The 258,804-nt window shown below is 37.3% G+C and overlaps 2 protein-coding genes and 1 long non-coding RNA gene across 11 annotated transcripts; 1 reads left to right on the plus strand and 2 right to left on the minus strand.

Annotated features, from left to right (window-relative positions):
• Positions 1-25,824: 25,824 nt before the first annotated feature.
• On the minus strand, positions 25,825-113,542 carry LOC309868216. Of its 2 annotated transcripts, XR_014313576.1 has the most exons (5): positions 113,422-113,542; positions 81,000-81,105; positions 80,390-80,483; positions 75,549-75,598; positions 25,825-25,938 (listed from the first exon to the last, which is right to left on the minus strand). It is a non-coding gene; the product is annotated as an uncharacterized lncRNA (long non-coding RNA). The 2 variants fall into 2 exon arrangements; XR_014313575.1 differs by lacking the exon at positions 75,549-75,598.
• Positions 113,543-113,893: 351 nt separating this feature from the next.
• Positions 113,894-147,949, plus strand: FBXO33 (F-box protein 33). Its single transcript, XM_082737766.1, has 4 exons — positions 113,894-114,516; positions 142,835-142,945; positions 143,466-144,151; positions 145,908-147,949. Exons 1-4 carry the CDS (start codon positions 113,909-113,911, stop codon positions 146,177-146,179), a joined length of 1,677 nt encoding a protein of 558 aa, XP_082593892.1. The 5' UTR covers positions 113,894-113,908; the 3' UTR covers positions 146,180-147,949.
• Positions 147,950-160,414: 12,465 nt separating this feature from the next.
• Positions 160,415-240,106, minus strand: MIA2 (MIA SH3 domain ER export factor 2). 8 transcript variants are annotated; one of them, XM_082737754.1, is made up of 29 exons: positions 239,817-240,106; positions 237,110-237,243; positions 234,540-234,626; positions 230,129-231,356; positions 224,391-224,594; positions 224,184-224,284; positions 215,719-215,844; positions 213,597-213,618; positions 213,413-213,501; positions 205,418-205,489; positions 201,538-201,648; positions 200,667-200,738; positions 199,938-200,042; positions 194,588-194,710; positions 192,664-192,769; positions 190,412-190,458; positions 189,449-189,539; positions 187,362-187,500; positions 182,168-182,269; positions 181,142-181,202; positions 180,609-180,644; positions 176,180-176,247; positions 174,305-174,387; positions 172,606-172,734; positions 168,869-169,027; positions 166,315-166,437; positions 162,877-162,935; positions 161,828-162,062; positions 160,415-160,743 (listed from the first exon to the last, which is right to left on the minus strand). In XM_082737754.1, the coding sequence occupies exons 1-29, from the start codon at positions 239,929-239,931 to the stop codon at positions 160,577-160,579; spliced, it is 4,194 nt and encodes a 1,397-aa protein (XP_082593880.1). In that variant the 5' UTR covers positions 239,932-240,106; the 3' UTR covers positions 160,415-160,576. The 8 variants fall into 8 exon arrangements, with proteins under 8 accessions (XP_082593880.1, XP_082593881.1, XP_082593884.1 ...); XM_082737755.1 differs by lacking the exon at positions 172,606-172,734; XM_082737758.1 differs by lacking the exons at positions 224,184-224,284; positions 224,391-224,594; positions 230,129-231,356; ... (1 more) ...; positions 237,110-237,243; positions 239,817-240,106 and adding an exon at positions 221,596-221,768.
• Positions 240,107-258,804: the final 18,698 nt, after the last annotated feature.

Consider the following 258,804-nt stretch of genomic DNA (forward strand, 5'->3'; position numbering starts at 1 on the left):
TTCCTTCTCCTAATGTCCTCCATGCTATTCTTTTATCTTGATTATTTATTGAAAATATGATTAATGACAGTAGTGACACACAGCCTTGAAAGGAAGGAGATGGCATTCCATCATTTATTTTCAATAATCAAGATAAATTCTAAGACATAAGTTGTTCTTTATCATTTACTCTAACAGTTCCTATCTAATCATATACACATTTATATATGAGGCTTATCCTCATATTTTTAGATTGTCATTAAATTTCTTGAATTATTAATCAGTTACAGTAGATTCTATACATGAGTCACATTTTCATTACTGTTCTAGGATTTTAAAAATCTTAATTTCTCAAAACATGCTCAATATACTCTTTCATTTCAGTTCTAGAAAACAGTAATATGATGCATTTTTATGAAAACAGGCAGCTTATATACAAACCATAAATGCTAACAAAATTACTTCCTGGTAAGATTTTTTTTTTTTTTTTTTAGGATTCTATTTATTTATTTGAGACAGAGAGAGAGAGAGATAACACCAGCAGGGGAAGAGGGGCAGAAGAAGAGGAAGGGTGAAAAGCACACTCCCCACTGAGTGGGGAGCCACCCAATGTGGGCTCACTCCCAGGACGCTGGGATCATGACCCCAGCAGAAGGCAGACACCTAACCCTGAGCCATCAGGCAGCCCTCCTGATAAGATTTTTGTAAGAGAAATAAAAAGCAATATTCTCTGAGTATCTTATTTCAGTGCTTCCTATTGAACTGTAGAATTTTATCAATGGAAAGCACGTTAGGAATAGTTTATCCAAGTTTCTTATTTTATAGATTAAGAAAAAATGGTCAACATGCTCAAGAATATAATGGTAAAGCTTCAGCTTTCTGAATAACAGATGACAATAAGTTTAGATTCTGGAAAAAAAATATTTTTTTTTTAAATCTCTTAAGAGATTTTAATTGTACTATCACTATTTCTTGCTGCATTTCTGCTTGAGTACAGGAAAGAACAAATGACATGAATGGTCTTTTTTAAAATAAAATCAGGACAAGTTTATCTTCAAGTTAGATAATACGTCATCCTGAATCAGAGATAATTATAGAAGTTATTGTTTTATCACTTATAATATTGAATTAATGAACCTAAGCATATAAAATGTAATTAAGTATCTCCTTTATAAACTATACATGCAAGCCTTACAGTCATAACCTTAATAAATATAAAATTCAAAACAGAAGTTTAGGGGCACCTGGGTGGCTCAGTGGGTTAGGCCGCTGCCTTCGGCTCAGGCCGTGATCTCAGGGTTCTGGGATCGAGTCCCGCATCGGGCTCTCTGCTCAGCAGGGAGCCTGCTTCCTCCTCTCTCTCTGCCTGCCTCTCTGCCTACTTGTGATCTCTCTCTGTCAAATAAGTAAATAAAATTTAAAAAAAAAACAGAAGTTTAGCATATATGAACTTGTTTATCCTATTAGAGATCTCAAATAAAATGAAAAGTGTCATAACTAGGAACAAAACCCAAAATGATGAGATTAAGGTAATGGAAAAGCAACAGTGACATCTGCTGTCTGTTTTTATAGTTTTCCTTTCACTTCAAATCTTCAATTTTCTTCTCTATTTATCAGTGATATCTATAACATAAGAAATGCTTTGATGACCAAGTATGTTGTCTACTCTAGTGATTTGTTTCCAGAGAATCTGAAGAAAACTATTTTGAATATGTGATCTCTATCACAGATATTTTAATACACACACTTTTCAATAATCTGATGAGAGTTTTCACGAAAATTTAGAATGTGTAACAGTATCCACAAACTACTGACAGATTAGTAGTATTACTGCTGCTGCTCTTTATGTTCCACCAGTAATGTTTTTCTAAAACACAAAATACCTTTCATTTCTATGACACCATACAAAACACAGTGCCATTACCATGACGTAACAGCATTTAGATTCCTTCAATGGGAGAACAGAAATTTACAATTTAGACCTGGAAATTCTTAGGTTGCTTCTACCAGCACCAGTAGCAGTCTTTCAAACAGGACAGGTAGGCAACAGTGTACGTATCCCTCCGAGATATGCAACTTCTCAGGCTCCCACCTCATGACTGTTAAAAACCCACAATCACAGTCACTTGCTTGATTAATGATTTGTCATAAGTTCTTACCTGCTCTACAATATTCATTTTCACTCTACAAGATTAAGACATTGGGCCATTAATGGCCAGCCGCTCCCTGGAGGGAGGAAGCTCATCAGATAGATTTTCTACTTGACAGCCAACTAGTGAGCATTTTATGGAGAAGAAAGGAAAATGGTTTGTCTTTGAGATGCTGGCCCAAGAAGGCAGGCAGGTTGTGCAGAAAACTGAGTACTTGATCAAGGTCAGAAGGAAAGAAAACACAGAAAAGAGAAAACAACACCACAGGCAGAACTTTACAACTTTGCCTAGTTCCCACAATGCCCATAAAACAATCTTTACATGGATATTGAGTTAAGTAGTGACAGAGCTATGAAATAAGAAGGAAAGAACCAAGAAGATTCTTTAACTCTCAAACCAGTGATGCAAGACCAGAAAATGACAGACAAAAATACATGTCCCAAGTATATTTATCTTATTTGGGTAGAGAGACGCTGATTTTTCCTTTTAGCTATTAGAAGGAAAAGGTACTACTCAGTCTAAGGTGTGACAAATGACATCCTTCCACTGACAGCACTCACCACAAAACATAATCTGCAGAAGCTGATCTCAAAGTTTCACGTAAGTGAAAACAAAGGTTATTGGTTTGATAAAAGAAAATCCATTTGTAAGATGACAGTATAAAAAATCCTCTAATGGCAAGAAGCAGTTTTCATTCTAAAGAAAAGTGAAATTCAAGAGCTCATATGGGAAAAAGAGATCATTTGCTCTGTTTATTCTTGCCTGAACAGACACATTTTAAATTGATCATCAGTGAAGAATAGGATAAACATTTGGGAGCAAATGTGCCTCTGCTTTTAGTCCTGACATTTGAAGAAAATTGATAAAGAAACTTCATATAAAAATAAATCTTCTCAGACACCCAGTTAAAGGCAGTATAGTTCTAGAATCTAAGGTCATTATGAATGTTCCAAGCCAATGAAGTAATTTTTCAATGAAATCACAAAATTTGATCATTTAACCTCCAAAAACTGCATCAACAAACAGATGATCAAATTGTCACTGGGAGGGTACACTGGATATACAGAGATGAGTAAGTCATGGATTCCACACCACTGAATTTTCAGTACACAAGTAGGACATAAACATATGCAAAAGAAAAAAAATTATTCTTTTCTGAGATTTTCTGGTCCTGTATCACTGGTTTAAGAGTTAAGAAATCTTGGTTCTTTGCTCTTCATTGTTTCATTCTTTGTCACAATTTACTCATTATCCATGTAAGAATTGTTTTATGAGCATTTTGGGTACAGGGTAAAACACCAAAGTCAGTTTTCTAAAGGAATAGTAAGAAGGCTCCATTCTGTAAGAAAATGGGCTGCATCTTTGAAAATGAGAAGGCATGCAAAATGTGAATAATGGGAGACTAGCATTTTGTGAAGAAAAAGAGGTGAGAGGAAGAGCTCTAAAACAACAGGGCATGTTAGGGAAATACAGTTCAGTATGGCTGAGAATGGGCATGCAGGGAAAAAAGGATGAGAGATGGGGCTAAGGGAGAAGCAGGAGTCAGATCCTGGAAGTGTCAGTATGACATGTTTCAATTAAGCTCAACTTTAACCTTATACCTGTTTTGTTTTGTTTTGTTTTGCTTTGTTCCTCAGATAGGAGACTGGAGAAACCTTCTCAACCATGTCTACTCATAAGTAAAGGATTGTAGATTTCCTCCACTGATTTAGGAAAAAGAAGACAATAATAAGTAATTAAAAATGCATCTTGATAAATCATTCTAAACAATTTATTTATTTAAGATTTTCTTTATTTGGGGGGAGAAAGAGAGAGAGTGCATGAGCAGGGGGAAGGGCAGAAGCAGCAGCAGACTCCCTGCTGTGCAGGGAGCTCAGATGTGGAGCTCCATCATGAGCTGGGCCTAAGGCAGATGCTTAACCAACAGAGCCACCCAGGCACCTCATATTCCAAACAATTTAACAGTAAAATAAATGAGAACATGAAAATGAGAATAGTATCCTCATAAATGATAGAGGCTTTATCATTTTAAATGCCTTCTTTGCATACATAGTATATCAGAAGTATACATCAATAAGTTATAACCTTAAGAACAATTGGGAAAACAAACCATTCAGAGACATCAGTTTAAATTAAACATACTTTCTAGACACACAACTGGAAATTTCCATTCTCTCAGCACTTGTTCACTGGTAAAACAGTCTTAATCCCTTCCCAAGAGCATTTGTGTCAAGACTTAATGGGTCTGGACAGACATGTGGTTATGAGAGTCCTAGCCTTCTCTGTGAAAGCCACCTGGACTGCAGAAAGCTTTTCAGCTCCAAGAGGAAAACCTTATAGGGTTTTTTATCACAACTGCATCTGTGACAGCAAGTGCCTCCTAAAATGAGGATTTAAGGGATCTTTGCAAGGAAAGCCTACATCTAGAGTCCCTTTAGATGAAGAGGAACAAAGAAGGTAAGATATTATTTCAAGTCAGTGATGGCTATGATTGAACTATCTCTTAGGTACCATGTATCTTGCAAGCTCTATAATACCATTTGGAATATCAAAACTTGGAAGAATAAAGGAAGAGCAGAGTAAATACTAAAGAGACAACAGTGAGGAAACCCAGACTCATAGCTAGGTCCTTCAGTATCTGTTCGTATCTTTCACTTAAACAGGTATATATACATGTCATATAAATAATTAAAAGGAGTGAACAAAAGGAAAATATATTAGAAAAAACTTAAGAGCACATCAAGCCTACATTGCACTCTTGCTTAGACATACAAATATTTCCATTAGGACACAAAACCTCTCCTATACAATAATATACAAGGCTTTATCCAGGAAGCTTCTCAACTTCCTTCATTTGCTATTCCTATTTCTTTCTTTCATAAACAAAGTCATTTATAACAAGCTCCCAGGTGATGCCAATGCTGCTGGTCCATGGACCATACCTGGAGTATCAAGGCTTTCAAGCATAATAAGCATAACTCACTTGCCTTAGGAAAATTTTCCTAATTCCTATATAGAAGAGATCCACCCAGGAGACTCATTAGCCTCTAGCCCTTGACTCCCCTGTGGAGCGCTCATATTGTTTCTCAGGCTTTCTTTGTTAAATATGCATCTTCCATCTTAACTTCCTCATCAAATGCTATGCAATTCTGAGTAGAGCAGTTAAATCGACATTCAGTGCTAAGAGGTAGTGTTTACTTAATAGCATAAATGAGGAATCCATAACAGACGGCTAGCTATAGGTCCAAATCACACTAATGCCCACCTAGCTGAGTAATCACAGGAAAGTATTTTAACCACCTAACTTCAATTTCCTTATCTGTAGAATACAGATGTCAACAGCGAATACATCAAAGTTTATTCTAAGGATTACATGAAGTAATCCACGTGGCATAACCTCATGACCACTCAACAAATGCTACTTATTAGTATTATGCCACAGCACCTACAGCGCTTCTAAGGTATCCTTCCATCTCTGCTGATTATAGCATTTGAGATCTGAAATTCACAAGTTGATTTAGTCCCGTAGAATACTTTGCTCTCATAACTACCAACCATGTACATCCTCTAAGACGATTTTTTTCTTATAATACTGAGTAAAGATCAACACCTCCAATCTTTACATGTGTATTTTAACACAGAGGTTATTTTTCATTCTTTTGGGCTACCCACTACCTTAAACTTTCTATTAGGGCTTTTACTTGGAAACAACAGCACTGAGTCAAGATAGTTTTACCAGAAATGGATTTATAAAGGAATATTAGCCAGCTCACAGAATCCCTGAGAGGGACATAGAACAAGGCTTGGGGGCTCACAAGCAGAGTCAATGAGCCTAGGACACAGTGAGAGAAAAGGCATAGGTACACTGTGGGTCAGTCCTAAGAAACTCCATTAACAATCCTACTCACGGGTTAGTACGCTTGGTTCTAAATGCCAGAAATGCCCCACAGCCACTCTTAAAAAAAAAAAAAAATCACCTTTACAACCATTCTTGTATACAGTTTAAGAGCCCTGAACGCAGCCATATGAGTTGGCTTTATATACAATCTGGTATATGTACTCCACAGTGGCAACAGAGCCTGGAAATCCATCACTCTCCAGACAAAGATTAATTAGAAAAGGGTTGAGCTGGGTGTTAATAAGCCAACCTATTACAGTATTTACCAAAACCCACTCCCTATATTTTGAGAGTCTTGCAACTTAGGATTACTAGTAGGTGGCAGAGCCTACTATAGACTATAGGAAAGAAAATGACTTAAATTCACCTATTTAGTGGCCTGCACAACTGAAACATGAGCCCATGACCTAAGTTCCACCAGTAAGATGCATCCACTCAGTTATGAACCAGGAATGCAAAGAGGAAAATGTGAGGAACTTAGTCTGGCGATGACAAGAGATGCAGCATGATAATATCCCTACAGCAGTTATCTTGGAACCAATCCAGGTCCATTATTACTACTACAAGGTCAGCCTTGCAAAGTACAGCACCCAGTCTCAGCAGCAGCAGCAGCAGCAGCAATGGTGTGCTTATGGGACATGATTTGGAGTATTGTTCCTAGCTCTGAAGCCCTGAAGAGTCTATGAAAGTAAGTGTCCTCAAAATTAATTAATTTTCTGCTTACAGAGTATAGAGTTGCTTTAAGAACACTAACATATAAACTGCTACTAGTTGCAGTTATAGGCAGTAGTCCCTCAGAAAAATGGAACTGGGTGTCTGACCTCATTGAAATAAAAACAGTGAAAATCCAGTCAGTATCAAGAGATGGGAATGGAAGCCTGTGGCACAAATGATCAAATTATCACCTTAAAGAAGCACTCACTGAGGACCACATAACCCCTGCCACGGAAGTATATGACAGGCATGAGGAATTCAAGAACTGTGGGGCATGGAAGTTGCTTAGAATAGTGCTAGAATGCTTAAAGGGGAAGAATGACAAGCTGAAATCACAAATTCTTGGCTAGAGGCATGAAGTGAAATCCCGAGTTTCTCTGACTGCTAAAAGAATGTCTTATCGCTTTCAGCCGCAGGGCTGAGATAACTGGAAATCAAACGCAAACTTTGATCCTGGAGCTTTCTAAAAATTATAATGTCAGTTGAATTCATAGCCCACTGAGAACACTTATGTGAAAGTAAAAGCATTGATCATGATAGAACAAAACTGAGATCTGGAATGGAAGAAAATGGATGAATTTGGATGTCATAAGTACCCCAAACCCACCAAATCCCATGACAGGCCCTCGCTGACCAAAGCAGCATCATTCTCTTTGTCAGGTGAGAAACAGAAAGAATAAATTATTTATGGTTAATGGAGGTGGCTGTCACAAAAATCAAGTTCTTTAGGTAGCCAGGATAGCAGAGCTGATGGCAGGTTCCATAGTCCATTGCTAGGGATGTCAACAGCGCAGGCTGTAATTCTTAGGAGCAATGACAGCAGTGTCTCCACTGAGGTAGTTCTGCAGCTTGATTTGGAATGTCGTTCCTATTTGCATAGTCCCAAGGCTGGTTCTCTAGCCCAGTGTCCTCTGAATAAATAATTTTCTTCTCCAATCAACCAAATTTGTCTTCTTGCTTATAGCTAAGAACTATTATGCTTAAAAATTTCAATAATGGTTTTTTGTTTTACCCCTGACTCCCCTCCCACCCCAAAATATGATCAGGATATAACACGTTTCAACTCTGTTTGACTGTTTTGGAACAACAAGTCCATAACGCGTCTAAATTTTCCTTACAACAAGAACTCATGCTTAGAGTGACAGGCTCCCTGCCTGGAAAATTTAATAAGAGATTCATGGCTGTTTGCTACTCACCGAGAAAATTTATTCCTTTACACCTTTATCCATCCTTGTCTCTTTTATATGCAATGTTATTATTCACAGTTTTCCAGTGAATTATCAAAGAAAAGCCAAACACAAATGGCTCCCTATGTCGCAGCAGTCAACTAATTTATCGAATCATAACCTACCAATTCCAACACGAGCAAATGCCTGGTCAATCTAACACCATGACAAACCAAATGCCTGATAAACAGTCACAATCCCTTAGAAAATTTACAGCAAAGACTTTAAAAACCTCCAGCAAAGGGCATAATTGGTGTGATGGTGAAAACCGCAGATCAAATATAGCTCATACCCTGTTGATAAGGCAATTCCAGTCCCCAAAATAACACTACAAATCTACATATACATGTTTTTGTTTGGGACTGTAAAGAATGAGAAGTTGTTTTGCTGCATTACACCCATAACAGGTCACTATGATGATGGCTACCCAGTTGGGTTGTTGATGTACCTTTCCAGATTTGTTCTACCTCGCCATCTCCTGGGCCTTGGCTATCTTGTTCAAGGAGAATCCAGTCACCCCACCAGTTCCATCTTCTCATCTCCTAACACTACTGCCTTGAAGTTTCCACAGGGCCTTCATCTAAGCTACCACAGCAACAGCCGTAGTGGCTCTTTTCACTGCTTCTAGGTTCAGATGAAGATGGCTGGCTCCTTTTTGTCATTCAAATGTCAAAGTATTCTCTCTTCTCTCTCTCTCTTGTTCTTTCTTTCCCTTTGCCTTTTATGTTCATTATAACACATTAGAGTACTTGTTCATGTGAGCTCCATGACACCAGGAATTTTACCTCTTGTTCAATACTGTATCCCAGTACCTAGAACAGTGCTCACAACACAAGAAAAGCTCTACAAATGTTTGGTGAACAAATAAAGGTTGAAATTTTCCCACTGGGTTTGGTCACAAAGAGGTGATGAGTGACCTCAGCAATTTTAATAGAATTCTGATGAAGAAACCTAATTGAAGAAGGTGGGAAGTGAGAAAATGGACAGATAAAAATATAACTGCATATGGAGGACTGCTACAAGGGTGAGGAGGATATAGAGATTCTCTTTAAAGGTGAGCAGATAAGGATTTTTAAATGTTAATGAAAAGGGAAGAATTCAAGATTCAGACACTTCTCTACTGTTGTTATTATCCAATCATTCATTAATTCTCTTGGCTTAGGAAATTAAGTGAAACTAATAAAATGACCAGCATGCACTTTTCAGGAAAAGCACATGCTGTGGAAAATAGTTTCAATAACCAACGTATTTGTGTGACAGCGCCATTTTTTGAGCTCAGTGAAGTGAATAAACAAGCTCAACTTTTTGGCATTAGCCTTCAATAGAATAGCAGTTTTCCAAATAAATTCAATATTTTCTGACTCTCAAAGAGCAATTTTATGTCGAAAGGGTTCTATATTCAAGAGAGAGAATTTTAATATTAAGTCTGAGAACCAAGGAGACTGAAGTGGCTAACATGATGAATAAAAAATAATAATAATTATTTCCTCTTGTAAAATACTTACTTTTAGGTAGCAGAAGTAAAAGCAACTAAACATAAAAGGCTTTAAATCTTAATTATTTTCAAATCTTTCAACAACTCCACACAATATGGTAATTTTTAAAGTGGTCAAATTTTGCCATTTTATTCTTCCAAAGGAAGCTCTACTGATTCAGATTAAATTTCTTAAATAAATTTTTCACAGTATAACACAATCATCTTAAGTGAGCCCTTTACATGGTCATTTCAGAGAAAACAGTTGATATAAGTGATATATCAGTAAAAACACTTAGTTCTATACCTTAAATTTCTGATTCTGTTAATAAAAGTAATACAAATAAGAAGACAAAGCAAGAACATGCCCCTGATTCCTATCCCTGCCTAAAATATAGCTAGATTTTTTTTTAGTATTTTATTTAAAAAAAAAATTAAAAATCCAAATGAGATCTAGAAAATAAGAACAAATACTCTCAATATATCAGAAATAACAAAGAAGTATTAAAAGACAGAAGGAAGGTGGCATTGGAAGTATGAAGGAAACTATAGTCCCAACAGAGAAAATACAAGCTGAAATAAGATGAAGAGATGCCACTGATACTCCAAATTCTGAAGTGGCAAGCACTTCAGAGAAGGTGGCCTGGGAAACTATTCAAGTTATTGTTAGAACCACATTTAGTGCAGCCTAGTGGATCAGCAACTCTGGGACAGATTCCTCTATGACGGTCACAAATCATTCCCTTCCCTGCATTCACACCCCAGCAATGTGATGTTGCAGCCCTTTCCACCAAGAAGTATAACCCCTTGGGGCACCTGGGTGGCTCAGTGGGTTAAAGCCTCTGCCTTCAGCTCAGGTCCTGATCTCAGGGTCCTGGGATTGAGCCCCGCATCAGGCTCTCTGCTCAGCAGGGAGCCTGCTTCCTCCTCTCTCTCTGCCTGCCTCTCTGCCTACTTGTGATCTCTGTCTGTCAAATAAATAAATATCTTTAAAAAAAAAAAAAGAAGAAGAAGAAGAAGAAGTAGAATCCCTCATTCCTTGAATCTGGGTTGGCCATTTGACTTGCTTTGACCAATGGGTCATTGGCAAATACGATGCAGGCAGGGCTTGAAAGTCTTTTTCTGTTGTTTTACTTAGAACTGAGACAACCATGTGAACAGCCACCAACTGACTTGCTAAAGAAAGAGTGACTTCATAGAGGAGAACCAAGGAGTTCAATGTACTGTCGGACATATAAGTGAGACCATCTGAGACTAGCCAGCTCAAACCAACCTACAAATTGACAGTAGAAGAACAGAATCACAGAACCATCTATTGGTCACAGATGCATAAACAAGAACAGAAGAGAAAGCAGAGATAGCCAAGACCAGTTGAACTACCTGGCAGACCCACAAAATTGTCAGCTAAGTAACTATGCTATTAAGTCACTAAGTTTTAGAGTGGTTTTTGATGTTGTTACAGCCATACATGACTGATATAAAGTCCCCTTCCAGTACTGCCCCATACAACACACAGCAAAATCATCTGTCTCTAGCGAGGATAGTTAATGTGAATGCATACCTTGCCAAGAAAAGTCAAGGTACCTTGTGGCTGGCAACATCTACAAAAAAAGAGGGAATGCTACAATCAGAATACTGGCCACTGGCTCACCCTTCTCCACAATAAATGAAGCAAGCATGGTAAACAGAAGCAGGGTTCACTAGTTATCCACAAGGACCTTAAATACAAAGATAAACACACAATCGGGAATCATGAAAATGTTTAAGGAAAGGATCACCTGGGTGGCTCAGTTGGTTAAGCATCTGCCTTCAGCTCAGGTCACGATCTTAGGGTCCTGGGATGGCACCCTGCATCAGGCTCTCTGCTCAGCAGGGAGTCTGCTGCTCCCTCTCCCTCTGTACCTCCCACCACTCCTGTTCCCTCTCTCTGGCTCTCTTGCTCAAATAAGTCAATACAATCTTTTAAAAAAATATTTCAGGAAAAACAACATGATAAAAGAAAAGCACTAAATAACAGAAGAAATAAGAACACATGAACTCAGTAAGGATAAATATTAGATGGAACATAAAGTAAATTTTAAAGAAATTCAAGTAATAATTTTAGTGAAAAAAGACACACTATCCATGAAACAAGATCAGGCAATGAAAAAGAATGAGCTAATTCTGCAAAATAAAAATTATTGTCAAAATAAAAACTCAATAAATGGGCTGCAGATAGTAGCTATACTTGTGATGAGCATGGCATAATACAGAGCTGTTAAATCATTGATATATACACCTGAGACTAATGTAACACTGTGTGTCAACTATTCTTCAACAAAAAACAACAACAAAAAATAATAAATGGGCTGGGAGAAAAATGAATGAACACAGCTAAAACTTAATGATTCCAAAACTGTACCCACAAAAGAAACAAAAAGGTGAAATGTATAAAAATTTTAAATCAGATACTACTACTATCTTGTGTTAAATTTCCTGATTTTAATTCATTGTAATATGATTATAAATGAGGATATCTTTGCTCTCAGGAAATTTACACTGAAGGGGGTAATAGAGAAGCAACTCTGTAATTCATTCTCAAATGCTTTCCAAAAAAATTTATATATATATAAAGAGAGAGAAAATGATAATGTGGCAAATGTGGCAAGAGGTTAACAGTTTCTAAATCTAATGTACAAGTTCCTTATACTGTTCTTGCAATGTTCCTATCAACTTGAAATTATTTCAAGTAAGTGATATAAAAATTGTAAACTATATGGAGAATAAATCCAGAAGATCCGGCCTCATCTATCAAAGCTCCATAAGAAATGACCAGAAAGAACAGAGAAAAGAACCAAAAAGTAATGGAAGACACACTCTTGTAGCTGAAGAAAGACCCTGACCTTAAAACTGAATGACCAAAAAGGATGAATGAAAATGGCCTCAAACCTGGACACATTTTTATATAATTTTAAGCTACCAAGGATAAAGTCAAAAAGGTAAAAGGTTTGACAGGAAAGTTGGAGGGGGGAAGTGAAGGGAGTGTTATTTACTGAAAAAAAGAATCAGACTAGTATCACATGTCACACCAACTCTAGATTCAAGAAGATACTGGAGGGGCACCTAGGTGGCTTAGTGGGTTAAGCCTCTGCCTTTGGTTCAGGTCATGATCTCAGGGTCCTGGGATCAAGCCCAGCATCAGACTCTCTGCTCAGCAGTGAGCCTGCTTCCCTCCTCTCTCCTGTGCCTGCCTCTCTGCCTACTTGTGATCTCTGTCAAATGAACCCCCAAAATTTTTTCAATCAAAATATTATTCAAATATAAAGAAAAAAATAATTTTCAGAGATAGCATTAAAGAAGTTGTCTCCTATAAGTCCGCTACAAAAAATATGTGATATATCAAATCATCATATTGTATACTTTAAATACACATAACTTTTATTTGTTCTCTGTAAAGCTGGGTGGGGGTCAATATGTGAATGCCAGAAAAACAAATTAACAAAAAATATCTAAGAAAGGATAAAAACAAACAAAAAACCAAAAACAACAAAACAAAACAAAAACCTACACATATAATGATGAGCAATGAAACTGATAAAACATTAGCTAAAAAAATTTTATTATTAAAATAATAATGATCTGGAACTATTATCTCAGATGATCTCAGAATGGGAGGGAGATACCAGGAGGAGGAAGTAGAATGAACCAGAATATTGAGGTCCCTGCCTTGTCTAGAAAGAACTTACTTACTGGTTTATTTTAGATATTGATAAAAAAAAAAAAAAGTTGAAAAGAATCCCTTAAAAGTAAAGGTTAGGGACGCCTGGGTGGCTCAGTTGGTTGGACGACTGCCTTCGGCTCAGGTCATGATCCTGGAGTCCCTGGATCAAGTCCCGCATCGGACTCCCAGCTCCATGGGGAGTCTGCTTCTCTCTCTGACCTTCTCCTCGTTCATGCTCTCTCTCACTGTCTCTCTCTCAAGTAAATAAATAAAATCTTTAAAAAAATAAATAAATAAAAATAAAAAATAAAAGTAAAGGTTAATAACCTCTAGAATCCAAAGGAATAGAACATATAATTTCCTAACCATAGCAAGGGAAAAACAGAACACAAATATTCCAATCAAAACAAGAGCAGAAAATTGGGAAGATGAAAAAAATAATAATTTAGAAGTATAGAAAACATACATTACAAAGTAACATTGCAAGAATAATCCAAAACATATCAACAATAATAAGAAATGGCAAATTAAGTACTCTTTTACTCTATTAAAAGTAGAAAGCTGGGGCACCTGGGTGGCTCAGTGGGTTAAAGCCTCTGCCTTCGGCTCAGGTCATGATCCCAGGGTCCTGGGATTGAGCCCCACATTGGGCTCTCTGCTCAGCAGGGAGCCTGCTTCCCCCCTCTCTTCGCAAGCCTCTCTACCCTGTTGTGATCTCTGTCTGTCAAATAAATAAATAGAATCTTTAAAAAAAAAAAAAAAAGGTAGAAAGCCTTACACATAATACAATATGTGTATTATTAAACCCAGCTATAGGCTCTCTATCCCAGACACATCCCAAACCAAACGACTCAGAACAAGAGTATGTAGATATTAAATGCTTTTAAAAAGTAAAGTACACTCTATATGAATTCATCATATGTGGAATTTAAGAAACAAAACAGATGAATATATGGGAGAGGAAACAAAAATGGAGAAAGGAAAACAAACCAGACTTTGCTTTTTTAAAAATTCTTTACTTAAATTCAATTTAGTTAACATATACTGTATTATTAGTTTCGGGAGTAGAATTTAGTGATTCATCAGTTGCATACAACAGCACTCTTTACATCCAGTGCCCTCCTTAATGCCCATCCCCCAATTATCACTTCACCCCACCCCCGCCCCTCCTGCAACACTCAGTTTGTTTCCTAGAGTTCAGCATCTGTTATGGTTTGCCTTCTGCTTTATTTTCATCTACTTTATTTTTCCCTTCCCATCCTCCAAGCTCATCTATTTTGTTTCTTAAATCCCACATATGAGTGAAATCACATGGCATTTATCTTTCTCTGACTGACTTATTTCACTTCATACCCTCTTAGTTCCATCTATGTCATTGCAAAGTGCAAGACTTCATTCTTTTTAATGGTTGAGAAATATTCCATAGTATATATATACCACCTCTTTTTTATCCATTCATCTGTTGATGGACACCTGGGCTCTCCATATTTTGGCTATTGCAGATATTTCTGTTATAAATATTGGGGTGCATGTGCCCCTTTGCATCACTGTTTGTATACTTTGGATAAATACCTAGTAGTACAATTTCTGGGTCATAATGTAGCTCTATTTTTAACTTTTGACAGGATAATTTTTGATAAGGATAGAGGACAAACAGAGGGTTGATGGAGGGAGGTGGGTGGGGGATGGGCTAGATGGGTGATAGGGGTTTAGAAAGGCACCTGCTATCATGAGCATTGGGTGTTGTATGTAAGTGATGAACAACTAAACTCTACTCCTGAAATCAATATTGCACTGTATGTTAACTAACTAGAATTTAAATGAAAATTTGAAGGAAAAAAGTGAAGTACACTTCAATTTATACCTCAATTTGAAAATTAAAAATTTAAAAAACAATTCAAAATAAAAAGAGTAATCAGACATAAAGTACAAAATATCAACTGAGTATGTATATATATATATATGAATATGATATCCTTTATCTTTATCATATGAAAAATCCTGATTTTATATATATAAATACATATAATACACATATGCATATTATATACATATTATATACACATATTATATATACATACATATACATATATATGTATACATATTATATATATACATATACATATATACATGCATATACATATTACATATATATGTATTTTTATATATATATAAAATCAGGATTTTTCATATGATAAAGCACACAGACAAGATATATCAAGAAATTAGGTAGTCTTAAAACATAAAATCTGATAGAAATGCAAAAAATAAATCTATAATCACAGTAGGAGACTATAACATTCTTCTCTCAATTCACAACAAATAAAGTACACAATAATATTAGAGATATAGAAATTTTTAATTTAACTTTGATTTGAACAAACAAGCCTTGATCAGATTGATATGCAGAAAAGGACTATAGCGTGATCTGCTTACAAAGTCATGCTGACCAGAATTTTAACAATGATCTTAGCATTCATATAATTCTACTCCAGATGTATTTCTGGCATTGAGGGCTGTTCCAAATCAATCACTCATATCACTGTTGGACAAATATTATAAAGCTCCACATTGTGAGGTCTTGGTGATAGCACCTCCTGAAAGTTAACAAGCACATAAGGAAAGAGGAAAGGCTTGGGTTTGAAGGAATGTTATAAAACAGCAGCAGATGGTAAAGCCATCTTTTGACACAGAAAATTGGAAAACCAATCCATTTAAAGTAGAATGTATAGCACATGCCCTTTATTTATTACTGAGTTTAAAATGTATAAATATAAAATGGTATGACCTTTTAAAGTCGTGGGCTCATTGAAAACTCTGACATTTGTAAACACAGCATCTGTTACAAGCCATTCACTCTTCTTCCCCTTACTATTACACACACAAATAACTGTATTGTATCTTACATCTTGCTCAGCAAATTTGATTTACCCCAAAGTTGAATGAGTTAAAGTGATAGTAATCTATATTGCAAAATAATCTCTAAAGGAAAAAGCCTGATTTGATGAGTAAAATCCTTGTAAGGAAAAAATAAATAAATAAAAATAAATAAAAATAAAACCTGGAACTAGAACTAGATAGGTCGAAAGTGTTCACCTTTCTTCTTTGGCCACAACAATTCACACAATTCCTCACACAATTATGAAAGCGTCTGAGTCCTACCCAAACATCTCTTATGAGAAAAACAGAGATGATGGTGACTCTAAAAGATTTCACATGAAGTTATCAATTTATTTTACCAAATATCGCCCCCAAGATCATAAAAGAACCTTGTGTGTCTGCATGCTAACACTATAAATGTTAAAACATTTGAGTGAGATAAGAGTAGAAAATTTTAGATTGAAAGGGAGACTCTAAAGCATTGACAAGTAATAACATAAACCTACATACACCCTAGAATGTGTTTATAGTAATGGATACAGCACAATTTTGATAATCATTTACAAAGATTCGTTTTAACTATGCAACATAATTTAAGAGGTTCTGTACTCGTTTCCTAGGACTCCTGTACCACAAACTGAGTGGCTTACACAGAAATTTGTGGTCTCAAAGTCTGGAGGCTGGAACTCCCATTCAAGCTTTCAGTGGGGTTGTTGCTATCTGAAGGCTGTGAGGAACAATTTGGTCTATGCCTGTCTCCTAGTTTTTAGTGATTTCCTGGCAGTCTTTGTTGTCCCTTGCCTTATAACATATCACCCCAAAGTCTGCCTTGATAGTCACATGATGCCCCTGCCTGTGTGTCTCTCTCTACATCCGAATTTCCCCCTCCTTTTTTAAAAGATTTTATTTTTTTATTTGAAAGAAAGAGAATGAGAGAGAGACTTAGAGAGAGCATGAGACGGGAGAGGGGCAAAGGTAGAAGCAGACTCCCTGATGAGGAGGGAGCCTGATGCAGGAATTGTTCCCAGGACTCCAGAATCATGACCTGAGCCAAAGGCAGTTGCTTCACCAACTGAGCCACCCAGGTGCCCTAAACTTCCCCATTTTATAAGGACACCAGGCATATTGGATTAAAGCCTCCCTTAACCACATCATTTTAACTCAATTACCTCTGTAAAGGCCTTATCTCCAAGTAAGGTCACAGTCAGAGGTACTTGGGGACTCCAATGTATCTTTTTTGGAAATGATAGAATTCAACCCATAACAGTTACCTTAAGGTAAGTAGTAAATACACGTTTATTAGCAAAATCACACAATGGCCTAGGCAGTGAGAAACAGTAGCAATAAATAACTATTCAGAGTTTACTAATTTCAAAAGACCATACCCTATAATCCGAACTCTTCCCTTTCAATGCATCCATAAATGAATTCCAAAACAAACACCCTATTTTCCACTAGTCTCAAATGCAGGTATCCTACTTGTAATAAATCTGGAGGAAAAATCCTACTCTTTCCTTGGCCTCCTCATTACATACACATGTATATATGCACATACACATTCTCATGCATACACCCATACACACAGCAAGCCTACGTGGTAGTTTATTATCTGAACACAAATAATCTCTTTTTTTAAAAATTACATATCAAAAAATATGATGTTTGTACTATATAGGCAAATACTTCACTGTAATTTAAGGAACCCAAAGATGAGCCTGTCTTCCCCTAAAATAAAGTGATACACCAAAAATGCAGGTCAGGATAAACTAAACATGAAAACAAATGTATTTCAAAGCACATTATTTCATAGTACAATAGAAGAAGAGATCATTATTAATAGACAATAGATCCTAATTCTAAATAATAATTTTGCTTTAAAGGGTTATTTCTAAGAATATGATGAACTATAAAACTACTGGCTCTCCTTTTCTCATAGAAACACTGACTTAACAATACATGTACCAGAATACCTCTGTGAGAACTCAAGAGGTAAAAAAAAGCTACAGCATCCAGGCCACTGGAAAACTAAGAAGAGATTCCAGTGAAAAGAGTAGGAAATTTTGTACCATTTGGCACACCTGTCCATATCCCTTACCCTATGCAGCATAGCATAGAGCATCTAGGAGGAAACTTCATACCAGAGCTCCTTCCTCAGCATGGAAATATGAAGGACACTCTACATTCAAAATTCTGCCTTGTAAAAGACTTTCGTATCTGTCTTTGACTACTCTGAGTGCTGACAGGACCACACCACAGTTCGGAAGCTGCTGAAAACATTCAAGCTAAAATTCCTCAGGCACATGCCAAGAAGAGCAAGAGATCAGAAAAAGTTTCAAAGGTCCTAGAACCTCTAACCAGGCTGATTGGTAAAGGTATTCCCCTATATAAAGCTTGTACACAAGGACTGAGAGAGGTGATTGTTTTTTAAATGTCCAAATCTAATGAGAAATTACAAACAGATAATCATAGCCCAATCAAAGGTACAAAATAATATACCAGAAAACAATTCTAAAGAAATGCAAATCAAGAGCTGCCTGACAAAGAATTTAAAATATCAAAATAGATGTTCTATCAACTATAAAGAACACAGATAACTAAATGAAATCAAGAAAATAATGCATGAACAAAATAAGAATATAAACAAGAAACAGAAACCATGAAAAAAGAACCAAACACAAATTCTAGAGCTGCATAATACAGTAACTAAGCTGAAATTTTAATTAGTGGGCTTTAACAGCATACTTGATTGGGTGAAAGAATAAGAGAATTTAGACAAGCCATTTCAAATCATCAATTCCAAGAAACAAAAACAAAAAAGAACCGGGAAAAAAGTGAAAAGAGCCTAACAAAGTGATAGAACACCAACAAGCAGATAAGCATATACATTATGGAAATCTCTGAAGGAGAAAAAAAGAAAGAGGCAAATAGCTTATCTGAAAAAATAATGGGCCAAACCTCTCAAATCTGAGGAAAGAAATGGATGTACAAATTTTAAAATTTCAAAAAACTCTAACTAGAATAAATCCAAAAAGAGCCACACAAAGATATATTATAATGAAACTGTCAAAAGTAAAAGACCTTGGGGTTCCTGGGTGGCTCAGTGCGTTAAGCCTCTGCCTTCAGCTCAGGCCATGATCACAGGGTCCTGGGATCGAGCCCTGCATCGGGCTCTCTGCTCAGTGGGGAGCCAGCTTCCCCCTCTCTCTCTCTGCCTGCCTCTCTGCCTACTTGTGATCTCTCTCTCTGTCAAATAAATAAATAAAATCTTAAAAAAAAAAAGTAAAAGATCAAAAGATAATCTTCGAAGATCCAAGAGAAGGTCCAAAAGAGAATCTTGGAAGCTGCTCACTCTCTCACTCTCTCTGTCAAGTAAATAAATGAAATATTAAAAAAAAAAAAAAATTGAAGGAAAGATGTTAACTAACTTATGTGGTGATCATTTCACAATATATACAAACATTGGATCACAATACTGTATACCTAAAGCTAATACAATATCATATGGCAAATACATCTCAATTTTTTTTAAGATTTTATTTATTTCTTTGAAAGAGAACACTATCAGTGGGGAGAGGAAGTTGGGGAGCAGACTCCGCACTGAGCAGGGAGCTCAATGTGGGGGTCAAACCTAGGATACTGGGATCATAACCCGTGCTCTAGGCAGATGCTTAACTGACTAAGCCATCCAGGTGTCCCCCAAATACATCTCAATTTTAAAGAAAGATATTAAGATGTACCTAGATTTAAAAAAAATTTTTTTTAATTCAAAAAAAGCTGAGGGAATTCATTACCATTAAACCTGCTTAACAAGAAATGCTAAAGGAAGTTATTCACATTGAAACATAAGGACAATAGAGAGTAACACAAAGCCATATGAAAAAATAAGATTCTCCAGTAAAGCTAAATACATGAATGAACACAGTACCCTGTGTTAATTTTAATTTTGCAGCATAGAATTTAAAGGACAGAAACACTTTTTTAAACCATAAGTCTATGAAAATGAGTATATAATATACAAAGATGTTGTGACAATAACAAAAAAGGACGTTGGAACAGTAAAGGCATTTTGTGTGTAACTGGTTGTTATCAGTTTAAAATAGAAGCTATAACTTTAAGATTATTTACATAATTGGAATGCTGACCACAAAGAAATTATCTATAAAATACACATCAAAGGAAATGAGAAAGAATTCAAACCACATCATTACCAAAAGTCAATGAAACACAGGAAGACAGACAAAAAAGAAGAGAAAAAAAAGGTACAAGATATACCCAAAACAGGAACACTTGGTTACTTAGTTGACATAGTTAGTTAATTGTCTGACTAAATAACCAAGAGTTCCTATTTTGGGTATATCTTATACCTCTTTCTCCTCAGGTCATGATCTCAGTTACCTGAGATCAAGCCTACTTAATATTCTCTTTCCCACTCTGTCTTCCCTTCCTCTCTCCCTGCCCCCTGCCAAAAAAATAAATAAAATAATAAAATAAAAAATATACAGAAAACAATTAACAAAATTAGCAATAATAAATCTTTCATTATCAGTAATTAATGTAAATGTAAATGGATTAAATTCCCATCAAATGACATAAATTGGCTAAGTAGGTTTTTTAAAAGATCCAATTATAGGGGCACCTGGGTGGCTCAATGGGTTAAACCTCTGCCTTCAGCTCACGTTGGATCTCAGGGTCCTGGGATGGAGCCCAGCATTGGGCTCTCTGTTCAGTGAGTAGCCTGCTTCCCCCTCTTTCTCTTTACCTGCCTCTCTGCCTACTTGTGATCTATCTCTGTCAAATAAATAAATAAAATCTCTAGAAAAATAAAAATAAAAGATCCAATTATATACTGATTACAAAGGACTCGTTTTATTTTTTCATTTAATTTATTCATTTTTCATTTATTTCATTTCATTTAATTAGCCAACACATACTAGATCATTAGTTTCAAAAGGAGGAGTTCAATAACTAATCAGTTGCATACAACACCCAGTTGCATATAACACCCAACACTTCATGTGCCCTCCTTAATGAGTATCACCTGGTTACCCCATCCCCCCACCTACCTCTCCTCCAGCAACCCTCAGGTTGTTCCCTATAATTAAGAGTCTTTCAGGGCACCTGGGTGGCTCAGTGGGTTAAAGCGTCTGTCTTTGGCTCAGGTCATGATCCCAGGTGGGATCGAGCTTCCCCCTCCCTCTCTCTCTGCCTGCCTCTCTGCCTACTTGTGATCTGTCTGTCAAATAAATAAAATCTTTAAAAAAAAAAAAAGAGTCTTTCAAGGTTTGTTTCCCTCTCTGATTACTTCCCATTCAGCTTTCCCTCCCTTCCCTTATGATCCTCTTTGCACTGTTTGTTATATTCCACATATGAATGAAACCATATGATAACTGCCTTTCTCTGATTGGCTTATTTCACTCAGCATAATACCTTCAGTTCCATCCACATCAATGTAAATGGTAAGTATTCATTCTTTCTGATGGTTGAGTAATATTCCATTGTATATATAAAACCACATCTTCTTTTTATTATTATTACTATTATTAAGATTTATTTATTTATTTGACAGAGAGAGACACAGAGAGAGAGAAAAACACAAGCAGGGGGTGTGGGAGAGGGAGAAGGAGGCCTCCTGTCTAGCAAGGAGCCCGATACAGGGCTCAATCCGAGGATCTTGGGATCACTATCTGAGCTGAAGACAAAGGCCTAATGACTGAGCCACACAGGCTCCCCTATAAACCAAATCTTTTTTACCCATTCATCTGTGAATGGAGATCTTGGCTCTTTGCATAGTTTGGCTATTGTGGATATTGCTACTATAAACATCAGGGTGCATGTGTCACTTCAGATCATTACATTTTTAACAAGAGACTCATTTTAGATGCAAAGACACACATAAACTGCAAGTGAAAGGATTAACAAAATCCATGCAAATGGCAACCAAAAGAAAGCAGGAGTGCTTATACTAACATCAGACAAAATAGACTTCAAATAAAAAACTGTTAACAAGAGACCAAGAATCACATTATACAAACGTTGAACAAGAACATAAAATTCTAAACATTTATGCTCTAAACGTCAGAACTCCTAAATGTATACAGCAAAGACAGATTGAAGAGAGAATACACAGCAATGCCCCACTTTCAATAATGTACAGAATCGCCAGACAGAAGATCAATAAGGAAACATTGAACTTATAGTACAGGTTAGAACAAATAAATCTAGGATACATAAAGAACATTCCATCCATCAGCAACAGAATACAGATTCTTCTCAAGTGAACACAGATTCTTCTCCAAAATAGACCGTATTGGGCCACAAAACAAGTCTTACCAAATTCAAGAAGATTGTAATCATACAAGTATCTTTTCCAATCATAATGAAATTAAATTAGAAATCAATAGCATAGGGGCGCCTGGGTGGCTCAGTGGGTTAAAGCCTCTGCCTTCGACTCAGGTCATGGTCCCAGGGTCCTGGGATCACATTGGGCTCTCTGCTCAGCGAGGAGCCTGCTTCCTCCTCTCTCTCTCTCTTTCTGCCTGCCTCTCTACCTACTCGTGATCACTGTCTGTCAAATTAAAAAAAAATTTTTTTCTTTTAATTAAAAAAAAAAGAAGGGGGCGCCTGGGTGGCTCAGTGGGTTAAAGCCTTTGTTTTCGGCTCAGGTCATGATCTTAGGGTCCTGGGATCGAGCCCCACATCAGACTCTCTGCTCCGCAGGGAGCCTGCTTCCTCCTCTCTCTATGCCTGCCTCTCTGCCTACTTGTGATCTGTCAAATAAATAAAATATTTAAAAAAAGAAGAAGAACAACAATGTTGGAGGCATTATACTCACTGATTTCAAATAACATTGCAAAGCTATAATACCAAAACTTTATAGTATTGGCACAAAAACAGACAAATAAATCAATAGAATAGAAAACAGAGCCTAAAAATACACCCAGGCATATATGGTCAACTAATTTATGACAAAACGCAAGAATACACAATGGGAAATGAAAAGTCTCTTTAACAAATGGTGTTAGGAAAACTGGACAGCCACATGCTAAAGAACAAAATTAGATCACTGTTTTATACCATACACAAAAATTAATTCAAAACAGATTAAAGACTTCAATTATAAAGTGAAATCATATTTATGATTTATGAAATCATAAAACTCCAAGAAAGAAACATATGCAGCTGGTAAGCTCCCTGACATTGGTCTTGGCAATGATTTTTTTGGATTTGATACCTAATGGTCCAGTGTTTCTGGAACATGTGTGGATAGGAATGGTTAGCAAGAAAGAAAACTGTGCAGAAGATACAGCACTGAGGACCTTATGATCCTACGTCTGGGTTTTAATCCACAATTGAAAGAGAACTGCAGAAGGGTTTTAAGCAGGAGAGTTTTGCATTGGAGGACAATGATTCTGGTGGTAATAGGAAAGGTGAACTGAGATGGAAGAAGTCAAAAATAGAAAATAGAAACTGTTGCATTGTCTCCAAAATAGATGATGCAAGTCTGAACTTGGGCAGTGGGAAAGGGGTGAATGAGAGGTTTTCCAGAGATATTTATGAGACAGGAGTTGATGGCTGTGGAAAATGAGACAGAAGGGGAAACTAAGGAAGAACTTTAAGCTTCTTTAAAGGAAAAAGAAAAAAAAATTGTCTCAAAAGAAAAAAGGCACTAAAGTGAAAGAAAGCTGCTAAAGAAGGAATAGATTCTCTTGTCCCATCCCCCAAAGAACATTTTCTTTTCCCTAAAATCATTGAAACAAATTTCTATACAGACACTTTGAATTTAATTATAAAGCTGAAAAACCTAGAATATTAAAATATAATCAGGTATACCTTTACTAAGTTTTTACTGACTTTTAAATAAGCAGTTAGATAAGACTACTAAGTCTTCCACATGTAGGCTTATATGTGCCTCAAGGAATCATACAGGCTTCATTTTTCTTGAGCAATTAGGAAAGGTTTCTACTTTTAAATGGGAAGAAAAATCTAATTTGATAATATTTTCTTTCCTCAAGTAGCAGTCAAGTACATAATTATTTTTTAAAGTGGTAATAGAAAAGTCAATCACATTATCTTCGTGGTAACCATTTCTCAGGCTTACAACACAACCACACTCCAATTGGATGTTCACAGCCTCTGAAAGGATGCTGCCTAGTTCAGCACCCAACTTCCTTCTAAAGAAACTTGTGCAAAGGACCTGAGCGGCCAAGTGATGGGAAGAACAGATACAGCTGTCCAAACTATAGCAAAGTAATTCACTTTTATGTAACTGAGGATTTCCTATTGAAGTATTAAGATAATATCAAATCTCAGCTTAACTGTCCCAGTGAAGAACCGATCTAAAAAAAAAAAAAAAAAAGAACAAACTCTTAGAAATTCAGAAAGCAGTCTCCTGTACATTTTGTAACTTGAAGAGGACTTCACAATCCAAGTAGCACTTTCTGCAACAGAGTAGGAAAACTTTAGAAGGAATAATACAACAACAAACAAAGAAGGCCTGGTTATTACACAAGCAGAAGTAAAGAGAAATAATATTATAATAATATTCTGAACACTGAGTCTTAAATTAATTGGGCAATGTGGAGAAACTTTGCAGGCAAGAAGAAACACCGAAATCCTCTCCCTTCACGACTTGGAATATGACCATTTCAAAGCAGAAAGGTTTAAATTCCCAGATTTAGAGGTGCTTTTTTGATCTAGCTTAGTGAATGAGGACATTGCTTTTCTTAGTCTAGCTTAATGTTTGATGACATCCTTGCTTTCCCCCTACATCCCTTTTCAGTTTAGCCTTTTGCAGCCCTGAAGAGGACCTAGATTCCCTTCAGGCTTGCAAATTCTAGACACCATGTGATCCTCAGAACTTTTTTCCACTACCTGGCATCCAGACATCCTTGCCAGTAATTCCTCTGTCTCCTTTGGGAAACTTTCTCTTTCATGGGATACAGTCTTAGTGGAACTATAATCAAGGTGCCCTACCCTCAACCTTTGATGAAATTCAAAGAAGTCCCTTAAGAGTCCCTCTGAAAGATGAGATTTTTTTTTTCCACCTATCACCCATGGTCTGGGGGTTCAGCCTTTCAGACTCCCTATCCTAGTTCTTCAATCTCCCATACATTTACTTTAATTATAGCACTAGGTGTCTGAGCCAGGTTCTCTATACTTTCCATCAATCCCAGGAACTGAGATCCTACCCAACCAAAAAAAGCCCTTTTGCTTAAGGTAACTAAAATTGGTTTCTCCTACTCACAACTCAAACACAATGATGGGTTCATAACACTGGAAATACTGTTTGTCATTTTCAAACTTTCCTGTTGAATCTAAACTAAACCCAGAACACAATTTAGGTTATAGAAGAGATTCTTAATGGTAATAACCTGGAATGCATACAGAGTAGTGTTGCAAGACATTACCACACTTCCAAAGATCTCTATAAAATCCATCTTCCTTAACAGCAAAGGATTCAAGCAGATTGAAGAGGATGAGGAAACCCGATGATACTGGGGGTTCCCAATTAGATGAAACTGTTGTTTATCTTCCCAGCATTAAATTATACCTAAGCCTCTTGACATCAGATAAACTTAAATTATCCTTTAGCTTCCTCGGCAGAGTTTCTACACTTAACTTAATTTCCCTTAGCCTTTTCCTGGTAGCTTTTACTTGTCTTCCCTGAGCATCTCAGGGGATGATTTCAATAGGTAGGGCAGAGCATCCCTGAGAAACACAGCTGAGTTTTATCAACTGGCAAGAACATACACCCTTTTTCAATTAACTCACATTCCTTATAGATTAATAATAATTCACTCTGAGCAAGTGTACTGTTTTTATTACACAATATTTCCATCACTGTGCAGCTGTGTATCCTTAGATGCCCCAGACTGGAGCCAGGTTTCCCCCACCAGCAGTCTTCATTATGTCTCACTCTAGTTGAAAGGCAGAAATCAGGAGGAAAAAAAGAGTATAATTGTTAATATCTTTCTTTCACATTAAGAGGAATCAAAATTCTGACTGAAATTTAAAAGAATAAAAAAATAGCAGTGAAACAAACAAAATAAACCATTTGAAGAACTAAAGTCATTATAACATTTAAATAATGGGAGGGGAAATGACGAAGAGATAAAGTAAATAAATCATATGTTTTCATTTGAAGTTAAAATTTGTTATCAGTGTTCTATTTCTGCATGACAACTTCTTACAGATTTATCAGCTTAAAACAACACAAAATTATTATCTCACAGTTTTCTGTGGGTCAGGAGTCTGGGCACAGGTTAGCTGAATGTTCTGCTCAGGATCTCATTAGGCTGAAAGTAAGGTGTCAGCCCAGCTACAATCACATCTGAGGCTTGGGGCCCTTTTCCAAACTCTGTTGGCAGAATTCATCATCTTGCAGTTTGACTGAAGTCCCTGATTTCTTGCTACTGTCAGCCAGGGTTCGCTCTCCACAGCTAGGTCCTAGCCAGATGGCTCTCTTCTCTCAACATATGACAGCTTTCTTCTTCAAGTATGGTAGGAGAGTCTTTTTTTTTTTTTTTTTTTTTTAAGGCCTGGTCCCTTTTTTAATGACTCATTTGAATATGTTACCCAGGATAATCTTTGCATTAACTAAAAGTCAACTGACTAATAACCTAATCATTAGAGTAACAGTCCATATTCACAGGCACCACCAATTCCCAAGGCAAAAGGATTTATACAAGGCATGCAAACCATGGAGAGAATCTTTGGAGGCATGTTAGAATTCTGCCTAGCACAACAGTCACGATCTAAAGTAGGTAAATCAAAATACAGAAGAACAAGCATACTATCCAAGCTTATATTTAGACATTTTACAACTTAAAAAAAAAAAAAAAACAGAGTTAAACATAGGCTGCTTTTGAGAAATGGATCTGGGCAGGAAGGAAAATTGTTGCTTTTTATCAAATGCTTTTATGTACTATTTGATTTTTTAAAACCCTATATATACATTGTCCCAATAAAAGCAAAGGAAAGTTCATTAACAGATTATATGATTTATTTTTACTTTGTGTGTCATCTAAAGCTATGAACACCCCTAACTTCTTGACATAACTCCCTCCTGTTCTTCCTAAATTTCATACTAATTACTTCCTTTCATCTTATTCTATATTACACAAGAAATAATGCTATTGTTGAAAATTAGAAACCAAAGATGGAGCAGTGCAAATATCCCACCTTCACAGGCTCATTTTCCTCTACTCCTCTTAAGTGTTCAAGTTAGTCCGGATTGACTATAAACTTATTTTCCTAATCCTTCTCTTACTCTCCCTGGATGATTCCATCGATTCCTATGGTTTCAAGTATCTTCTCTGTGCTGATGATTCTCAAATATACACTTAGAGCTATGACCTCTCTACCTCCCTCTTGAGTTCCACACACTTATTTTTAATTTTCCTAGATGTCTCCAACTACTTAATGTACTAGCATCTCAAATCTGTTAAGTCCAAAATTTATTATTTGCTACTGCCAAGCTTCTCCTCATATTTCCTCTATCATCTGATAATATAACCATTCACTCAGTCTTTCAAACTATATATTTGTCATCTGTCACTCCTGCTTATTTCTCACCATTCATGGTCACCAAGTCCTCTTGACTATACATCAGACTTGTTCCACATCTGACACTACCTCACCATCATCACTGCCACCCCTTGGCCAACCCTCATTTTTCTTATTTCCATCTACCAATCTCCCACTTCCTAATCTATCCTCTATGTCCCAGGGGTCATTTCCCTAAAAGCCAGATTTGATTATACAACTTGCTAATTGGAAACTTTCTTTCTCCTTAATTTCCTTCAAAATAAAGCCCAACACAACTTTCATCTTCATCTTCATTAGTTCATCATCTCTCCCCTGATACTCCTTCTCACCACTCTCCCATGCAAACCCAATCTATCTTCTAGTCATACTGAACTTCTCACCATTTGATAAACATGCCATGTTCCTTTATAATTACTTAATTCTACACATGTAATCTTCTCTGTCTAAAATGTTCTAGGCTCATCAACTCATTCCTCTCTTGTCCTCCCCAATCTCACCTTCTTGCACACTGCTTCCTATAGCAAACTTCTCACTATTTTACGAACACACCTGCTCTTTGACAATCCTGTGTATTTTCACTATTTTTCTCTCTATATGGGATGCATTTATCAAAGACCTACTCATTTTTCAAGATCCAGCTCAAATTCTGCCTCCTCTAGCAAAGATTTCATTACACACAGAACACCTATTCTCTTAACTAACAACATACAATTTTAATATGATTACTGTGTTTTCATTATTATCTCATTATCTTCCTGATTCAACAAAGACCATCTTCAGAATAGATAACCTCTATTATTTCTATATCATTAGAACCAAGTACAATTCCTAGAACATATAAAATTTTACAAAATCAAATTAATTTGTGCATATATTCCAGTTGATTTATAAAAAAGGAGACAATATGGTACATACCCATCTGAAAAAGTGAATCTTGCCCTTCCCTCACACTATATGCAAAAATTAATTCTAGATGAATTGTAAAGTTAAATGTGATTTATAAGTAAAGGTTCCAGGATAAATTTGAATACATCTCTTTTTTTAAGATTTTATTTTTAAGTAATTCTCACACCCAATGTGGGGCTTGATCTCACAACCCTGAGATCAAGAGTGGCATGCTCTACTGACTGAACAAGACAGGCATCCCTGGAAGACATCTTCATGACCTTGGAGCAAGCAAAGATTTCCTAAATAGGATAAAGAATATATTAATCATAAAAGAAATGACTGTTAAATTGAACCACATAAAAATTAAGACCTTCTGGTCATCAAAAGACATAACTGAGAAAATGAAAAAGCAAGTCACAGAGTGGAAAAGATACTGGTAACAAATCCACCTAACAAGGAATTTGAACCAAGTACAAATCAATTTCTTATAAAAAGAAAACAGCCAGCCAATAGGAAAAAATATGAGCAAATGATTCATAGAAGAATATAACAAACTATATAGATATGGAAATGTATTCAATTTCATGAGTCATCAGAGAAAAGCAAATCAAACTCACAAAAGAGCTATCAACCTGTACATGTTACCTTATAAGGAAAAAAGGTAATTGCAGATGTGATGAAGGTAAGGAGCTTGGGACAGAAAGATCATGCTGGATTATTCAGGTGGACCCTAAATGCCATAACATATATCCTTTAAAAAGGGAGACTTGACTACACACATAAGAAAAGGATATAAAGACAGAGCAGAGAGAGTTGAAGATTCTGGCCTTGAAGATTGGAGTGATATGGCTGCAAGCCAGAGTATCCTGACAGCCACCAGAAGCTGGAAGACGCAAAGAACGTATTCTCTCCTATAACTTCCAGAGGAAATGTCACCCTGCCAACACATTAATTTCAGTCCAGTGATAAAGATTTTGGACTTCAGCCCTCCAGAACTGTAAGAGAATAAACTGATGTTTCAGGCCACCAAGTTTGTGGTAATTTATTACAACAGCTGCGAGAAAATAATACAGGTACTAAATATCAACCTCATCTCTATTTAGCAAAAGTGTTAAACATTGACAATTGTGTAATAGCTCTGGAAATAATACCCTTTTTTCAAATTTGTCCAGTAAGTGCATTTTCCCAATTTCCCAATTGATTGTGGTATCCTACATAAAATAGAGATATTCACAGCAAGTAACAAGATATGACAAATATGGAATATGATGCTACATGGTATATCACAAGGATCTTAAAAAATATGTTTGTTGCAATGTTCCTAGCCCAAAGTATCTTTTGTCTGTTAAGGGTTTGGCTTTAATACTACTTCAAACTTCAAATGCTTTTAAATACAAGATGTAAACCTTCTAGCTCAAAAACTCAAAGAGTGGGGCACCTGGGTGACTCAGTGGGTTAGTCCTCTGCCTTCAGCTCAGGTCATGGTCTCGGGGTCCTGGGATCAAGCCCCACATTGGGCTCTCTGCTCAGGAGGGAGTCTGCTTCCCCTTCTCTCTCTGCCTGCTGCTCTGCCTACTTGTTACCTCTCTGTCAAATAAATAAATAAATAAAATCTTAAAAAAAAAAAACCTCAAAGAGTATAAAGGGCACTTATTTAATTGATTAAGGATTATTTAAAATGCAAATATATATGGACACACTGAGATTTCAGAAGGTTTTCAAATAAAACTTAAGTGCCTTACAATAATTCATTAATCCACTTATCTTCATATGAATGCTTCAACTAATTACAGCATATTATATTCTCAATGTATATATCCCAATTCACCCAAAAGATTAATGTTTTACTCAATTCATACTTATTAGGTACAAATATATACAAAGCAATGTGCTCCTTGCTGAGGTTGGGAGGTAGAGGAGTGAGACACACCTAACAGAAACTTTTCAGTGCTGACTTCTACTGTATAGAAGAAACTATAAGCAATAAAATAAACCCACGGGAAAATAGGAGAAATAACTATAACATTGCTTTTCTAAGTTCTGTATGAGTTTTAGGTAAAAAGGTTACAGTTTAGAAAAAGAAGAAATTTCTGTATAGCTAGGATGGGAAGAGGAAGAAGGCAATGAAAATGGTTCACAGAAAAAGTAGCTCTTGAATGATCTATCATGCCAAGATGAACAATCCCAGTGGTGAGAACAGCATACACAAGTACAGAGTTGACAAAGTGCGATGTGTCCAAATTACTGTACAGAGATCACTCTGCCTGGGATATAAGTTTGCAGGGGAAAAAAAAAAGACAGATGGCTAGATTTTTGTCTATTAGCCAGGAAAACCCACAAGAAGTTTTAAACCAAAGAAATAAGGAAGAGAAGACAGGGGAAAATGATTCAGATTCTAGCTCTGCCACTTAAACACTAATCTCAGGCAAAATTTTTTGTCCTCCTGGAGCTGTCTTTGTTGCTATAAATGGAGATAACTGAAATAATGACCTTGTAGGACTGCTGTGAAGGTCAAAAATAAGTAAGGAATGTAATATACTGTATAAACTTTAAAACAGGCAAGTAAAACATATACAATACAAAGTTCATGCTTGCATTGATAATGCAGGCAGAGTTAGTAAGGGCCTGAGTATCAGCTGGGAATCTAGGGACTAGTTACATACCTCAGAGCCTGCCAAATTATTCAAACTATCCAATTCTAAATTTGCTCAGGTGCTTACTCTGTCTTTTCCATTTCTTCCCACCAAAAAAACGCAATAATTGTTCTACCCCATGCTTTCCTCTCACACCTTCTATATCCTGACAGCCCCCCCCCCCACCCTTCCCTTTCACGGCCCTGAATAGCACTGAGTGCCTCTTTCTTTTGCAAACTGTAACAAACCATTTTTTCAGTGACAATCTTCTCTCATCTACTGGCCTCACCAAATTTGAATTAAAAAATTCTGGGTATGGGTGCCTGGGTGGCTCAGTGGGTTAAGCCGCTGCCTTCGGCTCAGGTCATGATCTCAGCGTCCTGGGATCAAGTCCCGCATCGGGCTCGCTGCTCAGCAGGAGCCTGCTTCCTCCTCTCTCTCTGCCTGCCTCTCTGCTTACTTGTGATCTCTCTCTATCAAATAAATAAATAAAATCTTTAAAAAAAAAATTCTGGGTATATTTTTAAACAGTCATGGAGGTTTTATGAGAAAAATAATCAGGGAAGGGGGTCAGGGAATGCTGGGTAGTCAGGATGGCCAGGAAAGGCCTTTCTGATAAGGAGGTATCTGCTCAGAAGCCTGAACAGGACTGAAGATACCAGCCCAAGCACATTACAGGTAGAAGAAAAAAGTGCAAAGGAGCAGGGGAAAAATAAGGAAGTCAGACTGGTGGAATACTAAGAGGAAGGAGGAAATAATACCAAAGCGATAATGGGCAGAGGAAGATTCTGTAGGGCTTGGGCAACATTAGTACGGATTTTGTCTTTCACTCTAAGAGATGAAATGACTAAGGGTCTTCATAGAAGAGTGATATGATGTGATCATGTTTAAAAGCACCACTCTGGCTGCAGTATGGAGAACATATGGGCAAAGGAGGAAGCAGGGTATCTGTTAGGATGTTTTTGCAGTGATCCAGACAAAAAATGGTAGTGACTTGTACCAAAGACTCCAAGCTGACTCCAGGTAAAGGAACTGGTGGTTGATGGAGGACTGAAGGATGGATTTTCACTCTGGATTTTTTTTTTTTTAATGTATACCATGGGAATATTGTGCCTGTATGAAAAAAATTAAAGTTTGTTTAAATTCCATATGTATTCCATGACACTGGCTTTCCATTACTTCAGCTTCAGATCTTCAAAGCAAAAACATTGTCATGATTATGGCATAAGCTTTCATAGACATGTAAAAAGTTCTGTTAACCAAAAGAATACCTTGGGTGCCTGGGTGGCTCAGTGGTTTGAAGCCTCTGCCTTCGGCTCAGGTCAGGATCCCAGGGTCCTGGGATCGAGCCTCGCATCAGGCTCTTTGCTCAGCGGCGAGCCTGCTTCCCCCTCTCTCTCTGCCTGCCTCTCTGCCTACTTGTGATCTGTCTATCAAATAAATAAATAAATCTTATAAAAAAATAAAAGAATACACTATCATGGCAGTTAAATGGGGTTTTACTTAATACAGTCAGATTAACTTTAAGAGTACTAAATAAATACCTTTTGTTATGTCCTCCAACATACAAAAATAGTTTGATACTTGGAAATATTTGTGATAAAACTTTCACTATAGCCATTTCAATAAGAATTGAAAATGTATATAATTGAATGCTTTACAAATTATGATAATTTTCTAACCCAAAGTATACTCTTCTCCCTTGTCTATACCGCCTATCAAAAAAGAGGATCAATATTATTCAATATTTCAAATTTTTCAAGCATATAATCTTAGTTCTATATTATTAGTATGTTATTGATATTCTATAATCAAAATGAAGTTATACATGAATTTCCATCCTTATACAATTATTTCAGTTGCCACTTGAGATAAACATTATTCAAATCCTAAACATTGATATAAATATTAGGAATACTGGAACTCTGAAAAGTTTTTAAACCTTAAGACTATATTCATTAAAAGAGTTTTTATGTGCTGCTATCTTTGCTAACTTAAACTTAAATTACTTCCACCAGCCTGTTTTGAAGAATCTTAAACATTTTTGCTGATTCCCTGAATGAGCTAAACATAGCTATTAATTTGGAAATAAAACAATCTACAGATACAAAGTATTATAATCGAAATAAATCAAGATGGGTGCCTGGGTGGCTCAGTGGGTTAAGCCGCTGCCTTCGGCTCAGGTCATGATCTCAGGATCCTGGGATCAAGTCCCGCATCGGGCTCTCTGCTCAGCAGGGAGCCTTCTTCCCTCTCTCTCTCTCTCTGCCTGCCTCTCCATCTACTTGTGATTTCTGTCTGTCAAATAAATAAATAAAATCTTTAAAAAAAAAAAAAAAGAAAGAAAGAAAGAAATCAAGATAAATGTCTAAACTTCAGAAAATATTTTTGAAAATTTTAAGATATGAAAGCTTATTTGTTATCAATTGTTTAAAATGATTCACAGCTATTGATTATAAGGTTAACTTCAATCCAAAATGAAGAATACACACAACTATTTAAAACCTCAAGTTAGTAAACTAATTATCTCCTTTTTTAAAGATTTTTTAAAATTTTATTTTTTTTATTCATTTGATAGAGGAAAGAGAGAGAGATCACAAGCAGGCATAGAGAGAGAGAGGAAATGGGCTCCCTGCTGAGCAGAGAGCCCTACGTGGGGCTTGATCCCAGGACCCTGAGATCATGACCTGAGCAAAGGCACAGGCTTAACCCACTGAGCCAGCCAGGCACCCCGAATTAATTATCTCTTAATGAATGGCAAGTGACGTCTACTATAAATATGTGTCACAAGGATCATATACAATTTTAATAGAGAGGCTTGGAAAAAAACTGAGCAGTAGATATTAAAATACGAATGCAGAACAAGTTCGTGGCAACTATAAAAGACCCAGAAAAAAGTGTTTAACTATCCACAAGTGCATTTATGATACCATTCTATGAACACAAACTTCCTCACATAAGTGCTTATATTAGTCTAAAAAGCAGTTTTTGAACTTTTTAGTTTCAGCATCCCTTTGCTCTCTTAAAGATGAAGGAAGACCACATAAACAAAGAGCTTTTGTTCATATCAACCAATTATTAACATGTTAGAAATTAAAACTGAGAAAATACTGAAGTATTCATCAATTTACTTATTTAAAAATGATAATAAACTCATCATATGTTAACATTAGAGCAATTATGCCATCACATCATGTAGCCTCTGGAAAAGCAGAAAAAAGAGTCTTAGTATTACTATGGAAACAGTTTTGACCTTACAGACTCCCTGAAAATAAAAACTATTTGAAACAATAGCTCCCTAGCCACTTACCAAAAGAAAAGAGAAAGGATCCAAATAGAAGAAATCACAAAGGAGAGAGGAGAAATAACAACTAACACTACACAAATACAATTATGAGAGAATATTATGAAAATTATATGCCCACAAACTGGGCAAGGTGAAACAACCGAACAAATTCCTAGAAGTGTACAAACTACCCAATCTGAAACAGGAAGAAATAGAAAATTTGAACAGACCCATAACCAAAGAAATTGAATCAATACTCCAAAATCGCCCAACAAACAAAAGTCTTGGGCAAGACGGTTTCCCAGAGGAATACTATCAGACATTTAAAGAAGAATTAATACCTATGCTCCTCAAACTGCTCCAAAAAAAATAGAAATGGAAGGAAAACTTCCAAACTCCTCCTACGAGGCTCCCATTACCTCAATTTCAAAGCCACACAAAGACCCCCACGAGAAACAAGAATTACAAGCCAATAACCCTGATGAACAGGGATGCAAAACTTCTCAATAACATCAGCAAATCCAGTCCAACAGTATGCTAAAGAATCACTCGCCACGATCAAGTGAGATTTAGTCCTGGGTTGTAGGGATGGTTCAATGTTTGCAAATCAATCAGCATAATACATATGCTCCTACCAATAGATGCAGAAATGCATTTGACAAAACACAGTATCCATTCTTGATTAAAAGTCCCTCACCAAAGTAGGGGTAGATGGAACATACCTCAACATCATAAAGGCCACATGTGAAAGACCCACAGCTAATATCATCCTCAGTGGGGAAAAACTGTGAGCTTTTCCTCTACAGCCAGGAAGAAGACAGGGATGTCCACTCTCACCACCGCTATTTAACACAGTTCTGGAAGTCTTGGCCTCAGCAGTCAGACAACAAAAAGAAATAAAAGGCACCTGAATCAGCAAGGAAGAAGTCAAACTTTCACAACTTCCAAACAGCATGATACTCTACGTAGAAATCCCAAAAGATGCTACCAAAAAATTGCTAGAACTGATACACGAAGTCAGCAAAGTTGCAGGATATAAAATCAACGTGCAGAAATCTGTTACATTTCTACACACCAATAACAAAGCAGCAGAAAAGGAAATCAAGGAATCAGTCCCATTTGCATTTGCACTAAAGAACGTAAGAGACCTAAGAATAAACCTAATGAAACAGGTAGAAGAGCTGTGCTCTGAAAACTGTAGAACACTTAGGAAAGCAACTAAAGAGGACACAGAGAAATGGGGGGAAGATTCCATACTCCATACTCGTGGACTGGAAGAACAAACATTATTAAAATGTGTATACTACCCACCTCAATCTACACGTTTAATGCAATCCCTATCAAAATACAATATATACCCAAACAGCATTTTTCAGAGAGCTACAACAATCCTAAAATTTGCATGGAACCAAAATGGGCCCCAAATAGCCAAAGCAGTCTTCAAAAAGAAAAGAAGCAAAGCTGGAGATACCGTAATTCTGGACTTCAAACTAGAGTACAAAGCTGCATTCATTAAGACAGTACGGTACTGACACAATTCCAGACACATAGATCAGTGGAACAGAATAGAGAACCCAGAAAGGGACCCACAGCTCCATGGTCAAATAATCTTTGACATAGCAGGAAGGAATATCCAGGGGAAAAGACAGTCTCTTCAACAACTGGTGTTGGGAACACTGGACAGCCACATGCAGAAGAAGGAACTTGGACCACTTTTTTACACCAGACACAAAAATAAATTCAAAATGGATGGAAGACATACAGGTGAAACAACAAACCATAGCAAAAAATCCTAGAGGAGAACACAGGCAGCAGCCTCTTTGACCTCGGCCACAGCAACTTCTTACCAGACTCTCTGGAGGCAAGGGTAACAAAAGCGAAAATGAACTACTGGGACTTTATCAAGATAAAAGCTTCTGCACAGTGATGGAAAAAAGCCAACAAAACTCAAAGGCACCCTACGGGATGGGAGAAGATATTTGCAAATGACCCGACTGGAAAAGGGTTAGTATCCCGAATCTATCAAGAACTTATCAAATTCAACACCCCAAACCCAAATAATCCAGTTAAGAAACAGGCAGAAGATCTGAATAGACATTTCTCCAAGGAAGACATCTAAATGGCTTACAGACATGAGAAAAGATGCTCAACATCACTCATCAGCAGGGAAATACAAGTCAGAATCACAATGAGATACCACCTCACCCCTGTCATAATGACTAAAACTTACCACACAGGAAACAACTGGTGAGGATGCAGAGAAAGAGGAACTCTTACACTGTTGGTAGGAATGCAAATGGGTGCAACCAGTCCGGAGAACAGTTTGGAGGTTCCTCTACAAGTTAAACATAGAATTATCTTATGACCCAGCAATTGCACTATGAGGTATTCACCCAAAGAATACAAAGATCAGATTTGAAGGGGTATCTGCACCTGGATGTTTATAGCAGCATTATCAATAATAACCAAACTATGGGAAGAGCCCCAGTGTCCATCCACCAAATGATGAATGGGAAAAGATATACACAAGCCATCAAAAAATTGAAACCTAGCCATATGCAGTGATGTGGATGGAGCTAGAGTGTATTATGCTAATTGAAATAAGTCAGTCAGAGAAAGACAAATACCGTATGATTTCACTTATATGTGGGATTTAGGAAACAGAACATATGAACATATAGAAATGGAAAGGAAAAAAAAGAGATGAGAGAGAGAGAAGGGGAAGAAAACCATAAAAGACTCTTGAGGATAGAGAGCAAACAGGGTGATGGAGGGATGTTCTAAATGGGTGATGGGTATTAAGGACGGCTCTTGTTACGATGTTATAGGTGTTATAAGTAAGTGATGAATCACTGAATTTTACTCCTGAAACCAATACTACACCAAATGTTAACTAACTTGAATTTAAATCAAATCTTGAAAGGCAAAAAAAGCCAGTTTTGTTTAATATTGAACAAAAGTGATATTGTACTGTACATACTATTTTTAATCCTTTTTACTCATGACATATATGCACAGAATTTAAGTTTAGATACATGTAGATATATATATTTAGATTTGATGGAGAGGTTATGAGAATACTTAATAATACCTGTGTTTCTGATAGCTCTCCAGTTCCTAGTTCTAACCTCTTGTGTCCTGGATCCATTGTAGCCACTTATTTCTGTATGACACCCCACACCGTTTTAATAAATGTCACCATTTTTGCTAAAGCCACCCCAAGTTATTTTTTGTTTTTTCTGTCTCTTAGTGTATAATGTCAATCAACCAATGGTGTATGGTGTGTAATATTTAACCTCTATTCTTTCCAATACAAGATCATTATTCTCTAATCTTGACCAAAATGTCAGGTGAAAGATCCTTATTTGAAATTGTATTTTGGGTGCCTGGGTGTCTCAGTGGGTTAAAGCCTCTGCCTTCGGCTCAGGTCATGATCCCAGGGTCCTGGGATTGAGCCCCACATCAAGTCTTCCTCCTCTCTCTCTCGGCCTCTCTGTCTACTTGTGATCTCTGTCTGTCAAATAAATAAATAAAAGCTTTAAAAAAAAAAGAAATTGCATTATTTCCATTATAAGCACATTTCGAACAAAGTATTTTCCATTTGTTTTGCTTATATCACATTTATTTAATTCATCTATAATAGTTTCACACAGTCGTGGTATTCAAGTTTTCCTGTTTATTGTTCATCTTTAGAGGCCTGCTTTTTGCCTAAGAGAAATTATGGGTATATTCTCCTTGACTTGACTTCCCATTCTATTTTAACTTGCACTTCCACAATTTCTCCCTTAGAATTTGACCTGGATTTGAGCTGGAGGCCTGGAGACATATGACTTCTAATCCTTGTTCTGGCCTTTAGCCACTTTATAGTAAAGGTTGCTGTCACCTGGTTTCTTAAGTTTGAGTGTGTTGAATCACATCCCTTGAACATACATCATTTCTGGAAGTGCTTTCTCTGAATGTTGGTGTACTCTCACATCAAGAGAAGCAGGTTGCCGCAGGAAGTGAAGGGACCAATGTGAAGCTGTGTGGCCCATTGGCATTTTATTTGGTGGTATCACAGTGAATATTTCTTTATGCTTAGTATTTTTTTTATGTATTTCATGCTTAAGGTATAGTCTTCTTACTTCCACAGAATACTCTTTTCAGTAATTTAATGATGAAGAGAAGAGGGAGGTATCAACAGACACAATATTTGGGAGGTGGGTAGATGGGTAAATGAGGCGAGTTTAATCATTTGAAGAAAATCCAAGAAAAATGAAGCAGTAGAGAAGCTAAAATGTAATAGGTTAGTCAAGGCCAAGGATCTTTGTTGTGTCCACTTACGTCTCTAGACATAAGCATTTATGTCTCTAGACATAAGCATCTCATGTCTCTAGAACAGTGTCTGGCACATAGTTTATGCTCAATATTCAATGAAAGATGGAAGGCAGAAGAGAGATTAATGAAATGAAATCCTGAAGGAGAAAATGGGGGGTAGAATTAAGGTGATCTCTTTCCTTTCGGGCTGGGGACAAGAAATAAGAAATAGCACATACAGACAGATTTAGAGGTAAGGGAGAGGAAAATTATACCTCATGATAACTATTTTCTCAGTGAAGTAGAAAGTCAAGGCCCAGGCTGAGAGTGAGGGTGAGAATAGAATAGAGTAGGAGTAGTAGAATAGAAAATACAGCTTGAACAGAGGGTTAAAGCTTTGAAACTCTTCCCTGAAAGTGGGAAAGGAATCTATTCTAATTCAGTAGCAAAGGCTACTGAATACTATTAGAATCCTAGCTTAGGAATGTGAGCCAAGCAATAGGATGATGCAGTTTTTTCCTACAGTTATGTGATTTATTTTTTAATAGTGTGAAAACAGGGAGGATTAAATGTGCCCACAACTGGCTAAATAAATAAGTGTTGCGGAATGTCAAAGGAAACTGAAGGCATGGCTATAAAATGGCAGAAATAACTGACTATGAGATTGTAGCAGTATCTTCTTCGTCAGGGTTTGTGAGAATTACATGAGGTAATATTCATAAAGCACTTAGAATAGTGCCTGGTGGAGTAAGCACTCAATCAATGTTAATTATAACTCCTGGTTAATTTGGAAAGACATAATTAAAGGGAAAGGGTTGATAGACTAGGAAAGTGGTTAGAGCAGTGGGCTCACAGCCTTGAGATGATTAGAGAAATTAGGTGTTGTTTATTTTCACAGTTCAGGTTTTGAGAAATGCAGTGATTCTGAGTGAGGACAAAGTTCTGACTATTTCCTAAGAGAAGATGGCTTCAGTAGAGGCCAAGTTTGTCATAGCAGTCCAGGTCAGGCAACTGTGCAGTTCCTATTTAGTGGATCCTCTATATGAGTGATTAAATCAGGTAGACTGTGACAGGACTTTGGGTGTGAAGAAGTATCCTGAGCCAGATGCTAGAGATCTTAACGAACACAGGGGAGCACTTCGGAGATTGGTAAAGATGGTGAAAAGAATGGGATGAGAATAGTGATTAAATATAATGGTGAAGGCTTCAAATGAGAGGGCATTATTGAAGGATATTAAAAAGAAAAAAGTTCTAAGTTTAAAGTGTGAGCATGGAGCCTGGAGAGTAGCCACACTCTGAGAGTGTGCCAGCATCCTTCTTTCTGACCGCATGGATACAAAGGTGAGAAGTGGTATGTTTGTTTTCTCCCAGGGTCTCTGTCACTTCACCTTCTCTAGTCAGTCTCTTTTTTGTTAAATTGGGTTCAGAATAGTAATTTCTTTATTATTGGTTCCTCTGTGGAGGAATTATCCACAGAAGTGGAATTATCAACATAACAGAATTCTGGAGACATTTCAGGTTATCTGTTATGTGAAAACCAAATGTAACTGTGTATTTGAGAATGTTTTGAAGAGGGTTAAATCTTCCAAGTATCTGTATCTTTGTAAATCACATTAAAAATGGGATAAAAACTGACATTCTCTTAATTTCTACAAATGATGTCACTAAGTTGTATTTTATAGGTAAGTAAAATTTTGATAAGCAAAGAACAACATTGTGCCAACTATTAAGTTCTTAAGCCCTTCTGTCTTCTGCTTTGTGAAGCTGAGGCTTGGACTCTGTGAACTCCATTTCTGCTGTTACCTGGCTCCCTATTAGGCTCTGCCAGTAGGTGGCATTAGAGGGAGAACAGGAGATTGCAGTAAGAAAGGGACTTGCTCCAACCTGTAGGCTTCTAGTCTCCCATTCTTTATGTTCCTGTGAGCATTAATCCAGTGACACCTCACCAGGCAGCTGCAGTTCCCTTCTACAGTGATAACTTAAGATGGTTTGCATGCTTTCCAACACTGACAACCTCTCCAGCCCCCAGTGTAAGCACCAGGCAAGCAGCATTCCCTCCTCAGAAGCTGGAGTCCCCACAAGGTCCCCCCTCTACATTTCCGGATTTTAACAACCACTTTCCTCCTTCCCCTAACCCTAAGAGTGGTGCTAGCTGCTTCCTGCAGTTGCTATTTCTGTGGTATCTTTAAGTTCTTTGTTTACACTTCTAGTTGCATGTTCTTTGTTTTGAAATCTGTCTGTTCAAATAGCTGGTGTGGTTTCTGCCTCCTGACTGTACCTAGACGGATGTAATTGTCTTACCGATTTTTAAATTTTTGGACAACTTAAGGTTATACCTTAATTTTATGTAACATGCATTTATTATATTTTATTTAGTGTAAATAACATTTTTCCAAAAATTAATTGTAACAAACACTATAGACAGAAATGAAAATCAAATAAATTTAGTTTTATGAAAAACTTACTACATTGCCCTTATTTTTTTTTCATTTTACTACAGACTAATGAATATTTCATCAGGGCCTCACTGGTCTGTGGACAGACATTTGGGAGCTACCTACTTAGTATAAAGGATTAGGTTTTAAATTAAAATGTTTCACTTTGGCCCAGACTCACACGTTTAGATGATATAATTGACATTTCTGAGCTCCAAATAAAACCAGATTAAGTTCTAAATTTACTTTTGAAAGATAGGATATAAATGTCAATCATAAAAATTCAGTTTGAGGTGGTTAATTTGAAAATCTCGAAGATCAGCTTTTCTCCTTTGGTATCTTCTATCCCTACAGAACTCTTAAATTCAAGATAAAAATCTTCAGTTTGGTCTCAATAATGTACTTTCTTCCTTTATCATTTACAAGCCCATAAAGTTAAAGGTGAATAAGTTATTACATGTAAGACTTCTGGGAAGGAGATTCTGAACTGTTACTCTTTCCTGAGACTCAACCTGTGCTGGGGATTCTGATTTTAGCTATGAAATCAAAATAAACCAGTTATTGGTAGCCAAGGACATCACTCATTAGTTTGCCTCTGTCAAGGAATTGTTCAGTTGTCAATTGAAAGAATGTCAGAATGAGTAAAATACTGACTTAAAAAAAAAAAACAAAACCCTATCTTAGTCTTTCCATTCTACTTGCCTAACTCATCTCAGAGTACCCCCCAGTTTATTTCCATTACTCATTCTCATATAGTCTTTTCCTCCTTTTTTCTCATCACACATCTTAGTGATCTAGAGCATCTTATTTCCTGTAGTCTGTATCTGTAATTTTGCTTTTATCTCTGAACTTCTGAAGTAACAATACTTACCTCATAAAAAGCTAAATTATATGGTCTCAGGGGTTTATCTAGTCTGGGTGTGGCCTCACAATAACCTAATTTATTGGATAGGGATTATGTTTGGATTAACACCAATATTTTTCATGTATGTGGTAACAGTGAGAGAACCAGTATGATTTTATTTTATTTTTTTATTTCCATAGTACATCTTTTCTGGCTAGACAGGAACACTTCAGTGATCATAAAATTGTTTTGGTGGACTCAGATTTTAGGTGTAGAGGAATAGTATGATCCTAAAATATATTTAAACCAAACTACTTCAAATTGTCCAGTTAAGTCTTCCAATTTCTGGGATGTTTTATTTTGTTAAACCATAATTATATTGACTTTCCTTTAAAAAAATTTTTTTTAAGATTTTATTTATTTATTTGACAGAAAGAGAGCACAAGTAGGCAGAGAGGCAGGCAGAGAGAGAGAGGAGAAAGCAGGCTCCCTGCTGAGCAGAGAGCCCGATGCGGGACTCCATCCCAGGACCCTGAGATCATGACCTGAGCCGAAGGCAGCGGCTTAACCCACTGAGCCACCCAGGCGCCCCTCCTTTAAAATTTTTATTACCATTTTCTTTGTTGGAACTTACCATTTTGAATTACATTTATTTCAACCAAAGATAATTTTCTCTGAACTTTATTTGATCTCACCTTTAGTGAGATTCTAGAAACATGCCATATTTTGGTTGTCTCAAATGGATACATTTTGAAGTAGTTTGGTTTAAATATATTTTGGTTGTCTCAAATGGATACATTTTTTTTTTTAGCTATTTCCTTTTACTTATTTATAAAACCTTTTGAATGTTTGCCAGAAAAAAAAATCACTAATGATCCTTAATGATGAAAAAAATCAATGAAAGTTAGAAAGTTCCATCAATTTAGAACAAATAAATGAGCAAATGTGGTTAAGTCTATAATGATACCTGTGGTGGACACCTCATGTGTCTACCACTGTCTAACACCAACTCAGAAGAGTTGCTCATTACCAGGAATGATCTTCAGTACATGCACTGGGTACCTAGTGACTACATCTATATACTGATCCTGACTTCCTATCTAACAGACTTATCCAGAATGGTTTATCTGATTTGACCTTGCTCAATCAGATTCTCTCAAGAATTTAAAATTTGGAATTGAGACATATAAAGAGTAGAAGTCTTACAAACTGTATCAGATCAATAGCAACTTAAACACAGTCTGTGAACTCCTGTGTTTGAGATCTCCAGTTCCTTTGCTCTTGCCCTGTCTTGTATGTGTTTTCAAATTAGTCTTGAATTCTGTGAGTTATCCTAGTATCCTATTAATAAGGGTATCTTTTGGTTTAGACTAATCAGGATTGACTGTAATTTCTTGCAACAAAAACACCCCAGTGGAAGAAAAAGGAGATGAAAACTGAATGAAAAGGGGTGTTCTTAAAATCCCAGAAATTAGAAAGTAAAAATATACTGATTAAAACTAGGTTGAAAATAAAATCTTATGTTGTTAGGGCTTGAGGAATTCATTCTTTAAATGTTGCCTTTAACAAACTCTTTTGTAAATGATAATACTATTCTGTTTTGATTTAAACAGCTTGTTCCTGTAACGACAGCATGTCATTAACCTAAAAAATATACTTTTGTCCAATTCATAATTATTCTAACCATCGAAAAATAGAAGAAACATATTTTATTTGGCAACTGTATTATAAACAAACAATCTTGCAGTCTCCCAAAGGGGAGAGGAATAACTTTAGATACTTTCAGTATCTAAAGTGTTTCAGAGTAATATCAATCTAGGTTTGGGGAGATGGTTCTTATTTACAGGAAATAGCTTTCTATGTTTGACTCACATAACACCTAGCTTTCCAAACTATTAAATATGAACACTCTTCTCTCAATCAGAAAATGTGGAAAAATAATTCACTTTGGTAAATTTTGGTTATGTATGTTGCTAAGACAATTATTTACCTTCATTCATTCCTTCACTTATTCTATAACTATTTATTGTATGCCTAATATGTGTTAGTCTCTATACTAGTGTCTGAGATTCATCAGTTTAAAAAAAAGATGTCTGCTCTTGAGATGCTTACATTCTAGTTTTAGAATGGATTTACTTTTTGTTGTTGTTAACTCAGCTATATTTCTGTTGGTTTTTCACCAGTTTAAAACTCATTTAGATTGTATCGATCAGGATTATTGAGGGTACTTGCAATGTATGGGGGAGAGACTGGTAGTGGACAGCAACCACTACATAGATATCAAAAATCATTTAAAATGTCTATTATTTTGTGTTAGAATTCATTGAGTTGTAGAACAATGTTGATATTTTGATTTTGGTTAAAAAGAGGAAATTAATATGGCAAATCAAGGAGACTAGGAAATTTATGACTATATATGCATATTTATATATGCCAAATAAATACCCATTTGCCACATACATATATAACACACACACATACATACACTAACTGTATTGTATGAATGTTCTTCATTACCTATTTTCTCAGATCCAGCTCACGGGCTATCTTTAGGAATTTTAGCACATAGATATTTTAAACAACAAAAGATAAACAGAAGCACAGTTTATCATTTTATAAGTTACAGTGCTAATATGTGATTAACTCTAGTGAATTCAACAGTTATAAAGAAATTGTTAAATTGATTCTTAAACTAAGACCATTGTCACAGTCAACTAACTACTGTTGGCCATTTTCATTTCACAAACATTACTTCTGTTTTTGAGAGTATCCATGCTGTGTTGTTGCTGGTTCAGTCTGTGGGCTTAAACTGTGTGTCAGGTTGGAAGCTTCTTTCCTTGTTTTAGTCATTGGGCCTGGCTGGGCTTTTTGTGAAAACTCTAAGAACAGTCATAGTTACTGTTCATTCTCCTGAAAACTGTATTTTCTTCTTGATAAATAGACAAACTGAACTTCTCCTACCAATAAACAAGAGATTTAGAACAGCAGTTTTTGTTGTTGTTGTTGTTGTTAATTTAAATTTTACTTAGTTAACATACAGAGCAATATTGGTTTCTGGAGTAGAATTTAATGATTCATCACTTACATACAACACCCAGTGCTCATCACAAGTGCCCTCTTTAGTACCCATCACCCATCTAGCCCTATCTTCAACCCCTCCCTCCATCAATCCTCAGTTTGTTCTCTCTTCCTAAGAATTTCCTATGGCTTGGGGCACCTGGGTGGCTCAGTTGGTTAAGCATCTGCCTCCAGCTCAGCTCCTGACCTCAGGGTCCTGGGATTGAGACCCACATTGTGTTCCCTGCTCATCAGGGAGTCTGCTTCTCTTTCTCCCTCTGCCCCTCCCCTTGCCCAACCTCTGTCTCTCTTTCAAATGAATAAAATCTTTCTTTTTTTTTAAAGTTTCCTATGGCTCATTTCCCTCTTCTTCCCCCCCCCCATATGTGCATATGTTCTGTTTCCTAGTTCTATGTGTGAATGAGATCATATGGTATTTGTCTGCCTCTGACTGACTTATTTCACTTAGTATTATACACTCTAACTCCATCCACATCACTACAAATGACCAGGTTTCAATTTTTTTTTGTATTGGTTAAACTGTTGCTTTTACTCCTTTTTTTATTAATTATTTTTGTTAACATATACTGTATTATTTGTCCCAGGGGTACAGGTCTGTAAATAGTCAGGCTTACACACCTCACACCATTCACCATATCATACACCCTCCCCAATGTCCATAACCAAACCACTGTCTCCATACTCCCCCTCCACCCAGCAACTCTGTTTGTTTTGTGAGATTAAGAGTCTCTTCTGCTTTGTCTCTATCCCAATCACAACTTATTTCTTTTCCTTCCCTACCCCCCAAAACCCCCACGCTGCCTCTCAAATTCCTCATATCAGGGAGATCATTTAATAATTGTCTTTCTCTGATTGATTAATTTCCCTCAACATATACCCTATACCCCACCCACATCATTGTAAATGGCAAGATTTCATTTATTTTGATGACTGCATATTATTCTATTGTGTGTGTGTATATATAATATATATACACATACACATGTGTATATACCACATCTTCTTTATCCATTCATCTGTTGGTGGACATCTAGGTTCTTTCCATAGTTTGGCTATTGTGGACATTGCTGCTATTAAACATTCAGGTGCACATGCCCCTTTGATCACTACATTTGTATCTTTAGGGTAAATACCCAGTAGTGCGATTGTTGGGTCGTACGGTAGCTCTATTTTCAACTTTTTGAGGAACCAGAGTGGCTGCACCAGCTTGCATTCCCACCAACAATGTAGGAGGGTTCCCCTTTCTCCACATCCTCACCAGCATCTGTCATTTCCTGACTTATTAATTTTAGCCATTCTGACTGGTGTGACATGATATCTTGTTGTGGTTTTGATTTGTATTTCCCTGATAGTGAGTGATGTGGAGCACTTTTTCATGTCTGTTGGCCATCTGGATGTCTACTTTGCAGAAATGTCAGTTCATGTCCTCTGCTCATTTCTTGATTGGATTATTTGTTCTTTGGGTGTTGAGTTTGCTAAGTTCTTCATAGATTTTGAATACTAGCCCTTTATCTGATCTGTCATTTGCAAATATCTTCTCCCATTCTATCAGTTGCCTTTTGGATTTGTTGACTCTTTCTTTTGCTGTGCAAACAGCTTTTGATCTTGATGAAGTCCCAATAGTTCATTTTTGCCCTTGCTTCCCTTCCCTTTGATGATGTTCTTAGGAAGAAGTTGCTGCAGCTGAGGTCGAAGAGGTTGCTACTTGTGTTCTCCTCAAGGATTTTGATGGATTCCTTTCTCACATTGAGGTCCTTCATCCAATTTGACTCTATTTTCTTGTGTGGTATAAGAAAATGGTCTAGTTTCATTCTTCTGCATGTGGCTGCCCAATTTTCCCAACACCAATTGTTGAAGAGAACATCTTTTTTCTGTTAGACATTCTTACCTGCTTTGTCAAAGATTAGTTGACCACAGAGTTAAGGGTCTATTTCTGGGCTCTCTATTCTGTTCCACTGATCTATGTGCCTGTTTTTGTGCCAGTACCATACTGTCTTGATGATGACAGCTTTGTAATAGAGCTAGAAGTCCGGAATTGTGATGCCACCAACGTTGGCTTTCTTTTTCAACATTCCTCTGGCTATTTTGGGTCATTTCCAGTTCCAAATAGATTTTAGGATTATTTGTTTCATTTCTTTGAAAAAAATTGATGGTCTTCTGATAGGGATTGCATTAAATGCATAGATTGCTTTAGGTAGCATAGACATTTTCACAATATTTGTTCTTCCAATCTATGAGCATAGAACATTTTTCCATTTCTTTGGTCTTCCTCTGTTTCTTCCATGGGTACTTCATGTTTTCTGAGTACAGGTTCTTTGTCTCTTAGGTTAGGTTTATTCCTAGGTATCTTGTGGTTTGGGGTGCAATTATAAATGGGATTGACTCCTTAATTTCTCTTTCTTCTTTCTTGTTGTTGGTTTATAGAAGTACAACTGATTTCTGTGCATTGCTTTTATATCCTGAGATTTTACTTAATTCCTGTATGAGTTCTAGCATACAGGAGTGGAGACTTTTGGGTTTTGGAGTGGAGACTTTTGGGTTTTCCACATGAAGTACCATACCATCTGCAAAGAGTGAGAATTTGACTTCTTTGCCAAATCAAATACCTTTAATTTCTTTTTGATGTCTGATTGCTGACGCTAGGACTTCTACTACCATGTTGAATAGCAGTGGTGATAGAAGACATCCCTGCTGTGTTTCTGACCTTAGGGGAAAAGCTCTGTTTTCCCCCCTGCCTTGGCAATAATATTCACTGTGGGTTTTTGACAGATGGCTTTGATGATACTGAGGTATGTATTCTCTATCCCTACACTTTGAAGAGTTTTGATCAAGAAAAGATGCTGTACTTTGTCAAATGCTTTTTCAGAATCTATTGAGAGTATCATATTGTTCTTGTTCTTTCTTTGATTAATGTGTTGTATCACATGGATTGATTTGCAGATGTTGAACCATCCTTGTAGCCCAGGTATAAATCCCACTTGTCCATGGTGAATAATCCTTCTACTGTACTATTGGATCCTATTGGCTAACTAGTACTTTGGTGAGAATCTTTGCATCTGTGTTAATCAAGGATATTGGTCTGTGACTCTCCTTTTTGATGGTGTCTTTGTCTGGCTTGGGGATCAAGGTAATGCTGGCCTCATAAGATGAATTTGGAAGTTTTCCTTCCATTTCTATTTTTTAGGGCAGTTTCAGGAGAATAGGTATTAACTCTTCTTTAAATGTTTGGTAGAATACCCCTGGGAAGCCATCTAGCCCTGGGCTCTTGTTTGTTGGGAGGTTTTTGATGACTGCTTCAATCTCCTTACTGATTATGGGTCTGTACAGGTTTTCTATTTCTTCCTGGTTCAGTTGTGGTAGTTTATATGTCTCTAGGAAGACATATGGCTGGTATATAGTTGCTCATAATATGTTCTTATAATTGTATTTCTTTGGTGTTGGTTGTGCTCTCTCCTCTTTCATTCATGATTTTATTAATTTGGGTCCTTTCTCTTTTGTTTTTGATTTGTTCTATTGTTTTTTTGGTTTCTATTTCATTGCTTTCTGCTCTGATCTTTATTATTTCTCTTCTCCTACAGGGTTTAGGGTTTCTTTATTGTTCTTTCTATAGCTCCTTTAGGTGTCAAGTTAGGCTGTGTACTTGAGAGCTTTCTTGTTCTTGAGAAAAGCTTGTATCGCTATATACTTTCCTCTCAGGACCACCTTTGCTGTGTCCCACAGATTTTGAACAGTTGTGTTTTCATTATCATTCATTTACATGAATTTTTTTTAATTGTTCCTTAATTTCCTGGTTGTCCCATTGATTCTTTAGTAGGATGCTCTTTAGCCTCCATGTTTTTAGTTCTTTCCAACTTTTCTCTTGTGGTTGAGTTCTACTTTCAAAGCATGGTGGTCTGAAAATAGGCAGGGACTGATCCCAACCTTTGGGACCAGTTGAGACCTGATTTGTGACCCAGGATGTGATCTATTCTGGAGAATGTTCCACGTACACTAGAGAAGAATGCGTATTCTGTTGCTTTGGGATGGAATGCTCTGAATATATCTGTGATGTCCATCTGGTGTAGTGTGTCCTTTAAGGGTTTTATTTCCTTGTTGATCTTTTGCTTGGGTGATCTGTCCATTTCAGTGAGAGCCGTGTTAAAGTCCCTTACTATTATTGTATTATTTTCTATGTGTTTCTTCAGTTTTGTTATTAATTGGCTTATATAGTTGGCTGCTCCCATGTTAGGGATATAGATATTTAAAATTGTTAGATCTTCTTGTTGGACAAACCCTTTGAGTATGATATAGTGTCCTTTCTCATCTCTTATTATTGTCTTTGGCTTAAAATCTAATTTATCTGACATAGGGATTGCCACCCCAGCTCTCTTTTGATGTCCATTAGCATGGTAAATGGTTTTCCACCCTCACCCCCCACTTTAAATCTGGAGGTGTCTTTGAATCTAAAATGAGTTTCTTGTAGACAACATATTGATGGGTTTTGTTATTTTTTTTTTTATCCATTCTGATACCCTGTGTCTTTTGATTAGGGGCATTTAGCCCACTTACATTCAGGGTAACTATTGAAAGATAAGAATTTAATGCCATTGTATTGCCTGTACAGTGACTATTATCTCTTTTCCTTTCCGGTCTGTGACTTTTAGGCTCTCTTGTTGCTTAGAGGATCCCTTTCAATATTTCCTGTAGGGCTGGTTTGGTGTTTACAAATTCTTTAATTTCTGTTTGTCCTGGAAGCTTTTTATCTTTCCTTCTATTTTCAGTGATAGCCTACCTCGATATAGTATTCTTGGTTACATATATTTCTCATTTAGTGCTCTGAATATAACATGCCAGCTCTTTCTGGCCTGCCAGGTCTCTGTGGATGAGTCTGCTTCCAATCTAATATTTCCACGATTGTATGTCACAGACTTCTTGTCCTAAGCCACTTTCAGGATTTTCTATTTGTCACTAAGACTTGTAAGTTTTACTTTTAGATGACAGGGTGTGGAACTATTTTTATTGATTTTGAGAGGGGTTATCTATGCCTCCTGGATTTTGATGCTTGTTCTCTTTGCCATATTAGGAAAATTCTCTACTATAATTCGCTCCAATATACCTTCTGTCCCTCTCTTTCTTCTTCTTCTGGGATCCCAATTATTCTTATATTGTCTTGTCTTATGATATCACTTATCTCTTGAATTCTCCCCTCATGGTCCAGTAGTTGTTTGTCTCTCTTTTGCTCAGCTTCTTTATTCTCTGTCATTTGGTCTTCTATATCACTAATTCTCTCTTTTGCCTCACTTATCCTAGTAGTAAGAGTCTCCATTTTTTAATTGCACCTCATTGATAGCTTTTTTAAATTTCAACTTGGTTAGATTTTAGTTCTTTTATTTCTCCAGAAAGAGATTTTACTTCTCCAGACAGTGTTTCTCTAATAACCACCATGCCTTTTTCAAGCCCAATGGGCACCTTGAGAATTGTCATTCTGAACTCTAAATCTGACATATTACGAATGCCCAAATTGATTAGATCCTTAGCCATTGGTACTGCCTCTTCTTTTTTGTGTGATAAGTTTTTCCACCTTGTCATTTTATCCAGTTAAGAATATATGAACGAGGAGTGCCTGGGTGGCTCAGTGGGTTAAAGCCTCTGCCTTCAGCTCAGGTCATGATCCCAAGGTCCTGGGATCAAGCCCCGCATTGGGCTCTCTGCTCAGCGGGGAGCTTACTTCCCCCTCTCTCTCTGCCTACCTCTCTGCCTACTTTTGATCTCTGTCTTTCAAATAAAAAATTAAAAATCTTTAAAAACTAAAGAATTTTTAAAGAATGAGAAAATAAAATATGAATGAGAAAATAAAATACTAAAAGAGTGGCAAAGACCCCCCCAGAAGAATGTATGCTAACCAGATCAGAAGAGACCCCAAACCGTGGGGAGAAGGGATAAAATATATATATATATATATATATATATATATATATATATATATATATGTATATGTATATGTATATATACATATATATATATATATATGAGACTCATGAATAGAACAGAGCTACCCACTTGATTTGGGGTGTATTTAGGTCTCTTAAAAGAAACTACCTCCCAAAATTTTAAAAAGAGAAAAACTTATACATATACAAAAGTAAGGGTAAAGACAATGAAGGGGTGGAATATGACTGTACAGATGAAAATTTTTTTAAAAAACTCGAAAAAAAGGAATTGATAAGATAAGTTGCTTGGGAAAAGAAAGAAAAGAAAAGAAAAGAAAAGAAAAGAAAAGAAAGAAAGAAAAGGAGAGAATATGCTTAGGCTGGAGACTAGAACAAAGCCCTGTACTAGATGTAGGGTATATTTTGATCTGTTAGCAGAAATTGTATCCAAAACTTAAAAAAAAAAAAAAAAACTCTATATGTATACAAAAAATAAGGTTAAATGTAATGAAGGATAAAATATGACTATAGTAATGAAGATTTAAAAAGATATTTTTTAGAAATATCTTTGAGTATGATATAGTGTCCTTTCTCATCTCTTATTATTGTCTTTTAATGTTAAGATAAACTAGTTGTTAAGATAAACTAATTGTTAAGATAAACTAGTTAAAAACATTAAAAGAGGAAAGCTGAAAAGTTAAAAAGAGTTAGAATAAGAAAAAAATTTCTTTTAAATTCAATTTAATTTTGCAAGACTAAAAAATCATGGGAGAAAGCCATGAATTACATGCATTACTTTCCCCTAGCTCTGGAGTTCGGCTGTTCTCCTTGATCAGTAAGCTTGGTCTTGGCTGGATGTTCTTGCTGATCATCTGGGGGAGGCTGTGATTCTCAAATGTCTCTGCCTGAGGCGGAATTGCACCACCCTTTCCAGAGTCCAGGCTAAGAAATCTGCTCAGGTTTGCTCTCGGAAGATTTTACTCCCTGAACGCTTTCCACAGAGCTCTGGAGGACAGGAATGAAAATGGCGGCCCCCCAAGCTGCAACCCGGAGGAGCCAAGACTGGGTCCCCACTCCTCAATGCACCCTTGGAAAAAAGCAGTCAATCAATCCCATCTCCCTGGTCTCCGGCCACGGCACTCAGCTAACACGTCCTGTGACTGAACTTTTATGTCTCTGGCTCACAGGCCCAATTGGAGTCTCCAAACCCAGCAGGTTCCTGCTATGCTGCTCATCCAGAGGAGGAAGGTGAGTCACCCTACAAGTGGGGTCCCTGCTGAAAGAGCAGTGGCCTCACTGTGCTGCGGATCAGTTTAAAGGTTACTTTAAACCTCTAGCTGAGAGCTCATTCCTCAGTTCTGTCTCTGTAGTCGACTTCCACCCTCCAATACCTGGGAACTCTGCCACACTCAGCCACCCCTATCTTTCTGTGCCCACGCAGAACCTGAGACCACACTGTCCACACAAGGGTTCCACCCCTGCTTAGCCTCTGGAGCGATGACCCTCAGTGGAGCAGACTTCCAAAAGTTCTGATTTTTGTGCTCTGCTGCTCCACCACTTGTTGGGAGCTAGCCCCACCTCTGCAGTCTATCTTCCCATCTCTTTGGATTCAATTGACCACAAGTCCTTTCAGAAAGTGGTCAATTTTCTGTTCCTAGAATTGCTGCTCTTCTTCTCTTTGCTCTCCTGTTCAGTTTGTAGGTGTTTGTATCTAGCTGAACTCCTATGACTCGATGTCATTTCAGTCTGCTACTCTTCCACCATCTTGCCTCTTTCCCCAGGATTCACTTTTTTGATGGCTGAGTAATAGTCCCTTTCTGTGTGTGTGTGTGTGTGTGTGTGTGTGTGTGTGTGTGTGTGTGTGTATAACTTCTTATTTTCCCATTCATCATTTGGTGGATGGACACTGGGGCTCTTCCCATAGTTTGGTTATTATTGATAATGCTGCTATAAACATCCAGGTGCAGATACCCCTTCAAATCTGATCTTTGTATTCTTTGGGTGAATACCTCATAGTGCAATTGCTGGGTCATAAGATAATTCTATGTTTAACTTGTAGAGGAACCTCCAAACTGTTCTCCGGACTGGTTGCACCCATTTGCATTCCTACCAACAGTGTAAGAGTTCCTCTTTCTCTGCATCCTCACCAGTTGTTTCCTGTGTGGTAAGTTTTAGTCATTATGACAGGGGTGAGGTGGTATCTCATTGTGATTCTGACTTGTATTTCCCTGCTGATGAGTGATGTTGAGCATCTTTTCTCATGTCTGTAAGCCATTTAGATGTCTTCCTTGGAGAAATGTCTATTCAGATCTTCTGCCTGTTTCTTAACTGGATTATTTGGGTTTGGGGTGTTGAGTTTGATAAGTTCTTGATAGATTCGGGATACTAACCCTTTTCCAGTCGGGTCATTTGCAAATATCTTCTCCCATCCCGTAGGGTGCCTTTGAGTTTTGTTGGCTTTTTTCCATCACTGTGCAGAAGCTTTTATCTTGATAAAGTCCCAGTAGTTCATTTTCGCTTTTGTTACCCTTGCCTCCAGTTTTGTTACCCTTGCCACAGTTGCTGTGGCCGAGGTCAAAGAGGCTGCTGCCTGTGTTCTCCTCTAGGATTTTGCTATGGTTTGTTGTTTCACCTGTATGTCTTCCATCCGTTTTGAATTTATTTTTGTGTCTGGTGTAAAAAAGTGGTCCAAGTTCCTTCTTCTGCATGTGGCTGTCCAGTGTTCCCAACACCAGTTGTTGAAGAGACTGTCTTTTCCCCTGGATATTCCTTCCTGCTTTGTCAAAGATTATTTGACCATGGAGCTGTGGGTCCCTTTCTGGGTTCTCTATTCTGTTCCACTGATCTATGTGTCTGGAATTGTGTCAGTACCGTACTGTCTTAATGAATGCAGCTTTGTACTCTAGTTTGAAGTCCAGAATTACGGTATCTCCAGCTTTGCTTCTTTTCTTTTTGAAGACTGCTTTGGCTATTTGGGGCCCATTTTGGTTCCATGCAAATTTTAGGATTGTTGTAGCTCTCTGAAAAATGCTGTTTGGGTATATATTGTATTTTGATAGGGATTGCATTAAACGTGTAGATTGAGGTGGGTAGTATACACATTTTAATAATGTTTGTTCTTCCAGTCCACGAGTATGGAGTATGGAATCTTCCCCCCATTTCTCTGTGTCCTCTTTAGTTGCTTTCCTAAGTGTTCTACAGTTTTCAGAGCACAGCTCTTCTACCTGTTTCATTAGGTTTATTCTTAGGTCTCTTACGTTCTTTAGTGCAAATGCAAATGGGACTGATTCCTTGATTTCCTTTTCTGCTGCTTTGTTATTGGTGTGTAGAAATGTAACAGATTTCTGCACGTTGATTTTATATCCTGCAACTTTGCTGACTTCGTGTATCAGTTCTAGCAATTTTTTGGTAGCATCTTTTGGGATTTCTACGTAGAGTATCATGCTGTTTGGAAGTTGTGAAAGTTTGACTTCTTCCTTGCTGATTCAGGTGCCTTTTATTTCTTTTTGTTGTCTGACTGCTGAGGCCAAGACTTCCAGAACTGTGTTAAATAGCGGTGGTGAGAGTGGACATCCCTGTCTTCTTCCTGGCTGTAGAGGAAAAGCTCACAGTTTTTCCCCACTGAGGATGATATTAGCTGTGGGTCTTTCACATGTGGCCTTTATGATGTTGAGGTATGTTCCATCTACCCCTACTTTGGTGAGGGACTTTTAATCAAGAATGGATGCTGTGTTTTGTCAAATGCATTTTCTGCATCCATTGGTAGGATCATATGGTTCTTATCCTTTCTTTTATTAACATGATGTATTATGTATTATGCTGATTGATTTGCAAACATTGAACCATCCCTACAACCCAGGACTAAATCTCACTTGATCGTGGCGAGTGATTCTTTAGCATACTGTTGGACTGGATTTGCTGATGTTATTGAGAAATTTTGCATCCCTGTTCATCAGGGTTATTGGCTTGTAATTCTTGTTTCTCGTGGGGGTCTTTGTGTGGCTTTGAAATTGAGGTAATGGGAGCCTCGTAGGAGGAGTTTGGAAGTTTTCCTTCCATTTCTATTTTTTTTTGGAGCAGTTTGAGGAGCATAGGTATTAATTCTTCTTTAAATGTCTGATAGTATTCCTCTGGGAAACCGTCTTGCCCAAGACTTTTGTTTGTTGGGCGATTTTGGAGTATTGATTCAATTTCTTTGGTTATGGGTCTGTTCAAATTTTCTATTTCTTCCTGTTTCAAATTGGGTAGTTTGTACACTTCTAGGAATTTGTTCGGTTGTTTCACCTTGCCCAGTTTGTGGGCATATAATTTTCATAATATTCTCTCATAATTGTATTTGTGTGGTGTTAGTTGTTATTTCTCCTCTCTCATTTGTGATTTCCTCTATTTGGGTCCTTTCTCTTTTCTTTTTGTTAGTTTGGCTAGGGGGTTATCAATTTCATTAAGTCTTTCAAAGAACCAGGTCTTGCTTTTGTTGATCTGTTCTACTGGATTTGTTTCTGTATTATTATTTTTCTGCCATGATGTTTATTATTTCCCTTCTTCTGATGCCTTTAGAGCTTATTTGCTGTTTTCTAGCTTCTTTATGTGTAGTTAGGTTGCATATTTGAGACTTTTCTTGATTCTTGAGGTAGATCTGTATTGCAATATTCTTCCCTCTGACTGTCTCTACTGCATCCCAAATGTTTTGGGACTATCATGTTTTCATTTTCATTTGCTTCCATGTATTTATTTCTTAATTTCCTGGCTAATCCATCTCTCTTTAGTAGGATGTTCTTTAATACCCATGTATGTGAGGTCTTTCCAAATTTTTTTGTGGTTGACTTCAAGTTTTGTAGCATTATGGTCTAAAATTATGGTATGATCTCAATCTTTTTGTACTTGTTGATGGCTAATTTGTGACCAGTATGTATTGTAATCCAGAGACTGTTCCATGTGTGCTGAAAGAGTATGTGTTCCACCGCTTTAGGATATAATACTCTGAATATATCTGTTAAGTCCATCTGGTACAGTGTGCCATTCAAAGCCATTGTTTCCCTATTGATTTTCTGCTTAGATGATCTATCCATTGCTGTAAGTAGGGTGTTAAAATACCCTACTATTATTGTAATATTATTAATGAGGTTTTTTTTTTTATTGGTTGATTTACATATTGGGGGACTCCCAAGTTGGGAGCACAAATATTTACAATTTTTAGATCTTCTTGATGGATAGATCCCTTAATGATGATATAATGTCTTCCTTCATGTCTTGTTACAGTCTTAGCTTTTTTTCCCCCTGAAGTATTTATTTATTTATTTGAGAGAAAGAGACACACACAAAGAGGAGCCAGGGTGGGGGGGTGCAGAGGGAAAGAGAGAAGCATGCTCCCCACTGAGCGGGGAGCCTGAAGCAGGGCTCAATCCTGGGACTCCAGGATCATGACCTGAGCTGAAGGCAGACACTTAACCAACTGAGGCACCCAGGTATAGTCTTGTTACAGTCTTTGGTTTAAAATCTAGTTTGTCTAATATACATATGGCTATTCCAACTCTCTTTTGGTGTCCATCAGCATGATAGATGGTTTCCAATCCCTCATTTTCAATCTGCAAATGTGTTTAGGTCTACTATGAATCTCTTGGCGGGGGAAAGGAGGGGCTGGTTAGCTCAGTTGGTTAAGCATGGCTTAAGTGCCTTTGGCTCATCATGATCATGGAGATCCAGGATTGAGCCCCATGTCAGGCTCCCCTCTTCCACAGGGAGTCTGCTTCTCCCTCTCCCTTTGCCCGTTCCCACTTGTGTTCTCTCTCTCCTGCTCACTCAAAGAAATAAAATCTTTAAAATAATAAAATAAAATGAGTCTCTTGTAGGCAGCCTATAGATTTTTAAAATCCATCCTAATACCCTATGTCTTTTTGTTGGCATAATTAATCCAATTATATTCACAGTGATTAATGATAGATATAAATTTAGTGTCATTGTGTTACCTGTAAAGCTGGTGTCTCTGATGATGTTCTGTGCTCCTTTCTAGTCTTTGTTTCATTTGGTCTTTCCCCCCACCCCACCCCACCACCCCCCGCCAAGAGGCCCCTTTAATATTTTTTAGGGCTGGTTAAGTGGTCACAACCTCTTTTAGTTTTTGTTTGTCCTGGAAACTCTTTATCTCTCCTTCCATTCTGAATGACAGCCTTGCAGGATAAAGTATTCTTGCCTGTGTATGTTCCCCATTCAGCACATTGAACATATCACGACACTGTCTCCTGGCCTGCCAACTTTCTGTGGACAAATCTGCCACAAACCTTATCTATCTTCCCTTGTAGGTTAAGGACTTTTGTTTTCTCTTCCTGGTTTCAGGATTCTTTCCTGTCCATGTACTTTGTAAATTTGACTGTGATATGTCTGCGTGATGGCTGGCTCTTGTTGAATTTAAAGGGAATTCTCTGTGCTTCTTGGATTCTAAGGTCTGTTTCCTTCCCCATATTACAGAAGTTCCTTCCCCACATTAGTGAGGCTGTAATTTGCTTAAATAAGTTTCTGCTCCTTGTTCTTCTTCTTCTGGGAGTCCTATGATAAAAATGTTATTGTACTTTAAGGAGTTGCTGAGTTCCCTCAATCTACATGTGGAATTGAATACCTTTCTTTATCTCCTTTTTTCAGCTTATTTTCCATAATTTTAACTTCTGTATCACTGACTCCTTCCTATACTTCATCCATTCTGTCATGGAATCTTTTGTTTTGCATCTCAGTTACAGCATTTCTTTTTTTAATTTCAGTCTCACTAGTTTTTAGTTCTTTTATCTCTGTACTAAGGGATTCTCTAATGTCTTCTATGTTTTTCTCAAGCTCAGCTAATATCCCTATGACTACTGATTAAATTCTGTTTGAGACATCTTATTTGTATCTGTATTGATTAAATCCCTGACTGTGACTTCTTCCTGTTCTTTCCTTTGGGGTGAATTCCTCCATCTTGTCATTTTGTCTGGGTCACTGTTTGTGTGTGATTAAGAAAGCCTGCTGTATGCCTGCCCCTAAGAGTAATGGTTATATTAAAAAGATTTAAAAACACAAAAACAAAAACCAGGAAGCTAGATCCTTGGTCTGTTTTGGTCTGCTTATTAAACAAAAGAACAAAAGAAAACAAACAAAAAAGCTAGATCCTATTTCCCTTAGAGTTGAAGCTTTGCAGCACTCTACGGTAAGTAGAAATAGTGCATCCAAGGGGTTAGTGCGGGTCTTCTGGGGGAGGAGCCTCCTGAGTTGAATCTCAGGTGGACTTGCTCTAGTGGAGATGCATCTGCAGGGTGCAATGGGGCGGGGCTTGGGTGAGTGACTCCAGTCTTCCTTGGGAAGGCACTGTGTTGCTCTCTGAGGCTCCCTGGTCATTGCTCACGGATGGTGGGGAAAATGGCATCACCCCATTCTCTCCTCCCCAGAGCAAGGAGTTTGTGTCCACCACTCTTCAGGAAGTCGTCAAAGAGGAAACAATCACGCCTCTTGTGTCCCAGGCTTCCATCAGATTCCTGGCATTACCCTATGTCCCAACTGTCTGCCTGCCAGGTGGCACAATACTGTGTTTTATCTAAGGTGTGCAGTTGGGTTTCAAAACCAAATTTTATGAACCCATGCCACAAAGACCTGCATTGATCCTCCAGGGGAAGGTCTTGCTGCAGTTTTGCCATTTATCAGTTTGTCCCAGAAAAGCAAGAACACAGCCACGCAGTGGTTCAGTCTATGGCAAAGCACAGCAATAAGCTGACACCAAGGCTTGCTGCCCTCAGCTGGTATCTTTGTTCCTATGGTAGGCATGTTGGTGCTGCCAGTTCTTCTCTCCCCAGAGGCCATGCCACCAGCCCCAAATGCACCCCAAGAAAGGGTACTTTTCTCCCCATGAAACCCAGGGCTTTCTCAGACCATGCTGCCTGCTCCCAAGTCTCTGTCCTCCTTTCCTGCAAAAGCACCACTTAGCTCACCAGGCACAAACCTATGGCTCAGACTTATAAAACTTCATACTTTGCACTCCACTGCTTATAATAACTTGCAGTAGGCAGCTCCTCTCTTTTTCCAAGTCAATGGTTTTGGGGAAATTTTACTTGTGCAATTCCCGGCCTGCTGCTTCACTCTCCCTCTCACTCCTCTCTCTACAATCAAGGCTCCCTACCCTCCACAGCACCTGTAGTTTTCTCCCCCAAACCAAGCCTCCACAATCTCCATCTTCCATGAAGTGGATGTTTTTCTACTTGTAGATGTGCAGTTTTGTTTTCTCAATCCTCAGATTGATTTCTTGGGTGTTCAAATTGACTTGATATTTATCTAGCTGGGTTCAAGGGATGACTCAAATGCAGAGTCCGCCTACTCCTCTGCCATCTTAACTCCTTTCAAATCACCCCTTTTGACACATGTTCTTCATTTACTAAGTACTTACTGTGTATCCAGCAACACTAAACACTGAGGATAGAGATATGCATAACACTGAACCCAAAAAATTCATAATCTAGTTATCAAAACAATAACAAATTGCTCAGTGCATGCAACAATAGAAAAATATATATAGTAATGAAATGGTCAAGAAGATATAAATAACTATCTTGGAAGGGTGAGAGTAGACAAAAGCTTCACAAGAAAGTGAAACTGATAGTTGTTAGTGTATAGAAAAGCAATTAAGTTCTGTATTTTGATTTTGTACCATGCACTTTATGAAATCTGTTTATTCTAATAGTTTCAGAATGGTATCTTTAGGCTTCCTATATATGTCATCTGCAAAAAAAAAAAAAAAAAAAGTAATTTACTAGTAGTAATTTACATAGATCCTTTGTATTCTATGTATCAGTTGTTATTTTCAATTCGGATTATTTTATTTCTTTTTCTAGTTTAATTGCTCTGGCTACAAATTCCAGTACTATGTTGAATAAAAAGCAGCAAGAATGGGTACCTTTGTCTTGCCCAATCTTAGAGGAAAATTTTTCAGTTTTTTACTACTATGTATAATGTTAGCTTTCAAGTTTGTAATATACGGTCTTTGTTATGTTGAGATACCTCCATGCTACACCCAATGTGTTGAGTTTATATGGTGAAAGGATGTTGAATTTTACCAAGAGATTTTTCTGCATCTATTGAGATATTATATGAGTTTCATCCTTCATTTTTAAAGTGGTGTCTAACATTAATTAATTTGTGGATGTGGAACCATCACAGCATCAACAGAGTAAGCCCCACATGATCACATTATATAATACTTTTAATGTATTGTTGAATTTAGTGATTAAATGAAATGATAACGTTTCATTGAGGATTTTTTCCATCTATACTGATCAGAGAAAATAGTCTATAATATTCTTTTATTGTAGTATCATCATCCAGCTTTGATATAAGTTAATACTGACCTATTAAGATGAATTTCGAAGTGTTCCCCCCTCCCACGCCCTTTTTTGAAAGAGTTTGAGCAGGATGGGTATTAATTCTTTAAATGTTTGGTAGAATTCACCAATAAGCCATCTGGTCCTGAACTTTTGTTTGTTGAGAGGTTTTAGATACTGCCTCCATTTCATTTCTGTAATCATTCTATTCAGATTTTCTATTTCTTCATGATTCAGTATTGATAGGTTGTATGTTTCTAGAAATTTATCTATTTATCTGCTTCTTTCAGTTTGTTGGGGTAAAACTGTTGGTAGGGTTCTTTTATGATCCTTTGTAGTCTATGTATCAGTTGTTATGTCTCCTCTTTCATTGCTGATTGAGTCTTTTTTTCTTGATGAGTATAGACAAAGGTTTGTCTATTTTATCTTTTCAAAAATCAGCTCTTACATTGATCTCTTCTATGTTTTCAGTATTTCACATATTTCCATTCTAATATTTACTATTTCCATACTTCTAGTAACTTTGGGCTTAGTTTATTCCTTGGTATTAAAGTAGGCTGTTTGAGAGCTCTTTCCTTCATGTTTGCGTTTATCACTCCTAAAACTATTTTCAGTACCTCTCTCTTAGAACTACTCTCTTAGAAGTACTTTTGTGGCATCCCATGTTTTGGTATGTTGTTTCCTTCTTCATTGTCTTGGGTATTTTTTTTTTAATTTCTCCTTTGATTTCTTTCACCTATTTGTTCTTCAGAATCATGCTGTAATATCTAAATACTTATAAATTTCCCAATCTTTTTATTATAATTGATTCCTACTTTCATACTACTGTGGCCAACAAAGATGCTTGATATGATTTCAATCTTCTTAAATGTATTAAGATTTGTTTGTTGCCTAATGTGATCTATCATGGAGAGTCTTCCTAGTGCACTTGAAAAGAAGGTGTATTCTGCTGCTTTGGATAAAATGTTCTGTATATGTTTATTAGGTCCATCTTTTCTAATATGTCATTTAAATCCAAGTTTCCTTATTAATTTTTCTGTCTGGACAATATATCTATTGTTGAAAGTGGGATGCTGAAGTCCCCTTCTATTATTGTATTGCTGTCTATTTCTCCTTTCAGACCTGTTAATATTTCCTTCACATATTTAGGTACTCCTATACTGGGTGCATAGTATTTACAGATGTTATACATACTCTTGATGAACTGACTCCTTTATTATAATATTGACTTTTCACTCCCAGTTTGACAGAGTGGTCTCACATAGATGAGGCTTGTCAATCAATTCAGCCCAACCTCCTGTCAAACTTTTATGACTGCCCAAGCCATCATCTCTGTTCTTAGCAGCTTCCAGTAGGTGAGTGTATGCCAGACACAAAGGAGAGGACTACAGTCAGCACTTTGATGCAGGCTGATTACAATCTTGACCTTCAGGCAGCAACTATACACGTATATAGTTCAGCCCCTTTCAGGGAGAACCTGGGTAATGGGCATTTTTTTCCTGCCCCCTATATGCCAAGCACAGGTTTACGGCCAGAGAAGGGGTGTTTCTGCACCCACGTAAAAAACGCTTGTTAGCTTTAATACTATGGGATTCATGCATGCAACCCTGTTGGCCATCACAGCCAGGTGGCTTGGGGACCCATCCCTCAGGCTATAGCCACAAAAGCTGGGGGTTCATACATGTGTACAACTTCTTCCAGGGAGATCTTGGCAACTAAGTTTTACTGTTGTAGCAAACTGGATGGAGAAGGCCATGGAAATTTCCAATAGCCTCCCTAGTCTTTAGAGGGTATCACAGCCAGCCACTAGACACATACTAAATGAATAAACTAGACCCTCAGAACACCGGGGTGGCTCATTAAGCATCTGCCTTCCACTGAGGTCATGATCCCGAAGTCCTGGGATCAGCCCTGTGTCAGGCTCCCTCCTCAGTGCAGAGTCTGCTCCTCCCTCTCCCTCTGCCACTACCCCCAGCACCATTACTGGTGCATGCTTTCTCTCAAACATATGAAATCTTAAAAAAAAAAAAAAAAAAGGCCAGAACCTCAAATAATATCATGTATAGCCAGACCCTTTTCAGGGAAAGACTACAAGACAGGCACTTTTTCCTTCTCCCTAGGGAGGCAGTTGTGTCAAGTGGACACACACCCACTAAGAACTTCTTTGTGTGCAATAGTTTTGTGGGTCTTATATATGCAAGTCCTGTTGGCTTTCAGATACAGATGTCTTGACTCTGCTGGTTTCTGCACATTAGATATAAAAGCCACCTCTCCCAATTTGACAGAGTGGTCTCATGTAGATGAACCTCATCAATCAGTTTAGTCCAAGCTCCTGGTCATCTCTCAAACCTTTAGGATTATCCAAGCCACCTTTGCTCCTAGTGGCTCCCAGTAAGCAAGGGTATGCAAGATCCATCTTTGTCACAAAGAGGATGATTGCAGTCAGTGTCTCAGCTGCGAGTCATAAGTTGGGGTGCTAGATGTATAGTCCAAAATCTTAGTCCACCAAAGAGAAACTGGCACTTGGGGCTTCCCTTTCAATTTTATGACACTCTACAGGGATATGGTTTATGGTGTGTCTCAGCCTTTCCTACCCACTAGGTATTTTCTCTCCTGCCCAATGTGTGGAGTTGGCTCAACTAGCTTTTGGATTTCTTTCAGAGGTTACTTCTCTCAATATAGCTGCACATTTAATGCATTCATGAAAGGATGGACATTCAGGAACCTCCTACACTGCCACTTTGGTCAAATCTCCAGATGCTGGCTATTTCTACTAGACACTGTGGAATGGCTCACTCAGTACATGTTCTAACACGTTCTTCTAGTACTGGGGGTAAAAAGCTTAAAAACTGGGGGGGGGGGGGAGTCAAGACGGCAGAGAAGTAGCAGGCTGAGACTACTTCAGATAGCAGGAGATCAGCTAGATAGCTTATCTAAAGATTGCAAACACCTATAAATCCAACTGCAGATTGAAGAGAAGAAGAACAGCAATTCTAGAAACAGAAAATCAACCACTTTCTGAAAAGTAGGACTGGCGGAGAAGTGAATCCAAGGTGAAGGGAAGATAGACCCTAGAGGGAGGGGCCGGCTCCCGGCAAGCGGCAGAGCAAAAGAGCACAAAATCAGGACTTTTAAAAGTCTGTTCCACTGAGGGACATCGATCCAGAGGCTGAACCAGGGTGAAGCCCATGCGGGGTGTGTGGCCTCAGGTCCCGCAGGGTCACAGAAGGATCGGGGGTGTCTGAGTGTCGCAGAGCTTGCAGGTATTGGAATGGGAAAGCCAGCTACAGAGACAGAGCCAACAGTAAGCTGACAGCTAGGGCTTACCTTGAACCAGTCACAGGCTTGGTGAGCTCGGAGTGCAGCCAGAGGCCACGGAGTCGGGAGTAACTGGGCGCTGTTCTCTGAGGGCGCACTGAGGAGTGGGGCTCCGGGCTCTTGGCTCCTCTGGGCCAGAGACCGGGTGGCCGCCATTTTCATTCCCATCCTCCGGAACTCTACAGAAAGCGCTCAGGGAACAAAAGCTCCCGAAAACAAACCTAAGCAGATTACTCAGCCCGGCCCCTGGTAAGGGCGGTACAATTCTGCCTGGGGCAAGGACACTTGAGAATCACTACAACAGGCCCCTCCCCCAGAAGATCAACAAGAAATCCAGCTAGGACCAAGTTCACCTACCAAGGGGTGCAGTTTCAATACCAAGGAGAGCAGCGGAATTCCAGAGGAGGAGAAAGCAAAGCACAGAACTCAGAGCTTTCTCCCCATGATTCTTTAGTCTTGCAGTTAATTTATTTTTTTTTTCTTTTTCACCTTTTTTTCTCTTCTTCTGCGAAATTTTTTTTAACTTTTACCCTTTTCTTTTTTAATGTTTTTTTAAATAGTTTATCTAGTATATATATATATTTTTCTTTTTATACTTTTTCATTATTCCTTTTCTTTTAATTGTTTCTTTTCCTTTTCTTTTTTTTCTTTCTGAATGTCTTTTTATCCGCTTTCTTCCCCCTCATGATTTGGGAACTCTTCTGATTTGGTTAAAGCATATTCTCCTTTATTTCCTATTCCTATATTTCCCACCCTTTTAATATTTTACTTGCTCCTTTATATGCTCTTATCTGGACAAAATGACAGGCAGAAAAATTCACCACAAAAAAAAAAAAAAAAAAAAGAACAAGAGGCAGTACCGAAGGCTAGGGACCTAATCAATACAGACATTGGTAATATGTCAGATCTAGAGTTCAGAATGACGATTCTCAAGGTTCTAGCCGGGCTCGAAAAAGGCATGGAAGATATTAGAGAAACCAAGTCGGGAGATATAAAAGCCCTTTCTTGAGAAATAAAAGAACTAAAATCTAACCAAGTTGATATCAAAAAAGCTATTAATGAGGTGCAATAAAAAATGGAGGCTCTCACTGCTAGGATAAATGAGGCAGAAGAAAGAATTAGCGATATAGAAGACCAAATGACAGAGAATAAAGAAGCTGAGCAAAAGAGGGACAAACAGCTATTGGACCACAAGGGGGGAATTCGAGAGATAAGTGACACCATAAAATGAAACAACATTAGAATACGTGGGATTCCAGAAGAAGAGAGAGAGGGGGGAGCAGAAGGTATAATGGAGAGAATTATTGGAGAGAATTTCCCCAATATGGCAAAGGGAACAAGCATCAAAATCCAGGAGGTCCAGAGAACGCCCCTCAAAATCAATAAGAATAGGTCCACACCCCATCACCTAATAGTAAAATTTACAAGTCTTAGTGACAAAGAGAAAATCCTGAAAGCAGCCTGGGAAAAGAAGTCTGTAACATACAATGGTAAAAATATTAGATTGGCAGCAGACTTATCCACAGAGACCTGGCAGGCCAGAAAGAGCTGGCATGTTATATTCAAAGCACTAAACAAGAAAAACATGCAGCCAAGAATACTCTATATCCAGCTAGGCTATCATTGAAAATAGAAGGAGAGAATAAAAGCTTCCAGGACAAACAAAAACTGAAAGAATTTGCAAACACCAAACCAGCTCTACAGGAAATATTGAAAGGGGTCCTCTAAGCAAAGAGAGAGCCTAAAAGTAGTTGATCAGAAAAAACAGAGAAAATATACAGTAACACTCTCCTTACAGGCAATACAATGGCACCAAATTCATCTGTCTCAATAGTTACCCTGAATGTTCATGGGCTCAATGCCCCAATCAAAAGACACAGGGTATCAGAATGGATTAAAAAAAAAAAAAAAACACCCATCTATATGTTGCCTACAAGAAACTCATTTTAAACCCGAAGACACCTCCACATTTAAAGTGAAGGGGTGGAAAAGAATTTACCATGCTAATGGACATCAGAAGAAAGCAGGAGTGGCAATCCTTATATCAGATCAATTAGATTTTAAGCCAAAGATTATAATAAGAGATGAGGAAGGACACTATATCATACTCAAAGGATCTATCCAACAAGAAGATCTAACAATTTTAAATATCTATGCCCCCAACATGGGAGCAGCCAACTATATAAACCAATTAATAACAAAATCAAAGAAACACATCAACAATAATACAATAATAGTAGGGGACTTTAACACTCCCCTCACTGAAATGGACAGATCATCCAAGCAAAAGATCAACAAGGAAATAAAGGTCTTAAATGACACACTGGACCAGATGGACATCACAGATATATTTAGAACATTTCATCCCAAAGCAACAGAATACACATTCTTCTCTAGGGCACATGGAACATTCTCCAGAATAGATCACATCCTCGGTCTTAAATCAGGTCTCAGCTGGAATCAAAAGATTGGGATCATTCCCTGCATATTTTCAGACCACAATGCTCTGAAGCTGGAACTCAATCACAAGAGGAAATTTGTAAAGAACTCAAATACATGGAGACTAAACAGCATCCTTCTAAAGAATGAATGGGTCAACCAGGAAGTGAAAGAATTGAAAAAATTCATGGAAACAAATGATAATGAAAACACAACGTTTCAAAATCTGTGGGACACAACAAAGGCAGTCCTGAGAGGAAAATATATAGCGGTACAAGCCTTTCTCAAGAAACAAGAAAGGTCTCAAGTACACAACCTAACCCTACACCTAAAGGAGCTGGAGAAAGAACAAGAAAGAAACCCTAAACCCAGAAGGAGAGAGAAATCATAAAGATCAGAGCAGAAATCAATGAAATAGAAACCAAAAAAACAATAGAACAAATCAACGAAACTAGGAGCTGGTTCTTTGAAAGAATTAATAAGATTGATAAACCCCTGGCCAGAATTATCAAAAAGAAAAGAGAAAGGACCCAAATAAATAAAATCATGAATTAAAGAGGAGAGATCACAACTAACACCAAAGAAATATAGACAATTAGAAGAACATACTATGAGCAACTCTATGCCAACAAATTTGACAATCTGGAAGAAATGGATGCATTCCTAGAGACATAGAAACTACCACAACTGAACCAAAAAGAAATAGAAAGCCTGAACAGATCCATAACCAGCAAGGAGATTGAAACAGTCATCAAAAATCTCCAAACAAACAAAAGCCCAGGGCCAGACGGCTTCCTGGGGAAATTCTACCAAACATTTAAAGAAGAACTAATTCCTATTCTTCTGAAACTGTTCCAAAAAATAGAAATGGAAGGAAAACTTCCAAACTCATTTTATGAGGCCAGCATCACCTTGATCCCAAAACCAGACAAGGATCCCATCAAAAAAGAGAACTACAGACCAATATCCTTGATGAACACAGATGCGAAAATACTCAACAAAATACTAGCCAATAAGATTCAACAGTACATTAAAAGCATTATTCACCACGACCAAGTGGGACTTATTCCAGGGCTGCAAGGTTGGTTCAACATCCGCAAATCAACCAATGTGATACAACACATTAATAAAAGAAAGAACAAGAACCATATGATCCTCTCAATAGATGCTGAAAAAGCATGTGACAAAGTATAGCATCCCTTCCTGATCAAAACTCTTCAAAGTGTAGGGATAGAGGGCACATACCTCAATATCATCAAAGCCATCTCAAATATCATTCTCAATGGAGAAAAACTGAAAGCTTTTCCACTAAGGTCAGGAACACGGCAGGGATGTCCATTATCACACTGCTATTCAACGTAGTACCAAAAGTCCTAGCCTCAGCAATCAGACAACAAAAGGAAATTAAAGGCATCCAAATCAGCAAAGAAGTCAAACTATCGCTCCTCACAGATGATATGATACTGTATGTGGAAAACCCAAAAGACTGCACTCCAAAACTGCTAGAACTTGTACAGGAATTCAGTAAAGTGTCAGGATATAAAATCAATGCACAGAAATCAGTTGCATTTCTCTACACCAACAACAAGACAGAAGAAAGAGAAATTAAGCCGTCAATCCAATTTTTAGTTAAACCCAAAACCATAAGATACCTAGGAATAAACCTAGCCCAAGAGGCAAAGAATCTATACTCAGAAAACTATAAAGTACTCATGAAAGAAATTGAGGAAGATACAAAAAAAATGGAAAAATGTTCCATGCTCCTGGATTGGAAGAATAAATATTGTGAAAATGTCTATGCTACCTAAAGCAATCTACACATTTAATGCAATTCCTATCAAAGTACCATCCATCTTTTTCAAAGACATGGAACAAATAATCCTAAAATTTATATGGAACCAGAAAAGACCTCGAATAGCCAAAGGAATATTGAAAAAGAAAGCCAAAGTTGGTGGCATCACAATTCCGGACTTTAAGCTCTATTACAAAGCTGTCATCATCAAGACAGTATGGTACTGGCACAAAAACAGACACATAGATCAATGGAACATAATAGAGAGCCCAGAAATAGACCCTCAACTCTATGGTCAACTAATCTTCGACAAAGCAGGAAAGAATGTCCAATGGAAAAAAGACAGCCTCTTCAATAAATGGTGTTGGGAGAATTGGACAGCCACATGCAGAAAAATGAAATTGGACCATTTCCTTACACCACACATGAAAATAGACTCAAAATGGATGAAGGACCTTAATGTGAGAAAGGAATCCATCAAAATCCTTGAGGAGAACATAGGCAGCAACCTCGTCAACCTCAGCAGCAACATCTTCCTAGGAACATTGCCAAAGGCAAGGGAAGCAAGGGCAAAAATGAACTATTGGGATTTTATCAAGATCAAAAGCTTTTGCACAGCCAAGGAAACAGTTAACAAAACCAAAAGACAACTGACAGAATGGGAGAAGATATTTGCAAACAACATATCAGATAAAGGGCTATTGTCCAAAATCTATAAAGAACTTAGCAAACTCAACACCCAAAGAACAAATAATCCAACAAGAAATGGGCAGAGGACATGAACAGACATCCAGATGGCCAACAGACACATGAAAAAGTGCTCCATATCACTCGGCATCCGGGAAATACAAATCAAAACCACAATGAGATATCACCTCACACCAGTCAGAATGGCTAAAATGAACAAGTCAGGAAATGACTGGTGCTGGCGAGGATGTGGAGAAAGGGGAACCCTCCTACACTGTTGGTGGGAATGCAAGCTGGTGCAGCCACTCTGGAAAACAGCATGGAGGTTCCTCAAAATGTTGAAAATAGAACTACCCTAAGATCCAGCAATAGCACTACTGGGTATTTACCCTAAAGATACAAATGTAGTGATCCGAAGAGGCACGTGCACCCGAATGTTTATAGCAGCAATGTCCACAATAGCCAAACTATGGAAAGAACCTAGATGTCCATCAACAGATGAATGGATCAAGAAGATGTGGTATATATACACAATGGAATATTATTCAGCCATCAAAAGAAATGAAATCTTGCCATTTTCGATGACGTGGATGGAACTAGAGGGTATCATGCTTAGCGAAGTAAGTCAAACGGAGAAAGACAACTATCATATGATCTCCCTGATATGAGGAAGTGGAGATGCAACATGGGGGATTAAGGGGGTCGGAGAAGAATAAATGAAACAAGATGGGATTGGGAGGGAGACAAACCATAAGTGACTCTTAATCTCACAAAACAAACTGAGGGTTGCTGGGGGGAGGGGGCTTGAGAGAAGGGGGGTGGGGTTATGGACATTGGGGAGGGTATGTGCTATGGTGAGTGCTGTGAAATGTGTAAACCTGGCAATTCACAGACCTGTACCCCTGGGGATAAAAATATGTTTATTTAAAAAAATTATATATATATATATATATATATATATATATATATATATATATATAGCTTAAAAACTATTGCCCAATCTCTTGTACCTAGAGTCCTAGATTTTATATAAGTTCCTACAATAAGATGTTAACCTTAGACTTTGGCATCCACTTGCACTGGTGATTTGAAACAGCAGTGGTGTAGACTGGGACGGCAGCTGTAAAGCAGCTTCCTAAGTTGGTGGCTATTTTTTGTTCACAGCAGAAACCCTGGAGCAGATAGTTGTAATGGTGTCTTTCTGATTATTGCAGCATTCCAACTGTAACAAAGGCAACAATCCCTCTTCACCCAGTGTGGGTCTGGGAACCATTCCTGGAAGTTCAAACTACAATCTGTAAACCACTTAATACTCTGTGATTAATCTCTTTCTGCTTAAACTACTTAGAGTGAATTTTTATTCTCCACAATGAACACCAACCAAAATGCTATTGTTATTTCTTCTGGAGAAAATTTCCATCTGGGAAGAAAATGATTTGTGACCAATACAGCAATTCAGAGACAGAATTCATCGGTGTATTTGACTTCACATCAGTGAAGTGGGAAACACACTCATAAACAAAGAATGGTGAGTCTGAATTCCTTGACTATAGCATGCTTTTTGTTTTGTTTTTTTGTTTTTAAGATTTTATTTATTTATTTGACATACAGAGGTCACAGGTAGGCAGAAAGGCAGGCAGAGAGAGAGAGAGGAGGAAGCAGGCTCCCCACCGAGCAGGAAGCCTAATGCAGGGGCTCAATCCCAGGACCTTGAGATCATGACCTGAGCTGAAGGCAGAGGCTTTAACCCACTGAGCCACCCAGGCACCCCTATAGCTTAGTTTAATAATATAACTTGCTACTGTTTTTTTGCTCTATATTCTTTGTTTTTATATTTTATTTATTTATTTGACAGAGAGAGATCACAAGCAGGCAGAGAGAGGAAGGGAAGGAGGCTCCCTGCTGAGCACAGAGCCTGATGTGGGGCTCAATCCCAGGACCCTGAGATCATGACCTGAGCCGAAGGCAGAGGCCTCAACCGTATAAGCACCTTCAAGTAGCAGTAAGTACTCATCTGCATGCACCAGCAGAAAGGTCAAGCCCTGAGTCTGAACTCCCCAGAGGAACCACATAAGAGAACTCAGAAACCAGGTCTCTTTATTGCTGGGACTTCAACGCTGTTCTGTCAGAATTTAGCTGCCCTTCTTTCTTCACCTCTGTGCCCCTGAAAAGCTCTCAGTATCACCTTCTCTACCTTTAACCCTACTTCAGTAGTGATGGATGAATAGCTGAGGAAGATGTGTGACACTTTCTGTAGCTTTGGCTTCATGATCATTTTCCAGGTGAACAAGCTATAGCTATAAAATAGACCCAGTAAATTTTTGTAGCAGATACTCAGGAGAAAGCAAATATTTATTGAGTGCCAAAGATACAAAGCATTCCAGGTAGTTGAGATAGATAGTGAGAGAGAAAGACCTAGTTCTGGCTCTTAATTCACAGGTACTGCCCATTTTGCTTCTGTTTCTGCTTACGTATAATGTCACTGTGATCAAACTGAAACATGAGGCACAGATGCAGACCTTAATCTGAGATGTTTCTACAATGACAAAATAAAACTCAGCTAAAATCTCTTTTACTATAAGGAATTTCTTCCCAATAGTTTACGCAAACCTAGAAAAGTCTAGAGTTTAACCATTTTATAATCCCTAATATGTAGAAAGACTAACAACCAAATAAATTCTCTATGGAAATTTTCTGCATCTTGACAGGGGTTTGGGTGACCCTGGCTTTTGCATCAGTCAAAATATTTCTAATGGTATGCTTAAGATTTTATATCACTGTGATGTAAATTTACCCCCCCCCACACACACAATTTGAAAATAAATAGTAAACTCCAGTTAATTACATGCATGCTAAAATGTCTAGGAATGAAGTATACTTATAGTCACCACTTAACTTTGATATGCATCAAAAAATAAGATGGAAGGGTAGAAGGCAAATGTAACACCATGTTAAGAATGATAGAATCCAGGTAAACAGATTCTTTCAAATTTTATGTTGAAATTTTTCATGGAAGTTTGGTAACGGGGAGGGAATGGTCCCCTATACCAAACCAATCACAATTTGTAAACTGGTACCAATCCCTGGACGACACTGAGTTGCACAGTTAAACCTATTGGGGGGGGGGGAACCCAGCAGAAAATAATACAAATATAATAGATCATGGAAAGAGTAGTTTTCTAGGCACATAGAAGATGGAGGGAGAAACTCATTTAATAACACCCTGCTAAGGAAAAACCTGCAACCACCAGCTGAAAACCCTGATGGAAGTTTTTACAAAAATATCTGCAGGGTGGTTTTTTTTTGTTGTTTTGTTTTGTTTTTTAAAGTTAAAAACAGAAAGATTGTTTGGCTTTCTATTTCAGGGTAATAAACTGCCACTACTGCCTTCAAGGGAGAGGGACCCCACAGAGTGAAGGGCCCTTTACTACAGAGCACCTTGGTAGGTTTGGAGGTAGCAGTTAGATAGGGAGAGAAAAGGTGAGAGAGGGAAGAGAAAAGGGACAGAGAAATATGAAGGATGAGACATATGAAAAGATGGAGTCAGAGAAAAGAATTTGAAGTTCCAAAGCCAAGAATGAAAAAAGAGGAACCCACAAGATAAAGGCTGAAACAAATGAATCCAGTAAAACCTCATGGTGGTAGGAGGCCAAAGGACATTTTGAGACCTGAGAAGCTGTCTGACTCATTTGAGGTTGTTTGCATTGCTGCTATATAAAGTCTGCTTGCTATCCTTTCTTCCAAATCTTCACTAAAGGCTCTTATACTCATGAATGTTTAATGTGAATAGGCTTTTAGGCAGAGAGCTCAGTTTTGTTTCTGGGTCAATGGAGTGCAGAAATCTTGAGGAGGGCTTCAGATTCCCACAAGCCTTGGAATGAGAGGTGTCTAAGTCAATTTTACAGAAATCTCTAGGGCTCAGGATGAATGGGAAGAGGGGAGGGAAGACACTGCCTTATTAAGAAAAGCTGGCCTGCAGAGAAAAAAATTTCAAACTCACTTTTTCTCATCCATTTTTAACCCAGAATACCGTCATTACCAGGTTCGGAAATTCAGGAATCCTTTTCAACTCTTGGTGATCAGCTTTTTTTCATAGGGTAACATTGCCACCTACTGGTGACTAAAAAAATCTTTTATAATATAGTTTTACACTTGGAAACAGAACTGGAGAACTTTTGTCTTCATTTACTGACAAATTCTTCCTTTGTGCTGGAACCCAAACTTGTATCAGTTCTTTGTCCTCAAAGATCTTATATCATCTACTGTAAACTTAATAAAAATATCTTCTTACCTTTCAGGATTCAGGCATCATGTCAGGCATCATGTCATCAGGAAATATTTCTTGACAGCAGGTTCCCATCCTTCTGAGGCAGAAATGGACTACTCCTTCCCTTGGGCTCTACTCCATCCTGTACACATTTCTTTCATAACACATACTTTATACTACTGTACTTATTTTATTACAATTGTCTATCTCCCAGATCAGACCATAAGCTCCTTAAAATTCAGATACTGTATCCTTTCCACATATATATATATTCCCAGCACTTGAAACTGAACCCGGACCTTATAGCTAATAAATACATGATAAATGAATAAATTATTGACAATCAAAAAGCATAGGCAAGACAAGCAGCACACTATAAAACTTTTATTAATTCAAAACAATTTTAAATAAATATTTAACTCCGGATGTGCACATTATGTACTTCTTTGTGTATGTGGTATCTTTTACCTTGTCCAAAAAACCCCTCCATTTTACAGAATCCATATACATGAAATGAGTAGAATAAAGAATATAAAGTTAACTTATCAGATAATTTTCCCACCAGCCTATAATCCATAAACTCTTAATTATCATAGGATAATTTAAAACAAGATACCAGTGGGTTCTGTCATCAGCTCTTAAGAAAACCAAGTAAGAAGAAACATTCAGAGTAAATAAATTTTATCTGATAAGGAGTCAACACTGCTAAGGTATAAAGGAATCTGAAACGTATTCTACCTGAATAGTCTATATTAATTACAAAGCCCAGGATCACAGAGTTGAGTTGAGATCTAGTAGGATTCTCCTATCAATCCTAGGGAACTCCAGAGCACCCAGGTCTCTCTCTGGAAATTAATTTCCCTATGAGGAAGGATTATTGGACCTCAACTAAGCCTCCTTCCTAAGGAGGAAGCACCACTTTCTAAGAGTCAACAACATTTCAGGTCCGCTTTAACTATATGCTACATAACATTACTTCACACCAAAAGATTTTCTTTCTTTTTTTTTTTTTTTTAATTTTACTTGACAGAGATCACAAGCAGGCAGAGAGAGAGGAAGGAAAGCAGGCTCCCCGCTGAGCAGAGAGCCCGATGCAGGGCTCCATCCCAGGACCCTGGGACCATTACCAGAGCTTAAAGCAGAAGCTTCAACCCACTGAGCCACCCAGGCACCCCCAAGGGATTTTCTTTATAGCAAAGGATATAAGCAAAGACCATGGGATCCACTGGTCCTATTCACATACTGCAACATTCAGAAGCTGCCAGACTAAGAGCAATGGAAGAGCATTCTAAAGGTATGACTGAAGCACCCCTTTGGAAATACCATGTGGATACTATCCACCCTCCTCCAGGATACAGTTACACTCTAAATCAATGACCATTGATCATTGATCATTGATGCTGCATCTGTAATAAGTAAAATCCGTACGGCCAGGAAACAAAGCGGGAAAGTAGGAATGGCCTCACTTGCCATCATTCAAGTGACCCATTTAGCAATTTATATTTCCCTTCCCAGCAATGTTAGGTTCTATGAACCTATAGGTCCTGTTCTTACCAAGGAACATAGCCCATTAAGCTTTAAGTTACAACAGCCACCTGATCACTTCAAGCACCTTGGGCCAAGAGACCAGAGAGAAAGGAAAAAAGCCACCAATCTGGGAGGAGCACCTGACTTTCAAGATCAGAAAGGCATAGACTTCTGTATTTTTATCAGCCAGGGAAATATATTTTTATCACCCAGATGAGAAACATGTTTGTCATATGAAGAATATATATGAAAGGGGTCTCTTTATACTCTTTTGCCTAATTTTGACAACAAACAGACAAATAAAACAGCCACAGTGAACATGGTGACTAGGCTTCAGAACCTCTCAGATATGACAGACTCAGTGACCTCAGGCAATCTGCCTAGATGAGCAGAGGTGTTAGCCAAAGGTAAGAGAAAATCTAGAATAACAAAAGGATATAATGAATTATTAGTTGTGGCCCCAAGACCAGTGGTCTCAAGAAACACTGGAGTTAAGGAATTAAGTCCTACTTACCTACCACTCCTATTTCCAGAAAAAGACCAACCTTAATTCTAGAGGGGCTATCCCCAGATGGGGTAAACTTAACATATGAAGCAAAGAGATGATAATGGAAATTGTCAGGATGCACTATCCAGGACTTTTTTTTTTTTTAAGATTTTATTTATTTGACAGAGAGAGACACAGCGAGAGAGGGAACACAAGCAGGAGGAGTGGGAGAGGGAGAAGCAGACTTCTCGTCAAGCAGGGAGCCCAGTGTGGGGCTTAATCCCAGGACCCTGGGATCATGACCCAAGCCGAAGGCAGATGCTCAACAACTCAGTGACCCAGGCGCCCCTATCCAGGACTTTCTCAAGGACCAAGGCACTCTTCCCCAGGTATGAAAATACTGTATGTAGCAGTTCCTAACTAGCTTCTCCCCAGGATTGTTCTCAATTGAAGGGAGCTTCCTCACCCAAGGTTATGCACCCTTTCCAAAGGAAGCCCACATCAAATAAACAGACCATGAGAGGTATAAGGGTCAACCCCCTGTGCCTCAATTCAGAATTCTGAAGGGCCATCTCAGGTCCAGAGTTTCACATTTAGAAGATGAACTGCATCACAATTCAACTTCTCTCTTCCAGACCTGCCTTATTCACTCCCTTATGGGTATTTTTCCTTAAAGTACTCCCCCACAGATCTGCATGCACTCTTCCCTTTTGACATGAGCAACTCCTTGACTTATGGCATGTTAAAACAATGCAGGCTCACCTTCTGCTTTTCCTGCTCTCGAATTAGTCATTTCTAAAGAAGCAGTATTCCTGAATTAGAAGAAAAAGAATGTAAGAGAAATTGGTGAATCTAGGTAAAAGCCTTTCAAATTTCTATCTGAAAAATCTTCAAGTTGAAAGCTAGAGAAATCTGAATACTTATTTTGAACTTACAGTAAGCATTTTCCAACAGTCTGTCATTATTCAGTGAGATTGAACCATATATATATATATATATATATATATATATATATATATATATACACACACACACACACACACACACTGTCAACTTTGTTGCTTACCACTATTTCCTCTCTTTTTTATCTTCTCATATCCTACAGTTACTATTCACTTTTGTTAGGGTAACTCCTCAAGACTTCCTTAATTTCTGAATCCTTGCATATCTGCAAATATCTCTCTCCCTAACAAGTAACTGACAGTTTAGTCCACTATAGGATTCATGGGTTGTAGTTCCCTCACCACTCCTATCAGCTTCTAGTCTACAAAGCTGCATACAGGAAACTCCATCTCAGTCTGAATTTTTTTCCTTTGCGAGTAACACAGTTTTGTGTTTTTATTTTAAAATCTAGAATCCAATTAAGATTTTATCATTATCCTTGGAGTTTGAAAATTTCCCAGATATATAACTAATACCAGTTTTTCTTATTAACCCTAATTAAAACTCAAGTTGGCCTGAGGAAATGGGTTACCCTCCAAGATGCAAACTTGGGTCTTTCTTCTGATACAAAGTCTTACTATTTTCCTTTTTTTTTTTTTTAATTTTTGTGGAACTCCTTCTATTATATCTTTTGGATCCATCAAGTCTGTTTTCTCTCATTATTTCCTTTTAATTTAGGTTTTTGGGGATTTTATTTTTTACAGAGTTACACATGTGTATCGCTTAAAACTTTAAAAGACTTGTTATAAAAAAAATTAGGCCCCACACATTTCAAATTGCTCACTCCTGAAGCAACTGCCTTCAGCCCTTTCTGCTAGGCTTTGGTATTTAACCCCACTCTCTAAGTAACATTCTTATAATCTTATATTCTTAATGACTTCTAATTATAGGCATTAATACCTAATATTTGTTACAAAAGATGAGAATTTAGCTCTCTTTCACATATAACCACCATTCTCACCACACACACATATGCACATAGTTCCTTGTCCTTCCAAAACTCTATCATAATGATAGATAAAAATCCATCTTTTTTCCTATTCAATCTCTCCTCCTGCTGCCCCTGCCACTAACCAGCCATTCTCGAGGCCTGTGGTACCAATAGCAGACTCAATGCAATAGGATCCATAGCCATTGTTTAAATTAATATCCATTGTTTATAATGACTACGTAAATACTACTGATACAGTATTTAACAACAGTTTACTACATAAAGTTTACTACAATTATTTTCTCTAGTTAAGAATTATCTTTTTTTCAAGTTTTGCTTTTCTGTATATTTAATATTTATCCATGATCTCTAAAACTTATGTAAATCTTGTCTCAATACACTCAAACCTATTAGGTATTTTATAAATTTCATCTTCTTAAAGAAGTCTTTCCTTGAGTCTTCTGATCTGTTTCAATCTAAATTGGTTTATCCGCAGGCCTGCTGCAGAGCTGTCATTTGTTGTCTCTCTTCACCAACACTCAGTAAATTCCTTTGCCTCTCTTTCCTCTTAGATACTGTGTCTTATGTTTTGTTTTCTTCTCCCTTGGTTTATGTCATTATTTTGATAATGCACAAGTTCCAGTAATTTCCATAGAAACAGTGTGTGAAAATTGAGTAGTCTTTAACTCAATGTCTTTGTCCTAATTCATTTTTTTTGGTGTGTATTTGTTCTTAGTTTTCAGATATTTCTTCCTCTTGATTTTTCCAAAAGACTAATTCAGGCAGATCTCCAGAGTAACTTTTCCTTAAATTCATCTACTGATGAATTATTGATGGTTAGTTTTATATGTAAACTTGAGTGGCCATGGGGTGCCTACATTAAACATTATTTCTGAGTGCATCTGTGAGAGCCGTTTCCAGAGATTAGCATCTGAATTACAGGTGGACTCATGGGATTGCTTGCTTTCCTCAGTGTGAAAGTAAATCATCCAATCTGTTGAGGGTCTAGACAGAATAAAAGATGGAGGAAGGAGGAATTTGCCCCTTTTTTCTTGCTTCATCATTTGAACTGAGACCTCTCATCTCATCTTCTCCGGACTCTGGACTGGGATATACACCACTGGCTCCTCTGGTTCTCAGGCCTTCAAATCTGGAATGGATTACTCCACCGGCTTTCCTGGGCCTCCAGCTTCAGACAGCAGATCGTGGGATTTCTCAGCCTCCACAGATTCTGTTTCTCTGGAGAACCCTGACTACGACAGATTTTTGGAACCAAGAGTGGGGTGCTGCTATAACAAATGCCTAAAAATAAGAAAGTGACTTTCATACTGGATAATGAGTAGTGGCAGAAATGTTTAGAAGAGCAATCTCAAAATATGAGCATTAAAGGGTAATTCTGGTAAGGACCGAGAAAGAAAAGAGGAGAGCTGGAGACAAAACCTCAGTCATCTTAGAAAATATTTAAATAATCCTGAATGAATGCTGGTAAAAATATGGACCACAAAGCCCACTATGATTGGGTTTCAGATGGGAATGAGGAATGTATTATTGGAAAGTGAAGAAAATATGGTCCTTATTATAAAGTGACAAAGAACTTGGCTGAATTGTGTTCACGTTTTGGTGTTCTGTGGAAGGCAGAACTTGCAAGCAATAAAATTAGATATTTAGCTGAGGAGATCTCTAAGCAGAGTACTGAAGGAATGGCCTGGTTCCTGACCACTTACAAAAAATGTTGAGAAGAAAAAAATGATTGGAAGACAGAATTATTAAGCAAAATGAAAAAAAAAAAAAAAAAGGAACCAGAACTTAAAGATTTGGAAAATTTTCAGCCTATCCATACTGCAAAAAATGAAAAAGTATTTTTGGAAGAGGACACTAACAGTATTGCAAAATGACCATTTGATAAGGAGATTAATACCTAAGCCACAGACCTAAAGCATCCATCTCAACAGAAGCCAGGTGCTGTTCTTCAAGACATGGAAAGAATAACACTACCACCACCACTACCACCCTCTACCAGAGTAAATTAGAAATCATCAGAGCTGCTACTGCCATCATAGTTTCAGAGTGCAAGTACTCGGGAGACAGAATGGTTTTGAAGGGTGAGGCTGACTCTTTCCTGTAGCAGTCTAAACTAAGACAATATGGGATCTTACTTCATTCAATGGAAGAATCTACATTTTAATTTGTTCATAGTTTTATAAAAATTTCCATAAATCAAACTATAACAAATATATTAAAGTATGTATGTTACAGGCCATAGATACTGATCATAATTCAATATTAGAGATAATTTTTAAATGGTCTGAAACATCTTAAGACTTGAAAATTAACTGATCAAAGAGGAAAAATCACAAACTCCATAGAAATTAATAAAAAAGTAAATACATTAAAAATGTACAAAACACAGCAAAGCCATATTTAAGATAAAAATTAAGGTCCTTAAATCCTTTCATTATGAAGACAAATGACTACAACAGCAGAAATGTATTTATCTTAAGGTTTTGTGGTTTTTATAATTTTTATTTATTTATTTATTTATTTATTTATTTATTTATTTGACACAGAGAGAGAGATCACAAGTAGGCAGAGAGGCAGGCAGAGAGAGAGGGGGAAGCAGGTTCCCGCTGAGCAGAGAGCCCGATGTGATGTGGGGCTCAAACCCAGGACCCTGAGATCATGACCTGAGCCGAAGGCAGAGGCTTAACCCACTGAGCCACCCAGGAGCCCCGTGTTTTGTTTTTTTAAAGCACAAAATTAACCAAAAGAAAATATAAAGAGTAAATAAATAAAAATAACAGATATAATTGGTGATACAGAGAAAAAGTAGGAGAATTGATAATTCCAAAAGATGTTGTTTTAACTGCTTAAGGATATAAAACAAATATTAACAAGACTGGGAACAGAAGAAATGTATGACTTCCTAAAAAATACAAACAGCCCAAACTAAACCAAGTATAAAACCCAAACTGACAAATTACCAAAGAAAAGACTGGAAAGGTGACTTTTTTTTTTTTAGGATTTTATTTACTTATTTGAGAGAGAGAGAGAGATCACAGGTAGGCAGAGAGGCAGGCAGAGAGAGAGAGGGGGAAGCTGGCTCCCCACTGAGCAGAGAGCCCGATACAGGGCTGGATCCCAGGACCCTGAGACCATGACCTGGGCCGAAGGTCAAGGCTTAACCCACTGAGCTACGCAGGAGCCCCAAGGTGACTATTTATTTATTTATTTATTTATATTTTTAATTTATTTATTTGAGAGCGAGAGAGTGAGAAGGCAGGTAGAGCACATCCCCAAGCTATAGGAAGAACGGAGGGAGAGGGACAAGCAGACTCCACACGCTGAGCATAGAGCCTGACATGGGGGCTCAATCCCATGACCCAAGACCATGACCTGAGCCAAAATCAAGAGTCTGACGCTCAAATGACTAAGCCACTCAGGTGCCCCAGGTGACCATTATCTTAAATAATACACCCAAAAAAACCTTTAAAACTGAGTTCTAACAGTTAAGGAACAAGTAATTACAATCTTATTTAAATTATTTCATACCAAATAAAAGATGAAATGTTTCCCAATTCATTTCATGAAACCAGCAAAACTTTATTACCAAAACTTAATTAAAAAACAAATGCTGAAACTATATACCTTTCTAATTATTTCAGTTACTATGGCTATATTAAAAATAAATAAATAAATAACCCTAGTACTTACTGACCAAGACACCACTTACTTTGCTCATGAATGTGCAATTTAAACAGGTTTCGGAGGAGATAGCTTGTCTCTGCTCCACTCAGTATCAACTGGGATGGCTCAAAGGCTGGGAGCTGAAATTTAAAAAGGCTAATTCACTAACACATTTGGTGGCTGATGCAGTCAGATGAAACCCTGGCTAGTTTCAAATAGCTTCTGTATGGTGGCTAGGTTCCAAAGGTAAGCATCCTGAGTCAGCCAAAAACAGTACCACCTATTATGACCCAGCCTAAGTTATACAGTATCAGCTCCTCCACATTCTATTAATCAGTTTAAAGGCCAGCCCAAGTTCAAGAGGAGGAAATACTCAGTTTCTAAGTGGCATGGTTCTAGCAGAACATGGACGACCACAAATACTGTTGAAACCAGTGTGCAAAAATACCATATGCTATAGTCTACCTTCTGGTCACAGGAGTCCACATCCCTCCACATGGGTGGCTCAGTGGGTTAAGTGGGTTAAGCTGCTGCCTTCGGCTCAGGTCATGATCTCAGGGTCCTGGGATTGAGCCCCGCATCGGGCTTCTGCTCAGCAGGGAGCCTGCTTCCTCCTCTCTCTCTCTGCCTGCCTTTCTACCTCCCCCAATACCCACAAAACTATCAGGCATGATCAGGCTTGAGATCCAGGTACAGATGAACTTCTTCGGTACAGTTCCTTAAATATAGCCCCTTGAGTACAGTTCCTCTTCATCTGAAAAGCTGTAAAAAAAAAAAAAAAGTTTTCTATCTCCACAAACATGAATATACAATGATGGAGCAGGCATACGTCCATAACAAGTTTAAAACCCAGTTGGGGGACACCTGGGTGGCTCAGTGGGTTGAGCCTCTGCCTTGGGCTCAGGTCATGATCTTGGGGTCCTGGGATTGAGCCCCACTTCGGGCTCTCTGCTCAGCAGGGAGCCTGTTTACCACCCCCCGCCGCCTGCCTACTTGTGATCTCTCTCTCTCTCTCTGTCAAATAAATAAATAAATAGGAAGATTTTAAATAATAATAATAATAAATAAAACCCAGCTGGGCATATGCTACTAGTTCCTCAACTAAGGAATGATCCATGTGGCTCACGTCTCCCCATTCTGGGTTATAGGTTTCATGGTAACTAGCCAAGTTCTTGGCATGCTTCTTGACTGTACAACTTTGAGATCCAACGGGTTTTTTTCATTTTGTATTGTCTCTGTGCCTTTCAGTCTAAATTGATATAATCCTTTTAAAAAACTGTGTGGATCATGAGAATGAGAAAACAAGCCACAGACTCAGAGAAAATATCTGCAGAAGACTCATCTGATAGAGGACTATTACCTAGCATACACAAAGAATTCTTAAAATTCAACAATAAGAAAATGAACAACCAGATTAAAAACTGGCAAAAGACCTGCATAAACATCTACCAAAGAAGATATACAGATGGCAAATAAGCATATAAGAAGATGCTCAATGTTGTATGTTATTAGTAAAATGCAACTACTATGCACCTACTAGAATGGCCAAAATCCAGAAAATAACTACACTGCATGCTGGTGAGGATATGGAGTAACAAGAAATCTCATTCATTGCTGGTGGAAATAGAAAATGGTACAGAAACTTTGGAAGACAGTTTCCTCTAAAACTAAACATGCTCTTATAATACAATACAGCCCTTGGTATTAACCCAAAAGAGTAGGTTTATGTCCACACAAAAACCTACACAAAACCTTTATAGAAGCTTAATTCATAACTGCCAAAACTTAGAAACAACCAAGATGTCCTTCAGTAGGTGAATGGATAAACCATCTACACAACAGAATATTAGTATTTAAAAGAAATGAGCTGTCAAACCATGAGAAGACAGGAAAGAAGTTTAAATGCATATTCTTACTAAATGAAAGAAGTCAATCTGACAAGGCTATAATACTATAGGACTACAGCTGTATGACACTCTAAAAAAGGCAAAACGATGTAAACAATAAAGATTAGTTTGTCAGGGGCTGCGGGGAGGACTCGATGAATAAGCAGAGCACAGAAGATCTTTAGGGCAGTAAGAATATTCTGTATGACACTATAATGGTGGATACGTGTCATTATACATTTGTCTAAGGCCACAGAACATACACCAAGAGTGAATCCTTTTTTTTTTTTTTTAAGAAATTTTTTTTTTTTTTAAGATTTTATTTATTTTGACAGACAGAAATCCCAGGCAGGCAGAGAGGCAGAGAGAGAGGAAAGGAAGCAGGCTCCCCGCTGAGCAGAGAGCCCGATGCGGGGCTCAATCCCCGGACCCTGGGATCATGACCTGAGCCAAAGGCAGAGGCTTTAAACCGCTGAGCTACCCAGGTGCCCCCCAAGAGTGAATCCTATTGTAAACTACAGGCCAGGAGCGATAATGATGTGTCAATGCAGCCTCACTGATTTTAACAAATGTACCACAACAGTGTATGAGAGGGACAGTATTTGGGAACTCTGTGTTTTCTGCCTAATTTTGTTCTGAACCTAAAACTGCCCTTATAAAGTCTTCTTTAAACTGTATGGACTTCTTATCAATCAATTCATAATCCACTCCATTAGAAAAAAGCCACACCCATAAATTTCATATTAAGTCCTTAAGCTTCCTATAATGTCCTAAGGGACAGTGCTCTTAAAATTCTTAGAGAACCTTTTGCTTAATAAAGATCTATGAAGAACTGCAGATCCTCAGGTCCTTAAAGAGACTACTGTCTTTGTGAAGCATGACATTAAATTTCCTGAAGCCTCAAAAAAGAGTTTATAATCAGTCCCTTGGCTTCATTGTTAAGTGACAATACTCTAGATTTGATCTCTTTTCATTAGACTTTTTTCTTTTTTTTTCTTTAAGTTTTTATTTTATTTTTAAGTTTTTTCCCCATTAGAATTTTTTTAATTTGAGAAATGTCTGCCATCTGGAAAAACTAGAAAAGAGTTTTATTTTTGAACTCAGTAAGTTCTGGTTCCTTCATATTTAACAATTCTTTCCTTAGTTTATCTTTCTTATTCCGATCAGACTACTTTAACAAAATGTCAGAGTGGCTTATAAACAACAAAAATTTATTTCTCACAGTTCCAGAGGGATACTAGAACCCCAAGACTAGGGTGCCAACATAGGTGGGTTCTGGGGAAGACCCTCCTCTACACTGAAAACTGCCAACCTGTCACTGTATTCTCTCATGGTGGAAGGGGCTAGTCAGCTCTGTGGGGTCTCTTTTATAAAAGCACTACTCCAATGGATGAGGGCTCCAGTCTCATGACCCTAAGCACCTCCCCAAAGGCCCCAACTGCAAATATAATCACATGAGCATTAAGATTTAACCTAAGAATTCTGGACGACATAATAAGCATTCATACCATAATACTCTCTCCTATCATATTTTATTACAAGCAGCAAGAAATAGCCAGAAAATACCTCCTGAAAATACCTTTATCATACAAATCATCGTTATCATGGAAGCTATTTCCTACTTTCCACATTACCATAGGTGACAATGTTGCTGAACTTTCTAGCCACATATCAAGGATATTTTCACTAACTCCAAATGATATTTCTTCACTTTTTTAAAAACTTCACAGACTTCCTCAAGGGCTATCAGGTTTCTACCAACAATCTTTTCAAAACCCTCCCATCTCCTGCTCACTGTCTAGTCCTAGTTTGGCTTTAGCTACTGGGTGCTGACATGAGAAGGAGAAGGAATTTCAAAACAGGGGATCATACATAAATAACTGCAAGTGTATTCATAAAAATAAGTCCACTGAGGAAGAACAGAAAGAAAAGAACTAGTTAAGAGTTGAGGCTAAAAAGGAAGGCTGGAAACAGACAATGTTTCTATAGAAGTGAGAGGCCTGGGATCAAATCAGCTCAAACCATGGGGAGTAGCAGCTACGGGAAACTACTGGGAACTGCGAAGAACTACAAACTACTTAAGAAAGGCCCCTAAGGGGCGCCTGGGTGGCTCAGTGGGTTAAGCCACTGCCTTCAGCTCAGGTCATGATCTCAGGGTCCTGGGATCGAGTCCCGCATCGGGCTCTCTGCTCAGCGGGGAGCCTGCTTCCTCCTCTCTCTCTCTCTCTCTCTCTCTCTGCCTGCCTCTCTGCCTACTTGTGATCTCTCTCTGTCAAATAAATAAATAAAATCTTTAAAAAAAAAAAAAAGAAAGGCCCCTAAGTTGTAAGAAAAAATGTCGAGAAGTCCTGTCATAGAGACAGGCTATCAAAAAATAACACTTTAGTGGTAGCTGATAGAAAAGCCACCAGTAAAAAAAGCAAGAAATGTCTTCAACTGAACAGCCAGGTCTGGCTGGAGTTCCCTGTGCATCCTGTATTGCTAATTCAAACACCCAACCTTTTCCTTAGAGAGAAAGAAGGTTGTTCCCACTATCTACTTAACAGGCAGAGGTAGTAGTGACTATGAGAATTTCAACACAATTTCTCTCCAAATAGTCAACAGAAACTCATGAGGCTTGCAGTTATTTATATAGACTGGATTATTCTCTCAGGTTCATGATGAAAAGCATAAAACTTGGAAAAGAAGGTGGTATTTCTCTCTCTTCCCCGATCTCTTCCCCTATGTGCACATACGAATCTCTCTCTCTCTTTAACCTACCAGATTTCTATATAACCACAGATTAATAGCTTACTTCAAAGCCACCAGAAGCCAAGAACATGAACCTTAAACTAAATCCTGACTAAATCTAGTACATGTTTTCTCCTTAAAAGTGAAGTTTTTATTTGGCAGTGGCACTTTTTGGAATTGAAGCGAGAACAACATTTAAGAAAAGATTATTACTCTATAAAATAAACACTATCTTAGTGAGCCTTCCTTTCCAGACAGATACAAAATCTAACTGCACTCCCTGTCCCTAAAGGAGTCATGATAGCAACAGAAGATCCTGTCAGTTCTTATAGCTCAAGTGGACAAGAATTATAGTGGAAACTTCAAACAGAATCACTGGTGCAACAACTGTAGCCACTAAGACAAGGATTTCAAGTAGATATGTATAGAGAATGGAAGCAGGAAAAATTGTCTCACCTTAAACTGACAAACCAGAGCACTACTCCCCGTAACCTAAACCTTATACTTAAAAACAACCTTATATAAAGCTTACATAGAATCTAATCAGATTAAAAAAAAAATTTTTTTTAAAGATCTGGATTCAGGCAGGTCTAGCAGAAGTTGGTAGGTCTCTATTTTACTGTTTCAACACAGATATGACTCAGTTATTTATCTGCGTTTTTCTGATTTCCGCTCCTGTAACCAACAGCCTATACTGTTGTACTTCTGTTAAAAAAAAAAAAAAAAAAAAAAAAAACATCCTCAACAAAGTAGAGACAGAGGAAACAGCTCAACTTCATAAAGACCATACACGAAAGACCTACAGCTCTACAGCTAATATCATCCTCAACGGGGGAAAATCTGAGAACTTTTCCTCTATGGTCAATGAAACAGGGACATCCATTCTCACCACTGCAATCTTACATGGTACTGGAACTGGAAGTCCCTAACCTCAACAATCAGACAACAAAAAGAAATTAAAAAGGTATCCAAATCAGCAATGAAAAGTCAAACTTTCACTATTCACAGATGACATGATAGTCTATGTAGAAAATCCAGAACAGTCCGCCAAATAATTGCTAGAACTGATACACAAATTTAGCAGGATCACAGGATATAAAGTCAATGTACAGAAATCTGTTGCATTTCTATACACCATTAATGAAGCAGCAGAAAAAGAAATCAAGGAATCAATGCCATTTAAAATTTCACCAAAAACAATAAGATACCAAGAAATAAACCCAATTAGAGATGTAAAAGATCTGTACTCTGAAAACTATAAACACTTATGAAACTAAAAAGGACACAAAGAAATGGGAAAAAATTCCATGCTCATAGATTGGAAGAGCAAACATTGTTAAAATGCCTAAACTACCAAAGCAATCAAACCTTTAATGCAGTCCCTATCAAAATATCACCAGCATTTTTCGCAGAGCTACAGCAATCCTAAAATTTGTATGGAACCACAAAAGACCCTGAATAGTCAAAGCAATCTTGAAAAACAAAACTGGAGGCATCACAATTCCGGACTTTAAGCTCTGCCGGTACAAACACAGACACACAGATAAATGGAAGAGAATAGAAAACTGAGAAATGGACCCACAGCTATATGGTCAACTAATCTTCCACAAAGCAGGAAAGAATATCCAATGGAAAAAAGTTTCTTCAACAAACGGTGCTCAGAAAAGTGGACAGCGACATGCAGAAGAATTAATGGAAACCACTCCCCTTTCTTACACAAAAAGAAATTCTTACACAAAAAGAAACTCAAAACGGATGAAAGACTGGATGCCTGGGTGACTCAGTCAGTTAAGCATCTGCCTTTGGCTCAGGTCATGATCCCAGGGTCCTGGGATCAAGTTCTACATCTGGCTCCTTGCTCAGCAAAGAGACTGCTTCTCTCTGCCTGACACTCCCCCTGCTTGTGTGCACTCGCGCTCTCTCTCTCCAACAAATAAATAAAAGCTTAAAAAAAAAAATAGGTGAAAGACCTAAATGTGAGACAGGAAACCACTGAAATCCTAGAGAACATACTTCTTTGACTTAGCTGAAGCAACTTCTTACTAGAACTAAAAGAAAGGCTATGGAATGGGAGAAAATATTTGCAAATGACGTATCTGATAAAGGGTTAGTATCTAAAATCTATAATAAACTTATCAAACTCAACATCCAGAAAACAAATAATCCAGTTAAGAAATGGGCAGAAGACATGAACAGACATTTCTCCAAAGAAGACAACCAGATGGCTAACAAACACAAGAAAAAATGCTCAACATCACTTATCATCAGGGCAATACAAATCAAAACCACAATGAGATACTACCTGACACCTGTTAGAATGGCTAAAATTAACAACACAGGAAACAACAGGTGTTGACGAGGATACACAGAAAGGGGAACCTTCTTACACTGTTGGTGGGAATGCAAACTAGTGCAGCCACTCTGGAGAACATTTTGGAGGTTCCTCTAAAAGTTAAACGTAGAATTACCTTATGACCCAGCAATTACACACAAACAAACTGAAGGTTACTGGAGGGGAGGTGGCTGGGGGGATATGCTAAATCTGTGATGGGTATTAAGGAGGGCACTAGTTGTGTTGAGCACCAGGTATTATATGTGAGTGATTAATCACTAAACTCTACTCCTGAAACCAATATTACACTATACTTTAACTAGAATTTAAGTAAAAATTTGGGGAAAAAAAAAAAATCAAAGAAAGAAAGAATCTCACGACCAGCAACTGGTCAGGGCCCCTATGAGGGCAGTGCCTTCATGACAGCATCTTGTAGGCTCCTGACCTGCCTGCAGCTAGAGTGAAGAACATTGGATCCAACAATCACCAATCAACTGTAAATGAGCTGGCAGAGTATATGGAACTGCACAGAGCCACGATATACCAGGAACTGCCTAGAACTGCTTCCTTGGCAGGGGCTATAACCATAACGAGTTCTACACAGAGAGTATAGAGTATAGTATAGTATATTCTATATAGAGAGAAGTATAGTATCTTCTCAGCTCTTAAGACCCCAGCCCCAAATAAGAGGGAACAGAAAAATCCCACTTACCAACTTGCTTCATTAATCTACTCTGAAATCTACATTAAATTATCTTTTAATTGGGCCGTCTGGGTAGCTCAGTTGGTTAAGCAACTGCCTTCGGCTCAGGTCATGATCCCAGAGTCCCAGAATCGAGTCCCACCTTGGGCTCCCAGCTCCATGGGGAGTCTGCTTCTCCCTCTGACCTTCTCCCCTCTCATTCTCTCTCTCATGCTCTCTCTCAAACAAATAAAATCTCCGAAAAAAATTTTTAAAAACATAAATTATCTTTTAATTATTTATATAGTAGTTCTATTTAATAGCCTCTTCAAAATGGAAATCTTTGGATAAAATCTTGTAGACTGTTTCACAGCACAAATCCTTATATTCTTTTGGTGTATGCAGTAGTGTCTTTACCCCAAAATTGTCCCTAGAAAAATCCTAATATATCTAAAAGGACTCAAAATCCACTCCAAAATAAATAAACAAGAAGTGCCCCATTATATCCAAAGGAAAATAAACAACTGAAAGCCTTTTGAAAGTCTTCTAGTTACAACAGAGTTACAATAGTTACCATATGCACTAGATGATTAGAATCTTGTGTAATTTATTCTCAGAAGTGAACAAATATATTTTGGCAAAAGGATAGACAAGCAGGAAAAAAAAAGCAATTGCGCTTGGCTGGTGACCTGAGTAGGAAGAGGTTGGAAGAAAAAAGAACATTCCAAACTACAGTATTAGACATGTACTACAAAGCACACTCCCCCTCACTCAGCTTAAAGATTCTCAAAAACAAATCGATTTTCTGCAAAATCTTCCTAAGATACCTCACAGAACTGCAAAACTCATTTTGGAGGCAAGTGGTCTAACAACAGAGAAATAAGAAAATGGACACTGCACAACTCCTAGAAGAAAACATAGGGGAAAATCTCCTTGATATTGCTCTTGGAAATCATTTTATATAACACCAAAAGTACAAGCAACAAAAGAAAAACAAGTGGGACGAATTCAAATTAAAAATTCCTGCTCAGCAAAAGAAACGATCAACAAAATAAAAAGGCAACCCATAGAAAGCAAGAAAATATCTGCAAACCACATAAGGTAATGGGTTACTATCCAATAGGAACACAAGGAACTCAAATTTAAGAGCAAAAAACTATTTTTTTAAAGATTTTATTTATTTATTTGACAGAGAGAGAGATCACAGGCAGAGAGGCAGGCAGAGAGAGGGGGAAGCAGGCTCCCCACTGAGCAGAGAGCCCAATGCAGGTCTCGATCCCAGGACCCCAAGATCATGACGTGAGCAGAAGGCAGAGGCTTAACCCACTGAGCCACCCGGGTGCCCTAGCAAAAAACAATTCAATTTAAAAAATGGGCAGAGGACCTTAACAGAAATTTTTCTAAAAGACGTAACAAATGGCCAACAGGTATATGAAAAGATGCTCAACATCACTAATCACTAGGGAAATGCAAATTAAAACCACAAGGAGGTAACACCTCACACCCATTAGAATGGCTAGCTAACAAAAAGACAAATAACAATTTTGGCAAGAATACAGAGCAAAGGGAAATCCTGCACACTGTGTGATAATGTAAACTGCTGTGGCCACCCTGGAAAAATGTACGAAGGCTCCTCAAAAATTTTAAAATAGAAATATCATACAATCTAGCAACTCCACTTCTGGCTGTTTATCCGAAGAAAACAAAACATCAATTTGAAAAGATATATACACAACTATCTTTACTGCGGCATTGTTTACAACAGTAAAAATATGGAAGCAACCTAAATGTCCCTGAAAACATAAATAGTTATGAAGATGTGGTAAATATACATATACAATGGACTATTACTCGGGCTAAAAAAAGAATAAAACCTTGCCATTTGTGACAACATGGATGGGCACAGAGGGTATTACACCATGTGAAATAAGTCAGAGAAAGGCAAATACCATATGATTTCACTTTTTGTGGAATCTTGAAAAGTGTGTATGTATACATTTTTGTTATATATATATGTATATATATTCATACATGCATATATATACACATGTGGGAAGGCAAACAAACAAAATATACATGCATACATATATACACATATATATACATTGATGAGGGCAAACAAACAAAACAGAAACAGACTCACATATACAGAGAACAAATGGGGTTGCCAAACTGAGGGGCTGTAAGGAGTTGGCAAACAGGTGAAGGAGATCAAGAGATACAAACTTCCACTTATAAAATAAGTCAAAGAGTACAGCATACAGAGTATAGTCAATATTTTAATAATGTTGTATGTTTACAGATAGTGACTATACTTATTGTGGGCATTGAGTAACATATATAAATGTTGAGTCACTACTGCTTCCTGAAACTACTACTGTGTGTCATTTATACATATAAAACATAAGTATATGTATATACACATATACATATATAGTTACATATGTGTGTGTATATGCAGACACACATGTATACACAACATAGTATTATTCAGCCATGAGAAGGATATCCTGTCACTTATTCCAACATGGATAGATGTACTAAATGACCTAAGTCAGACAAAGAAAGACAAATACTACATAATCTCATTTATATATAGGGTATCTGAAAAAAGCCAAGCTAACGGAAACAATAGAACAGTGGTTGGCAAATGCTATAAGGTGCTGCAAAGGGCTACAAGGTGGGGGAAATGAGAAGATGTTAGTCAAAGGTAAAACTTCAGTTATAAGATGAGTAAGTTCTGATGATCTAATGTACAGTATGGTGACTGTAGTTTAAAAAAGTGTATTAAGTATTTGAAAACCACTACAAGAACAGATCTTAAGGGGTACGTGGGTGACTCAGTTGGTTAAGCATCTGTCTTCAGCTCAGGTCATGACCCTGCAGACCTGGGACTGACCCCCACTGGGCTCCCTATTTGGGCGGGGGGGGTGGCGGGGGGAGTCTGCTTCTCCTTCTTCCTCTACTCCTCCCCTCCGCTCATGTGCACACACACACTCTCTCAAATAAATAAATAAAATCTTAAAAAAAAAAAAAAGAATGTATCTTAAATGTTCTCACCACACAGACACAAAAATAGTGACTATGTGAGGTGATAATGGGGTTAACTAACCCTACATGGTAGTCATTTCACAATATATATGTACCAAATCATTACACTGTACACCTTAACCTTACACAATATTATCTGTCAATTGTATCTCAATAAAGTGGGGGGAAAAAGAAAATGATTAACAGAAAACAGGTGTCTATAACACACAAATAATGAGCAATTAAAAATGTCCATTAATTTTATAAATTTATCCACCTGTGTTAAACCTGTTTGCCTTCCCTAACTAAACATTAATTTAGAAGATTATCTTCTTGACTGTAGGTTCCTAAATGTATACATTCAAAACCATGCCATACTAGAAACTGTCTGGCTATCCCACACATTTATACATTTCTCAGATCTCAATAATAATAGCATTTTCTTGTAAGCTTCTTTCACCTTAAGTGTCACAAAAAGTTAGATACTTTTTTTTTTAATTTATTTGACAGAGAGAAATCACAAGTAGATGGAGAGGCAGGCAGAGAGAGAGAGAGGGAAGCAGGCTCCCTGCTGAGCAGAGAGCCCGATGCGGGACTTGATCCCAGGACCCTGAGAGCATGACCTGAGCCAAAGGCAGCGGCTTAACCCAGTGAGCCACCCAGGCGCCCCTTACTGATACTTTTTTAAAGAGAAGAGGATGCGACTAGATTTGCAATATAAAAAGAAGACCCCCAGCTGTAGTGCGGAGGAAAAATTTCTGGGGGGGGGCTACAAGGGGTAGATGAATGATGCTATGATAAAAATTGGGTAAAATAGTATTACCATGGTACATGAAAAGAATCTTGGATAATAATCTATGTCCTTATTATTATTATGTTAGTGTGGCAGCAGCAAAAAAAAAAAGGATGAATTGCAGAGTAAATAGTAAAACTGACAGGACTTGACTTTGCATAGCATACAAGGAATGAGGGTGAGAGAGCTCTCAAAGACAGAAAGCTGACCCTTAAACAAGGTGGCCTGAATTGCACGAGTCCACCTACATGTGGATTTATTTACAGTACAGTAATGTAAATGTATTTTCTCTTCCTTATGATTTTCTTTTTTTTTTAAGATTTTATTTATTTATTTGACAGAGAGATCACAAGTAGGCAGAGAGGCAGACAGAAAGAGAGGGCGAAGCAGGCTCCCCACTGAGCAGAGAGCCGGATGCAGGGCTTGATCCCAGGACCCAGAGATCATAACCTAAGCTGAAGGCAGAGGCTTAACCCAGTGAGCCACCCAGGCACCCTTTCTTTATGATTTTAATTACATTTTCTCTACCTTTCTGTATTGTAAGAATACAGTATATAATACATATAACACACAAAATATACGTTAATCAACTGTTTATATTACCAGTAACGCTTCCAGTCAAGAGTAGGCTATTACGAGTTTTGGGAGAGTTAAAGTTGTATGCAAATTTTCAACTGTTCAGTGTCAGCACCTCTAACCCCCACATTGTTCAAGGGTCAACTATATACAGTTTATACAGATACATACATACACACACACACACACACACACACACACAAAGGAAACTATAAAATTTAATTTTCAAAAGTAAAAAAATTTAAATATATAATGTAATATATCAATTCCTTGGAAAGGATGGCTGAACCTAATTCTCTACCTCTGAACTAATACCCTTTGCAATATGACTTCATAGCTCTTCCCATCAAAAGGTATTGTCTATTCCCTTATTCCCTGAATCTGAGTTGGCTTTTTCACTTGTTTTACCAAGAGTCCAACAAAAGTGACACTCTAAGTTCTAAGCCAGTTTTAAGGCTGTACTTCAGAAGTCCTTCTAATTCTGCTACCTTGCTTAGATCCCTGAAAACTGTCACATGAATCAGTCCACGTCAACCTGCTGCAGGATGAGAGAGACACTAAGCCCAACTGCCCCCAATGCCTCAGCCCAAAGCTCATCACCCTCGTAACACAGCCATCTAGTTAAACTAGCTGAACACAAATACATGAAGGATCCAAGCTAAGACCCAAACCATCCAGCTGATCCCAGCCTGATCTCATCCACAAGATGGTGAGCTTAGTAATCGGGTGCTGTTTTAATCCACTACGCATTGCCAAACCTTAGGGGAAAGTTTCCTACACAACAAAAGACAACCAATAATCTATCTAAGCCTTTCAGAGATTTATACTGGCCAGCTAGCTAGATTTAGTGACTGACAGAGTGATTACAACCAGAGTCAAGTCGAAGAGCAATAAAGGAACACCAGAGATCAACCAGGCCTCTGCCTATACATTCTAAACTAAAGCTTTCCAGTTGATAGAACTCACCCATAGAGACAGAGCTTTCAGTCAGGCTCCCATTAAGAAAGGAAACCTACCAGAAGTATATTTATTTATTCAGTAACAGAAGAAAACTCATGTCAGCTTCCAGTAATCATCAATGTATCATTTACTCTTAAAAACAAGTCTGAAGAATTTCCAAACATACGAAGAAAACTAGAAGCAGGTAAGAGGGGAAAAAAAGAAAAAGAAAAATAAACTATTTTCAGAGATCATTCCCAAAGATTAGTCCCAAAGAATATTCAGGGAGAAGACAATGTAAAAAAATAAATTCTAACTAGTATCTTTACAGAATTTTAAGATAATGTATCTATAAAACACGAACAGGATACCATAGAAACAAAGAACACTAAAGGAACAGACTTCTTTGAAAATAAATCACTGCTAAAAACATTTTTCAAAAGAAGGACTGAAAAATAAAGACAAGGACATAGAACATACAGCAAAAAGAGAGAAAAATATAGAACAAATGACACAAGGAATGGAGAATAAATCTAAGAGATGCAGCATCAGACTAAGAGAAGTTCCAGAGAAAGGCAAGAAAATACACAGAAATAATCAATGTGAGACAGGAATCCATCAAAACCCTAGAGGAGAACACAGGCAGCGATCTCTGACCTTGGCCACAGCAGCTTCTTACTAGATACATCTCCAGAGGCAAAGGAAACAAAAGCAAAACTGAACTATTGGGACCTAATCAAGATTAAAAGCTTCTGCACAGCAAAGGAAACAATCAACAAAACTAAAAGGCAACCCACGGAATGGGAGAAAATGTTTGAGAATGACATATCAAATAAAGGTCTAGTATCCAAAATCTATAAAGAACTTATCAAACTCAACATCCAAAAAACCAAAAAATCTAGTCAAGAAATGGGCAGAAGACATGAACAGACATTTCTCCAAAGAAGATATACAAATGGCTAACAGACAGATGACAAAATTAAGATCAGTATCTAGACATATTCTTTAGATTACTGAGCATGAGTTGTATAAGGAAAATAACTTAAAACATCCCAGGAAGGCAAGAAATAAGCAGGCATCAAGCTTCTTAACAGCACAAAATTCTAGAAGGCAATATAGAAGATCTTCAAAGTTCTGAAGGAAAAATGTTTTGAACTTACATTCTATAAGCACAGGTCCGTCAAGTATAAGGATCAAACAAAAACATGTTCAGACACTTAAGAACCATAAAGTTTGTTATCAGGCAATGTTCTGAAGATACTGAAAATGTTATTCAGTAAAATGAAGTGAGAAACAAAGAAAATACAGGATCTAAGAAACAGATCTACCCCAAAATCATAACAAAGAAAAAAAAAAATTCAGAATGACAATTATGCAGCCAACCTAGAGAATAACAGATCCCAAGTGGATCAGAAAGATAAAAGGCTCTAAAAGGACTATCACCCAGAAAAAAGTGGAATTTTATAACCCAGTATGACAGATAAGGCAAATAATTTTCAGAATGAAGCTTATTCTTTTGTGAATCAGAAGGGAAAAACTGGTCCTAACGGGTCCTAACGCGAAGAGGAAAAATAATACACAAGAAAGTCAAGGTTTTATCATAAAGAAAATTAAAATATCACATAATTTTGAGAAATTTATGTAGTATAAGAAAAAAATCCATTTACCTTGATCCCAGAGGCATTATCCTTAGGGTGATGACTCTGGACACAGACAAAGAAATATAATCATAATTTACACTATCTGGTTCTGTATTATATAATCATAATAAGCTAAATAATAGTTATATGTTGTTTACTGGTTTCAACTTTTAGAATAAACTGAAAGCATGCAGAGTTCAACTACAATTACAGAAAAATTATAACACTAATAGAAATTATTCATATAGTACTTATTATGGACCAAGTCCTGTTTTAAATGCTTTACACATATTAAATTATTTAAGCATCATAATAATCTTGTGAAATAAGTACCATTATTAACCCCATTTTACCGCTGAGGAAAGTGAGACACAAAGAGATTGAATAACCTGCCAGTTCATACAGCTAGGATGTTCTATGGCCTGGATTTGAAACCAGGCATCCTGGCTCCAATGTCTATATTCTATTTTTTTTTTTTTTAGGATTTCATTTACTTATTTGACAGAGAGAGGTTGCAAGTAGACAGAGAGGCAGGCAGAGAGAGAGGGTTCGGAATCAGGCTCCCCACCGAGTAGAGAACCCGAAGTGGGGCTTGATTCCAGGACCCTGAGATCATGACCTGAGCTGAGCCACCCAGGCCCCCCTAATGTCTACATTCTTAACAACAATATTCTACTGCCTTCTTTAAACAGAATGTAACTATTACCAACTGATATTTTTAAAGTAAATAGATATCTGACAGAAGTTAAAAGGCAGAAAGGAGGTGAAAGAGTTGAAGTAAAGGGTGTAAGTGATATCCACACTTTTAGAAGAGATAGTGCTAAAAGTTAATGGAACATGAAATAGAGGTTTAAGTATACTGGAATTACAAAGATAAAGAAAATAACATCAATAATATATAACCATATAAAATTTGAAGTAGCACAAGGGTAGCATAAATGAACTAAACCCTCATCTTTAATGGCAGGTCATCAATAGTTCTTGCCTTAGATTATGAATCAAGAAACAGTAATTTGAGTATACTATTTTAAATTATAGAGACATCCATTAGAGGACAAAAATAATTAAAATTTGCTTGCAGCATTTCAGATAGGCTAGTATAGTATAGCATTTAAAAGTGTTAAGTTCGGGGTGCCTGGGAGGCTCTGTAGGTTAAGCATCTGCCTTTGTCTCAGGTCATGATCCCAGTATCCTGGGATCAAGCCCCACATCGGGCACCCTGCCCTGCGGGCAGTCTGCCTCTCCCTCTCCCTCTCCCTCTGCCCTTGCTCATACATACGCGCTCTCCCTCTCTCAAATAAATAGAAAAACAAATAAAATCTTAAAAATACATATATATAAGCTCTGGATCAAAACTTCCTGGGATCAAAGCCCAACTCCTCTACTTAGTAGTAATAGCATTACTGAAGAAGTGGCTCAGTTGTTAAGCGTCTGCCTTCAGCTAAGGTCATGATGCCAGGGTGCTGGAATAGAGCCCCACTTCGGGCTCCCTGCTCTGAAGGAAGCCCACTTCTCCCCCTCCCACTCCTCCTGCTTGCATTCCTGCTCTCGCGGTGTCTCTGTCAAATAAATAAATAAAATCTTTAAAAAAAAGTTAGGGGCACCTGGGTGGCTCAGTGGGTTAAAGCCTCTGCCTTCAACTCAGGTCATGGCCCCAGGGTCCTGGGATCAAGTCCTGTATCTTGCTCAGCAGGGAGCTTGCTCTCGCTCAGCAGGGAGCCTGCTTCTCTGTCTCTTCTCTTCCTGCCTCTCTGCCTACTTGTGATCTTGTCTGTCAAATAAATAAAATCTTAAAAAAAAAAAAGAAAGTTGCTCACTCTTCTCGATTTCCTTATCTGAAAATGGTTAGCTCATTTGGATATTATGATTAAAAGTTAATACTTGGAGGGACGCCTGGGTGGCTCAGTTGGTTGGATGACTGCTTTCGGCTCAGGTCATGATCCTGGAGTCCCGGGATCGAGTCCCGAATCGGGCTCCCAGCTCCACGGAGAGTCTGCTTCTCCCTCTGACCTTCTCCTCTCTCATGCTCTCTCTCAAATAAATAAATAAAATCTTTAAAAAAAAAAAAAGTTAATACTTGGAGAGCATTAGAACTGTGGCTAGCCCATGTAAGTAAGCCCTAAATAATGGTTAGGTATCAGCTATGAATTAGAGGAAAGGACACATGAACAAACATATACACGCACACAAGTTTACAATTAGTTCCCAATTTACTCAGCCAAGTATCCAAAATCTTATCAGCAGGGATACAGACAGAGCAGGAATACTGGTAGAGCATCTCAGCACTGCTTCTACTGGCCTCTGGAGTCCAGCACAGCCAGCAAGAGAGAAGCATAGGGTCTAGCAATATTCAACAAGCTGAACTGTTATGGTTCTACTCTTCTTTTATGCTCAGGGCTCATATCACCATTTTAGGAAAAACGACACCTAAAACAAGCCATATCCTTTAATGGGAAGAAATTACAAACATCTGGGTTCTTGTTGGTTCTTGAGCCAAATCCAGTGCCAATAAGGCTGAAACTTTATCCAAGTGGAGAAAATAAAATCAATATCCAGATATCCTGGAATATCCTTCCTTCCCACAAGTTTGTAGTGTTTGGAAAAACTGTTTCTCCATAGATTGCCTCTAAGGAGTAGAACTGGGGTTCTGATCTCTGTAAAAAACACTGAAAATCATGGCCCCTATATCTCATTAGCTCACTAGGAAAAAAGGACACATATAAAAATATGACGAAATTTACAACACAGACAAGATAAAGGGAATGGAATAAAAGATACAGAATTTTGCAAAATGAAACTGAGTAAAGAGAAGTCAAAGAATTCCAAGGAAAAGGAATACAATGAGAAAAAAAAAATGGAAAGCAACAATGCAAAAGGAGAGCTTGTCAATATAAGTACTTCAGTTTGACTGAGAGAAAAGATTTCTATGAAACTACACTGCGAAAAGCCATGGAGAACCTGCAGCCTTTGCGGGTATGCAATAAGCAGAGATAATCAAGGAGTACGGTATTTCAAAGTTTAATCTTTCTTTCCACATTTATCTCTCTAGATGACTCAATGGTCTCATACTCTTAAATATTATCTCTATGCTGATGACTTCCAGACCTCCTTCCTAAACTTGTCTAATACACCCACATGAACCTAGGAAGTCTTGCTCAGCATGGATGTCAAGGAGGCATCACAAACTTAGCACATGCCAAGCTTAACCCCTGTAAATCCCCTGTCAAACCTGCTCCTCTAGAGCCACCTACATTCCCAATTAATGGCAATTTCAACCTTTAGTTCCTTGGGCCAAAGACCTTCAAATTATCTTTGACTCTTCTTTTCCTTTCACACCTCACATCCAACCCATCAGAAAATTCTGTTGCCTCTACTTCAAATATTCCCAAACCAGAATACCTCTCACTACTCCTGCTATCACTGAGGTCTGAGCCACCACTATCTCCGACCAGAATTGGTATCAACCATTCTAACTTATCTCCCTACTTCCCCTTGCTCCTCAATATGGGTACCACAGTGGTTCTGTTAATGTGTAAGTCAGATCATTTCACTTGTATGTTTCATTCAGAGTGAAACCACACTCCTAATTGTGACCTACAATCTGTGTCTTCCCACTCAAATCTCTCCTCTTGCCTCCTATTACTAATCTTCCAGCTCACTCTGTTCCTCCCCAGCATTCAAACATGCCAGGCACGCCTGCACCTTCAGGTCCTTTGCACCTGCTGTCCCCTTTGCCTGAAACACCCCTTCCCCAGATATTCCTTTCCCACTCAAGTCTTTATTTGAGTGCCACTTTTACAGAAGGGCTTTCCCAGCCATTTTATCTAAACTGTCAAACTTTCACCCTTGATAATCCTTTCATACTCCCATCATTTGTTTTTCTCCTTTACAGTTATCACCATTTAACACACTATTATTTTGCTTGTCATTCTTCTATTCTTACTAGACCAGGAGTCATACATATCTCTGTTTGTTGATTACCAAATCCTTAGCACCTAAAAGTCCTTGATACATAATAAGCACCCAATAAATATTTGTTAAATGAATGAAAGAACATGACAGTACTGTATAAAATCCATTAGAAAGAGAAGTTATAGTTAGAATACCATATTCCCCAAAAACTTTTGTTGACTACCAACCATGATGCAAATCTTTTGCAGGATACAAAGATGAAAAAGACAATGATGAAAAATAGACACAATTAACTATAATCCAAAATAGCTGTTCATAATTTTCATGTCAAAGTTACAGAGAAAGTGGTATAAAAACTCGAGAAAATTCTATTGCTAAGAGACTACTGCACTAACACAGGCATCAGGTAATCAGGCACTATACAAGACAGAGCACAGTAACAATGGAAAGGGTCAGATGTGATAATGATCATAATAATGGACAGAAATAGTAGGATTTGGTGACTAGCTGAATAGGGAAAGACATGACCACTAAGTGTCAAACTTAGATAACAAGAAGAATAGAGGTGCCATTTAGAAAGGAAGGAAGGGATGGAGGGAGAGAAGAAAAAAGAAAGAAAAGAAGAAAAGGAGGAAAGGGGAGGGGCGAGGAAGGAAGGGGGAGAGAAAGGAAAGAAAAAGAGAAAGAAGAGGAGGTTTAAAGAGGATGGGGAAAAAATGGTAAGTCCAACATTAGACACATTTTGTTTGAGGTAACAGCAGACCACATAAGAGAAAATTTCAGGACACAATTCTAGATTCAGAGCGGTGACTCAGGGTTAAGAAATACAGACTTAAAAGTTATTTTCCCACAGAGAGATAACTGAACTGGAAAAGGTAGGATTTTTAAGCAAAAGACTAAAGGCAAAAGCCATGGGAAATAGGCAAACTTATAGACAGGGGAAGGAAGAGGTACAAATGAAGATGACAGAGAAAAACTTGAAGGGAAGAAATAAAACCAGGACACCTCAGGACACCTCACTATTTATAGATAGATAGATAGATACATAGATACATAGATACATAAATATATCTATACAGATATATAGGTATATAGTAGCCACAGCTATAAAAATTTATCCTAGCTTTTAAAAAATAACAAGTTACCATCTATTTTCATGTTTAATAATGTTCATTAGGTACTCAAAATCCCAGATGAAATCAAAGCAATATTTCAGTTCACACTTATCTTAGAATTGTCAGACTGGTACAATAAGACATTTTCCTGGTAACCTCTGAAACAAACAAACAAACAAAAAAAACAGCTGTACTTTTGCCCATAAATGGTGGATGTAAGATAAAGATAAAGATAAGAGAAAGAATATGATGCAAGACTGTCACCTAGGAAACCACTTAATATCATGGCAAACTGCTCAGCTTTATAATGTAATTTAACCTTGCTCTGCATCTGCCCAGTTCTATATATAAGAAGTATTCCATATATATTCATTTATATCGATAGCAAACAGGACAAGTTACAAAACATAGAAATAGGTAAATTTTAAATAATTGGCTGAGGGCAGAGAAGGGAAATGGGAAGCCACTGTTTAATGGGTACAGAGACCCAGTTTGGAAAAATGAAAAAGTTCTAGAGACGGGTGGTGGTGACAGTTGTAAAATGTGAATATACTTACTGCCACTAAATTATACATTTAAAATGGTAAATTTTATGTTATGTATTATTTTTCTACAATTAAAGAAACAGCAGTTCACCTCATATTTTGTGCTACAAGTAAATTGTTAATTCTCCAGAATACTGTTTTATCAGTTTTTATTGTTTTAAATCCTGCGTCTCTGAATTCATAACTATAATTCAATAATGAGAAAATTTTGATCCAAGATGAAAATGACAAAGGAAAATAGAGAACAAGATGAAAACAGGTTTCTTTTTTTAGCATTTTTACTTTTTATATTTTAAGTAAGTCTATGTACACAGTGGGGCTCAAATTCAAAACCCCAAAATCAGAAGTTGCACACTCCACTGAATGTGCCAGCCAGACACCCCCCAAAGCAGGTTTTTTAAATTCAATATAATTTTTATGATTTATTCTTCCTTAGTTTATTTTGCTTCCTTAGCTTCATATTAAAGCTAGAATAAATTTAGCAACAATATACCAATAAGCCAACCATCTAAGTCTTTAAAGGCTGAATTAAAAAGAAATGTTTCAAAGAGGCAAAATTTAAAATGTACTCAGTACTACTAATGCCAAGAGAAATCAGCAACAGGCATATGGGAATGAACGATCTTTAGCATACAACAGCTCAAGCAGTCACTAAATAAACAGGAAATACCCATGTTATGTAGTATCTGGTCAGCTCTCTGTGCCCATGATTTTTAATTCTGTCAGGGCTCTTCTCACTGGCACTTCCACTGTGGTACAAAACATATTAACAAATCTCCTCCATTTGTAGTCCAAAACCTTGTTATCCATCCTGAAAATGATGCAATGCTTTACAACCATCCAAATCCTATTCACCCTTCAAGAAGAGATCTCATCCTCTTGAAATCTTTTACCAGCCCATACACTGATCTCTTCATTGCACAATTCTCATATCCTCTGTAGTCTAAATTAGTGCTTCCTGAACTATCTGTAGTGAGATGCCGTTTTTAAAAATTTTTCTAATCCATTTTGGACTAATAGTTTCATAAAATGAAATTACCACGAATTTTTTAAACATGCAAAATAGAAGTAACATTTTAATTATAAATTCAACAGACATAAAATTACAGTCAATTTTCTTTTTTTGAAGATTTTATTTATTTAGCAAGCTAGAGAGAGTGCACATACACACAAGTGGGAGGATGGGTGGAGGGAGGGAGGGAAACAAAGAATCTAAAACAAACTCCACCACTGAGTGTGGGACCAGACTCAGGGCTCAATTCCAGGACCCTGATGAGATCATGACCGGGCAGAACTCAAGAGTCAGACACTTAACCAACTGAGCCACCCAAGCTCGCACTATCAAATTTCTATAAAAGTTTCTAAAGCTAATTCTCAATTTCCATACTTATATTCCAGCACAGTGGTAAGAGTCAGTGCGCCAGCATCAGCCTGCAGTCTGCACTTCAAGTAGCACTGATTTAAACAACTCAAGGCTTCAATGGACCTCTTCACTATACTAGATACTGGAGGATAATCAAGGAGGTACATACCATAGGCTTTTTCTTTAAAACCACAAGTTTACCTCTATTTTGCGGGAAAGAACAGTATGAATCAATGATAAATAATACAGATAAATAAGCTTTGTTTCTGTTCAACGTTAAAAGATCACTGAAGTCTGGAGTAGTGAAGACAGTACACTTAAAAAGAAGTGAAATCTTAAATCACCTTCTGTATTTAAATAGGACTCAGATACAAAAAAGATGGTAACTCTAGAGAGTGGAGATTACATGTACAAAGGCAGAGAAGTGAGAATCAACAGTGTATGTTGATAACACAATGAACTGTACAGCTCTCACTAGATAGTCAAGCACTGATAGGCAGGAAGTGAAAGCCTGGCAGAGTTACATAGGGAAAAACAAGCAATGCATCAAAGTTTCTCAAGAAGCGCCACAACAGGGGGGGCCTGGGTGGCTCAGTGGGTTAAGCCGCTGCTTTCGGCTCCGGTCGTGATCTCAGGGTCCTGGGATCGAGTCCCGCATTGGGCTCTCTGCTCAGCGGGGAGCCTGCTTCCCTCTCTCTTTCTGCCTGCCTCTCCATCTACTTGTGATTTCTCTCTGTCAGATAAATAAAATCTTAAAAAAAAAAAAAAAAAAGAAGTGCCACAACAGAATTAGTGTTCTAGAAAGGTAAGCCAGTACTGGTATCAAAGTTGGAGTGGAGCAGTTAGAAATTCTTCACTGGCAGGGATCATACATTATACCTTTTTACAAATCCTATAGAACCTAGAGAAGTGCTCAGCCATGGTGGATAGTAAATGCATCTTCCTTAAGCAGCACATGTTAAAAAATAATTAAAATTCTATTAGAAGTACTAATTGAAAATACTCTATCTTTACTTCACCTAACGCCTGAAGATTAAAATAAAAAACAATGTATGGATACTTAAGCCTGTATAACAGTAAAGAGAACTCAGCTTGGAAAGAGTTGGTCATTGGCCAGCAAGAGATTTCAACAAGTTTCTGATAGACAAAAAGTAGATAGGAGAATACTAACAGCTTCAACAGAACATAATATATTAGAAGGAAGTTGCAACAGAGGTGACAGGTGACCTGCTCACTGGAAGCCCAGTGAGATTCTAAGTTCAGAGTCACTTTGTTCCCTAAGGAATATAAGGAATGGGGTGAGAAGAGTGGCTAAGAACAGATTAATTGAAGACCTCAGTAGAGAAAAACTGTGCCTATCAAATACACCACCTACCCTCCTCCTCCAACTACACCCACAAAGCATACAAGGAGCCTAATATTTACCCCCAGTTAAAAACAGTAAGAGTATAATTTTCCTTTGCAGCAAAGATGGCCATCTGTTGACCAAAATTCATACAACTCCTCCTACAGTATAAAGTTGTCCCTAAGAAGTAACTGCTTAGCCAAAAATAGCATCTCTCAGACCCTCCTGCAAGTAGGTAGGTACATGTGACTAGTTTTAGCTGATGGAACATAAGGAGAAATAATGCCATTTATTTACCAAGGCAATCAAGTGCCTTCTCCATTCTTTGCCCCTTCTAGTAGGAGAAGACAGAGAATCACAGGCATTTTAAAGATCACAGAACCTCAAGACAGAAGGAATTCTCAGCAGGCAGAGAAAAGCTGCCTGCTGAAAGGAAGATCCTCACTGAACCATTAAATAAGTAAAAACTATTTTATTAAAAATGGAAATTTTCAGGTTTATTTGTTTCAGCAACCTGTACCTTATTAATTAGAGGCCTTCTCTTAAAAGGAAAAAAGAGAGGGAGGAAAAAACATCATCATAAAAATTAACGTTACACTATTGTTTTAGTGACTGAGACAGGCATTCCTCTTGTGGCATTTGGAAGACCAGCAGCCTCACAGCTTTCTGTCCACCAACACTAAAGGAAAGATTGCCAACTGGCATGGTCCACCATACATACATATTAAGATGACAAACTAGGCAAATGGAATAGGAGTGATATGAATAATCAGGACCAAGAGGTCAGATACGGTAGACTGAATTGCTCTTGTACCTTATCCTGAAAGGTTACAGGCAACCAGCTCATGTTCTCAGTATTCTGCCTTGAAATTTCCTTGCCCAATACTAACTTCATTAGTCACATCTGCTGTCTTCTATGTTACTACAACAACAGTTTTATCAAATTTTTTGCTACTACATAATACAGTTTACCATTTTTTCCAGCCTTCTATAATAGTTTTCTTGTTGACCACCCAGTCCCAAAACAAATGACACATATTTTAAATTTCTGTTACAGCAACACTCTACTTCTAGGTATCCATTTTATATCAATCAGTTTTTAATGCAAAATAAGCAAGCACAAAATCTCAGTAGCATACATAAAATAAGCATATATTTCTCACTTAGAAATAAATTTTTTAGGTGAATTGAGGAAGCTCTGTTTCACACTGTAGGTCAAGTTGACATCTTCTCCATGTCTCTCCATCAAGGGCTCAATGGCAGCCAAAAAAATGACTGGGACATGTTTTATTATACAAAGGCTGGAAACTCCCTGGGTGACAAATTAGAAACATTTAATGCCTCTTAAGGCCTACACTCAAAATTGGTGCAAAGTCACTTCCTACATTCTCTTAGCCAAACAAGTTGTGAGACCATGCCTAAAATCATTAATGGGTGTAGAAGGCAAATTATACTCTTCCTTTGACAGTGGATGAGAGAGAAGTAAGTGCTGAACAGTTATCTAATCTGCCATAATCTACCCTTCTGTACACAAAAGAATGTGACACTGTGCAGCAAAAGATGATTAATCTAACAACTAAGAGAAAAACTAAACTCATAATTAATTATCAAATATTAGTCAAAAGATTGGGAAAAATGGAGGAGTAATTAATTGAACTAAGTCTTCATCTTTTGTAAGAGGAAGCAGACAGACGATGTTTAATCATTCAAGGAATGCAGGAGAAGCATGTCATTTAAAGTTACCTGAAGAACAAAACACCCATATAGTTTAAAACGTTTGTTTCTGGGAGTAAGCCTGACAGTGGCAGGCAAGGAATGAGAAACTGTTTCTCATCAAAAGTATTTTGTTGTTGTTATTACCATGTTCATGCATTACTTCAGTTAAACAAAAAAAAAAGAAAAAAAAAAACATTATGAACTTTCTACTAGAAACTTCTTGCATAAAGACTAGATTTTAGAAATGTTAAAATCTTCCTGTATATAAAGTAAATATCATGAAAGAAACTGTATCCTTCAAGTGAATGGAAAATTTATTGTATTTTCTTTGTGGTTTAAAATTTGAGTTTTCCTCACCCCACTGCTCCCCTACTAATATTCAATATAAGTAGTAGTTCATATTCCTAAAGAACCCAGTTAAGAGCCAACAAATTTTTATATTGAAAAATCTATTTGATATCACTGTGGTTTTAAAAATTCTTAATTTGAGAAAAGTTACCTGTAAAATTGAATACTTACAGGATATGCCACTACTCACAATATAAGGAATTGGCACAAATAAAATCCACTGAAGAATGTATTATACAAATAACAAAAGGAAAGCAGAAAACAAGCACTAATATATCATTTAGACAATAATTAACTCAGACTGGGGACAGAAAATATAGGTCACTCAGGTCAAGAACTGCAGCCATGACAGACATCACAATCAAACATGGCACTCTTCCCAGTAGAACAAGAGAACAATCTCAAAATCCAAAATCCTCAACATAGTACTCCTCAGCATCTAAAACTGATTACAGTCGGCCTGGCAAGTGAAACCCCTTTGCCCCAGAGCAAAGAAACTCTCCAATTAATGTTATTATATGAAAATATTCACTTCATTTCTCTTTTTCAGCACCTAATAGGCTTAAGAGATTTTCCCAAAGGATTAAATATTAAATTCTGCAATGAGAATACTGCAGTAACTGACCATGAAATATACAGGTCTTCATGACAAAGTCTTACAGCTATTTAACCTGGAATGACCTGGAAAAGTCTAGTGGGTATTCCAGCACTAGGAAAACCAAAGAAACTATCTGAAGCCTAGTCAACAACTATCTAAAAGGTCAGTTATCAACATAGAGCATTTTTGTTCAATACAGAGTGCAAGACACCTCTGCATAAAAAGTCACTGAGCCCTGGTACCCACTCTACTGGATAGATTTCAGAGTAGTTGCTGGCCCACACTCTGTTCTGAAGAAAGCTTCCCCTCTTCATCGTAATCCCCATATCCATCTGTACAAAGAATCAGCACATTACTCCATCCTCCTAAATTCAGTTAATTGGACTAGGGCAATGTGAAAATTAATTAATGGAAACCTCACTAAAATAGAGTCAGAGGTTCCACAAAGGAGTTCTCATGCCCTACCACTCATAATCAATTGCAAATCCAACAGGAAAAGATGGACCCCACAGGTGGATACTACTCCACTGTCCTAGCAAGAGTTTGAAGAAAGCCCTTCCTCCTCCACCGGTAATAGCCCAGCCAGTGAGAGACAGTTACAGCTTTTACAGCTTAGCCAATGAAAAGCCACTATACTTCAAACTCCCAGGTTACTACTTTTTAACAGTGGACTTTTTAACAGTCTTCCCAACTTCCCCCTTTCGTCTGCAGAAGAATGTTCCTCTCCCTTTTCAGGTCCTGCCAATACAGTTTTGCCATAATTTGCTTGTCCGAGGTTGTAATTCTCTGCTATTCCTGAATAAAACTATTGTTTGCTCATAAAATAACTGGCAATTTTATTTTTAAGGAACACTTCATTTTAATCAATAAGAATGCCACCAACTTTTTTACTATTCTAGACCTAGATAACCCAAAGTCTCTCAAGAATTTCAGGTGGAGACAAAGGACAAATTTGCAAATGAAAGTGGATACTTGAGATAGAAGACCTTGCAGACCAGATAGAGCCAGCAGTTTGGGGCCCTGGGCAAAAGAAAAAGCCAAGAAACCCTACTGAAAAAAAGAGACTACTGAACTCGCAGATGAAGAGAGTAAACTTAGCTCCTGTTTTTATTTACCCCTTCGAGTCCCAGGGAGGCTCAGGTATGCTCTGATATGTGTTTATGGATGTCCTCTAAACTCCCTATAGTTTCCATGAGAAAAGAAAAAAAAGAGAGAAAGAAAGAAAGAGTTCCCTGATTAAACTACTTAAGCAACCAAAGGAATCCAATTAAGATGATTAATTAGAGACAGTGCCCCTTGAGTAAAAGTCCTATGTACCCCACTGTGGGATACTACAAAGCTGTATAACTCCAACTAAAACCATTAATATCAAACAGTTACCGATTTTAACAAGAAGCCAAGGAACTCTATTGGTTGAATCTACTGCATCAAAAACAGCAATACTTAGTTTCTAATTTTAGCAACACAAGGTACCTCTGAAAACACCCATCCTGCTCTTGAATAAAGGCAAGAAATCAGTAATGCTATAAAATAAACATGCTAAACCTTTTTTTTCCCTTTAAATTCTGAAAGGTATAAATGGGGGCGGGGGGGCAGCTCTGGAAGTGGACCTAAAAGCACAGGAATTACCTAATAGGCCTGCTATTAGAAGACACAGTGGCTCCAGTCCACATGTATGAGAGCTCTTAGGTAAAGAAGTTGTAATCTGGTATCCTACAGGAAATCTGGTTTGGTTTAGTCCACAGAATGTTTCTAATGTGAATGAGCTAGCAATCAGGACATTTAATCTTTTAAAAAAATTAGTTTTAGTGTCTTCTGAAAATCTAGAAACTTTCAACTTTCCCAGTGGGGGAAGTATCCTCTGGTAAGTTCCAGTCCTCCTCACTCACTATCACATGGCTCTGGACCCAATTCTTCTCTCACTGCCTCACATATTCTTTTAGAATATGACCTATCAATTCCTGCTTTATGGATACAGATCTTCCAATTCAAAAACCTATACAACAAATTTGTGAGTGGCTCAGTTAAAGTAAGTTCTGCTATCAGCAACATGGTGTACCTAGAGGGGGGAAAAATTGATCCTTTGTCCTGCAGGCTGCTCACCAGGGCAGACTTTCCCTACCCTAAAGATAAATTCCCTTCAATCCTTCATTTTTTTCCTGTAATATGACCTCACTAGGAACCATTCCAATCCAGTAGACAAGTATGGAGAGAAAGAAATCAAGTTCCCAATTCTATTTTCCCAGGAGGCTCCTGTGCCTCTAAGTAAATTTATGGACTCATGATAAGAGATAATTTGAAGGAAGTTATGTCATCTGTTTGCCGACAGTATCTGAAACCCAAACCTTGTTCAGGAAAAAAAACATTTTTTTCAAAAGATGTCTCCATTTAAGCAGTTTGCACATTCACTGATCGTCTTGAGCATCTTTTCATGATGTAGCTAAAATAAAATCTGTCATGTGTTATTTTTTTCTGTTATAGTATTGCAAATGATTCAGCATTAAAAAAGTTATATATTTTTATCTACAGTTTGACAACTTGCCAAACAATGGAAAAAAGGCTACAGTACAAATATATTTAATATCCTAATAACCTAACATTAAAAGCACTCAGTGTGGCATGTTAGAAAAGAATACTAAATGTTCCATTTCTCTCCAAAAAAATACATTAATACAAATTAAGATAACTTGAATAAAACTTGATAAAACTTTAATCAATCATAATAAACATAATAAGAAAAATGGAACAAACACTTGACTGACAACAGATCAAACCACATCAACCCACCAGGGCACATATCTATCTCGATGTTATAGTCTTATCCACCATTTGTTGCCCGGGTTTCAGATCCAAATAAGTATGGGTAGTTGCTATAGTGACAATATGCCACTTTTGGAACCAGGAGCTTAGTACTACTGAGTATTTATGAGCTTTATAACGTCAGTACTTCCTCCCACACTTCAAATCCGAATTCAGACATTATAACTTCACAAAATGCTATTTCATTCTGCTGTTTAGAAGTCAATTTTGTTGGTTTATCAAAAAGTTTATACTTTAGTATACATAAATGTCAAGACAAATAATCTAACTTGTTAAATTAACATGGTAAGAATATACATTCCCAATAAATATTTGATTAATGTTAAAAATGCTTGCTTAATAAAATAAACAAAATGTATCCCATCACTGGAATTTACCCTTTTATTATGGTAACTAGGCAAGAACCGTATCTTATTAATTCACGTCTTACCTTATTTTCATGAATAATAGTATTACTACCATTCTTCATTTAACATGAAAGTAAAAATAATTTTTAAAAAATGAAAAGCTTTTCAGGGCGCCTGGATGGCTCAGTGGGTTAAGGCCTATGCCTTCTGCTCAAGTCATGATCTCAGGATTCTGGGATGGAGCCCCGCATCAGGCTCACTGCTCAATGGGGAGCCTCCTTCCCCCCCACCCCCTCACTGCCTACCTCTCTGCCCACTTGTGATCTCTGTCAAATAAATAAATACAATCTTTAAAAAAAAAATGAAGGGCGCCTGGGTGGCTCAGTGGGTTAAGCCGCTGCCTTCGGCTCAGGTCATGATCTCAGGGTCCTGGGATCGAGTCCCGCGTTGGGTTCTCTGCTCAGCAGGGAGCCTGCTTCCATCTCTCTCTCTCTCTGCCTGCCTCTCCATCTACTTGTGATCTCTATCAAATAAATAAAAATCTTTTAAAAAAAATGAAAAGCTTTTATTTTATAGAAGATTGATATATTTTTATTTCCTTTAGGAACAATTTCTAATAATTAAAAAGTAAGTATCAATGGTATCCGAGAAAAATGCAGTTTCTAGCAAAATGCTAAAAATAAGGAAAAATAATCTCAATCAGAGGATATCTCAAGATCATCAAAAAGTCAGAGCCCCAGAAACCCTCATACATTGCTTCTGGGAAGGAAAATGATACATCCACTTTGGAAAACAGTTTGACAGTGTCTCAGAAAGTTTCACCTAGGACTACCATACAACCTACCATGCACTTTCCTAGTATCTACCCAAGAGAAATGAAAACCCATGTCCACAAAAGACGTTCAGAGAAATGTTATTTGTAACAGCCGAAATCTGGGAACTAAATATCCATCAACTGGTGAATGGACAGATTTTTATTTTTTTAAAGCAGCGGGGAGGGACGCCTGGGTGGCTCAGTTGGTCAAGCGCCTGCCTTCGGCTCAGATCATGATCCCAGCCTCCTGGGATCGAGTCCCGAACCCCTCAGCAGGGAGCCTGCTTCTCCCTCTGCCTCTGCCTGCCTGTGCTCACTCTCTCTGACAAATGAAATAAAAACAAAACAAAAAACAAAAAAAGGGGGGGATACTATTCAGCAATAAAAAAGACACATGCTACGTCATGAATGAACCTCAAAAACATTATGCTTGGGACGCCTGGGTGGCTCAGTTGGTTGGACGACTGCCTTCGGCTCAGGTCCCAGGATCGAGTCCCACATCGGGCTCCCAGCTCCATGGGGAGTCTGCTTCGCTCTCTGACCTTCTCCTCGCTCATGCTCTCTCTCACTGTCTCTCTCTCAAATAAATAAGTAAAATCTTTAAAAAAAAAACAAAAAAACATTATGCTAAGTGAAAGACACAAATCATATTTTGTATGATTCTATCAATATGAAATGATCAGAAAAGGCAAATCTATAGAGACAAAGTACATTTGTAGCTGTCTGAGGGTAAGATGAGAATTAGCTGTAAATGGGCATGAGGTATCTTATTAAAGGGATGGAAATGTTCTAAAACTGTCTTACAGTGATGGCTGCACCATTTGTTAAAATTATTAAAAATCACTAACTTGTATACTTCAAATGGGTGAATTTTATGATATGTAAAATATGCCTAAATAAGTTTTGTCTTCTTTTTAAGTCAGAGAATATTAGAGCTGCAGGGAACCTTATCCAAACTCTATAGAGATGGAGAAAATAAGGCCCAAAGAGGTTAAGCAAATTGTTTAAATGTCACGTAGCTAGATCATAGCAAAACCAAAAAATGATAAAAATCTAGCCTCACTCTCCAACCCAGTCCAGTGTAACATTTATTAAAAATGCTCAAGGAGTTTTATTATAATAATAACAATCACATAGAATTATTTGAAAGGCACTCTAAAAGCATCAAATTTGTGAATCAAACATAACTAGGGGCACTTGGGTAGATCAGTGGACTAAGCTTCTGACTGCATGTTGGCTCAGGTACTGATGTCAGGGTTGACATCAAGCCTCACAATGGGCTTACCCTTAGCAAGGAAGTCTGCTTAAGACTCTTTCCCTCTCCTTAAGCCCCTCCCCCTGCTCACACTGTCTCTTTACATAAGTAAATATTTTAAAAAATAAATAACCAATTAAAATAAACCAAAAATCAATGAGTACACGATATTCAAAAAATAAATAAATAAAAGCTAGAAAAACTCACTTGTTGCTCCTTGAGGTCCTAAAACTTACTTTCAAAATTGGTAATAAAACGAACTAAGCATTTTTTTTTCCTAACTCTCCAACAGAACCTGTATTTTGGAGTAACTAAATGTTGCCAGTTTATAAAAGAAAGCTTCTACTATCCAGAAGAATGCAAATTAATAAAGATACATGAAATTAAAGAATTAGAAACCACCATTTTGCAACCCGTAATAAAATTGTGATTCAGGCAAGAATTATCAATTATTATTAAGGGCATTAAGTGAATGGTTGATGGGATATTTACACATTTTTAGGAAGCCAAATAACACCTTAGAGATTAGTTTTAATGAGAAAAACAAAACATAAATTTAGGAGGGAGCTCAAGATGTCACCAACTTAGTCAAACTTCTACCACTAATGTTCAGGTTTATTAGAAATTCAAGGATTAGAGAGGTAAGCTAAACACCAAGAGAAAATAGTCAAACAATTATAAAAGAGAAGGTATTTTTTGCGATAGTAAGTCTCCTCTCTTCAGCTAATCAGAGAGGGAAAAAAAATGTGTTGGGGGATGACTATTCTAGATTAAGAGACTTGAAATACATAAACAAAAACAAATGTGATCTTTAACTGGATTCTGGTTTGGATAAAACAGCTGTGAAGGTCATTTGGGAGATAAACGGATAAATATGAAAACTTATAATATTATAATATAGTATTAGAATACTAGATAACATTAAGGGCTTATTTGAAGTGTGATAATATTTTTGTTATATAGTTAAAGTAAGGTTTTATGGAGATGCATACTGAAGGTCTTGGTATATCTAGAGGTCTATGGTTCATTTCAAAATACTTCGGTGAATTCAAGAAATAAAAAAATTAAAATCCAAGTCTCAAATTCCTACATTCACGGCTGCTTCCGTAAGTGCTCATTATTCATAAAGTATAATAATAATTACACAGAACACCCGCAGGCAGAGGTTCCGAGAACTGACCTACCACGAATGATGGCTTTTTTTCGGACAGGTACTTAGCTGATGAGAACTTACAGGTAACAGCACGATATCGTTTGGTACATGCACACAGGCACCAAAAACCATCTTAAGCAGCATGAATGGAGAGTTTTACCCGCAGAGAGCTAAAAATATCTAGAACGGCTTCTTGGTATTTACTAAAAGAACAAGGCTCTTCCACGATCATAGTGAAGGCTCTGAAGCGGTAGCTTCACTAAAGCAATCCTCAATTATTACATAAAAATCACTTAATCCTTTCTGACTTCACCGTCCTTTCCGATCAGGTTACTACTTCCCAAGTTGTGATCAAGTGAAGGGACATTGTTTTAAAAATCCTTCCCTGAGGGGCACCTGGGTGGCTCAGTGGGTTAAAGCCTCTGCGTTCGGCTCAGGTCGTGATCCCAGGGTCCTGGGATCGAGCCCCACATCCGGCTCTCCGCTCCGCGGGAAGCCCGCTTCCTCCTCTCTCTCCCTGCCTAGTCTCTTTGCCTACTTGTAATCTCTTGTCTGTCAAAAAGATAAATAAAACCTTTTTAAAATGTCACTTAAAAGAAAAAATCCTTCCCTGAAATTACGGGCGCCAAACTAAAGAAAACGTATATCATAACCATCAGCTTCTTTTCAACTAGTGCCTTTAAATCTCAGAACCGGGCACTCGGAGTCTCCCTCAAATCCCGGAGAAGAGGTTGACCGTCAACCGGAGACAGAACTCCTTTGCCTTCACTTCCCTCTCGCCCTCAAAATCCAAAGGGTGGCGCTGTCCTCACTCCTTCCCCACAGACCAGGTGCGCGCAGAGGTCATCCGCACGAGCGGACCCGTGAGGATGGTCCGCCTGCGGCCTCGGTCTGTGCTCTCGGCCGCCCAGCGCCGCGCTTCTCGTTTCCCCCACACAGCCGGTCCGAGTTAGTCCGCCCGCTCCCTCTCATAAACTCTTAGTACTCTGGGCGGGTGGGTCCCCTCAGAAACACCGCGCACGCCGACACTCTGGCTCTGAGTCCTCGACCAGCAACTGAGAAACTTCCGAGACCCCTCGCCCTGACCCGAGTTCCGCCACTGCCACCGCCTGAACCTTCAGATTAACTAACTGACTTACACACTTGATGGGACTCAGCGGGCACTAAGAGATGGGATGAGCCGCCTAGCGCCGGCTCCAACCGCACTTCCCGCCCCACCCCGCCGGCCTGCGTGCGTCCCAAGTCACGTGCCGCGTCTTTCTTCCCTACCGGCAACTGGGCGCACCTCTCTTCCGGAAGTCGCCCTCCTCCTCGCAGGGCTCCTCCCACCACCGGTGACGTCAAATTCAGCTTCTACCACTGCTCTGCCTCCGCCTCTAAGCGCGGGGAGATCTGCCGTTTCTTTACGATAAGTTCTGCCACTTTCTGGGCTCTAAACATTACAAGCGAGGGCGTTGAAGTTATTGAGTGTGTAGGCCTTGGGCTCGCTTGAGTACAGTTGAGGGAGCCAGAATCTGGCTATCTGGAAGCGACCCTTTCAGAGACCATCCCCCCTCTTGACAACTTCTGCTGCACTTGGTTCCGCCAAGACCCACGACGGTTCCGCCCCCTTCTTCCTTGTCATTGATGTTGTTGTTCTTGTCAGTGCCGCAGCCCCGACCGCCGGGAGCTCGAACCCGAGCGGGGGCCGCCCGGGTGGCGCGGTGGCGGCGGCAGCGGCTGCGGCTGCAGCAGCTGCGACGGCTGCGGGGGCTGCTCCGGGGACTGCGGGGGCGGCCGGGGGCTGGCAGCCGGCGGCGGGGCCGGATGGCTCTGTGCGGGCAGGCGGCAGGCGCCGCGTCGCTGCCCAGCGAGCTGATCGTGCACATCTTCTCCTTCCTGCCCGCGCCCGACCGGCTGCGGGCCTCAGCTTCCTGCTCGCACTGGCGGGAGTGCCTCTTCTACCCTGCTCTCTGGCCCCAGCTCCGCATCTGTCTCCGCGTCTCCCCTACTGAGCAGCCTCGGCTCGAATTCCTCATGCGTAAGTGCGGCTGGTTCGTGCGAGAGCTGCGTGTTGAGTTCGCGGCTGAGAATTACCTGAGCGGTGGCGGCGGCCCGGGCGACGGAGGCGGCGCGGACACCGGGACTGGCGGGGAAGAAGTCGAGGCCCTGCAGCTCTCTGCCCGTTGGCTGGAAGTGCTGCGCACCTACTTAGAGCTGGTGCTGTGTGTGCTGGTCAGCATCCGGAACAACAGGTAGGCTTATTATCGTGGACCTTCCATCCATCCTCCTTTCCCCTGTCCCCTTCTTCCGGGCCCTCTTATCGCTTCCTACCCCGCACCCCGAAATAGATTCCGTGCGGATACGCCCGGCCGGATTTAGCGTCGCTTTCTTCAGTGACTGCGGGTGTCAGTTCCAACCCGGCGATTTCCTTGAGGTGGGAGGGCATAACGGGACTCATAATACTTTATAATCAGGGATGGACTTGGTGTTGGCCAGACACCACTCCTGGTGCCTTCCAAGCACTGTCTCGTTCATCCTCTCTGTGGCCATGGGATGGAGCTGACAGGCGCCGTCATTCTTCATCTTACAGATGAGAGAGCTGAAGCTTGGGGGGCGGGAGGAGGGGGTGGGGGTTGAGCCCCCCGAGTCTTGAGAGAAACAAAATATAACCTGGTTTTATTGACTCTGAACCTGTCCCCTCAGAATAGTTCGTGATGCGGGGACGAAGTAGGTATGCCGCTAGTGTCTCCTAGTTACAAGCCTCTCCCTAAAAGAAATCTTTGACAGCCATTTTCTTCGCAGGAATAGTTTTCATTAACTGGGCCAGGCACAAAGAGTAGGAGGAGTGTTTGTTAAAGGGATGCGGGAAGAGCCTGATCATCGGGGTTGGAAGTCCCTCCCCTTGCACCTCCAGAGTCAACTTGTCTCCAGTGATTCACCTAAAAGTAGCACAGTACAGCTTAGTGTTTGTGTGTGCTGGGGGAACTGCCCAGTGTCTGCAAAGAGTAAGCACGTAACTGTCCTGGTTTTGCATCAGGGCTTTATTGTAATTCTGGGACTAACGTCCTATGTTCTGACCTGTTATCTTTATCACTATTGTTCTTTATTTGTCATCCTCTTCAAAATCCTATTAATTTAATTTTTTTGTATCTGGATGTTCTAACTAGCCTTACAATTGAACTGTTCATCGGGGAAAAGTTCTAAAAGGAGCAACTTTTAATAATAGTTATTGTATAGTAATTATTATATGGTAATAATGGTTGAGCAGTTTACAAGTACACTATCTTATTTGATCCTTTTAGTGACCCTGTGAGGTAGGCAAGGCAGCTATTATCCCTATTTTATAGAAAGGAAACTGACACTTAACAGGGTCAAGTGATGTACACATTGTCATACAGCATAATTTTTGTACAAGAGCAGTGTTCTTCCTTTTGCAATAAATACATTGTGTTGAACATCATGCATTATATTGAACAGGGTTTAGAGAAGGTACTGATTTAATATAGATTCTGTTTCTGAATCAAAAGAGTGAGATAATTATGTAGCTCCAAGTTGTACCTGGAGCACAGCTCCATCATTCCAGTGGCCTGTGTGTTTCCCCAGCTTTTCACACCAAGCCATTCCATTTTCTTACTTTGCTTGTATGTAGCAAGAGAGGCTGTTTGAAGCTGTAAATTGGAGACTCTCAGAGTTGAAAATATGACTAGAGGACCAAATGACCCAGAGTTTAAAAGATTAAGAGTCACTGATGAGACCAAGAGTGGGAGTGAATTCAGTGAGTACTAATTAGATTTTTCTGTTCTGAGATCAGATGGTCCCTCTGAGCAACCATCCAAAAAAAAAAAAAAAAAAAGAGCATGACTTTGGTCCAACTACGAACAAGCCTTATAGAGTGCCTTGTTCCTTGTATGTGTTTTAATAACTGGTTGGTTGGATGGGTAATGTTCGTTCTATAGGCAACATAGTGATATATCACCTCTTTCCTTTGTGTATAATTCTTCTCTTCCTCCTTTCCTTAACCCTACCACTTTTTTTTTTTTTTCAGCTTTATGGAGGTATAAATAACAAAAGTGTACCTACCACTTTCATTAGCATCCCAATCTGTCTGTCTGTAATGTCACTTTATGCCCGCTCATTTGGGTCAGCTATTACTTCTATACAAATACAACACACTGTTATCTCTGATTTTAAGGTTTTCTTGTCTTTTATAGTAGAGGTGCTACTGTGTGTTGTGCTGCTTTGGTAGCACATTCGTTGTGTGTGTCTGAAATTAAAGTGTAGTATTATTACATGTGTTATCTGTACTAGTGATACTTCAAAGGGTTTTTAAAAATAGATAAGTTTGGAAATAAGTTAATTTAACCTTTATTTTTGAAAATGTCTTGAGATATTCTAATAATATTGAAAGTGCTACCATGAATATTAAAAACATAAGCAGGAATAGTTTTTTTTTTAATTTTAACAAATTTGAAATGTTTTAGATCAAGGGGTTTATTTGGTAATTTTGTTAAAGCCTATACATGTTTTCTTCCATAAGCACTTAAACTATAGACTCAGGTTCAGTGAAGAAAATAACAATTTCATTTAGTGTTTTTTGGGTTTTCCAAAACCGTTAAATTTACTAACTAATGAGAAAAATGAACATTAGATACTGTCTTTTTACACTTCCAAGCTAAATTTACAGTAATTTTGGTTTATGATTTCTGCCATTATTTCTAACTGCTGAGGAGGGTATGAAACCTAACAGTTCACAAGTCTGATGCTTCCAGGCTTTGTGGTAATTTCCTTTATATAATCTATACAACTCAGAACTGTTACTTTGTTGTGTTCCAAATATTTTCATGTCCCGCAGGAAAAGAACTAAAACTATAACCTTGGATTGTGGGAACTTTTCAAGGGTATTCTTCCAAGAGAATAATCTTTAGTTTTTGCTTGATTCCTGGGTTTCATATGCACATGTCCTCTCAGAATGACTGTAGCTTCTTTACAGATATGTTAGATGTTAGGAACAACTGATGAAGATCAAAGAGGTGCAGAAATGCCTCTCAGAGGACAAAACACAGTCCTCTAGGTTTCAGAGTTCCCTTCCTTACAGGAGACTACAATATCTGCCAGTATTATAAGAAACAGGAAGTAAGAACTGAAATGCAATAGATATTTCTCATTCAACTATATTATAAGTTAAATAGGCTGAATTTCTTCTGCAGCTGTTCCATAAGAAATTGTTCTTAAAAGTTCAAAACAACAAATGTAAATATTCATTTTTAGGATTTAATTTGGTTGTTGAGTACTGCCTATTGAAATGCTCTATTTGGGTGGCGCCTGGGTGGCTCAGTGGGTTAAGCTGCTGCCTTCGGCTCAGGTCATGATCTCAGAGTCCTGGGATTGAGCCCCGAATCGGGCTCTCTGCTCAGCAGGGAGCCTGCTTCCTCCTCTCTCTCTGCCTGCCTCTCTGCCTGCTTGTGATCTCTCTCTGTCAAATAAATAAATAAAATCTTTAAAAAAAAAAAAAAAAAGAAATGCTCTATTTGACTACTTAAGAAAAATGAATTTGTGGATAATAAGATTTATGATAATAGTTAATAGACTCAATCACTAAAAATACTTATTTTTTTCAAAGATTTTATATATTTATTTGTCAGAGAAATAAAGAATGAGCAGGGAGAGTGGCAGGCAGAGGGAAAAGCAGGCTCCCCACTGAGCAAGGAACCCAAGGTGGGACTCAGTCCCAGGACCCTGGGATCATGACCTGAGTCAAGGCACACCCTTAATGGACTGAGCCCCCAGGAATCCCTTAAAATACTTATTTTTAGGGGCGCCTGAGTGGCTCAGTGGGTTAAAGCCTCTGCCTTCGGCTCAGGTCATGATCCCAGAGTCCTGGGATCAAGCCCCACATCAGGCTCTCTGCTCGGCAGGGAGCCTGCTTCCTCCTTTCTCTCTGCCTGCCTCTCTGCCTATTTGTGATCTCTGTCTGTCAAATAAATAAAAAAACAAAATCTTAAAAAAAAAAATACTTATTTTTAGACAGCAGAGATAGGTACATTGTTATCATCCAGTTTATACTTTTCTGGACTGTGTAAGTATTTTTACATTGAGCTTTATTGGATGAAATTCTAATTTGGAAGCTGTATTTTTTTTTAAAGATTTTATTTATTTGGCAGAGAGAGACACAGCGAGAAAGGGAACACAAGCAGGAGGAGAGGGAGAGGGAGAATGAGGCTTCCCGCTGAGCAGGGAGCCCAATGCAGGGCTCAATCCCAGAACCCTGGAATCATGACCTGAGCTGAAAGCAAATGCTTAACTCACTGAACCACCTCGGCACCTGGGGGCTGTATTTTTATTAAAGAAAAATATTGCAATAGGCCAGAGAGATTTTGTACAAGGGAGATTTTCTTGTTAAAAATCTGGGCTACAGCTCCCAGCTACATATATGTACATTGACTATTTCGTGGCTATGCCAGCTTACATAACTTCTCAGGAGTGTAAGTTATATTAGTAATTCTTAGATTTTGTCTTATTTATTGGCACGTGCAATGAAGAAAAGTCTTATCTTTTTATTATTTTCTCCGCATTAGTCTACCAAGATCCAAAAACAGATAAGGCCATTTAAAAATGCATCTTAAAATAGATTAAAAATTCTTGGGACTTTTCATGTTATTATCTAAGATGGTAGGAAGTGCCTGGAAGGTGTTGTATTCAACAACCCGCAGCCTTATTTTTCTTGAAATATCTTCCTCTCTCATAATGTAGTCAGTACATGTAATAATAGCATCTTTTGAAAGCTTTCATTATTTGTATAAAAATCCCATTTGCAGAATAAATATTAAAATATATTTGGGCTCTGGGGCATGTGGATGGCTCAGTTGGTTAAGCGGCTGCCTTCGGCTCAGGTCATGATCTCAGGGTCCTGGGATCAAGCCCAAGTCCCTCTCCCTCAGCCCCTCCCTCTGATCGTATGTGCTCTGTCTCTCTCAAATAATAAAAACTTTAAAAAAAAAAAATCTACCAGGACTCTGACCAGTGTATACTGTCCAAGAGGTGATTGTCCATAGAGAAGAAAGGTGAGATCATGCATATCCAACAGACTCCTTACCTTAAATCTGACAATATAAAGTGGTTCTATAGGCCATTAAGAAAGGAGGAGATCCGGGACGCCTGAGTGGCTCAGTGGGTTAAGCCTCTGCCTTCAGATCAGGTCATGATCTCAGGGTCCTGGGATCAAGTCCCGCATCGGGCTCTCTGCTCAGAAGGGAGCCTGCTTCTCTCTCTGGCTGCCTCTCTGTCTACTTGTGATTTCTCTCTGTCAAATAAATAAATCTTTAAAAAAAAAAGGAGGAGATCCTAACTTGTTAAAGAAACTAACCTCTTGGAAGGGCTGCTGAGAAGAATTAGGGTTCTCTGTAGTCCATAGGTACAGTCTTACAATGACTGAGAACCCATAGATGGAGAATATGAAATAAAACTCAGCAAAAGATTGGTAAAGTAAAATGTTATTTTTTCTGTGTTAAATGAAGCTGTGAAGTAGCTTTTGAGTGAAGTTACTAAATTATTTCCATTTTACTATGCTAGTTCTAAGGCAGCCTTGAAAGATCTCACCCAACTCGATTGATTTACTTAGGGCCTAAAATGATACTTATAAAAAAAAAAAATCTGTTTTTTTTCCTCCAAATCTTAAGAGCCTAGTATCCCATTCTCATGGAGTCAGCATTCTAGAGAGGAAGGAAAGAAAAGTAAATAAATGAAAGAAAGATTATTTCATTTGTGAAATAAAAGAGGACTATGTAATAGTGACTAGGTGGCAACATTAGAGTAGCAAGGAAAAACATGTATGAAAAGGACACTTGAGCTACAATGTGAATGATACAAGTCACCCACCTAAAGATCTGAGCAAATAACATTTTTTTTCTTTTTTTTTAATTTTTATTTATTTATTTTTTTATTTTCAGCATAACAGTATTCATTATTTTTGCACCACACCCAGTGCTCCGTGCAATCCATGCCCTCTCTAATACCCACCACCTGGTTCCCCCAACCTCCCACCCCCCGCCACTTCAAACCCCTCAGATTGTTTTTGAGTCCATAGCCTCTCATGGTTCACCTCCCCTTCCAATTTACCCCAACTCCCTTCTCCTCTCTAACTCCCCATGTCCTCCATGCTATTTGTTGTGCTCCACAAATAAGTGAAACCATATGATACTTGACTCTCTCTGCTTGACTTATTTCACTCAGCATAATCTCTTCCAATCCCGTCCATGTTTCTAAAAAAGTTGGGTATTCATCCTTTCTGTTGGAGGCAAAATACTCCATAGTGTATATGGACCACATCTTCCTTAACCATTCGTCCGTTGAAGGGCATCTTGGTTCTTTCCACAGTTTGGCGACCGTAGCCATTGCTGCTATAAACATTGGGATACAGATGGCCCTTCTTTTCACAACATCTGTATCTTTGGGGTAAATACCCAGGAGTGCAATTGCAGGGTCATAGGGAAGTTCTGTTATTAATTTCTTGAGGAATCTCCACACTGTTCTCCAAAGAGGCTGCACCAACTTGCATTCCCACCAACAGTGTAAGAGGGTTCCCCTTTATCCACATCCCCTCCAACACATGTTGTTTCCTGTCTTGTTAATTTTGGCCATTCTAACTGGTGTAAGGTGATATCTCAATGTAGTTTTAATTTGAATCTCCCTGATGGCCAGCAAATAGCATTTTAAGCAGGAAAACAAAACAAAACACTAAGCACCAAGTCCTTGGGCCAGACAAATTTTTGTCCCGTTGGAGCAGTAGGAAAGAAAGTATGGCAGGACCATGAGAATGAAAGTGGGAGGGGTGTCATGACGCTTTCTGAAATGTAGAAGGAGGAAGGAATGGGATTAGTTACATGGGCTTATGGAATAAAGTTTAAGCTATATTCTAAGAATAAAAGAAATCACTGAAAAATATTTAAGGGCAAGAGTAATCTTATTTGCATTTTAAGACACTGTGTTTGCTGTGTAAACAAATGAATTATAAGAGAAGAATAGAGGACACAGGGAAATTTGGGAAGCTTTCAGTAATCTAGACAGAGATGATGGTAGCTTAGAGTATGATGGAAACAGTGGAGATGAAGAAAAGTGGATAGATTCAGAATATATTTTGGAAGTAGAGACAAGAGGACTTGCTGCTTAGATGTAGAGAAAAGGGAAAATCAAATATTTTTTCTCATTACTCCATAAGAATCCCTCAGTTTTCTTGCCATTAGTAATGTTAAGCATGTTCCATAAAAATCTTAAATGTCAGTCTTATTTAAATTTTTTTGTGTAATCTCTGAGATTGAAGAGGATAATGGTGTTTCTTAGAAGTTAATTAAGTAAGTGAATTGTAAATCAAATGCTAGGAGATTGTTTTTAGTTACCAGATCCTAATAAAACTAATAAGGAATACTATGAAAAGCTGATGACTTATTTCTGATCCCAAAAATTCTGCTGTACAGTTTGGTAGCCACTAGTCATGCGTAGTTTTTGAATTTTTAATTTCTTAAATAAAATTAAAGATATTAGTCACACTAGCCACATTTCAAGTACTCAATAGCCGAATGTGGCTAGTGGTTTCCGTTAATAAACAGCATGGACCAGAGTATTGCTATCATGGCAGAGAGTTCTATTGGACAATATTTCTCTAAAGCGTTTGTTTTTATATGTTTCATTTGGCTGTGGTAATTCATTAGCATTTGTGAGAGTAAATATGTTATCAAAAGTGTTACGTAGATGTAGACACAGTTGGTATTGAACATGGACTGAGAATAGAATTTACCTAAAAGAATTTCTTGCAATGATGTAGATTATTTTAGCTTTTCTCAGTTTAGAAAGTGAAAATGTTACATTTTATGAGCTCCTTTATAGTATTGGGAAAGGTTTTAACCTTTTTAGGAACATTCTTTTGAAGTACCAAGTTTTCATGTATGTAATTTTCCATAGGTAATTAGACTTGGCTGTATTAACTTTAGTTCAGGATGGCTATGTTTTGCATTTTTCCACTGATACTACTTATTACATCAAAGAAATAATTTTGGGTCATCTGAAATAATAAGGAAACATGCCAAAGTTACTGCCACAGATAAAGTTCCCCAGTTCTGAACCACAAAAGAGAGAACAAGGTCATTATGACCAAGATACCAAACTTTTGGGTCCCAGTTGTACTCAATAGTCCAGCAGAATACCAGAAAAAGATGAAAGGTCTTTAGCCTTCTGTAGTTAGAACTTAAAGCATATTTCTTAGGTTCACAGGTGGTTAGTATTTTTTCAAAAAACTACCAAACTAACCCAATGAATTCCACAGGAATACTTTGTTTTATTGTGCTCTGCTTTAGTGCACTTGGCAGATAGAATCCACGTTTTGTGGCAACCCTGCATCGACCAAGTCTGTCAACACCGTTTTTCCGACAGTACTTGCTCACTTTGTATCTCTTTATTGTGTCTATATTTTGGTAATTCCCACAGTATTTTAAACTTTTTCATTATTACTAGATTTGTTATGGTGATCTGCAGCCAGTGATCTTTGATGTTACTACTGTAATTATTTTGGGGTGCCACTAACCATTTCCACATAGGATAGAAAATTTAATCAGTTAGTGTTGTGTTCTGACTGCTCCAATGACCAGCCATTCCTTCATTTCTTTCCTTCTCCTCAGGCCTCTCTTAATCTCTGAGATACAACAATATTGAAACTAAGACAGTTAATAACTTTGAAATGGTCTCAAGTGGTAGGAAGAGTCACATGTCTCTCCCTTTAAATCAGAAGCTAAAAATGATGAACCTTAGTGAGGAAGGCATGTCAAAGGCCAAGACAGGCTGAAAGCTAGACCTCTTGTACTAAATAGCAAGTTGTGAATGCAAAAGAAATGTTCTCAAAGGAAATTAAAATTGCTGGGAACCTGGTGGCTCAGTCAGTTAAACAGTCCCCTTTAGCTTCCCCCTCATGGTCCGGGGTCCTGGGATCAAGTTCCAGAGTCGGGCTCTCTGCTCAGTGGGGAGTCTGCTTCCCACCTCTCCCTTAGGTCATGCTCTCGCGCGCTCTCGCGCTCTCTTTCAAAAAATAAAATAAAATAGAAAAGTGCTACCCTAGAAAACACACAAATGATAACTGGAATAGCTTTATTGCTAAAAGTTTTAGATGTCTGGATAGAAGATCAAACCAGCCACAACATTCCATTAAGCCAAAGCCTAATCCAGAGCAAGGCCCTAACTCTTTTCAGTTCTTCGAAGGCTGAAAGAGGTGAGAAAGCTAAGAAAAAGTTTGAAGTTAGCAGAAGATGGTTCATGAGGTTTAAGGAAAGAAATTGCCTCCATAACATCAAGCTACATGGTGAAGCAGCAGTTGCTGATGCAGAAGTAGTAGCAAAATATCCAGAAGATCTAGCTAAGATAATTAATGAAGATGGCTGAACTAAGCAAAAGATTTTCAATATAGACAAAATAGCCTACTGTTGGAGGAAGATACCATCTAGGACATTCAAAGCTAGGGAGGAGAAATCAGTGCTTCACTTCAAAGCTACAAAAGACAGGTGGACTCTCTTATTAAGAGCTAATGCAACTGGTGACTCTAAGTTGAAAACTGTTCAGGGGTATCTGGGTGGCTCAGTCTTTGGGTGTCTGCCTTTAGCTTGGGTCATTATTCCAGAGTCCTGGGAACAAGCCCTGCATTGGGCTCCCTGCTTGGGGGGAAGCCTGCTTCTCCCTCCCCCTGCTTGTATTCCCTCTCCCGCTGTTTCTTTCTGTGTCAAATAAATAAATCTTAAAAAAAAAAAAAAAAAGAGAGAGAGAGAGAGAGAAAGAAAACAGTGCTCATTGACCATTCCCAAAATCATAGGACCCTTAAGAATTAGGTTAAATCTACTCTTCCTATGCTCTATAAATGAAACAACAAAGCCTGGATGACAGCACATCTGTTTATAGCATGGTAATATTTTGAATATTTTGAGACCACTGTTTAGACCTACTGCTCAGGAAAAAAAAAAAATTCTTTTAAAATATTATAGGTTATGACAATGCACCTTTTCACCCAAGAGCTCTGATGGAGCTGTACAATGAAATCAATGTTGTTTTCATGACTGCTAGCACAATATCCATTCTGTAGCCCATGGATCAAAGAGCAATTTTGACTTCTAAGCATTATTATTGAAGAATACATATTATAAGGCTATCACTGTCGTAAATCATGATTCCTCTGATAATGTGGGCAAAGTAAATTGAAAACTTTCTGGAAAAGAATCACCATTTTAGATGTCATTAAGAACAGTCATAATTCACTTGAAGAAGTCAAAATACCAACACCAGAGGAGTTTGGAAGAAGATTCCAATCCTCCTGGATGATTTTAAGGGGTTCAGGATTTCAGTGGATGATTTTAAGGGGTTCAGGATTTCAGTAGTAACTGCAGAGGTGGTGGAAAAATAGCAAAAGAACTAGAAATAGAAGTGGAGCCTCAATATGTGACTGAATCACTGCAGTCTCATGATAAAACTTTAATGAATGAGGAGGTGCTTCTTACCGATGGGCAAAGAGAGGAGTTTCTTGAAATGGAATCTATTTCTGGTGGAGATGCTGTGATGATTATTGAAATGACAACAAAGGATTTGGAATATTACATAAACTTTAGTTGATAAAGCAGCAAGCTGGTTTGAGAGCATTGACTCCATTATGGCTAAAATGCTATCAAACAGCCTTGCATGCTACAGAAAAAAAATTTATAAAAGGAAGAGTCAATAGATGTGGCAGACTTTATTGTCTTATTTTAAGAAACTGCCAAATCCACCTCATCTTTCAGCAACCACAATCCTGATCAGTCAGCAGCCATCAACATGGAGGTAAGACCCTCCACCAATTTAAAAAAAATAAATAAAAAGGTAAATGCTCAGTTGATGGGTTTTTAGCAATAAAGTATTGTTTAATTGAGTTATGTACACTTGGATGTGATGCTATTGTACACTTGACAGACAACAGTATAGTATAAAACTAACTTGTATGTGCACTGACTGGGAAACCAAAAACTTCATTTTGACTTGGCTTTATTATAATATTTGCTTTATTGTGGTGATCTAGAACAAGACCCAGAAAGTCTCAGAGGTATGCTTATATGTGTATAGGTTTTTACAAAAGTTGTGATGGTTGTTTAATTCACAGGGGAATTTTTATGCTAAAAAGCAAAAAGATAAGTCTTTTTAGTGGAATTTTAATATACATATTTACAGTATACATGCTACAAAACACACAAATATGTCTATGAAAATTATATGTATATTGAAACTGTTGTTGAAAAGATAAGTGCACACAATAAGTTTGAGAAAAAGAAGGGAGGGAGCAGCCTTCTGTGTCTCTCTGGAAAGTGATTCCTAGAGTAAGTAGCAGCTCTACTATGGGACTTTGACCAGGGGCATGCTTAAGTAAAATAGCAGGAAATGCCTTGGGTTGTAGAACACTGCCTACCACATAAAGGGGAAGATGAAGTAGTAATCAGTTGTAAGGACTTTGACTTTTACTGTGAGTAAGATGAGGAGCCATGAAAAAGTTTTGAACTAAGGAGTGACAATTTCTAATATTGCAAAAGGAACATTCTAACAGAACAAACTGATGGTTTCCAGAGGGAAGGGGGATGAAAGGATGGGCAAAATGGGTAAAGGGGAATAGGGGATACAGGCTTCCAGTTGTGAAACGAGTAAGTCATAATAATAGGCACAGCATAGGGAATAGTCAGTGGTACTGCAATAGCATTGTGTGGTGACAGATGGTAGCTACACTTGTGGAGAGCATAGCATGATGTATAGGGAAGTTGAATTTATTTTGTACACTGGGAACTAACGTGACATTGTATGTCAGCTGTACTCAAAGGACTAAAAAAAAGGAACATTCCAGATGCTGTGTTGGGAATAGTTTGTAGGGAATAGTTGTAGGACAAGGGAAGAAGCAACAGGCTGGGTCAGGAGGCCTTTGCAGTAATCCAGGCAAGGGATGATGTTGCTGTTGACCAGTATGGGAGCAATGAAAGTGATGAGTAGTCTGATTCTGTATTTTTATCTGGAGACCTTCTAGAAAGAATGTAAGTATAAAAAATTAGACATAATTATTTTACTGATATTACAGTGCCCTTTTAATTATTCCCTAAATATGTCTAAAAAATATTTTTTCCATTGGCTATTTCTATTCATTTTGTTTTCCTTTTGTGTTAAAGATTTATACATTTTTTTTTAAAGATTTTATTTATTTATTCGACAGAGAGAGTGCAAGTAGGCAGAGAGGTAGGTAGAGGGAGAAGAAGAATCAGGCTCTCCACTGAGCAGGGACCCCAATGCAGGGCTCTATCCCAGGACCCTGGGATCATGACCTGAGCTGAAGGCAGCTGCTTAACCAAATGGGCCACACAGGGGTCCCTATTTATACTTTTTTTACAAAAAAAGAAAATACCTAGGGTTTGAACAGTTTGTTTTCTGAAAACATGGCTTATCTTTGCTATTTAGTGCCTTGTATCACAAAGTACTTTCAAACAGTGCCCTGTTCACATAGGCCTTATGTAAATTTGGATCAGTTTGTTAAATAGCCCCAGAAACTTCCTGGTCTTCCTTTCTGCAGACACTTGGAATTTTCCTTTCACTCTTTTCTCCTTCACTTCCTGCTTCATATAAACCTTTTACTTCTTTGAATATGCTTCAGTCTGGCCCACATATGAATTATAGCTTCAAAATGGTGGGACTAAGTGGAAAGGAAGAAGCAAGTAGTACTCTGCACAAGGATTCTTCCCTGCATATCATTGGTCTCATCACCTGTAACTGTAAGCCTGGATAAATCTGTATTCCTACCCAGACATTCATCATGTGTACTCTTCTATTACATCTCTTCAGTGGACAAGGAACAGGGGAAGAAACAAGGGCAGAATTGAGGTATTTTATTTAGGTGTTGCTAGTTACTTCAAAAAAGACTCAGACTCACTCTTAGAAACCTCAAAGGGACAGTCTTGATTCAAGGCTAAGAAGAAAGGTAGTCACCTGAGGCAAGAGACTTTGATCTTCCATGGCTTAAACCCACCTTTTCAAGCCATGACCCTTCTGATATCAAACTCCAGTTAGCGTCACAACAAGAGTCATGGGGTTGGGTAAGGTCCAGGCATATTGCCAGCACTGCAGAGAGTTAAATAGATGTGGTTTTTTTTTTTAATAAAGATTTTATTTCTTTATATGACAGAGACAGATCACAAGTAGGCAGAGAGGCAGGCAGAGAGAGAGGGAGGGAAGCAGGCTCCCTGCTGAGCAGAGAGCCCGAAGCGGAACTCGATCCCAGGACCCTGAGATCATGACCTGAGCCGAAGGCAGCGGCTTAATCCACTGAGCCACCCAGGTGCCCAGTAGATGTGTTCTTAACAATTCCTAAAATGCTAAACTAGTTTTCCCAGAGAAACAGCAGTATTAAACAACCATAAGGGTAGGTAACATTATTATTGCTTATTTTACAGATGCTAAAACTGAACCACAGAATAGTTAAGTTAACTTTCCAGTTATACAGAGAAATGACTGCCTGGTTTTCTTATTTGTTTAATGAAATTTTCTAATACATACAAAAAATAGTTAAAATGGACAACCCATCACCCAGATTCAGTAATTTAAGGAATTTGTCACATGTGCGTTATTTTATCTTTACTGAAGTATTTTAAAACAATCCAAGATACCAGGATCATTTTATACTATACATTTCAGTATAAAGCTCTGAAAATTATGTACTTTTTAAAATATAAACACAGTGCTATTAATATACATTAACAAAGTTATTAATAATTCCTTCTTCTCATCTATTTTTTTTTTTAATGAGTCTTTTAAAACCCTTATTTCTATGCCAAGAGACTAATAAACCCATGGACTCTGGGAGCTTAACTGCCATAACTTTTCACATCATTGACACATAATGCATATTTTAATATTTGAATGAACAAAGAGTAGGAGAGCAGTCTAAGTTTCTAAGTTGTAAGTACTTAATAATCTGACAGCTTTAGATCTAAAACTGATGGCTTTTTGAAATAGGATTAAAGAAGAATGCAGTGAGGTTGAAGAAATTCATTCTCTTTTGGCAGTAGTATGGCCTATTACATGGTTCAGGAGATTGATTATCAAACATTGTTTATGATTTTGTGCTTTCACAACATACGTAAGGTGTGTTTCAGAGGCACCTGGGTGGTTTAGTTAGTTAAGCATTTGCCTTCAGCTCAGGTTATAATTCCAGGGTCCTGGGATCAAGCCCTGCATCATGCTCCCTGTTCAGTGGGAAGTCTGCTTCTCCATCTTCCCTGCCCCTCCCCAACTCATACACATACTCATATATGCCCTCTTTCCCTCTCTTCCTCTCAAATAAACAAAAAAATCTTAAAAAAGAAAAGAAAAGAAAAGAGCTAAGGTATGTTGCAGAGGGACTAATAATATTAAGTAGGTTGTAATCTATTAATATTACCTTAGGAACAGAGCTAAACTAATTTGAAGAATTGAGATGACAGAAAACTTTGTAACCAACTGTAATGTTTTCCCAGTATGTTTTTATTACATACCTTTTGAGCAAGTACATGTTATGGACATTGTGCAGGAAAGAACCCTGTTTATTTCTTTAGTTCACTTGAAAAAGCAGGTCACAGATTTCATATTTAAGTAAAAGGATTTGGGCACAATTCCCTTGTTACTGGTATTATCTCATGGCCTCAAAATGAGGCATCTGTTTATTGTTATGGTTCAGTATATTCTATTCTAGTGTTGTTGCCAGATGTTCTTTTCAGTCCCATTTTTACCATCTGAAACAATTGTGAGTCACCTGGAGGCTATATGCAGTTTTCTTGGCTTCACTATATTATCTATAATCCTATTTCAACACAATATATTTGAAAGCTGCCATTGAGTTGTCAGTGTCCCCCCTTCCCCCAGAGGGAATCAACAGTAATTTAGAGGTTGCAGAAGAAAATATCAGCAATCTGAAAGACAGGATAATAGCACACAAGCCAAACATGAAAAAAAAAATTTTTTTTTAATTAAAAAAATTTTTGAAATGAGGATCGATTGAGAGATCTCTTACACAAAATCAAGTCAACAAATGTTCGCATTATTGGGGTTGCAGAGGAAGAAGAGAGAGAAAGGTGTAGAAAAACATATTTGAAGAAACGGTATCTGAAAACTTTCCTATCCTAGGGAGAGAAATAGACATCCAAGTCCAAGAAGCAGAGTTCTAAACAAGATGAACCCAAAGAGTTCCACGCCACAGCACATAATAATTAAAAAGTCAAAGGTTAAAGATAAAGAGAGAACCTTAAAACCCGCTAGAGAGAAACACAAAGTTACCTAGAAAGGACAACCTCTAAGAATACTAGCTGATTTTTCAGCAGAAACTTTGCAAGCCAGAAGAGAGTGGCAAGTGCTAAAACGAAAAACCTTCAACTAAGAATACTCTACCTAGCAAGATTAGCATTCATATTTGAAGGAGAAATAGTTTCCCAGAAAAGAAAAGATAAAGGAATTTATCACAACTAAACCAGCCTTGCAAGAAGTATTAAAGTGACTTCTTTAAGTGGAAAAGAAATGGCCATAATTAAACATAGGAAAAATGAATAAAAACACACAAAATATGGCAATATATACATAAAAGTGGAGAAGAGAGTAAAAAGAGAAAAGAAGGGGAAAAAACCTTTTTTTTTCTTTTTAAGAACGTGTTTGAACTTAAAGGCCATCAAATTAATATGGACTGATATTTACATCAGATGACATATATGAACTTCATGGTAACCATAAACCCAAAACCTATGATAGATACACCAAAAGTAAAGAGAAAGCCAAATAAAACACTGTAGATACTAATCAATCACAAAGAGAGCAAGAGAAGAAGAACAAAGAAGAACTACAAAAACAGCCAATAAACAAAGTTTTTAAGTGGCAATAAGCACATACTATCAGTAATTATTTTAAATATAAATGGTCCAAATGCTCCAATCCAGGGACATAGAGTAGTGGAATGGATTAAAAAACAAACAAACAGGGGCACCTGGGTGGCTCAGTGGGTTAAAGCCTCTGCCTTTGGCTCAGGTCATGATTCCGGGGTCCTGGGATGGAGCCCCGCATCGGGCTCTCTGCTCCGCAGAGAGCCTGCTTCCTCCTCCCTCTTCCTGCCTGCCTCTCTGCCTACTTGTGATCTGTCTGTCAAATAAATAAAATCTTTAAAAAACAAACAAACAAACAAAGACCTATCTATATGCTACTACCTACAAGAGGCTCACCTCAGACCTAATGATGCCTACAGACTAAATAAAAGTGAAGGGATGGAAAACATTGACCATGTAAATAAAGTGTAAAAAAGCTGGAGTAGCAACACTTACGTCAGACAAAACAGACGTTTTTTTTTTAAGATTTTATTTATTTATTTGACAGAGATCACAGGCAGGCAGAGAGAGGAAGCAGGCTCCCTGCTGAGCAGAGAGCCTAATTCGGGGCTCGATCCCAAGACTCTGGGATCATGACCTGAGCCGAAGGCAGAGGCTTTAACCCACTGAGCCACCTAAGCACTTCCAAAACAGACTTTAAAATAAAGATTGTGGTAAGAAACAAAGAAGGGAATTATAATGAAGGAATCATTATAATGGGCATTGTAATGAAGGGCATAGTAATGAAGGAATCAATCCATCAAGAATCTTTAACAACTATAAATATCTGTGCACCTGATACTGGAGCACCTATCTACATAAAGACGTAAAGAGAGAAATTGATGTGATACAGAAACAGTAGATAGAGAACATTTATACTCTACTTACGTCAGTGGATGGATCATTCAGACAAAAAAATAAGGAAATATCTTTGTTTTTGTTTTGTTTTAAAGATTTTATGTATTATAGAGAATGTGCATGAGTGGGGGGAGGCAGAGGGAAAGGAAAAGAGAATCTCAAGCAGACTTTAAGCTGAGCACAGATCTTATCTCATCTTATATGGAACTTGATCTTAGAACCATGAGATCATGACCTGAGCTGAAACCAAGAATTGAACACTTAACCAACTACACCACCCAGGCACCCCTATGGAAGTAAGGTCTTTGAACATGTTGGACCAGCTGGACATAACAAATATATACAGAATATTCCATCCAAAAACAACAGAGTACACATTCTTTTCAAGTGCAAATGGAACATTCTCAAGAATAGATCACATATTGGGCCATAAAACAAGTCTCAATAAATTTAAGAAAATTGATATCATACCATACCTCTTTTCCAACACATCAGTATAAACCTAGAAATGAATCACAAGGAGAAAAAAAAAAAAAAAAAACAGGAAAAACCACAAATGCATGAAGACTAAACAACCAGTGGGTCAATGAAACAATCAAAGAAGAAATAAAAAAAAATACATGATTACAAATGAAGATGAAAACACAATTATCCAAAATCTTTGAGACACATCAGAAGCAGTTCTGTAGCAGTACAGGCCTAAGAAATAAGAAACAAGAAAAAACTCAAAAGATCAATGTTACATCCAAAGGAACTAGAAAGAGGCGAACAAAACCTAAGGTGAATAGAAGAAAGGAAAAGGAAAAAATAAAGGTCAGAGCAGACGTAAAAGGCATAGAGACTTTAAAAAAAAAAAGGAGGGGGGGAACTCAATGAAACCAAGAGCTGGTTCTTTGAAAAAATAAACCAGATTGACAGACCCCTAACCAGACTCATTAAGAAACAAACAGAAAAGACCCAAATAAATAAAATCAGAAATGAGAGAAAAATTAAAATAAAGAAATGAGAGAGGAAAAGTAATAACTCATACAACAGAAATATAAAAGATTATAAGTGAATACTATAAACAATTATATGCCAGCAAACTAGACAACCTGAAAGAAATGGATAAATTCCTAGAAACATAATCTTCCAATACTGAACCAGAAAGAAAGAAAAAAATCTGAGCAGACTGATTACAAATAATGAAATTTAATCAGTATTCAAAAACAACCAAAGAAAAAAAGTCCAATACCACATGAATTCACAGACCAAATTCCCTACCATACATTTTAAAAAGAGTTAATACCTATTCTAAAAGTAGTTCCAAAAAAAAAAGAGGAAGGAAAACTTCTAAATATATTCTATAAAGCCAGCATTACTCTAATACCAAACCTGTACAGACACCACAGAAAAAGAAAACTATAGCCCAGTATCCCTGACAAACCTAGGTGCAGATATTCTCAGCAAAACGTTAGCAAACTACATACAACGATACATTTAAAAGATCATTCAGCACAATCAGGTGAGATTTATTCTCAGGATGCAAAGATTGTTCGGTATTCACAGTCAATCACCATGATAAACCACATCACAGAATGAAGGATAAAAGTCATATGGTCATTTCAGTAGAAAAAGACATTTGACAAGATTCAACGTCCATTCATGATTTAAAAAAAAAAAACTTTCAACAAAACAGTGTTAGAGGGAGCATACCTCAACATAATAAAGGCCACATACAAAAAGCCCATAGCTAACATCATCCTCTGTGGTGAAAAACTGAGAGCTTTCCCTCCAAGGTCAGGAACAAGATAAAGGGTGTCCATTCTGACTGCTTTCTCCTAGCCATAGCAATCAGACAAAAAAAAAGGAAATGAGGCATCCATATTGGTAAAGAACAAATTAGGCTGTCAGTATTTGCAGGCAACATGACACTATGCATAGAAAATCCTAAAGATTCCATCAAAAACTACTAGAAGTACTAAATGAATTGAGTAAAGTGGCAGGATATAAAGTTAATAGCCCCAAATTGGTAGGATTTCTGTATACTAACAATGAAGTTGCAGAAAGAGAATGTTTTTTTAAAAACAGCACCATTTATAGTTGCACCAGAAAGAATAAAATACATAGGAATTAACCAAAGAGGTGAAAGACCTATACTCTAAAAACTATAAAACAGTGATGAAAGAAATTGAAAATGACGCAAAGAAATGGAAAGATATTCCAAGCTCATGGATTAGAAGAATGTCAATATGTTTTTACCCCAAAACAATCTACAAAGTTAATGCAACCCCTATCAAAACACCAATATTTTTCACAGAACTAAAATAATACCAAAATCTGTATCAAACCACAAAAGACCCTGAATAGCCAAAGCAGTCCTGAGAAAGAATAACGAAGCTGGAGGTATCACAACTCCAGATTTTAAGTTATAATACAAAGCTGTAGTAATTAAAACAGTATGGTACTGGCACAAAAAATAGATACCCATGAAAAACCCACAAATAAACCCACAATTATATGCTCAGTTAAACTTCAGGAAAGCAGGAAAGAATATCCACTGGGAAAAAGGTAGTCTTTTCAACAAGCAGTGTTGGGAAAACTGGTCATCTACATGCAAAAGAATGAAACTGGACTACTTTCTTACATCATTCACAAAAATAAACTCAAAACGAATGAAAAGACCTAAATATGAGACCTGAAACCATAAAAATCCTAAAAGAGAACACAAGCAGTAATTTCTCTGACATTAGCCGTAGCAGCGTTTTTCTAGATGCGTCTCCTAAGGCAAGGGAATAAAGGCAAAAATAAACTATTGGGACTACATCAAAAAAAAAGCTATGGCACAGCTAGGGAAGCCATCAAAAAAAAAAAAAAAAAAAGACAACCTACTGAATGGGAGAAGGTATTTCTAAATGATACATCTGATAAGGGGTTAATATCCAAAATATATAAAGAACTTAATAAAACTCAGCACACACACACACACACACAAAATCCAATTAAAAAATGGGCAGAGGACCTGAATAGAGATTTTTCCAAAGACATACAGATAGCCAACAGACACATGAAAAGATGTTCAACATCACTAATCATTAGGGAAATGCAAATCAGAATTGCAATGAGATATTACTTTATACCTGTTAAAATGGCTAAAATCAAGACAAGAATGATAAGTGTTGGTGAGGATGTGGAGAAAAAGGAATCCTCTTGCACAACTGATGGGAATGTAAATTGGTACAGCCACTGTGGAAAACAGTGTGGACGTTCCTCAAAATACTAAAAATACAAATATCATATGATCAAATTCCACTGTTGGGTGTTTACCTTAGGAAGATACTTTTTTTTCTATTCATTCCCCTTTGTTTATTTCAGCATTATTTACAATAGCCAAGAATTTGAGACAACAGAAGTGTCCAGCAATAAACAAATGGATAAGGAAAACGCGGTGTGTGTGTGTGTGTGTATATATACATAGTGAAGTATTACACAGCCATAAAAAAGGGAAGAGATCATACCATTTGAGACAATATGGATGGACCTAGGGATATTATGCTAAGTGAAATAAGTCAGACTGAGAAAGACAAATACCATATGATTCTACTCATAAATGGAATCTAAAGGAAGTGCATGAAGAAACAAAAAGCAAAATCAGAACTGTAAATGCAGATGGTTGCCAAAGGGGCTTGGGCAAAATGGTTGAAGGGGAGAGAGAGATACAAGTTTACATTTATGGAGTAAGTCACAAGGATAAAAAGTAGAGCATAAGGAATAGAGTCAGTGATATTTTAATAGTGATGTAATGGGAAAGATGGTAGCTATACTTGTGGTAAACATAGCATAATGTATAAACTTGTCAAATCACTAAGTTGTACACCTGAAACTAATGTAACATTGTTTGTCACCTATACTCAGATAAATACATTTCTTTTGTGAATTCCCAAGTAATATTTGTTTGTAAAATAGGATATTTGAAAAATACAAGAAAAATAAAGTAAAAAATCCACCAGAGATGATCACGGGCAAACATGATGTATCTTTTGCAAAACTGGAATAATAATCCATGTGGGGTTTTGTACCTTTTTCCTTTAATATTTGATCTTGTCCATTTTTCACATCAAAATCCTGTCATGCACTACAAAGGTCAAAATCTAGAATACTGACAATACCAAATACTGGAAAGATGTGGAGTAACAGGAATTCTTGTTGCTAGAGGGTGCAAAATGGTATGGCTACTATTAAAAAAAAAATGTTGACAGTTTCTTAAAAAACTAAACATACTCTTACCATACAATCCAGCATTTGTTCTACTTGGTATTTACTAAAAGGAGTTGAAAACATACTTCCACACAAAAACCTGCTCACAGATGGTTATAGTGTCTTTAGTCATAATTTCCAAACCTTAGAAACAATCAAGATATTGTTCAGTTGGTGAATGTATAAATTAACTTTAGTACATCCAGACCGTGGAATATTTAGCATTAAAATGAAATGAGCTATTAAGGCATGAAAAGACATGGAGAAACATTAAGTGCATATTACTAATTGAAAGAAGGCAATCTGAAAATTTTGTATACAGTGTGATTCCAACTGTGTGATATTCTGGAAAAGGCAAAACTGAAGACAATAAAAAAATCAGTGGTTGCTAGGGGTGGGGAGAAGAGAAAGACGAATAGGCAGAGCACAAGGGACTTGGAGAACAGTGAAAAACTCTGTACGATATTATAATGATGGATATGTGTCATTATACATTTGTCCAAACCTATAGAATGCACAACACTAAGAGTGAGTCCTAAGTTAGACTATGGACTTTGGGTGATTATGATGGGTCAGAGTAGGTTCATCCTTGCTAAAAAATGTACCATTCTCATGAGTGCTGTTGATAATGGAAGAGATTATACATATGTGGGGATAAGGAGGATATGGGAAGTCTATACTTTTGATCAGTTTTACTATGAATCTAAAATTGCTCTAAAAATACATTTTAAAAGATAGGCATAGATGTGTTTAAAATTTTGCTCTAAAATATAATGGTATCAATAAAGCATCTTCTGGTTCCAGAGAAGTAAACTCCAAAACCCAGAGGATGATTAGCCCTAAAATTGTTTATATTGCAGATACTTTGTGTATTCGTCCATAGCATGAAGAATTAGTTGGTTTTATTTGAAGGAAAAAATCAGATTTAAAAATGCTGGGATGTAATTATGACTGTACTCAATAAACAACAACAACAACAAAAATTGAAATGTTATACAAGATTTCCACCCATTTCCCAACTGGAGTCTGAAACAAATGACCCTCAATTTCAGTTATACTTCTTCACGTTTATAAATATTTTCATAGGTAAAGGGCTCCTAGTCCGAAGCCAAGAAGACTCTTCTTCATTACAAAAAAAAAAAAAAAAAAAAAGCCAATATTGTTAAAATATCCATGCTGCTCAAAGCAGTCTGCAGATTTAATGCAGCCCCTATCAAAACACCAAAAGTATTATTAATCAAGATTTTACCAAAAAATACAGCCTGAAAATATAAAAGTAAATTGTCTTAGGGGCACCTGGGTGGCTCAGGGGTTAAAGCGTCTGACTTTGGCTTGGGTCATGATTCCAGGGTCCTGGGATCGAGCCCCAAATCAGGCTCTCTGCCTGAAGTAGGGAGCCTGCTTCTCTTCCTCTCTCTCCACCTGCCTCTCTGCCTACTTGTGATCCCTGTCTGTCAAATAAATAGATAAAATCTTTTAAAAATAAAAAAGTAAATTGTCTTATAAAAAGTAAATTGTCTTATAAAAATCCTAAATTAACGGGAAGGTATGTGCTATGGTGAGTGCTTTGAAGTGTGTAAACCTGGAGATTCACAGACCTGAGCCGCTGGGGCTAATAATACATTATATGTTAATAAAAAATTAAAAATTATATTTTAAAAAATCCTAAATTAAGCTTATCTTGTGAGCTAATGTGAATACTGAAACAACAACAACATAACCACCTTAAAGTACCAAATTTAAGAGGCCTTATTTTCTTTGAGGGGTTAACTGAGAAGATAATAGACAGTCCAGCATTTTTGTAGAGAAAAGGTATGGCTAGGATTTTTTTTTTTTAATCTCATATATATATATATATGAGATTTTATTATATATATTATATATATGATATATATATAATATATATATAATATATATATGACAAAGTTCTTTAAGAATTTCCAAAGTAAAACATTTTTATTTCTACCAAAAACTGGGAAACTCCTTAAGCTGAACATTTTTGTTGTGGTGGTGGTGATTGATAACTGTGACATGGGTTGATTGAAAAGTGGCATTTCTAAAGAATTTTTTTTTTAAGATTTTATTTATTTATTTATTTGTCATAGAGAGAGAAGTGAGAGCAAGCACAGGCAGACAGAGTGGCAGGCAGAGGCAGAGGGAGAAGCAGGCTCCCCGCCAAGCAAGGAGCCCGATGTGGGACTCGATCCCAGGACGCTGGGATCATGACCTGAGCCGAAGGCAGCCGCTTAACCAACTGAGCCACCCAGGCATCCCGAAAAGTGGCATTTCTGATAGAAAAGTCCTTTTATTGGAATTTGAAGACTTACCAACAAAATTGATAAACACTTAACACTTTAGGCTCAAAATAATTTAGGTACTGGTTCTAACGTAAATGTACTTTTCTTCTCCTTTTACCTACTTTTGTGGGCAAGAGTTCTAAATATGACTAAAGTATCACCATGTTTAGAAGAAGAATTAGGTGTTGCTAATGTAATAGGATTTTGTCTTTTTAAATAACTTAAAAACTTTTGTTTCACACATAAGAAAACTCCAGTCAGTGGATTTTTTTGCATTTTGGACACTTGATTTCTCACTTAGTGCTCTATCAACACTACTTTTATTTCTCCTGACCAAGCCTTTAAAAATTTGGATAACATTATTCTTGCTGATTATAATGTGGTTTATATTGATTGTCTCAATAAGTGACACTAAGTACTTCATTCAGACCAGTGTGGATAGTATATGAAAAAAAGAATTATAAATACTTAAATATATGTGCCAAGCAAATGTAATATTTAACATTTTTGAGCATCATTACTTAACACTGTGAGCTTCACAATGAGCATTATTTGGTCAATAGATTCCAGCTAGGGAAAGCTATTGGGCTGGGAAGGGATAAGTGTGATACGGGATTTAAAATGAATGGATAAAATCTTTCATATACAATTTTGTAGTGGAATTGTCAAGTTCATTTCAGGTAATATTATCTAATTATTTGATTACATACGGAAGCACGGAGTTGTGGTCTGAATGATAAGGAATTTTAAATTGCTGTGTACCTGAAGAAATTCAGTGCTGCTTGTCGATAAAATTTAAGTGCTTAAGAAAATGACATTGCAAGAATATCTTAGTCACGATTGAAAAGGAAAGCTGAGATAGAGAAAACTTTTATGTTCTAGATTCAGTAAACCTAAGTACCGGCTGTGAAACAAATTAATTGGGGCAATATTTTATTAAACTCTACTTTTAATTTTAAATGCTAGTAGCTATAATGAAGAGATCATCACCATTATGCCAGGAATTGTCAAAATGTCAAAACTTTTTGTTAATAGTCTTGGCTATTAGCCATGATTGTGAAAGACCATTCTTCTGCTTTTGTTTTTTTTAATTTATGAGGACTTTAGTATTCCATGACTAGGAGATAGGTGCATTTTATTTACCACATGTAGTTCAGCAAAATTAAAATCACAGTTCATTAAATGAACTCTGTTCCATTATGGCACATTGTAAGTAGAAGTCTTTGATATTATACTTAAGGAAGTCTGGGGACTAAATGGATTGAAGGAGTAGGAAAAAGAAGAGATTAGAAGACAAAAGAGAGGATAGATGTCTTGGAGAATGTGGATAATCTCCCTCCACTGTAGCAGAGACAGCACAATGCAGGAAAAAAGGAATTACCCAGACCTTGATGTCAGTGATGTAGATTGAAATGTTTGGGAAAATTTTAAAAAACAAAACAACAACAACAAATAAAAAAAACCACCAGCATAGTCATCTTAAATTCTGTGGGCCTAATTATAGTAAATAAGTGGAGAAAATATACAATCCATTTAGAGGAAATATACAATCCAGGGTTAATTTCATTTCCCCTGCCCATATGTTTTTCCATTCCTGTTTCTCTCAAGAGAATGAGAAAATGAAGACTCCTTCCTCCTAGGGGAGGACTTGGTTTTGAATCAGCCATTGCTGGCAGGCTACATTTTTCTAGGTCTGAGATAGAAACAGTAGGGATTAAATATGATGTCTTCAGAAGAAATGAGTTACAGTAAATAGAAAGAAATGACATCACGGGTGGAAAAAGATGGCTTATTTGCTCTCTTCATTCAAAATGGTTGTCCTTTGATCATTTGTACTTTTTTTCGGGTTGTTGGATTTGATTTGTATTTGAGTTAATGGGAGAAATGGGGAAAGACTGTGGGTTTGTCTATGTCTACTTTTTATCTGTAACATATATTAGCAGTATAACCACGATGTGTTTGGAGTTGTAGGATTTTTGCTTAATTATGGATAACATTTTCTTAAGTCAACATCTACTTTTTTATAGTTAAAAACTAGTCATTGGTCTTAGCGTTAGAAAGAAAGAAAGCTGAAAAATGGTTAAAATAACCATAAGAGCATTTCTGCTGATGACAATATGTTTTTAAATGAAACTAACCAGAAAACTAGAATATGTACATTATAGTCTTTAGAGCAATACTGTCCAATAAAAATATAATATAGATTATACATGTAATTTAAATTTTTCTAGTAGTCACATTAAAAAATTAAAAAGAAATTATGAAATTAGTCTTACTATATTTAACCCAATATATCCAAATATTATATAACCAATATAAAAAATTTAATGAGATTTTATATTTTTGTACTGTCTTCCAAATAGTTTTTTATACTGAAACACATCTCAGTTCTGACTACCCAAGTATTAGTAGCTATATTTCCTATATTGAATGATGCAGATTTAGAATATGATAGGAAGAATATTACTACTATGATAATAATAATTCAGGTTGGTTCCCATCTATCATGGGTCCCTTAAAAAGTCTTTTTATTTGTGAAGATTTTTTAATGAATATCTTTTCATAAATAATAAATTTAAATACTTTTATGGGAGTATCTTGGTAGTAAATTTAGTGAAATATTTTCTGCTCACCTGGTATTTATCGTCTTACTAGTCTGTGGAAATCTATGAAGAAGTGATTCTAAGCCCTTTGAGGTGCTAACCTTTTACTTAGTCTTTTTTTCCCCTTTAAGGCAGATTTGGTTCTTTGTTTCATAAAAGAACTCCTAATAGGAAAAACAAAGTATTGGAGGACATAATTACTTGGAATAGCTGTCAGTATCATAAACTCATCTTTAATTTCCCTTTACATAGAAGTCCTATCCAGAAGATAACTGTGTTATTTTTTTAATTGATTGAAAACATTACCCTTAAAATAATGCTCCACATGATATGATTATCTTTCTAAAATCCATCCCAGGCCCACCTCCCCTTATGTATCTATGTCCCATTATTCTCATTTAATTATGGTCTTGATTACAGTTTCTATCTAGGTAACTCTTGAAATTACCTTCTCAAAGTATTCATTTGTTTAAAAAATACTCATTGAACACCTGTCTTGTGCCAAAAAGTATTGCCAGGTTCTTATAAGAAACAGGAGTTTACCCCTCTCATGAGAAAGGTAAGAAATCACAGTAAAGCATATTAGTTTAATAAAAGCATTTTAGGGGTGCCTGGGTGGCTCAGTGGGTGAAAGCCTCTGCCTTCAGCTCAGGTCATGATCCCAGGGTCCTGGGATCGAGCCCCACATCGGGCTCTCTACTCAGCAGGGAGCCTGCTTCCCTTTCTCTCTCTGCCTGCCTCTCTACCTACTTGTGATTTCTGTCTGTCAAATAAATAAATAAAATCTTTTTAAAAATAAATAAATAAATAAAAATAAAAGCATTTTACAAGGTGCCTCGGTGCCTCAGTCACTAAGTGTCTGCCTTCGGCTCAGGTCATGATCCCAGGGTCCTGGGATCTAGGCACATCGGGTTCTCTGCTTGGTGGGAAGCCTGCTTCTCCCTCTCCCACTCACCCTGCTTGAGTTTCCTCTTTCTCTGTGTCTTTCTCTGTCAAATACATAAATCTAAAAAAGAAGAAACAAACAAACAAAGGGGGAAAAAAGCATTTTACAAACTCCCATAGGATGGCTAAATCCACAGATGCTGAAAGAATTGACTCAGAAAAGGCTTTAATAGAGTAGGTGGCATTCAGGTATAGAATGCTCAATAGTGTTTTACCAGACAGACCTGAAAGGGAATAATATTACATTTAAAAAATAGTAAGTAAGGGTGCCTTGGTGGCTCAGTTGGTTAAGCGTCTCCGTTGGGCTTAGGTCATGATCTCAGGGTCCTGGGATTGGGCCCCACATTGGGCTTTTTGCTCAACAGGGATCCTGCTTCTCCCTCTCCCACTTCCCCTGCTTGTGTTCTCTCTGTCAAATAAATTAAAATAAAATCTTAATTAAAAAATAATAAGTAGCCCAGTATAACTTTTTTTGAACCACATTTTGAAGGATCTCATTGTACCAAGCTACCCATTTGCCTTTTTCTTGTAGCCGATAGGGTGTGATCTCTTAGGGATTTTTAATCAAGGCAGTACTCAAGTTTGTGTACAGCTATGATCCAGGAGCATTTCTACCTGCCTAGGAACCTTTGGGAGATACCTGTTTGTACCCCAGGGCAGACCCATTAACATTGGTCTAAATGGATCCTGAAGCAGCCCTCCATCCCCACTCTGCCATGCTCTAGGGCAGTTTCATCTAGAAACCCAGCAGGTGACATATCTGTTAGTGCCCTTGGAGACAGACCTGCAGAATCTGGTACCAGCTCTGGACCCTGAAACAAGCCTGACACTCAGTTCTAGCCCCTCTCAGCTGCAATCCTGGGCATTCCTGCCTTTCTTGGGATCCACCCAGTGGCAGAACACTGGCCTTCCTAGGGATCTGACAAAAACCACTCCTGCCCACACACTTAGTAATAGGCCCACTGTCCGCGGACCTAATGACATTGTCCCAGCACCGGCCCTACTGACCAAGGACTCAGAGGCAAGCCTTTCCACCAGGAGACCAGAAGGATCCATGCCTGCCCAGATGACTGGTAATGAGGTCCACAAACGATAGACCCCAGTGCAGGCCCAGCAGCAGCCATGTGACCTGGCCTCAGTCCTACTTGACTGTGGTCCTAGAGGTGATCTCATCAGTCTGGAGACCCAGTAAGAGGAAATCGTTAGCAGCAGAAACCTATCTATAAAACATTTGAAGAGGTTTTGTTCCTCCAAATATAAAGATCATTGAAAATCAGGCACACATGAACCCACCAAAGGAAACTAATAAAGCTCCAGTAACCAACCCCCCAAAAATAGAGATCTGTGAATTGCCTGCCAAATCATTCAAAGTAATCATCTCAAAAGAAGCTCAGTTACACGCAAGAGAACACGGACAACTAAATAAAATCAGGAAAACAATGCATGAACATCTTTCCATGGTCATTGAAATGCTGAATTTCTGAACTGAGCATACAGCTTAGTGTAAAACCTCAGTACTCATTCTGTAAAGCTTTTACTACTTCTCCTGTATTATGTTGCTTTTCATTGTATGTAAAAAGCAATCCGAAAGTACCTAATTGGATTTCAAATGAGTTATAAAGTGGAAACTTTTGTAGATATCCCTTATACATTTCTATTTTTAATATTTATATTTGTATATATTAATCAGTCATTTTAAATTGCTTTTTTTTTTTTTTTTTGTAGGAACCTCCAGAAGTTTAGCCTTTTTGGAGACATAAGTGTTCTACAACAGCAAGGAAGTTTGTCAAATACATACCTCAGCAAGGTGGATCCTGATGGCAAAAAAATTAAACAGTAAGTTATATGGCTAGTGGAAGGGGGCTTATATTAACAATAATTTTAGTTTTTTCTGAGAAATTGTAAGATACAATCAGGAGAGTAATGATATTTTTCCCCAAAAATGTGTCCTGTAAATTGAAAGTGTTTTAACTATGAAATACCCTATTCCACATCATAAATCTTTAAGATAAATCAAAGACTTTGCTGGGTAAATTATTGCTATTTAACAGTGTTACTTCTCTCCTTGCCTTCATTGTAACATAAATTGTATATCATCACTCTTTTCTACCATACTGGTACAAAAATGCTGCTTTCATTGGTTGAAGAACTTATTTTTGGATGTTTAATATGGTTTATTCATTATATTTTTATGTGAATTTTAGTAGTATTTATGATAATGTTACTTGTGGGTTGGATTGAGAGAAAATGGATCTTAACATTGCATGCCATTTTATTGCCCAGTTTCAGAAGTCAGTGTTAAAAGATTAGAGCTAAATGTTAACAGGATCATTGTGGCCATGTGTTTTCCATACAGAATTCAGCAGCTGTTTGAAGAAATACTGAGTAATAGTAGGCAACTGAAATGGCTGTCCTGTGGGTTTATGCTGGAACTAGTAACCCCAACATCACTGTCATCTCTCTCAAACTCTATTGCCAACACCATGGAGCACCTGAGCTTGCTAGACAACAATATTCCTGGTAGCAGCACCCTTATCACCACAGTCGAACTGGAGCGATTCGTGAATCTGCGCTCACTTGCCCTGGATTTCTGTGACTTTACAGCTGAGATGGCAAGAGTCTTAACTGATAGCAACCATGTGCCTTTGCAGCGACTGTCTCTCCTGGTCCACAATGTTTCCGTGATGCACAAGTCTCTGGACAATATGCCAAATGATGAGCATTGGAAAGCCTTGTCACGAAAGAGCACCAGCCTTCGTGTCTACATAATGGCCTTTGATATCAAGAGTGAAGATATGCTAAAGATTCTGAAACCCAGTATACCACTAGAGAGGATCCATTTTGACAGCTACATCACTTGTGTTTCAGGAGCTATTGTTGATCTTATATCCAGGCAGTATGATAAGTTCCTCACTCATTTTATACTAATGAATGATGTGATTGACACATCTGGTTTTCCAGATCTTAGTGACAACCGAAATGAAGATCCATTGGTTTTATTAGCATGGAGGTGCACAAAGCTCTCTCTCCTGGCAATTCACGGTAGGTGATTTTTGTTCAGTTTGTTATTTATATCTAAAACATCTTAAACCAGCAAAAAGCACTGACATTTGTAGTGTTGAGTAATCTTCTAACAAGTTGAAATGCAGGCTTTTATACTTTTTTTAAAAAAAGATTTTACTTATTTATTGGACAGAGATCACAAGTAGGCAGAGAGGCAGGCAAAGAGAGATGGGGAAGCAAGACTCCCCGCATTGAGCAGAGAGCCCAATGCGGGGCTTGATCCCAGGACCCTAGGATCATGACCTGAGCTGAAGGCAGAGGCTTTAACCCACTGAGCCACCCAGGCACCCTGGCTTTTATACTTAACTTATAAGATACACCACTTACAAGTAAAAGGTCATATTTCCACTCTTAAGTGTTTTGTTCCAGCTTCCATGTTGCTTTTTTCTTCCACCATGGGATTGATGGTATTTCATGAGAGATGGTATTTCATGAGAGTGGCATTTGAAATTAATTTATCTAAGAAAAGTTACATATCTACTTGCAGTAGATATATTTCTTCCTCTTATCACAAGATCTCTTAAAAACATAATACAGAAGGAAGAGAAAGTATGATTTCTTACTTGCTTGCTGCCTCATCTTCTAGGTTCTAGATATTACCATATTAATTTGTATTTTTTTTTAAAGATTTTATTTATTTGACAGACAGAGATCACAAGTAGGCAGAGAGAGAGGAAGGGAAACAGGCTCTCTGCTGAGCAGAGATCCCGATGCGGGGCTCAATCCCAGGACCCTGGAATCATGACCTGAGCCGAAGGCAGAGGCTTTAACCCACTGAGCCACCCAGGCGCCCTAATTTGTATATTTTTTTAAATGATGATTCCATTGATTGGGTATATGCCTTTTTCTTACTGGTGCCTTTCATCTTAATACTATCCTCATTTAGAGAGAGTTTCTATTCTGCCAGAAGTACATTTTACTTCCTTTTCTGGAACATGTAAGACCTTTACAGCATACGAAATGGACTGTTAGTTGTGTTTCCTTATTTTTTAAATATCTTTTAGCCTGCATTAGTGCAGGAAAGTATGTGTCTTGCTTTTCAAGTTTTGCTTTATAATTTGGCCAGTCATCAGAGATAGCAGTAGAGAAATACATTTCAACTTGTTATAATATTACTCAACACTATATATTAAAGATTAATTTCAGCCAATCTAAGCTCTTTTTTTCTTACAAGAAATATGAAATAAGATGTTAGATACAGCTAAAGCTCCTATACCCATTCCCCTTTATTCCTTCCCAAAGTTTATCCATGACTCTTTAATACTTTACATATTTTCTATTGGCAATTAACAGTTTAAAGTTTCGCTTATTAACTTCAGACTGTGAAGCATCATAGGAGAGGATTTTTTACTCACTAAAAATGTTTTCGATGTATTGTTAATGGATACATATACATGAAATAAAATTTTGTTTTTTATGATAGAGCACTATCCAAAGCTATAAAGTTTTACTTTAAATGTCTTCAGTCTTAACTAAATGTACTGATATCGGAATAGCATTACAGCATCTACCAATTCACCAGCCACAGTGATGTTGTTGGAAACAATATCAAACTTGGTCTTTTTTTTTTGGAGCTAAACAATCCTACTTCAGTCTTTTTCAATCTCGGTATATTTTTAAAGGAAAAGGACCAAAGTGGTCAGTGAGATACAAGTTTGTGGAAAAGACTAACTTATCAAATAGAAAAAATAAATTACAAGGAAATGACAGTGCTTGTTTTTTGTTTATTTTGAAGGTTACACAGTGTGGGCGCACAACCTCATTGCCATTGCTCGTCTTCGTGGCTCTGATCTAAAAGTACTTGAAGTCACTGAAGAAAGCATTGATTTTGACCAAGGTGAACTGGCCGACCAGGATGTGGATCCAGTGCATAACCTTATTGAGCAGGTATCCCTGGGCCTGGGTCAACCTTGGCATGCGGTCATGGACATCGAATCACTCAGTGTCTTCACTGAACCGAATCGTCATTTTTACAGAGAGATGCAAAGCTTCAGCGAAGACATTTAGCTTTTTTTTAAATGTACAATTCCTGTGGTTACATATGCAAGTAGGGTCCTATTATGTTTTTTTTTCAGTAGTGTGAATTAATCCCTTTGTGCTGTGTTTAATCAGTATTAGCTTTATAGAATTATATATGTATATTCTACTTCTTGATCAAAGAACGTAGTCGGGTATTGGTTTAGAAGTTCAAAGTGACAATGTGTAGGGCTTTCACGGTTAATGGACTTGTTATCAAACCTTAAGGATATACAACCGAAGGTTGTCTGAGGTTGCTGGCTAACTTTTTTTTTCACTGAGTTACTCTGCCTTTTGATGTTTTTATTCTTTGTGTGTCAGAGTTCAGAACTCAGGAGCCAAAATATTTTTATACGTATATAGATATATATCCATAGCCTGGTGGATTTGTATGCGATGCACTGCATTCATGCTTGATAGCATTTCATTAATTTTTTTTGAAATGGAAGAAGGGAGGATAGTATGATCCCAAATGAGTGATCTTTAACAGAGAAGCCAAGACTTTAACTTTTATTACATATATAATAGTTGATATCACCAATTACCATTCTGAATTTTGTGTATTAGGTTAGAATACTGCTTAATCCTTTTTTTAAAAAATGCATTTACATAAACATGAATACTCAAACTGTTAGACTTTTTTTTAAACTGTATGAGACATAATTTTATTCATCAATTACATTATACATTCAAGTTAGCTTTTTAGCCCAGATTTCAAATAGTGGAGGAGGAAACTGTATTCCAGGGTAAAACCTCCTTAAAAGAAAATCAAAAAACAGAGCTGTAAACACACATGCTTGCAAACAAACATTAGTCGTGAAATCCCTAGCAATGAGTCACTGGATTTTTCTCTGTCAGCGCGCGTGTCAGCTGCCAAAGAATAGACTTAACTGAAGAAGTGCCCACATGCTGGCAGGGGCCGGCCCACTCTGGCCAGCCAGATACTGCTAGATTGTAATATTTAAGGTCGAATTTCGACCTGTGGTACACAGCTGTGCTGTGGCTCAGTCAGCAACCTCAGAACTCTGAAAAAAACAAAACAAAAAAAAGAAAAAAAAACCATGCACCTGTTTCACTGTGAATAGTGAATGTAAAGGAAAGAAAGGAAGAACTGAAAGCTTGTTCTATCACAGGTATGAGCTGCTATGATACATGAAGAACATTCCATGAAGTATGTTTTAAAACCTTGTTATATCTGAGAGGCTTTAAAAGCCGACTTAACTGTTTCAGGGCAACCGCGGTACAGACGTGGTCTCTGTGAGACTTCCACCTGACCCCAGTTTTAAGTGGTACGAATGTTGTGCATTTAATGTTAAAGGACAGTCTGCAATAATAAAGTAAGTAGCCAACGTGGGTGCCCAGCAGTGCTGAGACCTGGCTGCTCTATTGTAAGCTTTGGAAACACAATTTATGCAACAGATGTCCAGATATGATTCTATTTATGGAAAAAGTTTATATGTATTTTACAAATGGTTTTACCATCTTATATTAAAATGACCTTTTGACAGGTGTGCACTGTTTTGTCTCCAGTGAGCACATACCATGAGGATTTTATATGTACATCAGTAGTGTGAATCCACTGGCACAGTGTGTGTAAATGCCAGATGTGGTGAGATTTTATCTTACAAATGTGATCAGATAAAATAAATCCTGACAGAAACTGTAAGGAAACCAGCTGAATGTTTGACCTGATGACTGATGTTGTATGGTTTATGTTAAATGTATATTCTTTTAATCAATGAATAAAGCATTAAAAAGTGACCATTGTAACATGTTTTATTGTATACAAAGCATGAAAACTTTTAGTGTTAAATTGTAATAATCCTTTATAATCACGTTAGCTACTATTTTAGTCTGGTGCGGCAAAGCTTAAATTTGGGAATATTTCATAAAAAGTCCTAGGTTAGGGGCACCTGGTGGTACAGTCAGTTAAGCATCTGACTCTTGATTTCGGCTGAGGTCATAATCTCACAGTCCTGGGATTGAGCCCCAAATTGGACTCCATGTTAGCAGGGAGTCTGTTTGAGATTCTCTCCCTATGCCCTTCCTCCCCTTGTTCACTCACTTTCTTTCTCTCTCTCAAATAAAGAATTTTTTTTTCAAAAAAGTCTCAGTTTAAATAGTTTGAAGGGTTTTAATTGTTTTAACTAGCTTTGGCAAAATACAAGCTTAAAAGCAAACAATAGACTGGTTATCACAAAACTCAAGTGTATCATGCATTTAGAACAGTATTGATATAGTAAAACATAATTTATAGGCTATAAGAACTTTATACAATTCCTATACTAAATGCAGAAATCCTTTAGTATGCCAGTATTAAATAGTTCATAAACTCCTATATTGCTTTAGTTTGGTTTGTAATCTCTATTCTTGGTTGTTGAGACAAACAGCTATCAGTTATAAGATAGAAAATGGCTCTTTTCCTTCATCTGTCTTTCCCTAATCATTGCAGACACTGACTCTTCTTCCAGACACTGCCTCCTCACCTTGGAATAATCTGGTATTCATCAGCTTCCTTGTTTCCTAGGCATATCTAACTCTTTTTTGGGTGAATCAACATGTTTATTATGTAAAATACAAAAATAGTACCCAAAATGTATGAAAAAAGAAAGCCTATTAATATATGTGAATAGTATACAAATGACGGTTGGTATAGTAAAGCACCAAACTGGGAGGCTCAGCATCTGTTACACTCTGAGCTCTGACTCTAATGCTACAGAGCTTTAGCATTAGAGTCATCTGAAAAATGAGGAATTGGACTTGATTATCTAAAACTCTATTTAGATTCAGTTTCCTCATCTGTAATGAGAGATTGGACTTGATTATCTAAAACTCTGATTCTTCCCTAAAAGTTTTAACTGTTGGCCCAACGGCTCAGACATACATAAGATCATCTTTGAAGAAATGTATTAAATAAAATATTTTCAAAACATAGCTCACTAAACTATATGAGATTTACATAGCTAAAACTGCTTTCCCATTTCCCCCACCACCCTAGAAATAAAGAAGATAGGGAGTCAGTGGGGTGGGTCTTGGGAAGGACAGACAGACCATGGGCTTATGGCTAAACACAGATTCAGAAACTAACTTACTAGGGCCTTATGGCATGCATCAGATGGGACCTTTATGAAGCCAGTAACATAAAGTGGTCCTAATGGAGTAACACACAAGCAGGGATGAATAATATACAACCATCAAACTACATCATCTTTAGCAAGGCTTCCCAGCCTTTTCCATCCCCTGACATATACCGAAAATATTGTACAGCACACTGGTATAAACTGGAAAAAAACTGTGCAGGGAGAAAAATCATTGTTTTGTTTATTATATAATTGAGACAAAATGCAGAGAATTGGGGGAAATACTAAATTTATATAGAACTTTCAAATAAAATCTTGTCAGTTTTAACTGATAACCTCTTCAAATTTTTAACATTGCCACCAATGAGAAACACCCCACAAATAGGTGATAATTTTTAAATTTTTTCACAGCCATTCAAAAATTTATGCTGCTGAAATTATACTTAAGAAGTCTTAAAAAAAAAAAAAGTTTAACAGCTCTAGAGCCACCTGCTTGGTTTTTGTTGGTAAAGTGTCTGACTTCAGCTCAGGTCATGATATCAGGGTCCTGGGATCAAGTCCCATGTCGGGCTCCCTGCTTAGTGGGGAGCCTGCTTCTCCCTCTGCTTCTGTCTCTCCCCTTGTTTGTGCTCTTTTTTTTTTTTTAAGTCTTAAAAAAAGATAACATCTCTGAATAAAATGGTACATGTAATGTAGAGATTTCTTATAATGTGAATTTCAAATTCAAGTGATTTTTTCATTAAGGTATTTCAAAATCATGATGAAGCTCCCATACTTAACCCTGCTGCTAGTTTAGCCACCACCCTGAGCACACATCAGTCACCAACAGACAGAAATACCTGATTTCTGTGAAAGTAGTTAGAAGCCTGCAGGGTGCCCTCCTCCTGCCCCTCAGGTCCAAGCCCCTCACAGCCAACCAGCTACATCTGGAGTTTCACACCTGAGCTTTCAACCTGCTCCTTGGACACCTGGGACATACTTCTCTAATAGCTTCATAGACATTCCTTGCCTGTGATGAACAATGGAGTGTCTGCCTCTCACAGGTGAGAGGTGAGTGCCCACAGATGCTGTGTGTGCAAGGCACAGGGTCAGACCAGGGTCCACTCTATCTGCACTCCAAGAAGAAAATGAAAGCATCAGGAGGCACCCAGCTAGGGCCCCTAGCCACCCCAGATTTTATTTGTCGGAGAGCGAAAGAGAGCATAAGCAGGGGGAGCAGCAGGCAGAGGGAGAGGGAGAAGTGGACTCCCTGCTCACCAGATGCAGGACTCCATCCCAGACCCTGGGATCATGACCTGAGCCAAAGGCAGATGCTTAAACGATAGAGCCACCCAGGTATCCCTGTAATTTTTTTATTTTAGAAAGTTGTGCTCAAATTTTTTTCTCCATTTAGTTTTTATACATGATAAATATGTAACTGATCAAAGATATGTCATTGGTCATAACCCTGCCTCAACAGGAAAATACATTATCTTCAGAACATCTGTATACTCTAATGGAACATTTAATATATTTTAGAAAGGTTTTCACAAAAGTTGGTTAAAAGAAGTCTGTGTTTAAAAGAATGTACTTTAGGGGTGCCTGGGTGGCCCAGTCAGTTGAGTGTCCAACTCTTGGTTTCAGCTCAGGTCATTATCTCAGGGTATTGAGAATGAGCCCCGGATCAGGCTCCACTTCCAGTGCAGAGTCTGCTTGAGATTCTCTCCCTCCCTCCTCTCCCTCTGCCCCTCCCCACCATGCTCTCTCTCCTCAGATAAAAATAAAAAAGAATGAGCTTTAATCAGGAACACCCACTTCAGTGAAATTTTCTGAGAAAACACTAAATAAATTAGCTAGGAAATACTATACTTGGCATGTGCTGAATTGTATGCCAACCATTATTTTAATCATTTCACTAGAAAGTACTCTATTTAATCTTCACAGCAACCATGTAGTATGTATCACCCCCATTTCACATATGAGGAAATGGAGGCACAGAAAGGTTAAGAATCTTGCCTAAGATCATAAAACTAGTCAATGGCAGAACAAAATTTAAACCTAGGTGAAGGGACCCTAATATTATACAACTCCTACCACTCTTAAATACTACAACTATACTATTATTTGACAGATAATGTTACCTATTTTTTGATAATGGATAACAGATTTGAGGTGATATCTCATTGTGGTTTTGATTTGCATTTCCCTGATGATTAGTGATATTGAGGATCTTTTCATGGATCTGTTAGCCACTTATATGTCTTCTTTGGAGAAATGTCTATGCAGATCTTCTGCCCATTTTTCAATTGGGTTATTTGGGGTTTTGTTAGTGAGTTGTATGAGTTCCTTATATATTTTGGATACTAACCCCTTATTAGATTGCTGGTTTGCAAATATTTTATCTCATTCCATAAGTTGTCTTTTCATTTTGTTGCAAGCAAGAAACATAATACAATGTAGTAAGCTTAACTGCTCTTTATAGACAGTTATCAAAGAGTTCCCATATTACACACACACACACACACACACACACACACACACACAAATCTCTTTTATAGCACTGCTATCAAATTCTTTTACAGTGGGGCACCTGGGTGGCTCAGTGGGTTAAAGGCTCTGCCTTCAGCTCAGGTCATGATCCCAGGGTCCTGGGATTGAGCCCTGCATCGGGCTCTCTGCTCAGCAGAGAGCCTGCATCCCCCTCTCTCTGCCTGCCTCCCTGACTACTTGTGATTTCTCCCTCTCTGTCAAATAAATAAATAAAATCTTCAAAAAGAAAAAAAGAAAAAAATTCTTTCACAGTAGCTACTACCTGGGGGGGGGGGATAGGTTAGTTTGCAAAGGTTATAAGGCTAGATGCTTTTTTAAATAGATTCATGGTAAACCATGAACCATACCTATAGAAGCAGAATAATTATCAACTATACTCACAAAATTCTTTTGTAGCATCTCCCCATGTCTATGAATTGTCTGGCTTTAAAAAAGAAGTCTATTTTGTTTTCAACTAACCTGGTTCCAAAGAATGTGATTTCCTTTCCTCTTAATAACCTTCTGTCCCCAGTCCCAAATTCTGGCCCCAGAATATATTTTAGGAATATATCTCTAAAAAATTACCCTAAATCTAGAGGGGGGAATATGTATGTACAAAGCTATACTATCATACATAATTCTTTAAGAATTCTAAAAAAAAAATAAATATGTAAGAACAGCTTAAGCAGCAAGAAAAGAATAATTAGGTAAATTATATTCACAAAAGGGAAGGTAAAATCATGAAAAATGAAGTTTATAGGGGCACCTGGGTGGCTCAGTCAAGTAGCATCTGACTCTTGGTTTTGGCGCAGGTCATGATCTCAGAGTCATGAGATCAAGCCCCACATTAGGCTCCACAGTGGGTGTGGAGCCTGCTTAATATTCTCTCTCCACCTCTCCCTTGGCCCCTCCCTACCCTCTCTCTCTCAAAAAAAAAGTTTATATCATTTATAATAGATTACACTTAATATAAAATTAAAGACACACATAATTACACTAATACAAAAGATATGTGAAGGATAAAAAGCCTAAAGGAAGTACAACCTAAATGCAGAAAGTGATTTATGTTTCTATGGTGACCCTGGATTTTCTTCGGCTTTTGACCATTTTCTTTTTTTGTAGGACTGTGTATTATTTCTTTAAAAAAAATCAGAATACCAAAATGGAGGGAAAAGTTATCCAACCAGGACCAAGAAGGACTCTTTCTTGAAATATCCAAGCCTACTGCCTATCAGTCCAAAATAATGCTCAGGTCATAATCTTGAAGTCTGCCCTCCTCCTTTACCCTTTCAAATGGTGACAACAGCAATAACAGAAAACTTCAGCTTCCAGGTGGCAGACTAAGCAGATGCTGGCCACCTGCCCCCAAGGCCCCACTGAGATAAATATAAAGAAGAGCCAAGAGAAGTAAACCCTATAACACTGAAAAGAATAAAAAAGGACACCAACAAATGAAGTTTCCAAATTTTCTGGGGGACAGAAGAACAGACTAGATTAGGTTGGAGGATAAAATAAGTCGAGAAAGCTATGGCCTACAATCTGTTTCAGGAACTGGGAGTCAGCAGGCCTGGTAACAGTCCGAAACTTGGCTCAGAGCCAGTTAGTGTATCATGTACAGAACTGAGGTGTGAGTGTGAAAATAGGGAAGAACTGTGAGCAGAACAGCTCAAAGTTGATGCCATCATTCCCCTGCCACAGCCCCTAGCACAAAGCAGTGAGCCTGGTTCTGCCTCCAGCTAAAATACTGGAGAGATATTCCCTACAGAAACTAAACTGTTTGGAAAAAGCAAAACTTCTAGCGTGAATGGTGGTATCCTACATGAAGCCCTTCTCATTCTGGCATCTAGAAGGCCGACACCCAGCCAGCATCCTACGGGTCATCCTATGGCAAAGCCTGTCAGTAACAGATTCTGTCTCAGTCCCCACCCTCCATCTCTCACCACCTGCGTGCCACACACACACACACACACACACACACACACACACACACCCCTATCTCAGGAAGAAACCAAACAAGAAAACTATCCTTGTTATACAGAAAAAGGTATAAGCTAGAATCAGCTAACCAATTCATCTTCATTAAACATGAACAACTCAAGGTTGACCAAACATGTAAGGAGAGAAAGCCCAAGTTAATCATTATTAATCCTAGAGAAAACAGATAATTCAGAAAAACACTTTTGGAAAACACTAATTGGCTATGGAGAAATTCAAAATATTAGATCTTTACAAAAAAGGATAGGATCTATGAAAAAAGAATAAAATACAATAAAAATGCTCTCAAAGATTAATGACTGCTGAAAACAAAAACATTAAAGTGAATGATTTAGAATATATAGTTGACAAAATTTTCCAGGGGGAAAAAAGAGAGAGAGAAAGAGAGAGATGAAAGATATGAAAGGGATACCTGGATGGCTCAGTCAGTTAATTGTTGCCTTCGGCTCAGGTCATGATCCCAGCATACTGGGATAGAGTCCTGTATTAGGCTCCCTGCTCAGTGGGAATTCTGCTTCTCCCTCTGCCTGCTGCTCCCCCTGCTGTGCTCCCACACACTCTCTCTCTCTTGCTCTCTGACAAATAAATAAATAAGTAAAATCTTTAAAAAAAAAATACAAAAGAAAAAGTAGATAAGGAACTTATCAAAGATTTAAAAAAAAAAATTCCCAGAGTTTTAGGATGCCATAGTTTAAGTGCCTAATATGGTATGGTACCCCAGTCATATTACCCCTTCAAGAGAAAGGATCCCAATCAGGGAAATACAAATCAAAACCACAATGAGATACCACCTCACATCAGTCCGAATGGCTAAAATTAAGTAAGGAAACGACAGATGCTGGCGAGGATGCAGAGAGAAAGGGGAACCTCCTACACTGTTGGTGGGAATGCAAGCTGGTGCAGCCACTCTGGAAAACAGCATGGAGTTTCCTCAGAAAGTTGAAAATAGAGCTACCCTACAACCCAGCAATTGCACTACTGGGTATTTACCCTAAAGATACAAACGTAGTGATCCGAAGGGGCATGTGCACCCGAATGTTTATAGCCTCAATGTCCACAATAGCCAAACTAGGGAAAGAACCTAGATGTCCATCAACAGATGAATGGATAAAGATGATGTGGGGTGGGTGTGTGTATATATATATATATATATATATATGGAATATATATTATATATATGGAATACTATGCAGCCATCGAAAGAAATGAAATTTTGCCATTTGCCACAACGTGGATAGAACCAGAGGGTATTATGCTAAGCGAAATAGTCAACCAGAGAAAGACAATTATCAAATGATCTCCCTGATATGAGGAATTTGAGAGGCAACATGGGGGGTTTGAGGGGTAGGGAAGGAAAAAACGAAACAAGACTGGTTGGGAGGGAGACAAACCATAAGACTCTCTTAATCTCACAAAACAAACTGAGGGTTGCCGCGGGTAGGGGGTAGGGATAGGGTGGCTGGGTTATGGACATTGGGGAGGATATGTGTTATGGCGAGTGCTGTGAAGTAAGTCTGACGATTCACAGACCTGTACCTCTGGGGCTAATAATACTTTATATGTTTATAAAAAATTAAAAACTTAGAGAGAGAGAGGATGCCGAGTATAGTAGCTGCCAGCATCTAGCTGCTGCACCTTCAGCATTCATGCCAAGTCCAGGTTCTCCCTGGGGGTGCTTCCAGCCAAGGAGAGAACATGGAAGAGTACTAGGGCAGAGCCGTTCCCACCAAATGAGGGTCTCCTCTCAGAGGCAATCTTTGCCTCAGGGAGTGCCATGGCTCCAGCTCAGGCTTTCCTGGAGCTGCACTGTAATCAGAGGCTCTGCCTACCCAACTCTTCCTTCCTTCCCTCTCTCCTATTCACAGATGTCAATCTGAACCTCAGTCTGAAGAGTCTCTCTACCTACTTTTGAACTCTCTCCCCTTAATCCTTCATAGGTGTTCTCCCTCAATAAATCTCAATATCTACTTCCATCTTGGAATCTGCTTCTTAGAGGGCCTGGACTAACAAGAAATGAATGAAAATGTCTCACATGTAGCTACATCTAACTACGATTTTTAGAACACCAATGATAAAAGAAAAAAAAAAACCCTAAAAATTTTTATAGGAAAAAATCAGGTTACCAACAAAGAGAACAGAATCAAATTCCCCTCAGACATGTCATCAGCAACAATGGATATTAAAAAACAATATATTGGGGGCACCTGGGTGGCTCAGTGGGTTAAAGCCTCTGCCTTCAGCTCAGATCATGATCCCAGGGTCCTGGGATCAAAACCCCTTGGGCTCTCTGCTCATCGGCAAGCCTGCTTCCTCCTCTCTCTCTCTCTGCCTGCCTCTCTGCCTACTTGTGATCTCTGTCAAATAAATAAATAAAATCTTCTAAAGAAACAACATATTGGCATTAATTGTATTAAATTGATATTAAAAGCACAACATATTCAAAATTCTGACCTAGAATTTCATACCTATATAAACTAATACCAAAAAAGGGAATGGGGATGCCTGGGTGGTGCAGCTGGTTAAGAGTCCAACTCTTTTTTTTTTTTTTAATATTTTATTTACTTGAGAGAGAGAGACAGTGAGAGAGAGCATGAACGAGGAGAAGGTCAGAGAGAGAAGCAGACTCCCCATGGAGCTGGGAGTCCAATGAAGGACTCGATCCCGGGACTCCAGGATCATGACCTGAGCCGAAGGCAGTCGTCCAACCAACTGAGCCACCCAGGCGTCCCAAGAGTCCAACTCTTGATCTCAGCGCAGGTCTTGATCTCACAGTTGTAAGTTCAAGCCCCACACCGGGCTCCATGCTGGGCATGAGACTACTTTAAAACAAGGGGGTGGGAGAGTAAAGGATTGGGATTTTAGGCATGCGAAGGATTCAGATTTTACATTCCCTAAATCCTTAAGGAAATAACTTGAGAGTGAACAGCAATAAAACAATAAAATTTAAAATGAATTTTAAAAAACAAAAACAAAAAAACCCCAGCAAGATAGAAGCTCTATGAAACAAGAGTAATCCCAAGAAATCAGGAAAAGTGCAGGCTCTGTTCATTGGGCTAGAAACCAGCCAGTCAGTTTGCAACGGGAATACAAAGAAATGCCAAGACTAAAGTGTTTAAAAGAAAAAATAACAATATATCCAATAGAAAAGACATGAAGATTTTTTTCTTTTCAAGTAAGCCATGATAATGGCAAATAATATTGGGAGGGGGGAGAAGTCACATTAGAAAAGTAGGAGGGAGAACTGTACACTTGGCCTAAGTATAAAGTTAAGCAAAATGTGTTATTATATTTTTTAGGCTATTAGTGGTAGGGGAAAGAGAGTGAGCTTAAAAAAAAAAAAATCATTGATTGACCTTGATATTTAAAAATATTCTCTTTAGGGGCATTTGAATGGCTCAGTTGCTCAAGTGTCTACCTTCAGCTCAGATCATGATCCCAGGCTCTTGGGATAGAGACCCAGGTCAGACTCCCTGCTCAGTGGGGAGTCACTTCTCCCTCTCCCTCTGCCCCTCCCTCTGCCCATGCTCTCGCACTCCCATTCTCTCTCTCAAATAAATTTTTAAAATCTTAAAAAAAAAAAAAAAGAATATTCTCTTTAGAGTGATGCAGAAATTATGATACTGGGATTCACAGAGAAGGATATGTAAAGTTACTATATAATTTGGCCTGATAGTGAAAATATTTAAATAACAATAACAGTACAAATGCGCCTTATTGATTTTGAACCTTAGTTCAACTATGGACCAAGTATAGAAGATCGTTACACTTGTAGGCATATTATTATTATTAGCAACCTTGAAAACATGATGTACAGCCAAGAGAAAATAGGATGTGGGCCAGAGTAGGGGAAGTGGGGACAGGAATAGGGGGAAAAATTTTTTTTAAGTTTTTTTTTTTTTTTTTTTTTTTTTTTTTTGGGTCAGAGAGAAAGAGAAGTAGGCAGAGGGAGAAACAGGCTCCCTGCTGAGCAAGAAGTCTGATGCAGGACTCAATCCCAGGATGCTGGGATCATGACCTGAGCTGAAGGCAGATGCTTAACTGACTGAGACACCCAGCCTTCCCAAGGAAAAACTATTAACAAAGGTTAAAATATATAAAAATTACAAAAGTAACAAGAGCAAACATAATGTGGTTAAGTATCAAACATGAAGAAAGGAAAATGAGGATGGCAATAGTTAAGTCCTAATTTTTCATCTCAGAGAGTCAACACACAAACTGATAAATTTAATCAATCAAGTTGATAAATCAAAGAGAGGTATAAGCATACCTTCTAAAATTCTAAAATCTTATCAGAATTAAATAAAGAAAAAGAGTTAAAAGAGAAACTAACTAGAAAGCATCACTGGAAATAAATGTACAAAACTTGTTATTCATCCTAAAATGCTATTATTTGATTTATTCCCACTTGGTTATACTTCTTTATTAAAAAAATATTTTTGTGGGGTGCCTCGGTGGCTCAGTGGGTTAAAGCCTCTGCCTTCGATTCAGGTCATGATCTCAGGGTCCTGGGATCGAGCCCCGCATTGGGCTCTCTGCTCAGTGGGAAGTCTGCTTTCCCTTCTCTCTCTGCCTGCCTCTCTGCCTACTTGTGATCTTTCCCTGTCAATAAATAAAATAAAATAAAATAAATAAATAATTTTATTTATTTACTTGACAGGGAGAGATCACAAGTAGGCAGAGAGGCAGGCAGAGAGAGAGAGAGGAGGAAGCAGGCTCCCTGCTGAGCAGAGAGCCCGATGCAGGACTCGATCCCAGGACCCCGGGATCATGACCTGAGCCGAAGTCAGCGGCTTAACCCACTGAGCCACCCAGGCGCACCTATATATATATATTTTTAAAGATTTTATTTATTTATCAGAGAGAGAGAAGGGGAGAGAGCGAGCACAGGCAGACAGAATGGCAGGCAGAGGCAGAGGGAGAAGCAGGCTCCCCGCCGAGCAAGGAGCCTGATGTGGGACTCGATCCCAGCACGCTGGGATCATGACCTGAGCCGAAGGCAGCTGCTTAACCAACTGAGCCACCCAGGCGTCCCAAAATATATATATATTTTTGTAAGTAAAGTATGTTCATTTACTCTGGAATCCCAAAGTGTTTCAAACTATTCAGCCCATATCAAGTCTTTCTGGCTTCTGCTGTGCTCTCATTGACTGTTATCCTTGCTTCCTCTCTGATGCTGGCTTCTCACTTCATTACCGTTCTCTCTGAGGTTCGACTTGCCTGCACCACTCTCCTGTCTTCTGTCTTAAGTCAAAACAGGTCTCCTTCATCCTGGGGCAAAGAGAAGTTTCACTTGACTGGAATACTCTCCATCACTGTTCTGTTTCTCTTCTTTCACTTTCCAAATTTCCAACTTTAAAAAAGCAATCTATTTCTCCTAAAACCTAACCTCTAAACACTAAGGTTATGATGATGATTTTACAGTTCCCAATCTACTTAATACTATCCAAGCAATTCACTTCATGAAGTCCTTCTGTTCAACCTTGTCTCCTAAGGTGAGGTAAGAATGGAGGAGTAAGAAAACCTCACAAGAAGTGTTCCAGAGAGCATCTGCAGAAATGCTGGCAGGAAGCATTCCAGTTACAGTGCATGACTGCTTTGTTCAAGAATGTTTCACCTTCTGTCTTTTGGCACAGAGGACAAATTCCAAGTAAACAACAAAAACAACCAACTTCTCAACAGACGTATTCTAAGACTTATTAGTTATACTTATCTTTCCTTTCATAATCATATTAACGTGTGAGAAGACTAATAATAATAGAATTCACGCCTGAGGAAACACACAAAGAAGGTTAAGGAAACGTCCTAAAGATACTGAGTCCAAATACAATATTTCTATAGCAAATTTCAACATTCCCCACTAGAAACAGTAATTATAAATTAAGAGAAAAGCAAGCCAGATAGAAAACTGTCCAAAAGCTAGTGAATGAACTAAGAGGATCCCAACTCTGAAAAAATACTATTTAGACAAATCAATTAGAATATAATCAATATTGACTTTTAAGAGTGTATTAATTTGGGACTCCTGGGGGGCTCAGTTGGTTAAACGACTGCCTTCAGCTCAGGTCATGATCCCAGCGCCCTTGGATCAAGTCCTACATCGGGTTCCTTGCTCAGCAGAGAGCCTGCTTCTCCCTCTGCCTCTGCCTGCCATTCTGTCTGCCTGTGCTCGCTCTGACAAATAAATAAATAAAATCTTAAATTAAAAAAAAAAAGAGTGTATTAATTTGTTGCTTTTGGCCATTCATGTCTACTTGCAAGAAAGAGAGCACAACCTTGGTAAGATAATCAAATGGGAAAAATCCATATAAAGCATTAGTTTTGAGCCTCAAAGCTATTGAGAAAAGTAAAAAACTAACTAATGGAGTCATATTTATGGAAAACTAGCTGATTTTATTATTATTATCAATACCAAACAAGTCTTTAAATCAATTAAAATTCATTTAATTAAGCATAAAGTTACCTTCACATTTGTCTACAACCATAGTAAATACAGTTCTTGGCAAAAAGTTCTTTGGAGTTTAAAACATCCCCAACTGCAAGATGACATATAAAACTCCCATTGTTTATGTGATAGTGGATTTGTTAATAAAATTAAAATATACTATCTAGAATAAAATAAAATGGAAATAATTTACTCATAAGATTCATATTTAAATCATCTTTATTTACAAAATACTATCCTGAGAGTTTTAATTCCATTAAGCTCTTATGTGAGCAAAAGTATAATAGGTTAAGTAACAGCCGTTACTTAAACTGAAAATAAGAGAGAAGTCAAAATTACTTTTGAAGAGAGATCAAAAACATGTTAAGTTTCTTGCTGTGGTGCTGGATGTTCAGTAGTAGGCTCATTTGAAGTTGGAGTCAACCCTGATGGGAACTCACATCTATTTTCAGCACGTGGGGGTGGGGGGAAAAATCCAGCTCTTGGGGGAAGAAAAGGAGGAAAAGCTCTCGGTGGATAGACATTTCTCACTGTTCAAAGAGATTGGTAAAAGACATTTTTAAATTTTAAGTACCTGTACTTCAGTTCTATTAAATGATTAGCTTATAACTTATAATACCTATGTTCATATTCAAAAATTGACCCCAGAATCATTACTTGATCTAACAAATAAATTTTTACAACATTGAGTAAAAGCATATTCTCTTCAATTACACATGATTGAAGGGAACATCACTAACTTTAGCCACAATTTTTGTCCTATGAAAACCTAACATCTTAACACTTTTCAAATTATTTCAAAATACATAATAAAGCTTGATTAAAAATTTTCATGTCATATAATTTTCACCAGACTTAAATTAAATTAAAAAATTTTCATGTCATATAATTTTCACCAGACTTAAATTCTGACTAGTAATTTCCAATTCTAATTTTATACTATCCTAAAACATTTACAGTTAAAAGACTATCTTGAATTTCCCCAAAATTCATCTTAGTTCACCTTAAACCTTAAAATAGAGGAGAAATGAAAGAAAAAATACCATGTCAGGCATATACTAGCCTTCCGCCTAATGTTTGGTTAACTATTTATTCTATAGAAACCTAGAGTTCTAAATGGCAATGTACAGATATAAAAGCAAAAAATTGTTTTTTTCTTATGTAAGGCTATGAAAGAATTTCAATAAATTCAACAATTAGTCTAAACATGATAAACATATTTTGGGTTTTAAATAAGTAGGACTGCATAGGAACTACTTATGAAAAAAACTTTTAAAAATACTTTAGCTAGTAATTTTAATGCTAAAATATAAGCTGTAATTATTTTTACTAATTGATGCAGTAACCACTTTCTAATCAAATAAGATACAAATAATTTAAGTCTTAATTTAAGACCACTGCAAAAAAAACAATGATTTTTCCTAATTACTGAAATACAGAAATAATTCCATATCATTGGGATGAATCACGTGGAGGCCTCATTACAGTCTACAAATGGCTGGCTGCCTTTCCGATTTGTAAAAGTAATGATATACTACAGTGAGAAAAGCTTAGAATTATATCTTTGATTTACTCTGTAAAACACACACTAAGTTTAAAAAAAAAAAAACATACTTGCAAATGGCGGTGGCGGTGGGCCAGCAAAATCCCTTGGTGGGAAATAATCTCGAGGAGCTCCATACATGCTTCCTGGAGGAGGTGGAGGAAAAGGAGGACCTCTTCTCATGAACGGACCCCTTGCATCCATTGGAAATAATGGAGCCCTGAATGGAGCAAGAGGTGGAGGAACAAAGCCAGGGCCCGCTGCTTCACTTTTGGCGGGGAGAGATGAATCAGGCACATTTAAATTCTGTAACAAATTGACAAACAGCGGTCACTAAAGCAACAGCAAAATTTGCAATAATCTTCCTGAAAAATCTTAGGTTTAAAAGAAAGCAGTCTATAATAATCTTAATAGTTTCTTCTGAAAGATTCTATTTTCTACATCAGATGGATTTTTGCGATCACAAATATTAACTGAAAAAAGTAATACTCGGGCTAAAGATAAAACACAAGAGTAGTCCAAGAGTACCAAAACATACATTCTTTTATCAAGTACATACTGAAAAACAGATGTTTATGTATTTTCTTTTTTTTTTTTAAGATTTTATTTATTTATTTGAGTGAGAGAGAACATGAGAGGGGGGAAGGTCAGAGGGAGAAGCAGACTCCCCGTGGAGCAGGGAGCCCGAGGCAGGACTCGATCCCAGGACTCCAGGATAATGACCTGAGCCCAAGGCAGTTGCTTAACCAACTGGGCCACCCAGGTGCCCTATGTTTGTATTTTCAACATAAAAAAGGTGACCAAAAGCAAAAATTGTAAAGGTAATAACAAAAATATACTTTAAAACATTCAAATAAAAATTGAAGGGGAAAATCCAAATTCCTGTTTAACTTTAGTAAGCTAACTCAAGCCTTTAGCCTATAAGTTGTACTGTATCACCATAGTGTACAATCCAGAAAAGAAACAACTATAATGCTATATACGGAGTGTATATATTTGTCAAAATGGGAGAAGCAGCTTTATATCAAGAAATCGATTGCCAGCTAAATTTCTCTTCTAATAAACCAAGAGTCTGAAAAGCTCCTGAGCACATGGATAAAATTCCACTTTCAATACTTACACCAAGGTCGTCTTTGTTATCATTTCTAGTGGATTCCATTTCTGAAGAGATTGGTCCATCTAAACACAAAAGTTAAACCATGAAAAATATATGACTGATCACTCCATTTCTACCGTATCTCCCAATCACAAGGGATTGTTGATATTTTCTCATTCTCCCATTAGTACATAAACCAGCCCGATACCAGCATCCTGCATTGCGGCCGCAGGAACAGCTTTGGGTCACTGGAAACTGTGGCACACTCAAAAGTTCTGCAAAGGCAGGTGGCAGGAATTTCTGTGGCTTGTTCCTAGGCAACCCTGATGCAAGTGCATCATTAGGAGACTTCTGGAAGGTGGCATCCCTCTTCCTTATCCGTCTTTCCTTCCTTTCTTTTTGCCCTCCCTCCACTCTTCCTTCCTTTTCCTCTTTCCTTCCTACTTTCCTAATTCCTCCATCAGGTAACATAGACTAGCATTTGAATTTAGCTACTGTTCAAAATAAATGTTCCTGGACTTCATCTTCACCAAGAACTGCTCGGTCCATGAGAAAGTAAATTCAAACAACCCTCTCTCTGACCACAACACTTATCCTCGCCTAGCCTTCTCATTTAGTTATTCTCACTACACCTGTTCCTGTCACAGAAGCTTCCAGCCCTCTGGTCTCCCTCCATTTTCTTTAGTTTCCTTCTCTCTTCATTTCCACCCCTAATTAACTAGACTTCTAAGTCCATCACTTCATCCAATCATCGATGTCCTTACCCAGCTGGCAATATTTCAACATGTATGTGACAATATTCTAGCTCCATATTAATCCAACTTTCCACTTCCACTCTACCTATACCTGCAATTCAGCACCTCTGCAGGTAAAACAATCACAGATTTGTGTAGACAGAGCCCACTTCAAGCTGATGGATTTTCAGCCATACTTGCAGCTGCTCAATGACTAATCATTCTGCATCTTCCAAACCACATTTCTCCTCAGCAATTTTAAATCTCCATCTCTTCAAACCTACTAAACCAGTCACTTAGAAACTCCCTTGACTTTCTGTAATCAAACAAATAAATCTATCAGCAACCAAATTCGTATGATTTTTCCTCCTCTTATCATGGAGAAGTCTCCTTCTAGACGACCTATGATCCTGGTTCTGTGCGCTGAATCTCTCCCCTTCCTCTCTGTTGCCTCCCTCTTCCCTTTCTGCTAGACCCATTCTATCAGCAAGTCTCTTCCAACTACTACTTAAAAACGACACAGAAAAAGAAAATTCCCCTACAGCTACCCTTCTCTTCTGTAATCAATACTTGTTTTATATATATTATTTGGAATTCCTCTCATTTTGTCCTCATTTTACTGCAATCTATTTGCAACATCCACTACTCCACCGAAATTATTTTCCCCAACATCAAAAAAAATATTTTTTTGCTGAACTAAAAGACACTTTTAGTCCTTATTTTATATTATTTCTCACCATTATTGACCACTCTCTCTCTCTTTAAATTCTCTCAGCCTTCAATTTTTGTGATGGCACCCTTCTCTCTCTATCTTCCCCTGCTAGCCACTCCTTCTCAGTCTCTTTGGTGGGCTTCACTACCTCTGTCTATCCTTAAATGATGGTCTCCATGGAGTTCCCACCTCCGCCCCATTCTCCTTTCATTCTCCTTTTGAGAAATCCCATCCGCTCCTACACCTTTAATTTGATGTATACCAACTAATGACTTCCAGATGTGTGATTCAGATTGTTATTCCCCCTACTAGGACTTCAAAGCTTGAACTGACTCTTTGAATATTCATGCAGGTGTATCACAGGTGCTGCTAATTTTATAAGTTCAAAATGTAACTTATAATCTTTCCTGTCAAATTTGCTCCTGTTCCTTGTTCTTTGTCTCAGGATGATGAATGGCCCAGATGCTATAGTCAGGAATCTAGGTATCAGCCAAGACTCCTTCTTCCCCCACACTCCCACAGGCTTTCAATCCTAAATCCTCCCAATTCTCTTTTCTCTATGTCTGCTTACATCTATGCATCCCTATCCCCTCTGCTAAATCACTACCCGCTTACTGACGTAGATTCCTGTCACAGACTCCTAAAAAGTTACCATGCCTGCAATCTTAACTGCTCCCTCCAACCTATTCACCATAAACGCATCCACAGTAATTTCTCTAAAATGCAGATCTGATTATTTCTTTAATGTGTTCCCATTACCTTGTGAACAAGGTCCAAGTTTTGAACAGGTTTGCAAGGCCCCGAGAACTCTATATACTGCTTAACCTTTTCACTACTTGTTTCAATATTCCCTGACTCACACTCCATGTTGCAGCCATAATTTATTACGACTTTGTAAGTCTTAATCTTTAAAGGTGCTATTCTTTAATTCTAGAGCATTACTGCCTGATGGATATATAAAATATATGAAAGATATATATATATATATATTTCTTTCTCCACATTTAATTATTAGCTTCTTATAGGCAGAAACTATACCTTATTATAATTATATTCTCTGCCATGTCACGTAGGGCACCTTCTAAACAGTAGACACTTAAAAATTATCTAATTGGATAATTAGATTCCAACAACAAAAAAGAACATGTAAGAAACGTTAAATAGCATTAGTTTAAAAATAGACATCCAATCACATATACACTGTCACTCCATAAAGTTTGAATTAATGAGGGAAAACAATTTCAAAATCCAAAATCCAAAGGTTAGAAAGAAATTATTTAATTAAAACTAATTTTAATTAATCTAGGCCATAGATCTCCTTCTCTGCTTACTATTCCAAAAAGACTCCTTTTCTAAAATAATAAATGTTTCAGCCAGATAATGCCTAACCCCGCCTTGCAATGTATTCCCTGTCCTGAAGAAACATTTTACCAATAAATTTATTTTAAGTTTCTATTTGCTTTTAATCTTTTTAACGTTACACTCTTCTGACTAATACGCTGGATATATATATTTCCCAATTTTAGAGGGTTGCTGTGAGGTGGTTTAAGGAAAAGAGAGCCTGACAAATAGTAGGTTGCTCAATAAATGTTAGTTAAATCTATCTTTGTATGTAATGTTTAAATAAGGTACTTAATTAAAGCAACAACAAAGCAAATTATTTTTCTTGTGGATTTTCCCATTTCCATTCACTTTCCCGATTACCAAGTAGGATATATGTAAGTGGACTGGTAAATTTTTAAAAATTAATCATGGAATAGAGTAAAATTGGACATCATAGCTAAATATAGTAAACCCATTACAATAATGCCCAAATCAACCATTAACACATATGCACATGCCATGGATCCATACAATATAACAAGAAACATAAAACTAGAAAGTTTCAGGAAAGATTTTGGCATCAAGAGCTACCAAAGATGTCCAGTTATTAGTCCTTTTTTCAGCTTCCAATTCTTTCATATGCCACCATTATTAAAAAATATACACATACACATACACATAAGTATTTCTTACCCACTTTATCCGAAGACGGCATATTAATACTTCTGAGTTCTGCTGGCCCAGAGAGTCTGCCAGAATTAGAATAAAATCTGTCTTGCCTTTGTGGAGGAATAGCTGGATCAGGATATGGCTGGCCTAGAAAACAAGTTTGTAAAAATAAATCAAGTTTATTTAAGTTTAATAGATATAGACATTTCTCTTGCTTCCTAAAAAACTGAACCACATTCTTGGTAGACAATAGTAAATAATTTGAGGAAATAGCAAAGAAAGAAAAAAAGGAATATGTTGTAAGTGTATCAGGAAATTCAGCAAAACAGACACTGATAAAAGAGGTAGTTAATAAAGCAGATATCATTCAGAGGTCATCAATGATCAAATTTTTAGTAACTTCAGTATTTTGGCAGTTAGCACCCCTCCAAAACTAAAGGGGAAGATCTTTCGCTCAACAGATGAACAGAAGGTTCACAATGCTCAGATTAAGGACGCCTGGACAGACACAAATCTGGGCACAGACTGTGACTCAGGTGCTTCTGCAACCACCCTTCACTGTCCCCAAGGGTCACTTACAATGACAAAACTGTCATTCCTGGGTACTTGTAGAACTCATCATTCTTGAAAAAAATAAAGGTAGTCTATCTCATCTTTGACAGGTGATGGCAGATTTTGACAGATTAGTTATGCATATGCCCAACTCCAAAAATAAGAGGAAAGTCAAAAGGGGTGAAGTGGCTCTTTCTTATCCATAGAAATATGGAAAAACAGCTGCAAACTGCTTTCCATGACTGTCCTAAGCAGTGGTGCATAATGTGAACTCCACACATTGTTGGATAGGTCATTACTCATCTGACTCAGCCAGATGGGACCTTACTGACACACCTCTCCCACACAAAGCCAAGGAAACCACTCAGCATCAACTAGAGTTAATGGAAAGAATTATATTTAATGAGCTCCCAAGGGCCCAGGGATGTGAATCAGGAAAGAAAGATCTGGGTGGATAGCCTCAGGCTCATTTCCTCCCTCTTTCAGAATCTTAGCAAAAAACTGTCTCAATGGGTCTGAATTATTAGCCCAATTAAAGGAAGACCAATACCAATGACTGAGATCTAAACCAAGTTTCCCTTTCTACTTCAAACATGGGATTAATTAAATGGCAGAGCTGGGCAAGTGGATAAAACGGGGAAGCCTGAAAACGTCCCAACTCTTTCTTAAGCAAGTCTCAAGATATCATACTATATCATTATTTTGCTTCTAAAATACATCCCCCCACAATATCAGCAACCTCAGAAATACAAAATCAAAAAGAAAAACAATTTTGCTACAAGCTTGCTATTTTATAAATCATAGAACCATGGTGCCCTCCACTGGACAAAATAATTTATTCCTGAAATCTACCAGGGCTTAATGTATACATGGCACTACTTATATAAAGTTGATTTTGATACAGTCCACACTTTATAGTCTAATAGTGACAGAAATAAATACAATGTGGCCAATGCCTTACTAAAGAGGTATACAAATTATGAGTGGTGGCCTACTAAATTCTGACTGGAGGAACCGAAATCGTGGTGTTATGGAGGACGTAAAGCTCGCCCTGAGAGAAAAGGAAGGGTGTACAAGTAAACAAGGGTATTCTGGTCAAACTCAGATACACACCACACATGATCCAACAAGATAAAGCTATGTGGAAGGCACATGACCAATGAGACTGAAATACGGAAAATAAAGACAAATGGTTCCTTGTTTGCTTGCTTTCATACCTTTGTTTTCTACTATCCTTATAAGAAAAGACATGATTAAAAAGAAAGAAAGGGAGAAGGAAAAGATTGGGGGAAGATTGAGATTTTTTTCACTTTCCTAATTACACATTTCTCCATTAATTAGATTTTAAGACTTATTTATTATTTATTTGAGAGACAGCAGGAAGGAGGAACTGACAAAAAGTAGAATGAATCTTAAGCAGACTTTGTGCTTAGCGTGGAGCCCAGTGAGGGGCTCAAACCCACAACCCTGAGATCATGACCTGAGCCCAAATCAAGAGTCTGAGGCTTAACTGACTGCACCACGCAGGCACCCCACAATTGTTTGGATTTTCTAATATAAATATATATCCCTTATGAGCAATAAAAATAATAAAGATATTCCACAGGAGGGTTGGAAGGGAGCAAAGCAGACTTCTATAACCTGAACAATTACCCCTAATTATCATGTTTGGAAATTTATGCTACTGTTGTTTTCTAATATGTATCATGGTTTTTCTTTTGTTTTTTTTTTTAAGATTTTTTTATTTATTTATTTGACAGAGAGAGATCATAAGCAGGCAGAGAGGCAGGCAGAGAGAGAGGAGGAAGGAGGCTCCCTGCTGAGCAGAGAGCCCGATGCGGGGCTCAATCCCAGGACCCTGAGATCATGACCTGAGCTGAAGGCAGAGGCTTAACCCACTGAGCCACCCAGGCGCCCCTGTATCGGGTTTTTCTTAAGACATACATGTACTCCTCTTTTCTTCCATTCCTCTATGTTGCACAGACTGGTTGCCTTTCAAATATAAATAATTATACTCTTTCCATACCTGATGGTGGGATCATCATCCTACGATCCTGCTCCCACGGAGGTGAAAGTGATCCAGTGTCTGAAGGTGCTCTGCGAGCATCAGTTAATCTATCACAGTTTGAGTCTCCTCTTTCATTGGTATTCTGATGGTCCAGAGGGTTCCCTGGGCCTCTTATGCCTAATTAAAGAAAAAAATACAATTGTTTCACCTAAAAAAGTATTAAAGACATATCATCAAATGAAACCCAGGCAGCTTGTAAAAAGTGAGAACAATCAGATTCCCACAAAGTTTCCCTAAGACACAATAGACTACAATTCTATCTTACCAAAGCCTAGGACAAAGTCTAGGACAAGGAGGAAATAATAATTTTGCAATGTATATAAACAAACAACTGTCTATTAAAGTCATTTAGAAATGTTACCACCATCATCATTTATACATAAATCAATGGCTAAACTGTGAATTATAAATACTAAGCCTGAAAAATAGGAGTATAAAGTAAATTGCAAAGTAGAGATTTCTATACCAGAATAGAATAAAATGGAATAAAATATTTATAAAATGAGGTTTTTGTTGCTTACACTAATACGCCAATAGTCAAAAAGAGCATGATTCTTTTAGAGCTGTCATCCTAGACTCTATATACCTATTTTAATAATTCTACAACTACTCACAGTATTTTTTAGAACAACTCTTTTAGAAATGTACTCAGATTAACTTAAAAGCCACTCAAGAAACTGCATCTCAATGTTGAAACAGGACTTTACTTCTGTCCAAAAATGATTTTAACCAGTCTGATTACAAACTTTATACCCACCAGATAAATTTGGCTTTAAAGGGCTTTTAGCAATTTCTGAATATCAAATTCACCTTCAAAAAGAGTTCACAACTCTGAAGGAAAGTCTAAAACAAGAGTTTCAAAAACAACAGCACAGTTGGAATAAACACTTTGAACAAAGTAACACTCATTTGGATAAGGAAATCAGCATGCTTACATTTATAAAAGATGATCATCATTATAAAGTTCCCGTCTTATGACCACAAAAAGGACAGTACCTCAATTAATAACATATTCAATTAAAATGGAAAAAAACAAATAAACAATTTTTTAAACACTAAATAACAAAATATGTTAATACTTTACTTATCTATTACTGAGGGGAGAGTAAGATCTTCCCAAATTTATACTGCCCAGAAAACAAAACCCCTTTCCTTTCAAGGAATAACTTTTATTTAAAAAACAACAACAACAACAACTTTTTAATAGAAATCTAAAATGTTTTCCACATTTCAGTACACCTTTAAGAGACTAAAACAAATCTGACGTTTTCTTGGTAACTTGTTCATATCAGTATAAGAATCCTATTATATATAAAAAAATATAATCTTTTAATATTTTTTTATCTACTCCCTTTGTACAGTCAAGAGTAAACTTTTATATTCAGAAGGTCAACTATCTCTTTTCCTTATACTTGTGTATTCTATTAATTTCCCTCAATCTTCCCTTCCAGCCTATTCATCCTTCTAATAAGTTCATTAGAAGAAAAAGGCTGGAAAAGCAGAAAATTAAATTGGTAAAAAATGTGCAAGAGTCAATTAAGCTGGGTTCATCTAGAGTGAAGCACAGATCTTTAAAGGAGACAAAGGCCTTCTTTTGATTGCTTCCTTTCAGAGAACCAAAGCACAGGCCAAATGACTACCAGGTGAAAAATTACAAACTTGAAAATGCTTTGCATTCACACCAAAAGTTACACTAAGGTTACTCTAAAAACAAATTATTTTCCTTATACTCCATCTTATTTGAACATGTATCTCACCCAAACTTTCAATTTTAAAAAGATAATAAAACAAAGGAAAAGGGCACTCATCATCCTTCTTGGATGGGTCACAGGAAATTTACTTCAAAGCAACTCTTTTAAGACCTACTGATAACTTACCTAAAACTTCCGTAGCTTTTCTAAAAAATAGCAAAACACCCCTGCAAATAATCTAAACACATTATTTCTTGAAAGTAATTAAAAAGGAGAGGAAAATAATTTAAATAGGAGAGGAAAAATCAAAGGTAATTTTCACTCTTACTCCAAATATTCAATTGACTACAAGCAATCCTTGACTTATGTTATTCAACTTCCAGTGATTCATATTTGCAGTTTAGCCAATTATACCCTGATTTCTAGGGCACTGTTTTTCAGACAGCTGGCTGCAACCCATCGTGGTGCATAAAATCAACTTACTCTTAAGCAGCAATTTTTTTAATGAAATGGAATAGAAATGAATAGAAAGTATCAGAAAGCATAAAAAACATGTAAATGGTTTCTATTACATTTATGTTGATGGGTAATAGAACATGAAAATATATTTCTTACTGTTCAGAGTAAAAAAAAATTAGGGGGAAGATGAATTCTAGTGCATTTATAGCACACATGTGAATTTCGAAATTAGTCCCCTTCCTAAAGTGCTTAAGGCAAAGCTCTCCCAGGACTCCAAGTATCAGTCTGCAACTCACTCTTTCCCCAGTTTTCAGTTCAAAGCCAAGACAAGAAAAGCTTCTCTCTGAAATGTCTCCAGGCTGTAAGCCCAATCAGTAGGTAGGACTGGGAGGTAGGAGAGACCAGTGCTAAGTGTACCAAACCGAGGATGAGGAAAGATTATGTAAACAGGAGATGGGCAAAGGGAGAACATCCCATAACCATAAAGTAGAAAATTCATTCTCTCATTCTTTGAAGACAATCCCAAAGAAAGAGCTCCAAAAATATTTAAAATAATAGTAGGTTCAATTGGGAATTACAGCCTCCCTGAGAGACTATTTTGATAAGTAGTATCCATTTCAATATATGAGCTTTTATAAGTTGGGTTTAGTTTGGTGTTTTTAGTCAGATTCAATATGCTAAAATCACTAATAAAAGGGGCAGAATGGGGGTCACAACCCTGATGAAGAATGCTACCAGCTCTCATACAACACAGATGAGGCTAAAAACCTGAGACTTTTGATTTGGGAATAAACAGTACTTTCTAAATCTTTGCTTTTTGCCACAATTCAAGAGAAAATTTTAAAGCAACCTGACAAAGTAATCAAAGTATGGTAAAAGATCAAAAGAGGAAAACTCCAGGTACATAGGTAACACAAGGGTGCTGAAGTAAATGCTGAAAGACCAAGAGCTAACGCATAGGTTTGAAATAGCTGCTGAGATTCTCAAAAACCCATACAGGTAGGTAACAAAGCAGACAATCTTGGGTCAGTTTCTCAAAATATTAAGAAATCATTTAGGTCTCCTTTAAGACTCTCATCAAAACTTGGTCTATAAGATAGTACTTCTAATTCCTCCACTCTAAAAAGAAGGCTCTTTCACTTTCTGATTTTCTACAATAAAAGATCATGATAATAAGGTAGAAAAAGAATTTGGAATTTCTACATTTTAACAATATTTCATTAAAATACAATTTTATGCCATGTTAGATTGTTATCATATTTTATATGTTCTTTATAAGGTGCTATAAAATAGTTTTTAAGAAGCCGAATGATTTAAAGAGATACACATCAAGTGCTTGATCAAAATATAACCTATTATATCCTGTTTCTAAGAGAAAAATATATTAAAATTAGATATCACAGAGCTCCTTTTCCAAACAAAAGTAACCCACAATAAGTGCAAGGAATGCCTGTATTTTCCCAAGGTTTATTTTAAAGATAAGTTGAGATGAAAATATAAAATAAGGAAGAAATCTAGAGTAATAAAGATGTTTAAACAATATACCTCTTCCTCCTCCCCCTGGAAGCAAAGGTGAGAGTCTGAGTGGACCCTCCAACAAAGTTGGAGGGGAGAGAAAAGCTCTCGTTTCAGATGAAGGTCGACCCAATGGTGAGGGACCATATGGGGAATGCTCTGGAATAATTAAAACAGCATATTTAAATTCATAGTTTCAATTAGCTACACTATAGATTAGAATTCCATTTCAACAATTTCCATCAGGTCACCTATTGCCAATTTAAGTTTAATCCACTTCTTGAATACTAACTATGCCTTGGGTTTTGCTAATATGGGACAGAATTAAATATGGAACCCTAGGTTTTTAAAGTCTGTGTACCAAATAGATACACTAGTCAATAAAAACATTATCCTCTTGGTAACTAATACACTTAAATATCCATACACTACTAAGTAAAGGATAATGGTGATATTTAGTGATATTTTAGAGGTATAAGAGGATTTGCAGGCTATGAAGTTTGTTTGGTTTTGCTTTTAATGGCAATATGCTTCCAGATATTTTGGCTGGTGAGGGCTGTACTACTGTAGAAATGCAAAATCCTCTGAAGCATCAGAAATTACTTCTGATTCATTGCCACTGAAAATTCAGATCACATTTATTCATCAAATAAATCACTTTATAAATAACCAAGAGCCCTATCATTTTACAAACTTCACCACTCCCAAGTAATGATTATGCTTCCAAAGATCAAAAGTCAAGAACATCAAAAAACAAGCTTAAGTACCACCAAAATAATACTTTTTAAATGCGTAAATATTATTACAACAAAAGATCAAAGTTTTATTTAATTTTTCTGAAACTTATGCTTTAGATCCAGAAGAGAATTCCTTCTGTATAATTCCCACCACTCCAAACTTTATTACTATTTGAAATTAATAATAATCTGCTATTTTGTTAAATGTAAAAATAAACTTTCATTTTAATGAAATTAGACTCTCAAAAGTGACTTTTATACCTTCAAAACAGTTATTAAAATGGAATTCCACCTATATGAAGATAGCTTTATTTTCACTGCCTTAGATGCTTAATTCCAATTCAACCAAACATTATTTTGAAAAATGTAAACTATTTGGAATAGTATGAGATCATTAAAAATGCTAAGTCTTTAATGAGTGGACAAAAATATTAAATACATCTTCCAAAGAACTGGTCCTCACTTTGAGGTAATTAAAGCAAAGAATGCTCAGATTGTTTTCCCACCTTAACTGACTCTTTTAAATAATTAAAAACGACTGTTCTAATTCTTGTTTTTATATTTTAAGCAAATTCCAAAGATAGTGGATATATAAATAGTCACAACATTATTCCATTTAAGCACTCCTTATTCATTCTCCCCTAAAATAATTATGATTATTTATTATAATAATTATATAATTATTATAAAATAATTATGATTACCTGACTATGTGCCAAGCACTTTGCTTTGCAAGGAGCTCAATGTACTAAATAGACATCATCTTACAAATGCCCACTGAGAAATGGAGGCAGCAATTATTTACATTTTTTGCTAGGGAAACAAAACTCAGAAACCTGGGAGATTGTGCCAGAACTCAGAATAGAATCCTGGTTCCAAAATCTAGAATATTTATAAATAGTAGTATTAATTTATACTAATATAAAAGGTTATGTGCAATATATACATATATATATATGTATTTTAAACAAGGGTTTAAAAAAAAAAACTACCTCTGCCAAATGCTGTATTTGGAACATCAAGTGCATAAGGATCTTTTTCTAAAAGTTCAAATTTAAACTCTGTTTCAGTTAATCTGCAAATAAAGAACAAACATCTCTAAGTTACTCATCCAAGAAAAGCACCCACATTTCAAGAAAAATGCCACTACCAAGTACAAGGTACTTTTCACTACTTCAATATCTACATAGAAAAAACATGCTTTAAAATTATTTTGATGAGTAATATATGTAATTGTCAAATAACTATATTGTACACCTGAAACTAACAGAACACTGTGTGTTAACTACACTGGAATTAAAATTTTAAAAAGAAACCAAAAGAGGGGCGCCTGGGTGGCTCAGTGGTTTAAAGCCTCTGCCTTCAGCTCAGGTCATGATCCCGGGGTCCTGCGATGAAGCCCCGCATCAAATTCTCTGCTTGGCAGGGAGCTTGTTTCCCTTTCTCTCGCTCACTCTCTCTGCCTGCCTCTCTGCCTACTTGCGATCTCTGTCTAATAAATAAATATTTTAAAAAAAAAGAAAGAAAGAAAGAAACCAAAAGAAACAAACAAACAAATATTCTGACAAAAACACCTTTCTATAACCACACTACTTATTTTGGGGTAACAGGCTTCTTTTCGCCTAATGATAGTGATGTTTTATTGAGTTTTGAAATCACTTTATTTTGTTCTGTTTTCAAAACTTAACTACAGTGGGGGCACCTTGGTGGCTCAGTCCTTAAGCATCTGCCCTTGGAGACTTGAGCCTTCGGCTCAGGTCCTGTGACCAAGCCCTGCATTGCATGGGGTGGGGGTGGGGGGGTCCCTGCTCAGCTGGGGGCCTGCTTCTCCTCTCCCACTCCTCTTGCTGTGTTCCCTCTCTCACTGCCTCTCTCTTTGCCAAGTAAATAAATCATTTTTTTAAAAAAGAAAAAACTAGACTACAGTGAATACTATAATCCCAGAACCCAAAATTTAGAAATAGCAGGGCTTTCCAAGGTCAACCAGTTCAAATCTATCATTTTACAACGAAGGAAACTGAGCAAAAAGTTTACATGATTTATTCAAAATGAAAGTGCAAGGATTAAAACACAAGGCTCCTAGCTCTGAGTCACTTCTGCTTTCCAATGTAATGTTACCCCTGATTCCAATCAGAACATAAAAAAGGAATCCAGTGAACTCATCCTACTCTTTCATTCCTTAGGCCTTTTATCTGAAAGATGTGCCATCTTAAAAGAATCGTATTTCTAGTTTTTGATCATCGGATCTGAAATAAAATATTTAATCATGTAGTTTTAATTTCAGAGTAGAAAAGACAAGTAAAGAGACTAAGCTAATACTGGATAATGTTAATAGTACACTCTGGCAAGAAACTTTAACACCTAGGAAGACTATTTTCTATCCTCCTAGAAAAGTATTTATTCTTCTCTTAGATTATACATTGTAAACTTTCATTCTCCCTTTCATTTTATTTATAAGGCATTGTCATCCAATGAAAGAAAGTCAGAGAATGAAACAATTAATATTTATTCTACCCATTCACCTACTAAAAGATGCCAGTACTCTGAAAATTACTACATCAGAAATTTGTCCTTTCTCTTTCCATCCCCTGTAAATGTCTTCTTCCTACTCTGATTTAAAAAAAGAATTTTTTTAAGTTATACTTTTTACAGAAGAACAAGTGAACAGTTTACTTCTGTTAAAATAACTTCTCTAAGACAAGTGTTTCAAACAAAAGAATCTAGTAACTCATAATAAAATAAATATTTCACCATCAGATATGCTGAATTCATGCATATTTATCTCTACAAAAGCATTATATAATACATAACAATTAAAAATAAAGTACTAAACTAAAGCTTTAAAGTGTTCCCGCAAAGATACTTACTTTTGTCTATTGTAAGCATTTTCCTTCCTCAATTCATTAAGAGCTCTTTCAGCATTCCGAGCTGCCAACTTAAAGAAAATAATAAATTTTTAATCTTTTTTTGAAAATACACTTAAAACTAACACAAGCAAATATAAAATGAAAGATAGGTAAGTACTCATAAATATCATAATCACTTACATATCCATTTCAGAAAGTCAATGTAAAATTTTTAACTTAGGGAATTTTTAAAAATGGAATGAGTTTCCTATAACCAGAAGACGAGTATCAAGGCTGGAGTCTGATCATGTACTTGCCAATGAATGCTGTTATATAGATGTGGAGTCAAGGATCAGCAGCATTTGGTGCTCTAAAATCCAAATAATATGACAAAAGCAATGTAAGAGGACCCAAGCTTAGGGTGATGGGAATGGAGACTCAGAATCATTAGGCACATGTACGCTGGCTATAATATCATAGACAGCTGTCTTTGAAGAGGAATCACTACCATTTAGTGAAACCATAAAGGTCTATAACAGCTTCACAGCATGCCCATATAGGACATTTTTTTAAATGGCTGAATATAATCAAAGTGTGCAGCGTGTCTGTTCAGCACATAGCATTTTAAAAATCAATTCCTACAGTCTTACATTTGCTTAGTGAAATGTTTATGTAATAAAAGGTTAGAAAATCAGAGTACGTATGTTTCATAAAATAAATTTACACTTATAATAAATACCAAGAGCATACAATATTCCTAAACAGTTTGTGGGCAAAGGTTAAACGTGTATGGAATGCTGCATGTCTTCCAGTCATTCTGTGAACTCTCCAGTTAAGAAGCAACAGTGTCAGGGCGCCTGGGTGGCTCAGTGGATTAAGCTACTGCCTTCGGCTCAGGTCATGATCTCAGGGTCCTGGGATCGAGTCCCGCATCGGGCTCTCTGCTCAGCAGGGAGCCTGCTTCCCTCTCTCTCTCTCTCTGGCTGCCTCTCTGTCTACTTGTGATTTCTCTCTGTTAAATAAATAAATCTTTAAAAAAAATAAATAAATAAAATAAAAAAATAAAAAAAAAAAATAAAAAAATAAAAAGAAGCAACAGTGTCTGGAATATCAGACCTGGCCAAACTAATGCAATCCACTTGGGCAAATGTATTTATCATGCAAAGGTAGGCAAATTAACTCAATTTATAACCATAACTTTTTATAAGTAAAAAGATCGATCAAATGTATTCACTTAAAATTATGAAGTACACATTAAAACTGACATTAACTGGCCAAAGAATAAAGTATGTTAAATATTCCTCACACACACACAGACACAAAATAAAGCTTAACCATATTTTAGCATTATTATCAAAAAGATTTCATGTATAAATCACTTTCTAACATATAAGCATAAAATCAACTTTATACTGATAAAAAGAATATTACACCATAACAATTTTAGTTAATAAAATACCAATTCATTTAATAATGCAGAACCAAAGCCACTTCTAAGTGTTTTCCACACATTTAGTATAACTATTTACTCTTGATCTTAAGGCATAAGACAATGAAAAGTTAATAAGTCAAAAGTAAATCTGACTAATATTACAATGCTATCAATATGAACGACATATCTACAAAAAATATAAATATAAATCACTGATGCTAAATGATTAGAGTCTTTTGAAAAGCTTACACTTCAAATGTTAGGTAAAACTGCATTTCACTGAATGACCACACTGTATTCAGATATTAAATACTTAAAATATGCAAAAAAGCATCTATAATTGCATATTAAAAATACGCAAAAAAGCATCAAAAAAAACATCTATACATGTAAGTATTAAGGGAAAAGAAACAGTCCCTATCTTAAGTTTAAATCTGTGGTAAGGACAATTATAAACGACCACAGTACTTGCCACAGAACACATAAAAGCAAAGTATTATGTGAGTTCAGAGGAAGAAAAGATGAAATCTAATGGGATGGAACAAAGAAATGCTCAAAAAAAAAAGTAACATCTGAAATTGTGAAATTATTTGTAATAGTAAAAAAGTAGAAACAAAGGAAACATTTATCAAATGGGAAAGGTTTATATAGATATAAAATATTCATAGAAAAATATCTATATCTATATCTATATTTAAATAAAGTAGAATATAAAACAGTAATATATAGTATGTTTTCATTTTTTAAAACATAGATAGAAAAATATCTATATCTATATTTAAATAAAGTAGAATATAAAACAGTAATATATAGTATGTTTTCATTTTTTAAAACATACTTGTGATTTATGTCTGAATATATTTTTTTAGGTATAGAATAAATGAAAGTGATATTGCTTATTACTTCTTTGTACATCTTTTCTATATAGTCTGAACTTTTTATTCAGTAAGTATGCATTATTTTTATAAAATCTAAAAAAAAAAAAAAAAATGAAGGATGCCTGGGTGGTTCAGTTGGTTAAGCATCTGCCTTTCGGCTCAGGTCATTATGTCAGGAGCCCTACATCGGTCTCGCTACTCAGTGGAGAGTCTGCTTCTTCCTCTCCCACTGTCCCTCTCCCACTGTCCCTCTCCCTGCTTATATGTGCACCCTTTCTCTTTCTCTCTCTCTCAAATAAATAAAATCTTAAAAAAAAAAAAAACACTTTAAGACATAAAGGATATTTTTTGCATTTTTTAAAGATTTTATTTATTTGACTGAAAGAGCACAAGTTGGGCAGTGGCAGGCAGAGGAAGAGGGAGAATTAGGCTCCCTGCTGAGCAGAGAGCCTGCGTGGAGTTTGATCCCAGGACCCTGGGATCATGACCTGAGACAAAGGTAGATGCTTAACACCTAACCAACTGAGCCACCCAGGTGCCCCTTTTTTGTATGTTTTAACATGAAGTCAATGTCATTATTTACTAAACAAGAAATGCAATGTACAATAACAGAAAAAGCTCAGACTTGGAATAAAAAATTTCAATCTTCACCCTTCACTCTTTGGTCATGTGACCTTGAGCTGTTTTCTCATCTGTAAAATTTGAATTATAATACCTGTTTTACAGTTCTTATGTGGACTGAATGAGTTATATATGCAAAATGCCTTTAAGTATAGTGCTTAGAACACAAGACACTAAAGTTTCTCTCATTTTTTTTTAAACGCTCTTCTCATCTTTAAAAAATTATCTGTTCTTAGTATTCAGAAAGTAACAGGGAGTGGTGAAAAAGACTTAATTCATCTCCCAAGCCCAGCTTAATTCAATAACAAAACTTCACTTGAACCCTCAGTACAAAATCTGAGAAATGGGAAGAGCCCTGATATTCAACATGTCTAATTCAGAATCTATGCTAGAATCTCCACTCCAAGAAATATCCACATCTAAGAAATATCTCCCAAGTTACAGTGCAATAGTGTAGTAACAGTTAACATGTACTGAGGGCTTATTATGTGTCAGGCATCTGGCTAACAGCCTTACGTGAGTTATCTTACTTATTCATCATAATAACTCTATGAAATAGGTACTACTGCTATATCTTTCCTTACGGGTAAGGAAACAAGAATGGTTGTTACAGGTGGTAGAACCAGGATACCAACCATGACAGGCTGACCCCAGACTCCATGTATTCACCTGCTGTGCAAACTGTCTCCCCTTGAAGACTCCTAGGGACAAGTCCTACAAACCCCAGCTATTTTAACAGTTCTACATGTTAAACGGATCATTCCTATGGTTAGTAAAACCTGCATCCTTATCATTTCCTCACACAGTACTCCTCTGGGAGCACTGACATGCCATTTCTCACAATAATCTTTTTCTTGATGTGTATCAAGTAATTCAACACTGAGAATCAGATACCCGAATTGTATGACTTTCATGACTAGAAGAGGCTTGTAATATCACTTAGTTCAATCTGTTGTTTTCACAGATGAGTAAACAGGCCCAGTAATCTTAAGTAATTTGTCCACAAGTACTGGTGGCAATCCAGGGCCCTCAAACAATTAATCCATGAACATTACATCACCTCCCACAGATAGAAAGTAAGATCCTTGCAAAGTAAAAGCAAAGAGGGAAAAATCAGATTTCTGTGAATAACTGTGTTATAACAAAGTATTTAGTTCATAAAGAACATAATGTCAGGGGCGCCTGGGTGGCTCAGTTGTTAAGCATCTGCCTTTGGCTCAGGTCATGATCCCAGGGTCCTGGGTTCCAGCCTCATATCGGGCTCCGTGCTCTGCAGGAAACCTGCTTCTCCCTCTCCCGCTTCCCCTGCTGTATTCCTCTCTCACTGACTCTCTCCCTGTCAAATAAAGAAAATTAAAAAAAAAAAAAAAAAAAAAGAACATAATTTCGCTACCAGTAAAATTAAAAGAAACTGATTTTATTTAATACTAACTTAATTTGCAGTGTGGAAGTGTACCTTTTAAACCGCTCATTTAAATTAGGAAAAAGAACAACGTGACAAAGAGAATTTGATACTTACCCAATTATCATGTGCTTTTTTCTCATAGGAAATAATCTGAAAAAGAAATTCATTAAAATACTACTGATTTTCTTAAATAAAAAATTTTGCATCTACCACTATGATTTAGTACACAACTTATAAACTCAAAAATAACTCAAGCATCTCTGAAAAGTAACATTTTAAAGCAAATTTTCATATACACATGATTTAAAATAAAAACTGAATGAATTTTTGTCTAGTAAATTTGTTTTATGCAATAATCAACTACAATGAATTACCAACTAAGAGATAATTAGCCCAAGTGAATATGAGAGCCCAATGTGGGTATATGTTTATTCAATCCACATTCTCAAAGAAGCAGGACACATGGCAATTTTAAACAAGCTCTCTTATTCCAAAAATTTGGCTCCCTATAAATGTCCCACAGACAGGTGCAAAACCTCAAGAGGGGTGTACAACTATCAAGTGACTATATTCCTGTATCAAAATAGAGATAAACAACTCAAACAAATCATAATTGTTTTAATTTACACACACACACACACACATACCTGCCCTTGGTAAGAATGAACAGTTCTCTCCAATTCTTCCTCAAGATCTTTGGCTCGCTTTCTATAAGGAATAATCATTCTACTATTAACATATACTAAGAAATGAGAAGATATACTATGTCTCTTGAAAATATCAGTTAAAACACCTAAAGTGCTTTGTTTAATATAAAAAATAACTCCAGAACTTCACACATCAATCACCTTTAAGACTTCTAAAGCAGTATATTTTTCTTGACATAATTTTAACATTAATTGTGCTTTAAGAGTACTATTACTTGGGTTTACCTAAACCAATGGTCATGCAAGAATTTATATGGTTATTGAACACCACAGGAAAACATATTTCACATTTTTATGCAGCATGACCTTGGAAAACTTATTCTGATATCTATAATTTTAACAGAATTCTAAGAAATTAGCTGTCTGTGTGAAGTAAAATGTTACTTACTACCTTTACACAACTAGTAAAATAATTTCTTCTTTTGGATAAAACCCAAGCTTATTCTTCTAACACAAAATGAAATATAAGAACTATCTGGGACACTGCTAAATCTTCCACCTTATTTTCTCTAGGTTTTCTATTATTTCCATGGAACTAATGATGAGTGAACCAAGGAAAAAACCAGACATATGAACACTTTTTCAGACCTTTAGTTGTGGTTCACTCTTTTTGAGGCAGACTTCCCGAATTCCTTAATATTGTACACATTCTTCCCCATTTGAACCAAAAAGGAAAGACCCTGAAATTAATGGCTATTCATAAATTTATTCACATTAACATAAAATAGAATTTTCCATGTTCAAGTACAACTAATGTGAGAGATTTAAAATCATACACACCGAAAGGAAAACATTTTTTTCCTTCTTATATTTTCTGTGTAATTGCATAATAGCAAGATATCCAAATGAAAAATCATCAGAAAAATATTGGGTTTATTTTTTTTGGTTGCTTTGTTACTTTTTCTGATATTGGGTTTTTGATACCCTCCCCACCTCGAAAAGAAAGGAGTAAAATATATTTGATACCTGTATGTCTCCAGCTCCTCAAATGCATGACTTATCTTTTCATCTGCTTTGGAAAGTTTCCCCTCTTTCTCCAATCTGTAATTTTCCTCTACTGTTAATTTCCTTAAAACAAAAAATATCTTTTTTTATAGTATGTCATAAGATAATCAAATATATCTTATTAATTATATGGCAACTGGTGCTTCCCACAAAGCAATTTGCATAATACCACTAAAAACATCACATGCAAGAAAAAAAGTACCTGTGTAAATATTCTGGGTGTGGAACTTAATATTATAAACTGAAATCATAAACCATCCTGTCTAATAAAGTACTGTAAGACTTTATCATAAAAATAAAACCAAAGGTAAATATTAGTAAAGACTATCTGACTATATATTATTTATCAAGACTTATCATATAGCGCAACATACATTTATTAGACAAGAAGTCACCAAGTAATGAACTGTAAATCAGTAATTTTTAAATTGGTTATTAAGTCGTTAACATAGTAAATTGGGCTTCCAAGACAGTTCACACACACAAAACAGTAACAAAAACACTTTTAAAGAATCCAAAGTAAATAAAAGTAGTAGTAATAGTTGTACTTACTACTTGAAGTTCTTTTAATAATAATAGCTAACTTAGTGAGCCATTAGTATGTGCAAGAAATTGTTCTTAGACTCTTACATATATTATTACCCTACATAATTATCACAATAGCTCTACAAGAAGAGAAAGGAAGCACAGAGAAACTAAGTAAGTGAACCTCAGCATAGAGCTATTGTCACTACTTAGTCACTACTTAGTGACTCCATTATACTATATTACTCATGTTGTTTCACATGATATCATCAGTAACAATGGTCCTTCAAGAAATACTTATTGAACACCACAGGAAAACATATTTCACATCCTAAATGTGAATGTCTTCCCTTCTTCATGAACTTTGGGGAGGAACATGACATATTACTGAAGAAATTCAACAGGGCAGGAATAAATGTTTTATATGCCACAAACTACATTACTAATTGCTAAGAGAGCACTCGCTAGGTCAATCCTTTCATAGCTGTTAGAAGAAAATAAAAGTCATCCCTTCAGAAGAAGCATGAAAAGTATAATGGATTTGGAGATGGAAGGAGGTGTATATTTACAGAATCTAGATTAAAAATGGTCAGAAATTCTCTGACACCTCTGCTGCTGAGAAGTAAAGTCTAGGAACCTTGCCTTCAATTTGGGTAGGCTCATTAATGATGGAAATTGCACTATAAAAGCTTGATGATTAGACAAAAAACAATCACATCTTATTTCACATATTTAAAGCATCATATTGGGGCACCTGGGTGGTTCAGTGGGTTAAGCATCGATTATGGCTCAAGCTTGTGAGATCGAGCCCTGCATCAGGCTCCACACTGGGCATGGAACCTGCTTAAGATTCTCTCTCTCCCTCTCCCTCTGCACAGACCTCTATGCTCATGTGCTCTCTCTAGCTCTCTCTCTCTAAAAATAAGTAAAATAAAAATCTGAAAAAAGATTCCCTTCCTCTCCGCCACTCACTCTCTAAAAAAATATAATAATAATAATAAAGCAACATATCAAGCTTCTGTGTTACATTATTTTACTTCTCTCGAATATTAGACCTGGAAAAGTGCTAGCAATATAATATTTCAATCACAGAAAACATCAATCTAGCATCTGGAAAATGACTGAATCTAAATCATACTGGTTTGCAGGCAAAAAATTTAATTTAACATTTTACTAATACTATCAACTCTCTATATTCTGCTCTAAAGAAAAAACAGTGGCACAGTTCATTGAATTTGAGTAATGAATATTTTAAATATAAAAATGAAATATAGAGTATTTGGGGAATTCAAAACATTTCAGATTAATGAATGAAATCACAATGTCAACAATACACACAAAGCCAGGATTCTACTCAGCTTCCCACCCTTGCTCTGTAGTACCTCTGAAAGCTACTACAGAGAACACCTTTCTCTTTGAAATTTTAAACATTACTCATTGAAATTCTATAATCAACCAATCAATCAAATTTTTAAAATACACTCAAAAGTATTCCTTTAACCTCAGATAATCCCGTTTATGTCCAAATTTTATTCACAGTATCTTTCATCCTAACCTAAAATGAAGGGTCATCCATTCCTAAATTCACTGATGGAGGTGTCCACTCTGTGGCTCTTCCATTTAGTCAAGTTTATTTCTCTTACATAACTGAGCAGTCCCGAGTGGCCCAAAGGTACATGATAAACAGCAAATTTTTAATTTTTGAATAAACTCCAAATAATGACTGAAGTACACAGCTTGGCAATAATAGAGCTTAACTAATCCCCCAGCATCCTGATGGCAATGTAATGTGAGTATTTTCTACCAACATTTCCAAATACATAAAGAAGAATTTCATTCCTATTAGTTACATTCTATAAAGTCACCACAAATCCTAAATTAGCAAATAATAAACCAGTGCTCTTAAGGGAATCAGAATTACGTTTCTGTATGCTCTAATGATAGCATTTTCATTTACCTGTCAATACATAACCCTGTTTTATGTGTGTTAGTTTAAAGACACCTTATTTAACATCTGTTGTTAAATCTGACACTTATACTTTCTCTGTAAGATATACCACAGCCTTTTTGCACTTAGGAACACTAAACTGCACTTCAGCAAAATAGCGGGGGGCCATTTTAAACCACTAAATCACCAACAAAAAGCACAATAATGTGGCACTATATATAATGCAAAAAGGACAACCATTGACAAAATTAGAGCTGAAATACAAAAGCAGACTGGGAATGTGCATATTGGACAATTCAAATTGTTTGCCATTCTGTGCATGTCTAAGAATGACCACTACAGTTCCATGAGTACTGGTCTGGGGTTAAAAGTAAGTTTTCACACACACGATACAGGCAAACTTATCAAAAAATGGGCAGAAGATATGAACAGACACTTCTCCAATCAAGACATACAAATGGCTATCAGACACATGAAAAAATGTTCATCATCATTAGCCCTCAGGGAGATTCAAATTAAAACCACATTGAGATATCACCTTACACCAGTTAGAATGGCCAAAATTAACAAAACAGGAAACAACATGTGTTGGGAGAGGATGTGGAGAAAGGGGAACCCTCTTACACTGTTGGTGGGAATGCAAGTTGGTGCAGCCTCTTTGGAGAACAGTGTGGAGATTCCTCAAGAAATTAAAAATAGAGCTTCCCTATGACCCTGCAATTGCACTCTTGGGTATTTACCCCAAGGATACAGATGTTGTGAAAAGAAGGGCCATCTGTACCCCAATGTTTATAGCAGCAATGGCCACGGTCGCCAAACTATGGAAAGAACCAAGATGCCCTTCAACAGACGAATGGATAAGGAAGATGTGGTCCATATACACTATGGAGTATTATGCTTCCATCAGAAAAGATGAATACCCAACTTTTGTAGAAACATGCACAGGACTGGAAGAGATTATGCTGAGTGAAATAAGTCAAGCAGAGAGAGTCAATTATCATATGGTTTCACTTATTTGTGGAGCATAACAAATATCATGGAGGACAAGGGGTGTTAGAGAGGAGAAGGGAGATGGGGTAAATTGGAAGGGGAGGTGAATCACAAGAGACTATGGACTCTGAAAAACAATCTGAGGGGTTTGAAGTGGCGGGGATTGGGAGGTTGGGATACCAGGTGGTGGGTATTATAGAGGGCACGGATTGCATGGAGCACTGGGTGTGGTGAAAAAATAATGAATACTGTTTTTCTGAAAATAAATTGAAAAAATTAAAAAGAAAAAAAAAGTTTTCACAAATAGGTAAATTTGCAAATACAGAAACTAAGATTGATGAGATCAACTGTAAGAACTTTCATTAAAGGGGCTTGAAATTAAATTAATTAAATCAAGTAATATTTTATTTACTTTTACGATGAAAAATATATCTTATGGTGGTATTTGAAAATCTGGGCTCTCCAGATCAGTGTCTTTTTTTTTTTTTTTTTTTAGATTTCATTTATTTATTTGACAGAGAGAGATCACAAGTAGGCAGAGAGGCAGGCAAAGAGAGAGAAGAGGAAGCAGGCTCCCTGCCGAGCAGAGAGCCCGACTCGGAGCTCAATTCCAGGACCCTGAGATCATGACCCGAGCCGAAGGCAGCGGCTTAACCCACTGAGCCACCCAGGCACCCTCTCCAGATCAGTGTCTTAACAGTCTTCTGTGTATCTATGCATTTAGGCATCAGTTGCCACATACATAGAATCTTTCACTTTAATATATAAAGGTACTAAACATATTTATTCATATATTCAACAAATGTTTATTGAATAACTACTATGTGCCAGACAGAGTATTAGGCACCAAAAATACAGAAGAAAAGAGAATAAAGCAATTCTTTCATGGAGTTTACCTTTAATGTTGGGAAGATTAAAAAAAAAAAAAAAGGACAATCATTCATCAGAGGACTATAAGGGCTATAAAGAAAAATAAAGCAAGACAAGAGGATAGGGATTACAGTTATTATCTTAGGGTAATCAGGTAAAGATTCTTTGAAGCAACATTTGAACCTAGACTCAGATGAAATGAAGGATTTAACCTTACACAGGGTAATACCAGTTCAAGGCAGAAAGAGCTAGTAGAAAAGGCCTTGAGGTACAGATGTGCTTGGCATACTAAAGATTATTGAGAAGGCCAGTGCGGCTGGAAAGTAATGAAGGAAAAAGAAAATGAATAAGTAAAAATCAAAGGCATAACCAGGAAAAAAAATAAAACGAAGCAAAAGTTCAGATCTTAACAGAGTCTTGTAGGCCACAGGCTTTGGATTAAATTCTAAGTGCCATATGAAGGCACTTGGGAGTCTGCAAACAAGACAGAGACAATATCCATAATTTATATTTTAGAAGGGGCATGCCACTGCAAACAAATGTGTAGGAAGTTACGTGGAAAGAGACTACTCATAAGGTTACTGCAATAAACCAGGCATCAATGATAATGGTTTAGATGAGACTCATATTAGGAAAGGTATGAAAAATGATCAGATTCAGAAGAAAAAGTGCTTCAAAATCAAATAACGTCCTTAAAAATGAACTGATGAGATATTACCCAATCATAAATTGAGCACTTTGAGTATCACATAAGGTGAATATGCACTATTTTAAGCTATTTTACTTGCCAAACAGCAAACTTATCAATATAATTTTTATTACCTGTGAAGTGTCATTTCATTTTCTTGATATAATTCGGTCATCACTTTAAGCTTCTGCTGAAGCTTTTGATTCTCACTTTCAAATTGTATATTTTCTGACTGTAAAGATGCTTGCTCAGTCTGGAGACTTTCAAGATATTCTATAGAAAATTTTTAAAAATCACGATTAAAGGAGTAAATATTTGAGATGCACATTAACACTTCATAAAGATTAAAATTACCAAAAATAATTATTAATAAATAAAATTCTTTCCACAGAAAATGTATATTTTGTTCACCTAAATGCTTTTTAGTATTTTAATTAAAAAACTAGAAAAACTGGGGCGCCTGGGTGGCTCAGTGGTTAAGCCTCTGCCTTCAGCTCAGGTCATGATCTCAGTGTCCTGGGATTGAGCCCCGCATCGGGCTCTCTGCTCAGCAGGGAGCCTGTTTCCCCCTTCTCTCTCTGCCTGCTTCTCTGCCTACTTGTGATCTCTGTCTGTCAAACAAATAAATAATATATAAAAAAAAAAAGAACTAGAAAAACTGTTATAATTTTTTTTATTACTCGAAGATTTCCCAAATCTTCAATATTCTAATTCCAGCATCTAATTTTCAGTTAGGGTGCCAAAAACCAATAAAATTCTCAAGAAGGTTATGGAGATGAGAATTCTAAAGCGAAATATTTTAGTTCAATATTTCCTATGGGCACCTTTCAGTTGGTTAAGTGGATGCCTTGGCTCAGGTCATGATCTCAGGATCCTGGGATTGAGTCCCCTGTCGGACTCCCTGCTCAGCAGGGAACCGGTTTCTTCTGCTGCTTGTTTTCCCCTGCTGACGCTTGGTGTGTGTATGCACACTCTTTCTTTTTTTTTTTTTTTAAAAAAAAAACAGTTCCTGTGAACTACTTCTACATAATAAACACTCTCTTTAAAAAAAAAAAAAAAAAAAAAAAAAACAGTTCCTGTGAACTACTTCTACATAATAAACAATGCCTATTTTTATCTGGTAAAAAGTTTACAGGTTAATACTTAACTTCTGGCCAGCCCTCCTTTTAAGCAAAATTTAGATATATAAGTCAGATCAGAAATTTCAATCTGATAAGAAATGGTACAAAACCACCCTAGCTTAATCCAGATCAAGATTGGAGAGAAAAATACCAGTTTTAGCTTGTTTCAAATGCTAACCTACCTAAAAGAATTATCTATAAAACAAAAATTAACAATTTTAAGTAATTATGAGTGCTAGATAATTAGCACATTGTTATTAAAATCCTCATTTATCCTTCAACTTCATAACTTCATAACTCCACCTCTGACCTCCTCTAAGATTGAGGTGCCATCTCCCAAAACATGTATATAAATCATCACCACAAATCTTTTTAAGTAGGTTCAACACCCAGTGTGGAGCTTGCACTCATGACTCTGTGATTAAGAGTCACATGGTCTACGGACTAAGCTGGGCAGGCACCCCCACCACAAATTTTAATGCGAAACTTACTGCATGTATTGAGGGCAGTTTCAAAAGTCACCAAATCATACTAACAAGCATTAAAAATTTTAGCAATCATATGTAATAGCATTCTAATTACTCTAAAGGTATATAAGTATTCATCTATTAATCATATACATCAAAAGGAAAGTTTAAAGTAAATATGCTAACATTAAATGAAGTCTTTCCACAGAAATTTTTAAATCTACATCACAAGAAAACTGTTGACCCAGGCTTTAAGCCAATGTCAAGAACAGTTATTTAACAGATATTAATGTTGGATACCATCTCTGGTAAAACTTGATCACAGGGATGATCTTTTAAAAGTTAACAGTTTTAATATGCTACTTTTTAACATCTAAAACCATATCACACATATAACACTAAAATTCAAGATAAGTGTGGTTTTACATTTTTTAAAATAATATCATTATTTTATTTCATATGAATATGGAGGAAACTGATAATCAGGCTTTACCACCACAAGCAAAAATCTCAGTACTAATTTTCCACAAATCAGAAACAAAAGTAAAAGCTAAAAAAACAATCAAATTGGGCCTTTCTGTAATTGATTCAATTAACAGTACCATTCTGTATAAAAAGATATAGATAACCTACCTGTAAGCTCTTCTTTTGTCTTATCTACTTCAGATAATTGAATGTAAATTTGGTTTCTTTCTCCTTCTAGGGTTTTTAAAGAAGTCTTTAACTTCAGAGAATGGAAGAAAAAAACAAAACATTAGTCAGTTACACCAAAAAAGGAAAAACAAAAAATCTCAATATACCATCCCAACCTTTTGAAGTTCTTTTATCATTCTGATGAAATTGTCACCTATAAAGCATTAACCAACAATGCAGCTTCCATCTTGAAAAGTTAACAGTCATTAGTAGTTGTAAATGTCAGAACAGAGACAGAGAAGATCAATAACTCATCCTTAAAAAGGTATTTTATTAAAATTAAAAAGGTATTATATTCTTATTAAATATTATTTATATATTATTCGTATTTATTATATTATTATTTATTAAAACAGTATTATATTAAAAAGCTATTTTCATTATATTTACTTTCAACACAGAAGTTTTAATTAAAGCAACCTTCAATTTACATTACCAAGCTTTCACAAAGTTCAGTAAAGATCACGATACCACTAGTACAATGGAAAAGAGAAGGGATAAACCAGAAGAAAGTGAACATAGCATTTACTTCTCAAATTAGGATATGGGGCAACAGGAATATAGGAAAATACTGCTATCAGAGGAAGAAGAATGCTCAAAGATAGAAACATGACAGAAAATACACTAAATATTTTTAATATATTCCTTATCCAAAAACATTAGTGTAGACTTTAAAAATCTGTATTAAGATACATTCTAAAAATTAACAATATGAATTTCCAAACTTATTATAGAAAAGAAAGAAGCATTGATAAAGAAATCCTGATCACTTCTGAAAATTTAGATTTCTTCTATGGTGGTAACTATAAAATAGTCTTTTAAAATAATTACTAAGGACATACAGATTTAACCCAAGTTCTATTTCCTTCTCTATATTCTTTATATTTATGCAGTAATGCAAACCTTTGCGGCATGAACCAACGTCTTCAAAGCTCCTTTTGGTTGATTATCTATAGTAAAAAACAAAAACAATAAATTGGGGAAACAGTGCCACACCAAAACAGACATCCAAGTGATTTTATTAGTTCATACAACTAGAGCCTTATAATCACCCTTCTTGCTACAATAAAGAATTTGATATAAGGCAGGATAGCCTTGGACATGTTCCCAAGAAGCTAAATAATAAGGCACTGAAAGTACCACAATTTCATTTAACGAGGTTCTTCACTACTGACTCCAAGAACAAATTTATAATAAGGTCTCAACTATTCTTGAAATCTTTTAGCATACAAAATATAAGTGCAATTATACTCCAAATTAAAAGGACATTAAACAAATTTGCATTTTTTCATTACAAAAGGAATTGCTTCTTGTAAGATAAAGCAGAATAAAACAAAGAACATGTATTCACTTTTGGAATATAGTTTTCTTTCAGTGCATTAATGGTATCACCAAAGAAATTTCTAAAGAAAAAAAAAAATACCTTCTGCTCCTTAATATGTATTAATTATGCAAAGGGTAGAGGGAGAAAAAAAGAGACAGGACACAAAGGTCAGAAGAGTTACCACTGGGAGAAACTAGTAAAAGAGAAACAAAACACTTCTTTACTCTTTTTGCAATTTCCAATGAGTCTGCAGTTATGTCAACAAAAAATTCTTTTCTCAAGTCAAAGAACTGGTTTGAAAATACAGTGAGCAGCTATACTGAACCTAACTCCTGCTTGAGTTCCAGACCATAACCAGCAGTGGTGATAACAATTTGTAATGGACAGGATTAAAGTACTGAGCCATCTAATTAAAACATACAAACAAAAACCAATATCATAAGGTATTTGTCTATATAACACTCATTTTTTAAACTACCCACCCATTCATCTGATTACCTGACATGACAGGGAAAAACAGGCACTGAAATTATTATGATGCAATGAGAAAATATACAATATATAAAAAGAACATGGAGGAAAGAAGCTGTAAGTCTGTCTGAGGAGTTTGGAGAAATATTTACTAAAAAGGCAAAAAGGCAGTATTCTAACCGAAGCTTAATAAGGGATGGCAAGAGAGGGACAGAGTACTAGAGATAGGTGAAGAAGATGTGCCAAAGCAGAATTGTATGAAGAACATGATACACACAAAGAACAAATAGTTCAGTTAAGAAATGGGCAGAAGACATGAACAGACACTTATCCAAGAAGACATCCAAATGGCCAACAGACACATGAAAAAATGCTCAATAATCACTCAGTATCAGGGAAATACAAATTAAAACCACAATGAGATATACCACCTCATACTGGTCAGACAGCTAAAATTAACAAGTCAGGAAATGACAGATGTTGGCAAGAATGTGGAGAAAGGGGAACCATCTTACACTGTTCTTAGGAATGCAAACTGGTGTAGCCACCCTGGAAAACAGTATGGAGGCTCCGCAGAAAGTTGAAAATAGAGCTACCCTATAACCCAGCAATTGCACTGCTGGGTATTTACCCCAAAGATACAAATGTAGTGATCCAAAGAGGAACCTGCACCCCAAAGTTTATAGCAACAATATCCACAATAACTAAACTATGGAAAGAGCCCAGATGTCCACTGACAGATGAGTGGATAAAGAAGATGTGGAGGGGTGTGTATATATATATATGTGAATATTACACAGCCATCAAAAAAATGAAATCTTGCCATTTGCAACAACATGGATGGAACTAGAGGGTATATAATACACTAAGCAAAATAAGTCAATCAGAGAATGACAATTATCGTATGACCTCACTCATGTGTGGAACTTAAGAAACAAAATGATACGATACGATAAGGATCACAGGGGAAGGGAGGGAAAAATATAACAAGATGAAATCAGAGGAAGACAAGCCATAAGAAACTCTTCATCATAGGAAACAAACTGAGGGTTGCTAGAAAGGAGAAGAGTGGAGGAATGGGGTATCTAGGTAAGGATGGACATTAGGAGGGCATGTGTTGTAACAAGCACTGGGTGTTATATAAATCTTATAAATCACTGAACTCTACCTCTGAAACCAATAATATATTTTATGTTAATTAATTGAATTTAAAGTTAAAAAAAAAATCCTGGAAAGCCAAAAACAAAACAAAAAAAAACCAAAACAAAAGACCATGGTGCACACAGGAAACTAAAAGAAAATACAAGAGACTCATGATTTTTAGCAAAAGAGGATGAATCACAACTTGACAATCACATACCATTTTCTGATTCATTCATTTCCAAGTCCAAGTTATCATCATTTGCTATGTCTTCTCCCAGCACAGCAGTCCAATCTTTCATCTTTATCAGGCGCTCAGTCAGCGACTTGATGTTTAGTAAAAAAGGGAGAAGAGAGAAAGAGGGTAATGTCTAACTGATTTATAACTTCTGAATGTGCAGTCACAGTTTAAAAATCAATCTATGTAGATAACAGTACATGAGCCGTTATTCACCAGCTGATATTAAGGTATGTAAATACCCTCAAAAACTGTAACATTTATTGACTATTAACTCTACACGTTATCAGGTGACCTCACTAATATGAGGAATTTGAGAAACAAGACGGAGAATTATATGGGAAAGGAAGAAATAATAAAATAAGACCAAATCAGAGAGGGACACAAACCATAAAAGACTCAATCTCAGGAAACAAACTAAGGGTTGCTGGAGTGGAGAAGGGGCTGGGAGGGATAGGGTGGCTGGGTGATGGACACTAGGGAGGGTATGTGCTATGATGAGTGTTGTAAATTGTGTAAGACTGATGAATCACAGACCTGTATCCCTGAAACAAATAATACATTATATGTTAATTTTAAAAAAAACCTTCCAAGTTAAAAACCAAAGCTGTTTATTCCTACTTTTTAATGGTCTATTTTTGCTAAATACATCACATGACTATAAAGTAACAAAACATTTTCTTGTAGGACATTCTTCACATGCCACAAATTAGAGTGACCATTAAATGAATAAATTTTGTGTGAGGTCAACCAAATCTGCAAGTGAGACACATTATATCTAAAAAGATCACAGATTTTACAGATCTGCTTTTTTCAAGTTAATGACTACCTAAAGAGTTCAACTGAAATAAAGAAAAATATATATATAACAGAATCTGAATTGCTACATTACAGGCTTTCCAACAGTCCTTTTTGAATTTTCTCAAATAAAGATTTTCTAGCATCATACATAATAAAATGATTGTACCATGTATTTCTGTGGAAGGACCCACCTAAAAGCCCATTCTGGTTTATAATTTCCACCCTCCAATCTCTTCCCCCTTGAGTGTTCCAGGCAGAAATAACATGGCTTACAGCTTTGACTGAACTTGAGATTAGCATCTCATTCTTGTTTTGTTTAGGAAGAATCCCAAGTTCTTCAGTAGGGTAAGTTTAGGGAAAAAAAATAAAACAATATACCAAATTATGCGTACAATTCCTAAAGCTAGAATCTTCAAAACATTCTTAGTAACAATGTAAAGAGCATAAAAATATAGGTTTCAAGATGGTAACCTCTACTTTACTGCATAGATTACAGAATGTTAGCTTTACATTTTATTACTTAATACTCACACCTGAGTATCTCTTTGCAGCTTGAAAGCACAAGATTTAAAAGAGCAGGCAAGAAAAAGGGCTACAATGAGGCAAGCAAGGAGTAGAAAAAGGTGAACAAATACTACATAATATCAATTATTCTATTCCTACCAGATTCAAGTTTCAATTAGACTTATTTTTTGAAAACTATTCATTCTCCGTGAAAGTACATACACCAGCTAATCTAGGTATTACAGATATCCAGCCAGTACATATAATTTTATCTGTCTAATTTCTAAAATTCTTTCCAACTTCTTCTTAATAGAATTAGATGTTATTAGTATCTAATATATGACATATATTATAAAAGATATAATACATATTATTACATAATATATAATATATATTACAAATCTGTAAGTCTTCAAGGAGGATTTAGGAGCAAGAATGACAATAGTGGTACAAATTAAAATGAATGCCAAAGAAGTACACATACTCAAATTTGACCAAATAATTATAAAAGTGAAAGCTGCCAAGACAAAATTTTCAAATTTCAAAATTAGTACAAAATTCCAGCTGACTCACAGTCACTAAAACCAGCAGGGCCACTTACCTTAATCTGATTTTCTTTATCACACAGAACTTGTTCTGCATCTACATTGAAGTCTTCAAATGCTATTTTCTGTTTATTAAGTTCATTCACTTGTTCTTTCAATTCTTCAGCTTCTTGTAAAAGCTAAAGTTCGAACCCCCCCAAAAAAACAGCTCATTATTTTTCATACTTATGTATAGAGGAATTTCTTTATATATTTAGATGTATCATTAATAGGTATTATACAACACAACGTGTTGCTGAGAAGGGAAGTGAGGAAGAATGAAAGAAGGAAAGAAGGGAATAAAGAGCAGGCTCCTGATTTCAAAGAATTTTCAAGAAAGACAATGTAAGAATAAATGAAACAAGATGGGATTGGGAGGGAGACAAACCATAAGTGACTCTTAATCTCACAAAACAAACTGAGGGTTGCTGGGGGGAGGGGGTTTGGGAGAAGGGGGTGGGATTATGGACATTGGGGAGGGTATGTGCTTTGGTGAGTGCTGTGAAGTGTGTAAACCTGGTGATTCACAGACCTGTACCCCTGGGGATAAAAATATATGTTTATAAAAAATAAAAAGTTAAAAAAAAAAAAATGAAAAAAAAAAAAAAAAGAAAGACAATGTAAAATAAGAAACATTTAAACACTGTTCAACTGATTTACATTATAAATTTATAGCAAATAAAAAGCTTTTTGAAACATACGTATATGTTAGATTTGGTCATTTCTTACCATCCCTTAAGTCCTATATTTTTTTTAAAAAATCATGTGCTGTTTTATAGTTAAGATAACTAAATTTCCAGAGATACCATTAATCTGGAAGAGATTAAATTCTGCAAAATCAATCTTTTTTATGTATATACTTTTACAGGAAATACTTTTTGAACATGACACAAAAGATAAGTATAGTTATAAAACACAGATTTGACTATATAACACTTAGAAGCTTCACAAATCAAAAAGTAGCACAAAATCTAAAAACAAACAAGTAACTAGAAAGGAATTCTTATATGCAACAATGAATAATCTTTACATGCAAAAAGATCTTAGAAGTCAATAAAATAGGAAAAAAATAAATGAGCGAGCAATTCACAAAAGAAATGGCCCATATAAATATGAAAGTCCAAATTTATTAAATCTTTAAAATTCAATTCTATCAAACAGTAATTACTGGATTTCTCTGTAAAACTAAGGCTTCATTAGCATATTTCTTAGCACAAGAAAACAACTTTTTCTACACATGTATAACACCAACAGACTAAAAACAAATGAGGATTGAAGACAAATTTTTGAATTTTTGATTAGGTGGACTCCAGTAAGTTACCAAAGAAACTGCATACCCAGGGGCGCCTGGATGGCTCAGTTGGTTAGGTACCTGCCTTCAGCGCAGGTCATGATCCCAGAGTCCTGAGATGGAGCCCCACGTAGGTCTCCCTCCTCAACAGGGAGTCTACTCCCTCACCATTTACTGCTCCCCCTGCTCATGCTCACTCTCTCTAGGTAACTCCCTCTCTCAAATAAATAAATAAATAATCTTTTAAAAAAAATAAGAAAAAACAAAGAAACTGCATACCCAGCATGCAATCTTAAGAAGTTAGAGAAGGAGTGTTATTAAAACATGACATCAGTGAATATAGAACAGCTTATTTCAAAACGTTTGTGATTAAAAAGGAATTACATGAAAGCAAGTGGAAAGAGTAAGACAATCTAGGGTTGCCTGGGTGGCACAGTTGATCAAGCATCTGACTATATTGATTTCTGCTCAGGTCATGAACTCTGCCCTACTGTGAACCAAACCTTATGTCAGGCTCCACACTCAACATCGAGTCTGCTTAAGTTTCTCATTTCCTCTCCCTCTGCCCCTCCCAACCCTTCTCTCTCTAATAAATAAATAAATATTTCAACAAAAAAGAAAAAAAGAGGACAACCTAGATGAAATTTTTTCAAGCTAGAAAAGGCCAGTTTTTTATTACAACAGAGTAATTTTATACAAGGTTTACCACCACTTTCTCCTGAAATCTACTAAATTGAAAGTAAACCTACTAAAAGACTTAGGAAAACGAAAAAAAGCAGCAGCATAAACCCACAAGGAAAAAGAAAATAGGCAATGAAAAAAAAAGTAATTCTAGAAGTGGAAAGTAGAGGGGCATCTGGGTGGCCCAGCTGGTTGAGTGACTCTTGATTTCGGCTCCAGTCCTGATCTCAGGGTCTTGGGACTGAGTCCTACATTATGCTCCCCACTGGGCATGGAGCCTGCTTAAGATTTCTCCATCTTCCCTCTACCCCTCCCTCCAACTCACTCACTCTGGGAAAAAAAAAAAAGTAGAAAGAGAATGAAGTATAGTAAAAGATTAAGCAGACCAGGGGCACCTGGGTGGCTCAGTGGGTTAAGCCTCTCCCTTTCGCTCAGGTCATGATCTCAGGGTCCTGGGATCAAGCCCACATCAGGCTCTCTGCTCAGCAGGGAGCCTGCTTCCCCCCTCTCACTCTGCCTACTTGTGATCTCTCTCTCTCTCTCTCAAATAAATAAATAAAATATTTAAAAAAAAAAATGAGGGCGCCTGGGTGGCTCAGTGGGTTAAGCCGCTGCCTTCAGCTCAGGTCATGATCTCAGGGTCCTGGGATCGAGTCCCGCATCGGGCTCTCTGCTCGGCAGGAGCCTGCTTCCCTCTCTCTCTCTTTCTCTGCCTGCCTCTCCATCTACTTGTGATTTCTCTCTGTCAAATAAATAAATAAAATCTTTAAAAAAAAAAAAAAAAAAAAGATTTAGCAGACCAGCAAAGCTGAAATTTACTCAGAAGATGGGAAAGTCCAAATGCAGGTTGATTTAATACAATCCAAAATGCTCATAATTTGGGGGCACTAATACTAGAGGTATAAGTGGGACTGAAAATAGAAGGACTGCCTGAAAGTATGTACAAAAAGTCAGAAAGTCCCTCGTGTTCTCCCTGCACATATATAAATATACACACATACACACACATTCTTACTCTCCATTCATCCCTCCCTCCCACTCTCATCTTTCACATGCATGCACACATGCCCACACACATACTTACACATACATACACATCTGGCAAAAGCTTAGAAAGTTATTCTCTACAGAGGCAGAATATGAAACTCTCAGACACATGCCCCAGGTGAAAGTGTGAGTAAAATATTGAAAAAATACAAGTATTAAGTGAAAGATAACTTACTAAATATTGACAAACCAACAACCCTTACCACTCTAAGCTGCTCATCTCACTGTTGGCAAATGGGCTTCTACCTCTCAAACAGGAATGAGGAGGTATCATCCCTATGGAAAATGGTCTTCAAATGCCAACAATTAGGGATCTTCCAATGAAACATCCTAGGCAGATTACCCTACAGAAAAGCCTCCCAATAACACACGCAGAGCTTCCAATTAGACATGGAGAGTTTCACTAACAAATGAGCAGACTGCCGTGAATCACCTATACTTGACTTTAAAAAGAAACTCTTAGATAAAAGATACAACCAAAACAGAAACTAAAGGAAACAAGACAACTCAGGGAACTGAAAAACACTTCAAAAAGAAAAAATAAAATAAAATATCAGCAAGATAAGAACATGGCTTGCATAAATTAAGAAGAGGCATAAGCAATACAAAAAGAACACTTAAAATGGAAAAATATAGAAGAATAAGTCAATAAAACTTCCATATAAACAAAGAAATCAAAGAGAACATCTTCATATAATTATTGTATAATCATATAAAAATCCCCCAAAAAAGCAGGAAATAATTTCCCAGAACTCAATCAAGAGCAAAAGTTTCTAAACTAAGAGTATCCAACAAATGTATGAAAAAACACCACATATCATAATGACATTTTGGAGAAACAGAAACAATGAAAGATATTAAAAGCTTCCAGGGAGGAAAAGAGCAGATCACAAAGATCCAGTAATCCAAATACTATGTGACTTCTCAAAAGCAGTACTGGAAATAGATCAATAATGTCAAATTTCAAGAAAAAAAAAAAATTTCAACTCAGAAGATATCCAACCAAAATGAAGATGTTCTCAAGAAGATGTAAATTTTGGGGTGCACGGGTGGATCAGTGGGTTAAAGCCTCTGCCTTCGGCCCACATCATGATCCCAGGGTCCTGGGATCAAGCCCTGCATTGGGCTCTCTGCTCAGCAGGGAGCCTGCTTCTCCCTCTCTCTCTGCCTGTCTTTCTGTGTCTGTCAAATAAATAAATAAAATCTTAAAAAAAAGAAGATGTAAATTTTTAAAAAGTTAGCATTTACATCTCTTTCTCAAGAAGCTTATCAAGAGAATTAACCACAAAAGAGCACATCTTAGATAGAGAAAATAAAAGATACAACACAGAAGAAAGACAATGGGAGTGAAGTGAAATCTCGGGACAGCAGAAGCATTAACAGACCTAGAGAACAAGTTCCTATCAAACCAGGAAGATGGAAGACCCCAGGAAGGATTACTTCAAGAAAAAAAAGTAAAATCAGTATATTAACAAAGCATTTGAATGCATAAATAAGATTTTCAGCATCTCCAGAAGACAGATATACAGACAAGTATATAGGAAACAAAACAATTACCGTAGAGCAAAGAAAATGTTGGATAAAATAGAACATTTAGAGCACATCACGTGGCTCAGTTGTAACATTTTTTTTTTAAAAACTGCAAATAATGTAATCAATGAAAAATTTTCTCATGGAAAAATTCTCCTCTATTGGAAGAATAGTGAGACAGGAAATATATTTGGGTGTGTGAGAGTATCTATCTATCTATCTATCTATCTATCTATTAAGAAGGAAAAGGTTAAAGCTAAATCCATTTGATCTACCACCAGAACTGCTTCTATCTTTAGGCTCCAGACCCATACCTGCAATAATTCTCTTCCTTCCTTCAGTCTGGCTTTAAGGAGTTGGTACTAAATGCTATTTGCTGTGATTATTAAAATTTGCCCTGGAGAGGTGCCTGGGTGGCTCAGTGGGTTAAAGCCTCTGCCTTCGGCTCAGGTCGTGATCCCAGGGTCCTGGGATCGGGCCCCGCATTGGGCTCTCTGTTCAGCAGTGAGCCTGCTTCCCCTTCTCTCTCTGTCTGCCTCTCTGCCTACTTGTGATTTCTCTCTCTGTCAAATAAATAAAATCTTAAAAAAAAAAAAAAATTGCCCTGGATTACTTTAACTACTGGAGGAACAAGGTGCCAGGAGTATACAATTTGCACCCTATATAAAAGAGACACCAAAGGATATACGGGAGATAGTCCTGCTCTCCTGCTTCCCAGGAAAAGGCTAATCTTGCCCCTAGCATGGGTCAGTCATGAGTATGCCCAGAACATTTATAATTATATATTCACCGTTTAAAAGTCCCTATAGAGTACAAACCTGTTTCTGGCTTTCCTCAAGTTGGGAATTTTCACTCAAAGCATCTTTTAGAGCTATCTTAAGTCGTTCTTCATTCATTTGAAATACTCTGAAGGTTGTTTTGGCCTAAGTAAACACAATACATTAAGCTTATAAGAATTTATGTATTTATTTTTATTTAATTTATTAATTAAATTGTAAATTTATTTAAATTTAAAATTAATTTATTAACTTATTTAATACAATAGTTCATTTTTACACATACTCCCTAAAACATGGAATTGAAGTAAAAAACACACCAATATTAATATGAAAAGCAGTGTGGGGTAGCATAAAAAAGGCCAGTCTAGAATCAGGGTCCAGATGTGGCTCTGTCATGAACTTGTCATGTGGCCTTGGATAAAGGATTTAACCACTTATGATCTTTTATGTACTCTGTAGCAAATTTTGTTAACTTTTTATTATCTGCCTCTCTTTCTAGAATTTAAGCTATATGAGAGCTTTCCTGTATATTTTGTCTACTAAAATTAAGTGCCAAGTACCTTCCAACAATGACCAGTACATAGCAAGAACTCAGTAAGTATCTGTCCAATAAAAAAATGAACCTTCCTGAAGTACCTTCTACAAGGGAACTATATCTAAGACCCCAATATCTCAAATTCTAGTATTACATCTTCTTCTTTAAACATAAAACAGTAAAATTAAAATGATTTTCAAAAGCAACAAACCTTCTAGGCTAATTCAACTTACTTCAGCCACTTGTGATTTAAGAGAATCTGATTCATCTTCTAGAGACTGTATCGTTTTTGAAATATCCACCATCTGGAAAGAGAACATCGATCAATAAATGACTATTTATTCACTAAAATCTCTCCAGCTTCTATACCTTAGCTATATTGTTAACCTAAATACATCTACTCTAAAAAAAAAAAAAGGACTCTAAGAAAACTTGTCAGCCATATGCTTAGAGATTTTATATGAAAGTTAGACAGCAATAGTATTTCATCTCATCTTTAATATTTCATGATGTTTAAGCTATATAATCTCAAGATTAAGTTCACTGACATATCTTACTAAATAATCACACACATCTAGACCTTCCTTAAAACAGATTTTAAAATAAATGGCAAATAAAGCAAAGTTAAAATGTTCTCAAAATACCTTTTGAGTATAATAAAAAAAACCACCATGTATGTGATTATTCAACTTTATTTATGTGAGCTACTTCATAGTGCATATAGAAAATCTCTCTAAAAATATGCAAGATACTTAACATAATAATGGTAACCCCTAACATATTAAAAAAAAAAAAAGGCTAGTGGATCTTGAAAATTTTACTTTCTACTTAACCACCTTCTATATTTTTTGGATTTTTTTAGAATGCATACAATACCTTAACTGATACCAATTTTTTTTTTTTTTTAAGTAGGCTCCATGCCCAGCACAGAGCCCAATACAAGGCTTGAACACGTGACTCTGAGACCTCGACCAGAGCTGAGATCTGAGATCAAGAGTCAGACACTTAACTGAATAAGCCACCAGGCACCCCAATACCTATTAATTTCTTAAAATTCAGTAACCTTCCTTTTCCTACAGTCTCCTCATTTAACAAAAACCTTACCAATTCATCTTGTTCAGAATGTAGAGATTTCTCTTCTTCTAATTGGTTTTCCAGAACAAGTATTTCATCCTCAAGTTCAGATTTAGTCTTGTTCAGAGTTTCACAGACCGTCTAAAAAAGGAAGCCAACTTTATCAGACAAGAATAGGACTTCTGGGTTATGATAAATCAGACAAGTATAATCAAACACATGTGTTATCAATCAAATGAATTTAGTTTACATATTTGTACATTTTTATACCATTTAAATAATAGCAATGCTAGCAGGGGTCAGCAAACTTTTTTCTACAAAGAGCCAGAGAGTAAATATTTTAGGCTTTTAGGCCATGTAGTCTCTGTCCCAATATGCCTATGTAGTAAGAATGCAAAGACATGTAAATGAATGAGTATGGCTGTGTTCAAATAAATTTTTATTTACAAAAACAGGTGGAGAAACCAAACAATTTGGTTAAAAATGGGCGGAGGACCTGAACAGACATTTCTCCAAAGAAGACATACAGATGGTCAAGAGACACATGAAAAAATCCTCAACATCATTCATCAAGGAAATGCAATTCAAAAACCACAATAAGGGGTCATCTCACACCTGTCAAAATAGCTAAAATCAAAAGGACAAGAGATAACAAGTGTTGGCAAGGATGTGGAGAAAAAGGAACTATTGTTCATTGTTGCTGGGAATATAAACTGGTACAGCCACTGTGGAAAGCAGTAGAAATACTATATGATTCAATCATTCCACTATTTTTATTTAAAAAAAAAAAAAACACTAATCCAAAAAGATATATATATATCTATGTTAATTGAAGAATTATTTACAATAGCAAAAATAGGGGAGAAACATAACTGTTCAATGATGGATGAATGGATAAAGAGGAGGTGGTATATATACACAATGGAATATTACATAGCCATAAAAAATTATGAGTTTTTTTTGCCACTTGTGACAGTGTGGATGGACCCAGAAGGTATTTGCTAAGTGAAATAAGTCAGACTGAGAAAGATAAATGTCAAATGATTACACTCATATGTGTAAACCAAAAAACAAACAAACAAACAAAAAACAAACAAAAAGCAGAATCAGACCTATAAATTTAGAGAGTAAACTGATGGTTGCCACAGGAAAGATGGTGAGGGGCATGAGCAAAATGAGGAGTATGTGGGAGATCAGGCTTCCAATTAATGGAATGAATTAAGTCATGGGAATAAGAGGTACAGCATAGGAAATACAGTCAATGAGACTATAATAGCATTGTATATTGACAGATGGTAGCTATACTTGTGGTGAGCATAGCATAAAGTATAGAGATGTTCAATCACTATGCTGTATACCTGAAACTAATCTAACATTTGTATCAACTATAGTAAAAAACAAAACAAAAAAACAGGCGCAGAGCCCAGAATATAGTTTGCCGGGGCACCTGGGTGGCTCAGTGGGTTAAGCCTCTGCCTTCGGCTCAGGTCATGATCTCAAGGTCTTGGAATCGAGACCCACATCAGGCTCTCTGCTCAGCGGGAAGCCTGCTTCCCCCCCCCCCTCTCTGCCTGTCTCTCTGCCTACTTGTGATCTCTGTCAAATAAATAAATAAAGTCTCTAAAAAAAAAAAAAAAGAATATAGTTTGCCAACCTCTGCTCTAGAGCATTATAAAGGAAAAAGATGAGAAATAAGTCTGATTCAGTAAGATTAAAGACACAATAAAAAATAAACTCAAAAAATAATCAAGACTGCTTCATAATAATGTTCTGCATTGAATTACTTTCTGGGACGTTTTTAATTTTAAATATTTTATTCATTCATTTGACAGAGAGAACAGAGAGAGCAGGAACACAAGCAGAGGGAGTGGGAAAGGGAGAAGCAGGTTTCCTGCTGAGCAGGGAGTCCAACACAGGGCTTGATCCAAGGAACCTTGGATCATGACCTGACCCAAAGGCAGCTGCTTAACAACTGAGCCACCCAGGTGCCCCTGGACCTTTTTCATTTTAAATGATTAGTTACTGAATCATTCCAATTGGATTTTAAATATGTAATAAACATACCTCTAATATTTGTGATCCTTCAACAAACTTGTTAAAAAAAAAACCCAAAGATTCAAAGAATTTAACAGAGACCAAAATAAAAAAAGAACAAGTACATACTATATTACAGTGGTCAAAAAACTTGTTTATATGTATTTCCCAACTTTGGTTATTTGATTATTTGAATTCCCTGACTTGAATCAAAATTACAGTACTATTAGATTTTATCTACTGATTCAACCATCAAATTTTTAAATTATATCATATATAGTTTATATTATGTCTACCAAGCTTAAAAATAAATATCACAAGTTTTTTAAAATTATAAAAATAGGACAAAAAGTTCTAAAATGTTCATTTAAATTTTCCTGCTAGATAATGTAAATTCAATGCCTTAAGAATAAATTGGTGTGTTTTATTTTATCCACAATACTACCAAACTTGAATAAATGCCTTTTCTGTCCAGTTTTTGCTTTTCTGTTGCTAGACTAAATGCCTTCTGTGATTCTTTATTTATTTATTTATTTTTAATCAAACTAAGAACGCACTGCTGGAAGAGGAGATAAAACAGAATATCAGTAAATAAAACAATTTCAACAAGTTCTCGAGGATATTATTAGGTAACAAATGAAGAAAGAAAAGATTAAGAAATTTACTCCATTGGAATTCAATTTATAACTTCCTTTGGGCTCTACCGAGGAAATTTTGAGACATAATCTATAGCTTTTTTTAAAATTTCTATTTTAATTCCAGTTAGTTAATATCCAGTGTTACAATAATAGACTTTCCGATGGTTACAGACATCAGTGATTGATAACAGCTGAGCTGGACTGTCTAAACACATATACCAAAAGTACAAAATCCATTGTTTTCTACTTTAGTATTAATATGCTTCTGACAATACTTCCATCTCTAAATAATAACAAATAGCATTTACTCTAATCTATTGTAGCTTAGCTAAATGACAAATTTTTATTATTTCCCTTCCTATTACTAGCCAAATCATACCTGGCTCAAGAGAGCTGACTATAAGTTATCTCTTCCAAACCCTACATTCAGTGACATCATGTTGGTACCTTGAAATTGGAAGTATTTACAAAACAGAAGCAAGCAAATGCTACAAACAAGGACTCCTGCTTTTCAGAGAGCCAGCTATTAAACCTTTACCAGCACATCACTGCTTACAATACAAATCTTTGGTCTAATTCTAGTCAGCTCCTAATACAATGGGGATGAAGTAAAGGCACGTACTGCCACAATTTACATAATTTATTCCTGCCAACTATTCCTAAATTTATGAAAATGAATCTTTCTATTTTTTCCTTTCTAGAGCAAAAAGAATCAAAAAAAGGAAGGGTTGGGCGCCTGGGTGGCTCAGTGGATTAAGCCGCTGCCTTTGGCTCAGGTCATGATCTCAGGGTCCTGGGATCGAGTCCTGCATCGGGCTCTCTGCTCAACAGGGAGCCTGCTTCCTCCTCTCTCTCTCTGCCTGCCTCTCTGCCTACTTGTAATCTCTCTGTCAAATAAATAAATAAAATCTTTAAAAAAAAAAAAAAGGAAGGGTTACTTAATACATTTCATTCCCAAGAATGAAAAATAAAGAGCTTCTATAAGGCCCTAGATTCCAGTAAATTGAATATGCCTCGCTCAAAACAAGTTAGCAAGCAAAGTTCTAATTTTTAAAAATATTTATGTTACCTAATGTCCCATTTCCTATAATTAACTTTTTCTTTAAGTTTTAACATCTAGAAATGCTCTTTCACATTTCTTTTGAAATAATTTTGAGGAGATATATTTTCCTTAAAGTTTATGATATCTAGTAAAAAATCTTAACCCCAGCTTTTATAATTATAGGCACTGTTTTTACCTCCAAACTTTGTGCTTCTGTTGACTCCTTCTCAAAACTGGCATCCTTTAAAGACGATTCTAAGCCTTCATACTGAAAGAAAGCAACACTGTAAGGAAAAACTCTACAAATTTTATTCTAAATTTATCTGGAGAGGTATCTAAGATGCAGACAAAATCCACTTCCACATGTATGCTTAATTTACTTTGATTTACTTAGCTTTAAGTTCTTCAGATATGAACACTATATTAGAGCCAGGGCAGCTAACATACCACAATACCCTAACCTGAGTAACAAATGACAGAACTTCACCTTTAAGACTAAGAGAACAGTCCCAAGTCTGCCTATTCATTAAAGAGAAATTAATACAAACTGGTCATCAGAACTTTTCACTTGTAATTCAAATCATAGAACAAATATAGCAAGCAGGCAATATAAAATCTTTAAACATGCAAAACAAAGAAAATGAAACATACAATGCTATAAGATTTGGCAAAATACACTTATTTCAATGCTTTTTTTCTTTTTTTTAAAGTGATTAAATGGAAAACTAGGCTATTTGGAAAAAGCTTCTCGCCAGATTAAGAAGAGATGGATGGGGCACCTGGGTGGCTCAGCTGGTTAGGTGCCTGCCTTCAACTTAGGACATAATCCCAGGGTCCTAGGTTTGAACCCCACATCAGACTCCCAGCTCAATGGGAGACCTGCTTCTCCCCCCTCTCACACTTCCCTTGCTTGTGTTCCCTCTCTTGCTGTCTCTCTGTGTCAAATAAATAAATAAAATCTAAAAAAAAAAAAAGAAAGAAAAAGAAGAAGAAGAAGAAGAGATGGACAAAAACACATAGAAAAATAGGATATGTCAGAAGGCTTCAGACAGCTATCGACAGAATGAGATAGAAGAGGGAATTCTTAGAAAAGCAAGCCTAGCATTTGACATTTCCTTCTCCCAGCCCAAAAGCAGAGGATGATAGGCCAAGAAACTGAGCAGAAACTAATACCAACCCACACTGGCTACCTTATAAGAAAGTCTAAACCAGAAACGGACCAATCCCTCGAAGTAAGGCCAAAGTTCCAAACATTTTAATCTGTACTCAAAGTAATCTATGATTTCTGATGTCTCAACCTAGCTGCCTATGAGAAGCAACAGTAAACCCTTAAGGAGAAAGATAACATCACTCACAGCTTCAGATTTTTCTTTTATATAACCTGGCACTGATGAACACAAGATCTGACTAAGAACCAAGAAAAAAGTGAGCAGGAGAAACAGATTCTTGAAGAATACAAATAACAGGAATTTTCAGTCAGGGGCACCTGGGTGGCACAGTTGGTTAAGCTCCCCAGCTCTTAAATACAGCTCAGGTCATGATCTCAGAGTTGTGAGATCGAGCTCTGCCTTGGGTTCCACATTTAGCACAAAGTCTGCTTAAGATTCTCTCTCCCTCTCTTTCTCCCCACTATTCTCACTCTGTCTCCCTCTCGAATAAATAAACAAATAAAAAGAATTTTCAATAAGACATTAAAATAAGGGTTAATATGGGATGCCTGGGTGGCTCAGTCAGTTATGTGACTGCCTTCAGCTCAGATCATGATCCCAGGGTCCTGGGATTGAGTCCCACCTCCGGCTCCTTGCTCAACATAGAACCTGCTTCTCTCTCTCCCCATGCTGCTCCCCCTGCTTGTGCTCTCTCTCTCTCTGACAAATAAATAAAATCTTAAAAAAGGGGGAAAAAATTGCCAACTTAGCATTCAAAAAACAGCATTACACAAAATGTGCATTATATATTATCAGACAAACAAAAACAGAGAATTTATCAATAGTATACTTCACAAAAGGAAAGATTAGGATGGGGCACCTGGGTGGCTCAGTTGGTTAAGCCTCTGCCTTAGCTCAAGCCATGACTGGGATCCAGCCCCATGTAGGGCTCCCTGCTCAGCAGGGCAATCTGCATCTCCCACTTTCTCTCCCTCTCCTCTCCCTCTGCCCCTGTTCTCTCTCTTACTCTCACTCACTCTCTCTCTCTCTACTTTTTTTAAAAGAAAACACTAGTGTGTTCTTCAGAAGTAAGGGAAATCATCCCAGAAGAAAGCTGAAAATGAATGAAAGAATAAATAGTAATGAAAATAATAAACATATGGGTAAATCCAAACAAATGGTCAGGATTTCAAATAGTAATAAAATGACTTGGAGGTTTAAACAAATATAAAATCAAAATATAGTGCAAAAGCACTTGCACAAAAAGGGACAGTGGAATTACAGTATTCTAAGATCTTTACATCATCCAGTAAGTAGTAACAGCATTCACTTATATTAGATTTTAGTAAGTTAAGGGTAGATATTGTAATTTCTAAGATAATCATTAAAAGAATATAAGATAATCCATAAGTAACAAACCCACTGATATAGAAAATATTGAAATAATAAAAAATAAACTACTTAAATAAAAAAAATAAGAGAGGAGAGAAAAAAGAACGTGGAATACGTGTGAAATAGAAATAGTTAAGATGATAGATTTAAGCCCTAATAAATTAGAAGTTACATGGAATGCAAATGAAGTAATAGTCCATTAAATACAAAGATTTTTTTAGACTAATTTAAAAAAGCAAAATCCAACTGTACACTATTTCTAAAAGAGACAACAGAAAAATAAGTACATAAAAAGGTTAAAAGTAGACTAATGGGAAAAGATCTACCATGCAAATACTTACCAAATAGCTACACTAATATCAGACAAAATCAAAAATTCCTAAAGATAAAACAGGGGTATTTCATAATGATAAAAGGCTCAATCTAACCAGGAAGATAAAACAATTACAAATCTGTATCCACCTAACATAAAATTGACAAAATTAAGAAAAAAACAAATGCATAATCATAATGGGAAACATACTTCGCTCAATAACCAATAGATAATATGAATTTAAAAAGTAACAAAAATATATACCAATAACTAGGGTAAATAAAAGTGGTATTACATCACAAGGGTAATGAATGTATGTATTTCTGTCATACATGAAACACTTACCAAAATCAATCTTATACCAAGTCATAAATTAGGTCTCAACAAAGAACAAAGGATGAAATCATAGACCGTATACTCTGAATTAAATAGAATTAGGTAAAATTAAGCTAAAAATTAATTAAAAAGAAATTTTAAGAAATCTCTCTTAGGAAATTAATAAGTACCCTACCAAATAACTAGTGTTTCCAAGAAGACAGCACAACAAAAATTTTAAAATATTTTATACTGTTTGATCAAGAAAGCATGACATACCCAAACCGATGAGATGTTTTAAAGAAAGCCAAAGTAAATTAGAGCTTTAATGCAGAAAGTGTAAATGAAGTATAAAGTAAAACTCAATGATTTAAGTACACATCCCAAAAAGTGAACAAAAAAGAAGAGTAAAATAAAGCAAAGCAAAGTGGGGGAAAAAATAAAGAAATTAAATATAAAACAAAGTAAAAAGAATCAACAAAACCAAAAGATTGTTCTTGAAAGGCATTAAAAAGGGGCAACTGCATGGCTCATTCAGTTAAGCATCTGCCTTCAGTTCAGGTCATGATTCCTGGGTCCTGGGATAGAGCCTCATGTAGGTTTCCCTGCTCAGCAGGGAATCTGCTTCTCCCCTCTTTCTGTCCCTCCCCAGCTTGTGCCCACGTGCTCACTCTCTTTCTCCCTCTCAAATAAATAAATGAAAACTCTATGGCACCTGTGTGGCTCAGACAGTTAAGCCTCTGCCTTGGGCTCAGGTCATAATCCCAGAATCCTGGGATAGAGTCCCACATCAGGATCCCTGCTCAGCGGTGAGTCTACTTCTCTGCCCCTCCCCTGACTGGTGCTTTCTCTCTTTCTTGCTCATTCTTTCCCTCTCTCTCAAATAAATAAATAAAATATTTAAATAAATAAATAAATGGAGCATTTAAATAAATAAATAAAGGCACTAAAACATTGATAAAACACTACCAAGGCTGATAAAGGATAAAAAAGGGAGAGAAGTTCAACCAACCAATTATCAGGAATAAAAAGGTAGATACTTCACTAAAGGTCCCATAAATGTTTAGAAAATAATAGGAGAATAAACACTATTCCAGCAATGATCAAATAAAAGATAAAATTTTAAAAACTCATTTGTAATAGCATCAAAAAGAATAAAATATGTAGGAATAAATTTAACTAAAAAAATGGTAGGCCTTGTACTCTTTTTTGTTTTAAGATTTTATTTTTAAGTAATCTCTACATTGAGCATGGGGTTCAAACTTACAACACTGACATCACGAGTAGCATGTTCGACCAAATGACCAAGCCAAATGCTCCAAACCTTATACTCTAAAAACTACAAAACAGAGAAGACCCAACTAAATGGAAAGACATCTCCATCTCCTATTCCTATTCCTAGATCAGAGACTTCATATTGTTCAGACAGCAATACACCCCGAAATGATTTATAGATTCAACATAAGCCCTATCAAAACTGTAGCTAATCTGGGGCGCCTGCCTGGCTTAGCCAGTGGAGCATGTGACTCTTGATCTCAGGGTCATGGGTTCATGTCCCATGTTGGATGCAGAGATTACTTAAAAGTAAACATTTTTTAAAATTAAGATTTATTTATTTTGGTGGGGGACAGAGAGCAGAGGGAGAAAGTCCCAAGCCAACTCTGAGCTCAGTGTGGAGCCCAATGCAGGGCTCAATCCTACAAACCTCAGATCACAACCTAAGCTGAAATCAAGAGTCAGACACTCGACCAACTGCATCACCTAGGCATCCCAAAAATAAAATCTTAAAAAAAAAAAAAAAAAAAAGAATTCCAGTTAATCTGTTTGCAGAAATTGCAAGCTGATCCCAAAATTCACAGAAAATACAAAGGACCCAGAATAATCAAAATGATTTTGAAATAAAGGAACAAAGTTAAAGGGCTTACATTTCCCATCAAAAAGCTAACATTGATCAAGACAGTTTGGAACTGGCATAAGACAAACATAACAGCTAAGTTGAGAATCCAAAAATGAACCCTCACAATTACAGTCAACTGATTTTCAATAAAGGTGCCACAACAATTCAATGGGGGAAAGAACAAACCTTTCAACAAACATTGCTAGGGAAAACTGGCCACATGCCAAAGAATGAAGTTGGACCCACCCTTACCTCACACAATTTATAAAAAATTAATTCAAAACAGATCAAAGACCTAAACATAAAATCTAATCCCATAAAACTTTTAAGAAAAAAATACAAGTGTAAATCTTTCAGAGCTTGTTTTAAGCAACTGTTTCTTAGATATGACACCAAAAGTGCAAACAAAAAAAAAAAAAGTAGAAAAACTGAGCATTATTATAAAAATTAAAAACTTTCAGAGGCGCTTAGGTGGCTCAATCAATTAAATGTCTTCCTTCAGCTCAGATCATGATCTCAGGGTCCTGGGATAGAGCCCCACATCGACATCCCTGCTCAGTGGGAAGTCTGTTTCTCCCTCTCCCTCTGCCTTTCCCCACTGCTAGTGCTCCCTGTCAAATAAATAAATAAAATCTTTTAAAAAGAAAATTAAGGGCGCCTGAGTGGCTCAGTCGTTAAGAGTCTGCCTTCGGGTCAGGTCATGATCCCAGGGTCCTGGGATTGAGCCCCACACTGGGCTCCCTGCTGGGAGCCTGCTTCTCCGTCTTCCACTCCCCCTCTCTCACTGTGTCTCTCTCTGTCAAATGAATAAATAACAATCTTTAAAAAAAGGGGGGGGGGCCTGGGTGGCTCAGTGGGTTAAAGACTCTGCCTTCGGCTCAGGTTGGGATCTCAGGGTCCTGGGATCGAGCCCCACATCGGGCTCTCTCCTCAGCAGGGAGCCTGCTTCTTTTCCTCTCTCTCTGCCTGCCTCTCTGCCTACTTGTGATCTCTGTCTGTCAAATAAATAAAATCTTTAAAAAATAAATTAAAAATAAATTAAAAAAAAAAGAAAGAAAGAAAATTAAAAACTTTAATGCCTCAAAGATACTACCAAGAAAGTGAGGAGAAAGCCCAGAGAAATGAGAGAAAATACTGGAAAATCAGATATTTAGAAGCTTGTATGTATAATATACAAAGTTACAACTCAATAATAAAAAGCCAGGGTGCCTGGGTGGCTCGGTTGGTTGAGCGACTGCCTTTGGCTCAGGTCATGATCCCAGAGTCCCGGGATCGAGTTCCGCATCCGGCTCCCAGCTCCACGGGAGTCTGCTTCTCCCTCTGACCTTCTTCCCTCTCACTCTCTCTCTCAAATGGATAAATAAAATCTTATTTAAAATATAAAATAAGATAAAATAATAATATAATTATTAACATTAAAATAATATTTAATAAAATTATTTAAATAACTTAAATAATTTAAATAAATTAAATAATAAAAAGACAAATAACCCAGCTTAAAAATAGGCAAAGGAAGTGAGGAGAGATTTCTCAGGAGAAGATAAATAAATGGCCAATGGACACATGAAAAGACAAATATTCAGGGCACCCGGGTGGCTCAGTTGTTAAACATCTGCCTTTCGGCTCAGGCCAGCTCAGGCCAGCTCAGGCCATGATCCCAGGATTCTGGGATCATGCCCCTCATGGGGCTCCCTGCTCAGCGGGAAGCCTGTTTCTCTATCTTCCACTCCCCTCTTCTTGTGCTCCCTTTCTCACCATGTCACTCTCTGTCAAATAAATTTTTAAAAATCTTTTTTAAAAATAAATATATAATGGCACAATGTTTTACTTTTATCAAATACATATCAGTTTTAATAATAACTTAGTGAGTACAATGCTCTTAAATATGCTTTATTATTTGAAAGCACTGTGCCGTTATTATGTGATACAACAAATTATTTAAAGATGAAGTTCTAAATTTAAAAAATAAATAAATATATAGATGAACTGTTTTCCCCAAAATATATAGCTCCATAGCCTCAGAATGTGACTGTATTTGGAGACACACCCTTTAAAGAGGTGGTTAAATTAAAATAAAGTCTTTATGGTGAGCCCTAGTCTAATCAGACTGCTGTCCCTATTAGAAGAGGAAACACTGAGTGCCTGGGTGACTCAGTTTGTTAAGCCTCTAACTTCGGCCCAGGTCATGATCCCAGAGTCCTGGGATAGAGCCCCACATTGGGCTCCCTGCTCAGTGCAGAGCATGCTTCTCCCTCTCCCTCTGCCTACTGCTCCCTCTGCTTGTGTTCTCTCTCTGCATCAAATAAATACATAAAACTTTAAAAAAAAAAAAAAAAAAGAGGAAATATAGACACTCAGAGACACACAAATGAACACCTGCACAGAGGTAAGACCACATGAGATAAGGGCATGCAGGCTAAGGAGAAGAGCCTCATAAGAAACCAAACCTCCCACATTTTGATCTTAGACTATTAGCCTCCAGAACGGTGAAAAAATTAATTTCTGTTGGTAAGCCAGCTGGTCTGTGGCATTTTGTTATGGCAGTCCTAGCAAACTTAAACAAAGACTAAATGAGAAAAGTAAAACAAAGTTTCTAAAAGTAGCACAAAAGAATATCTTCGTATCCTTGAGTAATCAAAAATTCTTAAATAAGAAACAAAAAAGCAGTTATCATAAAGACGATGGATGAATTAGACTAGGTTAAATTAAGAACCTCTGCTTACCGTTTGAAATAAAAAGGTAAACCACACAGTGGAGGAAAATATTTGCAGTACATATATCTGACAAAGGGTTCATGTTCAAATATAGAAAATATTCTACATATCGAAAAGGAAAAAGAAAGATGACACCTTCTCAAACATGAAAAAAAAAAAAGCTTGAGCAGTCAACTTCACAAAAAGAATATTCAAAATGACCAATAAAAACATGAAAAAGTGCTTACCCTCATTATCCTATTACCCTACCACAATGGTTAAAATTAATAAGATTGGTAATATGAAAAGCAATTGAACTCTCACACTTTATAAAGCATTAATAATCTTAAACTTAACAGTGAAGTATCTGCACTGAAGAGTATTAAGTCCTCTAACTCTAACATGAATGTTAACATTTTCAAAAATATCTTACCTCTTTTTGAACAAGACTAAGTTTTTCAAGTAGTTTACATTTTTCATCAATTAGTGTAGAAAGTTCTACAGCAAGCTTATTCTCTCTTCCTGAAAAGAAAGTTCATATCATCATCATATGTAAATTGTTTTAAGTTTCAAAATTATAAATAATGATGAGATCTAGAAGAGAAAAAAGAGCTTACCCACATAAAGCCGGCTTCTAACCTGAAACAAATTTTTAACAAAAATTACATTAAAACAAATATATATTCAAGTAAATCTATTTAACTTCTACCAACTGAAAAACAACTGGTTTCTTATTGCCTTAGTATGAATATGCGTTATCTGAAAGTGTTCTTTTTCCAATGGGAAAAAATGTTACATATTAAAGTCTCTCTACTGAAGAATCACATTATTTATTAGCATATTAAAGGCTCTGAAATAATTCTACCTTAAAAACACCTGTTTCATTTCACTTATCCCACTGTTCATCAAATATATTTGGTCCTCAAACAATTTCAGGAAGCCCTTAGTACCATCTCCCCCACTGATAACACCCAAAATAAAGTTTGAGAAAATGTTACCATGGATTGAATTGAATATAAAATAATTTTCTTCTTTAACCTTTTTCTATCTCAAAAAATGAAGGAAAGATCCCATTTGTAAAGATAAGCAGACTTAGAGAACTTAAATCATCTACAGAAGATGTATAGGGATAACATTTTTTAAAGTTTTTAAGTTTTATTTATTTTTTTTAAAGATTTTACTTATTTATTCGACAGACAGAGATCACAAGTAAGCAGAGAGCAGGCAGAGAGAGAGGAAGGGAAGCAGGCTCCCTGCTGAGCAGAGAGCCCGATGCGGGGCTCTATGCGGGGCTCGATCCCAGGACCCTGGGATCATGACCTGAGCCGAAGGCAGAGGCCTTAACCCACTGAGCCACCCAGGCGCCCCAAGTTTTTAAGTTTTAAAGTCGAAGTACAGTAGAATCAGTATTAATATAGGACTAAATTAGTGAACTGAATTATTGCATTGAAGACCTATCTCAAAAGGTAGTAAGAACCTATTAAAAAATTGAAAAACAAAAGTTGAGATATGGAAGGCAGAAATAGAAAGGGCAGTATCTAAAAACACAGTCCCAAAAGGAGAAAAATAAAATGTAAAATGCAGACAGTAACTTCTAGGATTAAAAAAAAAAAAAAAAAAGATGAAAGACCTCATATTAAAAGATTCCAGAGAATTCTAAAACAGAAATAAGAAAAAACATTTAAGCCTAGACACATTATACTGAAATAAGAATATCAAATTAAGGGGCTCCTGGGTGGCTCAGTGGGTTAAGCCTCTGCCTTCGGCTCAGGTCATGATCTCAGGGTCCTAGGATGGAGCCCCACATCAGGCTCTCTGCTCAGTGGGGAAGCCTGCTTCCTCCTCTCTCTCTGCCTGCCTCCCTGCCTACTTGTGATCTCTCTGTCAAATAAATGAAATCTTAAAAAAAAAAAAAAAAGAATATTAAAAGATTCTAAAAGCTTCTACAGAAAACAGATCACTTATGAGTAACAGTCACACTGACATTAGACTTTTCAATAAGTAACATTAGACATAAAAAGTCAAGGAATTAAGGGTTTAAAGTATTAAAAGGACAGAACTTTGGACCAAAAATGTTTATAGCAAACAAATTATGATTCCAATGTGGGAGCTTAATTCGAATATCCTCAAGCACTCAAAATAAAGTCTCAGAAAGTTTGCTATACAAAGATCTACACTAAAAACAACTCTGAAAGTATTCAAATATGGGAAGAAGTAAATCTAGGCGACCCTGCAAGAATAGGTCAATTAAGAGTAACCAAAAACCTTGGTAATATTTTTGTTTTGCTGTAATATTTTGTTCAGCTCAGGTCTTGATACCAGAATCTTGAAATTGATACCCACTTCAGGATCCCTGCTCAGCAGAGCCTGCTTCTCCCTCTCCCTCTGTCCCTCCCCACCACCCCCCTCCACCCCACCACCACTCACAATCTTTTTCTGTCTCTCTTGGGCTTGCTTTCAAATAAATAAAAACTTTTTAAAAATAAGCACAGATAAAAATAAATAAATAAAATATAAATGTAAGGTTTTAATATTATTGTAGAATACTTCTACAAAGAAAGTCTTTAAAATTTTTACACTTAAAAAAATTCCTCTGAGTTCACAATTTCTAATAGCCACAAATTAACACGAGAAATGCACTTAACAATCAATTTCTTTCCTTAAAATAAGAGATATGTTTCTCATATTAACTGTTCAACCTTAAGACACATGAATATTCTCTTAATATTGGTTACTTACCGACCGAAAACTCCTCCACAAAAACAAGAGAACAGCAAAAAATCCAAAAACACCTGCACATATCACCAATTCCCATGGAAAACCATAGGAATTTGGTCTCATATCTTCAGGCACTCCTACCAAAACCTTCAAGACAAAAAAATTAACTTCTCAAAAATGCACATTTGATAAAAAGTATTGATTACAAACTGTTATACATGGAATGTTTGTGTTCCCCAAAATTCATATGTTGCAACCTAATTCCCAGTGTAATGGTATTTGGAAGTGGGGCTTTGGGGAGGTGATCATGAGTGTAGAGCCTTCGTGCATGGGATTAGTTCGCTTATAAGAAGCCACAGAGACTTCCCTTGACCTTTCTACCATGTGAGGTAATAATGAGAAGAATGAACCAGGAAGTGTGTCCTCACCAGACACAGGATCTGCAGCACCTTGATCTTGGCCTTCTCAGCCTCCAAAACTGAGAACAATGTTACTTATTTAAGCCACCCAGTCTGTGGTGTTTTTATTACAGCAGCCCCCACAAACTAAGACATAAGTAAGTACAAGTTTATGTGTAAACACCATTAACACTCTTTTCATGAAATGGGCTGCCAGACTACCAAACAGAAGGTATCGCAGTATATTTTTCAGGCAATTTTCAATCACCAAGTGATGAAAAACAGCACTGGTAAAATGCAGTGATGTGCAAACTGGAATTCTACAGAGACACCTCAGAGCTTCTGAAAGTAAGAGCCCAAAGGAAAAGAATCTGAGGTCAGGTCCTCTAAACCTGATATCGACCAGTTTAGGTTTTATGTGTGGAGTATACTGGATCCCATTTATGATTTCACCCACAGTGAAGGAAAAAAATAGATCTGAAGCTTAAGAAAAAAAAAGGTTTGAAAACCACTGATGAAGCTTTGCGTTTGGAATCTGAGTATCTCTACCCTACTTCTGTGGCTCCCTTCTCTTACCTGTCATGGGAATAACGCAGCTTCAACATGCAGGGCAGGAACTCAGTAAAGGTAACTATTTCTATTAATCCTCCTTCAAAGACCATGATCCTGTAACCATGGCCTTTCCACACAACTTCTCTCCCGAGCAGGTCTTTGGTACAAAACAGCTTAAGGCTTTTACAGTTCCTCCTATATTTCATCTTTCCCTGGGTCAGTTCATTACTCATCCTCACCCAATGGGGTTATTCTTTTGTTACTAGGCCCCATATACTACTCAATCACAGAAAAGAGAATGGTAGGGGAAAAAAAGAAAATGTCCTTTTAAGAAAAACCTGAAGTCTAATCAGGTTTGATTTTTTTCCAGGGTTCAGTCCTTTTTAGGCCCTTTCTACCTAGAAAAACACCCTTTAACACCTATTCTCCTCAACAAAGTCTGCTTTATAACTCTGATCCATAAAGTACTCCTTCCAAATTGCTATCTATAGATAGCTACTAACCTGCATGCCCAGTGGAGCGCCTGCTTAAGATTCTCTAAGAAAGAAAGAAAACATTTCCACAATACTGTTTCCTGTCCCCCTGCGACCCCTGGACCAAGTAGCCCTGATCACGCCTGAACTCACCGTACGCAGCTTTTCCAGGACCAGCCCAAAGTACGACTGAGGGCCAGTCCTGGGCTCCTCCATGGCGCCAACGTCGCCTCAACTGGAGTGGCCGCAGCCAGGGCCTGACGTAGCCACAACAATTGGTATAGAACACGGCGGTTTGGGTCCGGAACCCAAACCTGCACCCGGCAACCGGAGCAGACCACCGCGGAGCCGGTTGCGGGGGGTTGCTGTTGGGAACCGCACCAACGAGCCTCACGTGTCCAATGCTGCCCACCCGGAGAGCCTCGCCCCTAGTTATGCTCTACGTCCTGAAGATCCGAAGGTCCAAGCCCGTCTCCAAGGAGCCCGCGACCTGCCCTCTCCTCGCGGTCCACTCCTCGATTTGGTTTCGGCCAGGCCGGAAATATGTACAAAATAAAATCATGTCTTGTTCCACAATATGCTTCTCTTCCTATAAACTCTACCTCTGTGAATGAATAAGCTGCATAGCCAGAAACCTGGCAGTCATTCTGGACTCCTCCTCTCTCTCACCCTTCCCATCCAATCAGCAAGATCCTACCCATTTTAGCTCTTAGCTACTAAATATTTCTCCCATTCAGTACCCTCTTCTTTATCCCTACTTGACTACTATGCCATCTCTCCCTACACCATTTCTAGTTTTGTTCTCCTTACATCTAACTCACATGCCACCATCAGGAAGCTACTTAAACCAAAAGTCTAACCACTGAAATTCTTCAAATGCTCTCCAGCACCTACATCAACAGGAATCTACTTAATGTCTCCAACAGGCATCTCTGCGCATCATTCCCTGAGCCTACTCTGTATTCGAGTGAGACACTTCTCTGCACTCACAATGTTGTTTCCTGTCCCCTCTGCTTAACCCATTCAGTTAGCCTGGAAAGGCTTTCCTACACACTCGACTGGATATAATCTCTCCTACCCCTCACTTTCCCTAGCACTTTCTGTGTATGATTTGGTAAGCAGTTCATCAGTTTCTACTTTGCACTATTTCCTTTTTCTTCTCTCCCTTAACAGACAGCTTGACACCAGTGGCCCTAATTCAGTCCATTTAAATTCTCCACAGAACTGTCTCTCTCACACACACAAATACACACACACACACACACACACAATCACTCGATGCACTTGGTTGAATGACTGAACACCATGACAACAGTACTTTTAATTTCGGTTACAAAAAAAACAATCCTTATAACTGACCCAATATTTTAAAAGACTTGATTTTTAATGCAAACATTTTAAAGCACAGGCATATAAATACCCCTCAACTGTCAGCAAAGGCACATAAACACTTAAGAGAGAAAAATCTACACAACTACACAAATTAACCTTAAAAAGACTAAAAACATTTTGAACACTGGGAGTTCAGGATCTCCAGATTTTACACTAGTACGACCTTTTACATTAACAACACACAGAAAGATGCGAAGAAAAATGTCACTTAGGGTAAAGTATCTTGAAAGAGCATTCTTTATTACAAGAAAACGCAGAATTACAATCCTAACTTCCCGTCCAGGTTTCGGTGTCCCTTCAAGACAACGAGAAGTTTCATCACTAAAAGGAATTCATTTCGAGGATTAGTCCTCAAGTTTCTCACAGTCGAGAGAACCACGTGTCATTGACCCCTGTTCAAAGCGAATAACATGACGGTAAAGCTATTCTTTTTAGGAATCCGAAAACATTTGACACACCTTTGCAAAATCCTGCTAGGTAAATGCTCTCTTCACCTTCCGGATCTCCAAGTCCCTTTCCAACACAGACACACACACAAACACACACACACACACACACAACCACCCCAGCAGCCTGCGAACCTGGCTACTGCCTCGGACACACGCAGGAGCCCGACAGCAGGTGAGAGGACTAGCTTCAGGACCTCTAACCACCGCCACCAGGACCGCAAAGCCATAAGTCGGCTGCTTCCTTCCCCGGGAGGCTCCTGCGACCCCTGGGCCAAGTAACCCTGATCGCGCCTGAACTCACCGTACGCAGCTTTTCCAGGACCAGCCCAAAGTACGACTGAGGGCCAGTCCTGGGCTCCTCCATGGCGCCAACGTCGCCTCAACTGGAGTGGCCGCAGCCAGGGCCTGGAGCCACAACAATTGGTATAGAACACGGCGGCTCTGGGTCCGGAACCCAAACCTGCACCCGGCAACCGGAGCAGACCACTGCGGAGCCGGTTGCGGGGGGTTGCTGTTGGGAACCGCACCAACGAGCCTCACGTGTCCAATGCTGCCCACCCGGAGAGCCTCGCCCCTAGTTATGCTCTACGTCCTGAAGATCCGAAGGTCCAAGCCCGTCTCGCAAGGAGTCCGCGACCTGCCCTCTCCTCGCGGTCCACCCCTCGGTTTGGTTTCGGCCAGGCCGGCGCGGGGAGGCGGGGACGCGAGGACGCGGTTAGTTTCCCCTCCCTCTTCGCGCGACGTGTCCTTGCCTCGCGCTCTTAAAGGGGCTGGAGCGGGACTTGGCGAAGCCTAGGACCGTTGGTAGTCGCGGGGCTCGAGGCAGAGACCCTGGGATTGGGCCTCAGGCTCTGCGCTGTGGTGTGGGCCGCACTGCCCAGAAGACTAGGGCAGTGGCTGAGGACCCCCTTATGTCAGGTGGCCGCGGTAGCGGTGAGGCTTTTCTTAGAGGCCCCTAGGCGTGGAGCCCCGCGGGGTGAGCGCAGCGCGGCCCCCTCGACCCAAGGGTGGAGGCCAGGTCTTGTACTAGCCCCCAGCGCTTTTCCCTCGCTGTCAGTTAGGAGCCTACCTGCGCCCGGGGCGCCTGGGTGGCTCAGTAGGTTAAAGCCTCTGCTTTCGGTTCAGGTCATGATCCAGGGTCTTGGAATAGAGCCCCGCATGGGGCTCTCTGCTCAGCAGGGAGCCTTTCCTCCTCTCTCTCTCTGTCTCTCTGCCTGCTTCTCTGCCTACTTGTGATCTCTGTCTGTCAAATGAATAAATAAAATCTTTAAAAAATAAATAATTTTTTAAAAAACTTAAAAAACAAAAAAGAGCCTATCTGCACCCCCACTGAAGCCCAGCGTATCCCGGGGGGATGCTGCCGGCCCAAGGAAACCGGCGCCGCCTTCATTCCAGTGAGAAAATGGCCTGCAGGGCCCGTGCCTGTGCGTCCTGCCAACCGCGTCCGGACTTCGGACTTTGGACAGGAAGGCGTCGCGGGTCAGCTGTGGTTTGGGCACAGTTGCACCTCTCCCACGCGGGAGAACATCGATCGCGTCTCCTCTGCCCAGAGGAGGATTGCAGGGGTTTATTCACTTCTACCTAAATTACCTGGGCACTTGCTAGGCAGAACTGTCTTAAATTCCAGGAGCTCCTAGTTACCCAAACGCTAAAGCAAACCCCTGTGGACTTTGGCTGAGCGATTGCTGTTCCCCTCCGAGAAGAGGAGCTAAAAGTAGCGCCTTACGGTCTAAATTTAGGACCCTATTCTTAGGTCTGTTGAATAAGGTATGGAGTGCTGGATTTGTTCATGGGAGACTTTTAGCTGACATAGGTGTAAAGGATAACCCGTAAGGCTTACTTGCCAGCAATAATTCTCAACAAACTCAGCCTGCTACAAGTCCTCGGTGAAGTAACAAAAAGGAAGCAGATTCTTCTTCCTAAATAAATCACTCCAGAGAACTCAATAGTTGAACAAAATCTTAAATCCTTAGGAAACTTCCCAAATGTAAACTGTCAGCAACAGAACAGTTGTCCCTAAAAGAATTTTTAAAAGGCCCAGGTTCACAGCAATTGATTTTTAGGACTAAAATGGGGCCTTAGTTGTTTGGAACTCAAAGTGCACTCTTTTGCCACATCAGCCTTCAGAGTTTCCAGGAACTATCAGTATCAGAACGCAGCAGAAATTGCTTAATAATTCTCCATTTTTAAGGTATTATACAACCTTCCTATAAGTTGGACAGTGTGCATTGAAATTATGTGAATAGCTTATTAAAGTCAAAACAAGCATAACATTTAAAATTTCAGAGTCACAGAACAATGTATATCAATTAGAGTACTGTATCGATAAAAAAATTCTTCAATATCTGAACATTTTCAAAAAACTCTAGAATCATTTTCAACTTTCAGGACTTATTTATAACCTAAAACATTTTTTTTAATCCTTCTGCCCACCCTAAGGCAGTCTGTGCCCTTTTCCAACTTTTCAATCATTCCATTCCAAATATAAAAACATAGATTAGGGTCAAAATAATAAATGAAATTTTAAAAAATCTAAAAGATTCCCCCATAACAAAAGGCAGTAAAATTTCAACTTAGTGCCAGATTCAAACCTAATTTCTCTTCTATACACTTAATAGTCATATAGAAACTTACCTCTTCCTCTAGATCATTCAATTCCATTTTTTAAAAAGTTCATGTTAAAATATCTTAACGTGTAAATAAAGTTTTACTAAGCACCTCATATCCTTGAAAAAGATTTCAGGTTCTCATACATCTGCTACACTCCTGTTTCCACACAGACTGTGATCCTGTTTTGACACTTGTGTGGTAAAGGGGAGCTGTAGGTGGAGTTGTGACTACCAACACAGAAGCCAATTTCATGGCCGTCACTCCTGATTAAATATGTTTTTTTTTTCTAACATATAATACACATTATTATCCTCATAAAAATTGCGATTGAAAAGAGATATACTGAACTTAATAACTGATAAAAATTAAATGTTTTGTTTGATAGTCTATTCATATAAAATACATGATTTTTACCATGTAAAAGATATTCAAAGATTGTTCTCAAATAGACATGGGATTTTGCTGTCTTATGTAGACCTACTTTAAGGGAACTGGAGAGCAAATGTTTTCAGTGTTAATGACAGCTACTAGGAAGCATCCAAGAACACTGGAAACATGCTAACAAGTAAACCTTGTCCACAACCCAGAAACTAATTTCCCTTAGGAAGGGCCCTGTTGAAAGTCTGTAGCTACTAGTTACACCCATTTAACAGGCAATGTCATGGGCTATAGAATCTAGTCCTTTGGAAGAAAACCAAACATGCTGAGCCACACTTTCATTCTCTGTACTAGTGATGTAAGAGTTGTTCTCAGAACATATTGAATCAGGAGTTACCTGCTGAACAAGAGCTGGGTAATTTCCTTTGTTAATTCCACATATAAATGAAGCATTCTAATTAAGAACAGATAAATGTTAGAACTCAAATAACTTCCTCAGTTATAAAGTAGATAAGAAGCAGTTTTAATTCCTATTACTTAAACAATTCAAAGAAAGTATGTTGTGTACAAAATCTAACTGAAATTACTAGCAAATAGAAACAATTACCTGAAACATTTACTCAGAAGAAAAGGAAAACTTTTCACGTAAATTTAACTGGAAAATTGCTCAAATTTTCCATTTACTGCAGCTATTCAAAGCTATATTATGGGAGCTTAGTAGATGCACTAGATTGTTAGAATTCTAGGTCTGGCAAGAATTCTTCAGAACATTTAGTCCAAACATCATGAACTTAAGGCCATACAGGTGAAATAAATGCAGGGAAATGAAGAATTTGTGTCAATTCATAGCCTTTATTAAATAAGTACTTTATATGAGAAGTGAGTATGGCATACTGGTTAATAAATTATTATTTTTTAATTTAGTATCTTCACTAGTATAATTTGTGGGGGGAGGGATGTGTCAGTAGGACATATCAGTATAGAATTAATTCCATGAGGAGATGAAAGTTTTATTACAACATTTTATAATCATCATTATTATTGTTATTCTTTTCTCATGATGGAGCAGATTTCTAAGTAAAGTTTTTAATCAGTTTTAAGACCAACTCATATGGGGTAAATTAATCACTTCTCTGGGCTTATTTTACAGGTAATATCAATTCTCTAGAACCTTAGCAAAGAAATAAAGTGAGGAGGAAGCCTCTGAAAGCAAAATGATACAGTTTTCACAGACTCTTATCATAGTCACCACCATCTACCTGGTCACCCAGACTAGAAACCTGATAAGTTATCTATACTTTTTTTATTTTCCTCTCCATCGACATTCAGTCAATCATAAAATCCAATGAAATCTATCTACAAAAGATCTATCTAGTTTTTCCTTCCAATCATTTTAACAACCACCATCAGCTATTAGACCAAAGGTTAAAAAATGTGTCTGGTGGGCCAAACTTGATCCACAGAACATTTTTTCTGATCTGTATGGTATTTCCTTTTAATCTGAATATTTGCCAGCATTCAAAATCAAGAGATTTCACACAAAATATCCAGATTTCCAGCTTATCTTGAAATATCAAAAGATCTGAGGGCACCTGGGTGGCTCAGTGGGTTAAAGCCTCTGCCTTCAGCTCAGGTCATGATCCCAGGATCCGGCTCTCTGCTCAGCAGGGAGCCTGCTTCCTCCTCTCTCTCTGCCTGCTTCTCAGCCTACTTGTGATCTCTGTCTCTCAAATAAATAAATAAAATCTTAAAAAAAGAAAGAAAGAAAGAAAGAAAGAAAGAAAGAAAGAAAGAAAAGAAATATCAAAATATTTGGCCAAACCAAGCTAAAGATAAATAGTAGCTACATCATTTGGAGAAAGCATACACACTCTGTTGGTTAGAATTCTCATCTTTAATTAATTCATTTCATTTGAGTTTATATACCTTGATTTAGACCTTCACCATTTATTTCCTAAACTAATGCAATAACTTCCTGACCAGGCCTGCATTTGGTCTTTACCTGTTTGCTGAAGATCAACAAACTTAAGGAAAAGTTTTAAAAAAAAATCCTTAACAATATCCATGCAACAAAACATTCCAGTAAGAGAAATCTTACAGGTAAGATCTCATGGAAAGAGAAACATTATGTAACAGTTGCATAGGGAAGATTCTCTCAAACATCATTTTCAACTACTGCTATATTTAGAAAAATAGATAAAAATTAATGCAAAAGATTTACAAGGTCAACTTACCCTTTCTGTAAGAATTATAATTGGTGAAAATGCAGAACTCATAAAATCACAAATGTCAATTTGAAATAAATATTTCAGAATCCAACACTCAGAAGCATCTTCTGTCAATTTATAAATAAAAATAAGTCAACACCTGATGTGAGGTAACTTTTAAATCTAATTTCTGCCTTAATTGCTGCATTAGAGAACAAATAACTTTTTTCTTACCTTCTTGAGAAGACAAAAAGTAATCAGTTGAAACCATTTGACTGTTTGGCAGGTTATTTTCCACAGATCTGTCTATTTCTGCCTGAGTATATCCTTCAGTACCTAGTAATGTTTTTGATTTTTCATCATTATTTTTAGAAGATGGAGTTTTGAAAAGTACTTCCTTATGAATTCTCCTGGGTGATTCTAATTCAGAAGCCATATCTGCAAATAAAATTAGAAATGTTTGGGTTTTTCTTTTAAGATTTATTTATTTTAAGGCAGAAAAAAAGAGCATGAGCATGCATTTGGGGAGGGGCAGAGGGAAAGAATCTTCAAGGAGACTCTCCACTGAGTGGGAAGCCCCCCCACACACGGCTCCACATGGGGCTCAATACAGAACTTAATCCCACAACTCATGAGATCATGACCTGAGCTGAAACCAAGAGTTGGACACTCAACCAACTGAGCCACCCAAGCACCCCTGGAGTTCCTTTAATACTTGCTTTGTTGTGGGCTTTCCTTTTGTTTTTTAAGCAGATCATTCTTTAAATTTTTGTGGTCATTGTGACACTTTTTTTTTTTTTTTAAGATTTTATTTATTTATTTGACAGACAGAGATCACAAGTAGGCAGGGCAGAGAGGCAGGCAGAGAGAAAGCGGGGAGCAGGCTCCCCGCTGAGCAGAGAGCCCAATGTGGGGCTCCATCCCAGGACCCTGGTATTGTGACCTAAGCCAAAGACAGAGGGTTAACCCACTGAGCCACCCAGGTGCCCCATGACACTTCTTAATGGAAAGAATTCACTAAATTATAAACTGCAGCCTGCATTAGTTCCTACTGCTAATGTAATAAATAACCACACATTCAGTGACTTAAACAGTACAAATATATTCTCTTACAGTTCTGGAGTCCCAAAATCAAGGTGTTGGCAAGGCTGTGTTTCTTCTGTAGGCTCTAGAGGAGAATCTATTTTCTTGCCTTTTCTACCTTCTGGAGGCAATCTGCATCCCTTAGCTCCTGGCCCCTTCTTTCATTTTCAAAGATAGCACTCTCCCTTACTCTGACCCTCCTTCCTTCCACCTTTAGCAGACCTTGTGATTATATGGGGCCACTAGGATACTCTATCCATCTCAGGATGCTTAATTTAATCATATCTTCAAGTCCTTTTTGCCATGTTCAGTAACATAGTCACAGGGTCTGGTAATTAAGACATGAACATCTTTGAATGGTCATTATTCAGCCTATGCCTTTTCTTTATTCTTTTACCAAGGAAGAATTTTTAAAACTATATACAATTGTATTCTCTACATCGTTTTCTTGTCCTAAAAACTATTTTTTAAAAAAAACTAACATAACTGTCAACAACTCTATTGTGCTAATAGGCTTGTTACTAAGAGTAAGATACTAAATATCTCTATATAGAATTTCTTTCCTCTTAGATACATTTATTATCTTAGGAAGTGTAATATTTAAATGTCATTGAAAAATGTATATCGCTGCCATTCAAGAAAATTGGTAAGATAGATTACTCTTACTTTATCTGTTAAAAACCAGGAGTCAAAATGACCAATATTATTTATACTATCTACAGCCTACCCTTTTTTAAAATTTTTATTTATTTATCTGATAGAGAAAGAAAGAGAGATCACAAGTAGGCAGAGAGGCAGGCAGAAAGAGGGGGAAGCAGGCTCCCTGCTGAGCAGAGAGCCTGATGTGGGGCTCCATCCCAGGACCCTGAAATCATGACCTGAGCCGAAGGCTGAGGCTTTAACCCACTGAGCCACCCAGATGCCCCTCCAGGGCAAATTATCATTATTTAAGTTATTTTAGCAATTAAGCAAAGATTAACACATTAAAATAATGTTTTATATGTTTATGTTGGCTCAGTAGAGGGAAAATACAGATATTTTAAGCCGAATATAAAAGTAAAAAACTTCAAGATATTCTCATTCAACTGTTAGTAAAATACATGCTTCCATGAGTATACAGAGATATATGCTTGTTTTCTCCTTCAGACCCAATAACAGCATAAAGTTGTGCTGAGGAATCAAATTAAAATCAATAGTAAATTGTATTTTGGATTTCATTCCTACGCTATGAATGAGTATAGCAAAGGCAAAATTATACATTTCCTTAATTTGGTGATCTCATGAAATTGACATTCTGCTTCAATAACTGCCATAAATTTCTGAGAAGGAACTCAAGAAATTATAAATCTTATCACAGCTTTTTTTTTACAGAATTCATAAATCTATAGTGGCAGAGAAAAATTTTATATTATCCAATTGATAATATGATCATTAGGGAAAATATGTTTTATTTTGAATTTCAGTGTAACAAGGCTGATATTTATTTAAATAAGTATTGATATTTTATTCAAATAAAATATTCCTGATTTTTCTGATTTTATGCTACATATTAAGTATTTAAATGATTTATACCTTTAATGACAACATACCTAGGTTCAAATTAGGAATGAAGATGCACGTGCACATCTTTTTGAGAACCCTCATTTTAAAAAGATTATCTGGGGCGCCTGGGTGGCTCAGTTGGTTAGCCATCTGACTTGGGCTCAGGTCATGATCTGGGGATCCTAGGATCCAGCCCTGAGCTGGGATTCCTGCTCAGTGGGGAGTTTGCTCCTCATGCTCTCTCTGTACCTCTCCCCTGCTTGTGCTCTCTCTCTCTCTCTCAAATAAATAAAATCCTAAAAAATAATAAATTAAAAATTAAAAGAATTATCCTTCCCCAAAATTAATTGAAAAAAGCTTTAATTTGTACCATGTCAAAATTTCCCACATTTGTATTGTTGGATCATAAGCATATCTAATAGTCATTTATTTTAAAACAATTCAATTTTCAAACATAGTTTAAACTGATCATTTGATTGAATTAACTAATCAGAGGTAAAGGGGAAAAAAAGTTTTAACAAGTCCTAGCCTGAAATATAGTATTCAGGTAAACTGTGGGATTTACTTCTCAGTTACTTTTTAAGATAAGAGGAGGAAAGTATCAATGCAGTTTTGAAAAGCAGTATTAAAGATTAGTAAGAGAATTATTCAGTGTCTAATTTTGCACTTTCAATTACAAATTTAACATAACACTTTGATGCAGTGATTTATTTGGCATTGTTCAAAAGATGAAAGTCCCAAGTAAGCAAACTCATATCAGTAATTTAATAATGCCACCAGTAAACATTAAAGTAAAAACTGAGCAGTTGGGGGCCTGGGTGGCTCAGTTCGTTAAGTGTCTACCTTTAGCTCAGGTCATGATCCCAGGGCCCTGGCATGGAGCCCCACATCAGGCTCCCCACATCAGGCTCCCTGCACAGCGGGGAGACTGCTTTCCAGGCTCCCATCCCCCTGCTTGTGTTCCCTCTCTCGCTGTGCCCCTCTCTGTCAAATAAATAAATAAAATCTTTTAAAAAAATTAAAAAATAAATAAGTTCAATTGGAGTCCTTTTATAAAAGTTATTAATATTTTAATATAAATAACTGTTCCCTAATTTATCTGTTTTGTAAATACCTATGTCAGTATATTAGTTTTTCTGTAAATCTGGTTTTCCCAGGTCTCAAACTTTCATAAATATTGATTTAAGATCAGTCATTCATTTTTCATGAACTCTTTCTGAATAAGGCAAATTTTCATTTGCTATTTCCTAAAAGAGTTGTTGAAATTATCCAAAAATTTTGGCTGTTGTAGCTCTTTTCCAAGAACCAAAAAATTGGACCTGTAGCTTTATCTGAATTTTTTTTAGTATTCCTTTTTAAAAACAAATTTTACATGACCCCAGGTTATTTTCTATTTAATTAATACCATAATATTTTGGAATAATATAATTTGTTTATATAGAATGACATATCTTTTTTAGAAACTTAAAGAAATTTCTGAATATTTTCACAAAAGTCCCTCAAAACTAATTATAATTGCAAAATTGCCCTATTCTCATTTGATTATTCTCGAAGTTTTCATATTTAGAAATTCTCTTAGCATCACTAATGAAATAATAAATAAATTCTACTAAAGTCATATTCAGGCTGTCCTTGAGTTTCTATACATATATTCTAAAATATTTCCGTATATCTGTATTTTGAACCTTTTTTATTTCTGGACCTGATGTTGTTTTGCTTTATTTTAGTCTCACTTATTCTTCCTAATTTCTCTTATTTGCTTTTTCATAAATATTCTTTTAGGAACTAAAAACTGTAAAACAAAATAACTTCCTCTTTAGCCTTTGGCATCATGTCTTTAATATTTTTAGCCATTAAAATGCATCACAGGGGTGCCTGGGTGACTCAGTGGGTCAAGCCTCTGCCTTCAGCTCAGGTCATGATCTCAGGGTCCTAGGATCGAGCCCCACATCAGGCTCTCTGCTCAGCAGTGAGTCTGCTTCTCCCTCTTTCTGCCTGCCTCTCTGCCTACTTGTGATTTCTCTCTGTCAAATAAATAAATAAAATCTTTAAAAAAAAAAAAGCATCACACCTACATCTTTCTCATTTAGAAAAGGGTAAGACTCTAAGTCTACATTCTGATTAAGGATATTAAGTAAAGAGCTCACATTTTGGAGAATATTAAGAAATGACATATAGTTCTGGAAATTCAAGAAAATCAACCATTTCTGATGGAAATAAATGTGTTTTCTTCTGAGTTTTCAACAGTGTTGATCTCTTCTTGTGAAAGGTTATCTGTCATTCTAGGGTTCAATCGTTCCTGGATTATTGGCCAGCATTTACAGAGTTTCTAATCTATCTATCACAGAGACATCAGAATGGAAATGTGAGAAAGTCATGTTATATAATTCTTTACTTAAAATAGAATCCACAGGTTTTTAATCATAGGAATTGCTAGATATCTAGACATCTAGATCTAGAAGTATCCTCTGATACTCTGCCCTCTTCCATTGCCTACTGTTAAGCTACCAGAATTGACAGAAAACCATTCAAATATAGTTACACTGGGATGTTATTAATGAGCTAATAAGTTAATGTAAATGAGCAAAAAGAAATCTTCATTTACCAAAATAGAAAGTCAAAGGACATCATCAAGTATAAATCAAAGCAGAACAATATAAAGGTTTTATTCAGAAAATAGAGATAAATACTAAAAGAAACTGGCTAAGAAAGAAAGAAAGAAAGAAAGAGAAATTACTGTCTCTGGAACAGAGGTGAGAGTAGAGATGGACACAGGGAAAAATTGGTTTTGTTTAAAAAGACAAAAAAAAGCCTTAGTACTAATTATATTTTAAAACCTGTTTACATATATTACTTCAATAAAAATAAACACTTATTGCAAACTATCTTAAGATCTTCTTGGAATATCTGTATATCTCCAATCATTCCTCTTCCTTGGTATTTTATTTTATAATATTAAGATCTTAGTCCCAGAGTAAACCAGAAGTTAATAAACGGTAGTTAATAAGGTTATTGTTGATTATTGAGTATTTTGAGAAACATGGATTTCTGGACTTTTTCATCTAATTTGTACTTACAAAAATAAATTATGTTTAAAAAAATTAATTATATTAGGGGCACCTGGGTAGCTCAGTCAGTTAAGCCTCTGCCTTCAGCTCAGGTAATGATCCCAGGGTCCTGAGATCAAGCCTCATATCAGGCTCCCCGCTCAACAGAGCACCTGTATTCTCCCTTTCCCTCTGCTGCTTTCCTGCTTAGGTGTGTGCTCGCTCTCTGTCAAATAAATAAAATCTTTTATAAATAAATAAGTATATACACACATACAGTTATAGATATTTTATACCAACCTGACTGACTGGATATGCTTTTTAGCATCATAGCTTTCATATTATCTGTGTGATAATTTTCAGCTGAAAATTGTTCTGTTTCATCATTTTCAATTACATTATCTTCATCCTGTATCTGTTCAGAAAATGGCAATTCTGTTTCCTTTGGAATGTCCTGGAAGTTCCAAGGACTGTCCAAATTATATAAGAACTTTTTAAAATATGGTAAGGTATCAGAATCATCTGTTTTCTCTGGGGCTCTTTCCTGGCTTACTTGATCTTCAGTTTCCATAATTTCTCTTGTTTCTATTTCTTGTTCCTTATCAGGGTCAAATTTGCTTGTTGGCAGTTGTTCATGTTTATCTCCTCCATATCCTTCTTCACTTTTTCCATCTTCTGATATAATTTTATCTTCATTGGTATATACAAAGCCTAACATACCAAAACCAAAATCAAACCAACTTGGCTTGAGAATTGAGGTATCATTGGCAATTGCGTCTTCTTTTTCTGTTAATATTTCTGTGCATGGAACTGTGGGTTCTTCTTCAGATGATATGGAATTAGGAACATCTTGTAGTGGTGGATTGCTTCCTTTTGACAATAATTCAAGCCCTGTATCCTCACCTCCAAAACCTAAATAACTTTGAAAACCACCCCCAAACCAACTAGTGGCTTCAGGACTGTTAATGTTCTCTGACTCCGAACCTAGTTCAGACTGTTTCTTTGGCACTAAATCAAATTCCAATTCAGGTTCTTGCTTTTGTTCTGTTTGGGGTTCATCATTATTTAATTCCTCTAGGTCATTCTCATCTTCTCCTGCTATTTTTCTACTTTGAAATGAACTTTCTTGTAGAGGTTCACTAACTGATTCAAAAGTCTTTCCTTCAGCTAGTTCCCTTCCAAATCCAAACCATCCTTTTACTTCAGCTGAGGATAGTGGGATGTGATCCACTTCTGGAAGAGAATCCTCTTTCATACTTCCAGCGTCCAATTCTTCCCAGTCTTTTGATTCACTAGTACTTCTGATATCTTCAGGAGCTTCTGAAGATGGAAACTGATCTTCAAACAAAGTACTTTCAGAAGCTGAATAAAATCCAGATTCTGTCTGAAAATCACTTTCATACACACTAGACTTTTGGTCTTTATCTTCTTCATATAGATATATATTTTTGTCATCATCACTGTTTAATTCACTGTCTTCATTTTCAAATGTGTAACTTACTCCAAGAAGACAAAGAAAATCAGATTCCTATAAGAGAAAAACTGATTGACATACATATACTAAAAATCCTTGTTTTTTCCTTAGTCACTTAAGATAGATGACTATGATTTTCCCAAGACCATACAACTAGCCCAACAGCACAATAAAAACTAAAATCAGATCTCCTAATCTCAATCATTTATATCACAACTGACTCAGGGTCAATTATATAAATCTAAAAGAAAAATCAAGGCTTTGAGTATATTCTGAAAATAAACTCTTGATGTAAAGGCCTACATGTCCATAAAATCTTGCTTCTTTTAAGAGTGTACTAACCAGACACATGCAGCTGTGTGGTGATTTGAGAGTGGAATTTCACAGTACATGGCCACAGCTCAGACAGCCCAGAGACTCTAAAGCCTGAAGGCCTTCTTAAAAGTTGCACTACAACATTTAGACTTTTTAAATTGAGATATGGTATATAGCTAATTGCAGTAGAGAATCCTTTTTCATTCATAGAACAACTGAATCAGCAAGAAAAAAAATGGTGAAGTTAATATTTTTTTAAATTTTACTTTAAGTAGGCTTCACACCCAATGCAGAGCTTGAACAAGAGTTCAAGAGTTCCATACTCTACCGACCAAAGTTATTATTTTTTTTTCAAAGTTATTATTTTTTAATCTGAAGGTATAAAACAGTGATATGTAGTTCTCTTTGGATATGATCATTATGAAATGAGAATAAAGTTCAGAATTTTTAAAGATTTTACTTATTTATTTGACAGACAGAGATCACAAGTAGGCAGAGAGGCAGGCAGAGAGGGAGAGAGGAGGAAGCAGGCTCCCTGCTGAGCAGAGAGCCCAATGTGGGGCTCAATCCCAGATCCCTGAAATCATGACCTGAGCTGAAGTTAGCGGCTTTAACCCACTGAGCCACCCAGGTGCCCCAGAGTTCAGAATTTTTAAAAACTGAACTTCAAAATTGAAATTTTATAATGTTGTAGGCACTGCAGTAGAATATGTGCTTGAGAACAGATTCCGGAGCCAACCATTTGGGTTTAAATCCTGACCCTGACATTCACCTCTGTGAACTTGGGTGAATTACATGACATTTTTATGTCTCATTCTCCTCATCTATAAAATGAGGATAATGACATATGGTATCTTATGTATCTATCTTATATGGGTGTTGTGGTGTGAGGATTAAATAAATGAAGTGCCTAGAATAGTTAGTAACTATCTGTAGTAAACGCTAGCCTCACCCAGCTCAAATTACACCAGCCCAGATGAGCCAGTAATGTAAGGGTAAAAAGGCCCAACACCTTGCTCTATTCCAGGCAACTCTTGAAAGGCCATCCCAGGTTCAGAGTTCCTTATGGAATCAACTGAGACCTTTGTAGCAACGGCATCACAGTTTAACTTCTCTGTCCAATCCTGCTCTTTCTTTTGGTCCCTCACAGGTGTTATTCCTAAGAGTAATCCCCAGTAAACTTCTTGAGTGCAAAAGTCCTCCTCAGAGTCTATTTCTCAGGGAACTTGACTAAGAATGTAGGGCTTCTGTATGCTTCCTATATGCTGTACACTGTGCCAGGTGCTGAAATTCTACAGTAAACAAAAGAAAAAAGTGAATTGTGATAAGTGCTGTGGAGGATATAAACAGGAATCTGTGATTAAGATGTAGTAATCCCGCAAGAATCATCATGGATGGCCTCTCTGAGGCACTGATGGTTACGTGGTGATAAACAGGATAAGAAGAAACTAGCTAAGTGAAGAACCTGGGGAAAGCATTTGAACCAGAATTGGGTCTCTGGGGTGGGAAAGTGTTTAGCATGTTCCAAGAACAGTCAATAAGCGAACGTGGCCAGGAGCATAGTAAGTGAGGAAAGAGCAGTGTCAGGTCATTGGGAAGGGGGTGGAGGACAGGAGCAGATCGTGTAGAGCCAGGGTGAGGAGCTAGGGGCTTGATTCTAGGTTCATTGGAAAGCCATTCACAGGCTTTAAACTAAAGGAATGACAGCTGAAGTTTTGTTGGGTTTTTTTGTTTTTGTTTTTGTTTTTGTTTTATGGTATTTTTTTGTTTGGGTTTTGTTCGTATGAGATCCATTGCTATTTGGAAAATGTATTGGAAGAGGACAAAGGTAGAGTCAAGAAGATCAATATTACAGTATTATAATCAAGAGATGATGAGGCCTTGGATTGGGGCTATGGAGAGAGTGAAAATGACAAGAAGACGATGTATTTCAGATATATTTTGGAGATAAAACTGACAGGACCAGTAATTATACATTGAACTGACTGTTAATCCCAGAATTTATGCTGAGAAAGAGCCAGATAATAGACAGTTTGCTTGATTAGGCTGACTCATCTCACATTAACCTTATTTAAATGTCCTTAACCTGGAATCTGAATTAAATAGGCTAATCAGGGACGCCTGGGTGGCTCAGTTGGTTAAGCAGCTGCCTTCGGCTCGGGTCATGATCCCAGCATCCTGAGATCGAGTCCCGCATCGGGCTCCTTGCTCTGCAGGGAGCCTGCTTCTCACTCTGACTCTGCCTGCCTCTCTCTGTCTGCTTGTGCTCGCACTCGCTCTACCTCTCTCTCTCCGACAAATAAATAAATAAAAATAAAATCTTAAAAAAAAAAAAGGCTAATCAAACTTACATTTTCTCATTATCAAGCCCAACATTATCAAACCCCACAATATCAAGCTCATTTAAAACTCAACAGAAAAAGAAATTATACAGATATGAGATCTAGAGAGAGTGATGGAAAATAAATTTTGTCCCAGTAGTATAACACTAATAAAAATTTCTAATACTTTTATAGCACTTACTAAGTGCTATTCTATATGTTTTACATATGTTCATCTTTCCCCAATAAATTTATGAAGTAGCACTCTATTATAATCATCATCCTCATTTTACAGTTTAGAAAATTAAAGTATACAAGGCTACAGTCAGTCTTTGAACTCAGTCCAGACTCTATCCTGCTCTCAACTACTTTACTCTACTACCTGTCTGTAAATTTTTCAGAAAGTAGTATGTCTGTCATCAACTTTGTCTTACCTCATTTTATTCACATACTCAAACTATTCCTAGATTAAGTTCTCAGACCAACTATTTTATATATTCACTACACAAGATAATTAGCCAATGGACACTTACACTACAGAAAGCTGTTTAGCCAAGAAATTATAAATTAAATTAACAACTGAAATGTTATTAATACTCACTTTAGTTGATATCTCAACTTCCTCAGATATGAACACCTCTTCAATCTGTACTGCATCTCTGGGAAAATATCCAAAGTCCTTTCCTTTCTACCAAAATGAAGAATAAAGATTAGTAAGGAGGAGTGGTCGAAGCTATAGTAACTATGGAGCCTAATTTTGCCCCACATCCTTGGCTTTCATCTATCTCAAATCACAAACATTAATTGGCTTTCATTTACCATCTAAAAGAAAGTGAGTGAAATCATATTCTTTTATTTAATTTTAAGTAATCTCTGTACCCAATGTGGAGTTCAAACTTAGAACCTCCAAGTTCAAGAGATGCACACTTTACCAACTAAGCTGGCCAGACACCCCTATTATTCAAAAGAATAGTACTAAATTGAGGGAACATAGAGCCAAGTTGTAAAAGACCACTTTTTCAAACTTCTGAAGGAAAACTGTCCCACACACCGATTTTGTTCCTTTTGATGTTTGTCAATGACCTTCCTTACACAGGTGGACCCCAGATTTACACTGTAAACTGGGGATATCAAAAGGCAAAGGAATGGTGGCAGTAGCCAAGCCAGATGGAGCTGTGACATATTCAACATTTTCAGGATGTCAAAATGAAGTAAGAGGTTTAAACACTGAAGGACTAAGATGGATTCATGAAGACAGCAGAGATCTATACATCCTCCTAGGAGGATTTGGTTCCATTCAACTTTTCTGCAGCTACCTTGATAATAAGGATCTTCTTAATCCAGTTCAAGTACATAGAAGATGTCCCCCAAGAGTGAAGGCTTCACCACTCCACTCTCAGTCCATTTCCTATCCGCGGCAAAGTTTAAAGGCCAAGTTTTGGTCCCGTGATCCAGCACCACTACACCTCGATGGTGGTTCTTCCAGCTCCGTAGCTCCTGCAGCTATTTAGAACCTGATAGGCTGTGGGTGAACTCTGCAGTGTGGTTTCTTGAACAGCTTCCTGCCTGGACTAAAACACCTAATGCATGGAGCTCAGTATGCTTGAAACTTCACCCTGGCTCCACACATTACATGCTGCTTTTGTGTGGAACTATCATTTTCACACACAGAAACCAAGAAAGAATGCTTTTTTTCCCTCTTGTGATACCTATAGTGTCATTTATCTTACAGCTGCATTGGTTGCCTCTAATGTGTTCAGACATACACTGGCATGTGTAAGAGACCATAAGCAGTAAGGAATCTTTGGAACTGCAGAAGTCAAATAATTCTAACCATTGACAGTCAGGGGTTGAGTCATATAGCTCCTGATGCTAAAAAGCAAGATAGAGTCGAACAGAACCTGCTCCTTCTAATAGTGATCACAGAGGCTACACAACAGAAAAATCTGTTGCATGCTCCATATGGAAATGATGTATGCATCAGGTTGGTCACACTTGTTCAACATGGGAGTAAAACTGCTTATACCATCTTTTTATTATAAAGTATAATGATACCATCAGAGATACACATGTTTCCAACTGAAAACACTAATCATTAATTTTCCTGTTACATATTTAGAGAGTTTACTTAGGCTTCTAGGAATTTCCGTGTAATAGGACTTTGGGCCAAATAAAAGGCTCTCCCACTTGTTGTTTTTCATGAAAAACTCACACACATACCTTGATTCTCTAGGCTACTCATCTCTCTGAGGATCTCTTCAATAAGAACTCTATCCCTGGGGTGCCGGGGTGGCTCAGTCCATCTGCCTTTGGCTCAGGTCATGATCTCAGGGACCTCGGATCAAGCCCCATGTTGGGCTCCTTGCTCCACAGAGATTCTGTTTCTCCCTCTCCTCTGTACCACCACCCCTACCCTGCCCATGCTCTCTCTCTCAAATAAAGAAATCTTTAAAAAGAAGAAGTCCTTTATGTGCTCAGAAAGACATGTCTTTTAATCTGATTAACTAAAACTTCCCAGTCGCTCTTAAACTTAGCCATTGGCAGCACCATGGGATCACTGGTGCTGCCTAGATATCCCATAATCTCCACCAGCACCTCTAAATTTTATTCACCAAGTAAATATAAAACTTAACTTCAAAAACTCTGCATGCTATGTAAAAATAATTTCAAAGCACTCTTAGTTCTCTATCCCAACCAGAATGCCTTCCCAAAATACTACTTTTGTATAAATTTTGGAACCAAGACTGAACATGACCATTTTTGTTTGTTTAAATATGTTAAGAGTGGGGTGCATGGGTGGCTCAGTTGGTTAAGCATCTGACTCTTGATTTGGGCTCAGGTCATGATCTCAGGGTCCTGAATCAAGCCCCATGTAGGGCTCTGCACCCAGGAGGGGAGTCTTCTTGAGGTTCTTTCCCTCCCCCGAATCATGCACATGCACTCGCTCTCTCTCTCTCAAATAAATAGATTTAAAAAAATATATATGTTAAGGGTTTTAAATATATATTATATATATAAATATATATTAAATATATATTACTATATTTACTATATATACTATATATGTAAAGTACTTTAAAATGTATTAAAGCTCCTGTAGAAGTGAAAAGCAGGTATTCTGTACAAGCTAGTCATTGATTCTACATTCAGTTTTTAAAACTAGATACTTACACTTCCTGCCCACAAATCTTCCCTTTCTCCTGCAAGTTTAACATAAACAGATATCTCTTCTCCCTTAGTGAAGTTCAGGTATCGGCAGTCAGGTCCTCTGTAATCTCTCATGGCTAAGACTCTGCTTATTAAAGCTATGTAAACATGTGAGAAAAACACACAATTTAATTTAAAGTGATATTTCTCCCCCTCCCATATTGCCCTCCTCCAGTCTATCCTATGTATTTCCAAATTCTAATTTCTTCATACCATTTATTACCTCAAAAACCTACAAAGACTTCCCACTGCACACAGAATCAATTCTAAGCTCTTTGGCTTGGTATCTAAGGCTATCCATAATCTGATCCTCTTCCTTATTTAAAATGACTTCCTCTTATTCCTTTACAGTCAAGTTCATCTATCCATTGTCCCTGGAATATGTCATTATCATTCTTATTAGAAAGGAAAGGTAAAGATAATTTGTTTTCTTCCTAGCACCTACTACAGTAGTCCCCCTTATCTGTGGGAGATATGATCCAAGGCACCTAGTGGTTGTCTGAAACCACAGATAGTACTGAATGAACCCTGTATATACTATGTTTTTTCCTATGTATACATACATATAATAAAGTTTAATTTCTAAATTAGGCACAGTAAGAGTTTAACAACAATAATAGTAAAATTGAATTGTAACAATATACTGTAATAAAAGTTATGCGACAGGGGCGCCTGGGTGGCTCAGTGGGTTAAGCTGCTGCCTTCGGCTCAGGTCATGATCTCAGGATCCTGGGATCGAGTCCCGCATCGGGCTCTCTGCTCAGCAGGGAGCCTGCTTCCTTCTCTCTCTCTCTGCCTGCCTCTCAGTGTACTTGTAATTTCTCTCTGTCAAATAAATAAATAAAAATCTTAAAAAAAAAAAAGTTATGCGACCAATCTTTCTCAAAATGTATACTGTACTTATTCTTCTTAAAATGATGTGGGATGATAAAATGCCTCCCTAATGAGAGGAAGTGAGGTACATGGGGTAAGCACTATGACATAGAGTTGGGCTACTACTAATCTTCTGGCTGCACATCAGAAGGATCATCTGCCTTTGGACCATGGTTGACCCCAGTTAACTAGAACCATGGAAAGTGACCCATGGATAAAGGGGACTTCTGTATATTCCAGGCATTATGTAACTCTTTCCTATCTTTATTTTATTAAAACAGACCTATAAGGTCAATAATCTTCTATCAGTCCAACAAATGAGCCTTTAAATAAGTCTTAGAGAGTTGGTCACACACCTTATAAATGGTGGAGCCAGATTTGCACTGAGATTGTTATTTTCACTTCAATATGCCTTCCATATTCTGAGATTTTCCTTTCTGTTCTTTCTGAAGCCTAAAAACCCTTCAGTCTCTCTTTGTGATCAACTCATATTCTACTTCTAGGAGACATTCCAAACTGGTCCAGCCTGTTCACCCCTTTTCTGAACTTCAATATTACCTATTCAATATTACCTTAAGTTGTATTGCTATTTACTTTTTCATGTTGATCTAATTCCTGGAGGTCAAGAAACTTATCTGACATTTCATTTTATTTCTCTTAGATACACACTCTGACCCCTCCAGACTCAGAACATAATAGACCTTCAATAACTATAATCATAACTACATATACTAGATTTAGCCCTTCAATACATAAAGTAATATACATACCATATTACCTATTATAATTATACTAACATATGTAAAACATTTTGATTAAGTCATATGATTAAAGTTAAAATAATAATATAAATTACTATAAATTTGAATGTTCCCTTTCCATGTTTCATGTCTGGAAAATGAGGTTTTAAAGAGGGAAAGAAAGCTTATTACTATTATAAAATATCATCTAGTAAATCTCTACATATCAAATTATATATCCAAATGATTTAGGATAATGTTTACTCATAAAACATTTACTTATATATTATTACTTTTCTACTAATAATGTTTTGCATTTTTAATTTATATGTTGCAAATCAGAAATAATTCTCACATACTGAAGAGATAGAACATATTTACAACAATTGTAATATATTGTGATACTATTCATCTTGTACCCTAATGCTAATAACAGAAAATAACTTCGTAAGCAATAAAATGAAAATTAGTTTTTCTTTGTAGAAAATAGGAGAAAGCTAATATTCAAGGATGTAAATAAAATTATGTACTCCTAACACTGATTTCATTATTTTTACATGATAAATGAACACAGAAATGATTAATGTTTGATAAAACTTAGGTAATAAATCATGGTGATACAAAATATATTTTTAGAAAACTCAAGAGAATCAGAAAGTTCTGATGTGAAATAGAAACTAAAAAATATAAAGCTTCATAAATAAAGAACTATCAAATGGCTTGAAATCTTTTTAATACAAATCAATACAAATCAATTTAGCTATCTTCAAAAATAGTAAAAGCGCTGATTTGTTTTTGAGGCCCGGATTAATATCTTTATAATTTCTCTTATACTTATATATCAGACTGATCTTTGCCCCTTGATACACTTACATTAAAAATTATCATGAAATGCTTTGCTTCAAACATTTTATATAGGGAAGTATATTTTATAATTGCAAATATTGCTCAATGATATTAATGCTTACTTCCTTCATACATATCCACAATAACATATTATGTCACTTCAGAACCGTAGTTTAAGAGGAAAAGAAGGAAAAAAAGAAAAGCAAACTTACTTTCACATTCCAAGTCACCACATTTTTTTAAATCTGCCAGCAGTTTTGTGCCCTCAAGACACTTTGTCAGAGAAATTACCAAAAGGAGAATTCTGTGAACTCTAAGCTCCGCCATGCTAAAACAAGCAGGAATCCCAAACAAGGTTTAAGCCAATTGTTTAGCCGGTAACTATACCAGCCAAAACAAGAGATACCCCACTCTGTCTAAATTTAAAAGAAAAAGGTTTTTCTAAATCCCTTTATAAATACATTTTTCAACTGGCATTTAGGCTTAACTTGAGGGACAAACGCTCTCTATCCACAATCTGCAGTGTCAGGTATCCAGATAATACATAAGGGTTTAATAATTAACAGAGATTTTTAGTTGGACTCAGGGCTTATAAAGGTGACCCATGTAAAGCTGTCTCACTTAAAGGCAACTTGCTTTCCACAGAACGGTTCTTAAACAGGCCTCCGTAAAAAGGGAGCTCATCTCTTTATGTTAAAGTCTTAGGTAGGTCAGTCAATAAATACAACTGAGTATTTCCTGCATACGGATACCATTATCAGTGGAGAAAGTATATCGTTAGATGTAGAAGCAGTAATGATTTACACTAAAAGCATGACTTTGAAATATGATGAAAGTTGTTTTTTAAAAATCCCACTTTCAGGGGTGCCTGGGTGACTCAGTGGGTTAAAGCCGCTGCCTTAGGCTCAGATCGTGATCCCAGGGTCTTGGGATTGAGTCCCACTTCGGGCTCCCTGAACAGTGGGGAGCCTGCTTCTCCGTCTCCCTGCTTGCTTCTCCCCCTGCTAGTCCCCCTGCTTGTGCCCTCTCTCCCTTTCACCATCAAATAAATAAATCGATTTTTTAAAAAAATTAATAGTTCAAATGTGGTAAGAATGTTCCAGGTATTAAACAATTATGCGATTTAACTCTTACATCGACTGTATAAGGTAGGTAGTGTTATCATCCCCTATTTTGCATGCGAGGAAACTGAGGTACTATTAAGCTAGCTAGATATTATCTAATGTTATTGCTGCTTAAAAGAGATCAAAGCCCTATATTGGGACTCTCGGCATTAAACACTTGATCTTTGTAGATTTGGGAAAGCACAGTTGTCCTATTTCAACTTTGAGAGGGTATTTTTCTAACGCCTTGTTTGCTGTACCTCTTCCCTATATTTGGCCATGCCACAGTGTGCCAGGCTTACGGAATACAGCAGTTGTATGACACCGTACTCCCCCTAGTGCCTGACAGAAACAAAGCAAATATTCCGCACCTGAGCAAGTTAAAGTGAAGGACTTCTACTTTCAGGATCCTAACTACAACAACAAAACACTGTGTTTGTTTGTTTGTTAGTTTTCCAAAAACAATAGTAAGAAGCCCCCTCTCTCAGATTAAATATTTTTACATCTTTAGAAAAAATCTGAATGAATGAATTTGAGGATCATTTGGCTGGCAGTCAGAACACTGTATAGTTGTTCACATGCACACACAAAAAACTGTAGTTTCTTGGGGCTCCTGGGTGGCTCAGTCAGTTAAGCATCTGCCTTTAGCTTGGGTCATGATCCCAGGGTCCTGGGATGGAGCCCTATGTAGGGGCTCCCAGGAGAGCAGGGAGCCTGCTTCTACCTCTCCTTCTGCCTCTCCCCACTGCTTGTGTGCTCTCGCTCTCAAATAAATAAATGAAATCTTAAAAAAAAAAAAAAAAAAAAAGATTAGTTTTTTTAACACTTTTAAAAGTCTATAAACTATGTTGTCAAAGACTTTTAAAGTATTAACTCTTCAGCTTCAAAATTTGGTGCAAAATTATTTGCATAACTTATAATATTAAGATATTTAATAACTTCCTTTTTCCTTTTTGCATTCAATATTAAAGACATTACAATTAAATTCTGAACTAATTAATTTAATTTTTTAAATATTTCTTTTTTTAAGCAATTTCTACACCCAACATGGGCCTCAAATTCACAACCCCAAGATCAAGACTCGCATGCTCTACCAACTGAGTCAGCCAGATGCCCCAATTTTGTTTTAAGTTAAGAACCCAGCTAAATTTTAATTTGTTTATTGATTGGCCTATTTGTTTATTGATTGGAAATCTGGGTCAAGAAAAACAGGAGAGGGCACTGGGTGGCTCATTTGATTAAGTGTCTGCCTTTGGCTCAGGTCATGATCCTCGGGTCCTGGAATGGAGTTCCACATCAGGCTACCTGTTCAGCAGGGAGCTTGCTTCTCCCTCTGCCCCTTCCCCCCTGCTTGCTTTCTCTCTCTCTTTCTCTCTCTCTCTCATAAAAATAAATAAAATCTAAATTAAAGAAAAACAGGAGAAAAATTTTTGCCTAAGATACCAGCCCGGAGATTTTCTTCTACTAGAAATGTTCCCACTTTCTTTATACTTAATGCACTCAGATTATCTCACTTTATTTTCAGATCATCACTTAAATATAATTTAACAAGATATCTGAAATGTGGTAGCATAATGTTAACCTTCTTTAATAGACCCAGTTGAAGAGCTGGTACACGAAAGGGATAGGAACATTTGATTTAAAGAAACCAATTTCACTATAAAGGCAGTCCTACTAAGCTAGCTAGATACTATCTAATTGCTGATGTATTTTTCAGGTCAAGTGTTGTGTCAATATTAAAATACACTGCTGTGGAGGAAGATTTCATAGTAACTCTCAGTCAGGATTTGGAAGAACTATGGCATACTTTAGATCCCATATAGGAAGTAAGAGTACTTACTGCATAAAGCTAAAGAATGGATCATCAAAGACATACATGTTCAGTATCTTTTTTTTTTAAGATTTTATTTATTTATTTGACAGAGAGAGATCACAAATTGGCAGAGAGGCAGGCAGAGAGAGAGGAGGAAGCAGGCTCCCCACTGAGTAGAGAACCCAATGCGGGGCTCGATCCCAGGACCCTGAGATCATGACCTGAGCCGAAGGCAGAGACTTTAACCCACTGAGCCACCCTGGTGTCCCACATGTTCAGTATCTTAGAAATAATATCACAGAGCAGCCTTTTCCATGACAATATGAAGACATAATCATGAATGCTATACTTCTACTGCTTGATTGTGTTATTTCTGATACTATATCGTAGTGTCTTGTCTCTTAGTATGTCAGATTTCCTAAAGTGGGAACACATTTCTTTCAACTAGCTGCCTGTTACTCTGGAAATTTATAAGACAGAGAAATTTGATCAGAAGTACATGGGATAAGCTGAACTAATTAAGCCAGGAAGGTTTTTATAGGCAGGGGTACTAGAACAAAGCCTTTGAAAACAATTCCAATGGTAGACAGTGAGAGGTAAAGTCCAAGAAAGATTAAAATTCAAACTGTTGTGGAAGACATAGAGATGGCCCCCCATATTCTCTTCAAGGTAAGACCTTCTGCTCAGCTGCAGGGAGTACAGGTAGCAGGTAGCCTCTGGCAGACACCCCTTCCTGTGTAATCTAGTGGATAAATGACAAGGGAGTACAAAGGTGGCGTCATTTGAGCCTTATGTGGGACACTGACAGGCATTCCTCACTCCAAAGCTCCCTCTTGGGAAGTTTGTAGAGCCTGCACTGTGGTTTGACTTTGTCCTTTACTTAATCCTGCCTTTTCCCCCTTCCTTTCACAAGTGGTGATTTTTTTTTTAAGATTTTATTTATTTATTTGACAGAGAGAAATCACAAGTAGTTGGAGAGGCAGGCAGAGAGAGAGAGAGGAGGAAGCAGGCTCCCTGCTGAGCAGAGAGCCCGACGCGGGACTCGATCCCAGAACCCTGAGATCATGACCTGAGCCGAAGGCAGCGGTTCAACCCACTGAGCCATCCAGGCGCCCACAAGTGGTGATCTTTTGAGCCCCAAATTTTCTCATCATCTACTTCTAGAGGACCCAGCCTCAGACACTAGTGATCCAAAGATACAAAACAGGGAGATGGCAAAACATACATTTGGGGCCATGATTCGGGCTTGTCACTCCATGGTTCATTGTACCTCTGTTGCTTTTGAGTTGCTGAAGGCCATGTTTTAATTCTGCCCGCTTTTTCTTATTCTGCCTGCTTTAGAGTCCTAACAGGAAAGAGATGAGTGTTCCATTTTGAGGGATGGCACTACTCTGTGCTTGAGGAAATTTTCTGGAAGGACTATTTACCGTGTGTGGAGAGGATTCAGGGAAACCAACAATAGATGTAACATCTCCGGGCATGAAAGAACAAGGAGCACTACCTGGAGAGAACTATAGGCAAGGCCTGCCCATCGGGAACTCAGTTAGAAAAACCTCACTATTCAACTTTTTGAACTCCCAATGGTAACTTCCATTGACCAAACCCAGCCAGATGCCAAAGAATGAGGGAACCCCTTTGGAGCAGTAGACTGAGGAATGGATAGGGAGGAGCAAAAAGAGAATATGCCACACATGGTCATTATTCCTTTACTATGTGTTTTTGAGTAATAGTATACAACATTCTCAACATCCAAGATGATAAGTGTGAGAAATTTGCTGATAAGGGAATTGAATTGATTAGTCCCATCTATGCATAAGAAAGGAACTTAGTATTTGTTGAGCACCAATTTTGTACCAGTGAGCTTAATATTTCACATACAAGTCTCATCCTTTAGAGTGGATATTATTTATTGAATGCCCAGATGTATCAGACAGTCTTCTAGAGACTGGAGATATACGAGTTAACAGGACAAAGTCCTTGATCTCTTGGACCTTGCATGCTAATGAAGGAAGACAGACAAGAGCAAGCAAACAAATGAACAAGATAACTGCAGGTAGTGATAAGCAATTATGGAGAAAAGTGTCTCCTTAGATAAAGTTGTCAGGGAAGTCATCTCTGGCGAGTGACGTTTTACTTAAGGTAGGGGAATAGGAAAGCAGAACATTCTGTACAGAGGGAAGAATTAGGGAGGAGGTAATACTTCATTGTCTGAAGCTTGATTACCAAAGATTTAAGGGGAAAAAAATGAAGGAGGCATATTGGATGCATTCCATTATGCAAGAGACAAGTCTTTAAGGTGGAAAATATATTGGCAATACAATCAAGAACCAGAAAGGCAGGGGTGCCTGGGTGGCTCTGTTGTTAAGTGTCTGCCTTTGGCTCAGGTCATGATCCTAGCATCCTGGGATCGAGCCCACATCGGGCTCCCTGCTCTGTGGGAAGCCTGCTTCTCCCTCTCCCACTCCCTCTGCTTGTGTTCCCTCTCTCACTGTGTCTCTCTCTGTCAAATAAATAAATAAAATCTTGAAAAAAAAAAAAGACAACAAAAAGGCTGGGAAGAGTGGTAGGCGATGAGGTAGGAGACATAGAGGTCCAATCATGCAGGGATTTGGGGCTGTGGAAATAAGTATAAGTTTTATCCTAAGTGCAATGGGAAGCCATAGGAGGTTTTAAGAAAGAGAATAGCATTATTTGTGTTTTTATTGTATAATAATCATTATAATTTATAATAATTTATAATCACTTTTTTCCCCTTTGCTAACTTCTACTTATTCTCCTAGTATCTTAGGCTAAATCACTTAATAAATAAATAGATGACTCAAAAACTTTTTACTGAATGAACGAAAAATACATTCATAAATGAATCAATGAGTTGATTTACTTTCAAGAGCAAGATTCTTTATGCCTCGTGACTAAATGAAATTTTATCTACAACTGTGCAGCTCAATTACTCTCTTTCTCTCATTTCAAAAAGAAAGTCAGGTAATCCTTTTGATTATATTTTTTTAAAAAAATTTGACAAAAGGTATTGGATCTCATATATATCTTTGTCATTGCATAGGTATTAGTAGCAGCAGTGTTAATATTCATCAAGCAAAGCTTTAGAAAACCTTTGGATTCCCAAACATTGTAGGTAATGCTTGACAGATTGCTCTATAAGTAAGTGAATGAGTAAGAGTACAGACATATTTAGTATTCTGATTAATTTCTAGTCATCAATAGCTTAATGTCTTTTAAGAACAAATATGGGTCAATTTTACATACTCTTATGCCATCCCTTCCAAAATCATCTTCTTTCACTGTCTGCTGCCATCCTGTCCCCATTTATATCCCTTTCCTTCTTGCCTCTTTTGGTGTCCATGTCCCTAAGTACTTCAGGTCCCCAAGCTTCTTTAAGAAAAAAATTAACTCACAAAAATACCAGTAACTTAATGTTTACACCTTCCCCCAGATACTAAATTTTTAAAAGAGTATATAGAATAAAATTTCTACATGGAAATAAATAAATAATTTATTTTTGCTTATTTATTTTATCTACTTCTTTAAAAGATGTATAGAATAATGGATCTACTACTATGATTCTTCTTGTTTTACTTGGTTCTCTTCTCTCTCTTCCAGGTTCTCTGGGACATAGGAATAAATGCCTTCTCTCAATGGACTCATGCTAGGATCCAGCAAAATACTTAGCCTCTTGGAGCTTCAAAGTCTTTGCTCATAAAATGAGAGACTTGTGCTTAAGGACTTCCTCCACAAGTCCTTCCAGCTCATATATCACATCATTCTCTGAAACATCACTGATGACTGCAATCAGAACATCAAATTGGACTTGGTGAAACTTCTGTTAGTGAGACCACACTGGATTTCTAAAACTTGATGACCACAGATTGAAAACAAATAAATAAAGAAGGTGTAGGGATGCATCCCATTATGTTGGATAGAAGGGATTGGGATGTGAAAATACCATTAAATAGTAACATAAAATAAAATGTGCATTCATTCTTTTCTTTAATGATAGCTTTTGAGTGTCCACAATGTACCAGATACTGTATGAGGCATGTGGAACACATGGGGGAATAAAGTAGATAGACAATGCCCTTGCCCCCATGGAGTTTATAATCTACAGGAGCCAAGGCAAACAAGACAATTCATTTCTAGAATATAAAAGAGATATTCAGGATTCATGATTAGGGATTGGTGAGTAATTTGTTGTGAAGCAAGGGAGAAGGAAATGTCAAGGATGACTCTGTTTCCTAGTTGGAAAACTGAGAGGGAATATGGTGGCACCATTAACTAAGACAGGAGGAGCACAGGAGAGGAGCAGGATTGTTAGAGAGGTGGAGGAAGATCATGAGTTTGGTTTAGGTCATGTTAAGTAAATGAAAGTAAAGCAATATAAATTATTTCCAGAAAAAATTAAAATTTGATGGTCTTGAGAAATTTTTCATAAGCCTTTTTTAAAAATGCTTACTTAGGGGTGCCCGGGTGGCTCAATTAGTTAAGCATCTGCCTTCAGCTCAGGTCATGATCTCAGGGTCCTGGGATCAAGCCCCACATTGGGCTTCCTGCTCATCCAGGAGTCTGCTTCTCTGTCTCCCTCTGCCCCTCTACCTGCTTGTACTGTTCTCTCCCTCTCTCAAGCAAATAAATACAATCTTTTTAAAAAGGCTGACTTATTTTGAAACAATTTTAAATCTTTTTTTAAAAATATTTTATTTATTTATTTGACAGACATCACAAGTTGGCAGAGAGGCAGGCAGAGAAAGGGGGGGAAGCAGGCTCCCCGCGGAGCAGAGAGCCCGATGCGGGGCTCAATCCCAGGACTCTGAGATCATGACCTGAGCCAAAGGCAGAGGCTTTAACCTACTGAGCCACCCAGGTGACCCAACAATTTTAAATCTTCAGAAAAATTGTAAATGTTGAATTCCTCTATATCCTTGACCCAGGCTCCCCCAATGTCAACACCTTATATACCCTTATATAAACATAGTACAGTGATCAAACATAATAAATTAACATTAGTACAGTATATTAACTAAACTACAGATTTTACTATGATATTCCTAGTTCTAATGTCCTTTTTCCATTCAAAAATCAAATCCAGGATACTACATTATATTTAGTTATCATTTCCCTTCAGTTTTCTAGGACAATCTTACTCTTTCCTTGCTTTTTATATATTGATGCTTTTTAATGTCCCTCAATTTGGATTTATCTGATGCTTCCTCTTGATTAGACTGAAGTTTAGTCTGTGGGAAGAATATCAGAGTGGTGTATCCTATCACAGCCTATCAGTGGGTATACATGATATCAATATGTCTAATTACTCATACTATTAATTTTGATTACTTGGTTAAGATTTGCCAGGTGTCGGGGCACCTGGGTGGCTCAGTGGGTTAAAGCCTCTGCTTTCGGCTCAGGTCATGATCCCAGGGTCCTGGGATTGAGCCCCGCATCGGGCTCACTGCTCCTCGGAGAGCCTGCTTCCTCCTCTCTCTCTGTCTGCCTCTCTGCCTGCTTGTGATCTCTGTCAAATAAATAAATAAATCTTTAAAAAAAAAAAAAGATTTGCCAGGTGTCTCCAGTGTAAAGTAACTGTTTTTCCTTTTCTGTATTCTGTTCATTTGACAGGAGTTACTAAGTACAGCCCACTTTCAAGAGAGGGGAATCTAACTCCATCTCCTGGGGGGAAGACTATCAAAGAACTCAACAGTAAGTTGTCCAACAGTAAGAAAACTGGCTCATAATCTATATTTACTTATTTGGTCAACCCTAGCATACATATAAAATAGTTTCAGATTGATAACCCAGACTCTGATAAACAAATTTATCAATCAGACTTAGATGTTTATGTATAACTCTTTTTGTCTTTAGGCCTAGGTAGCTAACCAAAACAACTTTTTAAAAGCCATTTAGGTCAGCTCCTTTCCTAACCATCCCCTTCAGTGCAGTTATGTCATTCATTCATATGTTTTTGGTTTTGTTTTTAAGATTTTATTTATTTGAGAAAGAGAGTGAGCGAGAGAGAGCACAAGTCAGGGGGGAGCAAAGGGAGAGGGAGAAGCAGCCTCCCCACTGAGCAGAGAGATTGATGTGGGACTTAATCCCTGGACCCTAGGATCATGACCTAAGCTGAAGGCAGAAGCTTAACTGACTGAGCCACCCAGTTGCCCTATGTCATTCATTTGTAATACAGCTAGATTTATGTCATAGCCTACATTCCATCTTGGGTTCCCTTGCTATTCAAGCTGATTTTTTTTTAAGGATTTTATTTATTTGTGAGGTGGTTGAAAGAGAGAACGAGTTGGGGGGAAGGGGTAGAGGGACAGGGAAAAGAATACTGTCCACTAAATGGGGAGCCCAATGTGGGACTTGATCCCAGGACCCTGGGATCATGACATGAGCCTAAGGTGGCCGCTTAACCAACTGAGCTACCCAGGCACCCTCAAGTTGATTTTTTAAAAATTTGCACACACTAAAATTAACTCTTTGTAGCATAGACTTCATTAACTCTATGTAGCATAGAGTTCCTTTTGACAAGTGCATGGTTGTGTACCCACTATCACTGTACCATACAGAACCGTTCAAAGTCATTTTAAGTTGACATCTAAGCCAGAAACTTATTTTATCTGAATTATTTGGAGAATTCTTAATTCTTCCAATTCTATTCATGAAGCTTATTAATTCTTTTTTTATTAACATATAATGTATTATTTGCTTCAGGGATACAGGTCTCTGAATCATCAGTCTTACACAATACACAGCACTCACCATAGCAATGTCCATAACCCCTAATTCTTTAGCAGAATAGAAAGATACTTAAAATTTAAGATTACTGAAAGCAAAATAAATATATCTTTTGACTGTTGGAATACAAAATTCCAAAAAAGGTTACCTTTGAGTCTTTCTACCAGTTCAAAGTTGAAGGTGCTTAAACGAAAAAATGTATCTTTTGTGACTTTTTTCATTAGGTAAATCACAAGGATTAGATAAATCACACAAATATGATACTGAGTGTACAAAAAGTAATGCAAAATAAAAATCAATTATAACACTCATCAAATTTAATTAAAATACATTTGGAGGAGCACTAAATAAAAATTTAGTTTAAAATACATTTGGCTCGGGCGCCTGGGTGGCTCAGTGGGTTAATCCTCTGCCTTCAGCTCAGGTCATGATCTTAGGGTCCTGGGATCGAGCCCCGCATCAGGCTCTCTACATAGCAGGGAGTCTGCTTCCCCCTCTCTCTCTGTCTGCCTCTCTGCCTACTTATGATCTCTCTCTCTGTTACATGAAGAAATAAAAAATCTTCAAAAAAAAAAAATACATTTGGCTCAGTCATTAAGCAGCTGCCTTCAGTTCAGGTCATGATTCAGGGTCCTGGGATTGAGCTCTGCATCAGGCTCCCTGCTTGGCGGGAAGCCTGCTTCTTGCTCTGCCCACTCCCCTTGCTTGTATTTCCTCTCTCACTGTCTCTCTCTCTGTCCAATAAGTAAATAAAATCTTTCAAAAAAAATTAAAAACATACATTTGGAAACATAATAACTAGTTTTTAAAGTGTTTTTTCTCAAATAAATAATTTTCATGACCCTTTCTTGTGCCAATACACTGACAGGCAATTTTGTCTCCTTTTATATAACTGTCCTCTAAATAAGCTTTTTTTTTTTTTTTTTAAGATTTTATTTATTTATTTGACAGACAGATCACAAGTAGGCGGAGAGGCAGGCAGAGAGAGAGGAGGAAGCAGGCTCCCTGCTGGGCAGAGAGCCCAATGCAGGGCTGGATCCCAGGACGCCGGGATCATGACCCGAGCCGAAGGCAGAGGCTTCAAACCCACCGAGCCACCCAGGCACTCCTGTCCTCCAAATAAGCTTTATTCCTAATGAAGTGGTAGTGGAAAATGGCAATGAAAAAGGAAGAGAGAATAACTGGAAGGTTAGGAAGGGCTTAGGTAAGGGCTGAATGAGGTGAGGTAGGTGCCCTGGGCTGAGAATACTGGCCTCTCCTCCATTGGCAGCCTCACAGAGCAGAAAGGATTACTAGATAGAATGGACACAGTAGGCTTGCCCTAGTTCAAGCACACATGTTTTTTCTTCTCCTCAGCCTGTATCTATGGGATAACACTCAATGGTTTACCACACACTAGCCTACTCTTTAGTTTAAAAAACAACAAAAGTATACCATCTGACTAACCTCAGGAAAATGCATATGGTACCATTTTAATTCAGTAAACTCTATAAACAATGCATAGTTAATGATGAAGACATTAAGAAATCATTTGAGAGGATGTTTTCCAAAGCTTTGAACACAAACCAGAATTGATCCACTAAATTCACTCTAATTATAGTACTAAATATACCCAGCCTTTTAGCCACAGGAGTAACTATGACTTGAGCTCACCATAGCTTCATAGAAGGCAATCCAGTAATAAAGGTCCCAAACGTTTTGTATTATTACCACCTTAGGAGATTATTTTACATTTCCTCAGGACACAGTATTTTTAAACACTACCATTTATGATGTATATGAGTCTACATTTTTCATTAAAGCAAGATTTTACACAACAACCATCTTAAGTATACATTTTCTCCACCAAAAAATAATTGACTTGACATCAAATCAGTAAGATTTTTACTGACTCACAAAGTTTTTGTGGGGCAAGGTTGCTAGTTGAGACCCCCCAAAATGTGGCATGATGTCATCCCAGCCAGTGAGTCTAAGCTGACAACTCATGATTTTTTTCCTGGGTCATGTGGTATATTATGTTTTGTTTATTTGTCTCCCACAATATGATGATAGATGTTGGGAATTTTTTCTTCACAAGCCATACTATTTTGGAAGCTTCTGGAAATATCTGAATATTGTTAGTGTTATGGTCAATTTAGGAATGACAAATTCCCTTCCTAGTTATAAGTTTTTCTCAAAGACTTATTTATTTATTTTAGAGAGAAAGAGCAGGAGAGGGTACAGTATGGGGGAAGGGCAGAGGGAGAAAAAGAGAATCCTAGCAGACTGCGCAGAGATCATGACCTGAGCCAAAATCAAGAGTCCAACACTTAACCTAATCAACTGAGCCACTCAGGCGCCCCTCTAGTTATAAATTTTTAAAGCATGTTAATCATGTCCTTGCTCACTTAAACACTGCAGTTCTTGATATCACTCAAGGAAATTCTAAAAATGGTCTCCACTACTGTATTAACTTTACTGTTCTCCATAATTTTTTTTAAAGATTTTATTTATTTATTTGACAGAGAGAGGGGCAGTGAGGGAGGGAACACAAGCAGGGGAAGTGGGCGAGGGAGAAGCAGGCTTCCCACGGAGCAGGAGCCCAGCACGGGGCTCTATCCCAGGGTCCTGGGATCATGACCTGAGCCGAAGGCAGATGCTTAACAACTGAGCCACCCAGGTACCCCTCAATAATTTTTTCTTTCTTTCTTTCTTTCTTTTTTTTTTTAAACAATTTACCCTCTGGACTAAGCAGTATTCTCTAACCGAAGTGACCTCAGGTATCAACTTAGTTAACCTCATTAACAATGAGAATAAGTGAGTAATTAATATTTGGATTTGGAACATATTATGAGATACTGGAAGATAATTGCCAATACTTTTCAAGTGGCATGTTTCTTGGGGCACCTGGGTGGTTCAGTCAGTTGAGCAGGGTCATGGGATCCAGACCTACCTCATGCTGGGTGCTCAGTGGGGAGTCTGCTTGAAGACTCTCTCCGTCTACCCCTCCCGCATTCTTTCTCTCTCTCTCTCTCTCTCTCTCTCAAAAATAAATAAATCTTTTTAAAAAAACAGCATGTCTCTTAAAATTATATTAAAATGAATTTATATTTCTCAGCACATATGTAAACCGAAGGCAAAAAGAACAATCTTGGTAGTAATCTTAGGGGCAAGAGAAATTTGGTTGGGATTTAAGTTTCCTGCAAATAACTACAGAAGTAAAAATTCACATTACAACCACTGTATACTATGACTAAGCCTGACTCTGTTATAATAAACTTATTTTTTCCTCCAAGATTTTTATTCATTTATGTGAGAGAAAGAGTGTGCACAGAGGTAAAGGGAGAGAGAGAAGCAGAGAAGCTCCATGCTGAGCCAAGAACAAGCCAAGAACAAGATCCCCGAACCCTGGGATCATTGACATGAGCTGAAATTAGACACAATCGTTGAGCAACCCCAGTGTCCCTGACTCTGTTATAACTCCTAATTTATTTTCAAGATCTCATACCTATGGTATCTTACCTAAAGGCCTCAGTGCAGGTATTTTGCACCTTTCAACATTAAAGTCCCTTGTGATTAGTTCTCTTGAACTTTAAAGCATGTGCATTATTAGAAACAACACTATGGGAGACAATGACATCACTAGTATAGCTCTGAGGCATATGATTCTGTGACTCAGCTGGACAGGACAAAGTGCAGAGATATCCTTCTGAACTCGGGAAAGTAATCACTCTACAAATCTCTTCTGTTTATCATTCTTCCTGGTCTTTTCTTCCTCCTCTTATCCTCATCCCATTTCCCCCTTCAAAAAAGTACAACTTTGGCTTTGTCGAGTGTTGCAATCCTTGACATCAATCTAGGGTTCTAAATCAAATGTCATTTCCCACTATAGTTGGATGATAAAAATATGGAAAAGGGTTTTTATGGGGCACCTGGGTGGCTGTCAGTTAAGCATCTTACTCTTGGTTTTGGCTCAGGTCAAGATCTCATGGGTCCTGGAATAGAGCCCAGGTCTGGCTTCCAGCTCAGCCAGGGATCCTCTTGAAGATTCTCTCCCCTGCCTCTTCCCTCACTTGTGCTTCCAGCTCAGCCAGGGGTCCTCTTGAAGATTCTCTCCCGTGCCTCTTCCCTCACTTGTGCAGGGGGTGCTCTTTCTCTCAAATTAATAAATCTTAAAAATGAAAAGTAAAGAAAAGGGGGTTTTGTGTGTTTATAAAGACTTTTTAAAAGAATAACCTCATTGGGTTGTTACAAGTTATGAATACTATATAAACTTTAAAAGCTTCAGTAATAATGTTGGTTTTGACCTGTAATTAAAATTCCTAACCCCTTTCCCAAGAGCTGACAAGATGATGGAAGTGGAGCTGCAGAAGCACACCTTTTTGCAAGTTCACCTACAGAAGCGCCGTCCTTGACCAGCTGCTGGACAGTCCTAGGAGGTTGATGCAGCTGTACAGCACCCAGCAGCACAAGAAGTGAAACTGGAGTTTGTGGGGGAAGCCACACTCACTGTTGGAGCCCCTATGCAAGACCAAAAGGAAGCTCCACCCCCCATGGCATAATCCTGAGGTGCTCCTCTGGGTCATGATCATCATCCCCAAGATGGTGGGCAATGTCGGGGGCGTCTAAAATGGCAAGACCTTCAACCACATGGAAATCAAGCCCGAGATGATTGACCACTACCTGGGCAAGTTCTTCACCACCTACAAGCTTGGGAAGTACTGCAAGCCTGGCGCCAGGGCCACCTACTCCTCCCGCTTCATCTCTCTCATGTAGCCTGTTCGGCCAATAAAGGCACTGACTTCTCTTTAAAAAAAACTGATTACAAAATAAGTAAAACAGTAACATCAAATAAACCAAAAGGATAAAGGAGCTTTGCCTTTATTCTTTGAGCTGCCAAAATATCTAGAAATACTTAAACAATGTGGCTACCCAGAAAGGTTTAGGAACAGAAGAAGTACTTTTTTATTTGGGGAAATACTAAAACACTGAAATCATGAATAGAAACAAAAGTTTCTTTTGAAATTTACAATTACAATTTTGAAATTTACAAGTACCCATCCCCCAGTAGATCACTAAACAATAACTTCACAGAATTATAACAAAATTTATCAAGCCCTTCTGATATGACTTTATGAATTGTCACATCAGCCTCCAATGACACATGAGGCATTTCCAAATTTTTGCATTAGTTATATTTCAAGAGCTGTTCACCTGATGGTTGATGGGCATATGCACTTTGCAAATCATGTGTAACTGGAAATCAACTTACCCATGGGATTTCCAGAATTAACTCCTAAAAAGTCAATATTAAATAGAACAATGTTAGGATAAGCTATGATATCGCACAGTAACATATAAATCACAAAATATCTCTTTGACTAAGAAAAGCAATGGCTTCTTTCTTACTCAGAAAGTCAGTTATGCAACTTCATGTGGGGGCTTTCTTCTAGGTGGTGCCTCAGGGATCCAGAACCCTTCCATTTCATGATTTTGTCATCTTGAGCATGTGCCCTCTGATGTTAATGTAAAAGGGATAGAGAATGTGTGAATGATAATGCATGGGCTTTTATGGCCAGGCCTGGAAGTGTATCTCCATTGCCCACTATCACTGGGCAGTACCTAATCACATGGCTACAAGCTAACTCCAAGGAAAGCTAAGATATGCGCACCCAGGAGAATATACTTGGTCTAGATAGTGTCTAGCTAGCTAGTTTCTACCACAAGAAACCTTGTAGTATGGTTTTGTGCAAACATTTATTATTCTGAACTAGGCCTATACAAAGATCTGTAATGTTAATCTTTGCTTCTGTAATTTCAGCATAACATGACTTCTTTAAACAAGCACTAAAATGCGATTTTGTTCAAATAGGTAAGTACTGAACAACTGTGAGTATGAAGTCATGTTCCCTGACAATATGTAGAATGTGACTGTTCTATCTTGCCTGAAGATGCTGAATCATATACTTTAACTCAGTGGAGTAGACATGATACTGATATTGTTTTATGAAAGCTAGGAGTTCAAGAGGTCTAATGACTAAATAGAAAGTCACCTCCCAGCCCCACCTTGAAAGTAACGCAAAGGAGAGCTTGAGGACAGTCCAAGACTTCTCAAAAATTAATTTTGCACTTGTCCAACATACAGAATGATCCAGACATAATGTTCTAAATCAGCACTGTCCTGTAGAAGTAAACAGTGAGCCACATGTGTAATATTCTAGTGGCAGGGCATCTGAGTGGCTCAGTTGGTTAAGTATCTGCCTTAGGCTCGGGTCATGATCTTGTACTCCTCTGTCTGCTGCTCCCCCCACTTGTGTGCTCTCTTTTAAAAATAGACAAATAAGTAAAAATAAAGATTTTATTTATTTGTTTGACAGAGAGAGGGAGCACAGACTGGGGGAAAGACAGAGGGAGAGAGAGAAGCAGGTTTCCCACTGAGCAGGAAGCCCAATGCAGGGCAAGATCCCAGGACCCTGAAGTCATGACCTGAGCTGAAGGCAGAAGGTAACCAACTGAGTCACCTCTGTGCCTCAGGGGAGCATTTTTTTAAAAGATTTTATTTTTAATTATGTGGGGCTCAAACTCACAACCCCAAGACCAAGAGTCTCATGCTCTACCAGAGCCAGCCAGGCTTCCCTCCAGGGAGAATTTTTTACTGTCCTGACCTCCATTCTCATTTGGCTATTTTTTAAATGTGTACTAATTTTTAAATTTTATTTTCAACTGAAAATATGAGTCAGAAGTTAAAATTCAAACTTGCAGAAACAAGAAAAACACTGAAGAAAACAACCTGAAATCATAAAGAAATTTGTGATGGATATGGTGGTAGTCTCTTAAGCTCCCCAGCTCAGCAAGCAAAGCGGTACCAAACAGGGTGGTTAATCATCAGTAGGGTTTTCCAGAGAAATAGAACCAATAGAATGGATATCTATACACACACACACACACACACACACACACATTATAAAAAATTGAACGAGGGGCACCTGGGTGGCTCAGTGGGTTAAAGCCTCTGTCTTCGGCTCAGGTCATGATCCCAGGGTCCTGGGATCGACACCCTCTCCCATCCCCCCACCCCGGCATTGGGCTCTCTGCCCTGCAGGGAGCCTGCTTCCCTTCCTCTCTCTCTGCCTGCCTCTCTGCCTAGCTGTGATCTCTGTCTATCAAATAAATAAGTAAAAATATTAAAAAAAAAAACTGAATGAAAAGTCCCAAGATGGGCAGTTGGCAAGCTGGAGATCCAAAAGAGCCAATGGTGTAGTTCCAGTTCAAGTTTGTAAGTTAGAGATCCAGGAGACCCGGAGGGTTAAGTTTCAGCCCCCAAACCAGCAAGCTCTGAACTCAAAAGCCAATAATTCAGTTCAAGTCCAAAAGCTGAAAAAAAACCAACCATATCCCAGTTCAGAGCAGTCAGGCCAGAAGGGCAGCCTTTATGTTCTATTCAAGTCATCAACTAATTGGATGAGGGCTACCCACAATCTGCTCTACTCAGTCCAATGTTAAATTGGGAATGTTAATTCAAATGTTAAATCTCATCCAAAAATACCCTCACAGACATACCCAGAATAATGTTCAACCAAATATCTGGGCACTTGTGGCTCAGTCAAGCTGAAACATAAAACTTACCATCACATAATCCAAAAAGCAGAGGATGAACTTGAATACTTATTTAATATCTAGATTTTTATTGTTGTGCAAATGAAAAGCATTTCATTCATCACCCATCCTAGTGTTTTTTGAGGTCCAAAAACCCCACAAAAAAACAAAAGCTTTGATAAATAAGTAAAAAGCTTGTAAAACCATCATTTGTACAGTGTCGCTTAAAAACAAATTTTTCAGAGAAAAAAAAGGGTATATAAGTGAACTCCTGTAAAGCATACTCCTTTCTTGATACACACCCAAATGAATAAAGAGGAAAATGTCATTTTTTATTAAGAAAATTGTCACTTATTTTGACTTTTTTTTTTTTTTTATTTGACAGAGATCACAAGCAGGCAGAGAGGCAGGCAGAGAGAGAGAGAAGTAGGCTCCCAGCTGGGAGAGAGGCAGGCAGAGAGAGAGAGAAGTAGGCTCCCAGCTGGGAGAGAGGCAGGCAGAGAGAGAGAGAAGTAGGCTCCCAGCTGGCGAAGAGCCTGACGTGGGGCTCGATCCCAGGACCCTGAGATCATGACCCGAGCTGAAGGCAGTGGCTTAACCCACTGAGCCACCGCCCCTGACTTTTTTTTTTTTTTTTAAGCCCATCTCAGGGATGCCTGGGTGGCTCAGTTGGTTGGATGACTGCCTTTGGCTCAGGTCATGATCCCGGAGTCCTCAGATCGAGTCCCGTATCAGGCTCCCAGCTCCACGGGGAGTCTGCTTCTCTCTCTGCCCTTCTCCTCACTCATGCTCTCTCTCCCTGTCTCTCTCTCAAATAAATAAATAAATAAATAAAATCTTAAAAAATAAAATAAAAAGCCCATCTCATATTACAAGCTCCAAATTAGACCCGTAAAGGATGTTTCACATCAAAATTTTAAAAGGTGTCAGGAGCTAAGAACAAATCCCTATTTTCTTGGCACAGTTAACTATTTCAGGTAACAAGTAAAAGAAATTCAGAAAGACCCTATAAATATCCCTCCAGTTGGAAGGAATGTGTGCTGAAGGCATAAGCAGAGTACAAGGACAAGAAATTCTTTCAGAACATATTTGATAATGGCGGTTCTAGAAATTTCATATAGGAAATGGCACTCTACTTGGAAGAAGATGGGGGATTTGTTTGAAATTATGTTTGTAAAAGATGCACAGTTTTTATTTAGATCACACGTTCATTAGAGTGTCTAGAGAGTTTATGAAAATAAAGGTGTCTCCTGAGACACCTTTTGGCACCCCTGCTGTCATCTGTTTACAGATTTCAAAGAAGGCAGGCCAGAAAGATGAACCCATTGACTGAGCAAGGACTTCTCTCTTAAATTTTTTAATGAAAATTTTGAAACAAACACAAAAGCATATGAATTCATGTATAGAAGCTTCATGTATTCATCACTCTTACCAGCTTTTTGCAATCTTATTATCTCTTTCCCCCACTCACACTGGCTTTTTTGGGGAGGGCTAGCTATTAAAGTAAATCCTAAATATCATGTAATCTCACCCATAAATAACTTTGGTGATAGTAACAGATAAAGACATAACTACAATGGCATCATCACATTTAACAAATTTAACCCTTTAACACATATTCCTTAACATTTTCTAATACTTAGACTGTATAATTTTTCTCAGTTGTTGCAAAAAAAAAAAAAAAAGCCCTTTTACAGTTGGTTTGTTTGAACAAGATTCAAAAAGATCCACATTCAGTTGATATTTATTTATCTTGTAAGTGTAAAACAGCTCCCTTTCCCTCCTCCTCTTTTAGAAAACGCAGGGTAAAGAATTCTTTCCCTTTATTCATCAATTCTCAGGGGCGCCTGGGTGGCTCCGTGGGTTGAGGCCTCTGCCTTTGGCTCCGGGCGTGGTCTCGGGGTCCTGGGATTGGGCCCTGCATTGGGCTCTCTGCTCCATGGGGAGACTGCTTCCTCCCTTCCC

Source organism: Mustela nivalis, assembly GCF_964662115.1.
Source record: "Mustela nivalis genome assembly, chromosome: 6".
Classification (NCBI taxonomy): Eukaryota; Metazoa; Chordata; class Mammalia; order Carnivora; family Mustelidae; genus Mustela; species Mustela nivalis.

Bases quoted from the DNA above. Each gene is read 5' to 3' on its own strand.
- FBXO33 (XM_082737766.1), top strand. From the start codon at position 113,909: ATGTTGTTGTTCTTGTCAGTGCCGCAGCCCCGACCGCCGGGAGCTCGA. The intron at 114,517-142,834 runs GTAGGCTTATTA...TTTTTTTTGTAG, and splicing joins GTCAGCATCCGGAACAACAG to GAACCTCCAGAAGTTTAGCC. The intron at 142,946-143,465 runs GTAAGTTATATG...TTTTCCATACAG, and splicing joins GATGGCAAAAAAATTAAACA to AATTCAGCAGCTGTTTGAAG.
- MIA2 (XM_082737754.1), bottom strand. From the start codon at position 239,931: ATGGCGGAGCTTAGAGTTCACAGAATTCTCCTTTTGGTAATTTCTCTG. The intron at 231,357-234,539 runs GTGAGTATTAAT...TTTCTCTTATAG, and splicing joins AAGTTGAGATATCAACTAAA to GAATCTGATTTTCTTTGTCT. The intron at 181,203-182,167 runs GTATCAAATATA...TATTCCTTATAG, and splicing joins GAGGAGCTGGAGACATACAG to AAAGCGAGCCAAAGATCTTG.